This window comes from Jaculus jaculus, chromosome 1 (assembly GCF_020740685.1).
Source record: "Jaculus jaculus isolate mJacJac1 chromosome 1, mJacJac1.mat.Y.cur, whole genome shotgun sequence".
In the NCBI taxonomy this organism is placed as follows: domain Eukaryota; kingdom Metazoa; phylum Chordata; class Mammalia; order Rodentia; family Dipodidae; genus Jaculus; species Jaculus jaculus.
In genome coordinates, this window is record NC_059102.1 from 247,392,595 (window position 1) to 247,676,998 (window position 284,404).

Sequence of the window (284,404 nt, forward strand, 5' to 3'; positions counted from 1 at the left end):
CCTTTGGCTATGCAGGCAACCACCTTAACCACTAAATCATCTCTAGCGCCCCCCCAAACTTACTATTTTATTTATTAGAAAGAAAAAACAGGGGTGCCATGGCCTCTAGCAGAGGCAAACAAACTCCAAACACATGCACCACTTTGCACATCTGGCTTATGTGGGTACTGGGAATTGAACTTGGGTCCTTTGACTTTGTAGGCAAGTGCCTTAACCACTAAGCCATCTCTCCAGTCCTCTTTATTTCGGCTCTATTTATTTTTAAATATTTGTTTATGAGAGAGAAAGAGACAGATAGAAAAAGAGAATGGGCATGCCAGAGCCTCTAGCCACTGCAGAGACATGTGCCCCCTTGTGCATCTGGTTTACGTGGGTCCTGGGGAATCGAACCCAGATCCTTAGGCTTCACAGGCAAATGCTGTAACTGCTAAGCCATTTCTCCAGTCCCCTTCAGCTTTATTTTTCATTTGAGAGAGAGAGAAAGAGGCAGAGAGTGGGAGAGAGAGAATGGCTTGCCAGGGCCTCCAGCCACTGCAAAGGAACTCCAGACGCATGTGCCCCCTTGTGCATCGGCTTATGTGGGTCCTGGGTAATTGAACCTTGAACAGGGGTTCTTAGGCTTCACAGGCAAGTGCTTAACCACTAAGCCCTCTCTCAAGCAACCCCCCTTTTTTTCTTCGAGGTAGGGTCTTACTCCGGCCTAGGCTGACCTAGAATTAACTATGTAGTCTCAGGGTGGCCTTGAACTCATGGCAACGCTCCTACCTCTGCCTCCTGAGTGCTGGGATCAAAGGTGTGGGACACCAAGCCCCAGCTTGTTTTTTTTTTTTTTTTTTTTTGGTAAGGTAGGGTTTCACTCTAGCTGAGGCTGACCTAAAATTGGAATTCACTCTTTAGTCTCAGGGTGGCTTAGTACTCACATCAATCCTCCTACCTCTGCCTCCTGAGTGCTGGGATTGGCATGTGCCATCATGCCTAATCGTGTACATTCACTTCTGTACTAACATACATTTGACAGGAGTTAAAATTTGTAGCAGGCTGCACTCAATATCCTGTCAATTGCCAAGAACAGCTATTTCCTCCTATCGCAGAGGAAGTGACATATAAGACAACATAGGCCAGAACACAGGTCTCCAGCTATCAGGAATCACACAAAATGGAGTCTTCAAAGTGCCTGTTAATCCGTTATGATTTATTAGCTGTACAGCAGTAGATCCTCCTCCCCAGCTTTCAACCCCATTACATATTTTATTACAGGTCTCATGTTGGCGTCCTAAAATAATGAAAAATATCACACAGTACAGCTAAGTACAAAATGCATCAACCTAGAGTCTGATAGCTAACTGATGGCTCTCTTAAAAAGCAATACACAGAAGAAAAAAGTGTTTGAAATCAGTAAGACTGAGGTTCTCTAAAAACATGTATTAAACATGTGACAGTTCATGTGCAAGAATCATTTTAAAGTTGGTTTTGCTTCACATTATTGTTTTTTTTTTTGTTGTTGCAAATCCAAGGTTTAAATTACTGACCTCATTAAATTTTTTGGCCAGCTTGTCAGAGCTGCTGTGACCTACTCATAATTACCCTTCTGGCTTTAACAGAAGATTTATAAAATACAACATTCAGCTACAAACAGCAAAGGAAATGTTGATGGGAAATCATAAATGAAAGTTAATTGTACAGGTTCAAATGCTGGCTCCATGGCTAGTAATCATGACTCCACATGGGTCCATTACTAGCAGGTGGCAGTCTGGGTGCTCTTCTGCTACATGATTGTGATCCGATTCAACATTTACATACCACTGAGTCTGTGGGTGACTTAATTTGCAAGTAATTAAAATGCTGGGTTTTCTTACACTGCACTTCTTTTCAACCTCTTAATTAATGGAAAAGATTAAAATGTAAAAAAGGTTATTTACAAGCTTGACCATACCAGAAACTTTGCCAAGAAAGAGGCAAAGCTTTCAGGACAGAAACTGATCGTAGCATGCCATACTACTGGTGTGCAGCTGGCTCCGAACAAAGGGAGTCAGGGAAAAGCAAAAGCAAAAAACAGGTTAAAAGTCTAAGTCCTTCCCAAGTCTGCATTTACAATTAAAAACTCTCTTGGGAAGAAGACCATAGAACTCTGGGAAACCCGTGGCCATTTTGGAGTGGTTTACTAAATTAAGAGAGAGGGATCAATGTCTCTGTTTCCATCTAAGAAAACTAGTTAGGCATCAACACTGTCCTCAGCACTTCACAGTAAACCATCAGGGATTCAAGAACATTCCATGATTTGCTAACATCAAACAGCAAGTTCTAGTTAAATCACATTTTTCTAACATCATCCTGGAAGTTTTCGTTCTCAGTATGTTTTGGTAAAATGATGCTTTTCCCAAAGCCAAAAGAAGAAAGGAAGAAAAATTAAGAGTCGAGCCGTTTAAACACAGCTCCAAACAGTCCTGTGATGAGCAAGGCCCCGTCATCACCGGTCCATCATGCTGAGAATCATCTCAGGCGTGAGGTCTCCATTGGGGGCATCTGTGGTGGCTGGCTGGGCCTCCTCTTCTTCTCCCTCCACAGGCTCAGCATCTGGCTCTTTTTTGACTTCAACTATAATGTTCTCAATTGCACCTGTATTCTGGTCTTCGACCTGAATGATGGCTGTTGCTGGTAATGAAGAGCACAAACAAAACCAAAGTGGCACATTAAACCCCCAAGAATTACAAGGATTCTCTTAAGACGTTGACAGTAAGCAAGATGGCAGCAACTTAGTGAGCCTTAGCAGTGACACTAAGAAGTAAGAAAAAGTAAAAGGAGCTGGGCACTTGGCAGGCAGAAAGAAGTAGGAGGATCACTGAGTTCAAGCCACCCTGAGACTACATAGTAAGTTCCAGGTCAGCCTGGACTACAGCAAGATCCTACCTCAAAAAAGCAAACCAAAAACCAACCAACCAAACAAAAACAACCCTGTTTAAAAGCACTTGAGAGACTGAGACAAGCAGATCACCACAAATTTAAGGCGGCCCTATGCTACAGTGAGAGAATGAGGGAGGAAGATGGAGGAAAAAGAGGAGACAGATGAGCCAAAGCAGCCGGGCGTGGTGGCACACACTTTTCATCCCAGCACTCGGGAGGCAGACGTAGGAGGATTGCACGAGTTCAAGGCCACCCTGAGACTACAGAGTTAATTCCAGGTCAGCCTGGACCAGAGTGAGACTCTACCTTAAAAAAAAAAAAAAAAAAATCCAAAGCAAAAAATTGGCCATCCATAAAATAAAAAGTCTCAACACTCTAGAAATTGTCAAAGAACAATGCTGACACTGATCTTCATGTTTCCCAAACTGCACATTCAAAAGCCTTTGTGTTTTCTTTTGTTATCTTTATAAATTTAAGATTTTCAAGTATGAGGGAGGAAAAAAAACCCAACCCCACATACATGTGACTAGATTACTTCATGGAGTGTATGATGTAACTGACACTTCTGGTTCTGCAGCCCTCCCAGCAGTCTGCTCACTCAAGTGTGCGCAGGTGAAGCGAGGCTGGTTCTAGGACAGAGTGACTTGCTTTGCTGTGTGTGATGGGCATCTACACAAGGCTCACTTTTCAGAAGATCAAGAGACACACATGAGTAGGAGTGTAGAGGAGAGCAAATACCTCGAGGTCCTCTTAACTTAAATTTTCATTCTCTCTCTCATTCTCCCTCTCTCACTCTATCTGTAGCCTAGGCCAACCTTAAACTTGTGATCCTCTTGCTTGGATTATTTAGGATTACTCCCAAGTGTGTGCCCAGCTTTTCAGGTCTAAAATTATTCAGAGGGGCAATCTCAGTGCACAAACTGCTTTATTCCACCCTTGAAAAATTAGCTTTTATATTCATTATTGTATTAATTCTGTCACTGACTGTGGCTTTGTGGTGTTACAAAGCCCTTCCACATTAACAGTGCCCATCTTCTCGAACCCTTCTACTTTGGACCTTTTCTGGAACTGTAACAGGCTTTTAGAGACTTCCTCATGTTTCTCAGTAAACTAACTTCTAAAATATCTCTTCCTAAGAGTTTGTTTGCCAATGAGACCATAACTTGTTCTCATGGCTTAGTTCCCATGTTCCCAAGAACACAGACTCTTTGGCTCTCTCAAGTGTTGAGAAGATGCCAGATTACTAAACTGAGGCAAGCAACTTACGCTGGCACTGTTTGGGCTGGTTGGTTCTTCCAGGGGGTCTTCCTCTCCGCTTCTTGGCGGGTGGTGGGGCTGGGGTCACAGGCTGAGGCTCTGGCTCTGGTTCAATTTCCACTGCAGGCTCCTCTTCATCCTCATTGTCATCCAACTCTGGCTCCGCATTTTCTTCTCATGAAATCAAGGAGCATAGACCAAGTAAAAGTAGTGAAAGAAAAAGAAAAAAAAAAAAAAGAAAAAGAAAATCAAGTAATTGCATATTCTGTGAAGTTTTGTTCTACACTTATTTCCTTTACAAGAAAAACTCTGCATATGGCTAGAGAGATGGCTCAGTGGTTAAAAGTGCTTTGGTTGCAAGGCCTGCTGGCTGGGGGTTCAATTCTCCAGTATACATGAAAAGTCAGATGCACAAAGTGGTAAAAGCTTCTGAAGTTCATTTGCAGGGACAAGAGGCCCGGTTGTGCCCATTCTTTCCCATCCATCCATCCTCTCTTCTCTCTCTGCTTACCATTTCTTTTTTCTGAGGTAGGGTCTTGCTGTAGCCCAGGCTAAACTGGAAATCATTATGTAGTTTCAGGTTGGCCTCGAACTCACAGCAATCCTACCTCAGCCACCCAAAGCGCTGGGGGGGGGGGAGAGGGAGAATGGGTACACCAGTGTCTCTAATCCCTACAAAGGAACTCCAAACGAATGCGCCACTTTGTGCATCTGGCTTTATGTGGATATTGGGGAATTGATCCTGGGTTATTAGGCTTTGCAGCTGAGCCATTTCTCCAGCCCTACATATTTTATTTTATTTTTATGAGAGAGAGAGAGAGAACTGGCATACCAGGGCCTTAGCCACTGCAATGGAACTCCAGATGCCTGAGCTGCCTAGTTGGCATGTGAGACCTTGTGTTTACCTCACCTTTGTGTTTCTGGCTTATGTGGGATCTGGAGTCAAACATAGGTCCTTAGGGTTTGCAGGCAAGTGCCATAGCTGCCAAGCCATCTCTCTAGCGCCCTATCTTAATAGAAGTGGGATGGTCTAAAAAAAGTTTTCTGTGCCAAGCACATGCCTTTAATCCCAGCACTCAGGAGGCAGAGGTAGGAGGATCGCTGTGAGTTCGAGGCCACCCTGAGACTCCATAGTGAATTCCAGGTCAGCCCAGGCTAGAGTAAGATCCTACCTCAAAAAAAGAAAAAAGTTTTCTTAGAGGCAGCTCGCTACCTTTTAAGCAAATAAAAACAAATGTTCTCTTTGTTATCCAAGGATAAAGTAGTAAAACAAGCCTGAATTGGACCATTCTCACCACTGATTGGGCAAAAGAGTATGTGTACACACTTGTGTAAGAAGGAACTACAGAAATTCTTAAATATATGGACACACTGGGAAGACCTATTTAACTAGGATAAGTGGAAACCATTCTTTTGGGACTAGCTTGTGAATATGTGTGCACATTTAGAAGCCAGAGGACAACTGAGTGTCATTCATCAGGTGTTGTCCACTCTTTTCTTTCATTATTTTCTGTTTATCTTTTATTATTTATTTCAAGGGGGAGGAATGTAGAAAAATAATGGGTGCACCAGGGCCTCCAGTCACATGCACTACCTTGTGCACCTGGCTCACATGGGTACTGGGGAATTGAACCTGGGTCCTTAGGCTTTGTAGGCAAGCGCCTTTAACAGCTAAGCCATCTTTTTAGCCCTTTTTGCTTCTTTCTTTTTAATTACTTATTTGACAGAGAAAGAGGGAGAGAGAATGGGTGCACCAGGGCCTCCAGCCACTGTAAATGAACTCCAGATGTGTGTGTGTGCGCCCCCATGTGCATCTGGCTAATGTGGGTCCTGGGGAACAGAACCTGGGTCCTTTGGCTTTGCAGGCAAATGCCTTAACTGCTAAGCCATCCCTCCAGCCCCTTTATTTATTTTTAAAATATATTTATTTGGGGGGGGGGAGGAAGGGAGGGGGAGGGAAGAAGGGAGGGGGAGGGAGGGAGAGACCAAGAGCAAGAAAGAGAGAATAGGTGTGCCAGTGCCAACAGCCACTGCAAACGATCTCCAGATGCATGTGCTCCCTTGTGCATCTGGCTTACATGGGTCCTGGAAAGCCAAACGAGGATCTTTTGGCTTTCCAGGCAAATGCCTTAACCGCCAAACCATCTCTCCAGCACTGTTTGTTTCTTGTTTCTTTTCTTTTCTTTTTTTTTTTTTTGAGGTAGGGTTTCACTCTAGCTGAGGCTGACCTGGAGTTCACTATATAGTCACAGGGTGGCCTCGAACTTATAGTGATCCTCCTACTTCTGCCTCCCGAATGCTAAGATTAAAGACATGCGTCATCCATGAATGGCTTTCTATTTTTTTTAAACTATAATTTATTTATTTGTTTGCAAGCAGGGAGAGGAGGGGAGGGGAGGGAAGGGTAGAGGAGAGGAAAGGAGAGAGAAGACAAAATAGGCATGCCAGGGCCACTAGCCCCTGCAAACTCCAGATTTTTGTGCCACTTGTACATCTGGTTTTATGTGGGTTGTGGGGAACTGAACCCAGGTCCTTAGGCTTTGTAGGCAAGCACCTTAACCACTGAGCATCTCACTAGCTCCGACTCTTTTTGTTTTCTCACATATGCCATGTGTGTGTAGGTGTCTTTTTTAGTCATTCTCAACTTCATTTACTAAGGCTGGGCCTCACTTAAACTCAGAACTCTCCAAGTTGGCTAGCCAGCTTTTAACTTAAAGTTCCCTTGTCTCTCTACCTCACATGTTCTAAGACCATACACAAGCCATACCCACCTAGCATTTATGTGGGTGCTGGGAATCTGAACTCTGGTCCTTATGCTTACATGGTTGGCACTTTATTTACTTAGCCATCTCAATTTTTTATTTTATTTATTTGAGAGAGAGAGAGAGAGAGAGAATGAGCATGCTGGGGCATTCAGCCACTGCAAATGACTCCAGATGCATGTGCCCCCTTGTGTATCTGGCTTACATGGGTCCTGGGGAATTAAACCTGGGTCCTTTGGCTTTGCAGGTAAATGCCTTAACTGCTAAGCCATCTCTCCAGTCTTACTTTTTTTTTTTTGAGAGAGAAAATGGGCACGCCAGGATCTTTAGCCTGCTGTGAACAAACTCCAGATGCATGTGCCCACTTGTGGCACATGTGTGACATTGCATGCTTGTGTCACTGTGTCTGGCTACATAGGACCTGGAGATTTGAAGATGAGTTCTTGGGCATTGCAGGCAAGTGCCTTAACCTCTAAACCATCTCTTCAGCCTTTTACAAAAATATTCTTATTTATTTATTTATTTATGAGAGAGGTGTGCAGATGAGAGATAGAATGGGTACACCAAGGCCTTTAGCCACTGCAAATTAACTCCAAACACATGCATCACCTTGTGCATCTGGCTTTACATGGGTACTGAGGAACTGAACATGGGTCTTTATGTTTCACAGGCAAGTGCCTTAACCACTATGTCATCTCTCCAGCCCTTTCAAAAGATTTTATTTATTTATTTATTATAATTACTATTATTTTGGTTTTCCAAAGTAGGGTCTCACTCTGTCCCAGGCAGACCTGGAATTCACTATGTAGTCTCAGGGTGGCCTCAAATTCACAATGATCTTCCTACCTCTGCCTCCCAAGTGCTGGGATTAAAGGCGTGTACTACAACATGCTTCAGATCCTCATGCCTCCACCTCTGGGCAGCTGGGACTACAGATATGAAGATTACAACCCATTCATACAGTATTGTGGCTCAAAACTTGGACTTGCAGGCTGGCGCTTGTGTAACCCGAGACATGCTCTTGTGTCCTGCTGAATACCCACAGAGAAGTTGGGCGTGGTGGCGCATGCCTTTAATCCCAGCACTCAGGAGGCAGAGGTAGGAGTATTGCTGTGAGTCTGAGGACACCCTGAGACTACATAGTGAATTCCAGGTCAGCCTGGGACAGAGTGAGACCCTAACTTGAAAAACGACAAACAAACCACAGACAAAATAACCACAGAGGTTCTGGCTGGGACCCCCATACCTTTCTGTTTGTTCTCTGTGGTTTTTGAGATCTACTCTGAGCAAACACTGAGCCTGATGAGAAGAAATGATAAGATCTGAACTGAGGTCTAGAGATCTTCCAGATAGAGTGAAGATCATACAGGGATTCCCTAAGACACAGTGCTGGGAGGTGTTAGACAATGACAGGAAGGCCTGGGAAAAGAGTGGGGCAGTGGTAGGAATTGTAGTGGAAGTGGTGGGTTGGTCCATCCAGGACCACTAACAAGATCAGGCTTGCTTCATTGCTGTATGTGTATATAGGCTTGGACAGACCTGTAGCTCAGGGATGATTCCTCTCCTGGACTCTAAGATTCCACCTCATCCCATTCCAGTAGCCCTGGGCAACTGTATGGGTGTCTCCTACAGTTGTGTGGCTGTTTCTTCTAGGTTAAAACATCCCTGGAAGGAAGGAGGGCAGGCTCATAAACAAAAATGTTACAAGAACTCACTAAAAATTTACAGTCCTTACTAAGCTGCTCTCAGGTTATAAAAGCAGTAAACAACTGATGGCACCTTCTCCCTGTAGACCAGCCAACTGTAAGCTGGAAAAAGCTGCACTGCATGCAGCCCTATGGGAGACAGAAGTCATCAGCAATGAAAACAGTGGACATTGGAAGCCTCAAGTTTGGCCTGATAGGCCAAGTGACTGAATGGGTGCAATAGTGATATGTCTGCTCTGGGGGAAACCAACTGCTCTCTAATTGGACTGGAAACCCGCTCTATGGGAAGGAATACATGCCTGGTACTGGAAACCTAATCAAAAGCCTATGGCAGGGGAGGTCATGTGCCTTAGGAGTATAAAGCCTGTTCATGTCTGGCTAAATGCATATATTATTCTCACTAGGCTGCCCTGAAAGCACTACATTTAATGTTCATATTCATATATTAATGCTACTCTCACTTTTCAGATGGAGGTGACCTCTGGGATGACCCAAAAGGCAACATAGTGCTGATAAGAAGGGATGGAGCTCCTGTCAGATTGGCCACCATCATGAAAACAAATGATCATAAATGTTGGCGGGGATGTGGAAAAAAAGGAACCCTTCTGCACTGCTGGTGGGAATGCAATCTGGTCCAGCCATTGTGGAAAACAGTGTGGAGGTTCCTAAAGCAGCTAGAGATTGATCTACCATATGACCCAGCTATAGCACTCCTAGGCATATATCCAAAGGACTCATCTCATTTCCTTAGAAGTACATGCTCAACCATGTTTATTGCTGCTCAATTTATAATAGCTGGGAAATGGAACCAGCCTAGATGTCCCTCAACAGATGAGTGGATAATGAAGATGTGGTACATTTATACAATGGAGTTCTACTCAGCGGTAAAGAAAAATGAAGTTATGAAATTTGCAGAAAAATGGATGGACCTGGAAAGTATTATACTAAGTCAGGTAACCCAGGCCCAGAAAGCCAAGCGCCACATGTTCTCTCTCATATGGGGATCCTAGCTACAGATGACTGGGCTTCTGCGTGAGAATGAAAATACTTAGTAGCAGAGGCCAGTAAGTTGAAAAGGAGACATAAAGGGTGGAGAAAGGAAGGGAGGAGGATACTTAATAGGGTGATATTGTATATATGTAATTACAATGTTTGTAATGTGGAGGTAATATGATTGAGAATGGAATTTCAAACGGGAAAGTGTGGGGGTGGGGAGGGAGGGAAATACCATGGGATATATTTTATAATCATGGAAAATGTTAATAAAAATTAAAAAAAAAAAAAAAGAAGGGATGGAGGAGAGTTGGAGAGATGGCTTAGTAATTAAGCGCTTGCCTGTGAAGCCCAAGGACCCCAGTTCAAGGCTGGATTCCCCAGGACCCACGTTAGCCAGATGCACAAGGGGGTGCACACATCTGGAGTTCATTTGCAGTGGCTGGAGGCTACTGGGGGGGGGGCGCCCATTCTCTCTCTCTCTGCCTCTTTCTCTCTCTGTCGCTCTCAAATAAAGAAATAAACACAAAAAAAAATTTTAAAAAGGGATGGAGAAGTCCATCACTAAAACATCTTTTTACTTATGTATTTGAGAGAGAGAGAGAAAGCAAGAGAGAGAAGAGAGAGAGAGGGAAAGGAACAGGCAGACAAAGACTGGGGGGGGAGTGCCAGGGGCTCCAGCCACTGCAAATGAACTCCAGACACATGCACCCTCTTGTGCATCTGGCTTACTGTGAGACCTGGGGAATCGAACTGGGGTCCTTTGGCTTCACAGGCAAATACCTTAACCACTAAGCCATTTTCCCAATCCCCCTAAAACATCTCTATCACAACGTCCAAGGCTCAGGGTACATTTAGGAAGAGATGGTGGAAAAAATTAAGAGCCAAAGGAAGGACACCAATCCTTACAATGCAATTGCCCAGGCAGAAACTGTTCTCGATATCCATGACTTAGCAGTGCCTAGCAGGACCTTCACAGACCTTCAAAATAGGAGAAAAAGATGATGACATCAAATTAAAAGACAGACTAATGGAGAGAGGGAGGGGATATGATGGAGAGCAGCAGAGTTGTGAAGCGGAAAATGGGGGAGGGGAGGGAAATATCATGGTTTATTGTCTGTAAGTATAGAAGTTGTCAATAAAAAACAAACAAGCAAGCAAAAAAAAAAAAAAAAAAAACTGGGCTGGAAGGATGTCTTAGCTGTTAAGGTGTCTGCCTGCAAAGCCAAAGGACCCAGGTTCAATTCCTCAGGACCCATGTTAGCCAGATGTACACAGGGGCACACGCATCTGGAGTTTGTTTGCAGTGGCTGGAGGCCCTGGCGCACCCATTCTCTCTCTCTCCCCCTCTTTCCCTATCAAATAAATAAATAAAGACAAAATTAGAATAAACCCAAAACACCAACTGTTGGCTATAAGGAGACTCTTCTGTGGAGTCGGTGACCTGTCACCCATGCTGCTGTGAACCTTTTGGTGAAGAAGCTTTCTGAGTCACCCACATTCCTGTAAGTAATTCCTCACCCATGCTTCTGTCAGTAATCCCAATAAACTCATCATTTCACAAGCTAAACACAATTAAAAAAAAAAAAAAAAGGGAGAAAGAGAAAGAGAAAGAAAGTGAGAGAGACAGAGAGAATGTGTGCGCTAGATGTATGCTCCATCTGGTGCATCTGGCTTACATGGGAGCTAGAGAATTGAACCTGGGTCCTCAGGCTTCACAGGCAAGTGCTTTAACCAAGCCATCTCTCCTGCCCCCTTTTAAAAATCTTTGCAGGTGTTTAGGATATGTGTATGTGGATAGTGCATGCTATAGTACATGTGTAGAATACAGAGGATACTCGTAAGTGCCAGTCCTTGCCTGAAACAGGGTCTCTGCTCATTGTTCTCTCTGTACATGCTTATGTATGCTAGCACATCAGAGACTGGCACTTAAGCAGCAAGATTTATTCCCACTGAATCAACTCCCAGGACTCAAAGGCCATTCTTTTTTTTTTTTTTTTTTTTTTTTTTGAGGTAGGGTCTCTAGCCCAGGCTGACCTGGAATTCATACCTCCACCTCCTGAGTGCTGGGATTAAAGGCGTGTGTCATCACACCTGGCTTTAAACATCCTTTTAAAACTGAACCAGATGTTATGGTATATTGTATTAGGTCTTCATGTTTTTTCTTTTTCTTTATTTTTCCCCTCTGAGGTAAAGTCTCAGTCTAGCCCAGGCTGACTTGGAATTCACTATGTCAGCTCAGGCTGGCCTCAAACTCACAGCGATTCTCCTACCTCTGCCTCCCAAGTACTGGGATTAAAGGTGTGCGCCATCACGCTCAGCTATTGCTTTATGTTTTGACCATATCGCATAATAGAGCTTTTACCAAAGACGTACATAAAACATAAATCTACTTAAAAAGTAACTATTGGGGCTGGAGAGATGGCGTGGCAGTTAAGGTACCTGCCTGCAGTGGCTAGAGGCCCTAGTGTGCAAATTCTCTTTCTCTCATAAAAAAGAAGTAGCACTAGAAATTAAGGTGATATATATTTAAAAACATTTTAGCTGTTTTTTGTTTTATTTGTTTGCTTATTTATTGTTTTTCGAGGTAGGGTTTCATTCTAAGCCCAGGCTGACCTGGAACTCATTTCTGCAGTCTGGGTGGCCTCCAACTCATGGTGATCCTCTTACTTCTGCCTCCTGGGTGCTGGGATTAAGGGCATGTGCCACCACACCCAGCTAATTGTTTTTAGTTTTGCAAGTCCCCCCCCCCCATGTTATTTATTTGCCAGGAAAGAGAGAATGAGTGCATGCATGCATGCTGCAGTTATACTACAGCAGGTAGAATACAAGCCTCTGCCATCAGTTCAGGGCTGTTCCACAGCTCACAAATGCATTTACTCAAAAGAATGCTTGTTATTCCTTGCCCATTACTGTGGCACAAAGAGTACACTACCATTTTCCTCCAAAACACGGAAGTTATTAGCATAAACTCATTTTGTTTGGAACAAAATGTCTAAAGTTAGATCTGTGAGTACATGTTTCATCTTCAGGACAAAATGCCTCACTTCTCAAGTGACTGAAATGCTAAGTGAAGACAGGAGGAACACGCTGGTAGGTGGCAGTGTGTCAAGTACAAGCTGCTTCCTTACTGAACTTGTTTAAGCCCCTATTGCCTAAGTTGGTCCAATGCCTAGAAAACTAAGCAAATTCAGTCAGAATTAGGGGAAAAAGCATAGAAAAGAAGGTTAATAGAATCAAAGGCTTTTTGGCTTGGAGAAACTTTGGGGAAAAGTCCTGAAAATCATATACTTTGCCGGTCAATCTCTAAAGACACAACCTTCTGGATTGGGGCAAGTAAGACTGGTTTTTGTCAGCAGTGGGATGGAGTCCGGGTTGACTGTTCTGGGGCATGAAGAAACACTACAAACAAGGTTCCAAACCAAACAAAAACTCAGGAGGCAGAGGTAGGAGAATCACTGGGACTACAAAGTGAGTTCCAAGTAAACCTTGGCTGTGGAATTCTATTTAGAAAGGCCATGCATGGCGACACACACCTTTAATTCCAACAACTGCGTGGCCAGGTCAGTCACCTGAGACTATAGAGTGAATTTCAGGTCAGCCTGGGTTAGGGAGAAACTCTACCTCAATAAACCAAACAGGAATTCTTTTGTTGCTGTTGTTGTTTTTGGTGCTGGGGACCAAACCCAAGGCCTTCACTTGCCAGGCAAGTGCTCATCCACTGAACAAAATCCTCATCCTCAGGTGTATGCCTTTAATCCCAACACTTGGGAGGCAGGAGGAGGAGGACTGCCATGAGACAGAGGCTACCCTGAGACTACATAATAAATTCTAGGTCAGCCTGGGCTACAGCAAGATCCTACCTTGATAAACAAACAAGATAATAAATAAATATATAAGGTACGATAAATAAAAAATTTATTTATTTGCAAGCAGAGAAAGAGAGAAGAGAAACACAGAGAATGGGTATGGGCCTACAGCTACTACAAATAAACCCCAGACGCATGTGCCACTTTGTACATCTGGCTAATGTGGGTACTGGGCAATCAAATTTGGGTGCTTGGGTTTCACAGGCAAGCACCTTAACCTCTAAGCCACCTCTCTAGCCCTCCAAAAAGTATTCTATTTGGAGCTACCAATAATAATCTTTCAGCATGAGTAAAAAGCTTCTGACAAGCTGAGTGTGATAAAATGCCTTTAATCCCAGCACTCAGGAGGTAGAGGTAGGATTGCTCTGAGTTCAAGGCCACTGTGAGACCACATAGTGAATTCCAGGTCAGCCTGAGCTAGAGTGAACAAACCCTACCTAGAAAAACAAACAAACAAAAAAGCTTCTGACAATGTGCAACTAGGTAACGAAGTTATTTACTCTTTTGGTTTTTTGAGGTAGGGTCTCATTCTAGCCCAGACTGACCTGGAATTCACTAGTTTCAGACTGGCCTCAAACTCAAAGCAATCCTCCTACCTCTGCCTCCCCAGCACTGGGATTAAAGGTGTACACGCCTGGCTATGTGTGTGTGTGTAAATTAAATATTTTATTTATTAGCGAATGTGAGAGAGGCAGATACATAAAGAGAGAGAAAGGGTGTGTCAGGGCCTTCAGCTGCTGTAAAGGAACTCCAGATGCATGTACCACCTTGTGTTATGTGGTTTATGTGGTCCTGGGGAATTGAGCCTAGATCCTTTGGCTTAGCTGGCAAACGCCTTAACCACTAAGCCATCTCTCCAGCCCATGAAACTACTCTTGTTAAAGATGAACCATAAACATGAATGATAAAAGAAAAGGCAATGATAGAGTTTACAGCAGCATGAAGTTCTGTAACTAAAAATAACTATAGGAAACCCAAATCTTAGGGTTACTGTGACCACATGTAAACATTTGGGGATCTTCTGACATTCCTGATGCCTAACAATTCACTGCAACAATTCCAGAGTCTTACAAATGAAACAAACAAAAGACAAAACAGCAACAACAAGGACCTGAATTGAATCCTTGGCACCACTACCAATACCACATACATACAGAAAATAATTTAAATCAGGACTGGGGATGTCACAGCTTAATTAGAGTGCTTGCCAGAACTAGATAACGGTGGCAAACACCTGCAATACAAGCATTCTGAAGTAGAGAACAGAGAATCAGATGTTCAAGGTCATCCTTGGCTAAGTAGTGTATTTATGGCTACCTTGGGATAGATGAGACATTCTCTCAACAATCAAAGGGCAGTGCCAGGTGTGGTGGTGCACACCTTTAATCCTAGCACTTGGGAGGCAGAAATAAAAAGATTGCCATGAGTTCAAGGCCACCCTGAGACTACAATGAATCCAGGTCAGACTGGGTTAGAGGGAGACCCTACCTGGGGGAAAAAAAATGAGGGGAGGAGCTGGAGAGATGGCTCAAAAATTAAGGCACTTGCCCACAAAGCCTAAGGATCTGGGTTCTACTCCCTAGTACCCACGTAAAGCCAGATGCACAAGGTGGCACATGCATCTGGAGTTTGTCTGCAGACTACATAGTGAATCCCAGGTCAGTCCGGGCTACAGCAAAACCCTACTCAAAAAAAAAAAAAAAAAAAAAGAGCAGTGTGCTTTGGGGCTGGGGATGAAGTTTAGTTGGCAGAGTCCCTTGCCTACTATGCAAAGGGCTCTGTCTGACTCGTTTTTCAGTACCACATAGATCACAGTGGCACATGCCTGTAATCCTAGCACTTGGGAGGTAGAGGCAGAAGGACCTAAAGTTCAAAGCCATTCTTGGACACATTGAGACCCTGGTTCAAATATAAACAAATACAACAATCTCAGTGCTCTCAAAACTTTACAAAACCTATGAAGTCACTGAAATTCTCTAAAATGTTCACTTTCTAAAAACTTTATTCATTCTTCCATTATTTCTACTATTCAATACAAAAGACAAAATGAGAAAACTTAAATATTAATCAATATTAAGCACTACGTACCATCTCTCCAGATTACTGGCATTTCTAAGAAAGTGCATGCTACAGAACAAAACTCTTCATCAAGGACAGAAAGAGGCAGACAGAAGAGAGACAGAAGGAATGGGCCTGCCAGGGCCTGCACATGCTGCAAATAAAGCCCAGATGCACACACCACTTTGTGAACCTGGCTTTATGTGGGTATTGAGGAATCAAAATTGGGTTACTAGCTTTTGCAGGCAAACTCTTAACATTTTTGAATATTTTGTGTTGGCAGTTAAGGTGCTTGCTGGCAAAGCCAAAGTGCTCAGGTTCGATTCCCTCGTACCCATGTAAAGCCAGATATACAAGGTGGTGCGTGTCTGGAGTTTGCAGTGGATAGAGGCCCTGGTGTGCCCATTCTCCCTCTCTCCCTCAGCACCTTTCTCTCAAATAAGTAAAATATTTAGGCAGAAATAAAACAAAAACAAACAAACAAACAAACAAAAACAAAAAAATGGCTCCCAAATTACTGAGCCTTGGGGCTCCTATCTTTTTGCGAAGATTGGTACCTCTGGGGCTGGAGAGATGGTTTAGCACTTAAGGCGCTTGCCTGAAAAGCCAAAGGACCCAGGTTTCATTTCCCAGTACCCACATAAACCACATGCACAAGGTGGTGCATGCATCTGGAGTTCACCTGCGGTGGCTGAAGGCTCTGGCACACCCATTCTCTCTCTCCCTGTCTTATAATAATAATAAAAAAAGATTGGTACCTCTGGACATATTTTCTGCTGCAATTCTGTAACTGGAATGGAAAAATACCACTCTACAGAGTACTAAGTGTAAAGAGTAGGTGATAAATGCTGAGATAGGTTAGGAAGAGAATGACTAGCCCTTACTGACTTCATCAACTACCTCAAAGCTAGTCAGACAGATAGTTAAGGTGGTCAGCAAACTTCATGTTGAGTAGTTACTGTTCAAATCTAGCTTCTTACACCTACAAGTTAACATAAAACTGGGTGTGATGGCCCACATCTTTATTTATTTATTTGAAAGTAACAGAGAGAGAAAGAGGCAGATATATATAGAGAGAATGGGGGCACCAGGGCCTCCAGTCACGGCAATGAACTCCGGATGCATGCAAGCCCCTTGTGCATCTGGCTAATGTGGGTCCTGGGGAATCAAGCCTTGAACGGGGGTCCTTAGGCTTCGCAGGCAAATGCTTAACCGCTAAGCCATCTCTCCAGCCCATGGCCCACATCTTTAATCCTAGCATTCAGAGGGAGGAGGATTGCTGTGAGTTTGAGGCCACTCTGAGACTTTATAATGAATCCCAGGTAAAACTGGGCTACAGGGAGACCCTACCTTAAGAAAACAACGATGTTAACAAAGGAAAGAAGCTCTGCTGGCTTTGGAGTATTATTGAGTAATTCAATAAAAACATTGGCTTTTAGCATTAAGTAAAATTTGCCTAGAGCATATTAAGCACTGCAATGCCCTGGGGAAAACTTGCTGGGCTTACTGGCATACACCTAAAAAATGTTTTTCTCTTTATCTCGTTAGTTACTTGTAATCACAGAAAAAGAGAGGAGAGAGAGAGAGAGAAGATGGGTGCACCAGGGCTTCCAGCCACTGCAAACGAACTCCAGATACAGGGTTACTGGGGAGTCCAACCTATGTCCTTAGGCTTCAGAGGCAGGCACCATCTCTCCAGCTCTGGAAAACACCATGTATTTTTTGTTGGTTTTTGTTTTTGTCTTTTGAGGTAGGGTTTTGCTTTAGCTCAGGCTCACTTGGAATTCACAATGTCGTCTCAGGCTGGCCTCGAACTCATGATGATCCTCCTACCTCTGCCTCCCGAGAGTGCTGGCCTGCACCACCATGCCTGGCTTGGCAAACACCTTTTGACCCCAGCATTCAGGAGGCAGAGGTAGGAGTACCACTAGAGTTTGGAGCTGGCCTAGAGCTACACAGTGAGTTTCAGGTCAGCCTGGGCTGAGGTTAAGACCCTACATTGAAAAAAACCATGGTTTTGTTCTAGCCCAGGCTCACCTGGAATTCACTATGTAGTCTCAGGGTGGCCTAGAACTCATGGCAATCCTCCTACCTCTGCCTCCTGTTGAATACTTATGTATTAGACAAGGTGTTGCTATGTGATCCAAGCTGGCCTCAAATTCTCAATCCTCCTACCTCTGTCTCCTGAGAGCCAGCACACTCAGCTTCCCAAACAACCAAAAACAAAACAAAGTAATAATAATAAAAACTTTCCTAGGAAAAAAAACTGCTATTGTAAATATATATTAGAAAGATTACTCACCTTACAGTGCTGGGATTAAAGGGATGTGCCACCATACCCGCCCAGACAAGAGACTTTTGTTTGTTTTTGAGACAAGGTCTCATGTAACCTCGGCTGCTTTGAACTTCTGACCCTCATGTCTCTACCTCTCAAGTACTGGAATTACAGGTGGATACCACCATATCTGGATACAAAAACTTCAAGTTTAATGTAAAAATAACCTGCATGTCTCTACACACTACATACACATTTACTGAAAAGAAGGCCCCAAATTCTGCCACATGTAACCAACACCAACAAATGAGACACTTACCACTATCAGAGGAATCATCTTTTTTAGAACGCATTTTTCTTTTTCTGCCACGTTTACTTTTCTTGGTTTCTCCTCCATTTTCCCCTTCTACACCATCTGGACCAGCACAATTATCAGCATGTCTTGCCATTGTATTCTGTCAAAAGGAGTAAACTTTGTCTCATACTATAATAAATGCTAAGATGAGATAGGAAGGTCTCACTATTTTACTGCAATACAATCAAATTTTGAAGAATCCAGAGTAAGCCTGAAAGTTCTACTGTTAAGTGTATCTTGGATATGTCCCTCCCCTATTTAGGAGAAATGGATCTCAATCTGGAACAGAGTCAGAAAGACAAAGAGAAAAAAAGAAAGAGAAGACAACAGCGCTGTTAAGAAAATAAGGTTAGATCCTCAGAAAGGAAGATTAGTGGCCTGCAGTCAGGAACAGGGAAACATCAGAATAGCTCCTGGTCAGTGCTGAGTTGGCTAATGCAACAGATAAAAACCAAGATACACTGGTTAGCTAGGATGTAGGTTTCAATTTAAACACCATCAGACTACTCAAAAATATGATGGTCCCGGTCAGTAGAAGGGTTCACACATGGACAGAAAAGCTCAGTATGAGTATGACTAGCCCCTTTTAAATGGTAAGTATCTCTACATTTATTATCTCAATGGCAAAAATTGATTATTGTGCAAATACCAAACATGGGACAATAAGAACCACAATAGGGAACTGAAGTGACCCTTACCCGACGTGTAAATGTTTTCCCACACTTAGAACAGACAAAGGCTGCTGGGACAAAGTTGGGGTCGTGGTAGCGCTTGAAGTGCATATCAAGGAGCTGTTTCTGACGAAAAGTCTTGTCGCAGTGACTACAGGCATAAGGCTTCTCCCCGGTGTGAGTGCGCTTGTGCATGATCATGTGCCTCTCCTGAAACAAAGCCACATAGTAGAAAGATCTCAGGGTCTGGTCACAGGTCTTCCACCCAACTGTGGTACATGCAGACCATAGGCCTTTCACTCCAAGGGGAGGACTCAATTATTTAAAGATAGAGTCTCTTTACAGGGGCACAAAAATGCTTCCCCTAAGTTCTAACAGAGAAAATGGCTCACTCCTAATGGGCATTCCCCCCCCCCCCCCCCCCGTTACCACAGGGTCAGATTCTTTAAGTTTTTTGAGGTAGGGTCTCACTCTAACCCAGGCTGATCTGGAATTCTCTGTAGTCCCAGGCTGGTTTTGAATTCAAAGCCATGCAATCCTACCACCTCTGTCTCCCAAGTGCTGGGATTTTGGGCATGTGTCATCAATGCCCAACTATAGTACCCAATTCTTTACCTACCCAGTCTTGGACTTAATATCCAGCCCCCTCCACAAGGTCTCATGTAGCCAAGGTTGGCCTCAAAAATAAATATGTAGCCAAGGATATTCTTGAGCTTCTGATCCTCATACCTCTACCTTCCAAGAACTGGGATACAGGTATGTACCACCATGCCTAACGGGTTTATATATGTTTAGTGAACTTAATTTATCCCCATCTTCTACAGTTTGTTTGTATGTCTGTCTGTCTGTTTTTTTTTTTAACCTGCACAGTTTTAATAATAATTTCTTTAAAAAAATTTTTTTTCACAATTTTTATTAACATTTTCCATGATTATAAAAAATATCCATTGGTAATACCCACCCCCCCGGTCTGTCTGTCTTTTGAGGCAGGCCTTACTCTAGCCCAGGCTAACCTAGAATTCACTTTGTAGTCTAGGCTGGCCTGGAACTTATGGTGATCCTCCTACCTCAACTTCCTGAGTGCTGGGATTAAAGGTGTACATAACCACACCTGGCTTCATTCATTTATGTGTATAAAATTTATTTATTTATTTTTTGAGGTAGGGTCTCACTCTAGCCCAGGCTGACCTAGAACTCACTATGAAGTCTCAGGGTGGCCTCGAATTTGGTGATACTCCTACCTCTGCCTCCCAAGTGCTGGGATTAAAGGTGTGTATTACCACACCTTGCCTGGCTTTCCATATTTTAAAAATAAATTTGTGTGTGTGTGGGGGGGGGGTGTACAGCCAAGGTCAGAGGATAACTTCAAGGTGTCTGTGGTGGTTTGATTCAGGTGTCCCCCATAAACTTAGGTGTTGTGAATGCTAGCTCCCCAGCTGATGGATATTTGGGAATTAATGCCTCCTGGAGGGAGTGTATTGTTGGGGGCGGGCTTATGGGCTTTATAGCCAGTTTCCCCTTGCCAGTGTTTGGCATACCCTCCTGTTGCTGTGGTCCATCTTATGTTGGCCAGGGGGTGATGTCCACCCTCTGCTCATGCCATCGTTTTCCCCTGCCATCGTGAAGCTTCCCCTCGAGCCTGTAAGCCAAAATAAACCTCTTTTTCCCAGAAGCTACTCTTGGTTGGGTGATTTCTACCAACAATGCAAACCGGACTGCAACAGTGTCCATACTCCATCTTTGAGAGAATCTCTAGATGCTGTTAACAAACTGCCAGGATGCAAATGAAGGTCACAGTAGCTGGCCTGCAAGCTTCAGATTCTCCTGGCTCTGCCTCCCATTGTTGCGAGATGCTTTGGAATTGCAGATACATGTGCCACTTTACATCCAGCCTTATGCAGATGCTAGGGAATTGAACATGGATCTGCAGGTTTTGCAAACAAGTACCTTTAACTTGAGCATTTCCTTGCCTCCTTCCAATACAGATTAAAAAATATATATTTTATTTTTATTTACTTATTAGAAAGAGAGAAAGAGGAAGAGAAAGAGAATGAGCACAGCAGGGGCTCTAGTCACTGCAAATGAACTCCAGATGCATGCACCACTTTGTGCATCTGGCTTATGTAGGTCCTGGAGAAGTGAACCTGGGTCCTTTGGCTTAGCAGGCAAATTCCTTAGTAGCTAAGCCATCTCTCCAGTTCCCAGTATAGTTCTGAGGAATAAAAGCTGGTAGTCTGGGCTGGAGAGATTGCTCAATTGTAAGCACTTGCCTACAAGGACTAAGGACCCAGGTTTGATTCCCCAGCATCCACAAGCCAGTTGCACAAGCTGGCTGGCATATGTATCTGGGGTTCATTTGCAGTGGATGGATGACCTGGAGTGCCCATTCTCTTTCACTCTCTCTGTCTCAAATAAATAAATAAATAAAATATTTTTAATTGGGACTGGAAGGATGACATAGCAGTTAAGGCGCTTGCCTGCAAAGCCAAAGGACCCAGGCTTGATTCCCCAGGACCCACATTAGCCAGATGCACAAAGGGGTGCATGTATCTGGAGTTCGTTTGCAGTGGCTGGAGGCCCTGGCATGCCCATTCTCAGTCTGTCCTTTCTCTGTCAAATAAATAAATAAAAATAAAATATTTTAAAAAACCTACTAAGTCTGCCTTAGAAATGACAAGATGTGATTGAAAATTATTTCAGCCGGAACTCCATAAACAAGTGACAAGAATTATAAACTTTGATTTTGGCAATGTTCCTCATACCAGTTTGAACTTTCACAGAAGTATCTACCATATTAGGTATCCAAAAGCGGTTCCTATCTGACATGGATGAGGAATAAATGGCTTTCTAACTAGAAGAGTACCTACCTGTCTACAAGCATAATCACACTGGTCACACTTAAAGCGCTTCTCATTCTTGTGTGATTTCTGATGCTGGATGAGAGCATAGCGCTCATGAAATACAGCATCGCAGTAGCGGCATTTCTTGCCTTGCTCAATATAGGAATGCTGCTTTCGCAAGTGGACACCTAAAAATCAAAATATAAAAACCAAGTTGAACTTCTGAAAACACAAACAAGCATTTCAGCACATAGGTAGTAGATGGGAGCCTAAATAAGGAGAATGACAATGGACATAAAAGTAAACTGAAGAAGTGATGAGAAATCTAGGAGGTGAAATCCATAGTAGTTACTGACTAAATGTGGGATGAGGAAGAGTAATTAGAGATAATCTACAGGATTTTGGCTTTAAAAACAAAATGTTGCAGGACCAATTACTGAGATAAGAGATAATAAGAAAGGGCCAAGACCAAAATGTATGTATTTGTTTGGGTAGGGAGAAGTGGGTCACTATAGATCTTCAGTTTCAACAGATTGAATGTGAAATGTCAGTGACATCAAAATAGGGAAGAGGGCAGCAAGAAATAGATGTTATAAAACATCTACATAAAGTGTAATGCAAAGGAAACATACATAAAGGAAAAACTGCAGTAAGAACATAAATTTAGGAGCTATTAGGACTTAGTGAGACCATGGGAGCTGATGGGACCACTAAGGCAAAAAGTAAAAAAGGAGTATGAATGAGGCTTAAATCTAACAGTCAAGGACGGTGGTACACACCTTTAATCCTAGCACTTGGATGGCAGAGGTAAGAGGATTGTTGCGAGTTTGAGGCTACCCTGAAGAGTACATAGTGAATTCTAGGTCAGCCTGGGCTAGAGTCAGACCCTACCACAACCCCCCTCCCCAAATCGGGGTTAAATAAAGGTTTAGGAGGCAGGGCTGAAGAGATAGATCAGTGGTTAAAGAAACTTACTTGCAAAGCCTGCTGCTTGGGTTCAACTCCCCAGCCACCCATGTAAAGCCACTAAATGGGCATCTGATTAGAGTGGCAAGAGATTCTGGCATATGCATGCAAGCATACACACACATCAAAAGATTTGTGGGACAAATGAATGAACAGATGAGTGAATTCATTAAAGAGAATGGATGCAACCTGAACAAGAAATGGCTTTTCTACTCAGGGGCACGAGGGTCAGTTGTGAATTCAATGATGCTCAAAGTTGGCTTCAATCAAGATTGTATCATTAAAACAAAACAAAACAAAACAAAACAAAAAAATCACAAGCAAAAACAGCCAGAAAACAGCACACATACAACAAAGGGCCAATTCTAGGGACTGGAAATGAGGGAACATAAGGCTAACACTAATGATAGAGTGCTGGTCTAGTAGGTGCAAGGCCCTGGAATCAATCAATCCCAGAACTGTAGGGTTAACAGGGAGAAAAGAAAATGTAAGCCTCTACATTTCTTTTTTCTTTTTCTTGGTTTTTTTTGGAGGTAGGGTCTCACTCTGGTCCAGGCTGACTTGCAATTCACTATGTAGTCTCAGGGTGGCCTCAAACACACCTCCTACCTCTGCCTCCCAGAGTGCTAGGACTAAAGGTGCACGCCACCACACCCAGATCCTTTTTTTGTTTTTCAAGGTAGGGTCTCACTCTAGCCCCGGCTGCCCTGGAATTCAACATGTAGTCTCAGGGTGGCCTCAAACTTACAGGGGTCCTCCTATCTTTGGCCTTCTGAGTGCTGGGATTAAAGGCATGCAATACCATGCCTAGCTACCTTCTCCATTTCTTTTGGTTTAGGGAAGTAACTGTTATTTGATAACTGACAGGCAATTAAGGGGCTCGCTAAGAATTTGCTGTTAGGACCAGCACATGGCTTTAATCTCAGCACTCAAGAGGCAGAGGTAGGAGGATGGCTGTGAGTTTGAGGCCAGCTGAGGCCAGAGTGAGACCTTACCTTGGAAAAAAGACAAAAAAACAAAAAAAAGTTTGTTTATGCTTGTTAATATTGATTTTGCTATGCAGTCTACAAAATATAGCAGTATAAAACATTCAAGGTGAGCTGAGCATGGTGGCACATACCTTTGATCCCAGCACTTGGGAGGCAAAGGTAAGAGGATCACCATGGGTTTAAGCCACCCTGAGACTACATAGTGAATTCCCAGTCAGCCTGAGCTAGAGTGAGACCCTAATTTGAAAACCCAAAAATAAATAAATAGTTCAAGGTGTTAACTTCTATCATGTAAGTAACTTTAAAAAATTGAATAATCTAGAAAGTGACTTAATGGCTCACACACATTTCCCATAAGATAATATTGGTTTAGACTTTTTCTCCATTACAATGTGCGCGCGCGCGCACGCACACACACACACACACACACACACACACCTTTCATTAATCTGAGAATAGCAAAGTATAATGAACATGGACTTTACGTGAAGCCTGGAATACTCTACTTGGATGTAACTCAGCAGCAGAGGGCTTGCCTAGCATTTATTAATGTTTTGGGCTCATTCTCCAATATCATGGGGGAGGGGGAGAGATGATACAGCTAACTATTTTATTTTATTTTTTAAAATTCTTTGAGGTAGGGTCTCACTCTATCCCAGGTGACTTGAAATTTACTCTGTAGTCCCAGGCTGGAATTAAAGGTATGGGCCACCATACCCAGCTTCTCTCTTTTCTTATGCGCTATGCAGTGCATCTGGCTTTACATGGGCACTGCGGAATCAAATTTGAGCCACAGGCTTTGCAAGCAAGTGTCTTTAACTGTGCTATCTTTCCAGCCCATTCTTTAATTCTTTTTAAACACGAAAGACAAAGAAATCCTAAATAATTATTTAATATTGGTCATGCAAAAATTTCTCAAGATTCTCTTTATCAACTCTAGCTTACTATGCACAGGAATGGTTACCACAAGACCACTAATACCATAATTACTAATACTATACTGTTACCTTCCTATCTGGTGAATGAAACATACTATTTTCTCCCATTACAATATACTCTTGTAACTTGAACACACACAAAAAAAGAAAATATGGGGAAAATAGTAGCTAACCAATGGCTTTGACTTAGTGGCAGGCCATTCACATATATTAAAACTTAAAGAGTTAGAAAGTTTTCTTTTTTTGAGGTAGGGTCTCATCCTAGTCCAGGCTGACCTGGAATTTACTATGTAGTCTCAGGGTGGCTTCGAACCTATGGTGATCCTCCTACCTCTTCCTCCTGAGCGCTGGGATTAAAGGCTATAGTAGAATTTTTATTGTCTTATGAAAATGCTTCAATATTATATTATAGCCATTGAGGGGCAATAATGACCTCAGTTGTTCTTAAGACTCATAAAATGGCATCACTGTTACTGTAATCTGTTTCTAAATTTCTGCAGAACACATTCAGATAAGATTAACTGCATGGCTCTTTTTTTTTTTTTTTTTGCTTTTAGTGAATCTACTTACCCAAATCACTTTTTCGGGCTATGACAGTGTCACAATGGGGACAGTGGAATTTGGCCACATTTTCGGTGTGCTTCTGTAAAATGTGCATCTTCATAGTACCACTCTGGGTAAACCGAGCATGACAAATATAACATTCATAAGGCTTTTCCCCTTAAAAGGAAATACAGAATGAACAAATTAAATGAATAAGACCATTACTTAGTTGCCATGTAATGGAGGTGGCAGATATATGTTAGGTGTAAGGGCTGGAGAGATGGCTTAGCTAAGATGCTTGCTGGCAAAGCCAAAAGAGTCAGGTTTGATTCCCCAGTACCCACATAAAGCCATATGCAGAAGGTGGTGAATGTGTCCAGAGCTCGTTTGCCCTAGCATGCCCATACTATCTTTTTTTTGTTTTGTTTTTATTTTTTTCAAGGTAGGGTCTCATTAACTATGTAGTCTCAGGGTAGCCTTGAACTCTTGGCAATCCTCCTAACCCTGCCTCCCGAGTGCTGGGATTAAAGGTGTGCGCCACCATGCCTGGCATGCCCATACTATCTATCTGTCTCTTTCTCTCTAATAAATCAATCAATCCTTGGGAAGCAGAGGTAGGAGGATCGTTGAGAGTTCAAGGCCACCCTGAGACTACATAATGAATTCCAGGTCACCCTGAGCTGTGAAACCCTACCTCAAATGCCCCTCCCCCAAAAAATCTATTTTGAAGAATCTAAGGTTTTAACTTGGGAAGGTTGGAGCTCAGAACAAGTGCTCCGCTCATGCCTCTTCAGAATGGAACAAATCCTATACCTCTGCTCTGCTTAGCTCTCTATTTATTATTTATATTAGAAGGAAAGTATGGCAAGGCATACCTTTCGGGGGGACTAGAGAACTTACAAATCCCCTACTCCTCTCTGTGAGGTGACAGGGTCTTGCCATGCATTACAGGCTGGTCTGGAACTCAATCTTTTTACCTCAGCCCTAAGTGCTAGGATTCTAGGCATATGTCACAACATTCAATGTCAGTTTTTCCTTTTGAAAAAGAAACTACTTGGGAAAACTAAGTATTAAATACACTACAATTTTTTTAAGGCACGGTCTCACTCTAGCCCAGGCTGGCCTTGAACTCAGTGACTCTCCTATGATAGCTTCCCGAGTACTAAGATTAAAGGAATGTAGCACCACACCCAGCTACTAATTTTTAAAAATCAAACTCTAGATTTCAATTTCACTTGATTTACACTATTTCTATATTGTAAAAAGACTCAAGTTGAATGATATACTCTCGAATGTATGTTCAAAATACCAAGTTCAGAGGATATGCCAGAGCCTTTGTTAACAATTTTCCATTCAGGTAAGCAATGGTTGTATATGGTAGTTTATTGGGTACCAACAGGACCCACTGAAAAGCAGCTCATTAGTACCAGGAAGGGAAAAGTCCTACCTGAATGAGTTCTCATATGCCTTTTCAGTTTATATGTGTCCCTGCTGGCGTAACTGCACAAACTGCATTGGAACGGACGTTCTCCAGTATGAGAGCGAATGTGACGTTTTAATTTGCTGACCTGAAACATGAAAGCAACCAAATTTCTTATTTTTTTGTTAACACAGACTTTAACAGCACTATAGATTATGCACAAAAGCTTAGTTTTGGAGCACTGAACTTAGAAAAGGAGAAAAGATAGTATTTCTTCATTACTTGTAGCTTTTGTCCCTCAAAGTCATATAATTCAAGGAAAGGAGGTAAATGGATAGTGACATGTATGAATAAATATTATCAAACTAGGACTGTAGAGAGAGCTTAGGGTCAAGGCGTTTGCCTGCAAAGCCTAACAACTCAGGTTCTACATACAGCCCAGATGCATAAAGTAGTGAGTGCATGCATCTGAAGTTTGTAGTGGCCAGAAGCCCTGGCAAACCTATTCTCTGTCTCTTCTCTCTCTGTAAGCAAGTAATTTTTTTTTAAAGTTTCTGGGCTAAAGAGATGGCTTAGCAGTTAAGGTGTTTGCCTGTGAAGCCTAAAGGACTCAGGTTTGATTCCCCAGTACCCACGAAAGACAGAAGCACAAGGTGGCACATGTGTCTGGAGTTACTGTGCAGTGTGGCTGGAGACCCTAGCATGGGCCATTCTATCTCTCTCTTCCCCACCTGTGAAATAAATTAATTATCATTAATAAGATGGGTGGTTAAGGCACATGAGAGTGTATCTTTACTTTTCTTTCTCTATAAATACAGGTATGTATGTATGTATGTATGTATGTATGTATGTATGTATGTGTATATATATATGTATGTATGTACGTACGTACGTATGTATGTGTGCATAAATACATATACGTATTGCGTATTTGGTGGTGCTGGGGATTGAGCCCAGGATTTGTATGAGCTAAGCAAGTACTCGCTATTAATAAGTTACATTTCCAGTCCTTCCCATAATTTGTTTTAAAATATTTTTATTTATTTATTGGAGAAATAGGCAGGAAGGGGAGGAGGAAGAGGTAAAGAGAGAGAGAGAAGGACAGAAAGCGAGAGAATGGGGGCACCAGGGCCTCCAGCCTCTGCAAACAAACTCCAGATGTGTGCCCCTTCTTGTGCATCTGGCTTATGTGGGTCCTGGGGAAATGAACCTGGGTCCTCTGGCTTTGGAGGCAAGTGCCTTAACCATTAAGTCATTTCTCTAGCCTTTTTTTTTGAGGTGGGGTCTCATTCTAGTACAGGGTGACCCGGAATTGACTATGTAGTGTCAGGCTGGCCTCAAACTCATGACTATCCTCCTCCCACTTCTGCCTCCCAAATGCTGGGATTAAGGGCATGCTACATCATATCTGACTCTTCTCTTCAATTCTTTCTTTTTTTGTGTGTGTGGGGTTCGGGGTAGGGTCTCACTCTAGCCCAGGCTGACCTGGAATTCACTATGTAGTCTCAGGGTGGCCTCCAACTCTCAGTGATCCTCCTACCTCTGCCTCCTGAGTGCTGGGATTAAAGGCATGTATCACCATGCCTGGCTGCCTTCCCTTCATCAAGTGCTGTGATTAAAGGTACACGCCATCACGCCTGGCTTTAAAAAAAAAATTATTTCCTATTTGAACGTGTGTGTGCATATGCACACATGTGTGTTAGGGCCTCTTGCCATTGTTACATATGAACAGCAGATGCTTACAACATTAAAAAAAAATTGCTGGGTGTGGTGGCTCACACCTTTAATCCCAGCACTCAGGAAGCAGAGGTAGGAGGATCGCCATGAGTCCCTGGCCACCCTAAGACTACATAGTGAATTCCAGGTCAGCCTGGGCTAGAGGGAGACCCTGCCTTGAAAAACAAAACAAAACAGGGCTGGAGAGATGGCTTAGCGGTTAAGTGCTTGCCTGTGAAGCCTAAGGACCCCGGTTTGAGGCTCGGTTCCCCAGGTCCCACGTTAGCCAGATGCACAAGGGGGCGCACGCGTCTGGAGTTCGTTTGCAGAGGCTGGAAGCCCTGGCGCGCCCATTCTCTCTCTCTCCCTCTATCTGTCTTTCTCTCTGTGTCTGTCACTCTCAAATAAATAAATAAATAATTTGAAAAACAAACAAACAAACAAAAACAAAACAAAACAAAATGTATTTGCTTCTGTGTGGTGTATGCATCTTTGCAGCTACCCACTAGCCTGTGGTGATACTTGTGGTGATGAGGGTGCTCTTTTGCCTGATCTTGTCTTTAAGCTGGAGAGGCTCTTTTTGTGTGTGTGTGTTTCTTTTCTAAAATACTATTTCTGGAGCTTGCAGAGTTCCTTTGATTCATGGGTCTTTGCTCCCCTGTAGGGCAGGGGTAAAAGGTTCACAGGGTGACATCTGGCTGTTTTACATGAGATTTGGAGAATTTTTATATGTATTTGCTTGTTAATTAATTAATTCTTTTTTTTTTCACGAAAGGGTGTCACTCTAGCCCAGGCTGGCCTGGAATTCATATGTAATCTCGGGGTAGCCTTGAATGCACGGCAATCCTCCCACCTCTGCCTCCCAAGTGCTGGGATTAAAAGTGTGAATCACTATACCAGGTATGGAGAATATTAAAAAATAAAAAGAAAACTGAGTTGGGCACGGTGGCACATGCCTTTAATCTCAGAACTCAGTACACAAAGGTAGGAGGTTTGCTGTTAGCTCAAGGCCACCTGGACTACAGCCACACTGTACCTTGAAACACCAAAAACAAACAAACCCACCCAAGAAACTTCTTTTTTTTGGGGGGGAGGGGGGCTCTTGCCTCTGCAAATACCACTTTGTACAGCTGGCTGCACATGAGTCCTGAGGAATTTAACCCAGTGCCATCAAGCTTTGCAAGCAAGCACCATTAACTTCAGAACCATCTCTCCAAGCCCCAGATCTGAAGATTTACACTAAGGTAGCCTCAGTCCCCCATGCTTGTGCAGGAAGCATAACATCTTCCCAGCCTGTACTGTATTTTACTTATTTTTTGAGACAGCCTCACTCTGTAATCTATTCCTTGAACTCCACAACCCAGGGTGGCCATAAATTTGCATTGTTCTGCCTGCCTCTGTGGATATCAATCTAATTGGCAACAGAGTATTCTCTGCAAAAGCAAACCTGAGGATACAGAAGGCTATGCATCTTGGATGATGCTTCTTAAAGACAAAAAACTCACAGCTTCTCCCAAGATTTCCTGATAAACAACTCATAATCTGTCTTATGCTCAGACTTCTCATAGTTTTGACTGCCTTTAATTGAATAAAAGCTGTGAGTATAGGGCTAGAGAGATGGTTTAGCTGTGAAAGTGCTTGCCTGCAAAGTCTGAGGACCCAGGTTCCATTCCCTAGTCCCTATGTAAACCAGATGCACAAAATGGTACATGCATCTAGAGTTCATTTGCAGTGGTTGGAGGCCCTGGTGTGCCCATTCTCTCTCTCAAATAAGAAAATAAAGTATTTGAAAAAATAAGGCTGGAGAGATGGCTTAGCTGTTGAGGTGCCTGCCTGTAAAGCCTAAGGCCCAAGGTTCGGTTCTCCAGTACCCACACATAAGCCAGATTCACAAGGTGGCAAATGTGTCTGGAGTTCATGTGCAGTGGCTAGAGGCCATGGTATGCCCATTCTCTCTCTCTCTATCTCAAATAAATAAATAACTAAATAAAAATATTGTTTAAAATGAAAGACTTGGAGGTGCACATCTGTAATCTGAGCACTTGGGAGGCAGAGGTAAAAGGATCTCTGAGAGTTTGAGGCCAAATAATGAATTCCAGGACAGCTTAAGCTAGAGTGAGAACCTACCTCAAAACAAAACAAAATTTAAAGAGGAAGAAATAATAAATAAATAAAAGCTGTAAGTACAGTTTGGGGAGCACCTGAGTGCATATTTTGTGTGTTATGTGTTCATTTCATGTTTATGTCTGGATGGTGCAAACAAGTGAAACTCGAACAGGGACATTGTAACTGTAGGAAATGCAAAAAACCAAGGAGACTGAGGAAAAAGAATAGGGGGAGCTCCATTTTTTTCCCCCAGTGGAACTGGAAACATAAATGGGGAATTTCTGCCTGTCCTTGGGACTGATTCAGTCAGATATCATGGAGGAATAATTTTCCAGAGCGTGAAGAATATTACTAAGGTTCTTTATAAAAATTCTCAGAGAGCTGGGCGTGGTGGCACACACCTTTAATCCCAGGACTCAGGAGGCAGAGGTAAGAGGATCACCCACCGAGAGTTCAAGGCTACCCTGAGACAATATAGTGAATTCCAGGTCAGCCTCAGCTAGCGTGAGACACTACCTCCAATTCCCCCCCCCCCAAAAAAAAAATCCTCAGGGACTCAAGTCTCAGAGGAATAACTTTTGAACTCATTGAAGACAGCAGTTGATACTAACATTTGGCTTCCTGACAATGGCACAGTGGATCTGACATTGTGGGTTTGGGTGGAGACAGAGTACAAGAAGGGCTCATGTGAAGGGAGACCTCCAACGTCTGCCCTCACTGTCAGTTCTGCTCTTGGACCCAGGTCTACCTCATGGGGGAACAACCTTCTCTTCTTCCCATTAAACAGATAGTATTAGGCATGACCACCAACCTTGCCTGGCCCCAAGGAGGTAACAAGCTCTTTATCAACTGAACCATCTTCCCAGTCTTACTTACTTACTATTTTCAAGACAGGGTTTCACTGTGTAGGGTTTCAAGGCTGGCTCCAAACTTACTATGTTGTCAGGGTAGTTTAAAACTCATAATCTTCAACCTATCCTGTGCCAGGATTAAAGTGCTATGCTATAGCCAGGTATAGTGGGTACATGTCTTTAATCCCGGCACCTGGGAGGCAGAGATAGGAGGAATGCCAAGAGTTCAAGGCCACCCTGAGACTACATAGTGAATTCTAGCTCAGGCTGACCTGGAACTCACTCTGTAGTCCTAAAATGGCCTTGAAATTACATCAATCCTCCAACCTCTGACTCCTAGTATTAAAGGTGTGTGCTATCATGTCAACCTTTTCTTGTTCTGGTAAGGGTCTCACTCTAGCTCAGGTTGGTCTTAATTAACAGCAATTCTCAGGCAGCCTCCTGAGTGCTGAGATTATAGGGGTGAGCCACCCTGCTCAGCTCAAACCTTCTATTTTTAAATTTTTCAAAAATATCTCTTTGGGCTGGAGAGAGATGGCTTAGTGGTTAAGGCATTGGCTGGCAAAGCCAAAGAACCCAGGATCAATTCCTCAGTGCCCATGTAGAGCCAGATGCACTAAGTGTCTGGCACATATATCTGGAGTTTGCAGTGGCTAGAGGTTCTGGTGTACCCATTCTCTCTCTCTCAAAAATAAAGAAATAAAATATCAAAAATGATACACATGCACCCCTCTCATGTATTTGGCTTTATCTGGGTACTGGGGATTTATTTATTTATTTATTTGAGGGGCAGAGCAGAGATAGAGAGAATGGGCATGCCAGGGCCTTCAGCCACTGAATTCCAGACACATGCTCCACCTTGTGCAGCTGGCTTATGTGGGTCTGGAAGAACTGAACCTGGGTCTTTTGGCTTTGCAGGCAAGTGACTTATCCACTAAACAATTTTTCTAGCCTGATGCTGGGGATCTGAATCCAGGCTAACAAGGCTTTGCTACAAGTAAGTGACTTTAACTTCTGAACCACCTCCCCTGTCCAAACTTTCTTTTCTCATTTATTTATTTATGTGGGGAGAGGGAAAGAGGGAGAGAAACAGAAAAAGAATGAATGAGAATGGCATGCCAGGTCTTTTTGCCACTGCAAACAAAGTGAAGAAAAGCATGTGCTATTTTGTGTGTCTGGCTTCATGATTTCCTCAAAGTATAGTAGAACTTGCTTGTACTAGCATGTGGAACTAGTTGTTCTTTCTTTTTTTTTTTTTTTTTGGTCATATTTATTTATTTGAGAGAAGTGAGGCAGAGAGGGAGAAAGAGAAAGAGAGAGAGAGAATGAATGGGTGTGCCAGGGCTGACAGCCACTGCTGACCTGGAATTCACTATGTAGTCTCAGGGTGGCCTTGAACTCACAGAGATCTGCCTACCAAGTGCTAGGATTAAAGGAGTGCACTAGCACACCTGGGTGGTTCTTTTTAACAGTTAACTATTTCATATTGTGTATTTCTGGAAGAGTGTTAATCTAGAATTCTCTCCCATCCAACCAGGCCCAACCCTTCTTAGCTTCTGAGATAGGGTGCATTCAGGGTGGCATGGCTATAGACTCTGCTGCCTCATTTAGATTTGCTATATCATCTTTTAAGTCACATAGGAGTTATATTCTATTGGAATCACATTCTAAGAAAGGTATGAACACATAACTGGACACTCACTTCCACACTGGCATAATCACACATGGAACACTTAAATGGCTTTTCATGGGTATGTTTGTAACGACGATGCCGCACCAATTCTCCACTGGTCACAAAGGCCATGTCACAGTCTGGGCACTTGTGAGGACGAGTACCTAAAGAAAAAAAGGGATAAGAGGAAAAGAAAGATTGAGAGCACAGTTAATGACAGAATTCAATGTGTGCAAATACGTGGCACAAAGGGGTCACATAAGATGGCACTGTAGTCATTCAATCAACTCTATACTAGCAGAAGAGAAGTTCTACAAGTTATGGCAAGATCTGGCTAAACTCACAGCACTAGGCCCAAGATGTGAGAACCCATGTCTAACTTTAGTTTGTTACTGTGCATGTGAATTTGTTGCCCTTGATTTAAAAAATCCTTATTCATACTTTGTGAATATCTTATTCATTATGAATTGAAGTTAAAAGAAACTCCAGTCTGTTTCAACCCTTACTAAACATCAGAGTATTTTTCACATCTTGATGTCTTATCAAGAATAAGACACAGTTTTGTAATCATGGAAAATGTTAATAAAAATTAAAAAAAAAAAGAAAAAAAAAATAAGACACAGAATTAATTGATGTTTTCCCTTTTAGTTGTTGTTTTTTGAGACAGGGGCTTACTGTGTAGCCCCAGCCTGTCCTGGAATTTGCAAGCCTCTTGAGTACTGAGATTAAAAGATATAGCCAGGTGTAGTTGCACACGCCTTTAATCCCAGCACTTGGGAGGCAGAGGTAGGAGGATCGCCACAAGTTCAAGGCCACCCTGAGACTACATAGTTAATTCCAGGTCAGCCTAGACCAGAGTGAGAACCTACCTTGAAAAACCAAAAAAGAAAAGAAAGAAAGAAAAGATGTGTACCACCAAACCTAACTTGCAAATAAAATCTCACAGTAAGCATACAGTGCCCTTGGACTATATATTTAGAAACTTCTTTAAAAGCAAGAACCTTTACCACTGAGTCATCTCTGTAACACCTGGAAAGTTCTTTTAAAAAACAGCTGGGGGACTGAAGTGGTAGCTTAGTGGTTAAGCCATTTGCCTGTGAAGCCTAAGGACTCAGGTTTGATTCCTCAGAACACATGTAAACCAGATGTACATGGTGGCAAAAGTGTCTGGAGGTGACAGGAGGTCCTGGCATGCCCATTCTTTCTCTATCATAAATTAAAAATAAAAATTAGAAGCTGGGCATGGTGGCACACGCCTTTAATCCCAGTACTTGGGAGGCTGAGGTAGGAGGATTGCTGTGAGTTCGAGGCCACCCTGTGACTTCAGAGTGAATTCCAGTTCAGCCTGGGCTAGGGTTAGAGCCTACCTCGAAAGACCAAAAATAAAAATAAAAATCAGCCGGGCATGGTGGCACACACCTTTAATCCTGGCACTCAGAAGGCAGAGATAGGAGGGTCACCGTGAATTCCAGGACACCCTGAGACTACATAGTAAATTCCAGGTCAGCCTGGGCTACCTCCAAAAACCAAAACAGAAAAACAAAATCAAAAATTAAAATTAGGGCTGGAGAGAGGGCTTAGCGGTTAAGGCGACTGAATGTGAAGCCTTAAGTACCCATGTAAACCAGATGCCAATGGTGGTGCATGTGTCTGGAGTTCATCTACAGAAGCCAAAGGCCCTGGCATGCCCATTCTCACTCTCCGCCCCCGCCCCTGCTGTCTGTCTCTAATAAATTTTTTAAAAAATCAGAAAAAATTTAAAAAAAATTAAAATTAAAAAAGTAGCTGGGCATGGTGATGTACACCTATAATCATAGCAACTCAGGAAATTGAGGCAGAAGGATTGACCTGACCTTAAGGCTAACCTGGTCTATAAAGTAAGTTCCAGGTCAGCCTGGGCTACAGAACCAGACTGTCTCAAAAAACCCAAAATTAAAATAAAATAAAACCATAAATATATAAGCTTACTTTCTATATAAATTTGCCTTGTTAAGGAAATTCCAGAAGCTCATCAAAAGCTTTACAAAAGTAGAAATGCTTTCTACGTGATTTAAACAGGTGAGTTTTTAAGCATCCATGTCTAATATTCTGTTATAATGTCAATCACTACCCTATTTAAACATTTGTTTTGTTCTTTTTTTTTTTTAGATTAATTAACTAATTTATTTGAGAGTGACAGACAGAGAAAGAGGCAGATAGACAGATAGATAGAGAGAGAGGGAGAGAGAAAGAGAGGGAGAGAATGGGCACGCTAGGGCCTCTAGCCATTGCAAACGAACTCCAGACGCATGCGCCCCCTTGTGCATCTGGGCTAACATGGGTCCTGGGGAGTCGAGCCTCAAACCGGAGTCCTTAGGCTTCAGAGGCAAGTGCTTAACTGCTAAGCCATCTCTCCAGCCCTGTTTGTTTCTTTTTTCAAGGTAGCATCTCACTCTAGCCCAGAATGACCTGGAACTAACTATGTAGTCCCAGGATAGCCTAGAGCTCACAGGGATCCTCCCAGGTGCTCAGATTAAAGGCTATTTAAACTTTTTTTTTTGGTCTTTGGTTTTTCAAGTCTCTCCATAGCCCAGGCTGACCTGGAATTCATTATGTAGTCTCAGGTGGCCTCAAACTCATGGAGATCCTCCTACCACTGCCAGCCAATTACTGGGATTATAGGTGTACACCACCAAGCCCAGCTTGCCTAAAATTTCTGAGATCTTTTCTTTTCATTGATTTATCATTTGTATTACTTATTAATTACTTTTCTTGACACTCACCTATACCTAAGCCCATTTGCCTACAATAAAACCAAGATTATAGGGCTGGGGTGATGGTTTAGTAGTAGTTTGCCAAGCCTGTTAGCCAGGGCACAATTCCCTACTACCCACGTAAAGCTAGATGTACAAAGCAATGCATGCATCTATAGTTCATTTGCAGTAGCAGTTGGCTCTGGTATGCCCATTCTCTCCCCTACTCCCTAAAAATAATTTTTGAAAAATCAAGATTGAGAACTAGAGAGATGGCTTAGTGGTTAAGGTAGTGTGCTTCCCTACAAAGCCATAAGGACCCAGGTTCAATTTCCAAGTATCCATGTAAAGCCAGATGTAAAAGTTGGTGCATGCATCTGGAGTTCATCTGTAGTGGCTAGAGGCTCTGATGTACCCATCCCCTCTCTCAAATTAAATAATTAAAACAATTTTTTTGATAATTTTTTAAAATCAAGATTACACTGGGCAGGGTGGCACCTATCTTTAATCCCAGCACTCAGTAGGCAGAGGTAAGAAGGCTGACATTAAGTTTGAGGGTAGCCTGAAACTACATAGTGAATTCCAGGTCAGCTTGGGCTAGACTGAGAACCTCAACCCCCAACACAACCCCCCAAATCAAGATTAGGGGGGCTGGAGAGATGGATGGCTTAGCAATTAAGGTACTTGCTTCCTTACAAAGCCTGACTGACGGGCTGGAGTCACCAGTATCTATGTAAAGCCAGATGCACTAAGTGGGGCATGTGTCTTAAGTTCATTTGCAGTGGGAGGAAGCCCTGGCACACCCATATTCTTTGTCTGCCCTTTCTTTCTCTCTGATCCTCTCTCTCAGATAAATAAATATATTCTGGGTTTAATTTTGGCTTTTCAAGGTAGGGTCCCACTCTAGCCCAGGCTGACCTGAAATTCACTATGTAATCTCAAGGTGATCCTCTCCTACCTTTGCCTCCCGAGTGCCGGGATTAAAGGTGTGTGCCACCACATCCAGCTGGAATAATTTTTTATTTTATTTTTTATATCAGGCTGGACATGGTGGTATACACCTTTATTCCCAGTACTTGGGAGGCAGATATAGGAGGAGCATCCTGAGTTCGAAGCCTGCCTGGGTCTACAGAGTGAGTTCCAGGTCAGCCTCGGCTAGAGTGAGATTTTACCTCCCCCCCCCACAAAAAAAAATTAAGATTATTCCTTTTTCAACTTCTCCCTGCCATCACCTTGGGTAAGTTTTAACCTCTGCCATGTTTTAGCCCCACAATCACATCCAGTACCTGTATGTGTGTTAAGGTGATTCCTCAGGAGAGTGACTGTTCTGAATGCCCTGCCACAGAGATGGCACTTATGTGGTCTCTCATCAGTGTGACTTTTCATGTGACGATCCAAATTTGAACGCCTTGGACACGTGTAACTGCAAAGCTCACACTGGAATGTTTTCTTTACACCTGTAAGTGAAACAAAACACTTTGTGCAGTGTTAAAAAATATTTACATTAATCCCAACTTTTTTTTTTTTACAAATATTTTACTATCTTTTAAAATAATTAAATCAAAGTTATACTAAATCGAAAATATTTTCAGTATTACTTTAGAATTAAAAAAAAAGTTCTGCTGGGCATGGTGGTGCGTGCCTTTAATCCCAGCACTCAAGAGGCAGAGCTAAGAGGATCGCCATGAGTTCTAGGCCACCCTGAGACTACATAGTGAATTCCAGGTCAGCCAGAACTAGAGTGAGACCCTGCCTTGAAAAATAAAACAGTACTCAATATAAACAAACCAAATCCTTTTTTTTTGGGGGGGAGGGGATGGTTAGAAAGATTGCAACTCACATACTAGCTTTTTTTCCCCCTGTGTGTATTTTTACTTTTTATTTTTGTTTTTACTTTTTTTCCCCTCAATTTTTATTAATGTTTCCCATGATTATAAAAAATATCCCATGGTAACACTCCCTCCCCCCACACTAGCTTTTAAAAAACATCCAGTATAACACAATAACTTGTATGTGGACTATCATATGCTTTATCCCAAAATGGTTTTATTAGACTGTTACAGATAAAACTCATTTTACCTTTCTTTTTAATTTTTGTTGGCTTTGGAGGCTTCATATTACCAACCACTTTCTCTGCATTAACCTCTGACAACAGACCTTCCTGCTGCTCTTCCTCAAAATCGTAGACAGATACATCTACATCTTTGCCCTCTTCTGTGTAACGCAGTTTGCTCTTTTTGGTTTTCTTTGTTTTTTTGGCTGGTGGCTGATAGTCCGGGTCTTTTTGCCAGCTAGGATCTTCCTGTGGAGGAAGTTCCCCTTGCTCTAATGTCTCCACCTCTCCATTGGCCCCCACCTTCACCACCTGAAACCCTTCAGGCAAAGGTAAGGTGTGACATATCATCGGTTCACTTTCTGCAAGACCCTCTTTAGACACTTCATTCTCATAAGCCCCCTGAAGTTCTTCTACTGAAGTGGTAGCAACAGGTACAGTCACAGGAACAGGTACTTGAACAAGCTGAAGTTCTCCTATGTTAATGGGCTGCTCCTCCATATTTACAACCTGTAATGTTATTATCTGAGTATCATCCACTGCAGCCTCCGCTTCAGGAGCCACTGTACCCTCCATTACTTCAGTCTTCATCTGAAGAAGGGTAGGATCCAGTTGTTCCATCATTACCATCTGTACACTGCTGTTGACATCCTGAACTACCTCACCCCCATCAGTCTGGTTTTGGGGTAGGTGGCAAGCATCTTCTTCCTGGCCTCCTTCCCGCCGCCGCTGGTAAGTTTTTCTTTCCTTTCCTTTAATGAAAGTTTCAGACTCCTCCACAATTGCTTCAACCGCCTCGCCTTCCATTTCCTCTTCCTTTATTAAGGGAGAACAAAGATTGTTATTAAAGATAAAGTTTGACTAAATGAAAACATATACACTTTACTTAATAACTTATTTAACAAAAAGACCCATCGTGAGGCCAAGCATGGAGGCATGCCTTTTTTTGTTTTTTGTTTTGTTGAGGTAGGGTCTCACTCTAGCCCAGGTTGACCTGGAATTCACTACGGAGTCTCAGGGTGACCTCGAACTCATGGCGATCCTCCTACCTCTTCTGCCTTCAAGTGCTGGGATTAAAGGCGTGCGCCACCAAGCCTGGTGAGGCATGCCTTTAATCTCAGCATTGAGGACGGGGAAAATAGGAGGATCAATGTGAGTTGGAGGCCAGCCTGGGACTTACAGAGTGAATCTGAGACCATTGCAAACACCATATGCATGCATCACCCTGTACATCTGGCTTTACATGGGTACTGGAAAATCGAACCTGGGCCCTTTGGCTTTGCAGGCCAGTGCCTTAAACACTAAGCCATTTCTCCAGTCCCCAATATCTTCCTTTTTGATAGAAGCAAAAAGCACCAACTATGATGGAATCTCATCAATCTAAACAAAATAATATGAAACAAATCAAGCTTCTAAATTCAATTCCAATTATCAGGAAACTGGTTAACAAAAGGTATTAAATTATAATGCAGGGGCTGGAGAGATGGCTTAGCAGATAAGACATCTGCCTGTGAAACCTAAGGACCCAGGTTAGATTTCCCAGTACTCATGTAAGCCAGCTGCACAAGAAGGTACATGCATCTGGAGTTCGTTTGCAATGGCTGGAGGCCCTGTGTGCCCATTCTCTATTTGCCTCTCTCTTTCGTACTCAAAATGAATAAATTAAATTATAATACAGGGGTGAAATCCAGTCTAAGGGAAACACTGTAGGATTAATTTCAATGTGTCTTCTACAAATAAAAGTAATAATGATGATAGGGCTGGAGAGTGGCTTAGAGGTTAAGATGTTTGCCTATAAAGCTAAAGGACCTCGGTTCAATTCCCTAGGACCATATAAGCCCGATGTACAAGGTGGTGAGTGTGTCTGGAGTTTGCTTGCAATAGCTGGAGGCCCTGGTCATTCTTTCCCTCTCTCTCTCTCTCTCTCTCTCTCTCTCTCTCTCTCTGTCTACCTCTCTCACTGATGAAAAAAATAAATAAATAAATGGGGAGGGGGAGGGAGGGTATTACCATGGGATATTTTTTATAATCATGGAAAATGTTAATAAAAATTAGGAAAGAAAAATAAATAAAATATTTAAAAAATAGATATTGGTTCAGCCGGGCATGGTGGCACAAGCCTTTAATCCCAGCAGTCAGGAGGTAGAGGTAGGAGGATTGCTATGAGTTCAAGGACACCCTGAGACTACATAGTAAATCCCAGGTCAGCCTGAGCTAGAGCAAAACCCTACCTTGGAAAAAACAAAAAAGATATTAGACAAACAACCCAAAAGGTGTGTGCCATCACACCCAGAATCTTATCAGTGGACACCAAATTTTAGTAAAGAGGAGAAAAGTAAAGACACCTATTGTATAACAAAGACTATAATTAGTAATAATGTGCTAGATAACTGAAAATTCTTGAGTCCTTTTAAATGCTATTACCACAAATTATATGAAGTAATGGGTATTAATTAGATTTAGTCATTATTCAATGGATATATTACTTTAACACATGATATACTATAAATATACTTAATTCCAATCTGTCATGCTTATAATTCAAGCACCTGGGAGGCAGAGGTAGTAGAACTGCTATGAATTCAAAGCCAGCCTGGAACTATAAAGTTCCAGGTTAGCCTGGGTTAAAGTGAAACCCTACCTCAAAAATGCAAAAAAAGATCCCTAGCACCTATAAAACAGAAACAAACTTAACATATTTTATATCTAACTTTCTTGTTACTGTTTTTCAAGGTAGGGTCTCACTCTAACTCAGGCTGACCTGGAATTCACTATGGAGTCTCAGGGTGGCCTTGAACTCACAGCAATCCTCATACCTCTGCCTCCAAAGTGCTAGGATTAAAAGTGTGTGCCACCACACTCAGCTGTATCTATTTTTAAAGTGCTAATAGTGTAGCTGGAGAGACGGCTTAGTGGTTAAGGCAACTGCCCTACAAAGCCCAATGACTGAAGTTCAATTCCCCAGCACCCACATATAGCCAGATGCACAAAATGGCACATGAGTTTAGAGTTCATTTGCAGCAGCTGGAGGCCCTGGTGTGACCATTCTCTCAGCCTGTCTCTCTTCTACCTCTCTTCGCTTGCAAATTAAATGAGTAAATAAAGCACTAGCAGAGAGGTTTGTAGTATTGTTTTTGTAAGGTCTTAAATCTCACAACTGATGAATTTTTGGGTAAGATCAGCTATTTTTATTTATTTCTTTGTAAACTGGGAGTGGGGGAGGAGAGAGAATGGGCACACTAGGACCTCCAGCTGCAAATGAACCACAGATATACGTGCCACTTTGTGCATCTGGCTTTGTATGGGTATTGGGGTGCTGAACCCAGATAAACACTTAAACCGCCAAGAAATCTCTCAAGCCCTATAATTTTCTTTTTCCTTCTTTTTCAGTTTTTCGAGGCAGGGTCTCACTCTAACCCAGGTTGACCTAGTGATCCTAATTCTGCCTCTCTCGTACTGGGATAAACGGCTTGCACCACAAAAACCAGCTTGCTTTCTTTTCTTAAGAACATTTGAGATCTATCCTGTGCACGTGCATGTGTGTGTGCGTATGTACACACACTCTCACACATACACACAATTTTACTTATGACAGAGAGAGAGAATGAAAACACCAGGGCCTCTAGGCTCTGCAAACAAATTCCAGACACATGTGCCACTTTGTGCATCTGGCTTTATGGAGAACTGAACCTGGGTACTTTAGCTTTGCAGGCAAGTGCCTTAACTGCTAAACCATCTCTCTCCAGCCCCTGTTAGCATATTTTAAAGTGTGTAATACTGCATTATTGATTATATGCACTGCTAGTATAGCAGGTTTCTAGTACTTATATATCTTACTAAATTTTCCTATTTGAGGTAGGGTCTCACTGTAGCCCAGGCTGACCTAGAATTCATTCTGTAGTCATTTAAAAAATTTTTTTATTAGCATTTTCCATGATTATAAAAAAATATCCGGGCTGGAGAGATGGCTTAGCGGTTAAGCGCTTGCCTGTGAAGCCTGAGGACCCCGGTTCCAGGCTCGATTCCCCAGGACCCACTTTAGTCAGGTGCCACAAGGGGGCGCACACATCTGGAGTTCGTTTGCAGTGGCTGGAGGCCCTGGTGTGCCCATTCTCTCTCTCTGACTCTTTCTCTCTCTGTCACTCTCAAATAAACAAATAAAAATAAACAAAAAAAATTTTTTTTAAATCCCATGGTAATTCCCCCCCCAACACTTTCCCCTTTGAAATTCCATTCTCCATCATTCTGTAGTCTTATGTTGGCCTCGAACTCACAGCCATCCTCCTATCTCTGTCTCAAAAGTGCTGGCATTAAAGGCATATGTCACCACAGCTGGCTTTTACTAAAAATTTTTATCTACTTATCAACAATTCTCCACTTCCCTCTCCTGTAAAGGTTTGTGTGTCTGTTTTGAGACAGGGTCTCAAAATCTTGATACAAATTGCAGGGCCTTGTCAGTTTTCTTTTTTTTGGGGGGGGGGCTTCTTTTTTGAGGTAAAACCAAAAGGTAAGTTAAAAAAAAAAGTTAAGCAATTATCTAATTGAAAGCAACACTGTGACCTCACAAAAATCACAGGTATAGTCAAGGTTACTTCCTCCCCCTCCCCCCCCCCCCCAGGTAGGGTTTCATTCTAGTCCAGGCTGATGTGGAATTCACTATGTAGTTCCAGGGTGGCCTCAAACTCATGGTGATCTTCCTACCTTTGCTTCCCAAGTGCTAGGATTAAAGACATGCGCCATCACACCTGGCAAGGTTACTCCTTCATTAAAATATTTTATTTATTTATTTATAAATGAGAGAGAAAGAGAGAATGGGTGAACCAGGGCCTCTAAGCCACTGCAAACAAACTCCAGACACACGTGCCCCCTTGTTCATCTGGCTTATGTGGGTCCTGGGGTTTCAAACTGGGGTCCTTAGGCTTCGCAGACATACACCTTAACTGCTAAGCCATTTTCCCAGACCTGCTTTTGGTTTTTTGAAGTAAGGTCTCACTCCAGCCCAGGCTGACCTGGAATTCACTATTTAGTGTCAGGGTAGCCTTGAATTTATGGTTATCCTCTTACCTCTCCCTACCAAGTGCTGGGTTTATTAAAGGCATATACCAGCATTTCTGACAAGGATACGCCTAAATAAAAATTTAAGTGTTTTTGGCCTAGTTTCAAAACAAAATTTATTTTTTGGTTGGTTTGTTGGGGTAGGGTCTTGCTCTAGCCCAGGCTGACCTGGAATTTACTATGTAATTACTTGAGCTTAAGGTGACTCCCCTGTCTCTACCTCCCGAGTGCTGGGACTATAGGCGTACACTACCATGCCCAGCCCAAATTTTTTGTTACTTTTATTACAGATAGCTTTCTCCAATTCTCTAGACAGGTACTGCATCAATGCTAGCAGCCAGATAGGCTTTTAAAGTCAGGACTAACAAAAGCAGTACAACGTCTATACTGAGCAATAGCCAACAACTGGTTCTAAAGATGAGGATAAAAAAAGGTACACAGGTTCACAGTTAAACTGGGTTGGCTTGGAGGAAGATAACTAGGTTGAAAGAAAACTGTTTCATAAATTAAGAGTATGATTGTAATTTTGTTCCATTTTTCAAGTTAGGCTCTCACTCTCATGATTGTAATTTTGAAACATAGATATAATATAAATATCTAAAGACAATTTGTGCAAGTATGCATATTTTGAATATGTCAGAGAAAGGGGTGGATCCTTAGGTAGAATAAATACATATGAGAAATAGTCATTTTAAAAAAGGTAAGGATAAAAAAAAATTTAAAAAAAAAAAGGTAAGGATTTGTCGGGTGTGGTGGTGCACACCTTTAATCCCAGCACTTGGGAGGCAAAGGTAGGAGGAGCACTGTGAGTGTGAGGCCACTCTGTGACTCCATAGTGAATTCCAGGTCAGCCTGGGCTAGAGAGAGACCCTACCTCGAACCCCCACCCAAAAAAAAGGTAAGAATTCTTTAATTCCAGCACTGGGGCAGAGGTGGAAGGACATATGTGAATTTGAAGCCAGCCTGTAACTAAAGTGAGACCCTATGTCAAAGAACAAAACAAAGGCTAGAGATGGCTTAGCACTTAATTTGTTTGCCTTCAAAGCCAAAGGACCCAGGTTCAACTTCTCAGGACCCACATAAGCCAGATCCACAAGGTGGCGCATGCATGGAGTTCATTTTCAGTGGCTGGAGGCCCATTCACTATCTGCTTTTCTACTTCTCTAAAAACAAAAAAAGCCGGGCATGGTGGCATACCTTTAATCCCAGCACTTGTGAGGCAGAAGTAGGAGGATCTCTTTGAGCTGGAGGCCACCCTGGGCTAGAGAAATACCCTATGTTGAAAGACCAAAAAGTAATAATTGATTTAAAAGCACAGGAGAGAAGACAGGAAAGAGCAGTAGAAAGGCAAAAGAAGCCAGGTATGGATGACACATGCCTATGATTCCAGCACTAGGCAAAGTAAGGCAGGAGGACGGTAAGTTTGAGACCAGCCTCAGCTACTTAGTGAGACCTTCCAAGAAACAAAACTAAGTGAAAGCTAGGCCAAGTAGTAAAGGTTTATATTCCTATATGCTTATAAGGCTGCAGCAGGAAGATAGTATGTTAAAGGTCAGTCTGCGCAAGTTACTGAGACCCTGACTCATAAAAGCAGAGCCAGGCGTGGTGGTGCACGCCTTTAATCCCAGCACTTGGGAGGCAGAGGTAGGATTGCCATGAGTTCAAGGCGATCCTGAGACTACATAGTGAAATCCAGGTCAGCCTGAGCTAGAGTGAGACCCTACCTTGAAAAACCAAAAATAAATAAATAAATAATAGTAATAAAAAAAACCAGAAAGAGGGTTGTAGACACAGCTCATTGGTTGTGCTAAGCATGTATAAGGCTCTAGGTTCAATCCTAGTACCACTGAACACCCCCAAAGATGAAAAGATGTGTTGAAGCCGGGTATGGTGGCACAGGCCTTTAATCCTAGCACTTAGGAGGCAGAGGCAAGAGGACTGTCGTGAGTTCAAGGCCACCCTAAAACTACATAGTAAATGCCAGGTCAGTGTGGGCCAGAGAGAAGTTCCTACGGTGAAAAACCAAAACCAAAATGATGTGTTATAGCACAGTTAACGATAGTCTTGAATGGCAAGATATGATGACTACATCCCATATGGTCAATAATGGAAAATAATATGCCTTTATCGTTTGTGTGTTTTTTTGACATAGGGTCTCATTTTAGCCCAGATTGACCTGGAATTCCCTATATAGTGATCCTGTACTCAAGGCCAGGTGTGGTGGCGCGCACCTTTAATCCTACTGCTTGGGAGGCAGTGGTAGGAAGATCAAATTCACAATTTAAAAGATCACTTGGCGCTGAAAAACAAAAAAATAAAAATTCACTCAAGGACTTGATTTACTAAACAAACGTGCAATTTCTACTTCAGCAAAACATGCTGAAGTATTTATTGTCCGTCTTTTTTTTTTTTTTAAGCAAGAGTACAAATACACTTTTATTTATTGACTTTTCTTAAATCCTTGAAGGGTACAGCATCACACATATTCTGTGTACAGTGGCCTTGGCAAGAAGGTTGCTTTGGAATTTGGCTTGAATTATACCACTGTTACCTTTCCCCAGATTACTGTTGTTTTATTAGGTTTGCCACCAGGAGTCACTGTGTTGTTTTTGGCTTTGTACACATATGCATATATCTTGTCCAAGTAGAATTCAGTTTCATCTCGGGCAGAAACACCTTCAATTTTAAGAAGAGCCATATGCTCTCTTTGGTTCCGGAGATTCCACTTATACTAGCAAAAATGGCCTTGCACCAGAGCCTTCCAGACATAGGCCTTTAAGAAGTCCTGGTTTGGGATGGAGAGATGGCTTAGCAGTTAAGCGCTTGCCTGTGAAGCCTAAGGACTCCAGTTCGAGGCTCAGTTCCCCAGGACCCACGTTAGCCAGATGCACAAGGGGGCGCATGCGTCTGGAGTTCGTTTGCAGTGGCTGGAGACCCTGACTCGCCCATTCTCTCTCTCTCTCACTGCCTCTTTCTCTCTCTGTCACACTCAAATAAATAAATAAAATTACACAAAAAATAAATTTTAAAAAAGTCCTATTTCCAGCAGGCCTGCATGGGACCCAAGATGGTATGAAAGAGTTAATATTTTTTTTTCAATTTATTTGAGCATGCCAGGGTCTCCAGCCACTGCAAACAACTCCAGATGCATGTACCACCAGCCACTGCAAACAACTCCAGATGCATGTACCACCTTGTGCATCTAAGCATCACCAACTCTTGAAGTTTTCTAGAAGCTGGGCATGTTGATGCAAGCCTTTAATACCAGCACTCAAGAGGCAGAGGTAGGAGGATCACTGTGAGCTTGAGGCTAGCCTCAGATTGCAGAGTGAGTTCAGGTCAAAATGGGCTAGAAGTGAGACCCTACCTCAAAGGAATGAAAAAGCTGTCAGACTGGAGAGATGGCTTAGTGGTTGAGGCACTTGCCTATAAAGCCTAACAACCCAGGTTCAATTCCCCAGTACCCAAGTAAAGCCAGATGCAAAGTAGTGCATGCATCTGGAATTGTTTTACAGTGACTGGAGACCATGGCAGCCCACTCATATTTATATTCTTTCTCTTTCCTTGAAAATAAATGTTTTTTAAAAGAAAGTCATTGCAGCCGGGAGTGGTGGCTCATGCCTTTAATCCCAGCACTCAGGAGGCAGAGGTAGGATCACTGTGAATTCAAGGCCAACCAGAGACTACATAGTGAATTCCAGGTCAGCCTGGGCTAGAGTGAAACCCTACCTTGGAAAACCAAAAAAGTCATGGAAAAATATCTTAAAACAAAGAAAACCCAAATTAACCAATCTTGGCTTGGTGGTTGGTCCACAGAAGGCAGAGGGTAGAAGAAGGATTGATGTTAGAGTTCCAAGTCCAGATCAATCTCAATGAGAATCCACCGTGAAAAACCAAAACAAACAAAATCAAACAACACAAACCAATCCAACCCAAATCGAACTAGTAAAGAAAAAAAATTCATCTACAATCTCTTTCTCTTGAACTTATTGCACATAAATTGGAGAAAATAAAACACAGAAAAATCCATTCATCTCTGCTGTAAATGTGAAATATGTCAGAATTGATATGCAAATATTCAAAATTCCAACCTAAAAGAGGTCACAGACTTATAACAGATAGAAAAAGAACCAGTAAAGAGCAAAAATTGAAATCAAATTTGTCTAGAAGTTGAACCAACAGTATTTTCTCACTGAAAAAGATACATGGGGGCTGGAGAGATGGCTCAGATGGTTAAAGGCATTTGCTGGCAAAGCCTGCTGGCCTGGGGTTCAATTCCCCAGTACCCATGTCTAGCCAGATGCACAAAGTGGTGCATGCATCTCGAGTTCATTTGTGGCAGCAAGAATCCCTGGCATACCCATTCTCTCCCAAATAAATAAAAATGTTTTTATTTAAATATTTTATTAACTTATTTGCACGGGGGGGGGGGAGAGAAGAGAGAGAATGGGTATATCAGGGCCTCTAGCCACTGCAAATGAACTCCATATGCATGTGTCACTTTGTGCATCTGGCTTTATGTGGGTACTGGGGAACTCAACATGGGTTAGTAGGCTTTGCAGGCAAGTCACCTTAAGAGCTGAGCCATCTCTCCAAGGCCCTGTGTTCTTTAAAAAAATTGTGTGTGGCGGGGGCTAGAGAGATGGCTTAGCTGTTAATGCATTTGCTTGCAAAACTTAAGGAGCCACCTCTACCATATCTGCCAGGGCCCAGAAGTAATTGCACAAAAGTGTGACATACTGCTCATACTTCTAGCCTGACAACTAGCCCTACGGTGATGGTAAAAGATACAGTGATTAATCAAAAAAAAAAAAAAAAATCCAAGCAAGCAGAAACAGAGACTACAGAGAACTCAACACTAAACCAGACTGCCAACAGGCCTTCCATGGTTCAGGGAACAGTGCCGAAGAGGGGGCAGAAAGACTGTAAGAGCCACAGGGTGGGTAGAAATACCCTGAGGCATGGACCTGACCCTCCCCACCCCTACCCTATAGGGACTGACAGACCTTTATGACCCCACAGTGAATACCATAACCCCACTCACTGAGAAGGGTTCCCAGGGTAAACAGATAAAGGAGTATTAACCTGTCATTTTGTGTGTGTGTGTGTGTGTGTGTGTGTGTGTGTGTGTGTGTGTGAAGGAGGAGGATAAAATGGGCGCACCAGGGCCTTCAGGCACTGCAAACGAACTCGAGATGCATGTACCACCTATGCATCTGCCTTATGTAGGTAATGGGGAATCGAGCCTTGAACAGGGGTCCTTAGGCTTCACAGGCAAGCGCTTAACCACTAAGCCATCTCTCAAGCCTACATTTTTCCTTTTTGTACAGTGCAAGAGAATGAACACAGGACCTTGCACATGCTAGGTAAGCCCTGTACCACTGAAAATAGATGCTCAGCTCAAAAAATGGTCCCTGGGGACTGGAGAGGTAGGTTAGCAGTTTATAGCACTTGTCAGCAAAGCCAAAGGAAAGGACCCAGGTTCAATTCCCCAGTACCCATGTAAGCCAGATGCACAAGGTGGTGCATATATTTGGAGTTTGCAGTGGCTGGAGGCCCTGGTGTGCCCATTTTCTCAGTCTCTCTCTAACTTGTTCACTCTCCAAAAGATCAATAAGAGCTGGGCATGGGTAGAAGGATCACCATGAATGAGTTTGAGGACACCCTGAGACTACATAGTGAATTCCAGGTCAGCCTGAGCTAGAACAAAACCCTATCTCATAAAGCTAGGTGCTCAAAGTGGCACATGCATAGTTCACAAGAGGCCCTGGTGTGTTCTCTTCCTCTTTCACTACTTGAAAATAAATAAGTGAATAATAATTTTAAAAAGGTACTCTTTGCTGGGTGTAGTGGCCCACGACTTTAATCCCGGCATGTGGGAGGCAGAGGGAGGAGGCCACCCAGAGACTATATAGTGAATTCTAGGTCAGCCTGGACTAGAGTGAAACCCTAACTCAAAAACCAAACCCAAAAAACAAAAAAAAACAAAAAAAAAAACCAACTTTTAGCCAGAGATGGTGGTGCACACGTTTAATCTCAGCACTCAGGAGGCCAAGGTTGGAAATCCTGTGAGTCTGACACCAGCCTGGAACTGGAGAGTGTGTTCTAGGTTAGCCTGGGCTTGAGTAAGACCCTATCTCAAAAAAACCAAACTTGGGCTGGAGAAATGGCTCAGCGGTTAAGGACAATGCCTGCAAAGCACAATAACCAGGGTTCAATTCTCCAGTGCCCATATGAAGCCAGATGCACAAAGAAATCACATGACTGTGGAGTTTGTATGCAGTGGCTGAAAGCCCTGGTATGCTCATTCTGTTTTTCTCTGTTTGCAAATAAATAAACAACCAAACAGGGCTGGAGAGATGGCTTAGAGGTTAAGGCGCTTGGTGGCAAAGCCAAAAGACCCAAGTTTGAATCCACATGATCCACATAAGCCAGATGCACAAGGTAACACATATGTCTAGAGTTCGTTTGCAGTGGCTCTTCCTTCCTTCCTTTCTTTTTCTTGCTTTAGTTTTTCATTGTAAAGCCTGTAACAGATCTTGTTTCCTGTTTAGTTTATTTTAATCAGTTTGTTTCCTCTCAAACTATGTAATAACATCTTTTGCTTTGCACTTAAAAAAATTTTTTTTGTTCATTTTTATTTATCTTGGAGTGACAGAAAGAGAAAGGGGGTGTGTGTGGTGGTTTGAATAGAATAGATGGCCCCCAATATATTCAGTTGTTTGCAGTTTGCATCTGCAGACACCTGACAGAAGGCAGTATCACTGGGTGGATCTTAAAGTGTGGTGGTGGGTTTCAGATTTCAATCTAAAGATATGCAAAGTGTGCCTAGCAAGAGCTCCTGAAGTCTGCAGTGCCTTTTGGCTTTAGGCTTGTGCTTCTTTCTCTCTGTCTGTCTCCCCCCCCCTCCTCCCCGCTTGGACCTGTGAAGGCAGGCCAGCCTCTTCTGCTATTATGGAACTTCCCCTGGATCTGTAAGCTTCAATAAATATCCCTTCCTCCGTAACTGTGCCTGGTCTAGACGTTCATCTCAGTGAACCTGAAGTTGTCTGCTACGGCGGGGGAGAGAAAATGAGCACGCCAGGGCTTCCAGCCACTGCAAACGAATGCCAGATGTGTGCACCCCTTATGCATCTGGCTAACATGGGTCCTGGGGAATTGAGCCTTGAACTGGGGTCCTTAGGCTTCACAGGCAAGTGCTTAACTGCTAAGCCATCTCTCCAGCCTGCTTTGCATTTTTTATTGTGAGGCAATGGACACAACTCACCAATTTGGCTAGACTAACTGCCCAGTAAGCCCTAGGAATAAATCTATCTCCACATCTTCAGGCTGGTGCATACACATGTCAAGCATTTTACGTGGAAAATAGAGATCTGAACTCAGGTCCTCATGTATGCACACACAACAAATACTTTACCTACTAAGCCATTTTGACAACCACTATGTAATGACTTTTTATTCTAATTTGTATTTTCTTTCTTTTTCTTTTCTTTTCTTTTCTTTTTTTTTTTTACTTTTTTGAGGTAGAGTCGCACTCCAGTTCAGGGTGACCTAGAATTCACCCTGTCATCTCAGGGTGGTCTCGAACTCATAGCCTCCTACCTCTGCCTCCCAAATGCTGGGATTAAAGGTATGTGCCACCAAGCCCAACTTCTAATTTGTATTTTCTTTTTTGCTTTATTTTTAATTTGCAAGGAGGGGAAGAAGAAGGGAGAGGAGAGGATGGGCCTGCTAGGCCTCTTGCAGCTATGAACAAATTCCAGACCCAAGCACCATTTTTTGTTTGTTTGTTTGTTTTTGAGGTAGGGCCTCACACTAGCCCAAGGGGACCTGGAATTCACTCTGTAGTCTCAGAACTCACAGCACTCCTCCTGCCCCTACCTTTAATCCCCACACTTAGGAGGTTGAGGTAGGAGTATCTCCAGTAGTTCAAGGTCACCCTGAGACTACAGAATAAATTCAAGATCACCCTGGACTAGAGCCAGACCCCAAGGCAAAAACAAAAACAAAAAACTGAGAATGCAGCTTCAGCTCCTAGCAGGAAGACTCCTGCTACAAGGAGTCACTGAGTGGCTGTTCAGAATTACAGCCTAAAGTTATCCAGACAAGTTTTTTTTTCCTTTTAGTTTTCCAGGTAGGATCTTGCTCTAGCTCAGGCTGACCTGGAATTCACTAAGTCATCGCAGGGTGGGCCCCGAACTCAGGGCAATCTTCCCTCTGCCTCCTAAATGCTGGGATTAAAGGCGTGAGCCACCACACCTGGCAACTCAGAGAAATTTTGAGCTCTGTCTGATTACTTGTGGTGCAGGTGTTAGGTGGCATCTCTGCTTAGATTTATAAATGGGAGGCAGCTTCTTCTGCCATTTGATGGAACTTTTCCTCTGGATCTGTAAGCCTGAAATAAATCTCTTCCTCCCATAAACTGTGTCTGGTTTGGATGTTCATCCTAGCAATGTAAAGCTGTCTACAACAGGTCTTTCGCTCCTGCAAATAAATTCTGTCAGTATGTGCAAATTTGTGCACCTACCTTTACATGGGTACTAGGGAACTGAACCAGAACTGGCAGGCTTTGCAAACAAGAGCCTTTAACTGCTGAGTCATCTCCTCAGTCCTCTATAATTAATTATCTATATTTTCTACATATTTGCTCAAATTCCTTTGTGAATAAATTTGGCTATGAATAAAGTATAAATTCATATATATTTATATTTACATATTTTTCAATAAGCAGAAACTACAGAAAAAATAGGATATACAAATGTTGCAAAAGTTATACCATTCACAGTAAACACAGAAAAAGAAACATAATAGCCTGAAACTGAGTATAATGCAACTCATCTATAATACCAATATACTTGGAAGGTTTAGGCAGGACTTCTAAGAGTCTGAGGCTAGACTAGGCTACATAGTGAATTCCAGGCTAGCCTGAGCTACAGAGTAAGATCCTTTCTCAAAAAACACAACACAGCTGTCATAGTAGTGCACACCTTTAATCCTAGCACTCGGGAGGCAGAGGAAGGAGGATCACTGGAGTTCATAGTGAATTTCAGGTCAGCCTGGGCTAGCATGAGACCCTACCTAAAACAAAAACAAAAAGCTCACTGGCTGTGTTTTAGTTTCCCCTTGAATACCCATTAACCTCCTTGTGCTTAAAATCTATATTAAAGCTATCAGGCTAGAGAGATGGCTTAGTGGATAAGGCACTTGCCTGCAAAGCATAAGACTTCATGTTCAATTCTCCAGGTCCCACATAAGCCAGATGCACAGTGATGCAAGCATGCAATGTCACACATGCACAAAAGGGGGGGGGCATGCACCTAGAGTTTAACTGCAGTGGCTGGAGACCCTGGTACAACAATATTCATTCCCCCCTTCTCTCTCTCTCTCGGCCTTGCAATAAAAAAGAAAACCAAGGGCTGGAGGCATGGCTTAGCAGTTAAGGTGCTTTCCTGGAAAACTAAAGGACCCAGATTTGATTCTCCATAAGCCACATGTGGTACATGCATCTGGAGATCATTTGCAGTAGCTGGAGGCCCTGGCACACACATTCTCTTTCTCTCAAATAAATAAATGAATATAAAAGCAAACAAAAAAGCTCTCATTTAGTTTTTAATCCCAATGCTGGGGAAGAAGAGGTAAGAGAATCCCTGGGACTGACTGCCCAACCAGTCTAGCCTACTTGAGAAGCTCCAGGCCAAAGACATACCCTATCTAAAAAAAAAAGTGGGTGGGGGGGAGACCAAGCCGGGCATGGTAGCGCATGCCTTTGATTCCGGCACTTGGGAGGCACAGGTCGGAGGATCACCATGAGTTCGAGGCTACCTTGAGATTACAAAGTGAATTCCAGGTCACCCTGGACTAGAGTGAGACCCTACCTTGAAAAACAAAAATAAATAAATAAATAAAAGGGGAAAGTGTTCCTGAGAAATGACACCCTACACTGTCTTCTAACCTATGCCTATAGACACACTCCTACTCTGTGTGATACTGGTTTGTGAGCAATAGCATGGAGCTCTGCCTCAGTTCCTGTAGTCACTGAAATTTTCTACCTAATTTCTCCTTTTATTTCTCTATCCCCTTCTCTTATTACTTCTCAATTATAATTTTATGTAACTTCAATGATATTTAGATAGCCTTTATACCAACTCCTTTATTTCTTTTTAAATCCATGTAAACGCCTAGGTGTGGCCACACACACCTATTAATCCCAATCTTGCAAAGGGGAACACAGACAAGGAATCAATCATCCAGGTACTCTAAAAGTAGTCCTTGCATGTCCATTCTCATTTATTTTTATTTACTTTTTTACATCACAGAGTGAATGGGTATGCCTGGACCTCCAGCCACCGCAAACAAATTCCAGACACATGCACAATCGTATGTATCTGGCTTACATGGGAGCTGGGGAATCGAACCTGGGTCCTTTGGCTTTGCAGGCAAGCGTATTAATCACCAAGCCATCTCTCCAGACCCCTTTCTCATTTTTATCTTTGCTCTCTCCTACCCTTCCTCTTCCCCCTTGCTTGCAAATAAATTACTTTTTAAAATATTTTATTTATTTATTTATTTTTGACAGAGAAAGAGGGAGAGAAAATGGCCGCACCAGGGCCTCCAGCCACTGCAAACAAACTCCAGATGCATGCGCCCCCCCTTGTGCATCTAGCTAACATGGGTCCTAGGGAATCGAACCTGGGTCCTTAGGCTTCACAGGCATACAGCTTAAACCACTAAGCCATCTCTCCAGTCCATAAATTTGTTTTTAAAAAAGGCGTGACTTTAAGAAAAAATAGTTCAAGTCGGGTGTGAGAGTTCACTCCTTTAATCCCAGCACTTGGGAAGAAGAGGTAGGAGGATTGCTGTAAATGCAAGGCTACCCTGAGACCACAAAGTGAATTCCAGGTCAGTTTGGGATAGAGCATGATCCTATCTTGGGGGTGGGAGTGGGGTAGGAGGCCGCAGAGGTAGAAGAATTGCCCTGAGTTTGAGGCCACCTGAGACTACATACTGAATTCCAGGTCAGCCTGGGCCAGAGTGAGATTCTACCTCAAAAAAGCCAGGTGTGGTAGCCCACACAGAGGTAGGAGGATCTCCATGAGTTCACACTACAGAGTGAATTCCAGGTCAGCCTGAGCTAGTGTGAGAAAACTTAAAAAAGGGTAGTCATGAGCCCTAGGGGTGTATCGTCTGCTGCTGCCTGGCTAAATGTATATACTATGATTAACAAACTGCCCAGTAAGCATTTCTCTTAATGTTCAGACCCATATATTAATGCTACTCTCACTTTTGATAGAGATCTTCTCTTTTCAGATGGCAGGGACCTTGGGATGACTCAGAAGGTATCATGGTGCTGGAAAGAAGTGACCGGAGTGCTCAGTACTATAATATCTCTACCACACCTTCCAAGGCTCAAGGTCTAATGCAGAAGAGGTGGTGGAAAGAATTTAAGAGCCATAGGAAGGGTAGGACTCCTTACAATGTGCTCTCCGCAGACAAAAAATGGCCTGGATATCCATGACCTCACAGTGCCTGGCACTACCTACACAAGACCATCATAAGAGGAGGAAAAGATCATGACATCAAAATAAAAGAGAGACTGATTGAGATGGGGAGGGGATATGATGGAGAATGGAGTTTCAAAGGGGAAAGTATGGGGGAGGGAGGGTATTACCATGGGATACTTTTTATAATCATGGAAGTTGTTGATAAAAATTTGAAAAAAATATAAAAGAATAGAACAGGGCTAAAATTGAGCCTAGCATGCTTGAGGTCCTGGGTTTGATCACCAGTACTATAAATGACAGATTTTATCTTCTTAGAACAAAAAACTCATGCTGAAGAAAGATGCAGTACAACATGCTTCAATACTAGCTATTTCATGAAGGGAAAAGCAGGGGAGGGGAAGGAAATACCATGGTTTGTTGTCTGTAAGTACAGAAGTTGTCAATAAAATATATATATTTAAAAAAAATAACAAGCTATTTCAGAGGAAAAGGCAGAAGAATCATGTAACTCAGAAGTTGGAGGAGCCTGGGCAAATAGAAAAAGTACACTACATTTTTATAAAGCATACCTTTAGGGTTGGAGAGAAGGCTTAGCAGTTAAGGCGTTTGTCTATGAAGCTAAACAATCCCAGTTCCATTTTCCAGGACCCATGTAAGCCAGAGGCACAAAGGGGCACATACGTCTGGAATTTGTTTGCAGCATCTGGAACCTGGGTGTGCCCATTCTCTTTCTTATCTGCCTTTTTCTCTCACACGCACATGCTGTCTCAAATAAATAAAAATAAAACATTTGGGGGGGGAGCACATCTTTAATAATCCCAGCATTTGGTAAACAGAGATAGGAGGATCGCTGTGAGTTTGGGGCCATTCTGAGACTATATAGTGAATTCCCAGTTAGCCAGGGCTAGAGGGAAACCCTACCTTGAAAAAACAAATAAAGCTGGGCGTGGTGGCGCACGCCTTTAATCCCAGCACTCAGGAGGCAGAGGTAGGAGGATTGCCATGAGTTCAAGGCCACCCTGAGATGACAGAGTTAATTCCAGGTCAGCCTGGACCAGAGTGAGACCCTACCTCGAAAAACCAAAAAAAAAAAAAAAAAAAAAAGAAAGAAAAATAAAAAATAAAAAACAAAACAAAGTAAAACAAGATGGCTGTGGTGGCACACACCTTTAGTTCCATCACTCCAGAGGCAGAGGCAGAGGCAGAAAGATTGCTGTGAGTTCCATGCCAGCCTGGGATAGAGTGAAACACTTTCTTTAAAAAAAAAAAAAAAAAAAAAAAAGCCAAACAAGAACTAGAGAGACTGGAGAGATGGCTCAGCGGTTAAGGCACTTGCCTGCAAAACCTAATGACCCAAGTTTGGTTCCCCAGGACACATGTACAGCTAGATGCACAAAATAGAACATGTGTCTGGAGTTTGTTTGCAGCAGCTAGACATTCTGGCATTCCTATTTTCCGCACCCCCATTTCATCTTGCAAATACAAAAATAAAAAGTTGGCTGGGTGTGGTAGCACACACCTTTAATCTCAGCAGTCATGAAGCAGATATAGGAGGGAGGGTCAATGAGATCCAGGCCCCAAGATTACATAGTGAATTCTAGGTCAGCCTGGACTAGAGCTGAAAATATATAAATAAAAAGTTTTTTTTTAAAAAAAAAAACCGGGCTGGGGAGATTGCTAAATGGTTAAGGCACTTGGCTACAAAGTTTAAGGACTCAGGTCTAATATGCCAGAATCCACATAAGCCAGATGCAAAAGGTGGCACATGCCACTGGAGGCCCTGGCACACCCATTCTCTCTCTTTCACTTTCCCCCCCAAAAAAAGTTGGGCCACACGTGGCAACATACGCCTTTAATCCCAGCACTTCGGAGGCGGAGGTAGGAGGACTGCTGTGAATTTGAGGCCACCCTGAGACTGCATGGTGAATTCCAGGTCAGCCTGAGATACAGCAAGATCCTACCTCAAAAAAACAAAATAAAACAAAACAACAACAAAACCTCCCAAAATAAACAGGTTTCTAGAGTTGTTTTCTGTATATAAGTGAATAAAGAATAAAGGTTAGTTTTTAAAACAAATTTTTTAAAAATTAGAAAAAGTACAAACAGGCCCAGGCCCTAGAAGGGAAGCTACTACTATTGTTTGGCTAAATGGATATATTGCACTCATCACAAACTGCCTTCTAAATATTTATGTTTATGTCCATAGATTAGTGCTGCTCTTAGCCTCAGTCAGAAGTTTAGTTAGCAGCAGATAGTGGTAATTAGAGAGATTCGTAACTGGTCAAAGATTAAGTAGTTATTCAGTGCTCAGCCCTAAAAACTCCTGTATCACCTTCTCCAGGGCTCATGGAACATCTCAAAAGAGAAGGCAAAAAAGTAAAGTGAAGAAGTATTATGGAACAGTTTCCTGAACATGACACAGCCATTGCTTTCAACTCATACTAGCTATGGTTACCTGTACAAGATTGGGCCTGTTTAACATTCCCTCAAGGATAGTGAAGGGGCTCATGAGGTCCTCAACACAATCTGGGGAGGTAATGGTTAAAAACCAGTTGCTACGAGAAGGGGAGACACTTTTTTTTAGTGGCAATGTCACTGATTAAGTTGCCAATAACCAAATAACCCTGCACCCATCTTTATGCAAGCTACCCTAATTAAAGGCAGTGGATGTTAACCTCTGATATCTAGATATCAGAGGTCAAAGACATTTGCTTGCAAAGCCTGATGGCCTGGGTTTGATTCACTAGTACCCACATAAGCCAGAAGCACGGAGTGGTGCATGTATCTTGCGTTTGTTTGCAGTGGCAGGAGGCACTGGCATGTATGCCCTCCCCCAAATACATAAGTAAATCAATCAATCTATCTATATATATATTTTTTGGTTTTTTAAGGTAGGTCTCACTCTAGTCCAGTCCAGGCTGACCTGGAATTCACTATGTAGTCACCTAGAATTCACTATATATAGCTGGGATTAAAGGTATACACCACCACGGCCAGCCTAATAAATATATTTCTTAAAAAGAGACAAAGTAGGGCTGGAGAGATGGCTTAGCGGTTAAGCGCTTGCCTGTGAAGCCTAAGGACCCCGGTTCGAGGCTCGGTTCCCCAGGTCCCACATTAGCCAGATGCACAAGGGGGCGCACACGTCTGGAGTTCGTTTGCAGAGGCTGGAAGCCCTGGCGCGCCCATTCTCTCTCTCTCCCTCTATCTGTCTTTCTCTCTGTGTCTGTCGCTCTCAAATAAATAAATAAATAAATTTAAAAAAAAAAAAAAGAGACAAAGTAGCCAGGTGTGGTAGTGTAAGCCTTTTAATTTCAGCACTTGGAAGGCAGAGGTAGGACGACCACATAGTGAGATTAAATAGTGAATTCCAGGTCAGCCTGGGCTAAAGTCAGATCTATCTCACCCCCCCAGCTTAAAAAAAAAGAGAGAGAGACAAAGTACAAGTGGAATATTTGGAAAGAAAAGTGACGCATGCCTTTAATCCTGCCACTAAGGAGGCAGAGGTAGAAGGATTGCTGTGAGTTCAGGACCAGTGAGACTATATAGTGAATTCCAGGTCAGCCTGAGCTAGAGGGAGACCCTATCTCAAAAAACAAAACAAAACAAAAAACCCAAACAAATGGGGGGGGGGTGTAGAAAAGGGCTGGGGTGGGAGGTAAAGGAGAATAAATATAATCAAAATATATTATAGATGTATAAACTTGTCAAATTGAAAAAAAATAAGTAAATTAAAAACATGGGCTGGAAAGATGGCTCAGACTTACAGCAAGCCAAAGGACCCGGGGTTGGATTTACCAGTACCCATGTAAAGCCAGATGCACAAGGTAGCGTGTGCATTTAGACTTCATATGCAGTGGCTGGAGGCCCTGGCATGACCATTCTTCTTCTCTGTATCTGCTTCCCTCTCCCTCTCTCTTAAATAAATATAAAAAATTAAAAATATATTTTAAAAACATTAAAACAGATTAACAGAATGGGTGAGCTCTGGGTTAAATGAGTGACCCTATTTTTAATAAATAAGATGGATAGCAAGAGATACCATGGGTATCCTCCATGTGACTGCACACCTGCACATATATACGCACACACATACATACATGCAAAATAAAAACAACAGGAGGCTGGGTTAAAGGTGCTTACTTGCAAAATCTGTTATGCCAGGTTCAATTTTCCAGGCACTCATGTAAAGCCAATGGTAAGCAACCCTGTCACACCTATATAGCTAGATATACAAGTGCAAATAAACACACACAGCTAAAAGTGATGAACCAGACTTGTAATCACAATACTCTGGAGGCTGAAGCAGGAAGGATTATGAATAAGTCCAGCCTGGGTTATACAATTAAGACTATATACACATACATATAAAATTATCTCATGCCGCTGTAGTATGTCTGTTATGGGGAAAACCAACCACTCATAAACTGGACTGGAGGCCCACTTCAGTGGAAGGAATACATGCCTGGTATTAAAAACCTATAACAAGGGAGATCATGAACCCTAGGGGTATAATGCCTGCTAGTGTCTGGCTAAATGCATATATTATGCTTACCAAACTGCCCAACAAGCACTTCTCTTAACATGCATACCTATATATTAATGCTACTCTCACTTTTGGATTAGAGAAGCTTCTTTTCAGATGGCAGTGGCCTCTGGGGTGACTCAAAAGGCACCATAGTGCTGAGAAAAAGTGACAGAGGAAAGTTCAGCAATGAAATATATCTATCACCACCTTCCAAAGCTATAGGTCAGTCCAATGCGGAAGAGGTAGCAGAAAAAATGTAAGAGCCAAAGGAAGGTGTGGTGGTTTGATTCCCCCATAAACATGTGTTTTGAATGCTAGTTTCCCAGCTGATGGGGGATTTGGGAATTAACACCTTCTGGCGGCAGTGTATTGTTGGGGGCAGACTTATGAGTGTTATAGCCAGTTTCCTCTTGACAGTATTTGGCACACTCTCCTGTTGTACACCTTATGTTGGCCATGAGGTGAGGCCCACCCTCTAATGCCATTGTTTCCCCCTGCCATGATGGAACTTCCCCTCAAGTCTGTAAGCCAAAATAAACCCTTTTCCCCCACAAAAGTCGTTTTGTTTTGTTTTCTGAGGTAGGGTCTCACAGCAGCTCAGGCTAACCTGGAATTCGCTATTTAATTTCAGGGTGGCCTCGAACTCTCAGCGATCCTCCTACCTATCTTCAGAGTGTTGGGATTAAAGGTGTGCACCACCACACCCAGCCCCAAAGCTGCTCTTGGTCTGTGATTTCAGCCAGCAATGCAAACCTGACTGCAATAGAAGGGTAGGACTGCTTACAATGCAGTCTTCCAGACAAAAAATGGCCTGGATATCTGTGACCTCGCAATGTTTGGTACTACCTACATAGGACCTTCAAAATAGGAGGAAATGGGCTGGAGAGATGGCTTAGCGGTTAAGCGCTTGCCTGTGAAGCCTAAGGACCCCAGTTCGAGGCTCGGTTCCCCAGGACCCACGTTAGCCAGATGCACAAGGGGGCGCATGTGTCTGGAGTTCGTTTGCAGAGGCTGGAAGCCCTGGCGTGCCCTTTCTCAATCTCTCTCTCTCTGTCTCTTTCTCTCTGTCACTCTCAAATAAATTAATAAAAAATGAACAAAAAAATAAACAAAAAAAATAGGAGGAAATGCCAGGCGTGTTGGCACAGGCCTTTAATCCCAGCACCGGGAAGGCAAGAGGTAGGAGGATCATGGTGAGCTCAAGGCCACCCTGAGATTACATTGCGAATTCCATATCAGCCTGGGCTACAGTGAAACCCTACCTTGAAAAACTGGGGGAAAAAAATAAGAGGAAATGATGACATGAAAATAAAAGAAGCCAGGTGTGGTGGCACACACCTTTAATCCCAGCAGCGGGAGGAGGATCACTGTGAGTTTGAGATCTCCCTGAGACTATATAGTGAATTCCAGGTAAGCCTGAACTAGAGTGAGACCCAACCTCGAAAAACCAAAAATAAATAAATAAATAATAAGAGAAATTGAGAGGGGGAAGGGATATAATGAAGAGTGGACTTGTGAAGAGGAAAGTGGGGGAGGGGAGAGAATTAGCATGGCTTATTGTCTATAATTATGAAAGTTGTCAATAAAAATAAATAAAGGTGGAAGGTGGGGGGGAAAGAAAGGAAAGACAAAGTATGGGCACCCAGGGTCTCTGCAAATGAATTCCAAATACATGTGCCACTTAATGCATCTTGCTTTTTATGGGTATTTATTAACTTATTTATTTGAGAGAGTGGGTGAATGAGTGAATATGGGGCCACCAGGGTCTCTAGCCACTGCAAATAAACTCTAGACACATGCACCACCTTGTCCATCTGGCTTATGTGGTCCTGGGGAATCAAACCTGGGTCCTTTTGCTTCACAAGTAAACACCTCAACTGCTAAGCCATCTCCATAGCCCTAAGTTCTGTCTTTTTGTCCATATAGACCCAGGTTCGTTATTTTTCTTTTAAAGACAGAACTTCAAGGGTAGGAATTGCTTAAATATTTGGTTTTGTTTGTTTGTTCTCGTGGTACTAGAGATTGAATCTGGGGCCTTGAGCATACTAAACAAGCACTTAACCACCTAAAAAGCTGGATGCTTATGGATGAAATTGACCTTGTCAAGGAAACTACTTGACATAAGCATTCTAGCAGAGGAAATTTATTTAAATGTAAAGAAGCTTTGTGAAATAACAATGTGGAATGATACTAAATCATTTCAAACTTACTATTGTGGAGCTGTGGCTATAAGTTATAGAGTGTTTACCTAGCATACTAGGTTTAATCCCTGGTACCACCAAAAAAGTACAAAGCTTAGGCTGGGTATAGCGGCGCACGCTTTTAATCCCAGCACTAGGGAGGAAGAGATAGGAGGACTACCTTGAATTCGAGGCCACCATGAGACTATATAGTGAATTCCAGGTCAGCCTGGACTAGAGCGAACCCCCACCCCCTTTGAAAAACCAAAAGTAAAAAGCCAGTGTGGTGGTATACTGCTGAGACTACATAGTGAACTCCAGGTCAGCAAGACCCTACCCCCACCCTCACCCCCCCCAAAAGATGAGACTTATAGGGAAGTCAATACTATTGAAACAGTACAAATTTGAGCACACAGTATCCTGTATTCTCTATAGCCCAAGACTACCGCAACCTAATACCTCACTTCTTGTTTTCCTAACGGTGAATGACATGAATGAAGTACCAGATCCTTTCCCATCTTAATCCAGATCCCAACCACTGGAAGCAGCTCAAAGTCACAAGGTCTTTGGAGTAGTCCTATAGTCTTTCATCACTTGGAATAAATATAAGAAAAAAACCTGAGCAGGGCTGGGGAAATAAATCAACAGATAAGAATCCTTCTGCAAATTCACAAGAATTTGAGTTTAATGTCCAGTATGTACATAAAAAGTAGGGCGTGACAACACATGTCTGCAACCTCAGTCCTAAGAGAGATGGTGACAAAATTGCTGGGGCTCCCTGGTCATTGAAAAAACAGTGAGTACCTGAACCTGTAGGTTCAGTTAGGGACTGTCTCAGGAAAATAGGTAGAAGAGTAATAAAGGAGAGAGCTGGAGAGATGGCTTAACGGTTAAAGCGTTTGCTGGCAAAGCAGAAGACCCAAGTTCAATTCCCAAGTACTCACCTGAGCTAGATGCACAAGGTGGCACATGCATCTGGAGTTTGCAGTGGCTGGAGAGATGGCATAGTTGTTAAGGCAATTGCCTGCAAAGCCAAAGGATTCCAGTTCGATTCTCTAGGACCCAGTAAGCCTGATGCACAAGGTGGAGCATGCACCTGGAGTTCTTTTGCAGTAGCTGGAGGCCCTCGTGCGCCCATTCTCTCCCTCTCTCAAATAAATGAATAAAATATATTTAAAAACAAAAAAGCAAACAAATTTCAAAAAAATATGCATACAGGGCTGGAGAGACTGCTTAGCAGTTAAGGCATTTGCCTGCAAAGCCAAAGGATTCCAGTTCGATTCTCCAGGACCCAGTAAGCCAGATGGACAAGGTGGAGCATGCATCTGATATTTGCTTGCAGTGACTGGAGGTGCCCCCATTCTCTCTCTCTCTCTGCCTCTTTCTCTCAAGGTCAGGCGTGGTGGCAGAGGTAGGAGGATCACCAAGAGTTCAACGCCACCCTGAGGCTACATAGTGAATTCCAGGTCAGCCTGGACTACAGTAAAACCCTACCTCAAGGGGGAAAAAAGTATGTATGTATATATATATGTGCGTGTTTATGGACACATAGTGATAAAGTAGGACTTCAACATCTACATACACACAAACCTCTGAGGATCTATTCCAAGTCTATCACCTTGAAGTCCTCACACAACAGGAAAAAATTACATATATACAATGTAGCTTTTTGTTTGTTTTGTTTTTGTTTTTCAAGGTAGGGTCTCACTGTAGTCCAGGCTGACCTGGAATTAACTATGTAGTCTCAGGGTAGCCTCGAACTCACGGTGATCCTCCTACCTCTGACTCCTGAGCACTGGGATTAAAGTCGTGCACCAATACTCCCAGCTCTACAATGTAGTATTTTACATACATTCCAGCAGGTTATTTCTATGGAAGTTTTAGCAGACACTACCATACTTGTGGTTATTAAATTTAGTATGTATCCGAGTTACCTGGTGAGCTTAAATAGATCTGAGATTCTGAATAAAAAGATTTAGAAATAGGAAGAAATGCTGGGCATGCTAGCGCACACCTTTAATCCTAGCACTCAGGAGACAGACGAAGGAGGATCACTGTAAATTCGAAGTAAGCCTGGGACTACAAGTGAATTCTAGGTCAGCCTGGGCTAGAATGAGATCCTACCTTGTAAAACAAGAAAGAGGGGAGGGGGAATTTTTTTAATAACTGGGCTAGAGGGATGGCTTAGCAGTTAAGGTGCTTTTCTGCAAAGCCAAATAACCCAGGTTCAATTCCCCAGGACCTACGTAAGCCTATGTAAGACCTATGTAAGGTGGCACATGCATCGGGAGTTCGTCTGCAGTGGCTGGAGGCCCTGGAATGCCTATTCTCTCTCTCCCTCTATATTTGTATCTGCCTCTTTTACTCTCTCAAATAAATAAATAAAAATGATGTTTTCAAAAAGGGGGGATAAGATGCAACTTATTTTCATATAGACACTATGTTGACCACAGCTAAAAATTAATTACCTCAAAGATAACATTCGGTCTAAATATAGGTCTATATAGTTGTTTTGTTTTGTTTTGTTTTGTTTTAAGGTAAGGTTTCACTCTAGCCCAGGCTGACCTGGAACTCACTATGTAGTCTCCAGGTGGCCTCGAGCTCATGGTGATCCTCCTACTTCTGCCTCCCAAGAGCTGGGATTAAAGGTGTGCACCACAACTGGCTTTTATACAATTTTTAATTTGTGACTTTCTTCTTATTTTGAGATGGACTCTCATCCTGGCCTAGAACTACTCTGACCCACCTGCCTTACCCTCTGGCATTCTGGATTATAGGTGTGAACCATCATTCCTGCCTTGTACATTTTTTTAGAAAATCATTTATTTAGAGATACATAGGAAGGGTGAGGTATGGGTGCACCAGGGCCTCCTGCTACTACAAATAGACTCCAGACACATGTGCTACCTCATGCTAACATGGGTACTAGGGAAATGAACCCAGGCCATTAGGCTTTGCAAGAAAGTGCCTTTAACCACTGATTCATCTCTCCATTTTTCTTTTTTGTAAAAATATTTATTTATTATTTGAGACAGCATGAGACAAAAAGGCAGAGAAAGAAAAAGAGAATGTGCATTCCTGTTGGGCCCTGAAAGGCCCAGGCGTGAGGCCTAGTGGAACTTCCTGAGTCTAGCTAAAGTTTGGCGACCTGTCTCTGGCCAGCTATGACTCAGCAGGATGCCTAATGGCTTCTGGCCTGCTACTTCCATGTGTTAATTATAATTACCATTTCAATAATTAAAGTTTACTATTGGCCCTTACCTCTTCCCCCACCCTAAAATCCTCGCCTTCGCCCCCAACATGATATAGGCAACTGTTCAGAGTAATAAAGCGAGTTGTTTCTGCATGGAAAAGACTCCCGACTCAGTGTGGTTTTTCTCCGGTGGCCAGGAGAGGTTTCTGAGTCGTCCGACACTCATCACCCCCTCAACCCCTAGGGAGGAACCAGCAGGCCTGGTCCTTCCCTCGGTACTACCTGAGCCCCGCATCTGGCACCCTGTGGGGCTCTGGGACCCCAACAGACTAGTGCACCCCGTGAGAGGCAGTCGTTGAGGAGGTAATCGTGTGTGTGCGGGTGAGCGTACCCTCATGAGTTATGAGGCAGTCTTCATATTTAGTGCACTAAACTTTGCTTCTATAACCTGTACTTACTTGTCGACATCTCTTCATTCCCTTTCTCTTCCCCTTCACCTTTGGTTTGCCATGGCTTTTGTATTTCTAAAGGCTTGTGTTTCTCTCTCTTTCTCTGCTTGGGCCTGTGGAGGCAGGCCAGCTTTTTCTGCCATTATGGAACTTCCCCTGGATCTGTAAGCTTCAATAAATATTCCTTCCTCCATAACTGTACCTGGTCTGGAAGTTTATCTCAGCAAACCTAAAGCTGTCTGATGAGCTGAGATGAACCTGACCATGTGGATGTTAATCTTTTTTAACCTTTGTTTTAAAGAATTAGGCATAAACTTGATGCTTTCAACTAAATGTGTCTTCTGGAATGGTAAGCCAAATTTTATAGACTATTCAGATAAAAGTTTAAAAATTCTAAGTACAGACAGCATTAAACTTTGAGGCTTAGCTTATAAGCTTTCTAAGAGGAAAGACTACAGGGAACCTCATTGGAACTGGGCTACTGGCATAAGGGGTGGCTACATCCTGCTGCCCAGGCCCAAAAAGAGTTTAATCAAGGTTAAATTTGTAATAGACTAATATGCTTAGCTAGAGATATTGAATTTAAAAAATTTAAGATTTGTTTTTTCTTTGTTTTGGTTTTTTGAGGTAGGATTTCACTCTAGCCCAGGCTGACCTGAAACTCCCTATGGAGCCTCAGGGTGGCCTAAAACTCTTGGTAATCCTCCTACCTCCACCTCCCGAGTGCTGGGATTAAAGGCGTACACCACCACGCCCGGCTGAGACTTAAGATTTTAAACTAAAAAACCTCAAGCAAATTAAAATTACGGGCACTGAGACAAATTTTAGGTTATGATGGTTCAGTTTACATTGTTTTAGTCTTTCCTTACTATACCTTATACCAGTTAAAAAATGTTTACTCTGTGCCTTTATATATTAGAAGTGTTTAACTTGTTTAATTTTACAAATCTCAATATCTTAAATTGGTCAAGACTGTGGAGACCTTTAAAATTAAACTGAGTACAATTTATAATATATGATAGTTATAAATCCATTGGGAGCCAAGGACAAAATTTGGTAGTTTAAATAGATGGACCCCTCCTGGCAGCCTGTGCCTGATCCTCCCCTACTGGGAAATGGCGGACAATCCACCTTCTGGGAGACTGCCATGTAGCCCCCTTGGACTGACCCAGGTGGGGACACGGGGGGGGGGGGACGTCCTCCATCTTGTGGTGACTGGGCTCACTGACCTTTTCCTGCACCTACTGGACATTGGCACATGCCGGGGGGGAAAAAAAAAAATCTAAACATGCCATTAGTTATATGCTTCAATGTTTTACAACTCTTAGGCTGCCAGGTCAAATTCAAGCAAATAATGGCCCCTACTTCATAAGCAAGGCCTTTGTAGATTTTCTCTGGACCTGGAAAATCTCACATTCCACAGACATCTATACAACCCCCGGCAGGCTATTATTAAAAGATATAATCATGGGCTTAACGGTTAAGCGCTTGCCTGTAAAGCCTAAGGACCCAGGTTCGAGGTTTGATTCCCCAGGACCCACATTAGCCACATGCATCTGGAATTTATTTGCAGTGGCTAAAGGCCCTGACACGGCCATTCTCTCTCCCTCTCTATCTGCCTCTTTCTCTGTCACTCTCAAATAAATAAATAAAAATATTTTTAAAAAAGATATAATCAAACTCTCAAGTCTCAATTACAAAAACAAAAGGGGAATCCTTACCCCCACATAACCAACTAAAAAGGGCCTTATTTACCCTAAATATTTTAATTCTTTCTAGCAATTTATAATGTGTGATGGTTATAAATCTATTAGACTCCAAGGACAAAGTGTGGTAATTTAAATAAATGGACCCCAATATATTCAATTGTTTATCTTACGGTGTGATGGTGGATTTCAGATTTCAATCTAAAGATATACAAAGTGTGCCTAACAGGAGTTCCTAAATATGCTGTAGCTTTTGACTTTAATATTGTACTTTTAATGCCTAACTATCCTTCATACTCACAGCTTTAAAGTAGTTCCTGAGAAAGTTCAAACTGTATCTCCCTTTAAGATCTTGGGCTTGATCCTTACCATAGATACATACATAGATACCTATTAGATGCTCTATATACTAGGGTTAAAAGTTAAAACTTGTTTGGAGTGTCATGTAGATTTTCAATGGATTTGTGTTACTTCTAAAAAATATAGTAACAGTTAACAGCATTGGGGAAATACATTTACGAGATATTTGGCACAACGATAATATTTCCTTAGATCTTAGATCTTACTTTTGATTCAGCTAAAGCTGCTGATGACTTAATATCTACTTTTAAGTCTGCCTTGCCTGGATGAAATTCTCTCACTTCTTGGATAGGAAGCTTTACTGCTACGGATATTTGTCTTTTGCTCATTCTGTGTCTGCTGCCCATACAGGTTAAATGCCTTTTAAGATCCTTTATGGATATCCATATAGAAATACATGGGATACAGCCAGGGACCTAACCCAGGTCCTGAGACATTATCTTAAAACCCCTGCAGAGGCTGGTAGTCAAAGACGGGTAAGATTCTCTTGAGTTAGGTCAACCTAAGACAAGGCATGAATGGTGGAATTCATGTACCGATGACGGGTAAGGCCTAAATATCATAGAGAACAACCTAAGACAGACACAGTCTTTCTGCACCGGGGCCCGGTTCGGCCTGGTTCATAAAAATAATAAATAAAAAAGGGGGAATTGTCGGGAGCCATTTTGGCTGGACTTGTATCCATAGCTCTGAGCTTGTATCCATAGCTCTGAGCTTTCGGCAGCAACACTTTAGCAAAACTATAGCAAGGCTTTACCAAAACAATAGCACCTACAGTGTGAGCAAGATTATGTGCATTCAGTGTCAGGAAGCCGTTCTGGCAGCAAGACATTAGCAACTACATACATGTAAGCAAGATTATGTATATTCAGAGTCAAAGCCATTTGGCTGGCCTTAATAGTCTTTTGTACTGAGAAGTAATTAAAATAAAGAAAAACTCTAACAGAAAGGAGTTTTTTGATAGAAACTTGTGTGAAGCTCATAAAATCTTTGTCCATGGGAAAACTTTGTAAAAAGAAAAAGACCCATTTGGGTACCAGCGAGAGACCTAAAATATTTGTCCCAACAAGGGGACACTGACAATCACTTCTCTAGGGAGTGTCCCGCCCCTGAGGACTGTTCCTAAAATTTCCTTTACCCTGCTAAATTGAATAACTCCCTCCCTTGCGGAGGATTGCGATCTGGACCTCTCTGGCTAATTACAGTACAATTGCCCATATGACCTTAAAAAGCTGCTCAGCCACCTTCCTCATCCCGGTCCAGCTTTTCCGAATGTTTCCTCTGGGCATTTGGGCTCTTCCTTCTCCTAATAATTCCAGTATAGATGTGAGATACATTCCTCCTTCCTTCTGTACTTTTAACACAACTGAGCCCTTCTAGAATGCTACCTTGTGAATCTGGCTTACATGGGTCCTGTGGAATTAAACTGGGATCCTTTGGCTTTGTAGTCATGTGCCAGAACCGCTAAGCCATCCATCCAGAACACGCAGAAAAACTTTTGAGCAGAAACAACAGCTGGGCATAATGCTTCATGCCTATAAGCATTCCTAAAAGTAAGAAGTCAAGCAGTTCATGGTCATTCTTAGCTACACAGTTTTGAGGCCAACCAGAGCTTCTTGAGACCTGGTCTCAATAAAAATAACTATTTGGGATGGAGAGATGGCTCACTTGCTTGCAATGCCAAATACCCAGACTTGATTCCCCTGTACTAATGTAAAGCCAGATGCACAAGGTGCCACATGCATCTGAATTCATTTGCAGCAGCTGAGAACCCTGGCACAACCATTCTCTTTTTGCTCTCAAGTAAATTGGTAACAATATTTAAAACATAATTCTAACAACAACAAAGCCTGGTGTGGTGGAATGCACATGCCTTTAATCCCAGCACTCGGGAGGCAGAAGATCACTGAGTTCTAGGTCACCCTGGAACTACATAGTGAATTCAGGTCAGCCTCGGCTAGAGTGAAACACTACCTCAAAATAAATAAATAAATAAATAAATAAATAAATAAATAAATAAATAATACATTCTATCTCCTCTCTCAATTAAAAATAAAATATAAAATATTTTAAAAATAAATTAATTAAAACCATTATTGATAACACATACTTAAGCAAAACAGTTTCATTATAAAGTTTTTTTTTTTTAATTTATTTGAGAGCGACAGACAGAGAAAGGGAGAATGGGCGCGCCAGGGCCTCCAGCCAGTGCAAATGAACTCCAGACACGTGCGCCCCCTTGTGCATCTGGCTAACGTGAGACCTGGGGAATTGAGCCTCGAATCCGAGTCCTTAGGTTTCACAGGCAAGTGTTTAACCGCAAAGCCATTTCTCCAGCCCCATTATAAAGTTTTGACACAAATTAAAAAGAAAAGTGCTGGGAATATGGCTCAGTGGATAAATCATTTGCCATGTAAGCCTGAGTGCCTGATTTCAGATCCATAAAGTCCACATAAAAGTTCTACCCTATGGATGGGAATCTGTAATTCCAGCATGCCTACAGTGAGAAAGGAGGTAGAGACAAAATAAATAAATAAATAAAAAAACAACAACAACACCACCTAGCTCACAGGCCAGCTAGTGAATGCAGTGGTACAAATGACCCTACCTCACGCAAGGTGGAAGGCAAGGCAAGGCCAGATACCTGAAGTTGTCACCTGATCTCCACATACATGCCCACAACTCATACAGATGAATAAACACACATATACACAGTAACAGCAAAACAAAGAAACACCACATGCAATACTAAAAAATACTGAAGGCTGGGCGGATGGTTTATTGGTTAAGGCACATGACTGTGAAGCCCAAGGACCCAGGTTCAATTCACCAGATGCACAAGGTAGCACATGCACCTGCAGTTTGCTCTGGCACGCCCATTCTCCCTATCTATCTACCTTTCTCTCTCTCTCAAATAAACAAATAAAAATAAAATCACTTTGGGGTGTGTATGTTTTTGGTTTTACAAAGGACGGTTTCACTCTAGCCTAGGCTAACCTGAAATTCACTATGCAGTCTCAGGGTGACCTCGAACTTATGACAATCTACCTACCTCTGCTTCCCAAGTGCTGGGATTAAAGGCATACTCCACCACACCTGGCTAAATTCAGTATTTATTATAAAATAATTATTTGTAGGGAGACAGAAAGAGAGACAGAATGGGCACAACAGGGGGCCCAACCATTGCAAATGAATTCCAGATACATGTGCCACTTTGTGTATCTGGCTTTACATGGGTATTGGGGAACCAAACTTGGGTTATTAGGCTTTGCAGGCAAGTGCCTTAACTGCTGAGCCATTTCTTCAGCACCAAAATCATTAAAAAAATTTTTTGGTTATTTTAATTAATTTATTTATTTCAGAGTGACAGAGAATGAGGCAGATAGAAAGAATGAATGGGCACACCAGGGCCTCCAACCACTGCAACAACCTCCAGATGCATGTGCCCCCTTGTGCATCTGGCTTATGTGGGTCCTAGGAAATCGAGCCTCGAATCCAGGTCCTGGAGCTTTTTTACAGGCAAGCAGTTAACAGCTAAGCCATCTCTCCAGCCCCTAAAATCAATTTTTGATGTGATCTAGACCGTGATATGCCAAAGATTTGTTATGAGAGTTTCTCTTTAATTACTTATTATTTCTTTTCGAGGTAGGATCTCACTCTAGCACAGGCAGACATGGAATTCACTATGTAGTCTCAGGGTGACCATGAACTCTCAGCAATCCTCCTACCTCTGCCTCCCAAGTGCTGGGTTTAAAGGTGTGTGCCACTGCACCTGGCTTGCTTCCTTATTTATTTATTTAGTGTGGAGAGGCAGACTACAGAGAAAATGGGCGTGTCAGGGCCACTGAGAAATGCTGCTGGAACTGAGCTGATAACCTTCTCCATGTAGACCAGAAGACAGAAAGCTGGAAGAAGCCATTCTGCATGCAGTTCAATGGGAGAAAGAGATATCACCAGTGAAGATACTCAACAGGGACACTGCAAGCCTTTATTTGGCCAGCCAGGCCAAATGAGGCAATGGGTACAATAGTGGCACATCTGTCGTGGAAACCAAATGCTCTCTAATTGGTCTGAAGGACTGCTCCATGGGAGGGAATACATCCCTGATACTGAAAACTTAAAACAGGGACGCAGTCATGAGCTCTAGGGGTGTTAAGGTCTGCTGCTAAATGTATATAGTATGCTTATCAAACTGCCCAGTAAGCTCTTCTCTTAATGTTCATACCCTTATATTAATGCTACTCTCACTTTTGGTAGAGAATCTTCTCTTTTCAGATGGCAGTGACCTTGGGATGACTTAGAAGGCATCATGGTGCTGGAAAGAAGTGACAGGAGTGCTCAGCACTGCAATCAATATCTCTATCACATCTTCCAAGGCTCAGGGTCTCTTGCAGAAGATGTGGCAGAAAGAATGTAAGGGCCAAAGGAAGGATAGGACTCCTTACAAGGTGCTCTCCCCAGATACAAAATGGCCTGGATATCTATGACCTCACAGTGCCTGACAATACTACATAAGACCATCATAACAGGAGGAAAAGATGACATCAAAATAAGAGAGAGACTGATTGAGATGGGAAGAATGGGAGTTTAAAAGGGGAAAGTGGGGGGAGGGAGGACATTATCATAGGATATTTTTTATAATCATGGAAGTCATTAATAAAAAAAATTGAAAAACAATTTTTTTTCAAATTTTGTTTGCAAGCAAAAAGAAAAGGGAGGGAAGGAAGGGGAGAGAAATCTGCAGTCCAGTGCCTCTTGCCACTGGAAATGAACTCCAGATGCATGTACCACTCAGGCCAACAGGCTTTACAAGCAAGCACCTTTAACTGATGAGGCACTTCCCCCACCTCCCATCCCCACTCTGTTGCTTACTTGCTTGTTTGTTTTTTGAGGTAGGATCTTGCTGTAGCCCAGGCTGGAATTCACTATGTAGTCTCAGGCTGGGCTTGAACTCACAGCGATCCTTCTACCTCTGACTCCTGAGTGCTAGGAATAAAGGTGTGTGCCACCGAGTACAACTTTGCTTGTTTTGAGACAAGTTTGCTATATAGCAAGGGAGGGCTTCAAAATCATGGTAATCCTATTGCCTCAGCTTCCCAAGTGCTGGGACCAAAAATATATACGACGATGGTCCACTCAGACAAACTTCTTAAAGTTGGTGACTGTTTGTTTGTAAAGTTCTGGAGCTGATGTAGTGCTACAAGCTTTTTTCCAGCACTGGAGAGGCTAAGTTATACAAAGATCACCAAGAGTCTGAAGCCAGCCTAGGACTACAGAGTGAAGTCCAGGTCAGCACAGGCTAAAGTGAGACTCTACCTCAAAAAAATAAAAAAAAGTAATAATAAAATAAAGTTCTGGGGCTGTGGATGTAGCTCAGTAGCAAAGTCCTTGCTTAGCATGTTCAAAGTCCTTGATTTGCTACCTACCATCACTCAAACACACACACACACACACACACACACAATGATAAATACTCTTGAAAATCTAATGCTATGTTACAAAACAGCAGTAAGTTTTGACATTATTCTTCCTAATATACATACTGATACAATTTCTCTGTCAAGAGATCTAAAAAACTAAATATACATGATATAAATAGCCAAGGAATCAACAGCAGCAAGCAATTCTATGTAATCCAGACAGCTTTCAGAGCCACAGCAAGGAAAAATAAAGAAGACCTAAGGGGCTGGGAAGATGGCTCAGCAGGCCATCAAAGGTGCTTGCTTACAAAAGCCTGCTGGCCAAGGTTTCATTTCCCAGTACCCATGTGTGGTGGTTTGATTCAGGTGTCCCTCATAAACAGGTGTTCTGAATGCTAGGTTCCCAGCTGATGGAGATTTGGGAATTAATGCCTCCTGGAGGGAGTGTATTGTTGGGGGTGGGCTTATGGGCTTTATAACCAGTTTCCCCATGCCAGTGTTTGGCACACTCTCCTGTTGCTATGGTCCATCTTATGTTGGCCAGGGGGTGATGTCCACCCTCTGCTCATGTCATCGTTTTCCCCTGCCATCGTGAAGCTTCCCCTCAAGCCTATAAGCCAAAATAAACCTCTTTTTTCCCAGAAGCTACTCTTGGTTGGGTGATTTCTACCAGCAATGCGAACCGTGCAACACCATGTAAAGCCAGATGCACAAAGTAGTGCACATATCTGGAGTTTCTGTGCAATGACAAGAAGACCTGACATGCCCATTTTCTCTGTCTCTCCCTCTTAAAATAAGGGGCAACAGTAGGAGGACTGCCATGAGTTCAAGACCACTCTGAAAACATCAATTCCAGATCAGTCCAGGTCAGGTCAGAGTGAGACCCTACCTTGGAAAACCTAAATAAATAAATAGGGCTAGGCAGTAAGCTGGAAAAGAAATATAAAGGGAAGAGAAAGGAAGAGATGGGGGCACTTAATCGGATGGTATTGTATATATATAAGTAGAAAAATAGATTAATGGGGGTGAAAAGGCCCAAAGTGAGGTCAGGGGAAAAGATGGAGTAAGGGAAAGACGGAGGGAGGGCTAAATAAGAAACCAAAAGGATATAAATAAATCATATAGAAACCTACATTTTTGGACAATGGAACACATAGGAGCCATAGATTGTTACTAGAAATTTTTAGTGCCAGGGATGGGATAACTTCCAGTGACTTGATGGCCAGGGAGGTCCCTGATGCCCCCAAAACATTATAGGCCATTGCCGAGGCCCTTGGTTTCCCACCAGAAATAGATGGTAAGACCCTATTGCTGAAGACTCCACATACTTGGGCTGCAAGGCCACTGAGAAATCCTGCTGGAACTGAGCTGAAAATCTCCTCCATGTAGACCAGCTGACAGAAAGCTGGAAGAAGCCATGCTGCATACAGTTTAATGAGAGAAAGAGAAGTCACCAGTGAAGATACTCAACAGTGGACACTGCAAGCCTTATATTTTGCCAGCGAGGCCAAATGAGCCAAGGGATGCAATAATGTAATGTCTGTCATGGTGGAAACCAACTGCCCTCTAATTGGACTGGAGGCCCGCTCCATGGGAGGGAATACATCCCTGATACTGAAAACTTAAACAGGGGTAGTCAGGAGCCCTAGGGGTATAACGTCTGCTGCTGTCTGGCTAAATGTATATACTATGCTTATCAAACTGACCGGTAGGCAATTCTCTTAACATTCATAGCCTTATACATATTTTTAATTTTTTTGTTTATTTATTTGAGAGCAACAGACACAGAAAGAGGCAGATAGAGAGACAGAGAATGGACGCGCCAGTGCCTCCAGGCATTGCAAACAAACTCCAGACACATGTGCCCCCTGTGCATCTGGCTAACATAGGTCCTGGGGAATTGAGCCTCGAACCGGGGTCCTTAGGCTTCACAGGCAAGTGCTTAACCACTAAGCAATCTCTCCAGCCTTCATACTCTTATATTAAGACTACTCTCACTTTTGGTGGAGAATCTCCTCTTTTCAGATGGCAGTGACTTTGGGATGACTTGGAAGGCATCATGGTGCTGGAAAGAAGTGACAGAAGTGCTCAGTACTGAATATCTCTATCACACCTTCCAAGGCTCAGGATCTAATGCGGAAGAGGTGGTGAAAAGAATGTAAGAGCCAAAGGAAGGGTAGGACTCCTTACAATGTGCTCTCCCCAGACACAAAATGGCCTGGATATCCATGACCCCACAGTGCCTGACACTACCTACACAAGACCAGCATAATACAAGGAAAAAAGATCATGACATCAAAATAAAAGACTGACTGACTGAGATGGGGAAGGGATATGATGGAGAATGGAGTTTCAAAGGGGAAATTTGGGGTGAGGGAGGGTATTATCATGGGATATTTTTTATAATCATAGAAGTTGCTAATAAAAAAATTGAAAATGAATAAATGTGGCTGGAGAGATGGCTTAGCAGTTAAAGCATTTGCCTGCAAAGCCGAAGGACCCTGGTTCAACTCTCCAGGACCCAGGTAAGCCAGATGCAGAAGGGGGCACATGCACCTGGAGTTCATTTGCAGTGGTTGGAGGCCCTGGCGCATTAATTCTCTCTCTCTCTCAAGAATAAATAAATAAAATATTTAAAATGAATAAATAGGCCGGGCGTGGTGGCACACGCCTTTAATCCCAGCACTCGGGAGGCAGAGGTAGGAGGATTGCCATGAGTTCAAGGCCACCCTGAGACTCCATAGTGAATCCCAGGTCAGCCTGGACCAGAGTGAGACCCTACCTCGAAACACCAAAAAAAAAAAATAAAAAAAATAAATAAAAATAAAATGAATAAATAAAAGACCTAAGGGGCTAGAGAGATGGCTTTGTGGTTAAAGGCACTGTTTGCAAAACCTGATGGCCCACATTCAATTCCCAAGTGCTCATGTAAAGCCAGATGCAGAGTGGCCCAAGTGCCTGAAGCTCCACTGCAGCAGTCAGAGGCCCTGGTGCATACATTCTTTTTCGTTCACAAGTAAATTAAAAAGAAAAAAAAATAAGACAGAGTGTGGTGGTTGGATTTGGGTGTCCCCCATCAATTTAGGTTTTCTGAATGCTAAGGTTCCCAGCTGATGGAGATTTGGGGATTAACGCCTCCTGGAGGTAGTGTATTGTTGGCTGGGTGGGCTTATGGGTATTATAGCCAGTGACCACTTGCCAGTGTTTGGCACACTCTCCTGTAGCTATGGTCCGCCTGATGCTGGCCAGGTGATATTTACCCTCTGCTCATGCCATCGTTTCTCCTGCCATCATGGAGCTTTCCCCTTGAGCCTGTAACCCAAAATAAACCTTCCCCTGCCCCCCACAAGCTGCTCTTGGTCAGGTGATTTCTGCCAGCAATGCAAACCTGACTCCAGCAGTAAAGTTAGTACCAGAAACGGGGTTGCTGCTACACACTGGACTGTGTCATTTGGCTTTTTGGAGCTGATTTTCAAGAGCTATGTGAAAGGATTTGAAACCTTGTCCTAAGAGACAACTTGCCATGCTGTAAGTACAGCTTGATGGATTATTCAGGTCAGAGGTGATGAAAGACCTGAATACAGTAAGAAATAAGGACTGTGAGGTTTGGCCTGTAAGGATGAGAAAGAGCTTTGCCTGGACTGGGCTAGAAGCAGTTTGTGTGAGAGGCTTGCTGTTATGCCTCTGCCTGAGAATTTGTGCAAGGCTACACTGTATAGAAATGGACTGGATATCCATGACCTCACAGTGCTTGACACTTCCTACATGAGACCATTGTAATAGAAGAAAAAGATCATGACATCAAAATAAAAAAGTGAGTGATTGAGATGGGAAAGGGATATGATGGAGAATGGAGTTTCAAAGGGGAAAGTGGGAGGAGGGAGGGTATTACCATGGGATATTTTTTATAATCATGGAAGTTAATAAAAAAAAAAATGGGGGCTGGAGAGATGGCTTAGCGGTTAACCGCTTGCCTGTGAAGCCTAAGGACTCCGGTTCGAGGCTCGGTTCCCCAGGTCCCACGTTAGCCAGATGCACAAGGGGGCGCACGCGTCTGGAGTTCGTTTGCAGAGGCTGGAAGCCCTGGTGCGCCCATTCTCTCCCTTTCTCCCTCTATCTGTCTTTCTTTCTGTGTCTGTCGCTCTCAAATAAATAAATAAATAAAATTTAAAAAAAATTTAAAAAATTGAAAAGAAAAAAAAGAAAAGAAAAAGGAATGGACTGGTGTGAGCAGAAGGATATGGCACAAGAATGAAATTTTTGGGCTAAAACTTCTGCCCATTCAGCTACAATTATATGAGAGATTACAACCATTGAGATTGGGCCAGCTGACCTGCATTGGGGCAACAGGAAAAATGAAGACTCTTTTGAAGGGACCTGAATGCTCAAGGAGTATCCTTTTTTTTTCAAAGTCTGATTTATTCCCCCATGGATTAACATACCGGCACACTACCTGGTATTATGGAGAATAAGACATGCAAGAAAGAGAGGGTCAGCCGGGCGTGGTGGCGCACGCCTTTAATCCCAGCACTCGGGAGGCAGAGGTAGGAGGATCGCCAAGAGTTCAAGGCCATCCTGAGACTACATAGTGAATTCCAGGTCAGCCTGAGCCTGAGTGAGACCCTACCTCAAAAAAAAAAAAAAGAAAAAAAAAAGAAAGAGAGGGTCATTAGATTTGCAGCATGGTCTTGTGTTTTGGAAATGGAGATGGGCAGTGTGAAGCAGGTTTGCTGGACTGCCTGCATAGAGACCTGATGGAGCCGCGAGGATGGACTGTGGGTTGCAGTGGAGATGCCGGGACCACGAGACAGCTGCTAAGGAAAGCTGCCAGCCCCAGATGAGGTTTCCTAGGACTGTTGAGTTGCCCAGCTGGAGGGGTGGAACTGGAACTCCAGAGACTTGTTGCCGGTTGAAATCAGACATGGGGCTGGAGAGATGGCTTAGCAGTTAAGGCACTTGCCTGCAAAGCCAAAGGACCTAGGTTCAAATACCCAGGACCCATGTAAGCCAGATTCACAAGATGGCAAATGTGTCTGGAGGTCATTTGCAGTAGCTGAAGGCCCTGTTGTACCCATTCTCTCTCTCTCCTCTGTTTCCTCCTGTCTGACTCTGCCTCTCTCAAATAAATAAATGAAAATAAAATATTTTTTTAAAAAAAAGAATTATCAGGTGTTCCCCCATAAACCTAGGTGTTCTGAATGCTAGGTGCCCAACTGATGGAAATTTGGGAATTAATGCCTCCTCGAGGCAGTGTATTGTTGGGGGCGGGTTTATGGGTATTATAGCCAGTTTCCCCTTGCCAGTGTTTAGCACACTCTCCTGTTGCTGTTGTACGGCTTATACTGGCCACCCTCTGCTCATGACAACATTTCTCCCTGCCATCATGGAGCTTCCCCTTGAGCCTGTAAAGCCAAAATAAACCTTTCTTCCCACAAGCTGCTCTTGGTCAGGTGATTTCTGTGATCAATGAGAACCTGATTGCAACACAGTGGCACATACAACTAGAGGATGGAGAGTTCAAGACCAGCCTGGGCTATACATTAAAATGTAAAGTTTAGCCAGGTGCGGTGGCACACGCCTTTAATCCTAGCACTTGGGAGGAAAAGGTAGGAGGATCGCTGTGAGTTCAAGGCCACCTTGACAGTACACAGTGAACTCCAGGTCAGCCTGGGCTAGAGACTACAGCAAGACCTTTCCTCGAACCCCCCCCCCCAAAAAAAACCCCTGAGGTTGGACTGGAGAGGTGGCCAGGACTCAGGTTCAAATCCCGAGTACCCACGTACACCCAGATGTACAAGTGTTGTTGACAGTGGCAGGAGGCCCTGGCATGCCTATTATTTATCTACTTCTCTCTCTCTCTCATAAATGAATGCTATCAATTAGATAAATCCTTGTAAGGACTTCCATTTTTAAGCTAAATACTGTCTAGAAAATTCTAACAATTTCACACAGTGTGACCCTGCATAAGCATAGGACAAAGGGCGATTCTCTGTTTTTCTTATCTTTGTCTATAATCTAGAACTAGGGAGAACACACCAACACCTAACTAGATGAGGATGGCTAATGAAAATCATTCTTAAAAAAAAAAACAAAAACCCCGAGCTAGAGTGAGACCCTACCTCAAAATAAATAAATAAATAAAATCATTCTACTGAAGAGCATGTTTACATTTACAAGAAAAGCAGGGCTGTGGAAATGGCTCAGTAGTTAAAAGCATTTGCTCTGTAAGCCTGCCAACTGGGAGTTCGATTCCCTAGCACCCACATAAAAAGCTGGATGTGGGGCTAGAAGATAACTCAGTGGTTAAAGAACACTTGCTACTTAAGCATGAGGGCCTTAGATGGCCCATGTTTGACTCTCTAGAACCCACATCAAAGCTGGGTGTGTGAGCCGGTAGTGGTTGTGCATGCCTTTAATCCCAGCACTCAGGAGGCAGAGGTAGAAGGATCGCTGAGAGTTCAAAGCCACCCTACGACTGCATAGTGAATTCCAGGTCAGCCTGAGCCAGAGTGAGACCCTACCTCGAAAAACAAAAGGCTGGGTGTGTGGGCTGGAGAAATGGCTTAATGTTTAAGGCACTTTTGTGCAAAGCTTAAGTACCCAAGTTTGAGTCCCTGGGACCCATGTAACCAGCTATACATGGTAGCTCATGGGTCTGGAGTTCATTTGCAGTAGCTGAAGGCCCTGATGTACTCATTCTCTCTGTCTCCCACGTTGAAATTTTTAAAAAAAATTAAAAAGCTAGATGTGGCCATATATGTATGTAATCCTATACTGTAGGGGGCAGAAACCAGAGAACCACTGGCAGCTATGGGTAAGACCCTGTCTCAAGGAAATATGTGAATGAGCAATAGAAGGGCACCTAAATTCTTCTCTGTGTATGTCATATGCATGCCTGCACACATGCCAAAAAATAAAAAGGCCAGATGCACACAGAACATGTATCTGTAACATATGACCATGAATGTAGTCAGGAGAATCCTGAAGCTTGTAGACCAACTAGTCTAACTTTCATGGTGCTTAAACAACATGAGAGAACCTGTCACAAACAAGGTGGAAGAAAAGGAAAAACAACCTATCTGACCTACACACACACACAGCCACAAACTATCATTTTGGCCCTTTTCCCTCCATTAGAATATGGGGGAAGGTGTTTGTTTTAAGAGGATCTTGTATAGCCCACACAGGATAGCCATAAATACTATCCCTCTGCCTCTACTTCCTAAGTGCTAGAGCAATAGGCCTGCATCTCCATGCTCAGCTGAGTCTTTTTTTCCCCCTCCCACATTATCTCACTCTATAAAATGGGCTAGACTTGAATTTGTGGTAATCCTCCTACCTCAGCCTTCCTAGTGCTGGTGATTATAACTATGTTACCATGTCTGGCTATGAGGGAGGGTGCTATGGATACAGTCTTTCTCTAGGCTACACTAGGAACTTGCAATCTTCCTGACTCTACAACACAAAGGCTGGAATTACAGGTGTATGCTATCACACAAAGCCTACACTAATTTTTTATTTTGATAATATGCACACCAGGGCCTCCTGCCCCTGCAAACAAATGCCTTGTATGTGCCTGACTTTATTAGGGTACTGGGGAACTGAACCTGGCTAGTAGGCATTGTATGCAAGCACTTTAGCCAACTGCTGAGGCATCTCCCCAGCCCCTTAGGTATATAGCTCAATGGTACTTAGCATACATACAAGGCCATGGGTTTGATCCTCAAAACTTTTCCAAAGTGTAAAAAAATTTTAAAAGAGGCTAAGGAGATGGCTCAGAAGTCAGTTAAAGGTGCCTTCTTACAAAAGCCTACAAAGCCTTGGCTGGGTGTAATGGCCAGCAGGTGGGAGGCAGAGGTAGGATGATTGGTTAAGTTCAAGGCCATCCTTAGACTACACAGTGAATTCCAGGTCAGCCTGAGCTAGAGTGAGACCCTACCTAGGGGAAAAGAAAAAAAAAAAAAAAAAAAAAAAGCCTACAAGCCTGGATTTAATTCCCCAGTAAAGTCAGATGCATAGTGTGTCTGTAGTTCATATGCAGTGTCATGAAGCCCTGGTGCACCCATATCCTCGCATAAATAAATAAAAAGGGACTGGGGAAATGGCTTAGCAGTTAAGGCATTTGCCTGTAAAGCCTAAGGACCCGGGTTTGATTACTCAGGACCCACATAAACCAGATGGATAAGGTGGAACAAACATCTGGAGTACAGTGGCTAAAGGTTCTGGTATGCCCATTCTCTGTTTCTCTGTCTCTATTTCTCTCTCTCTTTCAAATAAATAAGTAAAAATATTTTAAAATAAATAAATATTTGGCCAGGTTTGGTGGCACCCACCTTTAATGCTAGACTAGGGAGGCAGAGGGACTACAGAGTGAGTTCCATGTCAATCTGGGCTAGAGCAAGACTCTACCTCAAAAACAACAGATAAATTAAGCCAGGCGTGATGGCGCGTGTCTTTAATCCCAGCACTCAGGAGGATCGCCATGAGTTTGAGGCCACCCTGAGACTACAGAGCAAATTCCAGGTCAGCCTGAGCTAGAGAGAGACCCTAACTCAAAAAAAATATAAATAAATAAATAAAAAATAAATAATCCAGGCTGGAGAGATGGCTTAGCGGTTAGGTGCTTGCCTGTGAAGCCTAAGGACCCCGGTTCGAGGCTCGATTCCCCAGGACCCACGTTAGCCAGATGCACAAGGGGGCACACGCGTCTGGAGTTCCTTTGCAGTGGCTGGAGGCCCTGGCGCGTCCATTCTCTCTCTCTCTCTCTCTCTCTCTATCTGCCTTTTCTCTCTCTCTCTCTGTCACTCTCAAATAAAAATGAACAAAAAATTGTTTAAAAAAAATAAATAATCCTCACCAATCTAGTAAATTTTAGATCCATTTCCTCCTTCATTATCTGAGAAACTAATATGTACATCTCTTTTGAAAGTAAGAAGTAGGAAATTTATTACAGTGTGAAAAATTCACAGAGTACTTGCAACTATGTATTCGATAAGATAATCTATTTAACCATGGTCTAAAATGTATGCCTATGTAGAAGTCACTAAACCAGGGGCTGGACAGATGGTTCAGTGAGTAAAAGCACTTTCTGTGCTAGCATGATAATCTGAGTCTGAATGCTCAGAACCCATGTAAAAGCCTAACACAGGAGCAAGCATCTGTAATTTCAGCCCTTCTACAGCAAGGTGGGAGACTGACATAGGGAAATCCCTACAAAACAGCTATCATGACATATGCAATGATGAAAACAAAAGACCCGAACTAAAAGCAAGGTGGAAGGCTTGGATAGACGCCTTAAGTTGTTCTCTGACCTCCATGTGTGCCAAGGAATGTGCATGCCCTCACTCAAACACATACATACCAATACACAACACACACAAAGATATATAAATTCTTTTTTTCTTTCTTTTTTTTGAGGTAGGATCTCACTAAAGCCCATGCTGTCCTGGCACTCACTCTTGTAGTCCCAGGCTGGCCTTGAACTTATGGCAATCCACCTACCTCTGCCTCCCAAAAGTGCTGATATTAAAGGTGTGTACCACCATGGCTGGTGGAAAAATATTTTTTAAAACAGTCACTAAGCCAGCTGGGTATGGTAGCACATGTCATGAGAATTAAACCCTGCCTCAACTCACACCCCCAAGCCATTAAGCCAGTAAACACCTACTGCTGAAAACAATCAAGAAAAGGATAAAAAAAGGCTTCCAAGTAAATAAAATTGCCATTTTGGGGCTGAAGAAACTGTGTAGTGGTTAAGGCGCTTGCCTGCAAAGCTCAGACCCAGGTTTGATTCCTCAGTACCAATGTAAGCCAGATGCACAAACTGGCATGCATCTGGAGTTCATTTGCAGTGTCTAGAAGCCATAGCACACTTTCTCCTCTAGCTCTCTCAAATAAGTAAGTATTTTTCAAAAAATTGACATTTTAGCTGGGTGTGGGGGTGAATGCCTCAGGAGGCAGAGGTATGAGGATCACAGTGAGTTCAAAGTCAGCCTGTGACTACACAGTGAATTCCAGGTCAGCCTGGGCTTGAACAAGACCCTATTTCAGAAAAAAAATTTTCCATTTCAAAATCTATGGACTCAAAGTTGCATGTGGTAGCACAAGCTTGAAATCTCAACACTCTTTAGCCTATGGCTGAAGGATCAATGTGAGTTCAAGGTCAGTTTAAGTTCCAGATCACCCTGGGCTATATGTGATCTTGACTCAAAATATGCCACTGGAGCCGAGTGGGTGTGGTAGTACACACCTTTAATCTCAGTATTCAGGAGGCAGAGGTAGGAGGCCACCCTGAGAATACAGTTAATTCCAGGTCAGCCTGGCTACAGTGAGACCCTACCTGGAAAAAACAAAAAAGATATGCCCACTGGTGCAATAGTGGCATAACTAATATTGGAATAATCAAATGCTTCCTGGTTGGATCTAATACCTGCTCAACAGGAACTTATTACTGGCACTGTAAGCCTAGACAAAAGCCTGTGGCTAGGGAAGTAATGGGCCCTAGAAGGGGTAGCTACTATTCTTGTTTGGGTAATGGGTATGTTGTGCTCATCAAACTGCCTTCTAAATTATTTGTTTATGCCCACAAATTTGAGCTACTCTCAGTCTCAGTCAGAGCAGCTTCTTTTTGCAGTGGGCAGTGATAACTGGTCAAAGTGCTAAGAATAAGTAACTGTTCAGTGTTCAGTTCTCAACAGACTCCTGTATATCACCCTCTTCAAGGCTAAAGGAACATCACAAAAGAGGAGGCAGAAAAATATAAGAACTAGAGAAATACTGCAGAACAATGTCTTCTAAACATAGCATGGCCACTGTACTCATCCACTCAGGATACTGTGGCTAACTACAAAGATTGGGCCTGTCAACATTCTCCCTCATTGATAGTGGAGGAGCTCATGAGGTCTTCACCCTTTTCTGAGGATTTGACAGTTAACAGTTGCTAAGGAAGGAGAGACTTTCTTTTTTAATGGTATACCCACTAATAAATTGTCCATGCTCGAGTAAGTAACTCCCATCTGGATTAGAGGGATGGCTTAGCAGTTAAGGCTTTGCCTACAAAGCCAAAGGACCCAGGTTAGATTCCCCAGGACCCAGATGCACAAGGTGGTGTGTGCATCTGGAGTTTGTGTATAGAGGCTAAAGGCCCTGATGTGCCCATTCTCTCTCTCAAATAAATAAATAAATAAATATTTTTTTTTTTTTTTTTTTTTTTTTTTAGTAGGAGTTTCACTGTTTGAGGCTAGCCTAGGATGAGAGTTCCTGGACAGCATGGACTACAGGCCCTACCCTCCCACCAAAAAAAATCCCACACATATATGCTAAAAAAATAAATAAATAAAAAAGGTTTGGACCCTGTGGTGAGGAGTGGATAATACTGTGCTCAGAAGTCATAGGTTGTTGTAAGAAAATCCCAGTGCCAGGCGTGTGCTACCTCCCACAGAATTGCTGGCCAGAGAGGCCCCTGAAACAATATAGGCAATTGCCAAAACTTGGTTGCCAACCAGAACTAGATATTAAGACTGTATTGTTGATGATACCACAGGCTTTGGGTGAGGACATTGAAAAATAAAAGCTAACTAATCTGTAACCTCCTCCTTGCTAACAAGCTGTTTAATGCTAGAAAGGACTATGCAGTCTGCTGGGGAAGAAAATTCACCAACATTTTTTTTTGCCCAAGGCAGGGCCTCACTTTAGCTCAGGCTGACCTGGAATTCACTCGATAGTCTCAGGGTGGCCACGCCTGGCATAGCAATCTTAAAATACACACACACACACACACACGAGGTAGGAAGATTGCCATGAGTTTGAGCCCACCCTGAGAATACACAGTAAATTCCAGATCAGCCTGGGCTAGAGTGAGACCCTATATCGACTAGAGTGAGACCCTATAACAAACAAACAAAAAAAATTTTTTTATTTATTTAAGAGACAGAGAATATGAATATGAGCATTCCATGGTGCCCATCCATTTCAAATGAACTCCCAACACAAGTTCCACCTTGTGCACCTGACTTACATAGGTACCATGGAATCAAACCTGGGTCCTCAGGCTTAGCAGGCAAACACCTTAACGGCTAAGCCATCTCCCTAGCCCTCATCAACAGTTAATCAGGTGTTGATCCTGTAAGCCACAAAAGTCGCCAGCCAGTCAGCATGTATCCACTAATACAATAGTGGTATGTCTGTTATAGTATTAACTAACTTCTCTTTGATTGGCCCACTCCACTACAGGGATTTCATGCCTGGTACTGAAAACCTAGTCAAAAGTCTATGCATAAATCCTAAAAGGAAAAGTGCCTTCTAAATATTTGTTTATAGCCATAACTTAATGTTGTTCTCACTCTCTTTTCTGATGACAGTGTCTACTAGAGAGACTAAAAAAAAAAATCAAAGGGCTGAGACATGATAATTTAATGTTCAGCAGTAAAAAAGAAATCTCTATCATGCCCCCCAAGGCTCAGGGACCATTTCTGAAGAGGTGACAGAGCTAAAGGATGGGAGAAATGCTTTAGAATGCAGTCTTCCAGACAAAATGACAGTTGCATTCATGACCTCACAATTTCTGCATAATACAGGACCCATCAATATGCTGTCACTGATGATGGAGGAAGGCAAAAAAAAAAAAAGTGACATCGAAATAGAAGAGAGAACTAGAGACTTGATATAACCCAACTATACGACACCTTGGCATTTACCCTAAGGACTCTACATACTACTATAGAGATAACTTGCTCAACCATGTATATTGCTGCTCTATTCACAATAGCTAAGGAACACAATCAGACTCAATGGTTAAAAACTGGTAAATGGGGCTGGAGAGATGGCTTAGCGGTTAAGCGCTTGCCTGTGAAGCCTAAGGACCCCGGTTCGAGGCTCAGTTCCCCAGGTCCCACGTTAGCCAGATGCACAAGGGGGCGCACGCGTCTGGAGTTCGTTTGCAGTGGCTGGAAGCCCTGGCGCACCCATTCTCTCTCTCTCCCTCTATCTGTCTTTCTCTCTATGTCTGTCGCTCTTTTATTTATAAATAAATAAAAAATGAACCAAAAAAAAAAAAAACAAAAAACTGGTAAGTGGATAATGAAGATGTCATGCACTTACACAATGGAGTTTTATTCATATGTAAAGAAAAATTAAAAAATTTGCAAGAAAATGGATGCATCTTGAAAATATTATACTAAGTGAGGTACTCCAAGCTCTGAAAGTCAAACGTGCATGTTACTTTTCATGTATGACTCCTAGGTTCAAATTTTTAGACTCTTTGGAGTAAACAATAATAGAGGCCAAGAAGCTAGAAAGGAGTTGTGAAGCAGAGAGGGGGAAGGTCTTAAGAGTTGAGTAGACATGAAAGTAGAGGGACAGAGGGGTAGAACAGTCTGAATGGGGTCAAGGCAGGGGGATGGAGGAGAGAAGGATATGGCAGGACAGTTAATAAAAAGTTAAGATGAAGCCAAGCATGGAGGCACACATCTTTAATCCCGGCATTCGGGAAGCAGAGGTAGGAGGATCACTCTGAGTTCGAGACCACCCTGAGACTATAATGAATTCCAGGTTGGCCTAAACCAGAGTGAGACCCTACCTCAAAAAAAAAAAGTTAAGATGAAGGGGCTGGAGAGATGGCTTAGCGGTTAAGCACTTGCCTGTGAAGCCTAAGGACCCTGGTTCGAGGCTTGATTCCCCAGGACCCACGTAAGCCAGATCCACAAGGTGGCACAAACATCTGGAGTTGGTGCGCCCTCCCTCCCTCCTCTGCCACGATGGCTTAGTGTTAAGGTACTTGCCTATAAATCCTAATGACCTGGTGACACAGGACGCATTCCCCAGTACCCACATAAAGCCTGATGCACAAAGAGATGCATGCATTTGTAATTCATTTACAATGGCTAGAGGCCTTGGTGTGCCCATTCTTTCCCTCTCCCACCTCCAACCTCTGAAAAATAAATAGAAAATATTTTTTAAAAACCTTAAGATGTTAGAGCTGGGTGTGGGTGGGGCTAGCCTGGGGTTATAAAGTGAGAGCCAAGTCAGCCTGGGAAAGAGACCCTACCTCAAAAAAGAGAAATGGAGGGAGGAAAGGAAGTGAGAGAAGGAGAGGAAGAGGAGGAAAAGAAGGGGAAAAGGAAGGGAGACAATAGTGGTGCATGCCTTAATTCCAACACTTCTTGAGCATGCAATAGGAGTGAGTTCCAGGTCAGCATGGGCTAGAGTCAGACCTTACCTCAAAAAATGCACAAACATGTCATGGCAGAAACCAACTGCCCTCTAATTGGACTACAGGTCTGCTCCATGGGAAGGAATACATCCCTGATAGTGAAAACCTAAAACAGGGGTAGTCATGAGCCCTAGGGGTGTAACGTCTGCTGCTGTCTGGCTAAATGTATATACTATGCTCAAACTGCCCAGTAAGCACTTCTCTTAATGTTCATACCCAATTATTAATGCTACTCTCACTTTTGGTAGAGAATCTTCTCTTTTCAGATGGCAGTGACCTTGGGACGACTCAGAAGATATCATGGTGCTGGAAAGAAATGACTGGAGTGCTCAGTACTGTAATATCTCTATCACACCGTCCAAGGCTCAGGGTCTAATGCAGAAGAGGTGGCGGACTCTTTATAACATGCTCCTCCCAGACACAAAATGGCCTGGATATCTATGACCTCACAGTGCCTGACGCTACCTACACATGACCATCACAACAGGAGAAAAAGATCATGACATCAAATTAGAAGAGAGACTGATTGAGATGGGGAGGAGTATGATGGAGAATGGAGTTTCAAAGGGGAAAGTGGGGGGAGGAAGGGTATTACCATGGGATATTTTTTATAATCATGGAAGTTGCTAATAAAAATTTGAAAAAAAATGCACAAAGAAGCTGAGCATGGTGGCGCTCGCTTGTAATCCCAGCACTTGCAAGGCAGAGGTAGGAAGATCACCATGAGTTCAAGGCCACTCTTAAACTATATAGTGAATTCCAGGTCAGTCTGAGCTAGAGACCCTACCTCAAAACCCTATCCCTGCAAACAAAAAAAAAAAAGGGGGGGGAGGGCTGGAGAGATAGCTTAGTAGACAAGGCACTTTCCTGCAAAGCCAAAGGACCCAGGTTCAATTCCCCAGGACCCACATAAGACACTTGCATGTGTCTGGAGTTCGTTTACAGTGGCTGGATGCCCTGGTGTGCCCATTCTCTCTCTCTCTCTCTCTCTCTCTCAAAGAAATGAAAGTAAAAATTTAAAAAAAATTGGGCTGGAGAGAGCTCAGTGGTTAAGGTATTTAAGCTTGACTGCCCAGGTTTGATTCCTTAGTACCTACATAAAAAGCCAGATGTATAAAGTGCCCTGGAATACCCATCCTCTACCTCCCCAGAACCCCATTCCCTCTTCCTATCTCTTCCTCCTTGCAAAAAAATAAATAAAAATATTTAAAAAGCACAATAATCACTGAGCATGATGGCACATGCCTTTGATCCAAGCATTTGGGAGGCAGATATAGAAGGGTCAATGTGAGTTCAAGACCAGCCTGAGACTACAGAATGAACTCCAGGTAGCCTAGGTTAGAGTAAGACCTTGCCTCAAAAATACCAATAATAGGAGCTGGGGAGATGGCTTAGCAGTTAAGGCGTTTGACTACAAAGCCAAAGGACCTCAGATTGATTCCCCAGGACCCACGAAAGCCAGATGCACAAGGGGGCGCATGCGCCTGGAGTTCATTTGCAGTGTCTGGAAGCCCTCGTACACCCATTCTCTCTTTTCCTGTCTCTGCCTCTTTCTCTCTCAAATAAATAAATAAAGCTAAAAAAAATTTTAAAGAAAATACCAATAATAAATAAATAAATAACAAATTGAAGATGGACTAGTTGGAAAAAGTTCATTGGAACAGGGGTGGTGGAGAGGGAACAAAAAAAACGGGAGGGGATTATGACCAAAGCAATTACATGTATAAAAACTGTGGGGAAAAAAAAAAGGAAAAAACAAGGGGGGCCGGGCGTGGTGGCGCATGCCTTTAATTACAGTACCCGGGAGGCAGAGGTAGGAGGATTGCCATGAGTTCGAGGCCACCCTGACACTCCATAGTGAATTCCAGGTCAGCCTGGGCTAGAGTGAGACCCTACCTGGAAAAACAAAAAAAAAAGAAGGGGGGGCTCTAGGGTCCTGTTAAAAAAAAAAAAAAAGGTTGGGTATGGGGGCATGCCTTTAATCCCAGCACTTGGGAGGCAGAAGCAAGAGGATCGCCATGAGTTCAAGCCCACTCGGAAACTATATAGTGAGTGAATTCCAGATCAGCTTGTTGGGCTAGAACACCCTACCTTGAAAAACCATAAAAACTTAAGAAGCCAGACTGATCGTGCTGATGCACGCCTTTAATTCCAGCACTCGGGAGGCAGAGGTGGGAGGATCACTGTGAGTTTGAGGCCACCCTGAGAATACAGAGTGAATTCCAGGTCAGCCTGAGCTATAGTGAGACCCTACCCCGAATAACTAAAAAATAAAAAAAATTAAAGAAGCCATCAGAAAAATGCCAAATATAACTACTCTGGCTGGGCATGGTGGCGCATGCCTTTAATCCCAGCATTTAGAAGGCAGAGGTAGGTGGATTGGCATGAGTTCGAAGCCACCCGGAGACTACATAGTGAATTCCAGGTCAGCCTGGACTAGACCAAGACCCTACCTCAAAACAAACAAACAAACAAACAAACAAACAAACAAACAAACAAACAAACAAACTACTCTGAAGCCGGACATGGTGGCATATTCCTTTAATCCCAGCAATTGGGAGGCAGAGGTGGTAGGATTGCTATAAGTTCAAGGCCACCCTAAGACTCCATAGTGAATTACAGGTCAGTCTGGGCTAGAGTGAGACCCTACCTAAAAAACCAAAAATAATAATAATAATAAAAACAAATAAATAAATAAATAAAACTACTCTGAGCCCGGCATGGTGCTGCATCCTTTAATCCCAGCACTCTGGGAAGCAGAGGTAGGAGGATCACCACGAGTTGGAGGCCACCCTGAGATTACATAGTGACTTCCAGGTCAGCCTGAGCTAGAGTGAAACCCTACTTTGAAAAGCTAAAATAAAAAAACTACTTTGAGATTCCATCTCACTTCTGTTAGAATGGCTATCATCAAGAAAACGATAATAGGGCTGGAGAGACGTCTTAACAGTTAAGGCCACTTGCCTATGAAGCCAAAGGACCTAGTTTCAATTCCCCAGTACCCATGTAAGCCAGATGCACAAGGAGGTGCATGCATCTGTAGTTTGTTTCGTTTACAGTGGCTAGAGGCCCTGACAAGCCCATTCTCTTTCTCTCTCTCTTTCTGTGTGCACTTAAATAAGATAAAATTTAAAACCTCGAATAAATTTTTAAAAAACGATAATAAATGCTAGTGAGGATGTAGAAAAAAGTGAATTCAAGCCAGGTGTGGTGCCACATGCCTTTAATCCCAGCACTTAGGAGGCAGAGGTAGGAGGACTGCCCAGTGTTTGAGGCAACCCTGAGACCACATACTGAATTCCAGGTCAGCTTGAGCTAGAGTGATAGACCGCCTCAGGGGAAGAAAGAAAGAAAGAAAGAAAGAAAGAAAGAAGGAAGGAAGGAAGGAAGGAAGGAAGGAAGGAAGGAAGGAAGGAAGGAGAGAGAGAGAGAGAGAGAGAGAGAGAGAGAGAGAGAGAGGGAGAGAGAAAGAGAGAAAGAGCGGGGGGGGGGAGGAAGGAAGGAAGGAAGGCAGACAGACAGGATTCTTCTACACTGTTGGGGAGAATATAAATTGGTAAAGTCACTGCAGAAAATAGTGTGAAATTTCCTGAGACAGCTAAAAATAGATTTACCATATGACCCAAAACTATACCATTCCTAGGCATATATCCTAAGGACTCTTTTTAATATCTTAGAGATAATTGCTCATCCATGTTTACTGCCACTCTATTTACAGTAGCTAGAAAATGGAACCAGCCTAGATGTCCCTCAGCTTATGAATGGATAATGAAGATGTGCTACATTTATACAATGGAGTTCTGCTCAGCAGTAAAGAAAAATGGGATTATGAAATTTGCAGGGAAATGGATGGAATTAGAAAGGATTATACTAGATGAGGTAACCCAGGCCCAGAAGGCCAAATGCTTCATGTTCTCTCTCATATGTGGATGGAGCCTAGCAATAAAGACTAAAGACTTATGTATGAGTTGGAATAAAATTCAGTAGCAGAGGCCAATAAGGTAGAAAGGGGTTATAAGGGAGGAAGGAAAGGGTAGGGAGGACTTAAATTTAAAAAAAAAAAAATCTTTAAAAGAAAAAGGGGGGAGCCTGGAGAGATGACTTAGCGGTTAAGGTGTTTGCCTGCAAAATCAAAGTATTCTGGTTTGATTCTCCAATACCCACATAAGCCAGATACACAAGGGGGAGCATGGATCTGAGTTCATTTATAGTGACTGCAGGCCCTTGTGCGCCCATTCTCTCTCCCTGTCTCTCAAATAAATAAAACTTAATATGTTATAAATACGCCATTTGAAAACCTACTTTCCTACTCTTTTGGATAATGCCATACCCAGAAGCCATAGATTGTAACTAGAAAATGTTCAGTGTCATAGATGGGGTACCTTCTAGTGAGTTGTTGACCAGGGTCCCTGATGGCCCCAAAACATTACAGGCCACTGCTGAGGGCCTTGGTTTCCCACCAGGAACAGATGGTAAGACCCTATTGCTGAAGACTCCACATACTTGGGCTGCAAAGCCACTGAGAAATCCTGCTGGAAGTAAGCTGATAACCTCCTCCATGTAGACCAGCTGACAGAAAGCTTAAAGAAACCATGCTACATGCAGTTCAATAGGAGAGAGAGAAACCACCAGTGTAGATGCTCAGCAGTGGGCACTGCAAGGCTTATAAGTGGCCAGCAAGGCCAAATAGCCAATGGGTACAATAGTGGCCTATTTGTCATGGTGGAAACCAACTGCCCTCTAATTGGACTGGAGGCCCGCTCCATGGGAGGGAATACATCCCTGATACTGAAAACCTAAAACAGGAGTAGTCATGAGCCCTAGGGGTGTAACGTCTGCTGCTGTCTGGCTAAATGTATACACTATGCTCATCAAACTGCCCAGTAAGCACTTCTCTTAATGTTCATACCCAAATATTAATGCTACTCTCACTTTTGGTAGAGAACCTTCTCTTTTCAGATGGCAATGACCTTGGGATGACTCAGGAGGCATCAGGGTGCTGGGAAGAAGTGACAGAGGAGTGCTCAGTACTGCAATATCTCTATCACACCTTCCAAGGCTCAGGGTCTATTGGGGAAGAGGTGGCAGAAAGAATATAAGAGCCAAAGGAGTCCTTATAACATGCTCCTCTAGACACAAAATGCCCTGGATATGGAGGAAAAGATCATGACATCAAAATAAGAGAGACTGATTGAGAGGGGGAGGAGATATAATGGAGAATGGAGTTTCAAAGGGGAAAGTAGGGGGAGGGAGGACATTACCATGGGATATTGATTACAATCAGGGAAGTTGTTAGTAAAATATAGTAACCCCCCCCACACACACACATAAAGGAGCACAAATTAATAATGCTAAGTGATAGTAAAATACGTAAGAGTTAACAGCGTCTTTGCAAAGTCACATCACAGGTCCACAGGTTAGGATTTAGCCACTTTATAGCTATTTCACAACTTGAACTGGGGAGAGAAGAAATTACTAACATCAGCATAGATTTTTGTTTGTTTTTGAGACAGGGTTTCACTCTGTGGTCCAGTCTGTACTGGAAGCCACCATGTGGCCCCAGGCTGGCCTCAAATTCAAGATGATCCTCCTGATGTGGAAAAAGAGGAACCCTCTACACTGTTGGTGGGAATGCAATCTGGTCCAGACATTGTGGAAATCAGTGTGGAGGTTCCTGAGACGGCTAAAATTAGACCTACTATATGACCCAGCTATAGCACTCCTAGGCATATATCCTAAAGACTCATCTCATTACCTTAGAGATACTTGCTCAACCATGTTTATTGCCACTCAATTCACAATAGCTGGGAAATAGAACCAGCCTAGATGTCCCTCAACTGATGAGTACATAATGAAGACATAGCACATTTATACAATGAAGTTCTACCCAGCTGTAAAGAAAACTAAAGTTATGAAATTTGCAGGAAAATGGATGGATCTGGAAAGGATTATACTAAGTGAAGCAACCTAGGCCCAGAAAGCCAGATGTAGCATGTTCTCTCTCATATGTGGATCCTAGCTACAGATGATTGGACTTCTGTGTGAGTAGGAAGAAAACTCAGTAGCAAAGGCCAGTAAACTAGAAAAGAGATATAAAGGGAAGAGAAAGGAGGGGAGAGGGTTACTTAATAGGATGGTATTGTATATATGTAAGTAGAAGTACTGAAATATCTCTCACACCTTCCAAGGCTCAGGGTCTATTGCGGAAGAGGTGGTGGAAAGAATATAAGAGCCAAGGGGGGGGAGGGTAGGACCTCTTACAACATGCTCCCCCCAGATACAAAATGGCCTGGATATCCATGACCTCACAGTGCCTGACACTACCTACACAAAACCATCATAATAGGAGGTGAAAGATCATGACATCAAAATAAAAGAGAGACTGATTGAGAGGGGGAGAAGACATGATGGAGGATGGAGTTTCAAAGGGGAAAGTGGGGGGAGGGAGGACATTACCACGGGATATTGATTACAATCATGGAAGTTGTTAATAAAATATAGTTATTTAGTTAAAAAAGAAAAAAAAAAGATGATCCTGTTGCCTCACTAAGAGCTAGGATTATGAAGTGAGTCAGTAAGGTCAGTAATACTGAAAGTTTTATTGTTTTTGCAGTACTAGGTATTGAACATAAGGCCCTGGGCATGCTAAGCAAGCATTCTGCCACTCAGCTTTATATCCCTATCTCTCACAATCTGTATAAACTGGGGTGGTGGCACACGCCTTTAATTCCAGTACTCACTTGGGAGGCCGAGGTAGGAGATTGCCATGAGTTCAAGGCCATCCTAAACCTACATAACGAATTTCAGGTCAGCCTGGGTTAGAGTGAGACCTTACCTAGAAAATTCAGTATAAGTAGTTATTTAAAATATTGAGTTAGCACAGTGTGGAAGCTGTTGCACACCTGTAATTGGAGCACTAAGGAGACAGGGGTAAGAGGATTACTGTGAGTTTGAGATCACCCTGGGACTAGAGTGAGCACCTACCTCAAAAAAAACCAGTTCTCTCTTGGCTGGCTCCTAAACATTGAGCTTTTGTTATGTTTTCCTCATCTCTGCCCAACAAGGAGGAGATGAGGAGTGAGGCCCTCTTACTTCCACATGGGCTCTTTACCCCCTGCTGTCCTCCACATGGCAGTTCTTCTCTTAATCTAATAAAGTCTCTCTAAGCTTAAAAAAAAAAAAAAAACTGAGCTGGAGAGATGGTTAAGGCACTTGCCTAGGAAGCCTAAAAACTCAGATTCGATTCACCAGGTCTCACATAAACCAGATGCACATTGTGGTGTGGTTGCGCATGCCTTTAATCCCAGCACTTGGCAGGCAAAGGTAGAAGAATCACCCTGAGTTCGAGGCCACCGTGAGACTACATAGTAAATTCCAGGTCAGCCTGAGCTAGAGTGAAAACCTACTTCAAAATAAATAAACACAAAAATAAATTTAAAAAAAGAAAGAATATATAGAATTAATGATAGCCAGGTAGTGCATACCTGTAATCCCAATACTTAGAAGGCTGAGTAAAGTGTTCAGGACTGCCCTGAGCTACACAGTAAATTCCAGGCTCTTTCTAAAATAAATAAAATTATGATAAAAAACAAAATAATTCTAGTTAAATTATTTACCTCACCACTCAAATTAGCATAACTTAAGTACCAAAAAAATGGGCAATGGTTCTCTTGTGGCTTTAAGCACCACAGAATTATATTATCTTGTACCCTGAGGGTATTCAAATCTCAGTTTGAGAACTGGATTTTACCAGTATTGCAAGCCACTGACAGTTACTTGGAAGACAGAGATAGGAGGGTCACCATGAGTTTAAGGCCACTCTGAGACTACATAGTGAATTCTAGGTCAGTTTGCAGAGACTAAAAACCAGAGTTTGATTCCCCAGTCCTCACATAAAAGCCAGATGCACAAAAGTAGTGCATGCATCTACAAGGAGACCCTAACATGCCCATTCTTTCTATCTCTCATTTATCACTCTGCTTGCAAATGAATGAACAAATGAAAGTATTTTTAGAGCTGGGTGTGGTGGCCCACACCTTTAATCCCAGCACTCAGGAGGCAGAGGTACAAGGATCACCTTGAGTTTGAGGACACCCTGAGACTACATAGTGAATTCCAGGTCAGCTGGGGATAGAGTGAGACCCTACTTCAAAAAAACCAAAAAAAAAACAAAAAAAAAAAACAAAAAAAAAAAGAAGTATTTTTAAAAGGGCCGGAGAGATGGCTTAGTAGGTTAGGCGCTTACATGCAAAGCCTAAAGACCCCTGTTAAATTCTCCAGATCCCACTTAAGCCAGACACACAAGGGGATGCAAGTGTGCAAGGTCACGCATGTGCACAAGATGGCATATGCATCTAGAGTTTGACTGCAGTGACTGGAGGTCCTGGTGTGTTGATTCTCTCTCATAAAAACTGAAAAATAAATTGATTAGTTAAACAATAAATAAAGTTGGCCATGGGGGTACATGCCTTTAAAATATTTTTTTAGGGCCAGAGAGATGGATGGCTTAGCAATTAAGTGCTTGCCTGTGAAGCCTAAAGACCCCAGTTTGAGGCTCGATTCCCCAGGGCCCACGTAAGCCAGATGCACAAGGTGGCACACGCAGCTGGAATTTGGTTGCAGTGGCTGGAGGCCCTGGCACACCCATTCTCTCTATCTATCTGCCTGTCACTCTCAAATAAGTAAAAAACAAAAACAAAACAGCCTGGAGGGATGACTTAGTGGTTAAGGTGTTTGCCTGCAAAGCCAAAGGACCCAGGTTCTATTCCCCAAGGACCCGTGTTAGCCATAAGAGGCGCATGCGTCTGGAGTTTGTTTGCAGTGGCTGGAAGCCCTGCCATGCCTATTCTCTCTCTTCCTCTGTCAAATAAATAAATAAATAAATAAAATGCTTTAAAAAGTAAATAAAAAAGCCAGGCGTGGTGGCGCACGCCTTTAATCCCAGCACTTGGGAGGCAGAGGTGGGAGGATCGCCGTGAGTTCAAGGCTACCCTGAAACTACATAGTGAATTCCAGGTCAGTCTGGGCCAAAGTGAGACCCTACCTCAAAAAAACAAAAAAAAACAACAAAAAAAAGTAAATAAAAAATATATTAAAAAAATTTAATGAGCCAGGTGTGGTGATGCATGCCTTTAATCCCAACTCTCAGGAGGCAGAGGTAGGAGGATCACTGTGAGTTCAACGATGCCCGCAGATTACACAGTGAATCCCAGGTCAGCCCAGGCTAGGGAGAAACCCTACCTCAAAAAACAAACAAACAAAAAAAAAATATGTTCATATCCCATTCCTCCTTTTTTTTTAATCCCTCCCCTTTTTGAGGTAGAGTCTTGCTCTAGCCCGGGCTGACCTGGAATTCACTATGTAGTCTCAGGCAGGCCTTGAACTCAGGGCAATCTTCCCACCTCTGCCTCCCAAGTGCTGGGATTAAAGGCGTATACCACCAGGCCTGATCCCCAATTGTTTTAAATTTTTATTTACTTATCCTTTTTTTTGTTTGTTTTTTTGAGGTAGGATCTCACTCTAGTCCAGGCTGACCTGGAATTCACTCTGTAGTCTCAGGGTGGCCTTGAACTCATGGTGATCCTCTTACCTCTGCCTCCTAGAGTGCTGGGATTAAAGGGATGCACCACCATGCCCGGCTATTTATCCATTTTCAATGTGAGAGACAGGCAGATAGACAGGGAGAATGGGCACACCAGGGCATCCAGCCACTGCAAAGGAACTCCAGATGCATGCGCTCCTTGTGCATCTGGCTTACATGGGGACTGTGGAATTGAACCTGGGTCTTTAGGTTTAACTGCTTTAACTGCTAAGCCATCACTCTAGCCCCCAATTAATTTTTTTTTTCGAGGTAGGGTCTTGATCTAGCCAGGTTGACCTGGAATTCGCTATGTAGTCTCAAAGTGGCCTCAAACTCATGGCGATCCTACTGGTCACTGCAAAAAAACTTCAGACATATGTGCCACTTTGTGCATCTGTATCATGTGGGTCTGGGGAACTCAACCTGAGTCAGCAGGTGTTGAAAGCAAGTGACTTTAATCGCTGAGCCATATCCTCAGCCCTCATGTCCAAATTTTTACAGCTACATTCCTTGTTCCTCAAATCAGTATTCTCTTTTCAGTAGCTTATGAGTATTTAATCATTAGATCCTGTAGAGTTTACAGAGTTTCCAGAAGCACCAGAATACCACCATAGACTTTCTTCACATTTAGTAATATACTAAAGTTGTCCGTTTGGAAATCAGAGGTTGAAGAATAGCAATTTCATTCCAAGACCACTTCCCTATTGGCTCCAGGAAGTATATAAAAAAAATTCTAGTTGTCATTTAGATAATTAACTCATATAAATTTGATTAATTTTAACATTTTAAATTTCTACCTCTATATTCCTTTTTGTCATTACAGAAGCAAAATTAAATTATTTTTACATTTTTCTAGAAGTAAAAAACATGTTTTTGTTAGCCTGCAAGGAAATGATTTTGTTGTTTTTGTTTCTATTTTTTGAGGTAGGGTATAACTCTAGCCCAGGCTGACCTGGAGAGTCTCAGGGTGGCCTGGATCTCACAGCGATCCTCCTACCTCTGCCTCTCGAGTGCTGGGATTAAAGGTGTGAGCCACCACGCCTGGTTTAAGGAAATAATTTTATATTGAACTCCACTTAGTTATGCAGTGGTCACAAAGCTGTATAGATTCTAATATTTGAGGCCTGTTCCAAGTCCTTATTGATGCCCATTGTACTTTAATTTTTTTTTTTGTTTTGTTTTTTCAAGGTAGGGTTTCACTGTAGTCCAGGCTGACCTGGAAGTGATCCTCCTACTTCTGCCTCCTGAGTCCTGGGATTAAAAGGTATGTGCCACAATGCCCAGCTATATTTTAACTTATTGCCAAGTTCAAAACAAATGCTTGTTATATTTTATAGCTGAAATTATAAATTAATGTAAATTGATGAATACTACATTCTGATAGGAACATTAGCATCCTCTTAGGCAAACTCAAATTAAGAAAATTCCAGAAGCTGGGTGGGGTAGTGCACACCTTTAATCCCAGCATCACTGTGAGTTTCAGGCCACCCTAAGACTACATAGTGAATTCCAGATCAGCAAAACTCTAGCGCCCACATAAATGCCAGGTGAGCATTTTAGCCTAGCTATAATCCTAGCATTCAGGAGGTGGAGTCAGGGAATCCCCAGAGCAAACTGGCTATCTTAAACTATGAGAGACCCTGCCTCAGTTAACAATATGGACAGCAAATGAAGAAAACACCAGGTATCAGCTAAGTCTCCACATGCACCTGCACAATGTGCCCACACAGACACACACACACAGGAACATGCATATACAAACAAAAGCACATCTCACACACACAGATGTGCAAAAACAAAACAAAACAAAAAAACCCAAAACAGGATTCCATCTGTTCTCCATTAAAATTACAATTCCCCACAAGCCACAAACTTTTGTCATCTGCCAATAGTCAAAATACATAATCCAAAGATTTCTACAGAAAAACAGCCACAATTTTCTGGAGTTTTCCTATATGGTCATAATGGCACTTATTCCTTTACATACATTCTAATTAACCCCAAGCAGCCTTAGAGACTGTTATTATTATTCTCACTCAAATAATAACTATGGCTGGGCTTGGTAGCACACACCTTTAATCCCAGCACTGGGGAGGCAGAAGTAGGAGGATCACCATGAGTTCGAGTCCACCCTGAAACTACATAGTGAATTCCAGGTCAGCCTGAACTAGAGCGAGACCCTACCTAGACAACCCCCCCAAAATAAATATAATATGTATGCATGTATCTATATCCCTTTTCTTCTCCTAGTACTGGGGATTGAACCTAGGACCTCACACATGCTAAGTAAGCACTCTACCATTAACCTGTATCTCCAGCTCTTTTAATTATTTTTTTTCAAAACAACAGTCTTACTCTTTAGCCAACATTGGCCTCAAACTCTCTGTAGTCCTCATATCAGTCTCCCCTGAACTAGACTGTAAGTACCACAACCATGCCTGGCTTCTTTTGACTTATTTGGGATAGGGTCTCACTGGGCAGCCCAGGCTGGCCATGAACACTCTGTAGTCCAGGTAGGTCTTGAACCTGTGATCTTCCTGCCTTTGCCTCCCACTTAGCTGAGATTATAGGTTTTTATGAGTAGGAATTGAAATTGGTATTTACCTCTCCGTGGCTGCAAAGTCAGTTTGAGGAAGGAAAATAGAACCCAGCTTTCAAATCTCTAGTTGGAAGTCTGTCCACTAGTGCATCTTGTTCTTTGGTTCTAGGTCAGCGGTCATTCTAAAAAAGAAGCAGAAATCTTTGTTGTTGCTGCTGTTGGCTTTTTCTTTTTTTCCCCAAGGTAGGGTCTCACCCTGGTCCAGGCTGACCTGGATCTCAACCTCAACTCAACCTGTGATTAAAAGTGTGCACCAGCATGCCTGGCCAGAAATCATTTACGAAACACTACATGTGGGGGCTGGAGGGATGGCTTAGCGGTTAATGCATTTGCCTGCAAAGCCAAAGGACCCAGGTTCAATTCCCCAGGACACACGTTAGCCGGTGGCACATGTGCCTAGAGGCCCTGTCGCGTCTATTAATTCTGTGTGTGTCAAATAAATAAATAAAATAAAATAAAAACAACTAAATTTGGGCTGGAGATGACTCAGCAGTTAAAGGCCCTTGCTTGCAAAGGATGACAGCCCAGGTTTGAGTCTCTAGTACCCAAGCAAATACAGATGCACAAAGTAGTTCACGTATCTGGATTTCATTAGCAGTGGCAGGAGGTCCTGGCATCCCATGCCACTCTCATTTTATCTCTCTCCTTGCAAATAAATATTTTGAAAATATTAAAAGGAAATATGGAGCTGGAGAGATGGCTTGGTGGTTAAGGCGTATGCCTGCGAAGCCTAAGGACCCCGGTTTGATTCTCCAGGTCCCATGTAAACCAGGTGTACATGGTGGCACGTGCATCTGGAGTACATTTGCAGTGGCTAGAAGCCACAGCAATGCCAATCTCACTCTTTCCTCTCTTCCTCCCTCCCTCTCTCTGACTCAAATAAATAATTTTTTTTTAAAAAAGAAGTATGATTCACACAAAGGCACTATACAACATGAACACCAAATGAGGCCAAATTGAAAAATTTAATTAGAGAAAAAAATAAATAAACCATATGGGTGACATATGCCTATATCAGGCCTAGGGAGGATGAGGCAGGAGAATTTTGGATTCAAAGACAGCTTACGCTATACTAAAATGTCCCAAAAATAACATCCCCTGGATGAGAACTGACTTAGGAGCATTCGTGACCTCACAGTGGGTCTTATTACCCCACAAAACCTTCATAATTCTGAGACCAATAACATTTTTTTACATAGAAGATGGAGGACAGAAAGAATGAGACATGGGCTGGAGAGATGGCTTAGCCATTAAGCGCTTGCCTGTGAAGCCTAAGGACCCTGGTTCAAGGCTTGATTCCCCAGGACACACGTTAGCCAGATGCACAAGGGGGTGCACGCGTCTGTTTGTTTGCAGTGGCTGGAAGCCCTGGTGCGCCCATTCTCTCTCTCTCTCTCTCTGCCTCTTCTTCTTTCTGTCTGTCGCTCCCAAATAAATAAATTAAAAAGAAGAATGAGACATCAAAACAGAAGGACTACTTAAAAAGAAGAGGGTAATAAGTGGAATATGTGTGAGAGAAGGGAATAAAAGTGTTTAAGAGGACAGGAATATGATCAAATTACAGTATGTTCATATATTCAAATTCTCAATAACAAGTATTTTTAGGGATGGAGAGATGGTTTAGTGGTTAAGGCACTTGCCTGCAAAGCCAAAGGACCCAGGTTCAATTCTCCAGGTTCCATGTAAGCCATATGCACAAGATGGCGCATCTGGAATTGGTTTGCAGTGGCTAGAGGCCCTGGTATGCCCATTTTCTCTCTTTCTCCCCCCCCCAAATAAAAATAAATTGTTTTAAATAGTTGCAGTTAGCCAGACGTGGTGGTACACACCTTTAATCCCAACACTCAGGAGGCAGACGTAGGAAGATCAATGTGAGTTCAAAGACACCCTGAGTCTACATAGTGAATTCCAGGTTAGCCTGTCCTAGAGTGAGACCCTACCTCAAAATAAATAAATAAATAAAATGTTGCAGTTGAGCTGGAGAGATGGCTCAGTGGTCAAAGGTGTTTGCTTGCAAAATCTCATTGCCAGGGTTCAACTCCCTAGCATTTACATAAAGCCAGATTCACAAAATGGGACGTGTATCTAAAATTTATTTGCAAATGGGCAAGAGACCCTGGCATGTCCAGTCTCTTCTCTCCTTGCAAACCTTGCAAATAATAAGTAAACATATTTTTAAAAATAGGGCTGGAGAGATGGCTTAGTGGTTAAGGCACCTGCCTGCTAAGCCTGAGGACCCAGGTTCGATCCCAGAACTCATGTTACCAGGTGTACATGGGTGGTGCATGCAACTGGAATTCATTTGCAGTGGTTTGAGGCCCTGGTGCACCTATCCTCTCCTTCACTAATCAATAAATAAATATTTTTTAAAAATTAAAAATAGGGAGGGAAGGCATTACCATGGGATATTGTTTATAATCATAGAAGCTGTTAATAAAAAAAAATTGAAAAAAAATAGCTGGGTGTAGTGGCATTCACATTTAATCCCAGCACTTGGAGGCAGAGGTATTAACCTGAGTTGGAGGCCACCCTGAGACTTCATAGTGAATTCCAGGTCAGCCTGAGCTAGAGTGAGACCCTACCTCAAAAAAACAGAAGGAAAAAAATTAATAAAGTTACGGCTTATTGGGAATGATAAAATAATCCATGCTAGGGTTGAAGAGATGGCTCAGTGGTTGAGGGCCTTGCCTGCAGAGACTAATGACTCAGGCTTAATTCTCCAGTACCGGTGTAAAGCTGGATGCACTCCGTGCATGCATCTGGAGTATGTTTTCAATGGCTAGAGGACCTAGAACATCCATTCATTCCTCATTCTCTGTGTGTCGATCTCTCTACCCTTTATCTCTTGCTGCTTACAAATAAATATAAAAATATTGCTGGGCATGATGGCATATGCCTGTAATTCGAGCACTTGTGAGGCAGAGGTAGGAGGATCGCTATGAGTTCGGGCTACCCTCAGACAACTACATAGAGAATTCCAGATCAGCCTGTATTAGAGTGAGACTACTTCAAAAAACAAACAAAAAAATACTAAAATAATGCAAATAGGGCTGGAGAGATGACTTAGCAGTTAAAACAGTTGCCTGAAAAGCCAAAAGACCCAGGCTCGATTCCCCAGGACCCACAAAAGGTGGTGCACCCTGGAGTTCCTTTGCAATGACTAAAGGCTCTAGTGTGCCCATTCTCTCTATCTGCCTCTTTTTCGCTTTCTCAAATGAATAAAAATAAAAATAAAGGAGCTGAGTGTGGTGGTACACGCCTTTAATCCCAGAGGCAGAGAGGCAGGAGGATTACCATGAGTTCCGCTCCACCCTGAGAGTACATAGTGAATTCCAGGTCAGCCTGGACTAGAGTTAGACCCTACCTCAAACCCCCCAAAATAATAATAATAGTAAAATAATTTTGAAAAACTAAATAAAATGAAAATATAAAATAATTCAAATAACTGAATAAAAATTTATAAAATCCATGCTAAATAACTCTGGATTCAGTTCCTAATACTACTCCCAGCCCCCTAAATCACACGGGTTATAAACTGTCAATACGTCACTTACACTCACTAGATATATATAGATATAGATATAGATATAGATATATAGATATAGGTATATGCTTATTTTTTAAAAAAGAGAAAGAAAATGGGCATGCCAGAGCCTTCAGCCACTGCAAATGAACTCCAGATGCATGGGCCACCTTGTGCATCCAGCTTACGTGGGTCCTGGAGAATCAAACCTGGGTCCTTTGACTTTGCAGGCAAATGCCTTAACCCTTAAAGCTCAAAATACTCATGTTTTAGACATTCACTAAACATGTAAAGTACTAAAATAAAAGAACTTATGACTGTCAATATAGTGTAGTAACTCCTCTATAACTGATGGTACACTTATTAAATCTAGCAAAAATTAACCAGTGTTAGGCTGGGCGTGGTTGCATATGCCTTTAATCCCACCCAGCACTCAGGAGGCAGAGGTAGGAGGATCAACAACCAGAGTTCAAGGCCATCCTGAGACTACATAGTAAACTCCAAGTCAACCTGAACCAGAACAAAAACCCTACCTCGAAAAACAAAAACAAAAAAATTAGCCAGGCATGCTGGCAGTGGCCAGCCTGGAACTGACTATATATAGTGAATTCCAGGTCAGCCCGAACTAAGCAAGACCTGACCTCGAAAAGCAAAACAAAACAAATAAACAGCTAGCAAAAATTAATTCTTGTGCTGGAGGCATGGCATAGCAATTAAGGCATTTGCCTACAAAGCCAAAGGACCCAGGCTTGATTCCCCAGGACCCACATTAGCCGGATACACAAGGGGGCACATGTGTCTGGAGTTTATTTGCAGTGGCCAGAGGCCTGACGCGCCCATTCTCTCTCCCCCCTCCTCTGTGTTAAATAAATAAATAAACATAATTTTTAAAAATTAATCCTGGGCTGGAGAGATGGCTTAGCGGTTAAGCGCTTGCCTGTGAAGCCTAAGGACCCCGGTTCGAGGCTCGGTTCCCCAGGTCCCATGTTAGCCAGATGCACAAGGGGGCGCACGCGTCTGGAGTTCGTTTGCAGTGGCTGGTAGCCCTGGCGTGCCCATTGTCTGTCTGTGTCTCTCTCTCTCTCTCTCTCTCTCTCTCTCTCTCTCTCTCTCTCTGCCTCCTTCTCTGTCTGTTGCTCTCAAATAAATAAATAAAAAAATAAACCAAAAAAAAATTTAAATAAAAATTAATCCTTAAAAATACAGTAAAACAAGATAGGCATAGTGGTGCACACCTTTAATCCTAGCACTCAGTGGCAGAGACAGAAGGTTCACAATGAGTTCAAGGCCACCCCACCCTGAGACTACACAGTGAATTCCAGAACAGCCTGGGGTGGAGACCCTATCTCAAAAAAAAAAAAAAAAAAAAAAAAGATTAACATCCTTTAGTAGTTTATTTACTTATCTTCAATAGTGAGTAGTGCTACTGTTAGTTTGTGTAAGCTAGTAAATTTAATAAGATAAATAGACTTTTGAAAACCCTAAAAGCAGAGCAAATACTTGGTTAAGTCAAATAGTGGAATACTTTATAGCTGACATTTTTCTTCCCTACATTACAAAATGAACTACCAGCTTCAAGTAACAGAAGAGTGGAACTTACTATAAACAAAGAGAAAATCCCAAGTGAAAGGTAAAGCAGAGTACTGCTGGTATAGTGACAAGCACAACCAAAAGGCAAAAGCTAAATTTGAATTAACAGTTTCCAAGTAATGATACATGTTTGTAGTCCCAGCACTTGGGTAGCTGAGGCAGGAAGTTGGTAAGCTTGAGGCCCATCTGGGCTACACAAGCAGATTCTGTATCAAAAACTGAACAAGTTTCCAAAGATTTTGGTATTTAAGGTACAACTAAGAGGAAACCTACCACATAATTAACTAGTTCATCAAACTAAGCTGACAATACTTTCTTGGCCCAAGATAAAGAGTAGGCTCTCCTGTTGACAGGTGGTTTATAACACAAAATTAGTGTGTTCTTCCAAGAAACAATTTTTTATATTGGAGCCCATCTTATCAACAGCATACCCCAAAGGGAATGGGATTCTACATCCCTGAAAAGTCTAAAGGTGTTCCAAACTGAGGCTCAAGTGTACAAAGTATATATATGTAGTACCACATCTCTACATTCGAGGGGGGGGGGGAGATACTGGTAGGGAAAATGTGAAAATACCGACTAGAGAAAGCTTGAAAAAAAATTTTTTTAGCGGCAAAGGGAAGTGGTGGTGCAAGCCTGTAATTCCAGTACTTGTGAGGCAGAGGCAGAGGCACGAGGACTGCTTCAAAAATTCAAGGGCAGCCTGGTCTACTCGTAGATATCAAGCCAGCCAGAGGTGAAGTTGTAGATTTTTGTTTTGTTTTATGGTGGTATTGTTGCTTTGATTTTGTTTTGAGAGTGGGTGTTGTTATGTAGCCTAGGCAAGCTTTTTGTTTGTTTTTTTGAGGTAGGGTCTCACTCTAGCCCAGGCTGACCTGGAATTTACTATGTAGTCTCAGGGTGGCCTCGAACTCAACGGCGATCCTCCTGCCTATGCCTCCCGAGTGCTGGGATGAAAGGCGTGCGCCACCACGCACGGCTCTAGGCTAGCTTTTTAAAGTTCTTTACATTTTAAAAAAATTTACTTGCACTCATGGATATATGTGTATACATGGGCATACCAAGGTCTGTTGCTACTGCAAACACAAACACCACTTTACATCCAGCATCACATAGATGCTGGGAAAATTGAACCCAAACTCAACAGGCTTTTCAAACAAGCACCTTTAATCACCGTGCCATCACTCCAGTCCCAGAGTAGCTTTAAACTCATGATCCTCCTGCTTCAGCCTCCTGAATGCTAAAATTATAGGCACACACCACCATGCTGGCTATGGTTTCTTGTTGTTTTCTGATCATCCAGTTGTGGGGGTGCTCACCTTTAATCCCAGCACTCAGGAGGCAGAGGTAGGAGGATCACCATGAGTTCGAGGCCACCCTGAGATTACATAGTGAATTCCAGGTCAGCCTGGGCTAGAGTAAGATCCTACCTCAAAAAAATAAATTGCTGGATTTGGTGGTGCATACCTTTAATCCCAACACTTGGAAAGCAGTGGTAGGAGAATCACTATGAGTTTGAGGCCACCCTAACACTACATAGTTCACACAAGGTTGGCCTGGGCTAGAGTGAGACCCTATCTCAACTGCCCCCCCAAAACATTGTCATATGACAAACCTACATATCCAACTGAATTGAGAACCACAATCCTCAAAGTTATACATTATTTGCCATAATTTTCTTTCTAAACCTAGTAACTCTTTGTAAAAATTACGAGAAATCTCTTACATGAAAGAGGATCTAATTTTTAGGAAAAAAAAAAAAAAAAGAAGCCTGAAGTCATCTAGAGCCAAGACAGTTAAATAGGGTAGAGACAGACAGGTTAAAATTCCTATTAAAATCACAAAGAGAGCCAGGTACGGTAGTGCTTGCCTGCAACACAGGTTCGATTCCCCAGTAACCAGCATCTGGAGTTCATCTGCAGCTGGTAAAGGCCTGGCATGCCCATTCTCTCTGTGTCTGCCTCTTTCCCTCTCTCAAATAAATAAACAAATAAAATAAAAATAAAGGGCTGGGAGGTGGCTTAGCAGTTAAGGTACTTGCCAGCAAAACCAAAGGACCCAGGTTCAATTCTTCGGTACCCATGCAAAACCAGATGCACAGGTGGCACATGTATCTGGAGTTTGTTTGCAGAGACTGGAGTCCCTGGTATATTCATTCTCTATCTGCCTCTTTCTCTGTTTCTCTCTACTTGTAAATAAACAAATAAAAGTAAATAAATAAAATACAGGTAACTTCTGCCAGCAAGCACAAGTGTGCAAGATTCTGCCACAGGACTCTTTCCCCCAACTTTAGCCACATGTAGTTTCTGTCAAGGAACTCCCAAACCACTCACAATTCCCAGATGGGCGTCCTCAATTCTGAATGTCCTTTAAAATAAAATAAAACCTGGGTGTAGTAGACCTTTAATCCCAGCACTCAGGAGGTAGGAGAATTGTTTTGAGTTGGAGGTCACCCTGAGACTACACAGTGAATTCCGGTTCAGCCTGACCTTGAGTGAGACTCTTATCTCAAAAGTGAAAATTGGCCAGGGGTGGTGGCACACGCCTTTAATCCCAGCACTTGGGAGGCAGAGGTAGGAGGATCACCATGAGCTCCATACAGGCCACCCTGAGACTACAGTGAATTCCAGGTCAGCCTGAGCTAGAGCGAAACCCTGGGGGGGCGCGGAGGATAAGGGCTGGGGAGATGGCTTAGCAAAGTGCTTGCCTGTGAAAACTAAGGACCCAAATTCAATTCATAAACTAGACACAGATGTTGGTGCATGTGTCTGGAGTTCGTTTGCAGTGGCTGGAGGCCCTGCTGTGCCCATTCTCATTCTTTATGTGCCTTTCTCTCCCAAACAAAGTATTTGGGGGGGAAAAAAACCCACAGGGCTGGGGAAATGGCTTAGCAGTTAAGGCACATGCCTGCAAAACCTAAGGACCGAGGTTCAATTCCCAAGGTCCCACATAAGCCAGATGCACGTGGTGGCATGCATCTGAAGTTCGTTTCCAGTGGCTGGAGGCCCTGGTGCGCCCACTCTATCTCTCCCTCTCTCTAATAAATAAAGAATCCAGAAAATAAATAAATTAAATAAAAACCTCAAACCTGGGCTGTGGAGATGGCTCACTGGTTAAAGGTAGTTGCTCATGGGCTAGAGAGATGGCTTAGCAGTTAAGGTGCCTGCCTGCAAAGCCAAAGGACCTCAGTTTGATTCCCCAAGACCCACGTAAGCCAGATACACAAGGTGGCACATGCATCCCGAGTTCATTTGCAGTGGCTAGAGGCCCTAGCACGCCCATTCTCTCCCTCCCTCCCTCCCTCTCTTCCTAGTTCTTTCAAATAAATAAATAAAAATAAAATATCTTTTTAAAAAAAGGTACTTGCTCAAAAAACCTGTGGGCCACGGTTCTATTTCCTAGGACACAAGTAAAGCCCAATGCAAACAATGGAGCCTGCACCTGGTGTTGGAAGGCAGTGGAAAAACTCTGGCACTCCCATATCCGCACATAAGCAAAAACAAAACAAAACAAAAAAGTACCTGGGCAAGGTAGCCCACAGCTTTAATCCCAGCATGTGGGAGGCAGAGGTAGAAGGATTACAGTGAGTTCAAGGGCACCCTGAGACTACATAATAAATTCCAGGTCAGCCTGAGCCAGAGTGAGACCCCACCTCAAAATCAAACAAACAAACAAACAAACAAAATTTTAAAACTCAAACTCAGACTTTGAATACATCTTAGAATAACATTTGTTTTTTGAGGTAGTGGCAGAAGGACCACTGTGAGTTTGAGGTCACCCTGAGACTACATAGTGAATTCCAGGTTAGCCTGAGCTACAATGAGACCCTATCTCGAAAAATCAAAAACAAACAAACAAACAAAAAAAAACAAACCAAACAAACAAACAAACAAAAAAACCCAAATAACTAGTTATCTACTTATTTATTTGAGAGAGAGAGAGAATGGGCCCCTGTGCATCTGGCGTACTTGTGTCCTGGGTAATCAAACCTGGATCATTTGGTTTTGCAGGCAAGCACTTTAACTGTTAAGCAATCTCTCCAGCCCCAAGTTTTCTTATGTAGGCAAACATTCTCTTTGTCACATTACTAATTTAAAAATAGTAAAACACTCGGTTTCCCTTGATGTATCAATTCATCTTTAACTTATTTTCTCTATAAAGATGTTTAATTTTCATTTTAAAATTTATTTTAGAGTCAGACATGGTAGTACATGCCTTTAACCCCAGCACTTGTGAGGCAGAGGTAAAAGGACCATTGTGAATACAAGGCCACCCTGGGATTAGAGTAAATTCCAGGTCAGCCTGGGCTAGAGCAAAACTCTACCTTGAAAAATAAAAAAAAAGTTTTAGTGTGTATACAAAATAATGGGTTTTATTATGGCATTTTCATATTAAATTTTAATATATTTTTTAAAGATATTTACTAAAGTTTTTTTTATTTACTAGAGACAGAGAGGAAGAGGGAGGGAGGGAGAGAATGGGCGTGCCAGGACCTCCAGATACATACGCCACTGTGTGCACCTAGCTTACGTGGGACCTGGAGAATCGAACTTGGATCCTTAGGCTTCAAAGGCATGCACAGCTACGCCATCTCTCCAGCTCCATTTTTTTGTGGCTTTTTTCCCCTAATTTTTTAACATTTTATTTATTAGATACAGAAGGAGAGAGAGAGAATGGAGAATGCCAGGCCTCTAGCCGCTGCAAACGAAGGCCATACGCATGTGCCACGTTGTGCATCTGGCTAACATGAGACCTGGAGAATTGAACCTGGATCCTTAGGCTTTGCCGGCAAGTGCCTTAACTGCTAAGCCATCTCTCCAGCCCCTACTTTTTTGTTTTTCAAGGTAGGGTCTCACTCTAGCCCAGGCTGACCTGGAATTCACTATGTAGTCTCAGGGTGACCTTGAACTCATGGTAATCCTCCTACCTCTGCCTCCCGAGTGCTGGGAGTAAAGGTGCACACCAGCATGCATGCCTCTTAGAATATCTTTTTTTGTTTTAATTATTTTATTTATTTGAGAAAGAGGCAGAGAGAGAGAGAAAGGGAGACAGAGTGAATGGGCACATCAGGGCCTCCAGCCACTGCAAACGACCTGCAGATGCACACATCACCTTGTGCATCTGGCCTAAGTGTGTACTAGGGAATCAAACCAGGATTCTTAGGCTTCTCAGGCAAGCACCTTAACCATTAAACCATTTCTCCATCCCCTAGAATATCTTTTATATCACCTAAATTTTCTTAAGTAGTTTGAAAAGATCCCTAAGGATAACTTTTCTATCTACTCTCAAACAGAATTTCTTAAAAAAAAAAAAAAAATTAGCGGGGCATGGTGACGCACACCTTTAATCCTAGCACTGGGGAGGCAGAGGTAGGAGGATCCGTGAGTTCAAGGCCACCCTGAGACTACATCTACATGGTAAATTCCAGGTCAGCCTGAGCTAGAATGAGAACCTACCTCAAAAAAAAAAAAAAAAAAAATTAGTTATTTGAGAGAGAGAGAGAGAGAGAGAGTGGGGGGGGGGAGAATGGGCACCTGTGCATCTGGCTTGCCCTGGGTAATCAAACCTGGGTCATTTGGCTTTGCAAGCAAATGCCTTAAATGCTAAGCAATCTCTCCAACCCCAAGTTTTCTTATGTAGGTAAATATTCTTGTAATCTCTGTCACCTTGGGATGACTCAGAAGGCACCATGGTGCTGAGAAGCAATAAAGGAGGATCATTGTGAGTTCGAGGCCACCCTGAGACTACGTAGTGAGTTCCAGGTTGGCCTGAGCCAGAGTGAGAGCCTACCTCAAAAAAACAAAAACAACAAAAATTTTTTTTTAGCTGGACGTGGTGGTGAACGCCTTTAATCCCAGCACTCAGGAAGCAGAGGTAGGAAGACTCCCATGAGTTCGAGACCGCCCTAAGACTACGTAGTGAATTCCAGGTCAGCCTGGGCCAGAGTGAGTGGGACCCTACCACGGAAAGCCAAGATATATATAAAATTTATTTGCAAGCAAAGACAGACAGAGAGAAAGAGGAATTGGCACACCAGGGCCGCCAGCTGCTACAAATTAACTTCAGATGCATGCACCACTGTGCATCTGGCTCTATGTAGGTACTGGGGAATGTAACTAGAGTCATTAGGACTTTACAAGCAAGCACCTTAACTGCTGAACCATCCCTCCAACCCAAATCTAGCTACTAATGTCTAAATGTCTCTGGAGCCAGACCTGGTGGTTACTTGGGAGTCTGGAACATTCAAAGAGTGAGGCCTGCCTGGGATACACAGTAAGTTCAAAGCCAATTTAGGCAACTTAGTGAGACCCTATGTCAAAAAAAAAAAAAAAAAAAAAGGGCTGGAGAGATGGCTTAGCGGTTAAGCGCTCGCCTGTGAAGCCTATGGACCCCGGTTCAAGGCTCGGTTCCCCAGGTCCCACGTTAGCCAAATGCACAAGGGGGCGCACACGTCTGGAGTTCGTTTGCAGTGGCTGGAAGCCCTGGCGCGCCCATTCTCTCTCCTTCTATCTGTCTTTCTCTCTGTCTGTCACTCTCAAATAAATAAATAATGAACAAAAATTAAAAAAAAAAAAAAAGGAGCTGAGGCTATAGCTCTGTTGGTAGAGTGCTTGCCTAGCATGCACAAGGTCTGATTGTATCACTTCATCAAATAAACTGGGCATTATGGTACACACCTGCAACTCCAGCATCAGTGAGGTGGAGGCAAGAGGAACATAAATTCAAGGTCATCACCAGTTACACAGGGAGTTCAAGACTCACCTGGGCTACAAGAGACCATCTCAAAAATAAGAATAACTGGGCTGGAGAGATGGCTTAGCGGTTAAGCGCTTGCCTGTGAAGCCTAAGGACCCCGGTTCGAGGCTTGGTTCCCCAGGTCCCACGTTAGCCAGATGCACAAGGGGGCGCCCGCGTCTGGAGTTCGTTTGCAGAGGCTGGAGGCCCTGGCACGCCCTCTCTCTCTCTCCCTCTATCTATCTGTCTTTCTCTCTGTGTCTGTCGCTCTCAAATAAATAAATAAATAAATAAATAAATAAATAAAATTTTAAAAAAATTTTTTTTAAATAAAAAAAAAAGAATAACTGAGATGGGGAGGGGATAAGAAGAAAAATGGAGTTTCAAAGGGGAAAGTGGGGGGAAAGAGGGTATTACCATGGGATTTTTTTTTATAATCATAGAAGTTGTTAATACTAAAATTTTTGAGGGCTGGAGAGATGGCTTAGCGGTTAGGCACTTGCCTGTGCAGCCTAGGGACCCCGGTTCGAGGCTCGATTCCCCATGACACACGTTAGCCAGATGTACAAGGGGGCCTGGCGCGCCCATTCTCTCTCTCTCTCTCTCTCTCTGTCACACTCAAATAAATAAATAAAAATGAACAAAAAAAATTTAAAAAAACTTTTTTGAAAAGAAAAAAATAAAATAAGAATAGAAGCCGGGCATGGTGGTACATGCCTTTAATGACAGCACTTGGGGGGCAGAGGTAAGAGGATCACCATGAGTTCAAGGCCACCCTGAGACTACACAGTGAGTTCCAGGTCAGCCTGGGCTAGAGTGAAACCCTACATCAAAGCAAAACAAAAAAGCAAGGCATGGTGGCACATGTCTTTAATCCCAGCACTCAGGAGGCAAAGGTAGGAGGATGGCTGTGAGTTCAAGACCACTCTGAGACTACATAGTGAATTTCAGGTCAGCCTGGGCTAGAGTGAAACCCTACCTTGAACAACAAAACAACAACAACAACAAAAAGAGTTTCATCAAGTTTGAGGCTAGCCTGGACTACAGAAAAACACATCTCAAGGAAAAAAAATGATTAAAATTCCAAAGAGTTTTTGGAGTTTGTATAATTGAAGTGACTTGAGTTTGAGGCCAATCTGAAACTACACAGTGAATTCCGGATCAGCCTGGGCTAGAGCAAGACCCCACCTAGAAAAAAAAAAAGGGTGGGGGGCTAGAGAGATAGCTCAGCCTGCATGTAAAGCCTAAAGACCAGGTTCTATTCCCCAGTACCCACATACAACCAGATGCACAGTGGTGCATGTGCCTGGAGGTCATTTGCAGCAGCTGGAGGCCCTGGTGTGCTCATTTTCTCTCTCTCCCCCTCTGCTTGCAAACACACACACACACACACACACACACACACACACACACACACAATCTATATTTTATCTATCTGTATTTTTTTAAGTGGGGGCAGTGTTTAAGGGCTGAGAGAGTACAGCTCTCATTGATAGAATACTTGCATGGTATCCATAAACTCCACAAAAAACAGAGTTACATAGAATTTTAATGTGGCTGGTGAGGCCTAAATGGCCCAATTCTAGATTAATTTAAAAAAAAAGGCTGAGCATGCTGGCACAAGCTATTAATCCCAGCACTGGAGAGACAGCGGTAGAAAGATCTCTCTGAGTTTGAGGCCAACCTAAAACTACATATTGAATTCCAGGTCAGTTTGGGCTAGAGTGAGACTCTACCTTGGGGAAAAAAAAAAAAAAAAAAGAGCAGTATATTGAAAGGCTTACATATGAAGGCAAATTGACAGGACCTGCAAATCGTGATTGCATACAGTGGGCCTCAGTTTTTTTTTTAGCACAAGAATGTTTTTCAAACTTCTTATAAACTTAACCTGTCTTTCCTGAAAACTTCAACCTGACTAGTGTAGTGGTCCATACCTTTAATCCCAGCATTCTGGAGGCTGAGATAGGAGAACCACTGTAAATTCAAGGCCAGCCTGGTATGAGACCCTATCTCGGGGAGGGGGGTATATCAGCCTAGATTTTTCTTTTCTAGTGAAGAGCCTAAATTGATATAAATTCCTACGTGGTACTATAAGGATATGAAGTGAGGGGACTAAGTCCATCAATTCAACAAAGCTTTTTAATGCAAGAACAGAGTAAAGTCAAACATATGCCCTGTTTAACTTCTTTTCCTACCTACGAAGGGAGTAGGATCCTGACCTTCCTAAACTCGAAGAAAAGTATAAAGTCTCTAGTATGTATTTAATACTAAACTCAAGAATACAGGAAGTCATCCACTAAACAGTAGTTACACTCAGCACGGATATTTATCAACCATCTGCAGCTAGTGACCCAGAATTCAATTACAACATCAACCCTCACATTTCAGGAACAAATTACCAGTCTAGTCAAGAATAAATTCATTCTGACCTACTGGCGCTTTGGATCGGTTGCACAACCCCCCCCCTCCGGGGAGGGGGACTAAATTGACTTAGCTTAGCCCCTGAAGCATCAGATTACTGCTAAGTGGTTAGCATAAGGATATTTTAAATGAGAGGGGGGAAAAAAAAAAAAACCTTCCATGGTCACCTATAACAACATAACCAGCCCGTGCTCCCGACTTTACGAGTTTATCACGTCACTTGAGATCAGAGTGAAATTAAGTTTCTGTCCCTTTGAGATCTCTGAGCAGAACCAAGTCAGGTTGCTATCATTCTAAGGGGCTGGAAAAAAACGACTTGGTGCGCAAACTCGTGTCTTTTCGGCTTTTCACTGTCGGGGGCCGCACGGGTCGGGTCCCGCGCGGTGGCCCGGCGCGAGTTTGGGGGGCGCAGGAAAGCCTGGCGGGGGCGGCGAGTGCGTGTTCCCCCGCCCGCTCGCTCGCTCGGGCGGCGTTAGAGGCGCGAGCAAGCTCAGCCAGCCTAGCAGAGAGGGAGCTGTCGGCAGGCTGCTCTGGGGTCCCTCAGCTCGCAGCCGCAGCAGCGCCGCCTGCGCCACTCCGCGGACACCGAGACCAGCGGCGGCGGCGACGCGCGGACCGGGAACAAGCCGAGAGCGGCGCAGCTGCCGAGGAAGCGCGCAGAGCGGCCGGGTAGGTTCCGAGGAACAGGGGGGTCTGGAGGATGGGTAGTCCGAGACGCGTCAACAGGGACCAGAACCCTCCCCCCAACAACAGCTCCCGGAGCCGGCACAGTCCAGACAGACCCCGTTTAGAGAAGGGAGCGGAAACCGGGGCTCCGTTACGGAATCGAGCCTCGGCTGGGGCCACCAGCTTCGGAAGGGGCGGAGGGCAGAGGGCGGGCGGCGGCCAGGCCATCAGCCGGGCCAAGAGTCGGCCTCGAGGGCAGAGACAAAGGAAGGAAAATGGAGTCGCCGGGCGCACAGGCCTCTGGTCGCCGCTGCCGCCAGAGGCCTACCGCGGTGGCAGGAGGGGGAGGCCTAGCGGGCGGGCGTGGAGCGGGGGAGGGGGGAGGCTGGCCAGGCCATGGTGGCGACGGGCAATGGCGGCGGCCGCGCCGCAGCAGGGACGGTAGAGGGAGACAAACACCCCCCGGCGGCGGCGCTGGCGCCGGGCTGCAGCCAGCGCCGACCGGAGCGGCCCCATCGTGACACCTAGAGGCGGCCCGCGAAACCTCCTCCACCCCGGGCCCCCTTACCTCCGCGCCACACCCCCCGCGGCGTCCGCTCCGCCGCCGCTCCACCGGTCCGGCCACCCGGCGTCCCCAGCCAGCTCCGCGTGCTTGCACCGGCTACCGCTGCCGCCGCTGCCGCCAAAGAAGCAGCTCCGCGCACGGTTTAATCGCTCCACAGGCTCGGACACAAAATGGCGGCGGTGCAGTGCAGTGCGCCTGCGTCGGCGCTGCCGGGGCCGCGGGTGCTGATAAGGGAAGGGACTGGTGGAGGGTGTGGGGGGGGGGGGAGGCCGGCCGGCGGCGAGTAGAGGGCGGGGGAGGAAAGGTGAGGGGAGGGGTTGGCGCAGGGCAGCATGGGAGGCGGCCCCGGGCGCCAACTTTCAAAAGCAGGCGCGATGGCGTCACGGGACGCGCCGAAAGTCGCGTCGTCACGCCGCGCGCGCCCTCCCGCGCCCTCACCCGGTCGCGCGTGGGCTCTGCTGGCGCGGTAGAGTCCGCGTTCCCTCTGGGTGGGGCTTCCTGGGCGGAGGCTCGCCGCCTCGGGACGGCCCGGATCTCGGCCTACTTGACCTGATTCCTACTGCCTGCCGTGTCCGGTCCCCCCTGAAGCGGTGAAGGGTTTCAGGAGCCTGGGGGAGCTGCAGGAAGCGCGCGCGGCCCAGCCGTGGGGCTGACGGCGGATCCTCGGCACGGCCCCGCCCCGGCTCCGCCCCAGCCGGGCCCCAGGAGCGCTGCTCCGTTGCCCGCCACCGAGAGAGGTTCCTGCACACTGACAACTCTTCTGACACTCCGCCACGAGAAGAGCGGTTGTTACCCAGCGGTTTTTGGTGAACTCTCCGCTAACCCTGGTTTACTCTTATAAGTGATTCAATCAAGGCCACCTCTGGATGTCCCCAGGCCACTTTGGCCTGAATAACATCTGTTATTTGCCCGCCATGTGATTCTATACGTTTTGTTTTGTTTATAGGAGGCAGGGTCTCAAGCTCAGGCTGACCTGGGATTCACTACTGTAGTCTCAGGCTGGCCTCGAACTCACAGCGATCCTCCTCCCTCTACCTCTCTAATCTGTTGGGATTAAAGGCGTGCACCACCACGCCCAGCTAGCCCAAATACTTTATTCATTTATTTTGAGAGGGACAATTGCGTCACCTTTGAATCCGGCTTTACATGGGTACTGGGGAATTGAACCCGAGTCCGTAGGCTTTGCAGGCAAGCGCCTTAACCGCTGAACCATCTCTCCAGACTCTAATACTATGTTTTGGGGTGTGTGGGTGGGTGGTGGTCGTTTGGTTTTTCAAGGTAAGGTCTCACTCCAGCCCAGGCTGACCTGGAATTCACTATATAGTCTCAGAGTGACCTCGAACTGACTGCGATCCTACCTCAGCCTCCCAAGTGCTGGAATTGAAGGCGCACGCCACCAAGCCCCTCTTTAATTCTGTATTTTTAAAGATTCATCTCTTCATTTGTCCTTCCCATTCCCCAAAAGGCACCTGCCCAGGGAGCAGTAAAGTTGACCCTATTGCTAGGTGTTCTGGTGGTTCCTGGAGGAAAGCCTGATAGTTAACCGGAATGTGACTATATTCCCAATACCTTTGCTTTAACTGTCCAGGATAACAAACACAACCAAGCATCAAGGGAGCTGCTTCTGGTTCATTCTGTTGATTGCTGTGTTTTGAGAAGGCTGGGCCAGTATTGACAGATACTGTTAGTCCCTTCAAAAGAATCAGAATGTGGGATCCCAAAATGTGTCACTTGCCTTTAATCCCAGCACTTGGGAGGCAGAGGTAGGAGGATGGCCATGCATTAGAGGCAAGCCTGGGACTAGAGTGAGTTCCTGGTCAGCGTGGCCTAGAGTGAGACCTACCTTGGGGCAGGGGGTATGTGAAATTTAAATTTTTTTTCATGGTTTTTTCCTCCCCCCACCACCAAGTATGTATGTATGTTCTCCATGGGTTGCACTGGTGCATGCGGAGGCTATGTTGACAGGTAGCTTCCTCCATAGCTATTCATCTGTGTCAGGGTCCACTACTTCAACCCAGGCCTCCCTTTCCCCAGAGCCTGGAGGTAAGACTCTACACCTGCCCTGCACTTACCTGGGTGCTGAGGATCCAAACTCCCGTCTTCACAGTTTAGTGAAGCAAGTGCTTTATCCACCTCGCCAGCCCCAGAAATATGAATTTAAGAGAATGTAAAATCTCCAAATTTTCTGATGTTCACAAGTAACTTCAATGTTTTTAAAACTTGTGACCTAATTCAACCAAAGTTGTGGGGAAAGAGAAATTCTAAGGCTGAAGCCTGGAAAACTCCAGATAGAGAAAGAGTGATGCTGGAGGAAGCTGAGAAGGAACAGATAGGAAGACCAGGAGGTCTAGAGTGTTGAGTTGTGGAATCAAAGTCCAGAACCCAATTTCAGGCAGGAGGGAAATTTTAGTTGTCTGTTGCTGAGATTTCTGGTAAACTTGGGCCAGAGGTATGGCTAGTAAACTGGTAACCATGGAAATAACTAGAGAATGTTATTGGTAACCTTGGCTTGATTTAATGTGATTTAATTGAGGTTGTTGACCTAAATAGAATGGGTCAAAGAGGAAAAAGGAGACCTGAAGAGATGGTTCATTGGTTAAAGGCACTTGCTTGCAAAGCCTGCTCATCCTGGTTTGGTATCCAAGCCTCCTGTGTTTGCAGTGTTTGGTGTTCATTTGCAGTGCAAGAGAACCTGATGTGCCCATACACATATACACATTCATGGAAATAAGTAACTAAAAAATATAAGCCAGGCATGGTGCCACATGCCTTTATTTCCAGCATTCGGGAGGCAAAGGTAGAAGGATTGCTGAGTTTGAGGCCAATGTGAGACTACATAGTAAATTCCAGGTTCAACCTGGGCTGAAGCAAGACCCTACCTTGAAAAACCAAAAAAAGAAAAGAAACAAGAAAGTATTGAAAATTACATTACATTACATGTAGGCATCTTTTTTGTTTGTTTGTTTTGTTTTTCGAGGTAGGGACTCACTCTAGCTCAGCCTGACCTGGAATTCACTGTGTAGCCTCAGGGTGGCCTCAAACTCACAGTGATACTCTCACCTCTGTCTCCCAAGAACTAGGATTAAAGGCGTGTGCCACCACTCCCGGGTACATGCAGGCATCTTGACAGACGTTTTAATGTGACCGAGCAGAAATTTGGGAATAAGTGCAAAAGGATGTGAGATCAAGGGAGGAGTGTTGTTTTCTAACCTTCTGGTGGTAAAGGTTCAATCCAGGGCCATAAACATACTAGTCTCACCTGACCCAGAAATGTTTTACAAGGTTGTATGGTTCTTGCTGGGCATGGTGGCACACGCCTTTAATCCCAGCCCTTGAGAGGCAGAGATATCTGGGAGGATCGCAGTGAGTTCGAGGCCATCCTGAGACTACCCAGTGAATTTCAGGTTAGCCTGAACTACAATAAGACCCTACCTCGAAAAAACAACAAAAAAAGATGGTAAGGTTCTTGAGCATTTTTATGTACCATTGAAAGGGATACAGTGATGAAGAAAGATGGGTGATATAGAGAGAAGGCTCGCTTGGGAAGATAACAGGAAACAGGGAGGACTGACCTTTGATAGGATGATTTCATTGATAGTAAGGGTTATAAAGGTGAAAGTGGATAGTGGATACTAGTGCAGGTAGAGGGAAAAGGCATTAGTAGGACTGTGGTGGTGGCATTAGGTACTCATTTGAGCTTTGTGATCATGAGTTTGAAATTAATCCAGATAGCTGAATGTGTGGTTTTTCTCCAGAAACATTCAGCTGCTTGAATGCAGACATGCTGGGTGTCTTTAATCCCACTATTTGGGAGGCACAGTTAGGAGAACAACTGTGAGTTCAAGGCTGGGACTATATAATGAGTTCCAGGTCAACTTGGGCTAGAGTGAGACCTTACCTCAAAAAAAAAGTGGGGAGGAGGGAAATAACTCGGTTTCTGAACACTAAGACCCACGTTTCTCATTTCTAGCCCCAGTTACATGACTTAGATTAGATACTATTCTAGAAATGTGTATATTGAAATATTTTTAAATTTTCTATATGATACCCTTTTTTCTTTAAATCAATTTATTTATTTTCAAAAGGAGGAAAGGGGGGTGCTGCCAGAGCTGTAATCACTGCAAATGAATTCCAGATGCATGTGCCACTGTGCATTTGGCTTTACATGGGTACTGGGGAATCTAACCCCGGTCATTAGAATTTACAGGAAGTGCCTTAACCACTGCATCTCTCCAGCCCTGATCCCCTTTTTTCTAGAAACCAAATTATCTCATTTTTCTCTTATGTATACATCAGCATTAAGTATAAGGAAATAGCAGACTTACACTCAGGAGGCAGAGGTAGGAGGATCACCATGAGTTTGAGGCCACCCTGAGACTACATAGTGTATTTTAGGTCAGCCTGGACGAGAGTAAAACCCTACCTCGAAAAATCAAAAAATAAAATTAAAAGAAAGAAGTCAAAACAGATTACTATTGCAGTGAGATACAAAGATACAATTAGAATGACTTTAAAAATAACAGGAACTGAGGATGTAGCTTAGTGGTATTATTTGCCTAACGTGAGGCCTTGGGTCCCATCCCTAGCACTGAGGGTCGGGGGGAAACTACCTTATTTTTTTTCCATGAAGTGCTAACCCAGACTACACCTACCATGAGACCTGAGAGCCTGCCCTGATATGTTTTTTGTTTTGTTTTGTTTTTTGAGGTAAGGTCTCACTGTAGCTCAGGCTGACCTGGAATTCATTATGTAGTCTCAGGGTGGCCTCAAACTCATGGTGTTCCTCTTACTTCTGCCTCCCAAGTGCTGTTTTTAAAGCATGTGCCACCATGCCTGGCTGTTTAAAAAAAAAAAAATATATATATATATATATATATATATATATATATATATATATATATGTGGACGTACGTACGTACGTACATACATACATGCATGCATACATACATACATACATATATACATACACACAAACATATATTTTTTTGGTTTTTTGAGGTAGGGTCTCACTGTAGCCGAGGCTGACCTGTAATTCACTAAGAAGTCTCAGGGTGACCTCACTGAACTCACTGCGATCTTCCTACCTCTGCCTCCCAAGTGCTGGGATTAAAGGTGTGCACCACAATGCCTGGCTTTATATTTTTTATTTTTCAAGCAGAGAGAGATGAACATGGGGGGTGGGGAGGGAAATGAATGAGTACACCAGAGCTTTCAGTCACTGCCAACTCCAGATTCACGCGCCACTTTGTGCATCTGGCTTTACATGGATACTGAGGATTGAACTCAGATCTTTCAGCTTTGCAGGTAAGCACCTGAACTGCTGAGCCATCTCTCCAGCCTTGTATTTTTTTAATATTTTATTTATTTATTTATTTGAGCGAGAGAAAGAGGCAGATAGAGAGAGACAATGGACATGCCAGGGCTCCCAGCTGGTGCAAACTAACTCCAGACACATGTACCACCTTGTTCATCTGCCTTACATGGGTCCTGGGGAATCAAACTTGGGTCCTTTGGCTTTGCAGGCAAGTGCCTTAACCACTAAGCCATCTCTCCAGCCCCCAGCCTTGTATTTTTAAAAATAGCTTTTCCTATTTATTTGAAAGAGAGAGAGAGAGAGCACAAAAGAGAGAAAGGAGAAAGAGTATGGGCACTCTAGGGGCCATCTGCTGCTGCAGATGAACTCAATACATACTACTTGGTGCATTTGGCTTTATGTGAGTACTAGGAAATTGAACCTGGGCTACTGGGCTTTGCAAGCACCTTTAACCACTGATCCATCTCTCCAGCCCTGCATGATGTTTGTTGTTTTTTGGTTGTTTTTTTTTTTTGAGGTGGGGTCTCACTTTAACCTAGGCTGACCTGGAATTCACTGTGTAGTTTCAGGCTGGCCTTGAACTCATAGTGACCCTTCTACCTCTGCCTCCCAAGTGCTGGGAGTAAAGTCATGTATCATGACACCTGATTGATTTTTTTTTTTAAATTTATATATTTGAGAGAGAGAAAGAAATAGATAGAGGCTGGCATAGCCGTCCATGCTTTTACTCCCAACACTCGGGAGGCAGAGGTAGGATAGCTATGAGTTCAAGGCCATCCAGGAACTACAGAGTGGGAGTTAGATCTGCCTGGGCTAGAGTAAAACCTTACCTTGGAAACAAAAAAAAAGAAGAAGAAGAAGAAAGAAATAGAGTGTGTTTGTATGGGGTTGCCAGGTCTTCTTGCCACCACTGCAAATGTGGGACATGGAGAATCAAACCTGAGTCCTTAGGCTTTATAGGCAAGTGCCTTAAACCACTAAGCCATCTCTCCAGCCCAAGTCACCCTATTGTAGGATTTGCCTTCAGTCTTATGGTCAGGACCAGAATCATGAGAGTAGTTTCATTAAAAGTCAGATGCCCAGGGCTGGAGAGATGGCTTAGCGGTTAAGCGCTTGCCTGTGAAGCCTAAGGACCCTGGTTCGAGGCTCGGTTCCCCAGGTCCCACGTTAGCCAGATGCACAAGGGGGCGCATGTGTCTGGAGTTCATTTGCTGGCGTGCCCATTCTCTCTCTCTCTCTCTCTCTCTCTCTCTCTCTCTCTCTGTCTCCCTCTCTCTCCCTCCCTCTCTCTCTCTCTCTGCCTTTCTCTCTCCGTCTGTTGCTCTCAAATAAATAAATGAAAATAAACAAGATTAAAAAAAAAAAAGATGCCCAGACCTTTGGTGGATAAATAGAGTACTGCCTTAACTGGCAGATGGACCAGTGTCCATGCTGCCAAGAGGCATGTTGTTACAGGTCATTGGATCAGCACTTATCTAGCATGCATGAAACTCTGGGATCAAACATCAGTACCATAAAAAGTCATGTCATAGCTGGGTTTGGTGACACACACCTGTAACCTAACACTTGAGAAGCTCAGGCCAGCTTCAGCTACTTAGGGAAACCCTTTCTAAAAAAAAGGGAGGCCAGGCATGGTACCACACACCTTTAATCCCAGCACTTGGCAGACAGAGGTAGGAGGATCGCTGTGAGTTTGAGGCCAACCTGAGACTACATAGTAAGTTCCAGGTCAGCCTAGACTATAGTAAAGACCTTACCTCAAAAAAAAAAAAAATCCAAGGGGAGGGAGAGGAAGAGAAGGTCACATCAGTTCTCTATAAGAGCATGGTCACAGAAACCAGATTACTAAAAAGCTTTTAGTGAGTAGTTAATTAGATTGAGATGTTAATTATGCAACTCAAATGTTCATTATCACTCTTTCTGAATGTAAAAGTTAGAATGTCCTACATTCAGGTTTTATGTTACTTCTTAGCAGCTATGTGATCTCAAGTGAATTAGTAATAGCTCATCTACAGATTTATATAAGATGAATAACTGTATTTGACTTAGTAGTAAAAATTAACATGAATCATGATATGTTGTCTCTATGTATAGAGGTTATCAACAAAGTTAAAAAGAGCTGGGTATGGTGGCACATGCCTTTAATCCCAGCATTCAGGAGGCTGAGATAGGAGGATTGCTGTGAGTTCAAGGCCATCCTGAGACTATATAGTGAATTCCAGGGCTGGAGAGATGGCTCAGTGGTTAAGGTACTTGCCTGCAAAGCTTAAGGACCCGGTTTAATTCCCCACTACCCACATACAGCCAGTTGCACAAGGCAGTGCATGTGTCCAGAGTTTGTTTGCAGTGTCTAGAAGCCCTGGTGCACCCATTCTTTCTATCTACCTCTTTCTCTCTCTCAAATAAGTAAATAAAATAAAATATAGTGAACTCCAGGTCAGCCTGGGCTAGATCATGACCCTACCTCAAAAAAAAAAAAAAAATAGGGCTGGAGAGATAGCTTAGCAGTTAAAGCATTTACCTATGAAGCCAAAGGACCCAGGTTCAATTCCCCAGGACCCACAAAAGCCAGATGCAGAGGTGGCTCATGCATCTGGAGTTTGTTTACAGTGGCTGAAGGCCCTGGCATGCCCATTCTCTCTCTCCCTCTCTTTCAGTCTATCTGCCTTTTTCTCGCAAATAAATAAAATAAATACATATTTTAAACTATTTGTTTTTAAATAATAAGCCAGGCATGGTGGCACATGCCTTTTATCCTAGCCCTTGGGAAGCAGAGACAGGAGGCTTGCTGTGAGTTTGAGGCCACCTTGAGACTTCATAGTGAATTCTAGGTCAGCCTGGGCTAGAGTGAAACCCTGCCTTGAAAAACCAAAAAAAAAAAAAAGATAATGCAAGCCGGGCATGGTGGTACATGTCTTTAATCCCAGCACTTGGTAGGCAAAGATACAAGGATTGCTATGAGTTTGAAGTCAGTTTGGGACTACATAGTGAATTGGTTACAGGTGCTTGCTTTTAACGCAATGGCCTGGGTTTGATTCTCCAGCACCCAAGTAAAGCCAGATACACGTGGTGCACGTGTCTGGAGTCTGCAGTGGCAAGAAGCTCTAGTATGTCCATTTGTCCATTTTCTTTCTCTCAAATAAATAAGTCAAAAGTTTTTTGTTTTTTAAATTTACATTTATTAGTTATGGACATAGTATGTAAACAGCACATGTTGGTACCATCCTTTCCCTCATTCTTGCCCCTTTTCCAAAGCGGCCCTCATTGGGGACACAGATTATCATCATGGGAATTATGGGTTGTTCCTTGTGGGGGCAGAAGTCAATTATGAGGGAGAGGCAATGCATTATGTCCCAACTTGTGGCTCTAACAATCTATCCTCCTCTTCTACAAAATTCCCTGAGCCATATTGGGTGTATTCAAAGTCTACTTCAATGATGGGTTCTTGGGAGCCTCTGGATCTCTGCTCTGGTAGGTGTTGAGTGTCCTCAATGTCTATCTCCTTCACCCTTGTGCAGAAGGTTCACCAAGAAAGCAGTACTCTTGCTTATCTCCCCAAATCCTCTGTGGTTTCAGCTGGGGCTAGGCTGCAGTGCAATGGGTCATTTATCTCCTCAGATCCCGTTCCTGTCCCAGGAGTTGAAGCGTGATTAGGTGGACGTCATCTTGACTGATTTTTTTTTTTTTTTTAAGGTAGGGTCTCACTGTAACCCAGGCTGACCTGGAATTCACTATGGAGTCTCAGGGTGGCCTCAAACTCAAGGTGATCCTCTTACCTCTGCCTCCCAAGTGCTAAGATGAAAGGCATGTACCACCACACCTGGCTTTGCATTTTTTTTTTTTTTTGATGTACAATTTTGCTCTAGCCCAGGCTTTCCCTATGTAGTCTCAGGGTGGCCTGGAACTCATAAAAACACAAAAACGCTAAAAAAAAAAAAAAAAATGTAGTAGTCAGGTGTGGTGACACACTCCTTTAATCCCAGCACTTGGGAGGCATAGTAGGAGGATTTCAGTAAGTTCAAAGCCACCCTGGGACTACATAATAAATTCTAGGTTAGCCCAGGCTATAGTGAGACCCTACCATGAGAAACAAAAGGAGGGGGTGGTTGGAGAGATGGCTTAGCACTTAAGGTCTTTGCCTGCAAAGCCAAAGGACCTAGGTTCGATTCCCCAGGACCCACGTAAGCTGATTGCACAAGATGGCACATGTGTCTGGAGTTTGTTTGTAGTGGCTGGATGCCCTGGAGCACCCATTCGCTCTTTCTCTCTCCCTTGGTCTGACTGTTTGTCTCTCTCAAATAAATAAAAATAAAAATATTTTTTGAAAGCAGTAATTGTGATAGCAGGAAGAAATGATTTCACAGAAAACGTAGTAAATCTAAATCATTGTCTATCGGTATTTCATCTCAGCTGGATCTAAAGTATTGCAAAGTATTAATAGGTAAAACAAAGGTAAAGAGCCATGATCAAGGTATGTAAGAGTATCTGAAGACAGCAAGTCAGCCCACACCATTGAGCTAGGGGTAGAGTAGTGATGTTAAACCTCATAAAACGTTTGGAAAGCTTTCAGTGTTTACCAGCATCAACTGCCAAGACCAATTTCTTTCTCCTGATGTTTTAAGATTTCCACATCATCTCATGCCTAGACCATAAGAATTTTTTTTTTCTTTATTACTGTCTGCTTTCTTCAGGCTCCAGTGAAAGCCATGTTTGTTTAATCTCCCCAGATCAAATGACTGCTCTAAAAGACAGCTAGGCATGGTGGCACACACCTTTAATCCCAGCACTCGAGAGATAGAGGTAGGTGGATTGCTGTGAGTTTGAGGCCACCCTGAGACTGCGCAATGAATTCCAGGTTAGCCTGGGCTAGAAAAGACCCTACCTTGAAAAGCTTAAAAAAAAAAAAGTTTAAAAGACTTTACATCCTATGCTTGGGAAGTAGTTTTAATTCTGTGCTCTTAACCTGCTTTTTCCAAGCATCCATTCTGTTATCTAATTTATCATTTTATCTTCATACCTGCCTTTCCAAGTGATGCCCAGAGCAGTTCTATTTGATAACCCAGGTTGTTTTTGTTTCTTCCCTCTTTTCTCCTTTGTTTTTGTTTTTCTGTTACTTGTGTGTGTACAGCACACACACAGCAGGGTCTCTTTCCCTGAGTGAATGCCCATTGGCTTTGTGTGAGTGGCTGGGGAATTGAACCCCAGGGTCAGCAGACTTTTCACTCATGTAGCTTTAATTAACTGCTGGGCTGTCTCCCCAAACCCGTTTTACTTTTTCTTTTGAGACAGAAGCTCACTCTTTTAGCCCAGACTAGCCTGGAACTCACTTTGTAGCTGAGGCTGGTCATAATCCTTCTGCCTCAGCCAGCATGCCCTTCTTAGCTTTGTCTTTAATTCAAGAAATGATGAGGGTAAGGAGATGGCTCAGTAGGAGCCAGAAAGCACTTGCTGTGAAAGCTTGAGGACCTCAGTTTGATCCCCAACACCCACATAAGAAGCTGGGTGTGGCCACATATACCTGCAACTCCAGTCCTGGAGGTGGGAGAGAGGTTTACAGAGACATGAGACTTACTGGGGCTTGCTATCAGCCAGTCTGACCAAAAAACAAGGAAACAAAGCTTAAGATTGGTAGAGGAAGATACTCAGCATTCTAACTCTGGCCTCTACATGCCTACACAGACTCACACATCTGCATACACATGTATGTGCACTATACACAACACACACACACAACACAAAATAATTAAATGAGTTAGGTGTAGTGGTACACACCTGTAATCCCAGCACTCAGGAGTCTCAGGCAGGAGGATTGTGAATTTGAGACCAATTTAGTCTACGTAGTGAAGAGAAAGAAGGTGGGAGGGGAGAGGAGGAGAGGAAAGAAATTACTTAATGATAATTCAGGTCTCTCAGCCTCATTTTTTCCCCCTGTTCTCCCATTACCCGCTCAAAGGTCTTCCCTTCTTAGATAATATTTCTTTTTTTCTTTCTTTTCTTTCCTCTTAGAGATTGAACCTGGGACCTTGTGTAGATGAAACAAGTGCTCTACCACTGACCTATATCTCTAGCCCTCTTTTTTTGCTTTTTGTTTTGAGTCAGAGTCTCACTAAGTTGCTGGCTTTAAACTCACTCTCGAGCAGAGGTTTGCTTTAAACTTGTGATCCTCCTGCCTCAGCTTCTGTAATACCTAAGATTATAGACCTATGCTACTTGGCTTAACTTCAGATAACTTCCCTCCCTCCCTCCTTCTGTGTTTTGTTGTTACCCAGTCTAATCTTGAAATCCTGTGCTCAAGTGATCCTCCCACCTCAGCCTCATGAGTGCTGAATTATAGGTTTGTGCCACCACACTTTGTTCAGCATTTCTGTTTTTGTAGCAGTCTATTGAAGATGATGCCTCAGCTCTGAGAATACCTTGTATGGGGAAGGGAGGTTTCTCTAGCAGGGATTAAACACAGGGCCTATACATGTTAAGCAGATGCTCTTTCACTAAACTCCTTACTTTGTAAATTCCATGACTTTTTTAGGGGAAAAAAACATTTTTCTGACCCTAACCAAGTTTATTATTACTGCTTCAAGTCAAAAGGAAGGGGGCTTTATTTTTTAGCTTTAATTTTTTTTGAGGTAAGTTTTTGCTGTAGCGCAGCGAAACTGCAAACGAAGATCTGGAGATGCATGTGCCACTTTGTGCATCCAGCTTTATGTGGATACTGGGGAATGGAACCTGGATCATTAGGGTTTGCATGCAAGTGCTTTACACTATTATTATAAATATTATTGTTATTTTATTATTGTTTTGAGGCAGGGTTTCACTCTAGCCCTGGCTGACCTGGAACTCACTCTGTAGCCTAAACTGGCCTTGACTCTAACTCACAACAATCCTACCTTAGCCTCTGGAGTGCTGGGATTTAAAGTATAAGCCACTGCATCTGGTCATATTATTTTGGCTATTGCTAACCAGTATTCTCTCCTGCTTCACATGATTTCTGAGTGTAATTTTTTTTTTTTTTTTTTGAGGTAGTATCTTGCTCTAGCCCAGGCTGACCTGGAATTCACTATGCAGTCTCAGGGTGGCCTCAAAGTCATGGTGATCCTCTTACCTCTGCCTCCCAAGTGCTGGGATTAAAAAGGTGTGCCACCATGCCCAGCTCTAAGTATAATTTATAAGAACTAGACTTGTTGCGAGGCGTGAGACCCTACCTAGAAATACCAAAAAAAAAAAAAAAAAAAGCTAGAATTCTCTAAATTTTCCTTAACATACTAATTGTATATATGTTAAAATCTTAGTTCTGGGGCTGGAGAGATGGCTTAGCGGTTAAGCGCTTGCCTGTGAAGCCTAAGGACCCCGGTTCGAGGCTCGGTTCCCCAGGTCCCACGTTAGCCAGATGCACAAGGAGGCGCATGCATCTGGAGTTTGTTTGCAGAGGCTGGAAGCCCTGGCGCACCCATTCTCTCTCTCCCTCTACCTGTCTTTCTCTCTGTGTCTGTCGCTCTCAAAAAAAAATAAAATAAAATAATTAATTAATTAATTAATTTTTTAAAAAGCATAAAAAAAAATCTTAGTTCTGTTTTGTTTGTTTGTTTGTCTTTTGGGGTAGGGTTTTGCTCTAGCCCAGGCTGGCCTGGAATTCACTGTGTAATCTCAGTGTGGCCTCAAACTCATGGTGATTCTCCTACCTTTGCCTCCCAAGTTCTGGGATTAAAGATGTGTGCCACCATGCCTGGCTCCTAGTTATTTCTGCTTTTTTCTTTTCTTTTTTAAGGCAAGCCAAACAGATTGACCTTTTATTATTATTTTTTAATGTTTTATTGTTATTTATGTATTTGAGAGAGGGTCAGAGAGAGAATGGGCAAGCCAGAACCTCCAGCCCCTGCAAACAAACTCCAGATGCATGCACCACCTTTTGCATCTGGCTTACATGGGTCCTGGGGAATCAAATCATGGTCCTTTGGCTTTGCAGGCAAGCACCTTAACCACTAATCCATCTCTTCAGCCTCAGTTAGAGCAAGACCCTATCTTGAAAAAGAAAAAAAATGAAAGAAATATTTAGAGCATTTAATTATCTGACCCATTAGCTCAGTTGGTTGGAGTGTGGTGCTAATAATTGAGAGGATTCTGATAAGTAGGTTGAGGGGACAGAGGAAAGAGATGAGACCCAGTGCTGGTGGAACAATAGTTGTTTTTTTGTTTTGTTCTGGTTTTTTTTTTTTTTCTGTCTTTGTTTATTTGTTTGCTGCTGAGGGCTGAAGTCAGGGCCTTATATTTTCTAGATAAGCACTCTTCCACTAAGTAGCCAACCCTTAGAATCAGGTTTGAGATGTTGAGTTTGAAATACCTGGAACATTCAGAAGGAAGTATCCAGTCAGCAGTTGGATGCAAAGGTCTAGAAGTGTGAATGACTCGGCCTTAACATGTACACAGAAGCCAGAGGGACAATTAAAGGTCTAGGGTTTGTATAGCAAGAGAATGGAGCCCTGTACGGTGCTGTTTAAAGAGAAAGAGGCTAGAGGAGTTACCTAAACACGTGGGTTTTAGCCAGAGCAAGTCAACTGCTTATTCAGATATTCTAAATCAACATTTACTGCATGTCCATATGCTTTGGGTGTATGGCAAGTTCAGAGGCAACTGGGACTTGACTTTTAATATCAAAATTAAGACAGAGGTGGTGGTCCATGCCTTTAGTCCCAGTACTCAGGAGGCAAAGGTAAAAAGATCACTGTGAGTTTGAGGCCACTCTGAAACTACATAGTGAGTTCCAGGTCAGCCTGGGCTAGAGCAAGACCCTACCTCAAAAATGGTGCACCCATTTTCTCTTTCTCTATCAAAATAAATAAAAATATATTTAAAAAAATTTGAGGCCGGTCGTGGTGGCACATAATCCCAGCACTTTGGAGGCAGAGGTAGGAGGATTGCGAGAGTTTGAGGTCACCCTGAGACACCATAGTGAATTCCCTGTCAGCCTGAGCTAGTGTGAGACCCCCACCTCAGAAAACAAAAACTAAAAAATTGATTAGTGACCATTACTTGGTTACAACATTCTGGAACAAGAGGCTTCTTTCTTGCAGGCCTGTGACAATCTTATTTTCTACGTGATAGTTTTGCTTCCTCACAAGGCACTGGAGCCTTCCCAAGTTCGACCATATCATCCAGCTCCCTAAAAACTGGCCCAACAGCCAAGCCAAGAGTTGTCTGTCCATAAGGGATGGATGTCCTGAATAGGACACCCCAGGGTTGTCTAAGGGGATGAGGGGAAGGAGCAAGCATCTCATGTGTGGGATTCAGTTAACTGTACCCATGCACCAGGCACAGAAACACATAAGGAAGGCAAGCCCTGCTCTGTGGGTGAGACAAAGCAACAATCCTCCCCCGTGCCAGCCCATCTGCTCCTTTTGCCTTCATAAACATGCTTTTTTTTCTTCCTTTTTTTTTTTTGGTTCTCTGCAGCTTTGAATACATGAGGAAGAAGAGTGGAAAATGAGAGGAAAGGTAAAGTTGGAAGAGGGCAAGAAGAAAGAGAAAGGGGAGAAGTGGAGGGAAGCTCCATCAGCTACCAACACAATAAATTATATCATGGACCACCTCAGTCTGGCCCCTTGCTTACATTGCACACTTTCCAATTTCCTCTATGGAGAGCCTCAAAGATGATGGCCAAGGCGTGGTTTTGGCTTTAGTGATGGGGCACTTTTCAATGTGTCCCAGTCCTTGAAGACCCACTTTAGAAATCTGCCCTCTCATAGGGCTGGCAGTCTCTACAGGAAATCTGGCACAGGCTAATACATATGACTCCTGATGGTGTCATCAACCTCTCAACTGTCCCAAGTCCAAGGTAGCAGGAACAAATGTCTCCTAAGCCTCCCTGACATCAGGGTAGGAGGAAGGAGTGATTTTGGGGGGTGGAGGTGGATATACTCTGAGAGGCACTTATGGGGTGAGGGGTGCTATAGGTGGGAGACGAGTTCTTTCTGCCCTCTAACATCTGACAGACCAGGGTCTGTGCTGGCCAAAAGAGGCCAGTCACTGGGAACAAAGATGGAGAGGGGTCAAATGGCTGTCCTGGGGTTTGGCTATGCTGCTTCTATCCTGGAAGGCTTAAGGACATAGGCCTTGTTTTCCCTGGCTTTGACATTTCTTTACCTGGTCATGCTCACAGTACCGTAATTTTGGCTTCTGTGCACCCTGACCCCACACCCTCAGCTAGAGCTGAATCCTAAGCTCTGGCCTCAGGATCCTCCTTGAGTGGAAAGAGGGATTCTGTTTGTCCTAGCAGTGGAGATTTTAGTGGCAGACAAAGTTGACCACTGGCTGGGATGATTATGTTTTAACATCCTCCATTTCTTGTCTGGGCCTTGCCCTGTCCTGTGCATTGAGCTGTAAGTTTGTATTGGCCCAGTCACTGTCTTCACTTTCCCAGGACCTGGTCAGCCAGGTTCACTTCTTTCTCCACCACTTATTAGACAGTCCTACCCTACCTGTGGGTCTCTGTGGAGTTCCTATTTGTGGTTTTGAGACAGCCTTTAAGTAGAGACCAGCTGTGGGCTTTACTGTGGTCTCTATCCGCCCCATGCTGACTGCCCAAAAATGCAGAGCTGGCCCATCCTGCCCAGTTCACCCTTCAGTTATAGAAGGAACAGAGGCATGACCGTATACATTGCCTGTCTGCCTGCCCTACCCCCACCAGTCTGTAGTCAGCCACCTGCATCCACTCACAGGTGTTTCCTGTGCTCCTTCCTGTTGCCGTTTCCTTTGCTCAACCTCCCCAGCAGGTGGTGAGAGCCCCAGCCCAAAACTCTTCATACACAGCTAGCTCTAAAGCACTATTGGGAGAGGGCAGGTGCCCCAGGGATTTGGGTCACCCCCCCCCACATCAACAACCAGAGCAACTGTTGGCACCTCATTGGGTCCGAGTGCAGGAACACACTGTTCTCATGACAGCTCTGTACACACGGTGTCACACTGCTGTGCTAAGAGCACAGGCACCAGGACATCAGAGTGGGTTCAGGGTGTTGGGGAGGCCCTTACCTATGCACATCTCCATGGATAATAGTTCTGGTGGGAGAAGTGGGGGAATCTGTTGTCAGGGATGTGAACCTCCCTTCTTTTGTGTGTGTGAGAGAGAGAGAGAGATGGGGCGGGAGCGAACTTGGGTCTCTTGCCATTGCAAAAGAACTCCAGATGTATGCCTCACTTTGTGTATCTGGTTTTACATGGGTACTGAGGAATTGAACCCCGGCTAGCAGGCTTTGCAAGCAAGTGCTTTAATAGCTGAGCCATCTCACTAGCTCCAGGCTTTTATTTAGAAAAGGCCTGCCATCTTGAAGTCCCACTCCTCCCTCAAGTTCTCAAAGGACTTAACGGCTTGGGTCCAGACAGCTGGGGTAAAGAAGACCTCTCTTGGGAGTTCTGCTTTCCGCAGCAGCACAGGTCCCCTAGCTGTTGGGGAACCAGAGTTCAGCAGGTTTGTTATAAGAGGAGGAAAGGACCTTCCTGTCTCAGTTCAGGTTTACTGGACAGCCTCCTGGGTCTCCTACCTCCCAGGATCAGCAAGATTGTGTCTCTCTCCCCAGGCTTCAACAGCTCCTTCAGTCCAGCTGTAGAAAGCTTCCTGACCAGAGGAGACTGCTCAGAAACTTGGCCCTCACTGATGTAGTTATGCTGCCCCCTGGTGGCAAGAAGCTCAGCTACTTCGTGACGTCTCTCTCCTCTGCCCCTTGGCCGTAGCCAGTTGGGGATAACTTCTCTGAACCATACACTTTATCTCCGCTTTAGGGACTGTATGTAGGTCCCAAGCCCAGCTGCAGGTTGAGCGTGCTGAGTAACGTCCCCTCCCCTTCCTTGTTCTCTTCTTAAGCCCAGCCCCAGACTCTGGGCTCTGTTCCACCAGGATTTCCAGGGCAAATGCACATGCTGTTGTTACAGATGGAGTATGAACACAACAGTGTGAGGACAGGCACACCAGAATGTTTGAGCAGAGTCCAAGAGTGCAGCAGGCCATGTAGGAAAGGCATTTTGCTTTTTTACTTTCTGTAAAACTCTGTAAATAAAATATAAAACCAAGGGATTTGGTGAGGCAGAGCAAGATGGCCAGGCCCTGGACATTATTTGTGGCAAAGGATGTGCTGAGCCAAGTCTGAGAGGCACTTCACTGCAGGCACTGACTCTACCAACCCCAGGGGCAACAGAAGAATATATTAGATTTTCATTGATAGGAATCTGTGTGGAGGGATGTCTGGAGCCAGCCCTCACCCTCCCTGCCAGTGCCTGGTGAGCCCTGAAAATGGGGGAAAAGGTGATTGGAGAGTTCAGAATGCTGTGCTGGCCATGCTGCTGGGCCCAAAGATGCAGGGCAGGACATCCAATGACTCCTCTAGCCGTCGATGGGCAGACTGTCCTTCTTCCCCTATAATGCATGAGGATAGGGTTAAGACTGGCTCTAGCCTCCTTCCACCCTGGATTCATTTTGCCCTACTCCTATAAACTAAGATGTCCCAAAACCCACTTGAGACTCAGGCGTACTGGTGCACGCCGCCTTTAATCCCAGCACTCAGAAGGCAGAAGTAGGAGGATTGCCTTGAGTTCAAGGCCACCCTGAGATTGCACAGTGAATTCCAGGTTAACCTGGGCTAGAGTGAAACCCTTCTGCGAAAAAAAATAAAATAAAAAATAAAAAAAATACTTGAGGGCTGGAGAGATGGGTTGGCGGTTAAGGCATTTGCCTACAAAGCCAAAGGAACTTGGTTCAATTCTCAAGGACCCATGTAAGCACAAGGGGCCGCATGCATCTGGAGTTCCTTTGCAGTGGCTGGAGGCCCTGTTGTGCCCATTCTCTCCCTCTCTGAAATAAATAAATAAAAATAAAGTAAAAAAAAAAAAAATACTTGACCTGTAATTCCCACCCCAAACCCACCCCAGCCTCACCACACTGCTGCAGGCTCTGCCGGGCTGCTTCCCTCACAGCTTCTGTGTCTGTCTGGCATAGGTACACCAGGGGTTCAATGCCCTCAGGAGCCTATCAGGGAGAAGAACATTGAGGTGGAGTAGAGCATATAGGTAGGGTCCAGGGAGGAGATGCTAGGAAGGGAACGAACAAGTAGATGGATTGGCAGGGATCACCTTGATGCAGCCCAGAGCCAGGCATCCAGCCACTCGAGTCTGCACGTCCTCATCCTCAAGCTGGTCCAGGAAGCACAGAAGAGCCTGAGCAAGGGTGGAAGGGCAGACTTAGCCAGACACTGGGAGCCAGAGCCCAACCTTTGCCCTCAGGGGACCTCAGCCAAACTCACCCTTTCCCGGAAGACAGGGCCCAGTGACAGGCTCCGGAGCTGTGTGCTGACAGCAGCCATGACCTTGTTGTTACCGTGGACCAGCAGGGAGCTAAGGGCCCGAAGCCCATCCCTTCGCAGCCGCCCCTCAGGTGCCAACCTCAGGGCCTTCAGCACAACAGCCTGATCATCGGAGTTTAGATTCCGTACCAGTAACACTGAATGAAGGAAGGGGGGGGGTAGCGATAAAGTGGCAAGGAACCTCGTGGGGTGGGAGGCCTTGTCTTCATGTCCTCACCCACACTGTCAGGCCCACCCATGGGATCAGACCATTTTTGATCAAGTCTTCTGCCTCACCCTCCTCAGCAGTGTCTGTCACATAGGCGTCCATAGAGGGGCTGTCCACAGCTTCTACATAACTCCAAAACTGGAAGATGGTGAACTGTTCCCCATGGCCTGGCTGGGGCCTTTTGGGCAGCTTCTGCCCCAGGGCATCCTCCAGGAACTTCACACACACTGCAGGAGACAGTCACAGCCTGAGTTGAGATAGACCCAGGTTTCTAAGGGGAAGGGAACTGTTATAGCTCAGGTCCAGGGGCTCCTTATCCACACGCTACCCTAAGCACGAGCCTTCACTATTTCTCCTCAGTGCTCAGCTCATATAAGTTGATATGTGCTGACCTGACCTTCCCTGAGGTCCTATCAACTGGGGAGCTGTGAAAGGATGGAAGAAAGGGCAGATAGTCAACCTACTCACCAGCTTCTGCTAATCCTGTCTGGCGCAGGGAAAGACGGGCACCATACTGGCTGCAGAAGGTGAGGAGCACCTGCTCTATGGGGCAGATGAAGGGGCTTAGTCCTTGTGTGCACTGGTCCCAGAAGGTCAGGAATCCGGGCCTGGAGGCCGAGAACTGCACCACTGAGAGGGGAAATCAGCAATAGATCGGGTAGGGGGACACGGGCTGGTAGAGCAGGTTAACATACAAACTTAGGGCAGACACCATAACCTAAGCCCAAGGGGCCTTTACCTTCCTGGGCAGAAGTGACAGGGATGTCCCATAGCCTGCTGAGCTCACACACTGCCTCAAGCACACGAGCTTCCCGCAGCAGCCGCTCAAGGGCCCATGCCTCCTGGCAACGTAGGGGCCCAAATGTGCCAAGTTTCTGGAAAACAGGGGTGGCCAAGTAGCTCAGATTTTAGGGTAGGACTTGAAGAGGATGGTGTCCAGGTACTATAAATCCCAGCATGCATTAGGAGAGGCTAGGGTTGGGAGGTTAGTGTGTAAGAGGTATTCAATTCATCAAGACCCAAATGTCAGGACTCTGGGTCAGTGAGGTATGGAATTCAAAGGTTTAAAGGGCTAGTGCAGGGCTCCCTGGGTCAAGAGGTTCCAAGGGAAGAGTAGGGAGGACATCCTACCCGCCTCACCAGCAAGAGGCGTCTGCAGTGGTGCAGGTGCTGGACCAAGGCAGCATCCAGGGCTGGACACCCTGTGCTGAGGGGGTGGGCGCTGGGTGAGTCTAGTCTGGCCTCAGGGCTGTTCAAAGGCCTGAGAGAAAAATGGGGTCCAGGAGCACACATCACCATCTCATCACACCAGAGTTTATTTTTACTAAGCTCCTCCCATCCCAGAATGGAAGAACAGACAATGAGTAGGTTCAGAGGACTTCCAGGAGGGAGAGGCTGCGACCAGCAGCAAGTAGCAAGGGTCTCTTAGTCTGCCTTTTGCTACCTCCAGTTAGGACCGCAGGGATCGCTGGGGTTGGGATAGGCGGAAGTAGGGTTGCAGGCGTGACAGTCTATGAAGTGTGGACTGTGAGGGGTGCAAGGTATGGGACCTTAATCTGGGAAGCAGCAGAGGAAGGAGGACGACTCTCAACCCGGAATCGATAGAGGCCATTCCAGGACTGAGAGCTGAGGGTTCGGGGCCTCCGGTAAAGTCGGGGTCGTGACAAAGGGGGCCGATGATGAGGGACACAGGGTGCGTAGGGAGTCACTGAAAGAACTCCTTCATTGGCTAGGTCCAGGGTGAGGCCAAGGGGAAGAGGAGAGGCAGGAGGCTCCCGAGCTGACGGGGACTGGCAGGGAAGACAGGCATTGCACAAACGAGGAGCAGGGCCAGAAGCACTGGGGATAGATGGGGTTGGAGACAGTGGGCATCAAGGCACACATGGACAGTACAGACACTGGTGCACGTGTTAACAAGCCCATTCTCATGTGCTCTACCTGGCCCCACCTCATGTTTCCCTGTCTGTCTTTCTCCCAACTCACCTGTTCCTCTACCTGGTACTGCCTCACCTCTTCCCCTTCATCAGTCCCCACCTCACTAGCCCCCACTCTTGCCTTGCCTAGCCCCCTCACCTGTCCCTGGGACCATCATTGTCTTCATCTTCATCTTCATTGAGGAAGCTGAAGCTCTCCAGGGCATGCTCAACAGTGATGCTGAGACTGGAGGCCCGGCTACGAGTCAAGCCTTGTCTCTGCTGGGATTGTGAGGGGGGTCAGAATTATTGCTGCTGGCTGGCTACCCTCGCTGTGCTGCCCCAGCCCAGCCTAGCCTCCTCACCATGAGCAGGCCCTCCAGCCGAGTCACCTCCTGCTCCAAGCCCTGTAGCTCAGGGAACTGGCCACGATAGTCATCCAGGGCAGCCATTAAGGCCCCCATGGCCTCTTCCAGCCTCCTGTCCCCAGTCCCACCAGCTTCTCCCGGTACTGAGGCTCGAGCCGTTGTGGCCAGGCAAAGTTCTGAACACTGAGAAGCGGGGACTAGGGGTGAGGAAGGGGGGCTTGGGTTCTTAAGGACAGGCTCTGGGATAGGCTCTGAGGGATCTAAGGAAGGGCTTGTGAAGGATTTACAACCAGAATAGGCAGGACTCTGGCAGGAGGTGCTGGGTGCTGTGGGATCTGCCTGAGTAGAGGGAATAGAGGCTGGGTGGCTAAAGGGCAGGGATTCTATGCCTGGGCGGGCAGGGTCTGTAGAGCATTGGGGGAGCATAGGAAGGCCTAGAGAAGGGGATGGACTCTCAGTTATCGGTGTGGGACTTGTGGTGGTCTGGACTGGGCTGATGGCATCAGGCATAGGACCTGTAGTGGTATGAGTTGACATCCTCACTTTGTGGGTGGGGCTTGCAGGGGTGTGGGTGGGGCTTGCAGTGGCTTGGGTAGAGCTTGTAGAGGTAGGGGTAGGGCTTGTGGTAGCATGAGTGGCACATGTAGTGGAACTTGGAGTGGTACGCGTTGGGCTTGCAGTGGTATGGGTGGGGCTTGATGTAGTGTGGGTAGCAGGGCTTGTGGTAGTTTGGGCTACACCTGTAGCGTTAGGGTTAGAGCCTGTAGTGGTGACTGTGGAGAGCACTGGTTTGTGAGTAGACCCTGTAGTAGTGGAAGTGAGGCTTGGAGCACTGTTGACAGGGCTTTTGGCACTCGAGGTGGAACTTGTAGTGGTGTGCGTAGAGGCTGGCAACTCAGAAGGGCCAGAGTCTGTGGCCACAGGGACTAAGCCTAGCTGTGTACATGAGATAGGATCTACTGATGTAGAGGCAGGACCTGCTGTGCTGAGAGTGGGTCTTGTGAAGATATGGTTAGTGTCTAGGACAGGCGGAACACTACTGAGGTGCTCCTCATGGGTAGGATCTGGGTTTGTTGATGGACTCGGTCCTGGGGCTATGCTTTCTGAGCCCGCAGCCTCCACTGAAGCCTCAGTCAAGGCAGCATCCACACTGGCCTCGCTGATGTGGCTCAGAGTCCTGCTATAAGGAGTATGACCGTTGGCAAGGGCTGGCGCCATAGCCCGCTCTTCATCCATGGGGCCAGAGCTGGGTGTCTCAGGCCTTCGGAAAGCAACTTGGATGGGCAGGGGCTCAGGCTGCTGCACCAGGGGTCTGGGGGTTGATGAGTGGCGGGCAGTGCTTGACAGCTGTGGGCTAGATGAGTCATCTGATGATTCGGATGACAACGACCATGCTGTCCCATTCTCCAGCTCCTCTTGCCGCCGTAGCATGTTCTGAGAGAGAGGAAAGCGTGTTGTTTGATCACCCCTAAAAAGCCACTGGAAGACAGTGAAGCATGGGTCTACACTGTGACGTACATAGAAGGCCTGCTCTCGAAGCGAAGGTGTGTCTGGTGGGCTCTGGCTATAGGTAGAAAAGCGTTTGGTGACAGTGGAGGCTTTGTTGACAGTAGAGGCAGCCGAGGGCTGGTCATCTTTATCGAAGGGGCTGGGAAGAAAAGAAGTCATTCATTAGCTATTGCCACAACACTCCTGGGCCTGCGTCTAGGCCTGTCAGCCCCACCAACCTCCATATGACTTCCAGGCTGAGCTTGATGGTGCCAAGGTCATTGATGTCCACAGCCACAACCTGGGGCAGAGCAGCAAACAGGTCCTTGGTCTCACAGGAGACACTGCCCACAACTACATGGTTGGCCAGGCCTTTTAGTTCTGTCACCTGTAGCCAAGAGGGCATGATAGGGTCACAAGGGTATAGGGACCAGGAGCTCCTGGGTCTTTAGAGCTGAGTTTGCATAGAGACTATAACTTTTTTTTTTTTTTTTTTTTTGAGGTGGGGTCTCTCTCTCTCTCTCTCTCTCTAGCTCAGGCTGACTTGGAATATAGTCTCAGGCTGTCCTCAAATTCACAGTGATCCTCCTACCTCTGCCTCAAAAAGCATGCACCACCATGCCCAGCTATGCATAGAGATTATAAAAGGGTCATGGGGTCATGAGCAGACAGGGTCCATGAGGATGGAAGTTCTCAGCGTCATGGAACCATATAGGCTTGAAGAACTCTGGGAGTATGGGAATCAAAGAACTCAAAGTTGGTAGGGTCATTGAGGTTATGGGGTCACAGCCTCATGGGGGCGCAAGATCAAATATTCACATGGCCAGAAGATCATGAAATGGTCTCACAGTCAGGAGATCATGAAGCATAGGAATTACAAAGATTGTTATCAAGGCCACAGAGGTCAAGAGGATATCACAAGGTCATGGGTCACACATTCACAGGGCCATGAAGCCATGACGGGGTCATCAGAATAAGGGTCTCAGGGTCATGGGGTTCATAGGACCAAATTGTCCTGTGGATCTGGTTAGAGAAATCACCTTGATGGACAGGAATTCCGTGAGCAGAGGAAGAAATATAGTTTCCTCACTGTCCCACACCTGCTTTCCACTACTCTCAATGCGGCCTCTTAGTTTCCAGCGCTGACGGCCATATTTCATGCAGATCTGGGGAAAGAGACAGGATGAAGCAGCATTGAGGTTGTGACCCTTCCATCCCAGGCCTCCGGGTGCAGCCTCATACCTCATACTGATCTCCCACACATAGCCTGGCAAAACCAGCCAGCCCTGGGTGCAGAAAGAAAAGAATATGAGCCTTAAGCACACACACACTCTTGCCTCTCACCTGCCCCTCCCACCCCCGAACTCAGTACCTTTCATCCGGAGATGAAACTCGCCTAGCTGTGCCTCCAACTCGTTCTCTAACACACACATGCTCTGTGAGGGAGATGGGGGGACAGGACGGGATGAAGCACCAGTCCCCTCTCTTCAGCCCTTCCGCTTCCTGTACCTCTGCCACACTGGACTTCATCTCTCACCTCTGTGTATTCTCGATGCCCCCGAGTGGCCTCAGCCAGGCTGTCTCGTGCCTCCCGACTCCCTGGAGACCCTGTGCTGTAAGCACGAACCATGTTGTAGGCACCATCCCGGAGACGCCGCTGGACACAGTATGCCTCGTACAGCTCATCGATCTTGGAGGGTGACAACAGGAGTAGCAGTAGGGGGACTGAGACTCACCACTGGGGCTGCTCACCTAGAACCCACTTCCCTGTGATAGCCAAATCTCCATCCCACTCTGCATGCATGCTGCACAAGTACCTTACTGGCATGGAACTCTAGTCGTCTCAGGAAACGTTCAATGGACTTGACTTGCTAGGAGAGAAATGAATTCAAGGAGGAGTCTGAGGCCCAGGACCCTTTCCTCTCCCCATCAGCCAACCTCTTCCAGCACCATTCTATTACACACTCACCTTGTCCAAGTCATAGAGAAAGCCCTACAAGGGGAGATAAGAAGCGATACTTAGAAAGCACGATAAGGACCCTACTCAAGGATACTTGTCCACCAAAATATCTTTCTTTTTTATATATTATGTATTTATTTATTTGAGAGGAAGAAAGAGAATATGAGTGTGCCAGGGCCTCCAGCCACTGTAAACAAACTCCATATGCACGTGCCCTCTTCTCCATCTGGCTTATGTGGGTCCTGGGGAATTGAACCTGGGTCCTTTGGCTTTGCAGGCAAGTGCCTTAACTGCTAAGCAACCCCTCCAGCCCCAAGACATCTAAGATTCAACAGTCCTAACTTCTTCCCAGAAGAACCCTAGGCCTCTCTTCAGTACCACTGCAATACATTCTGCTATTGTGACTGGGGTCCAACTTCCCCCAATGGAAACTTCTGTGGGTAGGCACTGAGTCACCACCAGAAACTGTGCACAGCAAAAAAGTTGGGATATAGGCATGGTGACACATGCCTTTAATCCCAGCACTTGGGGGCTGAGGCAGGAGGATTGCCATGAGTTTGAGGCCACCCTGAGACTACACACAGTGAATTCCAAGTCACCTGGGCTAGCGCGAAACCCTACCTTGGGAAAACAAAACAAACAGTTTCTGAAGCAACATTTTGGCTTAGTGGTTAAGGCTCTTCCCCACAAAATCAAAGGACCCAGGTTCAATTCCTTAGTACCCACGTAAAGCCAAATGCACAAGGTGGCACATGTGTCTGGTATTCATTTACAGTGGTTAGAGGCCCTGGGGCACCCATTCTTTCTATCTGCGCGTGCGTCTCTCTCTCTCTCTCTCTCTCTCAAGTAAGATAGAAAATGTGGACTCAAAAAAAAAAAAAGAAAGAAAGAAAGAAAGAAAGGAAGGAAGAAAGAAAGAAAATGTGGACTCAGACATCTCAGAAAACCCCAAACTCTAGCAAGGTTGCCTTGCCCAGCCCCTACACTATTCAGGTAAAGGGCATTCATTAGTCCAGGGTAGCCCTGACATCACTCACCAGGCGGGAATTCCTCTTGGACTCCTTTATCTGCCCCTGGAGCTTCTCTTGCTCCTGCTGGTGCACTTCCAAGTAGGCCCTGGGGAAAGAGGTGACTAGAGTCACCTTCTTTCTCCAGCCTCAAACCAGGGTACTGGCAGTAGGGAGGAGGGAACCACACTGGGGAAGGTTCATAGTAGCAGAAAGTAAACAGGGGTTTGGAGTGGAATGGGCCACTGAACGAAGACGGAGTTGCTTACTTCAGGCCTCTCTTAAGGGCAGTGTAGACCAAGTCCAGCCGCTCTGGTTGTGGCACCTTAGGCGTTGGGTGAGCCACAGAAAACATCCTGGACACTCGGGAGAGCACTAGGGGCTTTCGTGGAGGCCCTGGTGGGCTGAAGACCTGGAAGTTCCTGAAGAAGGGGCTGTCTTCAAAAAGTGGCCAACAAGATTCCCCCCAGAACTCACTAGCATACCCAATTCCAAGCCCATCTGACTCAATCTCTTAACACCCTTTGCCGCATACCTGGGCCCGCGCTCGAGGACGCCTGCGAAGGACTGGCTCCTATTGACCCGGGCGCTGAGCAGGCGGCGCTGCGGCCGCACGGACAGGGACATCATGGAATGAGTCCGCGCGGGGCTCCCTGGGGGTGGCAGGGAGGGGGTGTATCCAGCACCAACCGCGTCCCTGAAAGCCCCCTTCCCGCCACCAGGTCCCAAAACTCTGGGGCAACCCCTTTCAGGACCAGGATCAGGGGCCCCAGAGGGCTCCTGCCCCAGTACTCGGCCAGGCCAGCCCCCGGCGCTAATGACAGAGCCGCCGCAGACGACTCGGCCACGGACTCGGCGTGGCCTCGGCTCGGCCCCGACTTCCTGCGGAGGTGCAGGCTCCGCCTAAGGGTAGGAAGGGGGAGTCGCGCGGGGGACCCTTCTCCAGCTGGAAAGGAGCAGGAAAGAGGTGGGGCGCGCAAAGAATGTGCGGAAGCGCCAGTTTACTCGGGGGCGGGGCGGAGTCCCCAGCCGGCCCCGACCGCCCCTCGCCCCCCCCCGCCCAGAGTACCGAGAGTTGGGGTGCCACCACCCCGGGAGGCCGCGGGAGGTCACGGGGCGGGGTGGGCGTTCGGATCCCAGCAGAGCAGCGGGACAGGCCCAGCAGGCGCGGCGTACACACTGCGCCCCGGCTTCCCACGGGCTCCGAGGTGCCCGACGACCGAGCACTCCCCGCGGGGCGCCGGGGGATTCCCAGAGTGGGAGGCAGTGCCGAGAAGTGCCCCGCCTCCTCCACGCTCCTGTAGCTGCGACTTGGAAACTGAGTCAAGAACGCGCGCTTTCACCCCTGCCCTTTGAGGAAGGGATCCATGGCCGGACCCCACCCTCCCCCGTAGCGAAACACGCACCCCAAGATCCCAGAATCCGGCCTGTATCCCAAGTGGCCAGCCCCAGAGCCTTCGCAGCCCCAGGGGCCGAGTCCTACCTCTCTTCTTGGAGTTCATGGTAGGTCCCGGAGGGTCCCCGACCTGCGCTCACCCCCTGTGTCCCCGGCGGCCCAGGGCCACTAGGTACGGACACCTCTGGGCTCCGCGTTAGCTCCCATCCGCTCTGGCCCGGGCTCCGGCCCCTCTCGGCGCCTCCCTCCCCCCTCCGCCCAGTTCCTGCCTCCTGATTCAGCCCACAGGGATAGGGCGGGACCGGTCACCGGACTAGGGGGGTACCGGACCTCGGCTTCAACGAGGGGTGACTAGGAGTTCTCTTCTCGGAAGGGACGTCGGGCATTGAGGTCAGGGGTGCTTATGAAGAGGGCCGAGCACGGGGATGAATATGAAGGGATACAATGGAGGGACTGTGGGGGACAGGGACAGTAGGGAGTTTTAAGTAGCTGCCGGGGTGCTGAAAGAAGACTCCGCATACAAAGAGGTGAGAATTGTGGTTCTAAGTGTGCAAAGGTTGGAAAGTGGGGAGTTGAGGCTTTTGAGTGGAGGGAGTGTCCCGGTAAAGGGCAGTGGCACATTATCTGTAGGAAGCTGAGGAGAGAGAGGTTGAAACTGGGGGCTAGATCAAACTGTATATTATGTTACTGTCTTAAGACATAGAAAACTAACTGGGTATCCTTACTTACACTCACAAAGGGAATTGCTCAGTCTGGACACTCCCTCTTCTCTTGGGCCCAGGAAAAAGAATCAGGTCCCATTGCCCAGCCAGGGCCTCCCCCTCTAGTGGGAGTTGTATCCTATGTGGCTAAAGAGTCAACTTTCTGGCTTCCAGCTCAGATGACCCCTCAGGTCCTGAATTGGCTCTTTCTTGTCCCCAATTCTCTTTCTCTTTCTGTCTCTTTTGGTTTTTCAAGGCAGGGTCTTGCTGTATGTTGCACAGGCTGACCTGGAATTCACTAAGTATTCTCAGGGTGGCCTCAAACTCACAGTGATCCTCCTACCTCTGCCTCCTGAGTACATTTGCCACCACTCTCAGCTCCCAGGTATATAAATATATATTTATTTATGAGAGAATAGGTACACCAGGGCCTCTAGCCTCTGCAAGCAAATTCCAGATGTATGCGCCACCTTGTGCATCTGGCTTTACATGGGTACTAGAGAGTTGAACCTAGGTCCTTAGGCTTTGTAGGCAAGGGCCTTAACCACTAAGCAATCTCTCCAGCCCAGGACTCCAGTTTGAGAAATACTATCCTGCCAGGGGTAGTGTTAATCACAGCACTCACAAGGTAGAAGTAAGAGGATTGCTGTGAGTTCGAGGCCATCCTGAGATTACATAGTGAATTCCAGGACAGCCTGAACTAGAGTGAGACCCTACCTTGAAAAACCAAAAAAAAAAAAAAAAAAAAAAAAAGCGCTATTCTTCCTTATTCCTTGAAGATTGTTTACCATGAAGTCACTAGTAATCTATGAATCCCTGTAGATTACCTAACACTGACCTCTGCACTCCCTTCAGTACCTCCTAATACTCCCCAACTTCAGTTTTATTATCTGCTTTGGAATGCCCCTTACGTTTTTTCCTTTTAAGATATTTCTGTTTATTTACTTGCAAGCAGAGAGAGAGAGAGAGAATAGGCACACCAGGGCCTCTAGCCACTGCAGACGAACGTCAGGTGCATGTGACTCTGCATCTGACTTGATGTGGATACTGGGGAATCGAACCTGGTTTGTTAGGCTTTGCAGGCAAGCGCCTTAACTGCTAAGCCATCTCTCCAGTTCCCCCTTTCCAAAATTATTTACTTATTTGAGAGAGTTTTATGGGCATGGTAGGGCCTCCTGTCACTGCAAACAAATTCTACATGCATGTGCCATTTTATACATCTGGCTTTACATTGGTACTAGGGAACTAAACCTCAGCCAACAGGCCTTACAAGCAAACACCTTTAACCACTGAGCCATCTCTCCAGTCTTGAAATGCCCCTTTCCTAAACCATAGCCACCTGTCCACAACCACTACCTTATCTACTTTTAAAAATATTTTGTTTATTTATTTATTTGAGAGAGAAAGAGGCAGAGAGAGAGAATGGGTGTGCCAGGGCCTCTAGACATTGCACACAAACTCCGGATGCATGTGCCACCATGTATCTGGCTTACGTGAGTTCTAGAGAGTTGAACTGGTATCCTTAGGTTTCACAGGCAAGCACCTTAACCACTAAGGCATCTCTCCTGCTTTTTAAGCCCTCATCTGCTTTTTAAATATTGTTATTTATTTGAGGGAAAAGAGAATGGGTGCACCTGGGCCTCTTGCCATTGCACACAAACTCCAGGCAAATGTGCCACTTTGTGCATCTGGCTTTTACATGTGTACTGAGGAATTAACCCAGGCTATCAGGGTTTGCAAGCAAGTACCTTTAACTGCTGAGCCACCTCCCCTGCCCTCACTTGCTTTTTGTTTTGTTTTTTGATAGGGTCTCACTCTGACCCAGGCTGACCTGGAATTAGCTATGCAGTCTCAGGACTGCCTTGAACTCATGGTGACCCTCCTACCTCTGCCTCCCAAGTGCTGGGACTAAAGGCATGCGCCACCATGCCTAGCCAGCTTCCTCATTTGCTTTAAAAAAAAAATTTGTGTGTGTGTGTGTGTGTGTGTGTGTGTGTGTGTGTGTGAGTAAATAATTTATATGCAAACACAGAGACAGAGAGAGAGAATAGGAATGTGTGTGTTCCAAAACCTCTTGCCTGCTAAAAAAATCCAGATGCATGCACTACTTTGTGCATCTATCTGGCTTTATATGGGTACTGGAGAATTTAACCTGGGCCATCTGGCTTTCCAAGAAAGCACCTTTAACTTCTGAACCATCTCCCCACTCCATCTGGTTTTTACATGACTCCTCTGGTTCCTTGACTCATTTATTCAACTATTCACTGAATGACAACCTTGTGCCAAGCATATGCCAGTCCCTGAAGATTCAGCCTGGAATTTAACAGACATCACCTTGCTAGAGCTCCCAGTCCGCCTCTGCTTGCTTTCTGCCAACCCTCTCCTACCTTCTATTTCCGACCTTCATCACATACGCTCTTCACAGCCTGCATCCACAGCCACCCTCTATCACTTGCCTGATAGAGAGTATCCTCGGCACTCTACATCACTCTCCTCCCTGGCAGAAACCAACTCTGGCAACCTAACTCCCTGTCCTTGCTACACCTACACACAGCCTGCCAGAGGTCTTGGCACAGTAGCCTATCTGGAATCACAGAGCAGTTCTCAACCTCAGCCGGGTTCTCATTCCCCACTTAGTAAATAAATCATCCTATACAGCCCCCATCTCTCTACCTTTTTTTAGAAGATAGGTTTCATAGGGGCTTGAAAGATTGCTAAGCAGTTAGGGGCACTTGCTTGCAAACCTGACAACCCAGGTTTGACTCCCCAGTACTCACATAAAGCCAGATGAACAAAGTAGTACCTAAATCTGGAGCTTTACCTCTTGTCTCTCAGCTTGCAAATAAAATAAAAATATTTAAAAAGTGGTACAAGGGGGCTGGAGAGATGGTTTAACAGTTAAGGTGAGTGCCTGCAAAGCCTAAGGACCCAGGTTCGATTCTCCAGTTCTCATGTAAGCCAGATGCACATGATAGCACATGCATCTAGAGTTATTTGCAGGGGCTAGAGGCCCTGGCATGCTCATTCTCTCTCTGTCTCTGTCTGTAATAAATAAATAAAATAAATAAATAAAAATAAAAATAAAAAGTGGTACAAGGGCTGGAGAGATGGCTCAGTGGTTAAAGGCCCTTGTTTACAAAGCCTGATGACCCAGGTTGGATTCCTCAGTACCCACATAAAGCCAGATGCACAAGGTGGTACATGCATCTGGAGTTTGTAGTGGGAAGCAGCCCTGGAGCACCTATTCCCCCTTTTTCTCAAACTAAAATAAATAATCTGGGTATGGCAGTGCATGCCTTTAATCCCAGCACTCAGAAAGCAGAGGTAGAAGGATCACCATGAGTTCAAGGCCACCCTGAGACTACAGAGTGGCTACCAGGTTAGCCTGGGCTAGAGTGAGACCCTACCTTGAAAAAAAAAATTTTTTTTAATTAAAAAGTGGTACAGGGCTGGAGAGATAGCTTAGCGGTTAAGCACTTGCCTGTGAAGCCTAAGGACCCTGGTTCAAGGCGCGATTCCCCAGGACCCATGTTAGCCAGATGCACAAGGGGACATCTGCATCTGTTCATTTGCAGTGGCCAGAAGCCCTGGAGCGCCCATTCTCTCTCTTCCTCTCTCTCCCTGTCACTCTCAAATAAATACATAAAGATAAAACAAAACAAAATTTTTTTAAAAAGTGGTACAAACATCTGGCATTCATTTGCAATGGCAAAAGACCCTGGTTTGACCATACAAACACACACACACACATACAAATAGAAACAAAACACAAGAGAGAGATGTGTATGGCTCCCTTGATAATGAGGTTCAAGAACAGGCACATAATCTGGTAGAGTAGTGCATGTCTGTTATCCTAGCATTCAGGAGGCAGGGGCAGGAAGATCAGGAGTTCAAGGCCATTCTCTCCTACATATCAAGTTCATGGCTAGCCTGAGCCGCATTGAGATCTTGTCACAAAAAAACAAATCCTAGCCTGGCGCACGTCTTTAATCCCAGCACTTGGGAGGCAGAGGTAGGAAGATTGCCATGAGTTCGAGGCCACCCTGAGACTCATAGTGAATTCCAGGTCAGCCTGGGCTAGAGTGAGATCCTACCTCGAAAAATAAAAAAAAATAAAAAATAAAAAAATCCTAGGCCGGGCATGGTGGCGCATGCCTTTAATCCCAGCATTTGGGAGGCAGAAGTAGGAGGATCACCAAGAGTTGAAGGCCACCTTGAGACTACATAGTGAATTCCAGGTCAGCTTGTGCTAGCGTGAGACCTTACCTCAGGAAAAAAAAAAAAAAAAAAAATCCTAAGCTGGAGAGATGGCTTGATGATTAAAGTGCTTACCTGGGAAGCTTAAGGACCAAAGTTCAATTCTCCAGTACCCACATAAACCAGATGCACAAGGGGGTGCAGGCACCCAGAGTTTGTTTGCAGTGGCTGGAGACCTTCATATGCCCATTCTCTCTCTCTCCCCTCTCTTTTTCTCTCTCTTCCTCTCAAACAAACAAACAATAAGCTGGAGAGATGCTTCAATGTTAAAGGCACTTGCTTGCAAAACCTAATGGCCTGGGTTTAATTCCTCAGAACCTACATGTATCTGGAGTTCATTTGCACTGGAAGAGGCCCTAGCATGCCCGTATTCTCTCCCCCACTGTCTCTGTCTCCCCCACCATTGCAAATAAATTACAATAATAATTTAAAAAAAACAGTCTGGAAGCCGGGCATGGTAGTGCGCGCCTTTAATCCCAGCACTGGGAGGCAGAGGAAGGAGGATCACTGCAAGTTCGAAGTCACCCTGAGACTCCATAATGAAGTCCAGGTCAGCCTGGGCTAGAGTGAGACTCTACCTTGAAAAATCAAAAAACAGACTGTAGATGGCTTAGTGGTTAAGACGCTTGCCTGTGAAGCCTAAGGACCCGGGTTTAATTCACCAGAACCCACATAAGCCAGATGCACATGGTGGCAAACAAACTCCAGATGCATGCACCCCCTTGTGCATCTGGCTTACGTGGGTCCTAGAGGGTCAAACCTGGATGCTTTGGCTTTGCAGGCAAATGCCTTAACCTCTAAGCCATCTCTCCAGCCCATTTTTGTGGTTTTGAATTGGGATCTTACTAGTTTTCAGGCTGGCTTTGAACTCTTAGGCTCAGGCAATACTGCTGCCTTAGCCTCCTGAGTAACTGGAACTTAGGTATTTGCCACTGAGCCCAGCTACTTTCTGTATATCTTATATTTCAATATCAAGTTAGATTGAAGTAAATAAATACAGAGGGAAGAGTGAAGTAGGGCTAGGGTATAGCTCAGCGGTAAACTGTACACTTAGCATGCTCAAGGCTTTGGGTTCAACACCCAGCACCCTACAAACTCGAGTGACTAAATACGGAAATTACCTCTCTGTGTGCCCGATGACTGTCTCTTGCTATACCATCCCTCACTCCATGGCTGCTCCTTTTCTGAAACAAGTTTCTGGAAGGATGGTCGGTCTCCACTTCCTTACCACACCCACCTACTCCTCTTCCCATGCTGGCTGGATTTCTGTACTCACCCTTCCCCTGACTGGTCTGGACAAGGTCACCAGTGACCTCCCAGTTGCTGAATCAACCCAGTGTCTAATGTTTAGTCCTTATCCTGCTTGATCTCAATAACGTGGCTTGGTGGCTCCCTTCCTCTTCCTCAAGGCCTTCCTTCCCTTCAATTTCAAGTACATGCTCCTGCTTTTCCACCTACTCCTCTCTAGACACACTTTCCTCCCCCCACAGAGGCTCTATCCTTTTCCCCATCCCCAAAAGGGCTTCATCTTCCCAGCCCTTGGGCTGTGTACATCTCCCTCAACTTCCTTATCTGTCCCAGACTGAAGTCATTCTTACAAGTACTTTACACACGCACATTCCAACTGCCTCCTACGTACCTCCTCACAAGCTGATGATGCACAGTGGCCTATAAGGGGATGAGTTAACATTGAAATCCCTAGATTGAAATTACCACTTCCCCTGTATTAATCTACCTATGACAGTCTACTATTTACTTGCTCACTTGTTCAACACAGAAACTGGGAGTCATCCTTAGTGCCTCATTCACTTATACCCAACCTCCACTCAAATCACCCACTCCAGCCTGGTCTAGTTTTTAAATGTCCCTGTAGCTGGGTCTGACCATACATGCCTGTAAACTCAGCTAGTCCTGAGGCTGAGGCAGGAGGACTTGAAGTTGAGACTTGTGTAGGTTACAGAGTAAGTTCATAGCCAGCCTAGGTAACTTAGTGAGACTCTATCTTAGTATTTTCTCTCTCTACTCACAAATAAATAAAAAATACTTTTTAAGATAATAATGATGGGCTGGAGAGATGTCTTAGCGGTTAAGCACTGCCTGTGAAGCCTAAGGACCCCAGTTCAAGGCTCAATTGCCCAGTTCGTTTGCAGTGGCTGGAGGCCCTGGCTTCGCCCATTCTCTCTCTTTCATTCTCTCTCTCTCTCTGTCTCACATAAACAAATAAAAATAAACCAAAAAATTTAAAATATATAGTAATGATAAAAATTCTGATGTAGAGCTGGGTATGGTGACTCAGCCTATAATCTCAGCACTCAGGAGGATCACAGCCTGGAGCTATGAGTGAGTTCCAAGTCAGAATGGGTTAGAGACCCTCCCTCAAAAAAAGGGGAGTGAGGCTGGGCATGGTGGCACATACCTTTAGTCCCAGCATTCAGGAGGCAGAGGTAGGAGAATCACCATGAGTTCCAGGCCACCCTGAGACAACATAGTGAATTCCAGAAAAAAAAAGGGGGGGAGGCTGGGGAGATGGCTTAGTGGTTAAGGCACTTGCCTGTGAAGCCGAAGGACACAGATTCAATTCCCCAGTACCCATATAAGTCAGATGCACAAGGTGGCACATGCATCTAGAATTCGTTCATTTGCAGTGGCTGGAGGCCCTAGAGTGCCCATTCTCTCTCTCCTTTTACCTCTCTCTGTTTTCAAATAACTAAATAAAAATAAAAAAGGGGGGGCTGTCTTAGCGGATATGGCACTGTGAAGCCAAAGAACCTAGGTTCAATTCCCCAGGACCCACGTAAGCCAGATGCACAAGGTGGCACATGCTTCTGGAGTTTCTTTGCAGCAGCTGAATGCCCTGGCACACCCATTCTCTCTCTCACTCTTTCTCAAATAAATAAATGAAAATAAAATAATAAAAACCTACCTTGAAAAATCAAAACTCTGAAGCCTCACCTTAGATCCAAGGCATCACCAACTCTCCCCTAAAATCTTGTTTGTTTGTTTTGTTGTTTTTTTGTTTTTCGAGGTAGGGTTTCACTATAGTCCAGGCTTACTAGAATTCACTATGTAGTCTTAGGGTGGCCTTGAACTCACGGCAATCCTCCTACCTCTGCCTCCCAAGTGCTGGGATTAAAGGCATGCGCCACCACGCCCGGCCCCCTAAAATTTTATAACAGGGGCTGGAAAAATGGCTTAATGGTTAAAGCACTTCCTTGCAAAGCCTAATAACCCAATTCCCAGTAGTCACATAAAATCAGATTCACAAGGTTACAAATGGGTCTGGAGTTTGTTCGCAGTGGCTAGGAGGCCCTGGCACACCCATATTCTCTTTCTTTCTCTCTCTCTCTCAAATGAATAAATAAATAAATAAATAAATAAATAAATAAATAAATAAATAAATAAATAAATAAATAAAGCAAGCCAGGTTTGGGAGGCAGAGGTAGGAGTATTTTACTGTTCAAGGCCACTCTGAGACTACATACTGAATTCAAGGTTAACCTGGGTTAGAGCAAAGCCCTACCTTGCAATACCAAAAATTTAAAAATAAATAAAAAGTAGGGTTGGAGAGATGGTTTAGTGGTTAAGGTGATTGCCTGCAAAGCCTAAGGACCTGTGTTTGATATTGCTGCGGATCCCACATAAGCCAGATGCACAAAGGTGAGGCAAGCACAAGGTGGCACATGCCCACTAGGTGGTGCAAGCATCTGGAGTTTGATTGCAGTGGCTGAGGCCCTGTGCCAATTGTCTCTCTCTGTTAAATAAATAAATAATCCTAATCCTTGTTTCCCTTAAATGTCTTCCAAACAGTCATTCTTTTTGTTTGTTTGTTTGTTTTTGTTTTTCCAGGTAGGGTTTCACTCTGGCCCAGGCTGACCTGAAATTCACTGTATAGTCTCAGGGTGGTCTCCAACTCATGGTGATCTTCCTACCTCTGCCTCCTGAGTGCTGGGATTAAAGGCATGCGCCACCATGCCTAGTTTTGTTTTTGTTTTTGTTTTTTTTGAGATAGGGTTTCACTCTGGCCCAGGCTGACCTGGAATTCTCTATGTAGTCTCAGGGTGGCCTCTAACTCACGGTGATCTTCCTACCTCTGCCTCCTGAGTGCCGGGATTAAAGGCATGTGCCACCATGCCTAGCTAAATCAGCCATTCTTTTAGTCAATAACACCATTCCCCTAAACATTTCAGTTACTCAAAATACCAAAAACTGTCCCCTTTTTAGTGCTTCCTATATGTCAGGTACTATGGTGAACAAACACCATTTCATTTGGTTCTACCAACAACCATTTTGTCCTATCAGCCCTGCTTCACAGCTAAGAAACCTGAAGCATATGACCTTGGGCAAGGCACTTTTTAAGCTTCTGGATTTCAGACACCCATAAACTGAAGATAATAACAACCACAGATGGGCGTGGTGGCGCACGCCTTTAATCCCAGCATTTGGGAGGCAGAGGTAGGAGGATCGCCGTGAGTTCGAGGCCACCCTGAGACTACAGTTAATTCCAGGTCAGCCTGGACCAGAGTGAGACCCTATCTTGAAAAACAAAACAAAACAAAACAATGACAACATAAAATACATATATATATAAAACAACCACAACCACTGCTGGGAGCATGAAGAGAGATGCTTCCCTCTACAGGGAGTATTTGAGGAAGGGAGAATTGCATGTGCGAGTAGGGAAGTTGTGGTAGAATACTACCTCATTGTTAGCACACAACAAATATTAGTTGCTATTATTATTAATGATGTTAATATGCCCAGGATTACACAGCTGGTAAATGGTAAGGTCTGGCTTCAAACATACGCTTTCTGACCCAGGACTATAATATATCTATCACTATAATGTTAATATTCCCTTCATTCCTATGGGCTGGGGAGATGGCTCAGGGGATAAAGCGCCTGCTCTGCAAGCTTCAGTACCTGGGACAATTGCCCAGAAGCTCACAGACTAGCTAGATGAGTGAACAGCACAGTGCCCCTCTCTCTAGCAATTGTGACTCTCCTCACAGTTCTCCCTCATTCTTCCCATACCCCTTTTCCACAATTATGCGTGTGTGGTATTAGGGAGCAAATTCAGGACCTCTAGGCAAGCAGTCTAGCACTAAGCTACATCCTCAGTTCCTTCTCTGCATTACATTTGACCTGATAAATTCCCTCTCCTTTAAGTCTGACCCTCTAACTTCTTCCTCCTTTTTGGTGCCTCTATAGCTTCCTCTCTCTAACCCCTGAGGCCACATAGCTAAATAGTCAGTTCTTCTTTAAGGTTTGTCTTCTCAACATCCTGCACTCTGTGAAGGCTGGGGCCTACTGGTTGGTTCACTAGCACTACGGGTAATTTCCTGGCTATGCCAACAGAGCCTAAGAACCTGGGAGATGAAGGAGAGAGAGAGCTGAGTGGGGAAGCTGGGCTGCCCAGACCCTGGAACAGAATCCTGACCTATTGGAGGGGTAGATCTCAAGTCTATGTCCATGCTGACTCCCCTAACCCATCAAGCATCCTCCCTTTCCCTTTTCATCTGCTAATTACATCATATGCCATCTGCAAGTGGGAATCTGCTCCCCTCCCTGGGAATGGGGTAGGGTGGAGGTGTCCTGGGATTATGTATTCATAGTATGCTGATGTTCGATCAATTTTCTTTCCCTGACAATAGCTTTCCTGCCACCTACCCCTACACTCAGGAACCAGGGTGTATAATTGTTGGCATAGACGTCCCCCCTTAAATGGCCATGGAAAATGTACTTCTGACCATTTCAGAGGGTGGGTAAAAATTAGTATCTCCCTTGCTGGGGGTGGATAGAAAGGGCTGACCTCTTTGAGCTCAAAGGAGGCCGTCTCAACTGGTGGGGCTGCTGGCTGCTAGGGGCGAGGGGGGGTTTTCTGAGCTTATGTAAAACCCTACAGTGTGTTATGGAAAAGAATCCAGGTTCCATGTCCCAAAGGTTATGAGGCTTGCAACACAGCCCGCTCTGAACAACAGTGAGTGAAATCTTGACCTATCTGCACGAACCTCATTTCACACAGCCTCGAAATACCTCCGGTTCACCAAGACTGGAACACCTGTGGGGGGAGGGGCATGCAGAAAGTCTGGCCACCATGAAACTCAGTAGTATTCCAGGCTAGCAGCAGCCAAGAGTCCCTAAATCCAGTCCTGCTTGTCTGCAGGGCCACCCCAGACTGAGGTAAACAGAAACTATAAATAACTCCGGACAAGGGGTGGCTGCAAGGGAGAAGGGGTCGCTCAAGAGCCTGTCCCTGTCTCCATGGCAACTGCCCCAAACCCAACTGTTGACGTCATCCCACAGCTGCCAACCAGAGCCAGCAAGGAAGAGGGGCCTAGGACCCCCCACCCCGGAACCGGGTGGAGGCGACTGGGTGGCCTCACTTCCTGTAGGCCTCCTCCCTGGTCAGCTGGTCACATTCCCTGTCCCGCCGCGTTCTGGGAGCTGGACAGCCTCCCCCGACTGGGCCTGGCTAAGACGCTAGTACCAGCGGTGGCGGATTGGGAACGCCGTGACTCACCCTCTCCCTCCCCGCCTGCTTTTCCACCTGGGCAGAACCTAGTCCAGTACCCTGCGTGCTCCACTCCCACCCAAGCCCAGGCCCCCGGGACGGCTCATCCTGCTCTTCTGGCGCTGCTGCCCACAGAACCCAGAAAAGGGTGGGAGGTAGAAAGAGGAGGGAGCTGTGCCAATCTTCCTTGTCACTCCATAGTGCTGTGTAGTTCGAGCCCCAGCATTCTCTCCCCACGCCCCACTGTCAATGCGACGAAGGTGGATGGTGCAGGGAGCGAGGATCCAGGTGTAATTCTTGCTTCTCCTCAAACCAGCTGTGTGACCTTGAGAACGTTACTAGCCTCTCTGGGCTAGTAGCTACATTTGCCAGATGGCCGGACCCTCCCTCAGAAGGCTGCATCTCGGCTGAGCGCTGCAGACCCAGGGTGCAGCCTCACAGACGGTGGGTGATCAGAGCACCGCTATTGTTATACATTAGACTGCACACAGTAGACACCAGCCTGGACACACATCAGAACTGGCTTCAGTCGGGACGGGAGGATTGCGGCTTCTTAAGCTGACTTAGCAGGGTTTAGAGCCCCCTCCTCAAATTAGTTCTACAAGGTGTCCAGCCCTGCGTGCAAAGTCCCCACAGCAGCCACCACTTCCAGTGACAAGATCTAGTCCCCCGACAGCTGCCAACACGATCTTCTCCTGCTTCAGCTATGCCGGGGTTGGGGGCCCCTGGCCAGACTCAGGCACCTCGGGCCCGGCCTCCAAAGCGGCTTAGGTCGGTCCGAGTCTGGGGAGATTAACTCATCTGGGAGGCTGCCTGCATCCCTGTCGCCCTCTCCACGGTCCCAGATCAGCCTGCCCCGCGGCGTGGGCAGCGCGGGCGAGCCGGTCCGAGGCCCAGGCTGGCGCCTCGGGCCCGTGCCTCCGGCCTGCCCGCCGCTGAGCCCCGGGGCACGGCGACCGCGGCCTTGCGGAGGGAAGGAAGGAGGCGGCACCGGGCGCGGCAGGCCCGGAGGCGGCGGCTTTTGTGGAGCGCAGCGGCGTCCTCCGCGCCAGGGGGGAGGGGAGGGAACGCTCGGCGCGGCCCGGGTCGCACGCAGGAACGGGGTGCGGGGGGGGGGGAGCGACAGGACCGGACCCACCGCGCCAGGAGACTCCAGAATCACCGCGCCCTATCCCCGCCCGGCCCCGGGCCCCGGAAACGGCGCGGACACTCACATGGCTGCGCTGGGCTGCAGGGACCTCGCGCGGTCGGTGCTCTCGGCGTTGGCCGGCCCGATCGCGCCGCAGCTGCCGCTGTCGCCGCCGCTGGCGCCGGTCCTCCCTCCTCCCTCCCGCCGCCCCGCCCCTGGCCCGCCGGGCCCCACCTCCCGCGCTCCCCCCTCCTCCCGCACCCCTAGAGGAGCCCGCGGCTATCTCCGCCCTCCTGGGTAACGGGGCCCGGTGACCCACGACCCAGTCCACCTCCTTGTGGACAGGGGAGATCTGGGGGGACACCAGGGAGTCTGTACGAAACCAGCGGCTTCCTGGGAACCGCGCGCCGGGGAGAGGGGCGCTAGGGAGCCCCTCCTGTTTACCTCCACCCCAGATCCCTAGGGTTCCAAAGACCTCAGGCCTCCGGTTTGTGACCGCCATAAACCGGTCTCTAGAGCTGCCAGGGCCGGTTGGGGTTAGTTGGAGAAAAGGGTCAGGGCCAGTTTCTCCGGAGGAAAGTGACTGCGAGACCAGCCGCCTAGCCATCTCACACCTTCTGGGCTAAGACACTGCCCCTCTTGCCTTTTCAGCCAGCCTCAGTTTCCCCCGTGTAGGATCAGGTAACCCTTTTTACCATTGTTTGGCTGGTAAATTCAAACTTAAAAACGCCAGACCATGCATTCGGCGCTCATTGAATACTGTTATCTGGGGAATCATAGATTTTACTCCTGGGATACAGATGGGGAACCTGGCAGGGTCTGAGTATGTAAACTGGGCACACACAGGGCTGGGATGCTGGCCTTCCACAAGAATGTGGTAAGGTGAAGCTGAGAACTGACCCCATTGGGGTCAAAAGACTAACTCTACTTCCCTCCCCTTCCCATTAATCAGATGCCGCTGGCTCTCCACCGTTTGGTTCCCCTGGCCTGTCTGGTCTCTGCTTGTTGCAGCTCCTCATCTTTAGAGATAGGACAAACATACCGAAGAGGGGAGGGATTTTAAGAACTGGATTACTCGCTCACTACCCATCTCTAAGGTCATCTTCTCAGCAAGGCTTTTTTTGTTTGTTCTGTTCTGTTTTGTTTTTTTGAGGTAGGGTCTCACTCTAGTCCAGGCTGACCTGGAATTCACTATGTAGTCTCAGGATGGCCTCGAACTCAAGGCATTCATTCTTAAAGCACTATCTCTTCAGACAGCCTCTCTCTATTACACTTTGTCCAGCTTCTGGTCAACTCTCTTCTGCTTTGCACCAAGGCCATGTAGCAAGCAAACTGTGTATGCGTAGGGACCTGACTATGATCTCTAAGCATTATGGGGCCAGAGCCTCAGAAGTACTTCTCAGCATTACTCTGGCTCATCATGAGGATTCAAGAACTATTGTGCCAAGCATGATGGCGCACACCTTTAATCCCAGCACTCAGGAGGCAGAGGTAGAAGGATCGCTGTGAGTTCCAGGCCACCCTGAAACTACATAGTGAATTCCAGGTCAGCCTGGGCTACAGTGAGATCCTATCTTCAAAAAACAAAACAAAAAAAAAAAGAAATTAATTAGATGAGTACATGAATGAACAAAATACATGATCTCTCAGTGTCCTGCCCTACTACTACCTTCCTTTCATTGTGCTATTTAGTCTTCTTGTTCACTTGTTTGTTTCTGAGGAAGGGTCTCACTCTAGCCCAGGCGGATCTGGCACTCACTCTGTAGTCACAGGCTGGCATCACAGCAATCCTCCTACCTCTGCCCACTGAGTTTTGAGATTAAGGGTACCCATTTTCTCTCTCCCTCACCTTCTCTTTTCTCCCTCCCCCTCTCTCATTCTCTGGGAATCTAACCTAGACCCTTACTCTGCTAGGCAAGTGCTATCTTACTGAGCACTGTCCTTGGTTTTCTGAGAGAGTCTTGCTCTCTCCTCTTGCCTCTGCCTCCCAAGTGTTGGGATTGCAAACATGCATCAATCCACCTGGCTCCTAATTCTCTAGATTATATTTACTTAATGTATTTTTATTTGTTTGTTTGTTTTGTTTTTTGGTTTTTTGAGGTAGGGTCTCACTCTAGCCCAGGCTGACCTGGAATTCACTATGGAGTCTCAGGGTGGCCTCGAACTCACAGCGATCCTCCTACCTCTGCCTCCCAAGTGCTGGGATTAAAGGCGTGCGCCACCACACCCGGCTCACTTAATGTATTTTTTAATTAAATTCCTCTGCTACTCCCCCCACCCTCCCTCCATTCATTCATTCATTCAACAAATTCTTCCTGAGCACCCAGGGTTAGATAGCATGCTTATTGCTGGGTTGACAATGGCAGAGAGCTGTTCTTGTGTCATCACTTAGCTCCCCAAGGCATTATGTGAAGAACTCTTTCAAAGTCTGGAGAAACCGTTACCTTCTCCAGTGCTGGCCTTGTGCATGCTATGCAAGCACTCTACCACTGAGCTACATTCTTTAGCCTGAAAAATCCCCATTTTCAATGGACAAAATCCATTGCTCTTCATATTCAGCCCTTCTGTCATATGTCTGGTCACATCTCTCCATTGTTATTGCTCATACCAGGCCCTAAACTGCTTTTTTTCCCTGACCATTCTATTTCTACTTTCAACACCAAAAATTGATCTCTACCCAAAAGCCCAAGTGATTTTTTTTGAAGGGGGGCTCCAAGGTAGGGTTTTTCCAGGTGTGGTAGTGCACATCTTTCATCCCAGCACTTGGGAGGCAGAGGTAGGAGGATCGCCATGAGTTCAAGGTCACCCTGAGACTACATAGTGAATTCCAGGTCAGCCTGTGCTAGAGTGAGACCCTATCTTAAAAGAAAAAAAAAAGTCTTGCTGGGTATGGTGGTGCACGCCACTCGGGAGGCAGAGGTAGGAGGATTGCTGTGAGTTCAAAGCCACCCTGAGACTACATAGTGAATTCCAAGTCAGCCTGGGCTAGAGCAAGACCTTACAGGCAGAGGTAGGAGGATTGCTGTGAGTTCAAAGCCACCCTGAGACTACATAGTGAATTCCAAGTCAGCCTGGGCTAGAGCAAGACCTTACCTTGATTTTTTATTTTTCAAGGCAGGGTCTCGCTCTAGCCCAGGCTGACTTGGAATTCACTATGTAGTCTCAGGGTGGCTTTGAACTCACAGCAATCCTCCTACCTCTGCCTCCCGAGTGCTGTTATTAAAGGTGTACGGGACGACGCCCAGCCCAAGTGATCTTTCAAATCATGAATGAATTTGATCATATCCTCCTGCTCAAGAGATTTCAACGGTTCCTCATTATTGTCTAGCTTGTGATGGGCCTCAGGGAGGTCTGACCTAGGATGAGTTCACTTCCTTGTCTCCCACCTATTCCGCACCAGGTCTATGCTGCTTCCCCTTCCACTATACCAGCTGGTCTGCAGTTCCCTGAACATGCTCATCACCCTTGGGCCCTGCCTTTTCTCCCAACTTCGCTTCTGCCTGGGATGCTATGCCACTTCCCTATTCACTTGACAAATTGCTCAAGAGGTGTCCTTCAGTGCCCTCTGGCTTCCCTTTACCTCCTCTGGGCACTCATCACTGTTTATTGTCCTTGTCTATGGCTAAAACTGTGTCCACCAGGACCAGGCACACATGGGGCTGCATGCAGTAAGCAGATGGCACTTCTGAGTTCACCTTGCCCTCTCACCTTTCCCAAAAGTAGCCGGGCGTGGTGGCCCACGCCTTTAATCCCAGCACTCGGGAGGCAGAGGCCTTTATGCAACCACTAGCAAGCTGGTCCAGGAAGGATACAGCAGAAACCCTCTCCTCAGGGGAGACACCTGAGGTTTAGGGAAGGCAGAATTTTCCAGGTCACGTGGTTAGGAAGGGCTGGGTCTGAGTTCCAAATGGGCTTCCTGAGTCATAGTCAGTTTGGCTCTGCCTGAGTCAGGCATCATTCCCTAAGCACATCCTTCACCAGGAGCTGAGTTTGGCTTTAGCAAGGAATCATGGGTGCTTCTAAAAGAACTCACGTTCTTGAAGGGAATGACTCAGGCTGTAGAAAAATTCCTCTAGCAGACACACTAGATGGTAAAGGCCCTGATGAACCCTTGGGGCTCACATATGATGATGTCTGCTCCGTTTTGAGAAGTTATGCAATTTAAGTTTGAAAACCCAGAAAAATTGAGACTTCTTTCACCCTATCCCACAGCCCCCACGAGTTACAGCTCTTTGGGATACAACTTCCTCCCACTTTCTGAGAAGAGATAGTATGGAAACCTTCCTCCTACTGTGCTTTGGCCATGTCATTCTTTCATTTGCCAGATATTCACCAAGCATTCATGGAATGTCTGCCATGTGTCCACCCACCTGGGGGGGGGGGACCAGGTCATCACTACCACTGCCCTTTAGAGCTCACAATCAAAACAGGTACATCCCCAAGTTTGTACCTTCTACATATCAAAGCTGAGGGTAGATATGTATGAGATTGAATGTCCACATTTATGTAAGTGTGTGTGCTGGTTTGGAAGGCTTTTCTTTTTTGTTTGTTTGGTTTTTTGAGGTAGGGTCTCACTCTAGCCCAGAGCTGACCTGTAATTCACTATGTAGTCTCAGGATGGCCTTGAACTCATGGCGATCCTCCTACATCCCAGCACTCAGGAGGTAGAGGTAGGAGGATTGGCGTCTGGAGTTTGTTTGCAGTGGCTGGAAGCCCTAACACACCCTCTCTCTCTCCTCTGTCTTTCTTTCTCTCTCTCTCTCTACCACTTTCTCTCTTTCTTTTTTTTTTTAAATATTTTTTATTTATTTATTTGAGAACGACAGATAGAGGGAGAGAGAGAGAGAGAATGGGCGCGCCAGGGCTTCCAGCCTCTGCAAACAAACTCCAGACGCGTGCGCCCCCTTGTGCATCTGGCTAATGTGGGACCTGGGGAACCGAGCCTCGAACCGGGGTCCTTAGGCTTCACAGGCAAGTGCTTAACCGCTAAGCCATCTCTCCAGCCCACTTTCTCTCTTTCTTAAATAATAACTTAAATTTATTTTTTGTTTTTTGGTGTTTTTTTTTTTTTTTTTGGTTTTTCAAGATAGGGTCTCACTCTGGTCCAGGCTGACCTGGAATTCACTATGTAGTCTCAGGGTGGCCTTGAACTCATGGCAATTCTCCTACCTCTGCCTCCCGAGTGCTGGGATTAAAGGCATGCGCCACCACGCCTGGCTATATTTTTTTTAGGAAAGAAATATTCAGGAGGCAGAACACAGAGCTTGTGCTTCTAAAGGATCTAGAGAGAGGGAGGCATCCTAGATGATGAAGGGGCTTTGGGACTGTGTGTTTCTTCAGTGGGGTAGGGAGACAGAGAATCAGATTAGGGGAAAGGTGACATATCAGTTAAGACAGATGGAATCTGAAGGGAAGTGTCCAGAGCACAACCAGATGATAAAAGAGGGATGTAGGCTAAAGACAGCTTTTGGTTGTAACATTTTTTTTTTCCTTTTCTTTTTACAAGGCAGCATCTCATTGTAGCCCAAGGTGATCTGAAACTCACTCTGTAGCTCCAGGCTGGCCTTGAACTCTCAAACTCATGGAGATCCTCCTACCTCAGCCTCCCAACTGCTGGGATTAAAGGTGTGAACCACCACACTGGGCCTAAAGATAGCTTTTAGAAGACAGTAGTCAGTCAAGTTAGGAAGAAGTTAAGTGAAAGTTCACCAAAAGTGCTGGGCGTGGTGGCGCACGCCTTTAATCCCAGCACTTGGGAGGTAGAGGTAGGAGGATTGCCATGAGTTCGAGGCCACCTTGAGACTACACAGTGAATTCCAGGTCAGCCTAGGCTAAAGCAAGACCCTACTTCCCCCCCAAAAAAAATGTGCTAGAAAAGGAATATGAGGGCTATCTGGCTATGACATCTGTCACCCCATTGATTCCACTGGTCTGGGTGATCCTTCACTACTCTCTGTGCATCCTTCCTGAAGCTACATGTACTCCTTTTAAGAGGATGACCTTCCCCAAATAGAGGAAGACCTGTCTTCCATCAAGGTTATACAGTCAAGGGTATATGAGCGCCTGTGCTGTCCTGCTAGAACACCCAAACAAAAGTGCCTGACAAGTAGCCTGCTAGAAAGAACAAGGGGGTAAAGGAAGGTTCAAAGGGCTAAGTGTGTGGCTATGTGCTCATTACCCACATTCATTCATCTTCCATGCCTCTCCAATCCTAGTTCAGATCCTACTCTTCATCATGTAAGTTAAATAGCTCAGAGGTTAAGGCACTTACCTACAAAACCCAAGGACCCAGGTTAGATTCCCCAGTGCCCATGTAAAGCCAGATGCACAAGGTAGCACCCATGTCTAGAGTTCATTTGCAATGGCTAGAGACCCTGGTGTACCCATTCTCTCTCTATCTTTCTGCCTTTCTCTCTCAGATAAGTAAGTAAAATTAAAAATAAATAAATAAATAAAGTCAAGGGGCTGTACAGATGGCCCAGTGGTTAAGGTGCTTGCCTTCAAAGCCATTACCTGGGTTTGATTCTCTAGTACCTATGTAAAGCCAGATGCACAAAGTGGTGCATGCAACTGGAGTTTGTAAGAAATTAAAAGTTAAGCCGGGCGTGGTGGCGCATGCCTTTAATCCCAGCACTCAGGAGGCAGAGGTAGGAGGATCGCCATGAGTTCGAGGCCACCCTGAGACTCCATAGTGAATTCCAGGTCAGCCTGGGCTAGAGTGAGACCCTACCTCGAAACTCCCCCCCTGCAAAAAAATTAAAAGTTAAGGGTCAGCTGGGTGTGGTGGTGCACATCTTTAATTCCGGCACTCAGGAGACAGAGGTAGGAAGATCACTGTGAGTTCAAGGCCACCCTAAGACTACATAGTGAATTCCAGGTCAGCCTGAGCTAGAGTGAGACCCTACCTCAATAAAACAGAAAAAAAAAGAAAAGAAAGTCAAAGGTCAGCCAAGCATGATGGTGCATGCCTTTATTCCCAGCAGTTGAGGTAGGAGGATTGCTGTGAGTTTGAGGCCACCCTGAGACTACATAGTGAATTTCAGGTCAGCCTGGGCTAGAGCAAGATTCTACTTAGAAAAACAAAAAGAGAGAAGGGGAACATCAGGGCCTCTAGCCATCGCAAATGAAATCCAGACACATGCACCACCTTGTGCATCTGGTTTGCATGGGTTCTGGGGAATAGAACCTGAGTCCTTAGGCTTTTCAGGCAAGTGCCTTAACTGCTAAGCCATCTCTCCAGCCCTCTTTTACTTTTTTTTTTTTTTTTTGAGGTAGTGTCTTGCTACCAACTGAGCTACATCTTCAACCCAGAAAGTCTTCTTTGAGGTAGTGACATTGGAGCTAAGACCTTACTGACAACAAGGAAAATAGTCACAGAATGATTCAGAGGAAGAGTATCCCAGGAAGAAAGAACAGCAAGGGTGACAGCTAGGAGGTAGGCAGGATCTTGCTGTATTTAAATCTGTAGGCTACAGGAAAAGAAAGGAAGTAAGGTCAAAACAAGGTCAGAGCGGCTGAGGGGGAGGACTTTTATATCTCTGAACACAGAAGATTGTTCACCACAGTAAGAACAGTAGAGTGGAGAAAGCTCCAGAACATCCTGGGTCTGAATTCATTGGCCCTGAGAACTGTGCCAGTAGACCATCATATCCTGGAATAGTAATTTCACTTGTTTGGATTTTCTTCACTGTTTGCAGTAAACTTGGCATATTTTCAAAAGCAGCATGGCTGTGACTTGTCTGGACATCTCCAGGCTGGCTTCCACGTTGAGAGGTGTAACTTTCTAGGCTGGGTGGGCAGCTTCCTTAGGAACTCCCCAAACACCCAGCTAGCTGTCTCTGCTATTGTCCCCACCAATCCAGCTTCAAGCCTACAGGGGGAGCTATGAGCAGGGCCATACCAGCCTGGTGTAGGCAACGGGTGGGGTGACTGTGTGTCCCTCAGGCTGAACCAGGCGTCCTTTTTTTCTTCCTGACGCCTTTCTCCTAAGGGACAAGTGGAGGGATGTCTTAGATCATGAGATGATCTGCTGCCATAGGACCTTTTCAGGCTAGCCCCCACCCCCTATGAAGGTTGTAGTGGGTGGTACATAGTTTGTTTCTGAGTTTACTGTTAGAAGTGTTTGACAGAGACATGTGGAGGATGGGGTATCATGGTGGAAAGGGTCCTGAACACAGCATCAAGGCTTTTAGCGTGAGATCATGTCCTAGGGGTGAGGACCCCCAAACTGACCCCTGCTGTGCCTGGTCCAAGCCCAAGTAGAGTTGGCCTTTGGTGCCACCGTGTGGGAAGTATCCACAGTACAGTTTTAGACCTCCCCCGAATTGTACAGAGTCCAGTAGTACCCCATCAATTGGGTTCTGTCTTCTTAAATAGTCACTGGAGTGAGTGTGCAGTGCACTACTCGTTTAGTCAGATGTGACAGGCTTGCTTACGTCAAACCTGGAGAGACCATCACCACTAAAACTGCCCCATAGTCCAGTCCCCTTCAGGAAGGATCCACACTCTCTGTCCTTACATTTCTCAGTCTTTGCCTCCTTTGAGCTACTCCAGGAGTAGCTTGAAGCTGTCTTCTTCTCTTGGAAGCTTCCTTTGGTTTCTATGACTGCTGCTCTAAGGCTGCTAGCTGTTTCCTGGACTGGGGGATGGTTTCCCTTCCCTCTTTCTTGATATGTCTTTCTAGGGCTTCCCAACAACTTCCAGGGGCTTGTTTCTGGACCTGCAGTGGTACCTTGAGTTTTAGTCTCCCTTCTCTCATTCCATTCCTCTCCCCTTAGGATGACCCTTGAGCACCAAAAACTCAAGGTAAAGTTGATCCTATCTCCTCTCCTCAGAACTATTCTGAGTCATCGTGTTATCTTTCCCGTAATACTCCATCTTCCTTATATATATATATATCTTCATATATATACATATAATCATCCTGCTTTAACCATGCCACTACCTACAACCTTTGTCTGGCCTTAGTGTCTTTAATTTCTTTTTCTTTTCTTTTTATTTATTTGCAAGCACACACACACACACACACACAGAGAGAGAGAGAGAGAGAGAGAGAGAGAGAGAGAGAGAGACAGAGACAGAGACAGAGACAGAGAGAGAATGGGTGTACCAGGGCCTCCAGCCACTGCAAATGAACTTCAGATGCATGTACCACTTGTGCATCTGGCTCTTGTGGGTCCTGGGGAGTTGAACCTGGGTTCTTTGGCTTTGTAGGCAAGTGCCATAACTGCTAAGCTATCTCTCTAGCCCTAGTGTCTTTAATTTCAACGGGTTGGTCCTGTTTCCTCCCTCAGACCCTGTCCCTCCTCACTTCCTGTGGTGGTTTGAATGTAAAATGTCCCCCATTGCCTCCTGAATTTGTGGTTAAACTTCATACTTAATCTCCAGCTGGTGGAGCCTTTGGGCAGTAGAGCCTTGCTGGAGGCAGTATGTCATTGGGAGCTGGCCTTGGGGTGCTATGGCTTGCTCTACTTGCTGTACTGAGCAACCTCTCTACAATCTCCCTGCTGATGTGGAGATGTAATACACAGCTGCCAGGTCCTGCCATGCTTTCCCTATGATGATGAAGCTTCCCCTAGAAACTGTAAGTTGGACATAAATCCTTTCCTTCCACAGGTAGCTTCTGGTTGGATACTGTGTCCCAGCAATGAGAAAGTAAGTGCTACGCTTTCTCATTGGCCCTTCATGTCTGGCCGGATCCATCGCCAGGAAGACCTAACTGTCCAGCCAGAGAGAGCTTTTTTCATTGTGTCCCCAGAATACACTCTTGCTTTTCCATGCCCCCCTATCTCTTCATAGGCTATTCTGTGCACTTCAATGTTTTTTCTTCTTTCTTTTACCTAACTCACTCCTGCTTATTATAAGTTCAATATCAGCTGACACCTCACTTTTTTTTTTTTTTTTTTGGTTTATTGAGGTAGGGTCTCACTCTAGTCCAGGCTGACCTGAAATTAACTCTATAGTCTCAGGGTGCCCTTGAACTCACAGGATCCTCCTACCTCTGCCTCCCGAGTGCTGGGATTAAAGGCGTGCGCCACCACGCCCGGCTCAACCTCACTTTTTTTGAGGTGGCTTCCATGGTCTCCAGTCTTGATCAGGAGGTGTGTGCATGTGTGTGTATGTTGTTCATGTACATGTATGCATGTGAGAGGGGTGCACATGTGGGTCCATGTACACATGGAAGACAGAAGCTAACATTGGGTGTACTCCTCAATTGCTCTCCATGTTGGTTTGCTTTTTTCTTTTTTGGTTTTTTTGAAGTAGGGTCTCACTGTAGTCCAGGCTGACCTGGAATTCACTATGTAGTCTCTCTGAACTCACATCAGTTCTCCCAAGTGCTTTTAAAAAGAGCCACCCAGGGATAAGGAGATAGCTCAGCAGTTAAAGTGCTCACTTGAAAGGCCTGCTGGCCTGTGTTCAATTTCCCAGCACTCATGTAAAGTCCAATACCAAGTGGTAAATGTGTCTATGATCCCAACAGACCCACAGCAATGGAAGACGGAGCCAAAAGAATCCAAAGCTAGTGGGTCAGCTAGTCTGACATTTGTTTGCAATCTGGCATTATTCTGCAGTGGCCAAAACCCCTATCTCAAAAAAGGGAGAACACAGACACCTGAAAGTTGTCATCTGACCTCCATATACAAACTATGGCATGCTTGCCCCCATACATGCAAATAAATAAAAATTAAAAACAAGAGAGCCACCTGCTCATGATCAGAGCTTCCTACTCTAAGGGCAAGGCCACATTCACACTGAATCGTCTGACTATACCCAGTTACTATACTCAGAACCCAGTTCTTTTTTTTTTTTTAGGTAGGGTTTCACTCTAGCCCAGGCTGACCTGGAATTCACTTTGTAGTCTCAGGGTGGCCTTGAACTCATGGCTATTCTCCTACCTTTGCCTCCTGAGTGCTGGGATTAAAGGCGTGCACTACCACACTAACTTTTTGTTTGTTTGTTTGTTTGTTTGTTTGTTTTGTTTTTTTCAAGGCAGGGTCTCACTCCAGTCCAGGCTGACCTGGAATTCACTATGGAGTCTCAGAGTGGCCTTGGACTCATGGTAATCCTTCTACTTCTGCCTCCCAAATCTTGGGATTAAAGACGTGCACCATCATGCCCGGCCATGGGACCAAGACTCTTACCTTCCTCTCCAGGGCTTCCTTGCTGCCCTAGATGACATTGTTAGGTGAGTTGGGATCCTTGAAGGCCAGGGGAAGAGAATTGGTTGGAAGAGAATTGTCCTAGGAGCTCCTGTCCTAGAGGAATGGTAACCATCAGCCCAGGCTCTTTAGAGCCCAGGGAACTGTCCCAAGATGCTAGTGGAGTTAGTGTCCAGGTGCCTGCAAGTCAGCACATCTAAAGACCAGACCTAATTAGAATCCCTTCTTCCACAAGGCTGCACAGTGGGAGTGCTGGGCTACATGTTATTCAGGGAGGCCAGGAGTTCCTAAAGGGAGCTAGTGGCAGCTGTAACAGTCCACAGGTTAATTATTTCCAACGTCACATAGAAGAGAATGTGCTGAGTGAGACCTCCCCCACTCAGTCTTGGCCTCAAAGGGCACTGATCCCCAGACCGATGCCTAACGTAGTATTCCTGCAGACCTCTGCACCCTCATTCTGCTGTAGCTTCACAGGACTCCTGGCTCTTTGCGTCTGCTTTGCAGGGTCACAGCTCAGGCCTTTGCTCCCACTATGCCCTCTACCTGCTTCATGGGTGAACCCAGCTCCTTTGCTCAGGGAGTCTTGTAAACATTAGTGAAGTGAATTGGTCTGTAAACACAAAAAGTGCCAAAGAGGCTGGGTAGCACTTAACAGATACTCCTCCACCTTACCAAATTTGCTAAGCAAACAAACCAAAATAGAATGGAAAGGACCGGTCCTGTCTCTTCTCATGCCTCTCCTCCCAAAACTGCTCTACTTGAATTTTTTTGCAACAGCCCCACAATCCCCACAGTGCCCTTCATGCTCTCAAATCTTCTTTGTCATTAACCCAAGTATAATGACATGCTCAATGAGTTCCTGTTGAATCTGGAGGCCTTGGGCACTGGGAGACTTCCTGTCTCCTCACCTTGCCTGGATGGTGCCATCTTGGTTGGTTGTTCCAAACTGCCCAAAGGTACAAACAAGCTCTCTCTAGCTTAAGCTGCCTGGATCCTTGTGCTTTCTCTTGGTTTTTCTCAGGCCGTTTTGTTCCAGTGTTTCCAGAATAGCTTGGCTTTATGGTTTCACACGAACACTGAAAGCTTTCCCTGAGATTTCTCTTTGCTTTTTTACTGAAATCTGTTTTCCATCTCCCTTGGCCTGTAAAACCCCATGACTCATTTACCCAGCAAGCAGTGTCTTCTCCACTGGGATTTCTCACAGGAAATCTGAGAACAGCAGGGACATCTCATTTTTAGCCCCCTTCCCCCCCCCCCCCGCACCTCTTCTGGCTCTGGCTTTTCTAATCTAAAATCCTGATTGGTGATATCACAAGAGGTATTGAAGTTGTTAGTTTTTCCCTTGAGTTAAATAGCTCTCATTAAATCAGGGCCCTGTATCCTCAGGGGTCCAGGCCAGAGCTTTTACAAAGTCTCCAAGGCTCCCTTAATCTCCAAATCCTTCAAGATCTCAAAATTATCTTTGTTGCTTTACTGTTTCCACATAATGACAGTTTCTGGAGCTCTCTGGAAATCTAGAAAACTATTTCTAATATTTTTAAATGCCAAACTTCTTATCTTTCCTAGGCTCTCAGGAATCTGCATGCATGCACACATGCACACACACACTTTCTAATTTCTAAAACTTTTTCAGGGCTGGAGAGACGGCTTATTTGGCTTTTATTGAAGTAGAGTCTGAGAGAGAAAGAAAGAGAGAGAGAGATTGAGAATGGGCACATGAGGGTTGTAAACAAACTCCAGATACATTGCCACCCTGTGCATCTGGACATTGAGGAATTGAACCCAGGCTGTTAGGTTTTGTAAGCAAGTGCCTTAACTCCTGAGCCATCTCTCCAGCCACCCCCACCTTTTTTTTTTTTTTTTTTTTTTTTTTTTTGGTTTTTCAAGGTAGGGTCTCGCTCTAGCCCAGGCTGACCTGGAATTCACTATGTAGTCTCAGGCTGGCCTCAAACTCACGGCAATCCTACCTCTGCCTCCCAAGTGCTGGGATTAAAGGCATGCACCACCACACCCGGCCCCCCCCCCAACCTTTTTTAAGTTTTAAAAATTGTATTTTTATTTACTTATTTATGAGAAAGAAAGAGAGAGAGAAGGAGAGAATCGGCGTGTCAGGGTGTCTAGCCACTGCAAATGAATTCCAGACACAGGTGCCACCATGTATATCTGGCTTACAAGGGTTCTGGGGAATTGAACCTGCATCCTTAGGCTTTGCAGGCAAGTGCTTTAACTGCTAAGCCATCTCTCCATCCCCATTTTTTGTTCTTTTTGAGACAGGGTCTTTCTAGATAGCCCAGGCTGGTCTCAAATTCATGATAGTCCTGCCTCAATCTCCTAAATAGTGGAAGTACAGTCTGTAATCCCTTGCCCAGCACAAAATGCTTCTCTATTTTTTTATTTGTTCTTATCAAGGTAGATAGCTCAGGTTCACCTGAAACTTACTCTGCAGTCCCAGGCTGGCCTTGAACAAACATGAATCCTCCTATCTCTGCCTCTTTTTTTTTTTTTTTCGAGGTAGGGTCTCATTCTAGCCCAGGCTGACCTGGAATTCACTATGGAGTTTCAGGGTGACCTTGAACTCATGGCAATCCTCCTACCTCTACCTCCCAAGTGCTGGGATTAAAGACGTGCACCACCACGCCCGACTCTTTTTAAAAGTTTTTTTTTTTGTTTATTTTTTATTTATTTACTTGAGAGCGACAGACAGAGAAAGAGGAAAGAGGCAGAGAGAGAGAGAGAGAGAGAGAGAGAGAGAGAGAGAGAGAGAGAGAGAATGGGCACGCCAGGGCCTCCAGCCACTGCAAACGAACTCCAGACGCATGCACCCCCTTGTGCATCTGGCTAACGTGGGTCCTGGGGAATCGAGCCTCGAACCAGGGTCCTTAGGCTTCACAGGCAGACGCTTAACCTCTAAGCCATCTCTCCAGCCCCTATCTCTGCCTCTTCAGTGCTGGGATTAAAGGTGTGCACTACCATGCCTGGCTCTAGTCCTACTATTTTTTTTTTTTTCCATGTTTCGAGGTAGGATCTCACTGTAGCCCAGGCTGACCTGGAAGCCACCATGCCCAGCTCCAGCCCTATTTTTATTATCTTTATTTTTAGACATAAAGTTCAGGTTGGCCTTGAAGTTTCTGTCCTCCTGCCTCAGCCTCCCTAGTATCTGGGATTACATGTATGCAGTCCCATACCAAACAACTACTAGCACTTTTAAATTATATATATATATATATTTGTGTGTGTGTGTGTGTGTGTGTGTGTGTGTATGGGCACCCACACCACTACATGGACATGGAGGTCAGAGGACATCCTCAAGGTATCTATGCTCCACCTTCTTTGAGTCAGGGTCTCTTGCCATTGCAAATGAACTGCCAGACTGCAAATTAACCCATCGTTGTAGGTGTGTTAGGATCCTGGATGCATGAGCCTCTTTGCATTCAGCTTTTTTTTTTTTTTTTTTTTTTTGGCACGCCAGGGCCTCAGCCACTGTAATCAAATTCCAGACGCTAGCGCCCACTTAGTGGGCATATGCGACCTTGCGTTTGCTTCACCCTTGTGTATCTGGCTAATGTGAGATCTGGAGAGGAGACCATGGGTCCTTAGGCTTCGCAGGCAAGCGCCTTAACTGCTAAGCCATCTCTTTGGCCCTATATTCAGCTTTATGTGGGTCCTAGGGACTTGAAACCTGGGCTGGCAGGCTTTGTAAGCAAGTGCCTTTAACCATTGAGCCATCTCCCCAGCACAAGTCATTATCACTTTTGAGGTCTTTTTTTTTTTTTTTTTTTTGAAGCAGAGTCTCACTCTAACCTAGGTTGATCTGGAATTTACTCGTTAGTCCAGGCTGGGATTTTCAGTGTGTACCACCACTCTGGGCTTGTTAGTTTTGAGGACTTAATATGTACCAGACACAGGTGTTATCCCTTGGTCACTCCCACACTTCAACCACATGAAGTTGTCAGAATCAAGCCAGAGGACTCATCTAGATGTCACTGGTAACCCCAGACTAGGAGGTTGAAACAGGGAAGATTGCTGTGAATTTTTGGCCAACGTGAGCTATACAGCAAGACCGTTTGAAACAAACACAAAAAGTGAAAACAACACCCCCTGCCCCCCACCAAAATTGGTCAGAATCAAAATGGAGTTGTTAGGAGCCGCGCAGACGCTATTACAAGCTGGCGCCGGTTTCTGGCCTCTTATTGGTCACAGCTGGTGTAAATTTAGCACAGTGCGCATGCTCCAACCCGTTGCGGGCCGATGCTAATGAGGCATCCAGAAAGTAACCAATCACTGGTGGCCACATATCCACAGTTGACCAATCATTTGTGGGTAAGCAGCCTAAACCCTATATAAACAGTTGCCTTTCGTGGTTCTGGGTCTTCGCGTCTTCGCATCTAGCAGTTTGGCAGTCCCTAATAAAGTGTGTTCAGAAGAATCCTGATTGTGGCGTCCTCCTTGCTGGTGAGGCGGGCGTGACAAGTGGTGCCGAAACCCCGGGAATTGAAGAACATCTTGCACCAGCGAAGACCCCTGTTTTAAGGAGGATTCAGAACTGACACACGGGACGGTCGGATCCGGACTTTTTTCTGAGAGGTATGCTGCCCTGGGAGGTTGATGCTATTGTTATGATTTTCTTCTTGCCCTGTGTGCTCATTAAAGTGAAAGAGGGCCAGAGGACTTTAGCGGAACATCAGGACAGTATGTCAGAAACAGAAAAAAGGGAACAAAAAGGAAAACAGAATAAAAGGAAGGAACAAAATGTAATGAAGGTTAATGGTAAAAAGAAAACTAAGGTTAATGGTAAAAAGAAAACTAAGGTTAAAGATTTAGAAGGTAATAAAAGGAAGGAACAAAATGTAATGAAGGTTAATGGTAAAAAGAAAACTAAGGTTAATGGTAAAAAGAAAACTAAGGTTAAAGATTTAGAAGGTAATAAAAGGAAGGAACAAAATGTAATGAAGGGTAATGGTAAAAAGAAAACTAAGGTTAATGGTAAAAAGGAAACTAAGGTTAAAGATTTAGAAGGTAATAAAAGGAAGGAACAAAATGTAATGAAGGGTAATGATAAAAAGGAAACTAAGGTTAAAGATTTAGAAGGTAATAAAAGGAAGGAACAAAATGTAATGAAGGTTAATGATAAAAAGGAAACTAAGGTTAAAGATTTGGAAGGTAATGATTTGTATCCTTTATTAAGTGAATTCAAACATTTACATGTGGCAAGCTCATCAAGTTCTGAGACTGCTTCTGTAAGATCTTTTGAATCTTCAGATAGCGAAGGGGAGTTGGACTTGTATGATGAGGCTCTGTTAGAGGAGGAAGCTGACAGGCATCAGGCTGAGAGATATCGCCCTGACCCACCTGTTGTGCCTTCTGCCCCACCTTTAACAAATAGGGAAGTACTGAGATACATGGAGGGAACTTCTTTCTGCAAGCCAAAAGAAATAAGAAAAATTCAACAAATATTTCCAGTGTTTGACGATCCAGCTCAGGGCCGATATCATGAGCCCATAGGACATAAACAGTTAAAAGATCTTGCAGAGTCAGTTAGGACGTATGGGACTAATGCCTCCTTTACTCAGGCTCAGGTAGAGAGGCTCACTGCTTATGCAATGACTCCTGCAGATTGGTATAATACAGTGAAAGCCTGCTTAACAATGGGACAATATCTTGATTGGAAATCTATCTATCAAGATGCCTGTGCCGCTCAGGCTAGACAAAATGCTGCTAATGGTCAGCCATTTTGGACTTATGAAATGTTGACTGGCCAGGGACAATGGACGGTTAATCAGACGGCCTACCCTGTGGAGGTATATGGACAGATTAACCAGATAGCTGTACGAGCATGGAAAAGCCTGCCCAATAAAGGAGAAGTTACTGGCAACTTAACAAAAATAGTTCAAGGCATAAATGAACCTTTTTCGGATTTTGTGGCAAGAATAATGGAGGCTGCAGGTAGAATTTTTGGAGACCCTGATACTGCTATGCCCCTTATAGAACAGCTTGTTTATGAGCAATGTACAAAGGAGTGTAGAAATGCTATTACACCATGGAAAGGAAAAGGGCTTAATGCCTGGATGAAAGCATGCAGAGAGATAGGAGGTCCTTTGTCTAATGCGGGGATAGCAGCAGCTGTCCTTGCTGCAAAGAGGATTAGAGACATTACTTGCTATAATTGTGGGAAAAGAGGACACATAAAAAGGCAGTGTAAGAGTCAGATTCCAGGAAGTCAAGACAGAGTTAATGTACAGAAGAAAGTTCCTGGGATGTGTCCACGTTGTGGGAAGGGTAAATATTGGGCCAATGAGTGTAGGTTAGTTAAAGATATTAAGGGGAGAGTGATCACAAATGATTCTAATAGCCAGCCAAAAAACGGACAGAGGGGCCCTCGACCCCAGGGCCCTCAAATGTATGGGGCCATGAATGTCGAGCCACCCAAGGTATCCATGAGGCCACCGGGGAGCCACGGAGAGCCACTCTGGGTTCCGCAGGGTTGGACCTCTGTGCCACCACCGGAGCAGTATTAACACCACAAATGGGTTGTCAACCAATCCCCTCTGATTTTAAAGGACCCCTGCCCTCTGATACAGTAGGCTTGGTGCTAGGACGCTCATCTTCAGCTCTGAAAGGCTTAATTGTTCACCCTGGAGTTATAGATGAGGATTATGAAGGACAAGTAAAAATTCTGTGCTCTTCCCCTAGAGGGATATCTTCTATTTCCTGTGGGGATTGTATTGCTCAGCTTTTAGTATTGCCTAGCCTACATGGCTTGTTCCCTTATAAAAAGGATATTAGAGGAACAAAAGGTCTTGGATCCTCCAGAGGAGGATGTGCCTATGTCTCACTGGATCTGGATGAAAGACCAACCTTGGAGTTAATTATTCAAGGAAAAATTTTCTCTGGTATTTTAGATACGGGAGCAGATACTAGTATTATCTCCACCAAATGGTGGCCTTCTAATTGGCCTGTCAATCAGTCTTCACAAACTCTACAAGGGTTGGGATATGAGTCTTCTCCTAGTATAAGTGCTCAGGCTTTAAGATGGAGGGATCATGAAGGACGTGCGGGAGAATTCATACCATATGTACTCCCTTTACCAGTAAATTTGTGGGGACGAGATATTTTACATCAGATGAAGTTTAAATTGACTAATGATTACTCTAATCAGAGTCAACAAATTATGAGAGATATGGGGTGTGTTCCAGAAAAAGGATTAGGAAAAATGTCACAAGGAAGTCCAGAGCCTGTGACTGGTACTCAAAAATTAGATCGAAAAGGACTGGGTTTTTCCTAGGGGCCATTGAGGATGCTTTGCCCATACCCTGGGTGACGGAGGCACCTGTGTGGGTACCCCAATGGCCTCTCACCTCCGAGAAATTAAGAGCAGCAAAAGAACTTGTGCAGGAACAATTAACTATTTCCCTAGCTCTTTTTACACTTAATTTTTTAAATTTGGACGTGATGGGTAGGTCAGCAGCAGACAGGCATTGTCTGCCACCATCACCAGTTTCAGAAAAAATAAAATGGAAAGATGTTATATCTAATCAATGGAAGGGCCCGGATCTTGTTTTAATAAGATCCAGGGGAGCTGTTTGTGTTTTTCCACAGGATCAAGACAATCCCATTTGGGTTCCTGCCAGACTGACGCGAGTGGTCAAAGAGAGTCCAGAAAAGGATGAAGATCGTGATTGCTGTGCTGATGATATTACCCCTGTTCAACCTGCTGGGGATATGGACAGAACCCCTTTGGGGAATACTCTCAGTATTCCCAAAACCTCTACCTGTAATACATGAAGCTGTTCTCCTAGTTCTATGACTTTGTTTAGAACCAAAAAGAGATTTTGGGATTACTACAGCCATTGTGGCTGCTATTACTATATGCTGTTCTCCTAGTTCTATGACATTGTTTAGAATCAAAAGAGATTTTGGGATTACTACAGCCATTGTGGCTGCTATTACTATATGCTGTTCTCCTAGTTCTATGACATTGTTTAGAATCAAAAGAGATTTTGGGATTACTACAGCCATTGTGGCTGCTATTACTATACAAATTGCGGCGACTTTGAATAATTTATCAGCTAATGTAGCTAATACTTTGGATGTTCAAACTTCTATTAATTGGACTGGATATAGAAAGCTACCCTTTATTTGAAGGAATGGGCTGGAATGGGTTCCATGATGCTGTTTATGATTGCTGCTGCAATCGGGTGTTTTTGGTGTTTCTGTAAATTGCGAAGTCAAAGACTCAGAGACAATGCTATGCTAGTGCAAGCATTTGCTGCACTGGAATCAGGACATTCACCTAATGCTTGATTGATAACTCTGAAACAATAGGGAGCTGAAACCAGTGATTGGTGCTTACTCTGGGCCTCGTTGGTACCTGCATGATGTGCCTGTGTGTAATTTTGCTATTGCTTGACCTGGACGTTTTCTCCCTTCGTTTGAGCTGTCTTGTGGCCTTTGCACCCTGAGAGCTTATTCTCATTGCACCAGGTTAGGCATAAGACTTTTAGTTTTATTTCACACTCAGCCTTTGCACATCCCTGAGGAATAACTCATTGCACAGGATAAGGTGAGTTGTGAGTTTTCCAAGGCCTTATAACCTTGATCGCCTGTTGCCAGAAGTGGGAAAGGCTAGATCGGTGATTTGGTCCCTTGGTGTCTAAATAATAAAAAAAGGAAGGGGGATATGTTAGGAGCCGCGCAGACGCTATTACAAGCTGGCGCCGGTTTCTGGCCTCTTATTGGTCACAGCTGGTGTAAATTTAGCACAGTGCGCATGCTCCAACCCGTTGCGGGCCGATGCTAATGAGGCATCCAGAAAGTAACCAATCACTGGTGGCCACATATCCACAGTTGACCAATCATTTGTGGGTAAGCAGCCTAAACCCTATATAAACAGTTGCCTTTCGTGGTTCTGGGTCTTCGCGTCTTCGCATCTAGCAGTTTGGCAGTCCCTAATAAAGTGTGTTCAGAAGAATCCTGATTGTGGCGTCCTCCTTGCTGGTGAGGCGGGCGTGACATGGAGTCACTTATGCCAAACTCAAACAAAGTGGAGTCAGGAGACCATTAAAGAATTGACTCTTATACAATCATGTTCATGACAAAACCTACTATGAGGACTCCTGAAAAGCCATAATTTTGCACAAAGGCCACCACAACCTCACAGAAAAATACCTTCTATAAAGACAAGCTAGCCAGCAACTGTCGTCAGTTGTACACTATGCCACCTTAATGATGATCTTTGCAGCCAAAGGTAATTGTTTCAAAACAACTTATGTTACCCTCCTCATTTTACCTTAAAAAAAAAAATTCTTGGGCTGGAGAGATAGGTTAGCGGTTAAGGCACTTGCCTGCCAAGCCAAAAGACCTAGGTTCTATTTCCCAGGACTGACGTAAACCAGATGCACAAGGTGGCCCAGGTGTCTGGAGTTTGCTTGCAGTGGTTGGAGGCCCTGGCAAGCCCATTGTCTCTATCTGCCCTTCTCTCTCTTCCTCTCTTTGTCAAATACATAAATAAATAAAAATATTTTGAAACAGGAGTGGTGGCGCATGGCTCTAATCCCAGCAATTGGGAGGTAGAGGTAGAAGGATTGCCATGAGTTCAAGGCCACCTTGAGACTACCAAGTGAATTCCAGGTCAGCCCGGGCTACAGCAAAATCCTACCTCAAAAAACAAAAACAGGGCTGGAGAGATGGCTTAGCAGTTAAGGCAGGATCCACGTAAACCAGATGCAGAAGGGGGCACATGCATGTGGAGTTTGTTTGCAGTGGCTGGAGGCCCTGGCGTGCCCATTCTCTCCATCTCTCTCTCCCTCTCTCTCTCTCCCCCTCTTTCTCTCCCAAATAAATAAATAAATAAAACATATTAAAACAACAAAAAAAAATCCTTGTCTTCCTTTGACTCTCAGGGTGTGCCTATAATCCATCACAATTTGTATATTTTGGAATATAATTCCCTGTTTATTCTTGAGTAAACTCATTTTTTGGCAGGCCAATCTGTATTATTTCAAGTTGACATACCTTTCATGTCCTAGTCTTAGAACATTTTACCCAGGACATAATTTGTGTGACTCAGTGCAAAAAGAAAATACAGCTCAAACCAGGCGTGGTGGCGCACATCTTCAATCCCAGCACTCAGGACGCAGGGGTAGGAGGATTGCCCTGAGTTTTTGAGGCTACCCTGAGACTACATAGTGAATTCCAGGTCAGTGTGGGCTAGAGTGAGACCCTATTTCAAAAAGAAGAAGAAGAAGAAGAAAACGCAGCTCAAAACCTATGAAAGTGCTGATGAGAAGTGACAGTGGAGTGTTGATCACTGTGACATCTCTATCACACACTCCAAAGCTCAGGGATCATAACAAAAGAAGTGGCAAAACATAAGAGTCAAAGGAAGGGGAGGAGTGCTTGGCAATACTGTCTCCAAGACACAAAGTGGCTGTGGTTATTCCTGACCTCATAATGGCTGATTCTACTTACAGGAGACCTGCATAATAGGAGGGAAAAATGATGACATCATAATGTAAGACAGAGTAGATGGAAACAAGAGATTCACTGGAGAGCAGATACAGGAGGGGAAAAAGAGAGGATTGTGAGGGAATTATGATCATGGTATATTAGTCTGTATGTATGGATATTATCAATAAAAATTTAAAGAAAGTTGGGTGTGGTGGCGCATGCTGGGATTAACCAGTACTAGGGAGGCAGAGGTAGGATTGCCATTAGTTTGAGGCCACCCTGAGACTACATAGTGAATTAGAGGTCTGCCCAGGGTTGAGTAAAACCCTACTTCAAAAAACAAAACAAAATATTAAATAATGTAGAATTTTTTTTAAGTGTGGGAACCAGGCATAGTGGTGCATGCCTTTAATCCTATCTCTCGGAAGGCAGAGGTAGGAAGATCATGGTGAGTTTGAGGCCAGCCTGGAACTACAGAGTTAGTTCCAGGTCAGCCTGGACTAGAGTGAGACCCTATCTTGAACTCCCCCCCCCCAAACTAGAGTAATTTATTCAAAATTATTATGAGCCAGGTGTGGGTTGAACACACCTTTAATTCCAGAACTCCAGAGGCTGAGGTAGAAGGATCACCATGAGTTTGAGGTCAGCCTGGGCCTACAGAGTGAGTTTCAGGTCAACCTGGGCTAGAGTGAGACCCTCCCTTGAAAAAACAGTAACAAAAAATTATTATAAATTTTAAGATGGCAACAGTAGAGCACAAAATCTTTGGGACCTTTTTTGACCTCTAGAGCCCATTATGTTTACGGATTTTAGGCTCATGAACGTTTATTACTAACTTATACCTAGATGGCTAATTGATCCTTTTTGTTTTGTTTTGTGTTGAAGTAGGGTCTTGCTCCAGCCCAGGCTTATGTGAGTACTGGGGAATCGAACTGGGGTCCTTTGGCTTTGCAGGCAAGTGCCTTAACTGCTGAGCCATCTTCTGTAGCCCTTTATATTTTATTTTTTTGGTTTCTCGAGATGGGGTCTCACTCTGGCCAAAGCTGACCTGGAATTAACTATGTAGTCTCAGGGTATCCTTAAACTCACAGTGATCCTCCTACCTTGGTTTCCCAAGGGCTGGGATTAGAGGCTTGCGCCACCACACCATCGTAATTGATTTTTTTTTTGTTTGTTTGTTTGTTTTTTCGAGGTAGGGTGTCACTTTAGCTCAGGCTGAACTGGAATTCTCTATGTAGTCTCAGGGTGGCCTCGAACTCACGGTGATTCTCCCACCTCTGCCTCCCAAATGCGGGGATTAAAAGCGTGCGCCACCACGCCCGGGGTAATTGATTTAAAAAAAATTTTTTTTGTTTATATTTATTTATTTATTTGATAGTGACAGAGAGAGAAAGAGGCAGATAGGGAGAGAAGAGAGAGAATGGGCGCGCCAGGGCCTCCAGCCACTACAAACAAACTCCAGACACGTGCGCCCCCTTGTGCGTCTGGCTAACGTGGGTGCTGGGGAATAGAGCCTCGAACTGGGATCCTTAGGCTTCACAGGCAAGCACTTAACCGCTAAGCCATCTCTCCAGCCCGTAATTGATTTTTAATAGACAGAATCCACATACTTGGCCTAAGGTTCTGTGTGTCCACCCAGAAGCCAGTTGTGCATCTGTCCAAAGGGTTCTTTTAGCGAGACTGCTGCTGTGTGTGATGTCCACCAACACTAGGGAGATGTCTATTACTGCTTTTAAGTCAGATTCTGGGAAGCAGAGCTAGACACACATCCTAGGATAATTCAGCACAAGGCTGGAGTTTTTCTGGAATCTGATCTGGATCCTTGAGGGAAGGATAGAGCTGTGGGGCCATAATGATAAACAGGACAGGAAAGTTTCAAAATAAACATACAACCACAAGGGGGCGTGCGCTCGCTTTCAATTAAAACGAAAAAGTTTAGCCCGGCGTGGTGGCGCACCCCTTTAATCCGGGCACTTGGGAGACAGAGGTAGGAGGATGGCTGTGAGCTCAAGACCACCCTGAGACTTCCAAGTGAATTCCAAGGTTAGCTGGGCTAGAGAGAGATCCTACCTCGAAACCAGCCCCCAAAATTTATTATAATAATTTTTTAAAAGAAAGAATGAAGTTTATTTCAGGGCTGGAGAGATGGCTTAGCGGTTAAGGTGTTTGCCTGAAAAGCGAAAGCATCCCGGTTCGATTCTCCTGGACCCACGTAAGCCAAGTGCACAAGGGGGCTCATGCACCTAGTTTGTTTGCAGTGGCTGGAGGCCCTAGCGTGCCCATTCTCTCTTCCTCTTTCTCTCCCTCCCTCTCTCTCTCTCAAATAAATAAATAATAAATAAATAAATAAATAAATAAATAAATAAATAAATGTTTTTAAATATAATAAAGTTTATTTCAGAGTAAGAGAGAAAGAAGACAGTCCTCAGAGAGGAGGGGCGCTTCCAGGGCTAGAGAAAAACCCTAATATTGTTTTGTTTGTTCTCTCATTGTAGGGTCTCACTCTAGCCCAGGATGACCTGGAACTCACTCTAGTTCAAGGCTGGCCTCAAACTCACAGCAATCCTCCTGCCTCTGTTGGGATTAAAGGCATGCACCACCACGCCCAGCTATTACTATTATTACTATTTTCTTCTTCTTCTTCTTCTTATTATTTATTATTTTGGTTATTCAAGGTAGGGTTTCACTCTAAACCAGGCTGACCTGGCATTCACTATGGAGTCTCAGGGTGGCCTTGAACTCACAGCGATCCTCCTACCTCTGCTTCTCTAGTGCTGGGATTAAAGGCATATGCCACCACACCCAGCAACTATTACTATTATTGTTTTAGTTTTGTTTGGCAAGGTGAGACAGGTCTCACATAAACCAGGCTAATCTTAATTAAACTCATGTAGCCAAGAATGTCCTTGTACTCCCGATCCTCCTGCCTTCATCTCCCAAGTGCTGGCATTACCAGCATGTACACCACACATGCCTGCAATGAAAAAATTAAATATATATATTTGTTTTGTTTTTCTAGGTAGGTAGGTAGGTTTTTCAAGCCCTTATTTATTTATTTTGTTTTTCGAGGTAGGGTCCCACTTTAGCTCAGGCTGACCTGGAATTCAATTCACTGTGTAGTCTCAGGGTGGCCTCACACTCACAGTGATCCTCCTACCTCTGCCTCCCGAGTGCTAGGATTAAAGTCATGCACCACCACACCTGGTCCTCTATTACTTTTTATTATGAAAGCAATATGGAACTGGGGATGTGGCTCATTATTAGAGCACTTGTGCAGCAGGCACAAAGCCCTAGGTTTGACTACCCCCTGCCCCCCAACAAAAATATAAAGAGAAAGAAATAGAGGGAAAGGAAAAAAGAAAGAGCCATGTGTGGTAGTCCACTTCTATAAGTCCCAGTGCTTGGGAAGTTGAGGCAAGAGATTTAGCAATTCAAGATCATTCTTGGATACTTAATAAAATCCCACCAGCCTGGACTATATGCAACTCAGTCTCAAACAAAGGAAAGAATGAAGTTGGGCATGGTGGCTCACTCCTTTAAGCACCCTGGGGGCTGACAAAGGAAAAGGCCAGTCTGGGCTACAGTGAGAGTCTTCCTTGAAAAAAAAGTAAAAAAAAAAAAAAAAAAAAAAAAAGGAAAAAGGGCTGGAGAGATGGCTTAGTGGTTAAGCGCTTGCCTGTAAAGCCTAAGGACCCCGGTTAGAGGCTTAATTCCCCAGGACCCACGTTAGCCAGATGCACAAGGGGGCGCTCGCGTCTGGAGTGCATTTGCAGTGGCTGGAGGCCCTGGCGCGCCCATTGTCTTTCTCTCTCTCTCTGTCGCTATCAAATAAATAAATAAAAATAAACAAAAAAAAATTAATAAAAGGAAAGAAGGAAAGAGAGGGGGCTGGGCATGGTGGTGCACGCCTTTAATCCTAGCACTTGGGAGGCAGAGGTAGGAAGATTGCCATGAGTTCGAGGCAACCCTGAGACAACATAGTGAATTCCAGGTCAGCCTAAACTAGAGTGAGACCCTACTTCAAAAAAACAAAAACCAAACAAACAAAAAAAAGAAAGGTATATTCATAAAAATAAGGAAATACAAACAAAAAATATATCATTGAATGATGATGAATATATAAATAGTAAGCAAGTACTTGCCTAGTATGCTCAAGACCCAGGATTTGGGAGCTAGGGAGGTGGCTCAGTGGTTAAAGGCAAGCCTGCTGACCAGAATTCTGATTTCTAGCACCCACATATAAAAATCTGAGAAAAATAAATACAGCCAAAAAAAGGCACGGGGGGGGGGGGACTGGAGAGGTGGCTCAGTGGTTAAAGGCACTTGCTTACAAAGCTTGACAGTCTGGTTTCAATTCTTCAGTATCCACCGAAAGCCTGATACACAAAATGGCTAATATGTCTGGAATTATTTTGCAGTGGTCCTAGGCTCTCTCTGACATGACCATTCTCTCTTCTTCCTCCCTTCCTCTCTCCCTCCTTCTCTCCTTCTTTCTTTCTTCCTTCCCTCCTTTCTTTCTTCTCTTTCTTTCGGTTTTTTGAGGTAGGGTCTTGTTCTAGCCCAGGCTGACCTGGACTTCTCTATGTAGTCTCAGGCTGGCCTCGAACTCATGGTGATCCTCCTACTTCTGCCTCCCAAGTGCTGAGACTGAAGGTGCATGCCACCATGCCTAGACCCCCACCCCTTCTCCTTGCAAATAAATAAATAAAAATATTTTTAAAAATTTTAGGGCTGTAGAAATGCTCATCCGTTAAGGCACTTACCTGCAAAGCCTAATGATCTGTACTCAGTTCCTCAGTACCTATGTAGAGCCAGATGTACAAAGTGGCATATGTGTCTGAAGTTTGTTTGCAGTGGCTAGAGGCCCTGGTGTGCCCATTCTCTCTCTCACTCATAAATAAATAAATAAAATATTTTTAATTTTATTTATTATATATGTATATATAGATATATTTTTTTGAGGTAGGGTCTCACTCTAGCCCAGGCTGACCTGGAATTTACTATGTTGTCTCAGGGTGGCCTTGAATTCATGGCGTTCCTCCTACCTCTGCCTCCAAAGTGCTGGGATTAAAGGCATATGCCACCCATGCCCGGCTCTATTTTTATTTGAGAGAGAGAGAGGCAGGGTGGGGGGGAATGGGCATGCCAGGCCATCCAGCCACTGTGATTCATGAATCACCTTGTGCGTCTGGCTTATGTGGGTCTTGGGGAATTGAACCTGAATATTTTGGCTTTGTAGGAAAGTGCCTTAACCAGTAAGCCATCTTTCCAGCCCTAAATAAAATATGTTTTAAAAATTTAGTTGGAGGGTTGGAGAGATGGCTCAGTGGTTAAGGACTTGCCTGTGAAGCTTAAGGACCCCCGCTTGAGGCTCAATTCCCCAATACCTATGTAAGCCAGATGCACAAAGGTGGCTCATGCATCTGGAGTTCCTTTGCAGTGGCTGGAGGTCCTGGTGCACTCAATCTCTCTCCCCCTCTTTCTCTCTGTCTGTTGTTCTCAAATAAGTACTAATAAATAAAAATAAACAAAACTTTAAAAAAATTAGTTGGAGCCAGGCATGGTGGTACACACCTTTAATCCCAGCACTAGGGAGGTAGAGGTAGGAGGATCACTGTGAGTTCACGGCCACCCTGAGATTACATAGTGAATTCCAGTTCAGCCTAGGCTAGAGCAAGACCCTACCTTTAAAAACAAACAAACAAACAAACAAACAAAAATAGTTGGGGCCTGGAGAGATGGCTTAGTGGTTAAGACACTTGCCACCAAAGCCTAAGGACCCAGGTTCATTTCCCCAGTATCCAAATAAAACTGGATGCACAAGCTGGCACATGTGTCTGGAGTTCATTTGCAGTAGCAAGAGGTCCTGGCATGCACATTCTCTTTATCTATGCCTCTTTCTCTCTCTCAAATAAATAAATAAAACGTATTTTTTTAAAAATAAATAAAAATATGTGTGCAGAGGCACTGCGGGCCGTGTTGGAGAGGACTGTGCAGCTTCTGAACGTCCTGCTCACCGGTACACCAGGGGTTGGAAAGACCACACTGGGCAAAGAACTTGCATCAAGATCAGGACTGAAATATATTAATGTGGGTGATTTAGCATGTGAAGGGGAGTTATATAATGGCTATGATGAAGAATATGATTGTCCCATTTTAGATGAAGACAGAGTTGTTGATGAGTTAGAGAACCACATGAGAGAAGGTGGTGTTATTGTTGATTACCATGGCTGTGATTTCTTTCTTGAATGCTGGTTTCACTTCATTTTTGTGTTGAGAACAGATAACACCATATTGTACAAAAGACTTGAAACAAGGGGTTATAATGAGAAGAAACTAAAGGACAATATCCAGTGTGAGATTTTTCAAGTTCTTTATGAAGAAGCCACAGCATCTTACAAACAAGAAATTGTGCATCAGCTGCCCAGCAATACACCGGAAGAGCTAGAGGATAATATAAACCAGATCCTGAAGTGGGTCAAAGATAATAAATAAATAGCTCCTGACTTGTAAGACTTGCCATATGACAGTCACTCTTGTTGATGATGTCTTTCTATCCACCTAACTGAAATTTCCCAAGAATCAGTAAAATTGTTGTATAATGGTCGATAATGTAAAGGCTTATGCCCAATTTCTTTTTCTCCATGAGAAAGCTAAACAATCTCAAATATAATATATATTATTAAGAATTGAGGGCTGAGGAAATGACTTAGCCATTAAGGCACATGCGTGCAAAGCCTAAGGACCCCGGTTTGATTCCCCAGGATCCACGTAAGCCAGATGCACAAAGTGGTACATGCATCTGTAGTTCATTTGCTATTGCTAGAGCCCCTGGCATGTCCATTCTCTCGTTCTATCTGCCTCTTTCCCTCTCTGTCTCAAATAACTAAATATTAATAAAAAAAAGATTTGAGAGCAAAATTAAATAAATAAACAAAAATTAAAAAAGAACTCTCCTAGGGGCTGGGGAGATGCCTCAGTGGTTAGAGGCACTTGCTTACAAAACCCTTATCGCCTGGGGTTCAATTTCCCAGTACCCATGTAAAGCCAGGTGCACAAAGGGGTGCATGTGCCTATTCTTGCTCTCTCTCTGTTCTTTCAAATAAATATAGCTGAGCATGGTGGCATATGCCTTCAATCCCAGAACTTGAAAAGTCTAGGTGGGAGGATCACTGAGAGCTTGAGGACAGTCTGGAGTGAAATTCAGGTCAGCCTGGGCTATAGTGAGACCCTACATTGAAACACCAAGAAGAAAAAACAAACAGAAGCTGGGAAGCAGGGTGTGGTGGCACAAGCCTTTGATCCCAGCATTTGGGAGGCAGATGTAGGAGGATTGCTGTGAGTTCACGGCCACGCTGAGACTACCACATGAATTCCAGTTCAGCCTGGGCTACAGCGATTCCCTTCCTCACAAAACCAAAATAAATATATAAATAAATAAATAGCCAGGCATGGTGGCACATGTCTTTAATCCCAGCACTAGGGAAGCAGAGGTAGTAGAATCCCTATGAATTCAAGGTCAGCCTGGAATTAGAAAATTAATTTCAGGCCAGCTTGGGATGGAGAGAGAGAGACCCTACCTCAAAAAACCAAATATATATATATAAAAATATATCTTTATATATGTATAATTTATTTATTTGAGAGAGACAGAGGGAAAGAATGGGCATGCCAGGGCCTCCAGCTACTGCAAACGAACTCCACATGTATGTACTGCCTTGTGCTTCTGGCTTACATAGTGTGGTGGTTTGATTCAGGTATCCCCATAAATTTAGGTGTTCTGAATGCTAGGTTCCTAGCTGATGGAGATTTGGGAATTAACACTCCCTGGAGGCAGTGTATTATTGCGGGTAGCTTATTGGTATTATAGCCAGCTTCCCCTTGCCAGTGTTTGGCACACTTTCCTGTTGCTATTGTCCACTTTATGTTGACCAGGGGATGATGTCCACCCTCTGCTCATGCAGTTGTTTTCCTCTGCCATCAGGGAGCTCCCCTTCAAGTCTGTAAGCCAAAATAAACCTTTTCTTTTCCCAAAAGCTACACTTGGTCAGGTGATTTCTGTCAGCAATGCGAACCTGACTGCAATAGTAATGTTGGTACTAAGGAGTGGTGTCATTTGCTGCTAGATACCTGATTGTGTGGCTTTGGCCTTTTGGAGCTGATTTTCAAAAGGAATGTGGGAGGATTTGAAACTTTGGCTTAAGAGACCCCTTGCAGCACTGTGAGTAGGGCTTGATGGACTATTCTGGTCAGAGCTGAAAGACCTGAATGCAGTAAAAACTAAGGACTGTGAGGTTTGGCTTGTGAGGGTGAGAAAGAGCTTTGCCTGGACTGGACTAGAAGCAGTTTTTGTGAGAGGCTTGCTGTTGTGCCTGTGTTCTGAGAATTTGTGCAGGGTTGCATTGTGTAGAAATGGGCTGGTGTTGAGTAGAGGGATATGGCACAGAAATGAAATCTTTGGGCTGAAACTTCTGCCCATTTTGCTACAATTATATGAGAGATTACAACCTTGGAGATTAGGGCAGCTGACCTGTATTGGAGCAACTGGAAGAATGTAGATTCTTTTGAAGGAGCCTGAATATTCAAGGAGTATCTTGTTCTTCAAAGTCTGTTTTATTCCCCCCTGGATTAACAAATTGGCACCCTACCTGGTATTATGGGGTATAAGAAATGCAGGAAAGAGAGGATCATTGGACTGGGCATGGTGGCGCACACCTTTAATCCCAGCACTCGGGAGACAGAGGTAGGAGGATCACCATGAGTTCGAGGCCACCCTGAGACTACCTAGTGAATTCCAGGTCAGCCTGAGCTAGAGTGAGACCCTACCTCAAAAAAAAAAAAAAAAAAAAAAAAAAAAAGAGGATCATTGAGTTTGCAATGTGGTCTTGTGCTTTGGAAATGGCCATGGGCAGTGTGAAGCAAGTTTGCTGAATGCCGGCATGAAGACCCAATGAAGCCATGAGGATGAACTGTGGGTTGCAGTGGAGACCCAGTGACCACGAGATGGCTGCCAAGGAGGGCTGCAGTCCTTGGATAAAGTTTTCCAGGACTGTGAGAAGCCTAACTGGAGGGGTGGAACTAGAACTCCAGAGAGTTGTTCCTGGTTAGAACTATCAGACTTGCAGATTTGTCACTGACTAGAGTTGTTGGACTTGGAGCTATAGAGTTTGATGTTTGCCCTACTTAAATCTTGTATTGGCTGAATATTTGCTGTGCCCAATGCCATCTTTTGCAGTGTGAATGTTTATTCTGTACCATTATGGGTTTTTTGGTATCATGGCCTGGTTAAAAGATCTTGAATTATAGTAGGGATGTTTGAACATCATTAGGATTGATAAAAACATGGAGACATTTTGAGGGCTGGAGAGATGGTTTAGCCATTAAGTGCTTGCTTGTGAAGCCTAAGGACCCCAGTTCAAGGCTTGATTCCCCAGGACCTACGTAAGTCAGATGCACAAGGTGGCACATGCATCTGGAGGTTGTTTGCAGTGGCTGGAGGCCCTGGTGTGCCCATTCTCTCTCTGTCACTCTCAAAAAATAAATAAAAATAAACAAAAAAATGGGGACTTAAAGTTGGACTGAATGCATTGCATTTTACATCATGGATGATTATCAGTTTGTAGGGGCCAAGGGCAGAATGTGGTGGTTGGATTCAGGTGGCCGGAATGCTAGGTTCCCAGCTGATAGAGATTTGGGAATTAATGCCTCCTGGAGGCAGGGGGGTGGGCTTATGGGTATTACAGCCAGTTTCCCCTTGCCAGTGTTTGGCACACTTTTCTGTTACTATTGTCTACCTTATGTTGGCTGGGGGGTGATGTCCACCTTCTGCTCATACCATCATTTCCCCTTGCCATTATGGAGCTTCCTCGGAAGTCTATAAGCCAAAATAAACCTTTTTTTTTCCCCCTCCAAAAGTTGTTCTTGGTTGGGTGATTTCTCCCAGCAATGTGAACCTGACTACAACACGTGGGTACTAAGAAATTGAGACTGTGTCCTTAGGCTTCACAGAAAAGCACCTTAACCACTGACCCATCTCTCTAGCCTCCACCTTTTTTTTGTTGTTGTTGTTTCAAGGTAGGGTCTTGCTCTAGCTTAGCTGACCTGGAATTCACTCTGTAGTCTCCAACTCATAGCAGTCCTCCTACCTCTGCCTCCCAAGTGCTGGGATTAAACGTGTGTCACCATGCCTGGCTTAAAAATATTTTAAAAGGGCTGGAGGGATTGCTTAGTGGTTAAGGCCTGCAAAGCCAGAGGACCAAGGTTCGTTCCCCAAGACCTGCATTAGCCAGATGCATAAGGGGGAGCACATGTCTGAAGTTGTAGTGGCTGGAGGCCCTGGTGTGCCCATTCTCTCTCCCTCTTTCTCTGTCAAATAAGTAAATAATAAAATGTTAAAAATATTTTTAGCCGGACGTGGTGGCGCCCGCCTTTAATCCCAGCACTCGGGAGGCAGAGGTAGGAGGATTGCCATGAGTTCAAGGCCACCCTGAGACTACCTAGTGAATTCCAGGTCAGCCTGAGCTAAAGTGACACCTTACCTCGAAAAACAAAAAACAAACAAATATATATATATATATATATATATATATATATATATATATATTTTACTTATTTATTTTCAAGCAGAGGGAGATAGAGAGGAGACAGACAGAAACGGCGTACCAGGACCTGCAGCCACTGCAAAAGAACTCCAGACTCAGGTGCTGTCTTGTGCAACTGGCTTAAGTGGGTCCTGGGGAGTTAAACCTGGGTCCTTTGGCTTTGCAGGCAAATGCCTTAAAGGCTAAGCCACTTCTAACCCGCATAAAAATATTTTTCAAAGGACACTTCTAGATAGATAAAAAGGTCCTAGCAGGATTTCTGTCTCTTTTAAGCTTTTGGTTTGTGAAGGCTCTGGTGGCACCTGGCCAAATTATGAATCTAAAATTCCCCTACTTTAAATACTTTTGTCTTTCCTTAGGCCCTCTTCCCAGAAACCCCTGAAGAGCCCCTTGTTCCATGAGGAGTCATGTTCATTCCTCCTGTACGTACCAACAGCTCATGCCACAGCCTCAGGGAGAGAGACTTTGTCTCGGTACCAACTCCCTTTCTTTTTGCACTTATTCACTTTTCCAGCAGCCAAAGTGGTTGGCTGCATGAGTATACAGGCCTGCCTCCTTTCCCACTCACCAGGATTGAAGGTACCATAAGCAGAGAGAATCTGGGTAGACATTGACCCCTTTAAGCCCTGAGAATAGCTTGATGACAGGGGACAACTGAGACCTAGGTTATAGCTGGTACCGAACTGGTACTGTGCAGCCTCCCAACGGGTGTTTGTCACCTGCTGGAATCCTGAGGCCCCAACCACAGGTAAGAGTCTGTCAAACCTAGTCTGGGATTGGGCTCGGATGAAGGCTTGTGTGGCACAAGCTCACTCTTGCCTCTTCTCCAGTTCTGGGACAGGAAAATACCCTGTGGCTCTTTCAATTTAGTGAGGGCAATGCCAACCACAACTTATTCCTATCCCTGGTATTGAGTTTCCTGCTATAATCACTCTTGTATCTCTGCCACTACATGTGCCTATATGTGATTCACACTTGCTTCTGGCTCCTCCTTCAACTGGCTTTCATATGGGCATGAAATTCAACTAAGTGAGCAGCCCCTGGAGAGACTGTGCTCTACACTTCTTACAGGTCAGTTTATAAAGTCTCTGCTATTCAGCTGATTTGTGAAGAGGGCATGGTAAAGAACCAGAAACTCTTTTTAAACATTATTGGCTAAGGCTGTAGAGATGGCTTAACATTTTACGGTGCTTGCCTGTAAAGCCGAAGGACCCAGGTTTGATTCCGTGGTACCAAGGTAAAGCCAGATACACAAAGTGGCACATGCGTCTGGAGTTCATTTGCAGTGGCTAGAGGCTCTGGCATGCCTGTTCTATTTGCCTCTCTCTTTCTCTCTCTCTCAAATAAATAAAAATAAAATAAAATAAAATAAAATAAACCATTATTTCCCAGACATGAAGCCCTTAGGTTTTAGCCCAGCCTCAACACACACAGGAGTTACTACTAAGAAGGGGTGGGGGCTGGAGAGATGGCTTAGCGGTTAAGCGCTTGCCTGTGAAGCCTAAGGACCCCGGTTCGAGGCTTGGTTCCCCAGGTCCCACGTTAGCCCGATGTACAAGGAGGCGCACGCGTCTGGAGTTCGTTTGCAGAGGCTGGAAGCCCTGGCGCGCCCATTCTCTCTCTCTCCCTCTGTCTGTTTTTCTCTCTGTGTCTGTCGCTCTCAAATAAATAAAATTAAAAAAAAAAAAGGGTGGGCTGAGCAGCAAGAAGAAGCCTAGTGAATAATGGGAAGGAGTAAGATTCTGAAACCAGCTTTAATGTGTCTCAAAAGTTGTCAATGTTGCATTTATTCAACTAGCTGGAATAGTGGAGCTTCTGAGAAGTGAAGGCCAATCCTTGTCACAACAGTTTGACACTGTTGAAGGTCTCATCTGATGTAGAAATTGTTATATTAGGCTAATATAGTGAGCCAACTCTCCTCTACAAACTACCCATACTAGACCTTGCCCTTGGGCTCTTCCTCTATCCCCAAGGGCCTCAGGCAAAGGAGGAGACTTGAAGAGGCCCAGGCAGGGGAAGAAGTCTGGTCTCCTACACCTGCTCCCCTGCTGAGTCATGTAAGCCTTCCTGTGAAATGAGAATGAAATGTCAGGTTCAGAGAATGTTTATTTTTTTTAATTTTTATTTAATATTTTTTTATTTGATAAAAGAGATACAGTCAGATAGTTAAATAGACAGATTAATAGATAGGTAGGGAGAGAGAGAATGGGCATGCCAGGGCTTTCAGCCACTGTAAACGAACTCCAGACACCTGTGCCACCATGTGCATCTGGCTTACATGGGTCCTGGGGAATCAAACCTGAGTCCTTTGGCTTCCTGGGCAAAGGCCTTAACCACTAAGCCATCTCTCCAGCCTTTATTTTAAAAAATATTTTATTTCATTCTTTTAAAATTATTTATTTTATTTGCAAGCAGAGAGAGAGAGGAGATAAACAGAGAGAGAATGGGCATGCCAGGGCCTCTAGCCACTGCAAATGAACTCCAGATGCATGTGCTCCCTTGTGCATCTGGCTTAGGTGGATACTGGGAAATTGAACCTGGGTCCTCTGGCTTTACAGGCAAGTGCCTTAACCACTAAGCAATCTCTCTAGCCCCTCTCTTTTTGTTTTGGATATAGTGTCTCACTCTGGCCCAGGCTGATGTGGAGTTCACTTTGTAGTCTGTCTCCTGAGTGCCAGGATTAAAGGTGTGCACCACCACCACGCCTGGCATAGAGAATGTTTGTTGCCAAGGCTTTGTTCCTTTTTATCTGCAGCCATTCCTCTGTCCCAGGCCTATATAAAACTAACTGGTGAGGAAAGCTGCCTGAATCTACCCTCATAAGACAAAAATTGTGGTTTGGAACTATACACAAAATAGTGATGAGCTTTAGGGGGAGGAATCAAATGGGAAGCTTTAAGCGACACTGGGACCTCCCTGGGTCAGTCCTAGCTCTTCCCAGCCTATTCCTCTTCAAAGATTGTCCTGAACATACTCTGGCCTGGTGCTAGGCTTTGTCCTAAAGAAAGACATTTTGTGTGCCAGCATCTGTCTGTAAGGGTGTTCCCCGTCCCCCCCCCCCCAGCCAGGTAGTGTTTCACTCTAGCTCAGGCTGACCTGGAATATTCACTATGTAGACTCAGGGTGGCCTTGAACTCTCAGCAATCCTCCTACCTCTGCCTTCAAGTGCTGGGACTAAAGTCATGCACCACCACACCTGGCTCTTTTTTAAGTTTTTGATTATTTTATTTTATTTATGTGTGTGTGAGAGAGAAAGACAGAGAGAAATTGAGAGGATGGGTGCACCAGGACCTCTTGCCACTGCAAATGCTCTCCAGATACATGTACCATGTTGTGCATCTGGCTTTACGTGGGTACTGGGGAATTAAACCCAGGTCACAGGCTTTACAAGCAAGTGCCTTTAGCCACCAAGCTATCTCCTTAGCTAGAAAGTGTTTTCCGATTTCCAACATTATAACTCTGCTGGAATCTGAGGACAGGGCTGCTCAGCTGATTTCTGAGGGGAGCCTGGCAATGATATCAAGTCCACCTTTAAAGGAATTAATACCTGGTAAGGTTATGCTCTTGTTAGTGGTGTGGCTACAATCTAGGCTCGTTTGTGTTTAAAATATATTATTATTGGTCAGGCAAGGTGCCACATGTTTTTAATTCCAGCACTTGGGAGGCAAAGTTAGGAGGATCACTGTGAGTCTGAGGCCAGCCTGAGACTACAGAGTGAGATCCAGGTCAGCCTGGGCTAGAGTGAGACCCCACCTCGAAATGAAACAAAACAACATATATGTATGTATGTATGTGTGTGTGTGTGTGTGTGTATCTATCTATCTATATGTATATATAGAGATAGATACACACACACACACACACACACGCACACGTTTGAGAGAAAGGAAAAAGAGTGTATGCATGTACCAAGGCTTTTTGCTGCTGCAAATGAACTCCAATGCATGTACCACTTTGTACACTGGAAAATTGAGCCAGGGCTGGCAAGCTTTGCAAGCAAGCCCCTTTACCCTCTGAGCTTTCTCCCCAGCCCCTAGATGTGAGTTTAGATACATTTTAGATATAATGAAAACAGAGGCTCTTGAGACCCTGCCCTCTCCCAGGACTTACCTCTTCAGTGGTCACTGATGGAATGAGTTTCCATGACTAGTAGCTATCTCTGAGATGTCCTTTCCAAGCTCTTTTTAGAAGTTGGTCAGAAGTGCCAGGAGTTAGCCTCTCCCTGTCTCCAACTCTCCAGGAGGGACAAAATGGAGTTGCTGTAAATCACTCCAGCTTCCTCTTGCCTCAGGTAGAGCCTCTCTGAGTTATATATTCAGCACTGTACCCCAGGGCTCTCGCCACACCCTATGTAAGGATAGCCTGGGGAGAACAACTCTCACCTTGTGGGGACTCCTCAGCTCTTCTCCCTTATCTTTTTTTTCTTCATATTTTATTTATTTATTTGCAAGCAGAGTGAGAGAGAGAGAAAATGGGCACACCAGCACCTCCAGCCACTGTAAACTCCAGATGCATGCACCACTTTGTGCATGGATATTGGGGAATTAAACACCGATTGTTAGACTTTGTGGGCAAGCACCTTAACTGCTTAGCCATCTTTCCAGCCCTCTTCCTTTGTCTTTACTGCAGTAGTAAAAGGTTACATTTTCAATGGTCAAGGGAGCTAGGGATTCTCTGCTAACCCTAGGGAGTAGGCCCCGGCCTGGATTACCTAAGAAAACTCCCAGGACTTCCTCAGCCGTCGCTTATTTTCAGGGAAGGCAAAAGTAGGTTGAAACCCTTGATCCTGGAACCAGAAGCTGAAGGTGTGGAACAGTGGAGGTTGAGGGTGACACTGCTTGGAACCATAAGGGTCATTAGGATTCCCATCACAAACAACAGTAGAGAAGCAGTCTCACAAAGTTCTTTTTCCATATATATTATTTATTTATTTTGGGAGAAAGGCAGATAGAGAGAGAATGGGCACACCAGGGCATCTAGCCACTCCAGACTAAATCCAAATGCATTTGCTACCTGGTGCATCTGGCTTACATGGGTAATGGGGAATTGAACCTTTGTCCTTAAGCTTCACAGGCAAGTGCCTTAACCACTAAGCAATCTCTCTCCAGGCTTCTGCATCAATGAAAAAATTTTTATTTTTGTTATTGGTTTTTTTTTTTTTTTTGAGGTAGGGTCTCACTCTAGCACAGGCTGACCTGGAACTCTATAGTCCCAGGCTAGCCTCAAACTCATAGATCCCCCTACCTCTTCCTCCCAAGTGTTAGGATTAAAGGTGTGTGACATTAAAAAAAAAAAAAAAAAAAAAAAAAAAAAAAAAAAAAGGTGTGTGCCGCCAAGACTGGCTCCCTCCATCTTTAGGACCTCTTCTAAATACCTTACCAGGGAATCCAAGGTTTCCCAGAGACCTCAACATAGAGTCTCTCGGATTATAAATGTATCCTGGGGAAGGATACCACAATGCCTTAGGGAATCTGAGGAAGTAAGTATGTTTGGGCACTGCTCCAAATAAAACTGGGAATGAGTACTGGGAAGGCAACCAACTGTGTTTACCCCACTGAGTGCTCATAAACTCAAGAGGTATTCTATCAAACCACAACTGAAAGCAGCCCTGCTTCTGTACTTTTTGAGTTATATGAACCAATATTATTTTTATGTTTTATTTTATTTATTTGAGAGAGAGAGAGAGTGAGTGTATGGGTGTGCCAGGGCTTCCTGCCACTGCAAATAACTCCAGACATATCACCACTTTGTATATCTGGCTTTATTTAGGGATTGGGGGATAGAACTTCAGGCCACTAGGCTTTGCAAGCAAGCACTTTTAATTGCTGAGCCATCTCTCTCTAGCCCTTCCCCCCTTTTTTTTGAGGTAGGGTCTCGCTCTAGCCCAGGCTAATCTTGAATTCACTATATAGTTGCTTAGGGTGGCCTTGAACTCATGGCGGTCCTCCTACTTCTGCCTCCCAAATGCTGGGATTAAAATTGTGGGCTAATATACCCAGCTAGGATTAAAAAAAAAAAAAAAAAGATTTAGCTGGGCATGGTGGTTTGTCTGTTATCCCAGCATTTGGAAGATATTGGTAGGAGAATCAGGAGTTCCAGGAATGCTCAGCACCCTTTGCAAAGCCTGTCAGCCTGCATTCAATTCCCCAGCACATCCATAAAGCTACACTCAAATAGTGGTACATGTGTCTGATGTTTGTTTACAGCTGCAGGACACCCTAGGTGACCACACCACCACAGAAATACACACCCACCCACCCACCCACACACACACAAACACACACACACAAACACTTTGGTTTTTTTGAGGTAGGGTCTTGTTCTAGCCCAGGCTGACCTAGAATTCACTATGTAGTTTCAGGGTGGTCTCAAACTCATAGCAATCCACCTACCTCTGTCTCCTGGGTGCTGGGATTAAAGGTGTGTGCCACCATGCCCAGTAATTTTTTTTCAATTTTTTTTTTGGTTTTTTGAGGTAGGGTCTCATTCTAGCCCAGGCTGACCTGGAATTCACTATGGAGTCTCAGGGTGGCCTTGAACTCATGGCGATCCTCCTACCTCTGCCTCCTGAGTGCTAGGATTAAAGGCATGTGCCACCATGCCTGGCTCAATTTTTTTTATTAACAACTTCCATGATTATAAAAAATATCCCATGGTAATACCCTCCCTCCCCCACTTTCCCTTTTGAAACTCCATTTTCCATCATATCTCCTCCCCCTCTCAATCAGTCTCTTATTTTGAAGTCATGATCTTTTTCTTCTATTATGATGGTCTTGTATAGGTAGCGTCAGGCACTGTGAAGTCATGGACATCCAGGCCATTTTGCATCTGGGGGGAGTCTGAGTCCTACTCTTCCTTTGGCTCTTACATTCTTTCTGCCACCTCTTCTGCAATAGACCCTGAGCTTTGGAAGGTGTGATAGAGATATTGCAGTACTGAGCACTCCTGTCACTTCTTTCCAGCACCATGTGCCTTCTGAGTCACCCCAAGGTCACTGCCATCTGAAAAGAGAAGATTCTCTACCAAAAGAGAGTAGCATTAGTATAAGGGTATGAACATTAAGAGAAGTGCTTACTCCGTGCCCAGTAATTTTTAAAAAATAAAATAGTATGCCTGGCATGGTGGTACATGCCTTTAGTCTCAGCACTCAGGAGGCAGAGGTAGGAGGATTGCCATGAGTTCAAGGCCACCCTGAGACTACATAGTGAATTCCAGGTCAGCCTGGGCTAGAGTGAGACCCTACCTTGAAAAAACAAAATATAAGCTAGGTGTGGTGGTACTTGCCTTTAATCCCAGTACTTGGGAGGCAGAGGTAGGAGGATCACTGTGAGTTCAAGGCCACCCTGAGACTACCTAGTGAATTCCAGGTCAGCCTGAGCCAAAGTGAGACTCTACCTTGAAAAACCCAAAAAATAAAAATAAAATAAAATAATAAAAACAAACAAAGAGGTTTATCAAGCTTACAGTTTGGGAGGCTGAAAGTCAAAATGGCCTATTGCAGACTGCCCCAAGACAGATGTCTACAGGGCAAACTAGATGAAGGAGTCACAGAGCCAAAAGGAAGGAGAGACTTGGGTGGAGCCAGGCTTGCTCCTTTTACAAGAACCCTCCGGCAAAAGCTCCTGGGGTTTCTGGAGAAGGTAGTGCCTCAGTGAGTTAAAGATTGCTGGAGAGATGGCTCAGAAGTTAAAGGCACTTGCTAGCAATGTCTGACAGGCTGGGTCCAATTCCTCAGTACCCATGTAAAGCCAAATGCTCAAAGTGTCACATGCATCTGGGGTTTGTGTGTAGTGACAAGAGGCCCTGGCGTGCCCATTCCTTCTCTCTGCTTGCAAATAAATAAATAAAAATTTTTTAAATAAAGATTCCACCACAAAACAAACAAAAACCCACTATCTCTCAATAGTGCCACCTTCAGGGCTGGGTCTTTAATTATATGAGTCTTAGTGGGGGTGGGGCCACAAATCATATTCAAACCACAGCATTAAGGAAATATGATAGAAAGACAGAAATTTTTATTTATTTATTTACTTATTTATTTTTTTGATGAGAGATTTCATTCTAGCCTAGGCTGACCTGGTACTTACACTATAGTCCCAGTCTGGCACAGTGATCCTTCTACCTCTGCCTCCTGAGTGTTGGGATTAAAGGCATGTGTCACTGTGCCTGGCCTATATTTATTATTATTTTAAATATTTTATTTTGAGAGAGAGAGTAAGAGTCAGAGATACATGTGCTACTTTGTACAACTGGCTTTATGTGATTACTGGGAAATTGAACCTGGACTGGCAGGATTTACAAGCAAGTGCTTTTAACTGCTGTGCTATCTCCCTAGCACTTTAAGCAAATCCCTTTAATGGCTGAGCTACCTTCCTGGCCCAAGAAAATTTGAATTAAAAATTCAGTTAGGGAAGCCGGGCGTGGTGGCGCACGCCTTTAATCCCAGCACTCGGGAGGCAGAGGTAGGAGGATTGCTGTGAGTTCGAGGCCACCCTGAGATTCCATAGTGAATTCCAGGTCAGCCTGGGCCAGAGACCCTACTACAAAAAAAAAAAAAACAAAACCAAAAAACAAACAAACAAACAAAAAATTCAGTTAGGGGCCAGAGAGATGATTCAGTGCTTAAAGGTGCTTGCTTGTAAAGCTTGACATCCCTGTTTAATTCCCTACATAAAGTACCCAAGTAAAGGCAGATGCATAAAGTAGGGCATGTGGGCTGGAGGGATTGCTTAGTGGTTAAGGCATTTGCCTGCAAAGCCAAAGGACCCAGGTTCGACTCCCCAGCACCCACCTTAGCCAGATGCACAAGGGGGCGCACACATCTGGAGTTCGTTTGCAGTGGCAGGAAGCCCTGGCATGCCCATTCTCTTTCTCTTTCTGTCTCTCTCCACCTTGCAAATAGACAAATAAAAATATTTTTAAAAATAAAGTAGTACATGCATCTAGAGTTCATTTGGAGCAGCAAGAGGCTCTGGCATGCCACATACTTACTCTCTTTCTCTCTCTTTGCTTGCAAATTAAAAAAAAAATTAGCTATTAAAAAAAACTGTATTTGCTGCTGAGGCCCTTGGTTTTCCACCAGGAAGAAATGGTAAGACCCTATTGCTGAAGACTGCACATACTTGGGTTGCAAGATCATTGAGAAATCCTGCTGGGACTGAGCTGAAAAACCTCCTCCATGTAGACCAGCTGACAGAAAGCTGGAAAAAGCCACACTATGTGCAGCTCAATGGGAGAGAGAGAAATCACCAGTGAAGATACTCCACAGTGGATACTGCAAGCCTTATGTTTGGCCAAACAGGCTAAATGAGCCAACTGGTGCAATAGTGGCACGTCTGTTTGGGGGAAACCAACTGCCCTCTAATTTGAGGCCCGCTCCATGGGAGGGATACTGAAAACCTAAAACAGGGGTAGTCATGAGCCCTAGGGGTGTAACATCTGATACTGTCTGGTTAAATGTATATACTATGCTTATCAAACTTCTCTTAATGTTCATACCCATATATTAATGCTTCTCTCACTTTTTTCCTTAGAGAACTTTCTCTTTTCAGATGGCAGTGACCTTGGGATGACTCAGATGGCATCACAGTGCTGAGAAGAAGTGACAGAGGCATGCTCAGCATTACAATATCTCTATCACACCTTCCAAGGCTCAGGGTCCATTGTGGAAGAGGTGGTGGAAAGAATGTAAGAGACGAAGGCAGGGTAGGACTCCTTACAACATGCTCCTCCAGACACAAAATGGCCTGGATATCCATGACCTCACAGCGCCTGACACTACCTACACAAGACCATCATAATAGGAGGAAAAGATCATGACATCAAAATAAGAGAGAGACTGATTGAGAGGGGGAGGGATATGATGGAGAGTGGAGTTTCAAAGGGGAAAGTGGGGGAAGGGAGGGAATTACCATGGAATATTGTTTACAATCATGGAAGTCATTAATTATAAATAATAAAAAAATTAAAATTAATACAAACTATAAATTATATAACTTAATTATATTATAGGCAAAACTATGTGGCACAAAACTCAATATGTTGCCTAGTTCCATGGGGGGTTGAGGGTTGTGTGTAAAGAGCATGAGAGATTATGGAAGGATGACAGCAATGTTCTGTTTTCCTTTTAGTATTAGTTACATGAATATACATTTGTTCAAAATCAACAACTGCTCACTGAAAATGTAGATCATTTATTTAAGTGAATTAAACTCAATAGCAGTAAAACAAACAAACAAACTGAATTTGGGCTGGAGGGGTGGCTTAGTAGTTAAAGCACTTGCCTACAAAGCCAGAGGACTATAGTTCTATTCCCCTGGACCCACGTAATCCAGATGCACAAGGTGGCGCATGTGTCTGGAGTTTGTTTGCAGTGTCTGGAAGCCCTGGCACACCCTTCTCTTTCTCTCTCTCCTCTCTCCCCTCTCCCTCCCCATCTCTTTATTTCTCAAATAAATAAACAAAAACTGAATTTACTCCAAGATTGCTTATTTGCAAATATAAACATAAGTATAACAAGAAACTCAGAGGCCAATACTGGAGTATAAAGGGATTTGGAGTGAGAAAAGGTATAGACAGATGTTTGTTTCCTCCTCTGTACTCTATGTGGGCTTATGGGTAGGGTGAGTAATGCCAGGCTCTTGTGCAATGGTCTGAGCCCATGCCCACTCACAGTAGTGTACAACGTGATGATAACTACAGATGCTTGCTGACTGACTCACTAGCTAAACCAACTCTGAGAACACTTTGGGAATCACTGTCTTCCCGGCTACAGTTGAGAGAAAGGAGTTTGCTATTTACAAGGCTGGGCGTTTGGGCATGGCCCAGGTTTGGGCAGAGCATGTGTCAAGCAGTATAGATAGGGTGATAAACAATGTGCCAATTGTGAGTCCAAGGAACTTATACTGCCCTTTGCCTGCACTCCTCAACTCTTACTCAAGTTTCATAACCAAGGAAAGGTGCCCTCCTCCAGGAAGCCTTCCCTAGACAACTCCCTGTTCTAAACTGGTAAACTGGTCCAACAGGCCTTTAGACATTCCTCTATCAAAGTACTTACCACACTGCCATTTAAAAAATTTCCTTTTTGCTTTTCATTTCTTTACTTATTTATTAATTTTATGGGGGGGGTGGAGGATATGGGCAGGCCAGAGCCTCTAGCCACTACAAGCATCACTTGTGTAATTGGCTTTACATAGGTACTGGGGAATCAAACCTGAGTCCTTAAGCTTTGCAGGTAAGTGCCTTAACTGCTGAGCCATCTTGGTTTTTCTTTCTTTCTTTCTTTTTTTTTTTTTGAGGTAGGGTCTCACTCTAGCCCAGGCTGACCTGGAATTCACTATGTAGTCTCAGGGTGGCCTTGAACTCACTGTGATCCTCCTACCTTTGCCTCCCAAGTGCTGGGATTAAAGGCATGCGCCACCACGCCCGGCTTTTTTTTTTTGTTTGTTTGTTTGTTTTGAGGTAGGGTATTGCTGTAACCCGGGCTGACCTGGAATTCATTATGTAGTCTCAGGGTGGCCTTGAAGTCACAGAGATCCTGATCTCCTACCTCTCTGTCTCCTGAGTGCTGGTGTGTGCCATTACATTTAGCTGCTGCTGTTTCTCCTCCTCCTCCTCCTCCTTCTCTCTCTCTCTCTCTCTCTCTCTCTTTTGCTGGGCATGGTGGCACATGCCTTTATGAGAGAGGGAATTGTTGTGCTAGGGCCTCCAGCCACTGCAACTGAACTCTAGGCATGTGTGTCCCGTGTGCGCAAGCTCATGCATGAACTTGTGCATCTGGCTTTTGTGGGATCTGGAGAGCTAAACATGGGTCCTTAGGCTTCACAGGCAAGTACCTTAACTGTTAAACCATCTCCCAGCTCTCCTCTTTTTGTGACAGTTTCACTACAGTGTAACCTTGGTTGGTCTGGAACTCTTTATCTAGGCCAGGTTGGTTTTGAGCTTGCCACGCAGCTGAGACTGGCCTTGAAGTACTAATTCTTCTGCCTCCACCTCTGCAGTGCTGGGATCACAGGCCTGGACCACCATAGCTGGTTTTTTTTTCCTCTTTATCTTTTCTTTTTCTCTCTGTGTGCCTGTCATATGCACATGTATGTGTCCTTGCAGTGTATGTGATATGGGTGGGGTGTGTGCATGTATATGTGCCTGCAGTGGCCTGAATGTAACCTCTGCTATCTCATAGCCCACTCCATCACTCTTCTACCCTTTCTTTAAAAAAAAAAAAAAAAACTATTTGAGAGGGAGAATGAGAGGCAAATGTGGGGGAGAGAATGGGCATGTCAAGGACTCTAGCCACTGCAAACGAACTCCAGATGCATGTGTCACCTTGTGCATCTGGCTTGTGTAGGTCCTGGGAAATTGAGCCTGGGTCCTTTGGCTTTGTAGGCAAGTGCCTTAACTACTAAACCATCTCTCCAGTTCCCCTTTTTTAATGTTTTGAGGTAGGATCTCTCTTTAGCCCAGGCTGACCTGGAATTCACTAGGTAGTCTCAGGCTGTTCTTGAACTCACAATGATCTCCCTAGCTCTGCCTTCAGAGGGATAGGATTAAAGGCATGTACCATCACACCCAGCATCCACCCTTTCTTGTTTGAACCAGTCTTTCATTGTTTCTGGAGCATGCCAACCTACAGTTCCCACCCTTCCTGGAGTGATTTTCTGAGGCCTACTCCTGGTCAGAAGAGTCACTATGGACTGGATTGTAAACTCTTGACAGTTTTTATTTCATTCCCTCCCACTGCCTTGCACCAGCTGACTGTGCATTTGGGTCTCTAAACTGATTCAAGCTATAACCCTTTCCCTGGTGGTCATATATATGATAAAAAGCTCTCCCCAGGGGAGTGAGGGAAGGCAGGGACAGGCAGGGTCCTGTGTGTCCTACCAGGTCCACAAATGGGAAGTTCTCTCTATGTCCTGAAGCTGATGAGACCAAGCGTGGGCACAGGCCTGACAACATAGGACGGAAAGAAGCGGCCATTAGCACTAATGAGGCAGGCGGCCTGAAAGCTTTTTACTCTGAAGCTGTTTGCCCACCCAGAGAACAGTCTGTTTTGCACCCTTGGTTTCCAGGAACCATAAGCAGGAAGGGGCTTGAGGACAGGAGTAGAGGTGGGGGTTTTGGAGAAGCCTAGAGAGAAGGGGGAGGGAGGCAGGGCCAGGGATGCAGTCAAGAGAGACTGGTTTTAGCCAGAAGGGCTTCTCTCTACCTGTCTCCAAAGAAACATGGGGTCTGGTTCTTTACTACACCCACAATCACTCACCCCCTTTGATGCCCTTGACCAAAGTTCCTGGAAGCGGAGGAAACAACATGCCATGTAGGGGCTGAGTGAACATTTTCGGGTCTAGAAATTAAATTATGCTTTCAGGGCTATCTACTTTGTTATTGCTAATGGCTCCAACCGGACCCACCCACGAGGTCCTGGTCCTATGGAAATGTTGGGGTCTGGACACTCTATCTTGTTCCTAAGGTTTAATTAGTCATTGGAGGTCTTACGCTAAATTGTAGATGGGTACTCCTCTAATAGAGTACTCCAAGGCTCTGGTTCCAGGGAGGAAGCTTGAACTGTGCCCTCCTTTTCCAGAGAGGGCCCCTCATGTCCTGGCTGCAGGAAACAATCACGTGTGGGTCCTTTATTAGACCCTGACATATAAGCTGAAGGCAGTTGCGACCAGAAACTCTCTAGGCAAGGACCAGCAAGCAGAGGTAAGTGCTCAGGCTGGGCAGGGACTCTTCACTTTCTGGGGACATCTCTCTGGCTACCTGAAAAATATTCCAAGGAATGAGGAGAGACTGAATCCGGGGTTTTCCTGCTGAGCCAGGCCATGCTGACTACAATGCTGCTGAGTTGTGCCCTGCTGCTGGCACTGCCTGCCACACAGGGGGCCCAGATGAGCTTGGCCTCCCTGGAGGGCATCAGAAGGCCTGGCCAGACCCTGTTTCCGGAGTTCACAGGTCAGTTTGGGTTGGGGTCGGGGCGTGGACACTCTCTGGCCACAACCCTACCTGCCTGGGTAGTGTAAGTCCTCCTTCCCTCTTCTCCATCCCAGCCTTGGGAGGTGGGTACTTCCTGTATGGCAGGGTACTGCCCTCACATCCTCTGATCCAGGCTTAGGTCTGCATGTTCCGAAGAGGACGACTGCAGACCAAGCAGAAGAAGCTCTGCTGCAGAAGGCAGAGGCTCTGGCCGAGGTAACTCCTCAGGGAAAGGGTTAAGGCAGCAGATAGGGGCCAATCGGGTACCATCCTCTCTCTCCACCTCGGGACAGACACCATCCCTCCCTACACTCCATTGACATCCTGCTGTGATTGGGGCTGGGGAGGTCCCCGAATCTGCTGTTCAGAGGCTTGTGTCCACGTACGTTCTTTCTTCCCTTCTACCACAGGTGCTAGACCCGCAGAACCGTGAGTCTCGCTCCCCGCGTCGCTGCGTACGGCTGCACGAGTCCTGCCTGGGACAGCAGGTGCCGTGCTGCGACCCCTGCGCCACCTGCTACTGCCGCTTTTTCAACGCCTTCTGCTACTGCCGCAAGCTGGGCACCGCCGCGAACCCCTGTAGTCGTACCTAACCAGCGGATGTAGAGCAGGGGCAGGGGGACACGAATAAAGGATGGGACCTATCAAAAAGCTGTGTTTATTTCAAATGTGGTCGTCTAGTGGAGGTGGGGGTGGTGTCGGGGCTCAGGGCAGGGGATGGAAGTTGTCAATCTAGGAAACTACACACACACACCTGGGTCCGGGCTCCCCCATCATCTCAGCCACATATACGTGCACTTTTAGGGCACCGGGCATCTGTGGGAGAAGCACCAGAGTCTTGCGCAACACCGTTGAGGAAAGCGGTGCACCTTTGACACCAGGCTAATTAACCTGCAGCAAGGGTCGCCCCTCACCTGGCCTCAGTTCCCATGTGGCGGTAGGAAGCAGCGTAGAATTTTTCCAAGAATAAGAAGCACCTCACTTTTACCCAGTTCGCCCTTAACCAATGCCAAGTGTACCTAAACCCGGGAAAGCTAGCGCCCAGGCACTTCCCGAATCCGGCTGCTACTTGCGCCACCACGTGGTTGTCCTCAGACCTGACACGGCTCTCTGGAGACTACAGCCCGCCTTCGCTCAGTACGCAGGCGCGAGAGGGCGGCCCCCTCCACCCAATTTACGCACTTGCGTAACACTTGCACTCTCAACCACGCGGAAGTTGGCCGCCGCTCGGGGTCCCGCCCCGCCGTGGTCACGTGAGGCGCTTGCGCATCACCTGACGCACTTGACAGCCTGCTGCGGGCGCCGCGTCAGCTGATCTGGGAGTCGCGTTGTGTGCGGGCTGTCCGGTCCCGCCGCAGCCATGTCGTTCTTTCCGGAGCTTTACTTTAATGTGGACAATGGCTACTTGGAGGGATTGGTTCGCGGCCTGAAGGCCGGGGTGCTCAGCCAGGCGGACTACCTTAACCTGGTGCAGTGTGAGACGCTCGAGGGTGAGCCGCGGGTTCGGGCTGACTGAGGGGCCTTGGAAGGCCAAGAACGGAGGCGTCTGTGGCCCGGGAAGCCGGTAGCAGGGGGTCCGAGAGGTCGGGGCTCTCCGGGAACTCGTGAGCTGATGGCGGGCGGCCCGGGCGGGAAGGAGATTTACCTGTAGTTGAGGCTGCGCGCGGGGCCCAGGCTTTCGGAACCGCGTTGTTTTTGCTGCTTTTGCTCGTCAGGCGGTTTGGGAGGACGCGGATGCGAGGTGTGCGGCATAGCAGCCTCTTTACCCTGACCTAACCAGGGAGCGGTCTTGTGGCCATACTTAGGGAAGTGTAAAAGCCCTGTCCCCTCCCCCATGGTCTTTGGAATCATTGGGTCTTGGTGCTTGTCTATGGGTTTGAGCCTTCCTCAGGAATTGCTGGGCCAGTTTAGCCAGGACTCCCTCCCAAATGAACCTCTGGCTGGGCAGTGTCCCCTAAAGAAAGTATTTAGGAAAGCGAAGGGTGGCTCTGGAAATTTCGTATTCGTACCCAAGTTCATGTGCAAATATTTGGCCAAAACTTTCTTCCCTTTAGCGAGAGGAGATGTCTGTTGGGACACGTTTTCTTACATAAGAGTTATGAGAGGGCTGAAGAGATGGCTCAGCGGTTAACATGCTTGCCTGCAAAGCCTAATGACCCGGGTTCAAACCCCACGTAAAGCCAGATGGCACAGAGGGGCGCATGCATTTGGAGTTCCTTTGCAGCGGCTAGAGGCTCTGGCGCGCCCATTCTTTCTCCTCCCAAATAAATAAAAATATCTAAAGTAAAGAAGAAAAAAAAAAGAGTTACAAGAAGCTGAATTCCCATTCTCTGAACATAGATCTAAAGTGACATTGAGGGCTGGGAATGTAGCTCAATGGTAGAGCACTTCCCTAGTGTGTACAAGGCTCTGACTTCATTCCCCAGTACTCCATGAAGAAAGTATAAAAATAACAAGGCGTATACTCCTTGGAGCTCTCAACTAATGCATAAAGAGATTGACTTCCTCAGGTCCTGCTGCAACAGATGTACTGAGTTAGAAGTGTTCCTAATTCCAGGTCCTTGAATCAGATGAGCAGGGTTGGGATGAGAGTTCCTATCTCTCATCTTCCAAGGGCTACCTTTAAATATTTATAGCTGAAGGTGGGATGATTCACATAGTACTGATTAAGAAACTTGGAAAAAAAGGGGGGGGGTGCTGGAGAGATGGCTTACTGGTTAAGGTCCTTGCCTGTGAAACCTAAGGACCCAGGTTCAGTCCCCTAGAACCTATGTAAAGCCAAATACATTTGAAGTTTGCAGTGGCTAAAGGCCCTGGCATGCCCATTCTTCTCCCTCTAATAAATAAATAAACAAAAATTTTTAAAAACTTTAAGGTTAATTTGAGCTCATCCAGTTGTTTATTTTAGAAAACTGGATCTGTCAACTGAAATGCTGTTATACCAGAACCAGGTGTGATGGCACACTTGGGAGGCAGAGGTTGGAGGAGCACGGTGAGTTAGAGGCTAGCCTGGGACTGCAGAGTGAGTGCCAGAAAATACTGTTAAAACATAAACTTATTGAAATTAAAGTGCAATAATTATAGATTTTTATGATTTTAATATTAATCTATACAAAAATTTGTTTCCTTCCTTATGTGAGTGAAAGTTGAAAGAGAGAGAGAGAGAAAACACTGTGGGTCCTGGGGTGTAGGAGCCATCCAGCAAGCTGATACTGAACTCACTGTGGGAAGAGGAGAAACTGAGACTGCCTAGGGCAGGGCCCAGCACCTATTTGGTACTTAATGTCAGTTCTGTGGGCTGACTGGGAATTGTAGACTTTTCTTTTCTTTCTTTTTTCTCGAGGTAGGGTCTCACTCTATCCCAGGCTGACCTGGAATTCACTATGTAGTCTCAGGGTGGCCTCCAACTCATGGCGATCCTCCTACCTTTGCCTCCTGAGTGCTGGGATTAAAGGCGTGCGCCACCATGCCCAGCTTTCTTTTCTTTAATATATTTTATTTATTTATTTGAGAGAGAAAGACAGGGAGGGGGGCGGGAGGGGGTGGGGAGAGAATAGGTGAGCCAGGGCCTCTGGCCACTGCAAACAAACTCCAGATGCTTGCGCCCCCTTGTGTATCTGGCTTGCCTGGGTCATGAAGAATTGAACTGGGATCCTTTGGCCTTGTAGGCAAATGCCTTAACCGCTAAGCCATTTCTCCAGCCCTCTTTTTGATTTTTCTAGGTAGGGTCTTGCTATAGCTCAGGCTGATCTGGACTAGTTCACTATGTAGTTTCAGGATGTCCTTGTTCTAATGGCAGTCCTCCTACCTCAGCCTCCCAAGAGTGTGGGAATTAAAGGCATGTGCCTTCATCCCCAGGTAGTTTATTCTTTGAGGAAGCTATTCATTTGCTTAATTCTTCTGGCTTTCCATACTCCTGTTACTGCTTACTCTCCTGGAGAAGTTCTAGGAGGATAGGGTTCCCATCTTTCCAGCAGGCCCTTCCATCTTTGTTTTTAGCATACTAGGCTGTTCTTCTTGCATAACAGCTCAGCACATGGGCCCCCTTGTGGCATCATCCAGATTTTTATTAGAGTGGCATTCGGGGATCCTTTGCTCTTTTACACAGACTTTCACCTAGCACAGACATGATGAGACTAAAGTCAAGCAAATCTGGGTTTGAATCTCAGCCTGTCAATTATTGGATTACCTTAGACAGGTTACTTAACACCTATAGGTGTAGAATTCTTCATCTGGCAAATAAGCAGCATCTGTCTCATAAAGCTTATGAGATTTTACACAAAGCTATGTTGTGTAAAAAACTGCCCATCACCAAGGACCCAGTAAATGCTAAAGACAAAGAAGCATTCAGTAAATGTTGGCTCATGTTGTTTTGCTATTTCACCTCCTGTTCCTCTGCTTCTCCCTTCCCTCATGAAGCACGACCCCAGTATCACCTCATTTTGGGGGGAGACAATAGTGTAGTCAGCTAACCAGTTAAACATTGAACCACAAACATGTCCTCATCTTTTTTTGGTGCCGGGATTTGAACCCAGGGCTTTGCAGATGTTTGGCACTCTACCACTGAGTTGTGCCTCCAACCCTCTTTTTACTTAATAAAATATATATATTTTGCTGGGTGTGGTGGCACATACCTTTAATTCCAGCACTCAGGAAGCTGAGATAGGATCACTGAGTTTGAGGCCAACCTGAGACTTAATTCCACATTAGCCTGGGCTAGAGCAAGACCCTACCTCATAAAAGAAAAAAGCCAGGTGTGGTGGTTCATGCCTTTAATCCCAGCACTAACTAGGAGGCAAGTAGAAGGATTGCCATGAGTTCGGGACCACCCTGAGACTACATAGTGAATTCTAGGCCAGCCTGGGCTAAACAAGACCCTACCTGGAAAAACCAAAAAAAAATTTTGTAGGTATGCGGAGGGGGACATACTTGTGCCAGACATGCCACTATGCATTTGGCTTTATATAGATAGTTCTCAGGAATTGAACCTGGGTCGATTAGGCTTTGCAAGCAAGTACCTTTACTTGCTGAACCATTTTTTCAGCCTTCTTTATACTTTTTATTTATTTTATTTTTTAAAATATTTTTTGTTGTTTATTTTTATTTATATATTTGAAAGTGATCGACAGCGAAAGAGGCAGATAGAAAGAGAGAGAATGGGTGCACCAGAGCTTCCAGCCACTGCAAATGAACTCCAGATGCGTGCAACCCCTTGTGCATCTGGCTACGTGGGTCCTGGGAAATCGAGCCTCGACCTGGGGTCCTTAGGCTTTACAGGCAAGTGCTTAACCACTAAGCCATCTCTCCAGCCCTATTTATTTTATTTTGGGGGTTCACTGTATAGTCTCAGGCTGGTCTTGAACTCATGGTGATCCTCCTACCTCAGCCTCCCAAGTGCTGGGATTAAAGGCACATGCCACCATGCCTGGCCTTTGCTTTTTGTTATTATTATTATTATTATCATTATTATTATTATTATTATTAATTTGTCTGTTTGCTTTTTAGAGGTAGAGTCTCACTGTAGCCCAGGCTGACCTGGAACTCACTATGTAGTCTCAGAGTGGCCTTGAATTCACAGTGATCCTCCTACATTTGCCCCCTAAGTGCTAGGATTAAAGGCGTGTGCCACTACGCCCAGCTACTTTTTATTTATTTTTGTTTTGTTTTAATATTATTTATTTACTTATTTGAGAGAGACAGAGAGAGGGAGAATGGGTCCAGGGCCTCAGCCACTGCAAATGAACTCCAGACACATGGGCCTTCTTGTGCATCTGGTTTACATGGGTACTGGGGAATCGAACCAGGGTCCTTTGGCTTTTCAGGTAAGTGCCTTAACTGCTGAGCCATCTTCTTGAGATGGGGTCTCACTCTGGCCCAGGCTGACCTGGAATTAACTATGTAGTCTCAGGGTGGCCTTGAACTCACAGTGATCCTCCTACCTCTGCCTCCTGAGTGCTAGGATTAAAGGTATGTGCCACCACGCCTGGCCTTTTTTAAAAAAATATTTTTATATATTTATTTGAGAGAGAGAGAGAATGGGTGCACCAGGGCCTCCAGACACTGCAAATGAACTCCAGATGTGGGTGTTACCTTGTGCATCTGGCTTACGTGGGTCCTGGGAAATCAAACGGAGGTCCTTTGGCCTTGCAGGTAAATGCCTTAACTGCTAAGCCATCTCTTCAGCCTGTCCTTTACTTTTTATTTGGAGACAGGATCTCACCAAGTAGTGCTGGCACACCTGTACTCTGTAGCACAGGCTGGTTTTGATCTCATGATCCTTCTGCCTTAGTCTCTGAAGTACCTGGAACTTTTGTTTTGTTTTGGTGGTGGTGTATTTCTCCCCCCCTCCCAGGTAGGCTCCTCAAACATGGTGATCCTCCTATCTCGGCCTGCCAAGTGCTGGGATTAAGGGTGTATCCCACCATGCCTGGCTCTTTTTTTTTTTTTTTTGGTTTTTCGAGGTAGGGTCTCACTCTAGTTCAGGCTGACCTGGAATTTACTATGTAATCTCAGGGTGGCCTCGAACTCACAGTGATCCTCCTACCTCTGCCTCCTGAGTGCTGGGATTAAAGGCGTGCGCCATCACACCTGGCTCTTTTTTTTTTTGAGATAGGGTCTCAATCTGTGGCCCAGGCTGGTCTTGAATTTGTAGCAATAATCTTGCCTCAGCCTCCTGAATTTTGAATTAGATGCATGAGCCATTAGGCCCAGCTTCCACCTCTTCATAGAAACTGGCCATGGGGAAATGTCTCCTCCACTCAGTCACAACTCCTGTGGCAGCACTACTTTTCTAGAAGTTTCTTGACAGACTTTGGGATCCTTGAGACTGTGTGTGCTGGAAATGTTCAGGACTTTGAGGGCCGAGAATAACCAGAAACAGGAAGGAGTGACCAGACAGTCTATTTGTGTTCTGTAGAAAGGCTTTCCTTGCTTTTCTAAAGGTGATACCAGAGGCCTGGCCTCAAGGCTGCTATTGCTGGGTATTTTTGTCTCTCCATCTCTAAGAGAAAAGGGGAGAGAGAACAGGAAGTGGGAAGACCAAGGAAAACCTGTGGTTGTAGTTACCTTCACACCAAACCCAAAGCAGCTGATGGGAGTGGGGGTTCTTTTGGCTCACAGGGAAAGCTTCATGGTGTTAGGAAGAAAGCATTGCATGAACAGAGGGTGGACTTAACTTCTTGCCATAGCAGGTGAAAAATAGCAAGAGAACTGGCATGGTGGCACATTGCCTTTAATCCCAGCACTTGGGAGGCAGAAGCAGGAGGATCACCATGAGTTCGAGGTCACCCTGAGATTACATAGTGAATTCTAGGTCAGCCTGGGCTAGAGTGAGACCCTACTTTGAACCCTCCCCCCCAAAAAAAAATATAGCAAGAGAGTGAGTTGAGCTCTAGCAAAGTGGAGCTGGGCTATACATACCCCAAAGCCCAATGCTAGCAAAGCTCCACCTCCCAAACTGCCAACAGCTGGGGACAAGCATTCAGAATATGAGTTCATTGGGGGACATCTGATTCAAACCACCAACCTGTGAGCCCTGCTGAGGTATTTAGGTATGTGCTTGGGAGATAAAGATTCCAAGTGTTGGGTAGATCCCAGAAAGCATTATGTAGACAGTGTTTATTTGCTCTGCAAGACAGGGCAAATGAAAGTGATTGTGAGGAGCAAGCTTCAAATTGCAGTATTCAGGAAGTGAAGATAGGAGAATTATGAGGTTGAGACCAGTCTAGGATATATAGTGAAACCTCGTCTGAAATGCCAAAAGTAAAACAAAAAGCTGGGCATGGTGGTTGGTGCATTCCTTTAATCCCAGTTTGGGGCCACCCTGAGATTGCGTAGTGAATTCCAGGTTAGCCTGGGCTAGAGGGAGACCCTAACTTGAAAAACAAGAAAACAAAACAAAACAAAAAAGATGGGGCAGTTATAGCATCTTAATCTTCCTCCCTGGGTTCTGACATGTTCCCCACTGATTGACCTCTTCTGTAAGTACTCCCTCTTAGCATCTCCAATGCTAGTTTGCCCTCTATCATGGCCTTGCTTGTCTTTCTGTACTCAGAAGTAGAAGACAGACTCTTTAGAAACCATGCCTTTTTATTTTTTCAAATTTTTATTTATTTATGAGAGAGAGAGAGAGAGAGAATGGGTGCCTCAGGGCCTCTAGCCACTGCAGATGAACTCGAGACACATGTGCCACCACATGCATCTGGTTTATGTGGGATCTGGGGAGCCCGACCATGCCTTTTTAAATTTATTTTAAATATTATTTTAAATTTATTTTATTCATTCATTTTCAAGAAGAGAGAGAGGGGGAGGGGAAGAATATATGAGAATGGGCATGCTAGGGCCTCCAGCCACTGCAAATGAACTCCAGATGTATGTGACACCTTGTACATCTGGCTTATGTGGTACTGGGAAGTGGAACTGTGGTCTTCAGGCTTTTCAGGCAAGCACCTTAACTGCTAAGCCAGGCCTCCTTTTGATGAACTGAGAGAAAGAGATGAGTGGTCATAAAAATGTTTTGGGGGGCCATGGTTTGAGGTAGGGTTCTCTCTCTAGCCCAGGCTGACCTGGAACTCACTCTGTAGTGAGTTCTCACAATGATCCTCCTACCTCAGCCTCTAAATGCTGGGATTAAAGGTGTGCACCACTACACTCAGATTGTTTTATTATATATACTCCAGGGCCTCCTGCCACTGCAAACAGAACTCCAGATATATGTACCACTTCATGCGTCTGGTCTTACATGGGTACTGGGGAATTGAATCCAGGCCTTCAGGCTTTGCAAGCAAGTGCCTTTGCAAGCAAGTGCCATCTCTCCAGCCCTGCAAAAACTCTTTATAGCTTTATATATAGATTTTTCTGGTTGTATCGTATACCTTGTGAGGCTGAATCCTGTGCTAGGAACTTGGTGTGGGGACAGTGGGTCAGAGATGTATCAATAGAAATCACATACTAGCCAGGCATGGTGAGGCACACACCTTTAATTCCAGCACTCTGGAAGCAGAGGTAGGAGGATTGCCTTGAGTTTGAGGCCAGCCTGAGACTACAGAGTGAATTCCAGTTCAACTTGAGCTAGAGGGAGACCCTACCTCTAAAAACCAAGGTATGGTCAAGGTAGGGTCTCCCTCTAGCTCAGGCTGATCTGGGATTCACTCTAGTCTCAGGGTGGCCTTGAACTCACGGTGATCCTCCTACCTCTGCCTCCCATCGCCTGGCTCCTTACTTTTTTTAAAAAATATTTTATTTATTAGCAAGCAGAGGGTGAGAAAGAAGAAGACAGAGAATGGGCACACAAGGGCCTGTATTCACTGCAAATGAACTCCAGATATGTGTACCAGTTTGTGCATCTGGCTTTATGTGGATACTGGTAAATCGAACCCAGGCCATTAGGCTTTGCAGGGAAATGCCTTAACCTCTGAGCATCTAATCTAGCCCTTCACTTACTGTTTAGTTTTTGGGGGAGGGAGTGGGAGCAGGGTCTCATCTAGCTGTGGCTGGCTGCAAACTTGAAATGTAGCCAGGGCTGGCCTTGAATTTCTTTTTCCTTTTTTCAAGGTATGGTCTCACTCTGGCCTAGGCTGACCTGGAATTCACTATTGTAGTCTCAGGGTGGCATGTAATACACAGCAATCCTCCTACCTCTGTCTCCCAAGTGCTGGGATTAAAGGCGTGGGCCACCACGCTCGGCTTGAATTTCTTTTTCAAAAAATATTTTTAAAATATTTATTTTTAGTTATTTGTTTGAGAGAGAGAGAGGGAGGGAGGGGAGAGGAGGAGAGGGAGAGAAGGAAATAGGCAGCTAGAGAGAGGGAGAGAATGGGTGCACCAGGGCCTCTGTAAAGGAACTCCAGATGCATGACCCCTTTGGGTCCTGGGGAATCAAGCCTGGGTCCTTTGGCTTTGCAGTTAAGTGCCTTAATCTTCAGCCCTGGCCTTGAATTTTTGATGCTCTTGCCTGCACTTTCAAGTGCTGAGATTACAGGCATGCACTACCAAGCCTGACTTCATTCTCTGTTCTTTTCCCAGATACTGCATAGAGGCCACCATTTACTCAATGATGTTGTCTTAGCTTCATAGTCTGGGGATAGATAGCCACAGGGCAAGAGAAGACATTAAGAGATTAGTGTAGTTTAGTGGTTACTAATAGGTACTTGCTACCTTATGGCTTGTGGCCATGAGTGAAGTATGTAATCTCTTGGTCCAGACTTTCATCATATGTAAAATGATGGTAATGTTAGCACCTATCTCATAGGGTGGTTATGACAGTTAACCAAGGTAATCCACACACAGTCCTGTATTAGTTGGTTTTCTGTTTCTAGTAATACAGTACAGTAAACTGGGTGAGTTATATGGAGAGGAAGTTAATTTTGGTCCCTGGTTCTGGAGGTGTGAGGTTGAGGGCCATATCCAGTGATAGCATGCTTTTTTTTTTTTAATTAGAAAGGATTTCTTTAGTGTTTATAACATTTTGATAGAATGATACAAAAAAGTTGGTCACTGCCATCTGAAAAGAGAAGATTCTCTACCAAAAGTGAGAGTAGCATTAGTATAAGGGTCTAAACATTAAGAGAAGTGCTTACTGAGCAGTTTGATAAGCATAGTATATGCATTTAGCCAGACAGCAGCAGACGTTATACCCTTACGGCTCATGACTACCCCTGTTTTAAGTTTTTAGTATCAGGGATGTATTCCCTCCCATGGAGCAGGCCTCCAGTCCAATTAGAGTGCCGGCAGTTGGTTTCCACAATGACATACATGCCACTATTGCACCCATTGGCTCATTTGGCCTGCCTGGCCAAATATAAGGCTTGCATTGTCCACTGTGGAGTTTCTTCACTTGTGATTTCCCTTTCTTCCATTGAACTTCATGCAGAATGGCTTCTTCCAGCTTTCTGTCAGCTGGTCTACATGGAGGAGGTTATCAGCTCAGTTCCAGCAGGATTTCTCAGTGGTCTTGCAGCCCAAGTATGTAGAGTCTTCAGTAACAGAGAGATCAACTCTTGAAAGATTGCAAAAGCCAGAGGAAATACTTTTTTTCCTGAGTTCAGAGAATGGGAGAGTAGGATTACAGAACTTGTATTTTCAAAGATACCTGCAATTGGAAATGCACTAGTGGTAGAGAACATGCTAGAGGAGGAAGAGCAGTCTGTAGGTTCTCTCTTCTCTTTTATCTTTTCCCTCCCTCCCTGCTCTCTTTCTTTCTTCTTGAGGTAGGGTCTCACTGTAGTCTAGGCTGACCTGGAACTCACCCTGTAGTTTCAGTGTGGCCTTGAACTCACAGTGATCCTCCTACCCCTGCCTCCAAAGTGCTGGGACCAAAGGCATGTGCTATCATGCCCAGCGTTTATGTTTTTGTTTTCTTTGAAATATTTTTATATACGGGGTGGGAGGGGGGAATGAATGGGCACAGCAGGTCTCTTGCCACTGCAAATGAACTCTAGATGCATTATCACTTTGTGCATCTGGCTTTACATGGTCATTGGGAAATTGAACCCAGGCCATTAGGCTTTGTAAGCAAGCACCTTTAACTGCTGAGCCACCTCCTCAACTCATTTTGTAGGTTCTTATAGGAATATAGGCCAAAGGGGTTGGCAGTTTTGTCTTTAGGCATTGGTTGGAAACACTGTGTGGGGGGGCTTAGGAAGTGTATAATGAGGCTGAGCAAGAAAGAAGAATGAGGCTCGGCATGGTGGCACATGCCTTTAATCCCAGCATTTGGGAGGCATAGGTAGGATTGCCTGAGTTTGAGGCTACCCTGAGACTACATAGTGAATTCCAGGTCAATCTGGGTTAGAGCAAGAGCCTACCTTGAAAGAATAAAACAACAAAGAGAATGAGGAACAGAAAACCCAAAAACCTAACTGGGTGTGTGGCAGTTGCAAACCTTTAATCTTAGCAGGATGCGAAGGCAGGAGTACAAGGTCATTCTTAGCTACATAGCAATTTCAAAGCTATGTGATACCCTGCCTCAAAGGAAAACAAAAGCTGGGCTGGCGGGATGGTTTAGTGGTTAAGGTGTTTGCCTACAAAGCACAAGATAGCATATGTGTCTGGAGTTCATTTGCAGCAGCTTGAGGCCCTGGCACACCCATTTCCTTTCTCTGCGTCTTTCTCTCTGTCAAATAAATAAATAAAAATAAAATATTTTTTTAAAAGGCTGGAAAGCCTAGTGACCTGAGTTTGATTGATTCCCCAGTATCCACATAAGCCAGATGCATAAAGTGGCACATGCAAATCTCTCAGTGGCCTTGCAGCCCAAGTATGTAGCTATGTAGCAAATCTCAGGAGGCCAAGGAGGATTGCTATGAGTTTGAGACCAGCCTTAGACTACATAGCATAGTGAATTCCAGGTCAGCCTGGACTAGAGTGAGACCCTACCTTGAAAAGACCGCCCCCCCCTCCGAAAAAAACTGGCAGTGCCTATAATCTCAGCACTGGGGAGACAGAGATAGGTGCATCCCTAGAGCTCGCTGGTCAGCCAGCCAGTAACCTAGTCTACTTGATGAACTCCAAGCCAATGAACTGAGTTTTTCCTCTGGCTTCCACAAGCATGTACACACACAGGAACACTGAATGCATACATACACAAAATGGGAAAAATTGTGTGATAAAGTAATAAGAAAGCTTAAAAAATTAGCCACAGCTAGGTGTGGTTGTGCATGCCTTTAATCCCAGCACTCAGGAGGCAGAAGTAGGAGGATTGCCATGAGTTCGAGGCCACCATATGACTACACAGTGAGTTCCAGGTTAGCCTGGGCTAGAGTGAGACCCTACCTCAAGAAAAAAAAAATAGCCAAGCCAAAGATGGAGGAAGAGTATCCTGGGAGAATTAATGGCATTAGAAATCTCAGCACAGGGCTGATGAGATGGCTCAGTGGTTAAGGAGCTTGCTTACAAAGCATAAGGACTGGGGTTTGATTCCCCAGTACCTGTGTAAAGCCAGACCTATAAGGTGGCACATGTGTCTGGAGTTCATTTGCAGTGTAGCTAGAGGCCCTGGTGGGCCCATTCCATTCTCTCTCTCTCTTAAATAAACAAAATATTAAAAAATAAATAAATTGCAGCACAGACTTAGGCTTGGTAGCTCATGCCTATCATTCTAGCACTTGTGAGGCTGAGGTAGAAGGGTTGCTGTGAATATGAGGCCAGATTATCTCAAAAAAATCAAACCTGGGCTGGAGAGATGGCTTAGTGGTTAAGGCGCTTGGCTGTGAAGCTTAAATGCTCATGTTCCACTCTTCAGGTCCCATGTAAGCCCACGTAATGCACAGTGGCTCAAGGTTGTACATGTGTGCAAGGGGGGGGGGCAGGCATATCTGGAGTTTGATTGCAGTGGGTGGAGGCCCTGGTGCACCAATTCTACCCCCCCTCTCGCATTAAAATAATAATCATGTGCTTGCCTGTGAAGCTTAAGAACTCAAGTTCAGTTCTCCATATTCCATGTAAGCCAGATGCACAAGGTGGCGCATGTGTCTGGAGTCCGTTTGCAGTGGCTAGAGGCCCTAGTGTGCCTATTCTCATTCTTTCTGTCTCTCTACCTCAAATCAAAATAAATAAATAAATAAATCAAACCAAAACAACAACAATGGAACTCCCAAGCTATGTGTGATGGTACACACCTTTAATCCCAGCACTAGGGAGGCAGAGATAGGAGGCTTACTGAGAGTTCAAAACCACCCTGAAACTACATAGTGAATTTCAGGTCAGCCTGAGTTAGAGTGAGACACTACCTTGAAAAACCAAACCAAAACAAAAAACCTCAGAACAAACTACAGAGTATCTTTGTCAACAGAAAGGAACATAGCACATGAAGTATGTGGTGTAGGAGCTGTGTCTGGAGAGGTGCATCTTACTGGTGTGTGGAAGATCATAGTTGCCTTGGAAGGGGATACAAATCAGGAGAGATGAAAAGAGAGATTCTTAGGTTAGGTCAAAGTCATTTGTGGGAAATACCTTGTTTAAGAGTATTTGAGGCCAGACATGGTGTCACATGTCTGTTATCCTAGCACTTGGACAAAATGATAATGAGTTTGAGGTCAATCTGAGTTGCCTAGAAAGACCTTGTCTAAAAAACCCCCAAAACAACAATAAAACAAATAATTTCTTTAATGTCTGTTGTGGAAATATTTACTTGTTTTATTTTGAGGTGGCGTCTCACTGTAGCCCAGGCTGATTTGGAACTCTGTAGCCCCAAGCTGGTCTTGAACTCACAATAATCCTCCTACCTCTGCTTCCAGTGCTGATATTGAAGACGTGTACCACTGTGCTGTCTTGTGAGGAAATATTTATATGTTCCATTATGTGGAATTGGTAGAATTAGATGGTCACAGCTCAGACAGCAAGATTAGCTTACCTTGTCCTAAATTCCTCAAGGTCAGATGTGATCCAAATGAGGTGTCACAGTCCTAACTATCCAGAGACCATAGCACAAATAAAATGTTCAGAGGGCATTGGAGAAGGTGGTAACCCAAGGATAGTTTGCATTGTATAAGGAAGGGAATGAACATGAGTCTGATCTGTGTGAGACTGGGCCTCACACACTCCTAAAGAAAGTTTGTCCCCCACCATTTGAGGATCTGTATTGTCCCAGCTGTTCTGGGCAGCAACATCACTTCATGAAGGGACCCCAGGGCCCATGGATTAAAAAGCTGGCATGGGACATGGTTGACAACTGTGGCAGTCTGCTACCTTAGTTGCTTGCTGCTTCTGTTGCTTAAAGGATGAGGTGCCCCTCCCAGAGTGGGGGTAGAGGCTAGAAAGAGGCAGTTGGGAGGGTGGGTATCTTGCTGCTGTGAGTCCTTAGACTTTCTCCCTTAGTCCATGAAATAGGAATTGTGAAGGAGATAGGGGATTGGTGGTGTGATATAATTAGAAATCTGCTTTGAGACCTAGGAGTTGATCTAGGAGGAGCCAGCTGAAGGCAGGTGACAACATGAGCTGAGGGGGATGATGGACTGGGTCATATCAGGAAAGGTGATGAAGTCCACAAGATAGGGCCACTTTTAAATGGAGTCCCAGATGCATGTGCATCTGGCTTTACATGGTTATTGGAGAATCAAACCCAGGCCAGCAAGCTTTGTAAGCAAACACCTTTAACTGTTGAACCATCTCTCTAACCCTAAGCCCCCCCCCTTTTTTAATTTTTGGTTTTTCAAGGTAGGGTCTCACTATAGACCAGGCTGACCTGGAATTCACTATGTAGTCTCAGGGTGGTCTTGAACTCATAGTGATCCTCCTAAGTCTGCTTCCCAAGTCCTGGGATTAAAGGCATGGGCCACCATGCCGGGCTAGGACCACTTGTAAAATAATTTTTTATGTGTATGGTGTATGCGCATGTATGTTCAGGTGTGCATGTCCCATGTACAAGTGTGGAGGCCAGAGGAACATATTAAGTGTCCTCTACTTTTTAAAAATTATGTTATTTATTTATTTTTTATTTGAGAGAAAGAGAAAGAGAGAGAGGGAGTGAGGAGGGAGAGAGTAGATGTGCCAGGGCCTCCAGCCACTGCAAATGAACTCTAGACACATGTGCCACCTTGTGCATCTGGCTTATGTGGGTCCTGGGGAATTGAACTGAGGTCCTTCAGCTTTGCAGGCAAACACCTTAACTGCTCAGCCATCTCTCCAGCCCAGGTGTCCTTTTTTTTTTTTTTTTTTTTGCATTTATAATACCCAGTTTATTGAAAAAACAATCTTCCCTGACATATATCTACATGAATTTGAGGTCAGTGCACTGAAATTACCTATGCTTGCCTGCAGCTTTTTAGCTGATGAAAGGATACTTAAGAATGTTGTCAGTATTAAAGCACTTTAACATAACAGGACTTTTTCCAACTTTTTAAACTAATTTTTCATACGGAAGCCAACTTATGTGCATTATATGTGTTAATGTGCACATAATACACATGTCCTTCTGACCATAGATAAAACACAGTTGTCCTTTTTGGAAGTGATTCCAGTTTTAGAGCAAAGTTGGATAAGATGGAAATAAGTAAGCTGAGTAAATTAAGGGTGATAAAGACTAATTCTACATCTGTAGCTCCTTCTTTCATTTTTGAGGCAGGTTCTCACTACATAGCCCAGGGTGGCCTATAACTCATGATCCTCCTGCCTCATCTTCCCCAGTGCTGGAATTATAGGCATGCCCTACCACACCCAATCTCCCTTATCTTTTGAATATACAAGTGTGCACCCTGAGTGTCTGAGCTAAAACTCTTCTGATGTTAAGCTGATGGCTGCTATAGATGGGGCTGCTATGACTGACTGTTAAAAGCCCAGGAGAGAGAGGTATAAGGCAAGCAGAGGCACTGTCTGGGCTGGCCATGCCCCACTTTAGGTAGACTACACTACCCAGGTCTTGTTGAGCACAAAGGCTGGCCTGGGCCTACAGGCCATTCATACTTTATAGTGTTCAATATTTCCTAGTTTTACTATTTTGTAATTAGGGAAAGTAAGAGAGAGGTTCAACTAGTCTAAAAATGCCATGCCTCAGACTGACTGAAACATTTTTATTCTTCTGCAAATACAACTAATTCCCACCTACAGTTATTTCTAAGATAAACAGTAAATCAGCTGAAGAGACATTTGGGGTCCAGGGCTTAGGAACACCACCATCCTTAGGGCACAAGACTAGTGTTTGAGGTAGGGTCTCCCTCTAGCTCAGGCTGACCTGGAATTCACTGTGTAGTCTCAGGGTGGCCTCAAACTCATGGTGATCCTCCTACCTCTGCCCCCCGAGTGCTGGGATTAAAGGCATGTGCCACCACGCCCAGCTTGCTATTTTTATTTTTAATCAGATTGGCTGATCAGCAAACCCTAGCACTGGGATTACAGGTTTAGGTGGCTAAGCTTAACTGTTTTTTAGTATTATTTATTTACTTATTTAAGAGAGAGAAAGAGACAGAGAGAGAATGGGTGCACCAGGGCCTCCAGCTGCTGTAAATAAACTCCAAATGCTTGTACTACCTTGATCTGGTTTATGTGGGTCCTGGTGAATCGAACCTGGGTCCTTTGGCTTCATAGGCAAGCACCTTAAGTGCTAAGCCATTTCTCCAGCCCAGCTTGGCCTTTTTTTCCCCCACTCAACATATATATTATTTATTTGCCAGAATTTCCAGAATCAGGTTTTCTGATTTTCAATTTTTTTCCGGGTAAGTAGAAAAATAGAAAAGAGTTTACTTTTAAAAGGCAACGATGACAAACCAGCACATACTCAGGAAAAGGTTTCTAGGACTCAGACACAAAGAGCTTAGACTCAGCAGTGTAGTTTGCAGTATTGCTGAGACGACAGGTATGAATGTGTGTTCCCCACATCCTGAGATTTAAGAGTGTAATTTCTTTGCAAAGCTTGGGCAGAATCCAAGAGGTCTTTCATGGTCCCACTAGCTAGCCCAGTCCTGGAACTAGAAGCAGTCACTTGCTATCTTCCACACTGTGTTGCTGGGTAAGGCCTGGGTGGTCAGGATGAAGTTCTGGTTAAAGTCCCATTGCTTGTTGCCCTCACACTTCACAGTTCCACAGATCGCCACAAGGACTGTGGTCTGGTTTGGCATGGCTGAGTCATGAACAGGCTGGCAGTCAACCATGTAGATTTGGAATTCACTTGAAGGCAACATCTCAAAAAACTCACCAAAGGATTCTTGTCCTGAAACAGTGTTTCCATTCCATTTCAGAGTGGCCGTGCCCATGTACAGGTGGGACAACAGCTGCCACTGCTTGTCCATTGTAGTGTAGTAGATGTTGACGAACTCCTCAGCAGCTCTGCAGGCCTGATCCACATAGGTCTTGAAGTCCATGGATGCCATCTCTGGGTCTATGGTGGAGGGAGGCCACCAGCCACTATCTTTCTCTGACTGTAGGAAACCAGGGACTGCACTGTGACACTCCAGCCACTGTCCAGTGACTGGGATTGCAGCGGGCTCGGGTCCACTGAGAGGCCAGCACCCCCTACCTACCACTGAAGGTCACAGAAGTGGTGGTGGTGCTGGTGGCCAGTGCCCCTCCACCCCTTGCCCTAGTGGGGGCTCGGGAGGATCACCACTTCTTCCCTCCTCTTCCTCCCGAAGGCCCCGGTTTGGCTTTTTAATGTGGGTGCTGGGTATCAAATTTGTGGGTTTTTTTTTTCAAGGTAGGGCCTCACTCTAGTTCAGGCTGACCTGGAATTCATTATGTAGTCTTAGGGTGGCCTCAAACTCTTAGCGATCCTCCTACCTCTACCTCCCAAGTGCTTGGGGCTAAAGGCATGCACCACCACACCTGGCAAATTTGCGTTCTTTTGCTTGCACAGCAAATGTTTTTACCCACTGAGTTATCTCCCCACCCCCCGGGGCTCTTTTTACTAGGTAAGGGTGAGAGATGTTGGAAATCAGGCAGGTTTCTGACTTTACAAAAGACTGGTATAAGGCATTTAGCTGTTTCTGAGATGGGGACACCAGAGGAGAAGAAAGTTTGGGTGTGGATGGTGTGGTAGAATAGGAAGTGTTCTATCTCAGATGTGTGAGGGAGGAGTCCAGTAGGCATGTGGCCATGTGGGGAAGTAGCGCTAGAGACACCAATCTGGAAATCATCAGCACGCTGGCTGGTAGCAGTTAGACACATGCCGAGCCATCTCCAGGCTTGCAGCCAGGCAAGCCTGCCTTAGAAACCTAGTCCTGCCCGAGAGTTGTGCCAGATGACTAGAGAATAGCCTTAACTGTGGGCCAAGTGGACTGAAGCATGGCCTAACAAGGACACCTGGCATGGGGCCTGATTTGGCAAGCACAGCAGACATAGAAACAGCCAGGGATTCCCATCCAGATTCCTGTCATGTTTCTCGCTTCCTGTATGATACGGATGTGGTGGTTTTCTGTTGTTTTTCCCTATCCCCAGGTAGGGTCTCATTCTAGCTCAGGCTGACCTCTAACTCACAGTGATCCTCTTACCTGTGCCTTGAGTGCTGGGATTAAACGCATGTGTCACCATGCTCGGCTCTTTAAGTACATACATGCAGGCATACATATATGCATACACTATTTTTGTGTTTTATTTAAATTTGTGTGTATGTGCACATGTCACATCAGGGTCTTTTGACACTGCAGATAAATGTCCAGTTTTGCATGGGTTGGGAAATTAAACCCAGGCTGGTCAGCTTTGTAAGCAAGTGCCTTAACTAATAAGCCATCACCCCAGCCCCACCAAACCTGGCTAATAAAATTATTTTTAAAAAACAAAAACATGGGCTGGAGAGATGGCTTAGTGGTTAAGGTGCTTGCCTGCAAAGCCAAAGGACCCAGGTTTGATTCCCTAGGACCCATGTAAGCCAGATGCACAAGGGGGTGCTCACACCTGGAGTTCGTTTGCAGTTGTTGGAGGCCCTGGCACGCCTATTCTCTCTTTCTCCCTGCCTCTTTCTCTCCCTTTTTCAAATAAAGTAAGAAAAATAAACTATGTTTTTAAAAAAGAAATAGCCTAAGGGAGGAAAAAATGAAAGCAGTGCTGGGTGTGGGGTTCATGCCTTTAATTCTAGCACTCAGTAGCAGAGGTAGGAGGATCGCTGTGAATTCAAGGCAACCCTCATACTACATAGTAAATTCCAGGTCAGCCTGGGCTAGAGTGAAACCCTACCTCAAAAAACCTCCCCACAGGGCTGGAGAGATGGCTTAGTGGTTCAGTACTTGCCTGTGAAGCCTTAGGACCCCAGTTTGAGGTTAGATTCCCCAGGACCCACGTTAGTCTGATGCACAAGGGGCACACACATCTGGAGTTCATTTGCAGTGGCTGGAGGCCCTGGCGTGCACATTCTCTCCCTCCCTCCTTTCCTCCTCCCCCCTCTCCCTCCCTCTTTCTCTCTCTGTTGCTCTCAAAAAAAAAAAAAAACCCTCCCCACAAAAACCCACAAATTTTTATTTACTTACTTATTTGCAAGCAGAGACAGGTAAAGAGTTGAGAGAGAGGGAGAGACAATGGCTATGCCAGGGCCAAACTCCAGATACATGCGCTACTTTGTGCATCTGGCTATACATGGGTACTAAGGAATTGAACTCCAGTTGTTAGACTTTGCAGGCAAGCACCTTAGCTGCTGAACCATTTTTCTAGCTTCTGTTTTTTATTTTTGTTTAAAATACTTTATTTATTTATTTGAGTGAGAGGGAAAAGTTGCAAAGCATTATGTATAGCATAACCCTATTTAGTGGAGCAGTAGGTAGAAGGCACATGAACAAGTGTTTGGAAACACAGGTCCTAAATTGTTCAGAGAAATACTCTGGGAGAGGGATTAGAGAGGCTGGGAGGAGGAACTATTTCAAGGCTCACTTTCTGCTTTCTTCTGTTGTTTGAATGCAACAGAGCAAACAATCATTCCTTTTTTTTTTTTTTTTTTGAGGTAGGGTCTCACTCTAGCACAGGCTGTCCTGAAATTAACTATGTAGTCTCAGTGTGACCTCGAACTCACAGCAATCCTCCTACCTCTGCCTCCAAGTGCTGGGATTAAAGGTGTGCACCACCACACCTGGCTTCAAATTATTACTTTTAAAACAACATCTTAAGTAAAACAGTATCTGGTGAAGATATTTAAGAAGAATTAGAACATATAAGCAAGCAAGGAGAAGGTTACCCATATCCAGCAGTCATCTAAGCTGAGATCTGTGCTGGGGAGCCTGGTGTATATTTCTTCTAAATTTTGGTTCATGGCGTTATAGGGTTCGTCTGAAACAGGAAGGGCCTATCAAACAAATCCCTTTTCTTTGTACTGGAGACTCCAGGAAGTGTTTGAGAGCCCAGGCCAGGGTTTGAACCTTTTCATGTCTCCCAAGCCAAAGACCCAGGGCTCCTGACCAGCTATAGCTGCACTGGGCAGGTCCCCTCTTATCTGGCACTTTTCTTTTTTCTTTGCCTCTTCTTCTCCACTCCACTCCTGTTTTTCCCTTCAGATTACATCTTGCAGTAGTGTATACTTTCACCTGATTTTATCTGGGAAGCTAATTATGGTCAGGCCAGTAACAGTCTCCACAGGAGTCTGGCCCAGTAGATCATGTCAGAACTTGCTTTCATCAATGATAATACACTCTTAGATTTACTCAGCAATTTCTGGGGCCTGGTTTCTGAGGTGGAACCAGTGCTTAAACTCTTGTCTGGACCTTTTTATTTATTTATTTACTTTTTTTGAGGAAAGCCCAACAGACTGGACTTTTTTTTTTTTAATGTGAGAGAGGGAGGGAGGGAGGGAGACAGAAGGGGCAGAGGAAGAGAGAAAGAATTGGCACACCAGGGCCTCCAGCCACTGTAATAGAACTCCAGATGCATGCACCACCTTATGTACATGTGTGACATTGTGTGCTTGCATCACTGTGCATCTGGCATACATGGTACTTAGAGAGTTGAACCATGAGTGCTTAGCTTCACAGGCAAGTGCCTTAACCACTAGGCCATCTCTCCAGCCCTATTTATTTATTTTTATTTTACCATTATTATTTATTTATTTTGTTTTTCAAGGTAGGGTCTCACTCTAGCCCAGGTTGACCTGGAATTCACTATGGAGTCTCAGGGTGGCCTTAAACTCACAGTGATCCTCCTACCTCTGCCTCTCAAGTGCTGGGATTAAAGGTATGTGCCACCACACAAGCAAGTGCCTGAGGTACTTAACTGAGCTCATGGCATGAACCACTTAGCTGTCCCTGTTACCCCCAAATTTCTTTTAAAAAATGTTTTATTTGAGAGAAAGAGAGAAAGAAAGAGGCAGATAGAGAAAGAGTGTGGGTACACCAGTGCCTCTAGCTGCTGCAAATGAACTCCAGACATAATGCCACCTTGTGCATCTGGGTTACATGGTTACTGGAGAATCGAAGTTGGGTCTTTAGGCATGATAGGCAAGTGCCTCCATGACTAAACCATTTCTCCAGCCCCCCTCCAAAAATTTTTTTTCGAGGTAGGGTCTCACTCTAGCTCAGGCTGACCTGGAATTCACTATGTACTCTCAGGGTGGCCTTGAACTCATGGCACTCATCCTCTGGAGTGCTGGGATTAAAGGTGTGTGCCACCACACTTGTATTTTTTTTTTTTAATTGGAGAGTGACAGAGGGAGAATTGGCATGCCAGGGCCTCCAGCCACTGCAGTCAAACTCCTACACCACCTTGTGAGCAGGTGCTACCTTGTGTGCTTGCATCATCTTGTGTGTCTGGCTTATGTGGGACCTGGAGAGTCAAACATGGACCCTTAGGCTTCGCAGGCAAGTGCCTTAACCACTAAGCAATCTCTCCAGCTCCCCCCAAATTTCTTTTTTTTTTTTTTTCAAAGTAGGGTTTCATGCTAGCTCAGGCTGTCATGGAATTCACTATGTAGTCTTAGGCTATCCTTAAGCCTACAGCAGTTCTCCTACCTCTGCCTCCTGAGTGCTGGGATTAAGGGCATGCACCACCACGCCTGGCCCAAATTCCTTTACACACTTTTTTCTTTGACAATTTCATATATGTATATAATTATTTTGATCATATTCACCTCCTGTGACCCTCTTACCCACTTGTACTGAAATCCTCTTCTTTTCCTACTAGTCCCCTTCTACTTTCATGTTTCTTTCTTTGTGACTCACTGAGTTTCATGAGCATGGTTTAAGGGTTATTTATTGGAGTGTATGGGCAACTTACCAGTGGCTGAAGCACTGAAGAACCTGAGTCCTCTTTCCCTAGCAACTGTTAACCTACAATAGCTTCTTTGGGAGAGGTGGGGTCTTGTGAATCATTCCCTTGTTCTGGGTGGAGTGTTGATAGTCTCAATCTTATGTTGAAAACCACAGTTGCTGGGAGTTAATGAATGTAAGAGCCATGTTATGTCCAGAAAACAGCATTCCATAGCTCTCCTCCCTGTCTTCCAGCTCTTACATTCATTCTGCCCACTCTTCCATATTGTTCCCTGAGCCTGTGAGGGGGTGATATATATGTTTTGGTTAGGATAAGCACAGAATAGTCACTTATTCTCAGCAATTTAGCCAGATTTCTCATATATATGGCATTATCCTCTGCCCATTGTCAAAAAAGCTTCTCTGATCAAGGCTGAGAACAATGTACTAATATATGGGTTAAGCATAAATATTTAGAAGACACCTTCCTTGGTGTTTCTTTTTCTGTTATACACACACACACACACACACATACATTTAACTGGGCTGGAGGTATAGTTTAGAGATTAAGGTGTTTGCCTGCAAAGACAAAGGACCCAGGTGTGATTCCCCAGGACCCACGTTAGCCAGATGCACAAGGGGCACACATGTCTAGAGTTCTTTTGCAGTGGCTGGAGGCCCTGCTGTGCTCATTCTCTTCCTCTGTCAAATAAATAAAAATAATATTTTAAAAATATATTTTTATTTATTTAAAAATATATTTTTATTTAGTTTTCTTTGAGAGAGGGAAAGGGGGAGAGAGAGAGAGAGAGAGAGAATGAATATGGGCTTCCAGGGCTTCCATCCACTGCAAACGAACTCCAAGTGCATGTACCACCTTGTGCATCTGGTTTACATGGGTCCTGGGGAATTGAACCTGGGTCCTTTGGCTTTGCAAGCAAGTGCCTTAACCACTAAGCCATCACTCCAGCCCTATTTTTAAAAATTTATTTGCAAGCAGAGAGAGAGAGAGAGAGAGAGAGAGAGAAGGGAGGCAGGCAGAGAGAGAATGTCTAGCCATTGCAAACAAACTCCAGACATGTGCACCTTGTGTGTCTGGCTTATGTGGGTCTTGGGGAATTGAACCTGGGTCGTTTGACTTCATAGGCAAGTGCCTTAACTGCTAAACCATCTCTCCAGCCCCTGGTTTCTTTGTTTTGAGAGATAAGGTTTCATTATGTAGCCCAGGCTGGTCTTGACAGCTTGTTTGGGGGTTCTAGCAGGGGAATGAGGCTACTCTTGACCAAAGACTGGTTGTCCTCTATTCCTTTTTTTTTTTTTTTTTTTTTTTGGTTTTTTGAGGTAGGGTCTCACTCTAGCCCAGGCTGACCTGGAATTCACTATGGAGGCTCAGGGTAGCCTCGAACTCACAGCAATCGTCCTACCTCTGCCTCCCGAGTGCTGGGATTGAAGGCGTGTGCCACCATGCCCGGCTTCTATTTCTTTTTTTTTATTTATTTAAATTTAAATTTATTTATTTGAGAGAGAGAGAGAGAATGAGAATGAGAATGGGTGTGCCAGGGCATCTAGCCACTGCAAACAAACTCCAGATGCATGTACCACCTTGTGCATCTGGCTCATGTGGGTCTTGGGGAATTGAACCTGGGTCCTTTGGCTTTGCGGGCAAGTGCCTTAATAGCTGAGCCATCTCTCCAACTCCTGTATTCCTTTTTGACTGAGGTGGCAGCTTTGGGAGGGAAATACATGGAACAGTGAGGGAGGAAGGGGAAACCTGCCTAGCCAGCCAGATCAGCCAAATTAACCATGGTGATCAGATGTTGCAGCCCGATTTTCTCACATCCCAGGTTGGTCTTGAATTGGCTACTTTACTGCCTCAGCTCCTCAAGTGCTGGGATTATAACCATGCCCAGATCCTGATTGCCTGCTTGCTTTTCCCCTCTCTGTCTCCTTGCCTGCCTGCCTGCCTGTCTGCCTTCCTCCCTTCCTTTTTTTTTTTCAAGGTAGGATTTCACTCTAACCCAGGCAGATCTGGAATTCACTATATAGTCTCAGGCTGACTTCGAACTCGTGATGGTCCTCCTACCTCTGCTTCCCCAGTGCTAGACTTAAAGGCATGTGCCACCATACCACACCTGGCCAGCTCCTGCTTTCTTAAGTATCACATGCCAATCATAGTGGAGTGTCTCCTGCATAAGAGCAGTTAGAACAGCCGGGCGTGGTGGCGCACGCCTTTAATCCCAGCACTTGGGAGGCAGAGGTAGGAGGATTGCCATGAGTTCAAGGCCACCCTGAGATGACAGAGTTAATTCCATGTCAGCCTGGACCAGAGTGAGACCCTACCTTGGGAAAAAAAAAAAAACAAAAAAAACAGAGTTGAGAACAGAACCACCATCTCCTAGAACCTAGTACTGTCTCCAGTGCTTTTGCCTCAGGCCTTCCTGCCCCTTGGCGCCTTCTCTAAGTTGTTGCTATTGTACTTTGGTCTCAGCAACCAGATATAGTTCAACCTATAGGAAAGGTCTGCATCAAGAACAAATAGGTGCAAGGACATATGTAATGAACTGTCTGCTAAGTCATCTATGCATGCTTAGGATAAGGGCCATAGGGCTTCTCTGCTTGTAAAAACTTGCCGTATTCTGTGTGGGATCAGACCTGGCTCCCTTTCTTTTCTTTTTTAAAATTATTTATTTGTTTGCAAGCAGAGAGAGACAGAAGAGAAACAGAGAAAATAGGCATACAAGGGCCTCCGTCTTCTGCAAACAAATTCCAAATGCATGTGCCACTTTGTGCATCTGGCTTTATGTGGGAACTGGGAAATTGCAGTCAGGTCGTTAAGCTTTGCAGGCAAGTGCCTTAAGTCTGAGCCATCTCTCCAGTCCATGGCTCCCTTTCTAGCCAGCTGTATAATATTGAGCATGCATTTGCCCACCTGTAAAGTGAAACAGAAGTTATTGATTTGCAAGTTGTTTCTTGTTAAGATTCAACAACACAGCTATAGCCAGAGTGGATGCTCAGTGGGCATTTTTGTGACAGGGTGAGTAGCAGTTCTGTACTAGTGCTGGAAGAGTACTAGGATTAGGGATATAGGAGAAAGAAAGCTAAGGTCTCAATCTAGAGAGATTACTATATCACAGGTTGTCCTATTTTTGAGTTATCAGGCACCTATTTATTTATTTATTTTGAGGTAGGGTCTCAGTCTATAGTCCTAGGCTGGCCTGGAACTCACACTGATCCTCCTACCACTGTCTCCCAAGTGCTGGGTGTAAACTACCATGCCTGGCTTCAAGCACTTAAAATTGTTTATTTTTATTTATTTATTTGAGAGCGACAGACACAGAGAGAGAAAGAGACAGATAGAGAGAATGGGCGCGCCAGGACCTCCAGCCACTGCAAATGAACTCCAGATGTGTGCGCCCCCTTGTGCATCTGGCTAACGTGGGTCCTGGGGAATCGAGCCTTGAACCAGGGTCCTTAGGCTTCACAAGCAAGAGCTTAACCTCTAAGCCATCTCTCCAGCCCACTTCAAGCACTTTTTTTTTTAAAGTTAATTTGCTGAGCATGGTGGTACATGCCTTTAATTCCAGCCTTCTAGAGGCAGAGGTAGAAAAATTACTGTGAGCTCAAGGCCAGCCTGAGACTATGCAGTGAATTCTAGGTCAGCCTGGGCTAGAGTGATACCCTGCCTTGAATCCCCCCTCCAAAAAAAAATTAATAAAATAAGTTAATTTGCAGGTATATGTGTATGTGTATGGCTGGGTGTGCTTAGAACTCTTGCTGCAGCAAATGAACATCAGAACTTTTTATGTCTGGTGTACATGGGTGGCTTGGTAATTGAACCTGGTCCAGCCGGGCTTTGTAAGCAAGCACCTTTAACCAATTAGTCATCTTCCTGGCCTCCTTTAAGCACTGTGATTAAAGACGCACTAGGCAGTAGAGGCCAAACAATTGAGAATTAAAGGGAATGAGAGACTTAGAAAGGTCTGACTGAGCTAGTAAACCAGAATGTAATGGGTTGAGGGTGGCCAAGCTTCCTTCCACTTCCTCTTAGCCTCACTCCTCAGATAGCTACCTCTGTTGTACAATGCAAGACTTGTATGAAACACATGCCCACTGGGTTTCCATTTTGTCTTTTCCAGGGTCATGTCCACCTATAGCGTAAGTTCCTCTTCTTCTTGACACATTTTTGCACTGCTCTGTCAGTGTTGGCAGACTCATGCCTATAAGGGGCTAATGGCTGGGGAAGATAGAGACCTAGAATCTGAGGCATATTTAAATTGGAGAGCTATGAAGAGAGAGGGAAGTGAAACCGAAGCCTTTTACTGTTGTCCAGTCCATCCTCCCTTTGGCCACAAGGGGGTGCACCAGGATCACTGCCAGAAAGCCTGGGGAAGAGATGTGGCTGGGGCCAGTACCTCTCAAGCTCTACGTAACACCTGTTCATGGTGCTGTTCTTTAAGATTCTGTTCTGGGCTCTACTTCCCTCTTTAAAATCCCAGTTGGCCTGTCAGATTCATTTCATGGCTCAGTGTCTCCTGTCTGTCCATTTTTTCCTGCTCCTTCCTCCTTGTGCCTCAGCCTCCTAAGGATAGGAAGGAGGAGGCCAGGAGACATTCCTTGATGCTCTCTGTCCTGGTACTCTTGACCATTAAACTATCCTCATTTACCCGCACCTAGGTCATTCTGGCAGCTCTCAGAGTTGGAGCAGCAGCCACTGCTCAGTGTGCTATGAGCTCAGGTGTCTTGGGAGCTCCTGGTAGGAGCTTGAGGCTCTTCTAGGAGTTGGGATCATGCTTTTCAAGCATGGTGCCCATTATTTTCACTTTTAAACATTTATTTATTTATTTTAGGGAGTGAGAAAGAGGCAGAGAGAAGCAGGGGGAGGCATGGGGAGAGAGAATGGATGCACTAGGGCATACAGCCACTGCAAATGAACTCCAGACACGTGTGCCACCTTGTGCATCTGGATTATGTGGGTCCTGGGGAATTGAACCTGGGGTCCTTTGGCTTTGCAGGCAGGTGCCTTAACTGCTAAGCCATCTCTCCAGTCCACATACTTCAATTTTTTTTTTCTCTTTATCTGCCTGGGTCACTTTAAAAAAAAATTAACAACTTCCTTTTTTTGATTTTTTTCTTTTTAAATTTTTTTTCTCAATTTTTATTAACAGTTTCCATGATTATAAAAAATATCCCATGGTAATACCCTCCCTCCCCCCACTTTCCCTTTGAAATTCCATTCTCCATCATATCCCTTCCCCATCTCAATCATTCTACTTACATACATACAATACCAACCTATTAGGTACACTTTGGCATGTGTGTGGCAAAAACAGGTACATGTAGGTGATTCTAGGAGAGATGTAAACCTAACACCAAATTCCCAAGTGAGCACAGTCGGTCCCATAGTCATGTTGAAAATGGGGTCATTATCAGGTATTGTCATTTGGGAGCCTTTCCATTAGCCTCCCCAGTCTTTGCCTCAGCCAATGATGACACCAATTCTGAGGCTATTTATTTATTTATATTTACAATGAGAGAGCAAGTGAGTCCAAGAGTGTGCAGAGCTTCCAGACACTGAAAACAAACTCCAGATACAATGCACCACTTTGTGCATCTGGTGAGATGAGAGTGAGTGAGTGAGAGAGAATTGGTGTGCCAGGGCCTCCAGCCACTGTAATCAAACTCCAGATGCATGTGCCACCTTTTGCACCTATGCAACCTTGTGAGCTTGTGTCATCTTGTGCATATGGCTTACATGGGATCTGAAGAGTTGAACATAGGTCCTTAGGCTTTGCAGGCAAGTGCCTTGACTGCTAAAACCATCCTTCTAGCCCCGAAGCTGACTTTTTTTTTTTTCCCCCCAAAGCAAGGTCTCACTCTAGCCCAGGCTAACCAGGAACTTACTGGCTGGCCTCAAACTCATGGTGAACCTTCTACCTTTGCCTCCTGAGTGCTGAGATGAAGGGCGTGCACCACCACCATGCCAGGCTTTGAAGTTGGCTTTTAAGGCGATAAGACCATCAGGCCCCTGTAAGCCACTTTCACTAGACTGTATTGTACAGCCTAAACCTTCTCGGTTTATTCCTGTAACCAATATCCTGCAGTTCCCCTGAAGGACTGTGGAGGAATGCTCATGCTGCTATGATCCTGTATGACTAGGTTGTCCTGAGGATAGCCAGGCAAATGTGTAGTGAGGAAAGGGTGTGTGTTGGGAGGAATAGTTCTGACTGAGTGCTGGGCACTGCTTTCCTGGCCTAGGGCACTTGTCCTTATGTTGTTTATCCATGGACCCTCAGGCAATGGATTCAGGCAGATGGGGTTTCCCTTCTGAGGAGTCATCTGCATTGTCCTTATTGCTGCTACCTGTGCTGTAAGGGATCTAGCCCCAGGGCCTTCTCTGCATCTGTCACTAATCTTGCCAAGGTTGTTCCATGGGTACCCAGGTCACCAGTCTCACCTGAGTCCCAGTGTGTCCTTCAGGAGTTTGGTTACAGTCACAGTGACCTGGGCCTGACCAGGCTAGAACAGTGGCAGAGCTGCACAGGGCCATGGGGATAAACTTACCCAACCTTTTATTTTACCTGGGAAATTTATTTCCAGATACTGGTCAGTCCCAAAGACTTATTTGGGTCTCCTGACATGTCTTGATCCAAACACTCTTGATTCTTTTTATTTTGAATATATTTTATTTATTTATTTGAGAGAAAGAAGCAGAGAGAAAGAGAGAGAATGGGCACACCAGGGCCTCCAGCCACTGTAAACAAACTCCAGATGCATGCACCCCCCTATGCATCTGGCTTTCGTGGGTCCTGGAGAGTCAAGCCGGGGTCCTTTAGCTTTGCAGGCAAACACCTTAAACCGCTAAGCCATCTCTCTAGCTCTCACTCAAGATTCTTTAATTTTTCCCCTTAACCTTGTCATTTTGTTATTGTTGTTTTGCTTTTCAAGGTAGAGTCTTGCTTCAGCGCAGCCTGACCTGGAATTCATAACTATGTAGTCTCAGGCTGGCCTTGAACTCACAGCAATTCTCCTACCTCTGATTCTGGAGGAATGCGGAGATTAAAGGTGTTTGTTACCACACCCAGTGCACTTTGTCTTTAATTTTTAAAATTTTGTTTATTTATTTATTTGGGAATGACAGAGAGAGAAATAATGGGTGCACCAGGGTCTCTAGTCACTGCAAATGAACTCCAGATACATGTGCCAACTTGTGCATCTGGCTTACGTGGACACTGGGGAATCGTACCTCGAACTCAGGCCCTTAGGCATCACAGGCAAGTGCTTAACCATTAAGCCATCTCTCTAGCCCCTGTCTTTAATTTTTAAAGAATAATTTATTTTCGTTTTGTTTATTAGAGGGAATGGGCACGCCAGGGAATCCAGCCACTGCAAATGAAGTCTAGACCCATGTGCCACCTTGTTTATCAGGTATACATGGGTCCTTGGGAATTGAACCTGGGTCCTTTGGCTTTGCAGGCAAGTGTCTTAACCGCTAAGCCATCTTTCCAGCTCATCTTTAATTTGTTGACTCAAGGTTCTCTGGGTTATGCCTCTGTCTGTCTAGCTCCTAATGTAGGAAGGGATGGTCAGGGGAAAGAATCCCTGCTTCTGTGGCCCTTGTCAATCCCTCAGGCCTTGTCACAAATAGTCTGGCTTGGAGCTTAATGGGTTGGAGTTGAGACGTTCAGATGATCTGTAACACAAGATCTGCACACAGGACCCTGAGGCTTCTAGGCCACAGGTAGCAACTCACTCATTTTCTTCAGCCTTTAAGCCAGGCTTAGGGGAACAGAGGGTCTTGGAGTGTTCTCCTTCAGTTCTCACCTCCCACTTCCCTCAGTGCACTGTCATTTGGATATAGGTTTTACTGTGAAGCTTCCCAAGTAGGTCAGTGACCACTTCCCTCCCTAGGGCCAGCTCAGGTCCACAGTGCTGCTCATACTCAGTTTGTGTCCTTGAGTGGGGTGGCTGGGTTTAGCCTGAAGGCAGGGTGGATAAAGAATGTTATACAGGATGAGTCTGGATGGTTACTTCTACTGCCACCTTCCTGCCTGGTCACACTTCTTGGCTCTGTGGAGCATATGTACAGTGAGGATCAACTCTACTCCTAGCCTGGGCTGCTTGGTGCAGTTTACATGAACTGTAGCGAATGGGGCTCCATACTGAAGGCAGTATGTCCCCACAACCCTGAATAAGGTTTGATCCCCAGAGCTCCTCCATAGGACCTAGGCCAAAGAAGAATGGGTCTTTCCTACTTCTTTTCTCTGGGCTCGTTCTAGGTGCTATGGAATTGGCAAGATACTCCAGCCAGGATCCTGGCCTAGTCTTACCGAGATTAGCAGTCTCTGAGGAGCCCTAGAACCACCTTTCCCCATCTGAGCAAGCCTTAGCTTTCCTTCATGTCCTTCCTCCAGAGGTCTCCGTGTGTAGGACAGGAGCCCAACATCAAGGACTGACTGGATCACTCAGGTGCTGTGAGCCAGCAAACACAGCAGCTAGACATGGACATGAGCCAGCTTTTAAGCACAGACCACAGCTACTGCTGGCTTTCCCTTGACTGCTTGGCATCTGGCCAAGTCAGACCACATTACCTCTCTTACACCCAGACAAACTTACATCTTTGGGAAATGCAAAACAGTTCTTCCATAGGCCCAGACTCGCTCTAGTCTACAGATTCTGTAACTGCAGTGACAAGTCTGGAGAAGAGCTTGCTTGTGGTCAAAGTGCAGAATCCCAGATGACAGTATGGCTCTACCTCCCAGGGTCAGACTAGGTCTCTTGATTGTCAGGCTAGGCAGTGGTTGGGGAAGATAAGGAAGCTACCCTGTAAGTGTTGTGTCTTTTGGGACATGCCAGTCCTGTGAAACCATAGGGCCTAGGAGGGGATGTTCTGGTGAGGGCTGTCCACTTGGATCACCACTCAGTCAGAGGAGAGCTTCTTGGAACTTGCCCTGGGTGCAGCAGTAACCAGTTCAGCCCCTCCCTTGGCACATGAAACCATTGCCTGCCTGGCACCCTCCTGACTATTGGATGAATTGACTTCCTCATGGGTTATGAGAGATGCTTTCATTGTCCCAGTAACAGGGACGAGGTGTTCCTGAGATCATGTGGGTAATTAAATGTCACTCTGTTGCCACCTGCCACCTGTCTTAGAGCTGGGAGTAGGTTGGTAAACCCAGAGTAGACATCCTGCTGTCTCTTGGACATGGAGAGTCTGATTGATATTGCTAGGTGGTGCCACTGGTATCAGCTGGTCTACCTCAATGAGTTAGCCACACCCTCTTGTTGCCAATGCCTCACCTCACTGAAAATTCTCCAACATGAAACAAAATGCAGATCCAAGGACCAAGGAGGAGAACTTACTGTCCTTTCCCTGCAGGAGCTCTTCCTCATGCCAACTGAAACCCAATAACTTGTATGCAGCCATGCCAGCAGCAGACTTCAGGTCTCCCAAGACTTCTGGCTTGCCAGCCCAGGGGCTTCCCATGGAGCAGAAGCTATACTTGGCTGCCTCACCTCCTGCTTGCTCCTAAGACCCTGAAACTGTAGCTTAGGGCTGCTCAGGGTGTAGTACTCGGGGCCAGAGTTGAGTCTTAGCCTGTGTCCAAATTTTTTTGTTCTGTTTTTAAATATTTTATTTATTTATTTGAGAGAGAGGGAGGGAGAGTGGTAAAGGTAGATAGAGAGAGGCGGGGAGAGAGAATAGGCATGCAAGGGCCTCCAGCCATTGCAAACAAACTCCAGATGCATGTGCCATCTTGTGCATTTGGCTTTACATGGGTACTGAGGAATCAAACCTGGGTCCTTTGGCTGTGCAAGCAAGTGCCTTAACTGCTAAGCAATCTCTTCAGTACCTGTTTGTATTTTGTTTTTTTCAAAGTAAGGTCTCACTCTAGCCCAGGCTAACCTGGAACTCACTCTGTAGTCACAGGGTAGCCTGGAACTCACAGTGATCTTCCTTCCTACCACTGCCTCCCACGTGCTGGGATTAAGGGTACATGCCACCACACGTGGTCTTATATTTCTTTCTCTTTTTTTCTGAAGTAGGGTCTCACTGTAACCCAGACTGACCTGGATCTCACTTTGTAGTCCCAGGCTGGCTTGTAACTCAGGGCTGTCCTCCTATCTTTGATGTCTTTCTAGTGCTGGGATTAAAGGCATATGCCACCATACCCAGCTATTTTCTGTCCAGATTTTTAAGCTGCTCAAAATTCTGTATGATCTTAAGGGTAGGTGAGATGACACATGGGCTTTGGGATAGGTTTCCTAATCTTGAGCCAGCCTGGTAACCAGCTAGGAACCTGAGTCCAGAGATGTTCTGTAAGATGCTCACGGCCAAGCTATGGGACAGGAGTTTTAAAAAATATTTTATTTTGGGCTGTAGGGATGGCTTAGCAGTTAAGGCATTTGCCTGCAAAGTCAAAGGACCCAGGTTCAATTCTCCAGGACCCACATTAGCCAGATGCACAAGGGGGTGCACCCATCTGGAGTTTATTTGCAGTGGCTGGAGGCCCTGGCACGCCCATTCTCATTCTCTCTCTCCCCCTCCTCCCTCTTTCTCTGTTAAATAAATAAATAAATAAAAACATTTAAAAATATTTTTTATTTTTATTTGAGAGAGAAAGAGGCAGATAGAGAATGGGCACCAGAGTCTCTAGCGACTGCAAATGAATAACAGATGCATGTGCCACATTGTGCATCTGGTTTTATATGGGTATTGGGAAGTCGAGCGAGTGCCTTAACTGCTGAACCATCTGTCCAGCTCTGGGACAGGATTTGAACCTACCTCCTTATGATTCTGTGCTTAGACTTTCTCTCTCCATTTACATGACAGCATTGTAATACATGCCTGTAATCCTAACACTGAGGAGGTAGAGAGCAGGAGGATTTATTATAAGAGGCTAGTGTAGGCTAAATAGCCCTGTCTCAAAATAAAAGGGGGTGGGTACTAGGGATGTAGCTTAGTTAATGCGTTTCCCTAGTTTGTATAAAGCACTAGGTTGGGTCCCCAGCAAGTGGTACATGTGTAGAATCCTAGCCCTCAGAGGTATAAGCAAAAGGATTGGAAGCTCAAGATCATCTTTGACTATACAGTTCTAGGCCAGCCTGGTCTACATAAGACCCTGTCTTAAAAACATACAAACAAGCTGTGTGTGGTGGTGCATGCCTTTAATCCCAGCACTCAGGAGGCAGATGTAGGAGGATCACTGTGAGTTCGAGGTCACCCTGAGACTACATAGTAAATTCCAGGTCAGCCTGGACTAGAGCAAGACCCTACCTCAAAATAAAACAAAAAAGGCTAGAGAGATGGCTTAGCCATTAAGGTGCTTGCCTATGAAGCCTAAAGACCCAGATTCAATTCCCTAGTACCTACATAAGCCAGTTGCACAAGGTGGCACATGCATCTGGAGTTTGTTTGCAGTGGCTAGAGGCCCTGGCATGCCCATGCTCTCTTTCTCCCTCTCCCTCTCTCTACCTGTTTTTAAAATAATAATATTATATTTATCGAGGGAAGTACAGAACCAAGGAAAGGCACCCACATGGCTAGAGATCCCATTGAAAAAAACATGGAAAGAAAGAGAAAAGAAAGTTCAAGGAGCCCCAGTTTTATAGGGAGCTAGAGAGGATAAAGGAGCCCATGTGGAAAGTAAGGGCTAGGGGGCCTTCCCAGCTGGGCCTTGGGCCAGGGCCTAGGTTGAGCCCCTCCTGGAGCCAACCCAGGCCCAGCTGAGGGAAAAGCTCACCCACAGCTGGAAGTTCCTGAGTGATCAGAGTCTCTCTACCTATTTTTAAAAAGAGCATACAGTGAGTCAGGCTTTGTGGTGCATGCCTTTAATCCCAGCAGTCGGGAGTCAGAGGTAGGGGGATCACCATGAGTTTGAGGCCACCCTGAGACTACATAGTGAATTCCAGATCAGTCTGGGCTACAGCAAGACCCTACCTTGAAAAAACAAAACAAACAAACAAACAAAAAAATACAAACAGCACTGGGTAGATGGCTAGGTGGTTAAAGGTACTTGCTTGCAAAGCCTGATAGTCTAGGTTTAATTCCCCAATACCCACATAAAGCCAGATACAAAAAGTGGTACATGTGTCTGTCATGTGTCTGTGTCTAGAGTTCTTTTTTTTTTTTTTTAGATTTTTGAGCTAAGGTCTCACTCCAGTCTAGGCTGACCCCTGGAACTTACTATGTAGTCTCAGGGTGGCCTCAAACTCATGGCAATCCACCTACCTCTGACTCCCAAATTCTGGGATTAAAGGTATGCACCACCACATCTGGCATAGAGTTCTTTTTTTCTTATGTAAGAGTGAGAGAGAGAGGGAGAATTGGCACACCGAAGCCACCAGTCCCTACAGTTGAACTCCAAATATGTGTGCCCCCTTGTACACATGTGCAGTCTTGCATACTTGTGTCACTTTGTGCATCTGGTTTACATGGAACCTGCAGAGTCGACCATGAGTCCTTAGGCTTCACAGGCAAGCACCTTAACTGCTAAGCCATTTCTCCAGTCTGTGTCTGGAGTTCTTTTGCAGTGGCAAGATGCCCTAATGCTTTCATTCTTTTCTTTTCTTTTCTTTTTTTTTTTTTTTTTTTTTTTTTTTTGAGGTAGGGTCTTGCTCCAGCTCCAACTGGCCTTGAATTTACTATGCAGTGTCAGGGTGGCCTTGAACTCATGGTGATCCTACCTCTGCCTCCTGAGTGCTGGGATTAAAAGCATGTGCCACCATGCCCAACCTAATGCTTTTATTCTTTCTCTTTCTCTCTCCTTACAAATAAATACATGAAATATTTAAAAAACATACAAACACAAAATATTTTACTTGCCTAAGAGACAAAATAAGTTTGCTAAAGGAACTTGAGCTTGTAGTGTGGACCCACTGAAGGAGAATGGGTGTGCCTGCACTAGCAAGGGCAGGGGCCGCTGGGCACCCTAGTTAGGAGTGGTGGGGGAGGGCAGATGGTATGTGGGGAGGGACAAAGCTAGCATTTGAAGCGTTGGGTGCAGAGCTGATCAAGCAGTTGCTGTTACATAGGGTTTTCAGGGAGTCTGGGATGGGCCCTAGCAGAGCCTCAGAAGCTGCAGAGGGTACTCAGTTTATAGTACAGGACCTAGGTAAACCCAGGGTTAAATATTCCCATGCTGAGGCTCCCACACTGTGAGTTCCAGATGTGGCACTCTGACCCTGTAGATCTAGCAGGCCAGTGCACACATCTGCTTTGGAGCTGACATAAGCCTGAGGAATTCCCCTGAGCTGAAAGAGGAGGCTTAGGCACAGCATATTCACCAAGAGTCAGAATGGCACAGGCTTCATTGCTCCATCACGCTGGCCATCTGTCCACATTGGTCTGTGTATTTCCACTTTGAGCTCCTACGAGTCATAGTATTGAGGGTAAACCCCAATCCTTCAAAGCAGACCCTTACCTAGGCCTGGAAGTGTGGTAGAACACACTTCAAAGCTCTGCAGGGAATGATAGTGGGATGGGCACACCAGGCTTTAGAGAACATATTCTAGCATCTGGTTTCATACAATTCCTGAAAACTCCTGAGCTCCCTAGGAGAGCATCATTGAGTAACCTCTGGAAAAGCAGAAGTAAAGTCTGGGAACACACTGTCCTCTCACACTGCACTGTGGCCAGCTGGCCTGCAGGACCCTACTGTGGGCCATGAGGCCATGGGTGAGTTTAGAGCTGGGGCCACCCTGCTTAGTGTATTAGTCTGTGGGGTATGTGGGACCAACTCCCTGGCATAGGCTACCGTCTCTTCCTGCCTCCCTGGATCCTTGATGAAGAGCTGCAAAGGCACAGGGGCTAGAGAGACCACATGCTACCTGCCTGTGAGAGCCATCTGAAAGGACTGGAAGATTCCCTTCATGGTTGGCAGCCTCAGGGCATGCTTTCAGGAAGAGGGTGGGAGCAGGGCTGGCTGCCAAGCCCGTACTTTGTGTCATACAGAGAAGAGACTACTAATCAGGTCAGGGGTCCTCATGCCCCTGAACTAATTAGGAGCTTGGAGTCAGCAGTGCCAGCAAGGCCCAGAGGCCTGCTACTGGGCTATGGATTTGAGGTAGGCAAGGGATTGTGGTGGGCAGGTAGAAGCTATGGGGCTATTTTAAAACCTATGCATATTTACAAAACCCTGGAAGAAATAGCCATGCCACTGTCTCTCAGCTGCAGTCTTCCCAGGTGCCTTTAGAGAGATCTGCAAAAGCTGGGGCAATGACCTTTGACATGCAACCTCAAGGTGGCCTGGGCTGCCCAGTGGAAGAGGGAGGGCAGATGCTTTTGGTTTCCAGGCTGAGCGTGTGTCTTCCCAGCTCATCCTCCCTGGCTAGGCCTGAGGAAATATCCCTGTTTCCTGTACTTCAAGGGCTTCTTTCTATGGCCATCTATGGACTTCCCTGGGCCATTTGCTGGGAGTTGAGATGATAGGAAGGTGACTGTAACCAGAAAATAGCACTGGTAGGCCAGAGTCAAGGAGAAGGCAGTGTAAGTGCTGAGGGCATGGGGCCTGAGGCTGCAGGAGGAAGCAGAGCTGTAAACTCTGGCCACAGGGCTGTTGAATAAAAGTGATAGCAAGGGCTGGAGAGATGGCTTAGCGGTTAAGCGCTTGCCTGTGAAGCCTAAGGACCCCGGTTCAAGGCTCGGTTCTCCAGGTCCCACGTTGGCCAGATGCACAAGGGGTCGCACGCGTCTGGAGTTTGTTAGCAGAGGCTGGAAGCCCTGGCGCGCCCATTCTCTCTCTCTCCCTCTATCTGTCTTTCTCTCTGTGTCTGTCTCTCTCAAACAAATAAAAAAAATTAAAAAAAAAAGTGATAGCAACTGGACACATTAGATAGACTTGGATGACTTTGCTATGCAGATAATGTGAAGAGTGTACTTGGGAACTGAGGCTGAGGGGTGGAGCAGGAAGCCTGGGCACTGGGAGATGGATTTAGGTAGGATCATCTGGGATGGTCCTGAGAGTAGGGTGCTGAGGAACAAGCCTACGGCTCTGAGAAAAGACTGGAAACATGAGGAACTGAATTGATCTGCTTCCTATGAGGTGGAGTTTAGGTCAGACAGAGACAAGAACTTCCTGATAGCAATAGCATCTTCTTAAACATGAGAGATCAGCCTCTGAGGAAGACTTTTGCTATGAAAGATCCCAAAGTGGCCAGACACTTCTGGTGCTGGGCCACTGATAGGGGGATTTGGGTTAGACAGCTCGCCTTGTGGGTAGAGCACAACAGTCCCCTGAACTTGCTCTAACCAGAACACTGCTCATGTCTGAGCCCAGGCATGTCTGGGCCTCTCCAGGGCTGACTGAGGCTGTCAGGGTGCTGAGCCCGGGGTCCAGAGAAGAACTAGCCCCTGCCTTTCCAGAGCCCTTGCTGTCCTCGGGTGCCCTTGGGGCTGGAGGGGGAGGGGCATGCGCTAGGCCTGGGCTGGGTGGCCAGGTCTCCTGCAAAGTTCTCTACAAGTTCCAGGCCTCTCCCTGTGCTTGGATCCCACCCTCAGTCACATCCCCTCCTCCGCATCCCTCAGAGCAGGAAGCTGAGGAGGAGAGGGCGTCCTAACCCGCGTTTGTCCTAGCCCGCCTTGTCCTAGCCATGGCCAGGCCTGTCTGGAGGGCTTGGGGCTGCCAGCCATTGCGTCTGGGCGCCAGGTTTCTCCAACAGGGTCAGAACTGGTTTAGAAGCCCTGTGTGGTCCCCTCGTGGGCGAGCTGAGGGATCAGCCTGCCTGCCTCCCTCTAAGTCGCCTTCTTGGCTGGCAGGCTGTCCCTTTTCCTTGGGTCACAGGGAGATGTGGGGCTTGGCCAGGGAAAGTGGTCTGAAGCAGCCCTTTGACATTGTCCCTGGGGGCTTTTAAAAATGAGTTTCCTGGTAAGGAAGACTCCTCTAGCCTTGGGCAGTATTCTCAGTAGAGTCTCCCGGGTTTGCTGTGATCTGACAATCGCCAGCAGAAACCACCCAGCCGCCTGCATTCCAGCAGAGCTTGGAGCCGCGGCTTCCCCAGATGCAGTGTCAGCAGAATGCTGCAGCCAAAGCACAGGGGTGTTTGCTCTGAGGCCCATGCTAAGTCCCGGGGGGGGCATACAAAGGAGAGCTCCCCAGTTTTGCCCTGTTCAATCACAAGTACACATCCTAGCTTCCCTAGGAATGGCTGGTGTCACAAGTGATGCTAGAGGGACTTATTACTAAATCATGATAGTCTGAGCCCATATCCATGACAGGTGGACAGTGAGTGTTCAGGTAGCCTATAGGCCAGTTTCCTTGGGCTCTTCTGGGACTGCAGGCTGGGCAGTTGATTCTATATCTGAAATGCCTGTCACAGTCAAGACCTGTGAAAGAATGTGGTCAAGGAGGCACAAAGCAGGAGAGCAAAGGAGACCAGAGGCAGTCCACCAGGCTTGTGTGATATACTGGCCTGTATTACTCCAACAGTAGGAGTCTGAACAAGGGTCTAGTTCCATCTGACTTGTTGATAAGTCTGTGTAGTGGGCATGGCTGGGAGGTCCAGCACAGAAGTTACATCTGGTATGAACTGAGTCCATTGCATGGCTTATTCGTTTGTAGTTGAGTGAGCCTGAGGTAAGGACTCTCACCTGATCAATATCACACTTTGGGTGTAGAGTCACTGGGAGTTGGAGAGGATGCTTGGTAGTAGGGAAACTGCTGAGCTAGTCTTCTTAGGGAGAGAAGCCATGTGGAGCAAAGGCAGAGGCTGGGACAGAGGAAGTTTCATGCTACTGAGGAGCTCTTGAGGATCCCCAGTGGGAGGTGACGCTTTGCTTGGGGAAGCCTGTTAGAACATGTGCCAGGGCTCAGAAGGGCAGAGAACACACAGATCCCTATGGAAGCCTAGCACTTCAATGCTTTGGGCAGGAAGGATCAGGAAGCTGGGCTATTCTCCAAGGCCAGGCGTGCTGTCCTGAGAACTAGTGAGACACCTGGCCAGGAGGGGCCCCACTCTAAGAACTGAATTTTTCCCTGAAAACCTCCCTGTGCATCTAGCCTGGCCTCTGGACCCAAGCTATGAGCTAAAGAGGAATTCTCTAGGCCTGAAATGGGCTCTCAGCTGGCTGCATTGAATGCATTGATAAATGGGACAGGTTTACTGGCAGATGGTCTGACCCAGAATACCACATTCCAGCCCTAGCTCTAGACACTGTCTTTTCAGAGCTTTTCCTACTGGAGTTTTGGGCACTTGGTGAACCTGAACCAGAGCCTCCTGCCAGTGTTCTTATTCTTCCCCTATTATTACCATGTTTATTAATAGATAAATTTTTAAAAATATTTTTTTTTATTTATTTGAGAGAGAGAGATACAGAAATAGGCAGGTAGAAAGACATAATGGGCATGCCAGGGCCTCTAGCCACTGCAAACAAACTCCAGATGTGTGTGCCCCCTTGTGCATCTGACTTACGTGGGTCCTGGGGAGTCAAACCTGGGTCCTTTGACTTTGCAGGCAAGCACCTTAACCACTAAGCCATCTCTCCAGGCCCAGATAAAAAAAAATTTAAATCAGGGTATAAACATGACTTGATAAATGTAGGCTTTTTTCCCCCAGTACTTTAAGGTATACCAATTTGTATTATTGTTTGTTTCACACCCAGAAAACCCATTTCAGAAGCCAGATGTAGCAGTGCATGCTTTAATCCCAGCACTTGGGAGGCAGAGGTAGGAGGATCGCCATGAGTTTGAGGCCACCCTGATACTATATAGTGAATTCCAGGTCAGCCTGGACTAGAGTGAAATCCTACCTCAAAAAAAAAAAAATTAAATTTAAATTTTTGTTTAAATTATTTATTTATTTTGTTTTTTTCAGAGTAGGGTCTCACTCTAGCTGAGGCTGACCTGGCTGGAATTTACTATGTAGCCTCAGGGTGGCCTTGAACTCCCTATCTTTCTTCTTTAAAAATATTTTATTTAGGGCTGGAGAGAAGGCTTAGTGGTTAAGGTATTTGCCTGTGAAGCCTAAGGACCCAGGTTCGATTCCCCAGGAACCCATGTAAGCCAAATGCACAATGTGGCACATGTATCTGGAGTTTGTTTGCTGCGGCTGGAGGTCTTGGTGCACCCATTCTTTCCATCTGCCTCTTTCTCAAATAAATAAGTATTTATTTATTTGTAAACAGAGGGAGAGAGAAAATGGGTACACCAGGACATCTTGTCACTGCAAAAGAACTCCAGGTGTTTGTACCATCTTATGCATCTGGCTTTACATAGGCACTGGGGAATTGAACCTATACTATCAGGTTTTGCAAGCAAGCACCTCTAACAGCTGAGCTCTCTCTCCAGCCTGCTTTGTCTTTTAGTTTTTAAAATTTGTTTTTATTTGGGCTGGAGAGATGGCTTAGCGGTTAAGCGCTTGCCTGTGAAGCCTAAGGACCCCGGTTCGAGGCTTGGTTCCCCAGGTCCCACGTTAGCCAGATGCACAAGGGGGCGCACGCGTCTGGAATTCGTTTGCAGAGGCTGGAAGCCCTGGCGCACCCATTCTCTCTCTCTCCCTCTATCTGTCTTTCTCTCTATGTCTGTCGCTCTCAAATAAATAAATAAAAAATGAACAAAAAAAATTTAAAAAAAAATTTGTTTTTATTTGAGAGGGACAGAGACAGAAGGGGGGGGGGGGAGAGAATGGGCATGCCAGGGCCTCCAGCCACTGCAAATGAACTCCAGATGTGTGTGCCCCTTGTGCATCGGTCCTGGGGAATCAAGCCTCAAACTGGCATCCTTAGGCTTCACAGGCAAGCGCTTAACCACTAAGCCCTCTCTCAAGCCCTAAAAGTATTTTTTAACATTCATTTATTTGCAAACAGAGAGAGAGAGAAGTGGGACAGACAGAGAGAATGGCCTCCAGCTGCTGCACAGACTCAAGATGCATGCACCACTTTGTGCATCTGGCTTTTGTAGGTACTGGGGAATTGAACTTGGATCCTTAGGCTCTGTAGTCAAGCACCCCAACTGCTGACCCATCACTAGAGCCCTTTTTTATCTTTTTTAAAAATATCTATTTTTATTTTATTTGCAAGCAGAGAGAGAAAGAAAATGGGTGCGCCAGGGCCTTTAGCCACTGAAAACCAACTCCAGAGATGCATATGCCACTTTGGGTGTCTGGCTTTATGTGGATACTGGGGAGTTGAACCCAGATCATTTGGCTTGTCAGGCAAGTGCCTTAACAGCTGAGCCGAATTTCCAGCCCTCTTTTGTTTTTTCTTATCTTCCTTTTAAGACTGGATCTCATGTAAGGCTAGCTTTGAACTTACTATTTAGTGCAGATTGGAGTGGAACTCCTGATCCCCCTTGCCTCCACTTCCCAATTGCTGGGATTAAAGGCATATATTGCCTTGTTTGCCCTGCTCCATATTTATTTTCTTATTTTGCGTATGTGTGTGGGAATGGTGTGCACGTGCATATGCCCATGTGGCACTTTGTGCACTCATCCGTGATGAGGTACACTTTGCTGAAGTAGCTGGAAGGGGTGTCTGGTGTCCTATTTACCACTCTTCACCCATTCTTATACTTGAGTCAGAGTCTCATAAGTCTATTGATTCCAGTGTTTGTTTGTTTTTTTTTCACAAGCCCCAGTGATTGTCTGGTCTGTGATTTTTTTGTTGTTGTTTTGTTTTTTTATTTTTCAAGGTAGGGTCTCACTCTAGCCCAGACTGACCTGGAATTCACTATGGAGTCTCAGGGTGGCCTTGAACTCGCAGTGATCCTCCTCCCTCTGCCTCCCAGTAAAGGCGTGTGCCACCAAGCCTGGCTTGGTCTCTGATTTTTGATCCCCTACAAAGCTAAGGGAACACATATATATGGCTATACCTCATTGTTTGTTTGTGTCCTGAGGATCAAATTCAAGCCATCTTCCAAACCTCCTTAGACCTTCATGCTTGCACAGGAGGTCTTAACAGCTGAACCATCTCTCCAACCCCTTATTTAGTTATTTTTGAGGTAGGGTCTCACTCCAGCCCAGGCTGACCTAGAACTCATTCTATAGTTCCAGGCTGACCTTGATCTCAGCGATCCTCCTACCTCTGCCTCCCAAGTGTTGGAATTAAAGGCATGTGCCACCATGCCCACCTTGGGGCCTGAAGAGATGGCTCAGTGGTTGAGATGCTTGCCTGAAAAGCCTAATACCTGCATTCGATTCCCAAGTACCCATGTAAAGAAAGATGCAGTAGCACATGACCCTGGAGTTTATTTACAGCTGCTAGAGGTCCTGGCATGCACTCTTGCTCTTTTTCTCTCTTCCTCCCCATCTCTCTCTGCTCACAAATAAATAAAAAATATTTTAAAATTTTCCATTTGGGCTGGAGAGATTGCCCAGTGGCTAAGACATTTGTTTGCAAAGCCTAATGGTCCAGGTTCTATTCCCTAGTACCCACATAAAGCCACATGCACAAAGTGGCACATGCATCTGGAGTGCATTTGCAGAGGCTGGAGGCCCTGACGTGCCCCTTCTTTTCCCCTCTCACTCCCTTCCTTCCTTTCTTATTTATTTATTAATATTTTATTAATTTATTTGGGAGAGAGAGGAAGAGGCAGAGAGAAAGACAATGGGCACGCCAGGGCTTTCAGCCACTGCAAAGGAACTCCAGACACATGCGCCCCCTTGTGCATCTAGCTTACATGGGTCCTGGGGAATTGAACCAGGGTCCTTAAGCTTCACAGGCAAATGGCTTAACTACTTTCTTTTTTTTTTTTTTGAGGTAGGGTCTCACTCTAGCCCAGGCTGACTTGGAATTCACTATATAGGCACAGGGTGGCATCAAACTCACAGCGATCCTCCTACCTCTGCATCCTGAGCGCTGGGATCACTACACCTGGCTCTCTATTTTTTTAAGTATATTTTTATTTATTTATTGGGGGGGGGTAGAATAGCTTTCAGCCACTGGAAATGAACTCCAGACATATGTGCCACTATGTGCTTCTGGTTTACATGGGATCTGGGGAAACCTGGGTCCTTAGACTTCACAGGTTAAGTGCTTCAACCGCTATGCCATCTCTCTGGCCCCTGGCTCTCTATTTCTCTTTCTCTCTCTCTCTGTCTCCATCTATCTCTCTACTTGCCCATATTTCTTTTAAAAAGACTTGTGTACTTGCCCAATCTCAAGGATATTAAAATTTAGTACATGGAGCTCTCTAATAGAAATGCAGGTAATATACTACTATGGTAGTCACCATCAATTAGAGAGAGTTTTTCTGTAAAAAACAAACTGAATGATAAAATACTGACAGAACACCTTCTATTACATGTTTTACTCCAGAGTAACATGACTGATAGGGGCACATTGCACAGGCCCTACAGCAGAGACATAGAAGGGTGTGCACAAATTCTAGGCTAAAGTAAACCAAATGGCTTCTCTTTAACTTACTTTGCCTTCTTTTTATCCCCTTTAGAGTGGCCATGAGAGAAAAGTAGATATGAATGGCAGAGCAAAGGTGAAAACAATAGTTTCACCTTCAGGCCTCAGAAGATTAAGGTGTACTTTGTGAGTACCCAGGAGCCACAGAGAACATGAGTCCTGCTTGGCACTTAGTCCTGGACATGTAGGTGGAACATATGCACTCCAGTGCTGGTATACTCTCCCTCCATGCTCTTCAGTATCCTATAGTACATCTGCCTGCAAACTGGTACTATTCTCATAGGATGTCGTAGAAGGGACATCACAGAGGTCCCTGATGTCTGAGGGGTCATATGTTCTACCTCTCCTTCTCTTGAAGCAGTCCTGGATCATATGGCCTTCTGGGCAACACCTGGGTTCCATCCCCATTCCTTCATAGGTCCTTTCTCAGCCACTGTCCTTGGTACTACCATTATATCAAAACCCAGGAATAACTTTCCTGCCATATTTATCCTCTCTCATTTTTCATTTCTACAGTAGCTTACTGAACACAAGCATAGACCATGTTATACTCTGTTCTAGGGTCTGGAGTACCACACTGAGCCAGAGTCCTTGTCCTCATGGCACTTATATGCCCTACATTCACTGGGATTAAGTACTTCTTGGAAAAAATGACACAGAAGCTGGGCATGGTGGCACACACCTTTAATCCAAGCACTTGGAAGGCAGAAGCAGGAGGATTGCCATGAGTTTGAGGCCAGTCTGGGCTAGAGCGAGACACTGCCTCGAAAAACCAAAAGGAAAAAAATGACACAGGTGAGGGGTCAGAGTAATGGGGCTGCAGGAGAGACCTGGGACCTGGGGCTGTTTGAGGACTGATCAGAAGGAAGAAAAGGAAATCAGCCATCTTTGTCCCAACTAGGAATAGAGAAAGGCTGTTAGGGTTGGGTATGACTGAGGTGAGAAGAAGATGCAAGGAGATGATGATGTGGTGACCCCATCCCAGTAGGGACTCTCACTTGAAACGAAATAGGCACATGAGAGGGCTTGAGGCAGATAAGAAAAATAGTTGCTTTATGGCTTTTCTTTTGTTTTTTCAACGTAGGGTCTCACTCTAGCCCAGGATGACCTAGAATTCACTATGTAGCCTCAAACTCACGGCGTTCCTCCTACCTTTGCTGGGATTAAAGGTGTGCTCCACCATGCCAGCTGTTGTTTGTTTTTTTTTAATGGACAAATGCTTATATGATAGAATATGCTAAAGTTATTTATTTATTTATTTGAGAGAGCATGAGAGAGAAAGAGGCAGACACAGAAAGAGGGAGAGAGAAAGAATGGGCATGCCAGGGCCTCCAGCCATTGCAAACAAGCTCCAGACGCATGTACTACCTTATACATCTGGCTTACATGGGTCCTGGGGAGTTGAACCGAGGTCCTTTAGTTTTGCAGGCAAATACCTTAACCGCTGAGCCATCTCTTTAGCCTTTTTTTTTTAAACTTGAAAAATAAAAAAAGGCAGAGAGAGAGAGAGAGAGAGAGAGAGAGAGAATGGGCATGCCATAGCCTGTAGTTACTGAAACAAACTCCAAATGCATTTGCTACTTTGTGCATCTGGCTTATGTTGGGTCCTGAGGAATTGAACTTAGGTCTTTAGGCTTTTGCAGGCAAATGCCTTAACCACGAAGCCATGTCTCCAGTGTCCCACTCTCCTGTTTTTTTTTTTTTGTTTGTTTGTTTTATTTTGTTTTTAAGGTAGGGTCTCACTCTAGCCCAGGCTGATGTGGAATTCACTATGTAATCTCACAGTGGCCTCGAACCCACAGTGATCCTCCTACCTCTGCCTTCCAAGTGCTGGGATTAAAGGCGTGTGTCACCATGCCCAGCCATTAAATGTTTAGTTTTGCAAAGGAGAGAGAGAGAAAATGCATGGATGTACCAGGGCCTCTTGACACCACTCACTGCACACAAGCTCCAGATGCATGTGCCACCTTGTATATCTGGCTTTATATGGGTAGTGGGGAATCAAACCCAAGACTGCAGTCTTTGCATCTCATCAGCCCTGCTTTATGTTTTTAAAGGCTCACTCTGTATGGCAGGAGAGATGGCTTAGCAGGCAAGAGTGCTTGACACAAGAATGAGGGCCTGAGACCACATGAGTTGGATTCCTCAGGACCCATGTAAGTGTCTGGGTGTGGTCACACATGTCTGTAACCCCAATCCTGTGGGGAATTGAGACCAGAGCATTGTTGGAGTGAACTCTGTAGCTCTACCCTCAGAGTGAGAGTCTCTGTCTCAAGGAAGTGATGGGTGACAGAGGAAGGACACCACACATTCTCTTCTGGCCTCTGAGCACATTTGCTCATACATGTGCATATACCACAAATACATACATAGTTCACACCACACATAACTGCACAGACATACACACTAGATTACTGTAAATAAGATGGGTGTGGTCACACACATTTATAATCCCGACACTCTAGTACTAGCATTTAGGAAGTTTACGTAAGAGGATTCAAAGTTTGAGGCTAGTCTGGGATACATAGTGAGTCCCAGGCTAGCCTGGACAACATAACATGAGACTGTCTCAAAAAGTAAAATAGGGGGCTGGAGAGATGGCTTAGCGGTTAAGTGCTTGCCTGTGAAGCCTAAGGACCCCGGTTTGAGGCTCAATTTCCCCAGACCTACGTTAGCCAGATGCACAAGGGGGCGCACGCATCTGCAGTTCATTTGCAGGGGCTGGAGGCCCTGGTGCGCCCATTCTCTCTCTCTCTCTGCTTCTTTCTCTCTCTGTTACTTTCAATAAATAAATAAATAGAAATTAAAAAAAAAAGTAAAATAGGAGCTGGAGAGATGACTCATTAGTTAAAGGCACTTGCTTGCAAAGTGCCTCCTACTGCTGCAAACGAACTCCAGATGCATGTGCTTTACATAGGAACTAGGGAATTGAACCCAGGCCATTAGGCTTTGCACACAAGTGCCTTTAACTGCTGAGTCTCTCCAGCCCTAAAATAATAAAACTTTTTTTTTTTTTTTCAAGGTAGGGTCTTGCTGTGGCCCAGGCTGACTGTGTAGTCTCAGGCTTGTCTCAAACTCAAGGCAATTCTCCACCTTTGCCTCCTGAGTACTGGGATTAAAGGCGCATGCCACCTGGCCACAAATAATAAAACTTTTAAAAAAAGATATTTCTGATCACCATGTGGACAATAGACTAGGGGAAGGGGCAAGAGCAAAGGCAAAGCCTGGAAACTTGTGGGTTGTTGCATGACCCCACCTGTCTTCCTCCCAGGGCTCTTCTGTTCTGTCTCTTTCCTTTTCCATCACCTTTGTCCCTAAAAGCTCAGGAGAGCCCTTAGGCTAGTCTGTCTACCTCCTACCACTGCTAAGGTTAGCCCTTCATTCCCTCCCTCCAGATTCACCCTCAGCTGATGCCTCTGCCCTCAGTCACTTTTCACTCACATCAAGAAGGAAACGTCATGCTTTCAGTTCCTACCCTCTGCTGTATCCCTCCTTGGCATGGTCTTTCCTGCTCAGTCCTGTTTTGCTACTTTCACTCTTGTTTCCTAACTGATAGTTCTTTTTTCTGGGGTGGAGGGGGGTAAGGTCTCATTCTAACTCAGGCTGATGTGGAATTCACTCTGTCGCTCTATAGTCTCATGGTGGCTTTGAACTCACAGCAGTCCCTCTGACTCCCAAGTACTAGGATTAAAGGCATGTGCTACCACAGCCAGCTGGTATTTTCTTTTTTAAAAAAAAATATTTTCTTGCTGGGCATGGTGGCATACTCCTTTAATCCCAGCACTTGGGAGGCAGAGCCAGGTGGATCACCATGAGTATGAGGCTACCCTGAGATTACATAGTAAATTCCAGGTCAGCCTGAGCTAGAGTGAAACCCTACCTTGAAAAACCAAAAAAAAAAAAAAAAAAAAAAAATTATATATATATATGTGTGTGTGTGTGTGTGTGTGTGTGTGTGTGTGTGTGTATAATTAAGAAAGAGAGAGAGAAAGAAAGGCAAATAGAGAATGGGCCTCTAGCCACTGCAGACAAACTCCATATGCATGTACCACCTTGTGCATCTGGCCTATATGGGTACTGGGGGATTGAACCTGGGTCCTTAGGCTTCACAGGCAAGCACCTTAATCGCTAAGCCATCTATCCCCCCCTTTTTAAAAAAATGTATCTCATATCTAAATGTTTTATCCCTTAAGCCCTAAGGCCCTACAGGGCAGGGTCTATATTGTATTCTGCTTCAGGTTAGGGTCTCAGAGTCTCTGGGTTTAAAAAAAAATTATCCAATTTTTAAAATTTTTTTGTTTATAATTTATTTATTTGAGAGTGACAGAGAGAGAGAATGGGCATGCCAGGGCTTCTAGCCACTGCTAATGAACTCCAGATGAATGTGCCCCCTTGTGCATCTGGCTAACGTGGGTCCTGGGGAATCGAGCCTCAAACCGGGGTCCTTAGGCTTCACAGGCAAGCGCTTAACCACTAAGCCATCTCTCCAGCCCAAAATTATCCATTTTTTGAGAGAGAGAGAGAAAGAGAAGCAGGTAGAGAGAAAGAGAGAGAATGGGCACACCAGGGCCTCCAGCTACTGCAAATGAACTCCAGACACATGTACCCCTTATGCATCTGGCTTATGTGGGTACTGGGGAAGTGAACCTGAGTCCTTGGGCTTCTCAGGCAAATGCCTTAACTGCTAAGCCATCCCTCCAGCCTGGCTGTGGGTTTTATTTTATTTTATTTTTTTCTTTTTTTTTAATATTTTTTTTGTTCATTATTTATTTATTTATTTGAGAGCTACAGACACAGAGAGAAAGACGCATAGAGGGAGAGAGAGAATGGGCGCGCCAGGGCTTCCAGCCTCTGCAAACGAATTCCAGACGCGTGCGCCCCCTTGTGCATCTGGCTAACGTGGGACCTGGGGAACCAAGCCTCGAACCGGGGTCCTTAGGCTTCACAGGCAAGCGCTTAACCGCTAAGCCATCTCTCCAGCCCATGGGTTTTATTTTTATTTGTTTATTTTTTTGGCTTTCCGAGGTAGAATCTCACACTATGTAATCTCAGGGTGGCCTCAAAACTCATGGTGATCCTCCTACCTCTGCCTCCCAAGTGCTGGGATTAAAGGCATGCACCACTGCGCCCGGCTAGGTGGCTGTGGGTTTCAAATGGCATGTTGTATTGAGGTTTCTCAACCTTTTCATCTTTTTTGTTTGTTTGTTTGTTTTACAAGGTAGGATCTCAACTCTAGCCCAGGCTGACCTGGAACTCTACAGAGTGAGACCCAGGCTGGCTTGAACTCGTTCCTATCCTCCTACTTCAGCCTTCTGAGTGCTGGAATTAAAGGCAGGTACCATCACACCCATCCTAGCCTTGTCATTATTATACAATTAGACTATTATATATAGCCACTCATCTTATTACAAATATTTTATTTATTTATTTATTTTTGAGGTAAGGTCTCACTCTAGCCCAGGCTGACCTGGAATTCACTATGTAGTCTCAGGGTGGCCTTAAACTCAAGGTGATCCTCCTACCTCTGCCTCCCAAGTGATGGGATTAAAGGCCTGGCTTTTTTCTTCTCCAAGGTAAGATCTCCTTCTAGCCCAGGCATTAAGATGTACATGCATGCATGTATGTATACACACACACACACACGTACATATATATGTACAGTTTGTTTTTTTTTTCAAGGTAGGGTTTCACTCTAGTTCAGGCTGACCTGGAATTCACTATGTAGTCTCAGGGTGGCCTTGAACTGTTGGCAATCCTACCTCTGCCTCCCCGAGTACTGGGATTAAAGGCGTGCACCACCATGCCTGACATTAAAAATATTTTTAAGGGATTAAGTGATTGATTGGAGCAATTGCTCAGTGGTTAAAGGAGCTTTCTTGCAAAGCCTGATGGTCTGGGTTTTCTCAGTACCTATGTAAAGCCAGATGTACAAAGTGGTACATGCATCTGGATTTTGTATGCAGTGGCAGGAGGCCCTGGCACACCCATACTCAGTCTGTCTGCCTCTTTCTCTCTCTCTCTCTCTCAAATAAATAAAATAAAAATATTTATGTTTGTGCACGTGTGTGGGGGAGGGCATACCAAGGTATCTAGCTGCTGTAAATGAATGTCAGATGCCACTACTACTTTTCTCACATCTGGCTTCATTTGGGTGCTGGGGAACTTAATCTGGGCCTCAGGCTTTGCGAGCAAGCACCTTTAACTGCTGAATTATCTCCTTATTCCATTTATCCTAATTTTGTTTGTATTCTGGGGCCCAGTTGGCTGGATTGTGGTCCTACAATTTGGAGCATGGTTAGGGCCTTAGTCTGGCTGCCTATAATGGGTTCTGAACCAACAGGGAGATGGAAGTCAGGGTAGCAGCAGGACACAATTTCAAGGGAGAGGCTGGATCCAGAGTTGGGTGGGGAAGGGAACTTAGGGTGCTGGGAAAAATTCAGCAAGACTAGCCCACACTCTCTACCCTTGAATTTCAGACTTGAAGCTACACCTACAGAGTACCGACTATGGCAACTTCCTGGCCAATGAGGCCTCACCTCTGACAGTGTCAGTCATTGATGACAGGCTCAAGGAGAAGATGGTAGTAGAGTTCCGCCACATGAGGAACCATGCCTATGAACCCCTTGCCAGCTTCCTGGACTTCATTACGTGAGTGAGCCTACAGTGTTGGGCAGGGTAGTTATACCTGCAGAAGCTGGCAACAGCATGGCTTAGGCCAGCTGCTTTGGTGCCTCTGTCAGCTGTCAGACCTGATGACAGCTCTGTCAGGCCAGCTGTCATTTAAAGAATGTCTTTAATAGCCGGGAGTGGTGGCGCACGCCTTTAATCCCAGCACTTGGGAGGCAGAGGTAGAAGGATCACTGTGAGTTCAAGGCCACCCTGAGACTCCATAGTGAATTCCAGGTCAGCCTGGGCTAAAGTGAGACCCTACCTTGAAAAATCAAAAAAAAAAAAAAAAAAAAAGTCTGTCTTTAGCATCCTCTCAGGTTGTTTAACTGGGCTAGTAGTCATTCAAGAACCTGGACCTTCAGGTCACAATCTATAAAATGGGGTCATTGGTCTCTTTTAGAGGTTAAAAAGATTATGGAAAATGGAAAAAAAAAAAGATTATTGAAAATGGGAACCTCTCTCCCTTTTTTTCACTTATCCTATAGCATACACTCTTAGCACTCACCAGGCCTCACACCTTCATGCTAGGATCAAGGTTTAGGCAGGTTAGACAGCTCTGAAGAGCCTGGCTCTTGGTAAGGGTCATACAGTTTTTCTGGCCCTGCTAGGGCTTAGGCCCAATTTCTATCTGCTCTGCTTGTGTCAGGGAGACTGGGTCCGGAGTTTAATACATTGCTTCAGGTGGGCAAGCCACCGTGTTTATTACCCTTAACTTACCAGCTTCCCCATCATGACCTTTGGCTAGGGTTCTGCCTATGCTCGTCTAGAGAAGCTGAGCAGAGGAGAGGATACCTGTACTGGGCTTGTATATCCTGTGGACTCAGAATGGTAGAGGGGCTCCTTCTGAGCAGTGGTCCAGGAGCCATGGTCCAGAGGTTAGTGAACAAAGAATGGTCCCAGCCCAGGTGGCTGCCTCATGCAGATGGTGAGCAGGCAAGGATCATAAACTCAGATACCTGAGGAGCTCAAGGAAGCTGAGCTAGGAAGCTAGCCCTCTTAGCCACAGGTGTTCTTCCCCAGTGCCACTTCCCCTCATGGGGATCCTAGCTAGGCCCAAACTCACACTGCATTATTCCCTGCAAAGTTATGGCAACATGAATTTAACTAGGGCAGAAGGCCACAGATAGAATATATCATATGCTGCCACATTGGGAGGTGGGGTCCATACAGCAGTCTAGCATCCATCAGCTAACCCCTGACCTGGGTCTGTGTCCCCCACCTCAAGGCAAGAGGACATACCAGGAAGCAATGCATTTATTGCCAGAGCCCAACCTCACCTTCGGCTTGTTTACACAAAGCTTCTTAGCTTCCTGGTGAATGTTCTGGTCTTGCCAGCTAAACTGGCCGGAAGAAGCTTGACCCCATGCCAGCAGTGGTCAGAGAATAGATGTTATCCATCTTGCTGCCCATTTGCCCACCTGCCTGTGCATCTACCCTGACTTGTCTTGGTGTCAGCCTGCCAGGCCACAAAACTGGAGAGGGCCCTGAGCGTGACTGAGACTGAGCAGCTGCCAGCTCTTTGCTGGAGGTTGGCTGCAACACTAAGTATGCCTAAAGCAGCCAAGTGCTATCCTGTGGCAGGCTGTCCGAATCCACCACTTCCCGCCCCTTCCATTCATGGGTGATTGTGGCTTACAGCCTTCCCATCCACTTACTCCTGCCCTCACTCAGGAACAGCTCAGCAGCCACGTGTCAGCCCGTCTGAGCCTGTGACTGCTCGTTCTCTGACCTCTTCATCTTCAGTGACCAGATCCTTTGCTCTCCAAATCAGCCACCCCCCATGGAAAGCTGCCTAAGGCCATGTCACCACCTGGAATTACTTCACCCCTGAAATTGCTGAGTCAGACACCCCTTCTCCACCCACAGCTTTCAGGTCCTCGAACCCACTCTCAGTCCCTTGTGAGGCACGGGTTCTGGTGAACTCAGCAGGACACTGGGCTTTGCTTCTTCCCCTGCTGCCTCTGTGTCTTCATTTCCCACCGTCCCCAGCTGAGTTTCCCTGGTCCATCATTCAACCTCTCTTCTGCCAACATCTGCAATTCTCTTGGCTGCCCGACTCATGGTCCCGCCCGGCTGGCAGCCCCCCAGCCCTGGAGGAATCCCAGAGCCTCCAGCCTGGAGCTGTCCTCCCCCCACCTTCACTGCGGGGAGCAGAGTGGGGGAAGCTAGCCATTAGGGGGGTCATTCTTGCTGCCAGACATGCATGCTCACCCACTCAGCTAGCCTCAGCTTGTCTCTGCCCAGCAGCCTCTTGTTCTCCTTACTTGGCACCCTGAAGCCCCCCCCCCCCCACCATCTTAAACATCATCTCTTTCCTTCCCTCAGCCTCCTCATCTCTGGGCAGATGGCCTGCCTTCTTTATAAAGACAGTAGAAGCCAGTATACTTCCCAGCACTGCATCTGCACCCCATCCCCAGGCCCATTCTAGTGGAAGTGCTCTCCTTACTCCAGCATTCTTCCACCAGCAGCCTGATCACCTACCCTACTTCCTGGACCCCGAGTGCCACTTCTCTTTACTTCTGTCTATGCGTGTATCTTCCCTTCCAGCTCCCTCCCATCTGCTTCTAATACTATTCCCTGAATCTCTAGTACCATTAAACTCTTAAAAACTCATGGGGAAGCCGGGCATGGTGCTGCACACCTTTAATCCCAGCACTTGGGAGGCAGAGGTATGTGGATCGCCATGAGTTCGAGGCCACCTTGAGACTACATAGTGAGTTCCAGGTCAGCCTGGACTACTGTGAGACCCTATCTTGGGGGGAAAAAAAACATGGTGGGCTGGAGAGATGGCTTAGCAGTTAAGATGCTTGCCTGCAAAGCTCAAGGACCCAGGTTCAATTCCCCAGGTCCCACATAAACCAGATGCACAAAGTGCCACATGTGTCTGGAGTTTGTATTGACTAGAGGCCCTGGTGTGCCCATTCTCTCTCTCCCTCTCTTTGTCTCTAATAAATTTTTAAAAATTAAAAAAAAAGAACCTCATGGGGCCTATACTCTTACATTCCTTATCTTTTCTCTCACCTACCCCTGTCTCTTCAGCCTCCAGTCAGTTTCCAGGAGTACTATTTTTCCACCATAAGACCCTGGGTAGCATCACCCTGGCCTTCATGTGCCCAAGGTCTCTAGGCTTGGCCACTGGGTATCATCTATCCTTCAGCAGCCTCTTCCTCCTCCTCATGATATCTCACTTAACTCCTACCTCCCTAACTGTTCTTCCTCTTCTACTGCTCCAGGAGGTCATCCCAAATGTGAGGAGAATTGCAGAAAGAGATGGATGAAGCCTTCCTCTGGGGCCTATGTCAAAAGAGTTCCCTAGACTGGGGACTGGTTGTCCTGGGGAGGAGGTGACTACTTGGTTGAGGGGAAATGTGTTTAAGCAAATAACTAAGGGAAGGTGTCTAGGCTGAAGGAACTATATGTCCTGAGTAGTAATCAAGGATCTCCTGGGCCTGTGTTGCCCACAACAGCCTGCAAGTATGGCCACCTCCAGGAGGGAGGAATCTACCCTAGAAATGCCCAGATGACTATGCCAAAAGAGACAAGTGCCATTCTGTGGAGATGGAGTCAGCTAGAGACTGCCACAGACAAAGCTGGCTCACTTGGACATAGAGATTGGCACAACCATAGAAATCACTCACCTTCACCTTAGAGAGCCTCTGATTTGGGAACTGCCCCAGGATGGCTGGATAGACTTTTGCAGGAGGTAATGCGACCCCTGTTACTGAAGGTGTGCAAGCAGAAGCTGGTGAAGGCTTTCCCTGTCCTTCTGAGTGAAAGCGAACATGCAGTGCTTTTGTAGGTCACAGCCAGCTGACAGCCATAGTACTTGATTGGGGTGCCAGTGCCAGGAGAGAGATGTGTGATTGTAGGGAGATGGTGCCACTGGTGTTGCTGAGAGGACAGATGGCCGCAGTAGAGGCCACTATCTGTCATGAGGCATACAGTCTAAGTGGGATGCTCCCCCCTCCCGAGTTAGACTTGCCAGTGTGTGGTCTTGAGATGATCTAGCTCACTTTTATGGTGCTAACATGTTAATATGTCAGTGAACACATTAACCTGCCAGGCCCAACCATTAACTTACGATGTGACTTGGAATAAAGCCTCTTTTTTTGTTTGTTTGTTTTTTTTTTTTAATCTTTGAGGAGACCTTGATCTGGGCTATTCCATGATAGTTTACCACAAGAGTCAGCTGTAGAAGAGAAGCTGGGAGAGTTGTTTGTAGAAGTAAGCCTGGTCTCTAGAAAGTGCTAGGTGGGCCCTAAATGCCCTTGTCTTTGGGAATGAGCCTCCCTGGCAGAGGCCCTCCCCAATGTGTAACACCTGCCTCCAGCCCAAGTGTCCAGTGGCAGTACCTGTGTGTGTGTGTGAAACCTGTACCATCCCATATTTCTCCTCACTGTTACCAGCCAGGATAGGAAGGCAGTTTTGTCCCAGGATAATGGATCTGCCTAGCACATCTGCCACCCTCCCCAGGACATCTCGTCACCACCTTGGGGACTTGGTCACATAGGGGTATCAGATTTTCCCGGGCCTCCTTACCCTAACCTGCCAGCCCTCACTGTCAAGCTAGATTTGTAGGATTGCAAGTCTCTGCAGAGCAGGGCCCTACTAATGCTGTGGTTTCTGTCCTCTGGGCTATAACTGGATCCTATTAGCACTGACTCTTTTCTTGAGCGCTTGAGGATGAGCACTACTGTGAAGGGCTCATCAAGGTCCTTAAGGCTCAAGCCAGTGGGAAGACCAAACTGGACCTTGGAGGAGGGGCAGGATTTTAATGAGGAGAAGGCCAGAGCCTCACTAGCTCTTCTATGGACTACATTGCACTCATCCTAATTGCAGAGGGGAAACTGAGGTTTGAGAGCTGCTGTGCTAAGGCCACAGCTGATGCTTCTGTTCATTTTTAGGCCTGGGTGGGGCTTTTCAGGACCCAGATGTAATTCAGTACAGATATTATCACTGGCAGCAAATGAAGGTCCCCTGATGGGGGCTGCAGGTGGACAAGTTGGCAGGAGTACCCAGTCATGGCTTCCTGGCCCCAGGACTGACAAGCCATGCTGCTCCAGCAGGTGGCACCAAAAAGGCACAGTGGAAGGGCAGGGTTGGCTTAGGGACTTTGAAGGCTTCTTGGAGGAAGTAGCTTCCTAAACTCCAGCCTGAGACTTCTGGGGGCCCAAAGTGTTTGGGAGGCACTGGGCAAGGGAGAGTCTCAGGGCAGAGGATTACAGGCTGCCCTACCCCCCACCCCAAAAGGGCCTCTGGCCTGGCGGGCAGCCGGCCATCCACTCCCCAGCTGTCTTCCCCTGGAGGAAGATGCTGACCAGCTGGAACTTCATTCTCTCCTATTGAGGCCAAATGAGGGGAGAAATGGTAGAGTGGATCTCTGGGGGCAGGGAGGTAGCTGCTGAAGCCAGGCAAGAGAGAAGAGGACGGTAGAAAGGCTTCAGCATATGGCTAAGTCTTATCATCTCTGTCAGACCTGTCCTGCCTTCCATCTCCTAGAAAAAAGGGATTCTGACTTTCACTGAGCAGGGAGGGAAAGCAGGGGCCTCTGTTGCTGCAGCCTTGCAGTTGGCTCAGAAGGAGGGAAGTGCTGGGCCTGGTACAGGATAGAGGCTGGCCTGGTAAGAGGCCTTGGAAGGGGGTGGTAAGTGCCATGATTGTGAGTGGCCCTTACTTGGCCCAGCATCCTCTGTGCTCTGTGCTTGACTAAGGCAGCAAGAGAGAGTAAGGAGGAGTTTAGAAAGGTTGAGAGCTACAACCAGCTTCCACATGTACTGTCTGGGTCAAAAATCAATCACAACTAATCTGGTCCATTTAACTGGAGGTCAGACAGTAGTGCAGCCAGGTGACAGCATCTTCCCACAGGGTTCTGTTCTGAGGCCAGGCAAGGACCTTCAGGAGTACCAGAATGCCTTATTTTGGCTGACTCCAGCATAAACAGATACCTTGAATTGTGAGCACAAGAAACTAGGTTTAGAAAGAGACAACTTGCTTGTAAGGATACCTCTAAGAAGATAAGAAAAGGCCTATAGAGCCAGAACATTGGGTCCTGGCCATAGGTGAATGTGTATGGACATTGGTTGTGGGGACCGAGCTCTTCTACTTATGTTATGACAGGTCCTGTGGCGTGCTCACTCTGGATCTTACCTGTCATGACACTGAGGCTGGTGGTTGTGGTATCACTAGGATAATGTAGGCCCAAGGAATATGCTGGTCTCCTCCCTGTCTGAAGAGTATGAGAGATAAAAGAGCATTTTAGTCTCAAGGTTGTCATCTTTGTGGCTGTCTTTGGTAGTGCAGTGGTTGCGGTGGGGTTGGGTGGAGTGCCAGAAGTACTGCATGGGGTGGTGGATATGCCCTGGTCTAAGTGAGATACAGAAAACCTCAAAGACAGGAGGTGTGTGCTGTCCAGGGTAGAGGAAATGAAAGCCAGGTCTGGAGACCAAGGCATAAAGTTCTTGTGGGCTCACTCTGCAGTCCCTCCACTCTGTTAGTTCCATGGGCTCAGGGGCAGGAGGATGATTATATAGGCCTCTTGGCTTGTAGATGCAAATGAGCCCTGCCTGAGGCCCTTAATTTGGGAAGGGACACCAGTTTTTTTCTCAGTGTACATCTTGTAACTGACCCAGTCAGACTAGGGGTGGAAAGTGGGCAGCTCCCTGGCCCCAGGCCCAGGAGACCAGAGTTCATAACAGGCCCCTGAGCTTTGTTGGAACTGGGGGGAATTTACAGCAAAATAAAGTACAGGGAGTTGGGGTCAAGCTGGGACAGGAGCTGGGGCCTTTTTCTGAACTTCCCTGGAGGGCCTTGTTGGGAGCACCTAATGGCTAGACCTCTTCTGACCTGACCACTTCCACTCAGGACCTGTCCTAAACAAGCTTAGCACTGGGTGCTCAAGATCTGTCATAGGGTTGGGGTTTAGCTCTAGCACTCCTTGAAGCAGACAGGACCTGTGTTCAAGACCCAACTCACATCAGCTTCCACTTCAGTTCTCACCTTTCCATGACTCAGGCTGGCCTTTGAGGACATTACCCTGAGGCCTTATCTAACTCCCTTGTCTCCTAAGTGTATCCCTAGTAACAAGACAGGCTATTGCAGCCTGACTAAGGCTGGGAGCCTTTCCACTTCTGTATAACATCACCCCACCACCACCACTACCAATAGGTGATTTTATAGAACCTTCTGCCCCAGCCTCTTTGTGGCCATGTCTTTGGCTAGAGACGGAGCCTTGTTTTTTGCCAAGTCTGAACTGGGTAGCCCCACCTTCCCCAGCTCCACAGCCCCCTCTGCTGCTCAAGGATGTTCCAGGGCTGGTCCTTTCAGGAAATAGCCTAGGAGAGCCTTGGCTTGGGGCTGACCTAGGCCTCAGTCTGCTAGGTCTCTGAATCGCATATAGGCTCTTCTGGATAGATACTTGGCACTGGCTTCAGGCCCCAAGGAGGAGAGTGGCTCTATGCCTTCAAAGTGGAGCTGTGCATGTTGGCCTGACCCAGTCCTTCACTGTAGCTCTTCCCTGGCCTTTCCTGAAGAAGCCTTACCCCAGCCTTTCTTGTCTTCCTCCTCTGCACCTCAAGGAGCCAGAGTGGCCCTAACTGGACTGTGATACCCTGCTTTATGTCCCTTTTATGGATCCCTGGTTCTTGATGTGAAGTGAGGACACTTAGCCTGTCCTGAGCCTAGTCTCCAGGTACCCTCTTGCTGACAGCACTGCCCTGCCAGTTATCTGTACCCTTCCTCTCCCTCTGCCAGTCCTGATGGCGCTCAGTTCCTCAAATGCAGCCTCAATCAGTATGTGCCTCTAGGTCTTTGCACACATTGTTCCCTCTTCCTAGAACACACTTTCATCTCCCAGTCCTTTTATCTTTTCTGACCACACCTACCCTTGGGCTGGGTTGCATGCTTCACCGGCAGGTGCCCACAACTCTTGTAATCTGTTGGAATACCACTCATACTGTAGGGGAGCTGCTAGTATCCTAGCCATTCATTGAGTGGGAGTCTTCCATCCCCCTCAAGGGAGAGACTATGTCTCTCCTGTGTTCCTGGTTCTGAGTGGGGGTCAGGAACTTGATAGGAACGCGGGCAGGGAAGAATCTAAGGCTAGATCCTGTGGAGTCTGTCTGTAGTACCCATGCACCAGCATTTATGCTTAGGGCCTGCTGGCCCATGCAGGGTGGGAACAAGGGCATGATGTTAGACCAGGTCTTCCAAGACCTCCATCCTAATGGATTGCCTTGCTGTTGTCTCTTTCCACAGTTACAGCTACATGATCGACAACGTGATCCTGCTCATCACAGGCACATTGCACCAGCGCTCCATTGCTGAGCTTGTGCCCAAGTGTCACCCACTAGGCAGCTTTGAGCAGATGGAGGCTGTGAACATCGCGCAAACACCTGCAGAGCTCTACAATGCCATTCTGGTGGACACACCCCTGGGTGAGCTACTGAAGTGGAAATGAGCTGGGCAGTAGACTCAGTGTCAGTGTATCAGTGGGGGCTCTGTTGATGATGAGAGGTGGGGTGACCCTGAAGCAGAAAGCAAGACCCTGTCTGCTGCTACTGACATTATGGAAAGAGGAGTGAGAGAGAGGTTTGGAGTCTTGGGAGTTTTGACAAACTATGGCCCCAAGCAGGGGCAGAATGGCCGGCTGCCTATGAGGCAGAGGCTAGAAGCAAATAGTTGACTTGCTTTCATTGAGCAGGTCCCAGGGGCCAGGTCAGATAGTGTCCGGCAGGATGCAGGGTCCATGTCAGAGGCCAAGAAAGGGAGGGGAATCAGGAGCTTCCTGTCTGACCCCACCTTGGCAGTCCTGGTCTAGGAAGCTGCTGAGAAGGCATGGAGGCCATAATCAGCTACTGTCCTTATAGCCAGAGTCTGAGCCCCGAGGCACTACTCTAGGAACTCACCAGAATTGAACCACAGGGCCCTAAGCTGAGAAGCCCCAGCCATACCTGCTGGCCTGATCTGCCCTCGTGTCTCCCAGCAACTCTGAGCTGGTTCTGGACTGCTTGTCGCTTCTGTAGTTTCTTCATCTTTTTTTTTTTTTTCTTTCTGGGGTAGGGTCTCTCTCTAGCCCAGGCTGACTTGAAATTCACTATGTAGTCTTAGGGTGGCCTTTTCTTCATCTTTTTTTTTAGTTTTTAAAAATTTGTATTTATTTATTTGAGAGTGACACAGAGAGAGAGAGGGAGAGAGAATGGGCGTGCCAGGGCTTCCAGCCACTGCAAACGAACTCCAGATGCATGCACCCCCTTGTGCATCTGGCTAACGTGGGTCCTAGAGAATCGAGCCCCGAACCAGGGTCCTTAGGCTTCACAGGCAAGCGCTTAACTGCTAAGCCATCTCTCCGGTCCTTTTTCTTCATCTTTAAAAAAGAAATAGATCACTGAGCCTGCAGACCCTCCTGAAAAGTAGGATTGTTCTATGCTGCCTTGGCCTCTCTTTCTAGCCCTGTAGTGACTCCTTGGATCACTGGTCCATATTCAGATATTGTACTCCTTCTTATCCTAAGGATAGGAGACTAATTTTTCAGTTGTGGGCACCAGGCCCTCCTAGGAGATGCAGAGCAGTGGGTGTCAGACTCTGAATCCACATCTGTCCTGGAGAAAGGAGAATCTCATAGTGTCTTATGCAAGCCTGTCTTTGGCATGGTCTAAACTTGGGTCTGCCCCAGCAGTGATTAGATCATGTTATGGCTGGCCGCCTCCTTTATAAATCAATTTTAGGAGCAAGGAGGCAGGAAAAGCTCAGGTCAGTGCACATGGCTCAGAGAATTGCTTCTGCTTCTTCCAAAGCAGCATATCAGGCTGGATTGAGGACCCCTAATATCTAGCCTTGTGGCATGGGCCCTCTCATACTCCCATAAGGCTCCATCCTTCATACTCATTTCTTTCCTCCCCAGCGGCTTTTTTCCAGGACTGTATCTCAGAACAGGACCTTGATGAGATGAATATCGAGATCATCCGCAATACACTCTACAAGGTAGGGCTCCTCACAAGAGTGGTAGCTTGGTGGGTGGGGCTCTGGGCGTGGTGGGTGGGTGATTTATGTGAGGTGCTGGGACAGGACGCAGCTGCACCAGGCTCATGTCCTGGAGGCTTATCCTCTTGCTCTCTGGCTCCTGTGAAGGGTGTAAGGCTGCATGAAACAGGTTATCCATCCCATAGTGCCTGCGGCAAGCTCAGATAAGATCAGCAGGAGTGGTTGGTGCTCCATTGCTTGGCCTGTCAGAGCTGGCTCCTGGACAGCCACGCCCTCAGCATCTAGAAGGGTCATGGGCCACCACCCATGCTATAGCCCTCAGATCTACCCTACCTGAGGCAGGACAGGCATTTGAGCAGAGGCAACAGTTTGTTCAGTTATGATGGTAGAGGGATCCAGCCAGACATAGTCAGTCCATTATGGTCTTTTCAGGTTCCCAGGCCCAGAGCCAATGCCATATCTCGCTGTCTTCATCCCTTGTCTACCTTCTGCTTCCCTGGACTGTGGCATAGATTGGCTAACTCTTGGGATGCAGGGTGGGCTTGGGATTCCTGGGTCAGCACTATTCTAGCAGAGATTTAACACCAACTACCAGTTAGGGCTGTTTGGGACAGACTGGGTTCAGCCTGTGGTGAAGTATGGAGCTGTGGTGCCAAGACCACTAATGGACTGTAGTCAGGAACATAGATCAGCAATGGGCAGGCCTTAAATGGGGGCACAGGATGGTGCCGGCCAAGAGACCTGCTGAGCTAACCCTGAGGACATCTGTCTATGGAATCTTCATAGCAGGAATCTGGCAATGGGCCACCTGGGCAGGTGGGAACACTAGGAGATTTGTGTGCGTGTGGTGTGTGTGTGCGTGCGCACCCTGATTTTAGCTTCCCTGAAGGGTCTAGTGGTAAGTTGAAAAGGCTACCTAGCGGTCGTGATGGTGTAGGCAGGGGGTAGCACATACAGAAGGAAAGCCTGGAACATGGGCCAGATGGCAAGGTGTTTGCTATGAAGTGCAGGTTTCACATGGGCAGTGGGAAAGGCATCAGAGGAAGAGGCAGGCACTGAATCAAGTCACTCAAGGCCTTGAATGCTCGGCCAGAAGATTGAACTGGGAGTGGTGGAGCACACCTGTAATCCTAGCACTCTGGAGGCTGAGGTAGTATTCTACTAGTCTGCTAGTCTAAGTAGTGAATTCCAAGCCAGCCAGGTCTACATAGCAACAGCCTATCTTAAAAAAAAAAAAAAAGCCTGGGCAAGGTGGCACACACCTTTAATCCCAGCACTCGGGAGGCAAAAGTAGGAGGATTGCTATGACTTCGAGGCCACCCTGAGACTATGGAGGGAATTCCAGGTCATCCTGGGCTAGAGTGAAACACTACCTTGGAGGAAAAAAAAAAGTTTAAATTTTGTTCTTTGGGCAGAATAGAGGGCAGATTAGAGGCAATAGTATCATCTAAAACTTTGATCCAAAGAACTATCCTAGCAGCTAGTAGGCATCATTGTCCCCATTCGAAAATGAGGAAACAGGGCCCAGAGAAGCAAAGTGGTTATCTAAAGCCACACAGTAAGTCACTGTCAGCTCTAGAGATTATATCTGGCTCAGCCTGTATACAAAAATAAGGGTTCTCACTCACCCTGCTAACAGGGAGGCAAGCCAATACAGTCAGTGGGGAGAGAGTGACAGAAAAAGAGTGTTACACACACACACAATCTCCTACTGCTCGAACCCACCCAGCTGGCCCATTGCCGGATTCCCTGCCCCAAGACAGGGTGAGGGGTGCGGCTGTCCCCCAGCCTCACCCACACCCTCACCGGGCCTAACTGGTTCTAGCTGGAGTCACTGGGGAGGGCTGCCCAGGCACCAGCTCATAAACACAGACCCGACACTGTGGGCTCTGTGCCAGGACTGCCTGCCCATCAGGCGATGTCCCAGCCCGGTGGCCACAGATGGGAGATTAGGCGGACCCTTAGCCGCCTGGTAGGTGGGAACTGTAGGCAGCTGGTACAGCAGCCATGGGCTTACAGACTCCAGGGGACAGGGTGGGGGTGGGGAGGTGACCTTGGTACTTGAGTCTTGCCAGTTTCATTAGCTTTCCTTTCCTCTAGAGGAGAGTCTAGGTCTATCTTTCCAGGTTTCTCAACCCTAGGGTCAGTTTCTCTAGGGCTCAATACAGTTTGGCTAAACAATTAGGCAGGAGCCCAAGACCTCGATGGTGGCTTCTCACACAGATAGGAGCTACAGGCCCCACTAGGATAGGACCTGAGCACAGCCACCTTGGCTGGCCAAAGGGGACTGAGAAGTACTACAGTACACCAGACTCCAGTAGAGGTTTACAGTTGTTTCTGGCCTATCCTGGTATTTTTTTTTTCTTTTTCTGTGACCACAGTGGTCACTCTCAGGCTCTCCCATGAGCCCAACTTGCCTAATATCTGTTGTTGGTCAGATTAGGCCTGGACTCATGGAGTCCTGGGTCTCATCTCTCTTAGAATGGCAGACTGTGGGTCCCAGGCCAGCTTGGTGGTCACACCTGAGTGTGGAAAGCTTTTCTTGGTTCCATGGCTATCCTCAATTCAGAAGAGTATCCTCTAGGTTGCAGATCCAGAAGATCTATGGCCATACCACATGTAGAACCTAGGAGGAGTCAGCGTGAAGGTTTTTTTAAGAGAGCTCCCCTTTAAGCATACATGACTATGGGGTCTTGTGAGTGATGGGAAGGACCTGTGGCCTAGTCTGACCTGTGCTTTCCTCATGCCCAGCAGATCCAATTTGCCTGGGCAGGAAGTACTTGTTCCCGCCAGTAGCACACTTGCCCAGTCATTGCACTGAGGCTGACGTTCCATAGGCAATAACCATTTTTCAGCAGGAACTGGCCTGATAATTTGGTTCCTGCTGTGTAGTGTCTAGGGGCAGTCTGGGGGATGGGAGGAAGAGGAAGAATGTTCTCTAAGGTGAAGTGTAGTGAGAAAAAGACCCCAATACCTAACCCATTTCTGATTTTTTTTTTCCAGTAGGGTCTCATTCTAGCCCAGGCTGACCCGGGATTCACTATGTAGTTCCAGGCTGGCCTCGAATTCACAGTAATCCTCCTATCTCTGTCTCCCAAGTGCTGGGATTAAAGATGTGCGCTATCACACCCAGCTCCCATTTCTGAATTTTTAGGATAACCTTCCCTCATTAGCCCACAGACATCTGGTTTTTCTGAAGCTGTGGAAGGGGAGGCTTGGGAAGACATGGGGAAGAGGAAGGCAAAGCCCAGCAAGAATAATAGAAGAATATAGAGCCTAGCCAGGCATGGTGGCACACACCTTTAATCCCAGCACTTGGGAGGCAGAAGTAGGAGGATTGCCATGAGTTTGAGGCCACCTTGAGACTACATAGTAAATTCCAGGTCAGCCTGAGCTAGCGGGAGACCCTACCTCAAACAAACAAACAAGAAAAGAATATAGAGCCTGTCTGAGCCTGGCTCTCTGCTCTCTGCAGGAGGAAGGAGTGGAGACATGTACCCTGAAGTGTACAATGGGCCAGAAACTATATTGTCATTTGTGGATGGGAGGCAGCAGGCTACTGCTGCATGACTGGCTAACTGTTGGAATTGGTGTGGATGTTTCAAGACTTTGCCATTGAGCTTCTCTGGTGTATCTCTACCATAAAAGGGGTTTGGGAAAGGAGAGAAAACTGTAACTAGGGTCATAACAAGACCTCAAAGTTGCCCTACTTGCTCTAAACAAGTTCCATTCTCTGTATAGGCCTACCTTGAGTCCTTCTACAAGTTCTGTACCCTTCTGGGCGGGACCACAGCTGATGCCATGTGCCCGATCCTGGAGGTGAGTACCTGCCCACCCTTCTGTCTGCTTGTCCCCACTAGCCTTGGCTTGAGAGAAACTCTGCCAACTGACTTACTGTGACCTCCCTCTTCTCCCCTTTCTCCTTGCCTGTGTACTGGCACTGCAGTTTGAAGCAGACCGCCGCGCCTTCATCATCACCATCAACTCTTTCGGCACAGAGCTATCCAAGGAGGACCGTGCCAAGCTCTTCCCACACTGCGGGCGCCTCTATCCTGAGGGCTTGGCTCAGCTGGCTCGAGCTGATGACTATGAGCAGGTCAAGAACGTGGCTGATTACTACCCGGTGAGTGCCATGTCTGGCAAGATGGTAGTGGGCACGTTGGCACCACATACATCCCAGCACCACCCTCATGCTTGTTTCCCCCTCCCCACTCTGTTTCCTGGCCAGGAATATAAGCTGCTCTTTGAGGGTGCAGGCAGCAACCCTGGAGACAAGACCCTGGAGGACCGATTCTTTGAGCATGAGGTGAGCGTGGGGCTCTTCCAGGCCTTGCTCAGCATAGGGAAGGTTGTGGCTTGGGCTTGACTCAGGCCACAGCCACCTGTGTACCATGCCTCTCTCTCTACACAGGTGAAGCTCAACAAGTTGGCCTTCCTGAACCAGTTCCATTTTGGTGTCTTCTATGCCTTTGTGAAGCTCAAAGAGCAGGAATGTCGCAATATTGTGTGGATTGCTGAGTGCATCGCCCAGCGCCACCGCGCCAAGATCGACAACTATATCCCCATCTTCTAGCATCTTGATCCAAAGCTCCCAAGTGTGTGTCTGTATGTGCTGTGATGAAGCCCATGGCTCACCTGCCTGCCCTGTGGGGTAGCACATTGCCTGAGAAGCTGCCCATCTTCTCTGACCCCCCCTCTGAGACTGCTGTTGGGCCTGAAGAGGGGCTGGGCACCACTTCTCTGACCAAGAATGGACCAAGACCCCTTCCAGAGCAATGAGCGCCCTCCCCAGCCCTATGTTTACAGCCACTGACATGTCTGAGAAGCATGTGGTCACTTTCACATCCCTCTCTAACCTGAGAACCCCTTAGGGGCAGTGTGAGCCTCCTCTCTCCTCTGTGGGTCACCCCAGAGCCATGGCCCATGGGAAGAATAGAGTATATGTATCCTTAGAGCATGGGGGAAGTAGCTTTGCAGCCCCCTCCCTCAGCTCTGCACCTCTGAAACAATAAAATTGCCCTCTCTAAACTCATTGTCTGCTGCCTCCTTTAGGCCCTAGTTCCTCTCCCAAGCCCCTAACTTTCTTCATGACCACATCTTTGCCAAGCCTACTCCTGCAAGTCAGCAGCTCAAATTCCTCAAAGTTACAAGGATTCCCTAGAGGACTCAGATGCAGAGATAGGTAGGAGCTGGATCCTGGCCTGTGAGGTCCTACTGACCTCCATAATTGCTTCACTTTGCCCTGTAGCTCCCTACAGTCTGGGTATTACCCTCATCTCACTATACAGAACCCTAGACCTATGGAGACATTATTTGCCAAAGGTCAGTGAAGGAACAGTGTGAACCAGAGTGCCTGGGAAGTATAGTCAGGTCTGTGCCCAGGCCCTGGCCCCCATGCTGAGCCCCAGGAGCTCCCAGGCAGTTCCTAACCTCTGCCACAGAGCCACACCCTGTCACCCAGGCAACCAGGCAGCCACCTCCTCCAAACACTGCATCTCCTTTATTCTAGGAGAAATAAAATTTAATCTTTATTTTTAAAAGTAGCAATCAGGCAAGTATGACACAGTTTCCCTGTGGCTTAGGGGTTGGTGGCTGGGGTCTTAAATCTTGAGCCAGTCAAGAGGCAGTTGGGATTTACCCTGGAATTGCAGCATTGAGGCACTGGTGCAGAGACAGTCCTGAGGAGGTCCCCATCCTCCCAGTCACTCCCAAGTTTGCAGAGGAACTGTCTGTAGAGTCCTGTGAAAGGCTGCAGCTAAGTTTTGCACTAAATTCTCCATCCAACTATGTTCTTCAGACTGCATGGCGGAGAGTTGTGCCCAGTAGGGTCTGTGTGGGCTCAGGAAGCAGCAGAAAGGTCCAGAGTCTCACTGGCAAACCGCATCCAACCAGACATTGGCAGTGTAGGCTGGGTTTCTTTATGCCAGGCTCTAGGGCACACTTGGAGGGGGCAGTTCATAATGGTCAGGAGAGAAGGCCAAGGGCTCATGGAGCCTCCTGTGCTAGAGCAGCTAGGCCATTTATATATACACAGCTCACCGAGCCGCCACTGGGGAAGGGTTGGGGTTTGGGTCCTGGGGTGTGTCCTGAGCAGTGGCCGTGCCAGGTTGGCCTGGCCTCAGCGCTCGAGGCAGGCAGTGACTGATGAAGAAGATCTGCAGGAAGCGGCGCCGCAGGCCCTCTGGCAGGTAGAAGTGGATGAAGTACATGAGGCCCAGGCCACGGCCTGGGTAATAGCGGTGGCGAGGCCGTGCTGCCAGCAGTGCATCAATAATGGCATCTACGACAGGGCTGAGGTCGGGCAGTGCCAGGCTGAGTGAATGCAGGAACTGCCCGTGCAAGTGCTCAATGTAGTCTTCGCCGTAGGCCTGCAGCAGCTCTCTAGGCAGGCTGGCCAGCAGCAGTTGCTTTCGCTTCTCCCAGTGGTTCACATTTGTCACTGACTCTGAAGAAGGGATGGCAAGGTGAGAGGCTGACAGCTGAGAAAACCAAAGGCCACTAGTCTGTCTAACCTGAGCTATGCCTCCAGCTGAGTCCACACCAGCTCCTCAGATCTGCTCTGGGCCCCAAACATGCCCCACTCCAAAACCGGTCCCTCACCTGTCTTGAAGCACCCAGGCTGGATGACGCTGACCTTCACACCCCAGGGAAGCAGTTCACAGCTGAACGTGTCCATAAGCAGTGCTATGGCTGCCTTGGAGGTTCCATAGGCTGCCAAGCATGGGTATGGCATGTCTCCTGAGGATAGAATTGGAGGTGAGGGAGGCAGCCAGGGACTCCCTAAATCCACCCCTTACCCTGTAGCGGCTCCTTTACTGCTGTATTTTAGACGAATAGGGCACTTACCTGCTGGACTGCCCACAGTCACAATGCGACCCCTTGAGCGGCGTAGGAGTGGCAGGAGGCCTTTTGTTAGTTCAAGTGCACCAAAAAAGTTCACCTCCATGCAGTTGCGAAATGTGGCCACTGGAGACAGCTCCACATCAGCCACTACATCATTGAGGCCGGCATTGTTAACCAGGCCCCACAAACCTGATGGCACAGAAGCAGTGGGGGAGGTCTCAGGTTAGTCTAGAGTAGCAAAGCCGCAGTCCATATCTCCCTCACACCCACCTAGCCAGACCCACTCTTACTGAAGATGTCCCTACTGACCAGTGCTGGTAGTGTGAGCCTTGGTGAACTCCAGGACACGGTTAATGTCCTCTGGCTTGGTCAGGTCCATCTGCAGCAGCCGCAGGCGAGGGGAACAGCAGGCACGTAGTTCTTGGGCACCAGGGCTATTCAAGTCCAACACAGTGGCCAGCACTGTGAAGCCCATGGCATCCAGTTTTTTGGCTGTCTCCTTACCAAAACCAGTGTCACAGCCTAGCCAGGGCAGAATAGTTGGTGAATTCCCACAATGATCCAGACCAGCTCAAAATAACCCAAGATCTATGCCAGGTCTGGGTAGGATCCAGGTTCCTGAATGCTCAACCCAGTAGCAGTCAATAGCCTTCCCTCCTTCCCTACGTACATCTCGGTCAAGTTTTGCCTTTCTTTATTTTATTATTTTTTTTTATTTTTGTTTAGAGAGAGAATGGGCAGGCCAGGGCCTTCAACCACTGCAAGCAAACCACACACATGCACCACCTTGTGCATCTGACTAACGTGGGTCCTGGGGAATCAAACCTGGGTCCTTTGGCTTTGCAGGCAAATGCCTTAACCACTAAGCCAACTCTCCAGCCCAGGCCTTACCTTTCTAGCTGAGTCCTGAGTACCAACTTTGTCACAGTGTTCCTGGTCCCTCATAGCTACCCCATCAAATGTGGCTGGTGAGCCTCTGAAGAACCAGAGACCTAGTACTGTCTCACCCTGCCACCTGAGTCTATCCTCTACCTCAGCAGCCAGAGAGATATTTCCAAAAGTTAACAGTATCATTCTGTTGCTGAAAATTTTCCCCAAGGCTCCTGCCACCCTTAGGACACTGTGGTACTTAGTATGAAGCCCAAACTCTGGTGCCATCATTCAAGCTCTCCCAGCCTCAGCATACCCCCTCTCTTCATATCCTCAACACCACCTAATGTTCCAGGCTATAGGCAAGCTGGAGGCACATCTGCACTCCCCCACCCTTGGAATTCCATCAGTGACAACAGGCATATTTTCTGAGCCCCAGACCACTTGCCTCACAGGATATGGACTATGGTGGGTGAACAAAACAGACCTGCATCTGAATCCCTTCCCACAGCACCAGTGTGACCTGAGGTCAGTAACCACTCTTGGAGGCTTAATTTCTCGTCCTTGGTATGCGGAGATAAGAACCACCAGGCAAGGCCAGTGTGGGGGTCCCTGGTATTGATAAGCCCCTGCTTCCTTGAAGGTTTCCATTCTGATTCTGGCTCCGTGGGTGGCCAGTGAGGGGAGGAGGAAGCTCTGTGCAGCCAGCCCTAGGGTTCTGCAGAGCAGCTCAGCTTCCCCACTCCTGGATGATCAGCACCCCTCCCCATCACAGCCCCGCCCCCTCCGCTGAGAGAACAAAGCTGGGCAGGGGGCTGCGAACTGGGCTTTGTGTGGCTGGGGCCCGCCAGCCCGCCAGACTGTGCTGAGGGGTCCTTCCCGGGCAAGTCTGGCTGGGGGAGGGGAGTGTGCACTCACAGACACACATATTTTGCAGACAGCCTTCTACTGGAAAACTAAGGCCTCCATGAGCCTCAGCTCCAGGGGCCCAACAATCATCCCTGTTTTACCCTCTTGGTCACCTACACACACTCATATACCTGTATGTACCTCCAACCTACCTGGATGGTCACACATGAGCTTGACCCCTGTCACCATCAGCACACAGATAATGCCACATGCATGCACACAAGGCATCTGGACACACAGCCCAAACCCTACACCATGGCTGACCCTGCAGAGTAGCTTTGGCAAACAGTTCTCAAGGGCATTCTTGAAGGGGTGAGTGCTAGCTCTGGAGGCAAAAGGAACTCTTGGAAGGCAGGGAAGTTCCACGAGGTGACAGTGTCTAAAAGCTGAGCTTAAGTGTCTTGCAACTTGGTGTTGATTAAGGAAACCCCAGAATTTGTGGGCACTAAGAAACTAGAAGCCCAAGCTGATGATTACACAGGAGTAGATCCTCTTCCCACTCCTAAACAATGAGCTTTGCAAACAGATATGGAAGGAGTCCAGTCACTGAAAGCATCCCTCTTTTCACCTTTTGCTCAAACTCATAACTAGAAGGAACAGCAAAGCTCAGAGGTGAGAGCTCTGGAAAGACTGCCCAGAGTAGCCACTAGTACCTGAGATGGCCAGGGTCCTGTTAAGGTAGCTCACACTAGAAGGTGGGAAGAAATCTGTCCTGTCTTTGAAAGCAAAGCTCACAACCTAGTCCCTGCTTTATCCCAAAGGGGTCTGGTAGCTTTCCTTCCATAAGCCCCTGAAACCACGGAGTTGACTGAGGCTTCATAGTCACCATTGGGGAATCTCTCCCATCCAGCTTGAGTCCTGCTCAATCTACAGTCTCTCTGTTGAAGCCTTAAGCTTTTGTGCCACCCTCTTCTTCTCTCCCACTTTAGCACAATCTGGCTTCTTACCTGACATTCAAGGCTCCTCCTAAGGAAACCTCATATCCCAACACACTTCCGCAGCCAGACTAGTTATTGACTATCACCTACTCAGGTCATGCATATTCCACCTTAAGTTTTTGTTTCACACCCTTTCTGTGATCCAGGACACCTTTCATATTACTAGCTATCTTCACCCAAACCCAGCTCAAGGATTTCCTTCTGAATTCTTTTAACCCCATCTGATTGATCATGCAGGATGCTTTTAATGGATAGAGATCTCTGAGAAGCCATGGTAGTTGGGGGAGAAACTAGGCTGCCCCTCCTCCCATGCAATGTACCAATGCCCTCTGGCCTTTCTCCCCCTCCCCACTTCCTGCTGGGTCTGGAGCCCCCCTTCCCCTTCCCTCTCTCTGATGACAGATTTATTCCCTGCTCCAGACAAAGGGAGCTCAGCCAGGCAGCCAGAGGCACCTGAGCCCGGTTCTCCAAGACCCCTTTCCTGGACACTGAGGACCAGGCGGGACGGGATGAGGTGCCGTATGCAGACTGCATACCGTTACCTCTGCAGTTTGACGAAGTGTGTGGCTGGACCTGAAAAGCAGTTGAATGCCGAGCTGTTGTAACTTCAAGTGTTTCTAAACTCTAAGGATCCCAGCCAATGGGGTGGACGGAGCTTGCCATCTAAGCTCCTTCCTCTGATCCCCCAGAGAATAGAAAATGGGGTGTCCCACGTGGGGATGTCAAGCGGAGTTCAAATCATGGCTATCCTCCCGTCTCGTCTCAGGTCTTCTGACATCCCTCCGAGTACTGTACTCTGCACCATGCCCGATCTTTTGGGGAGGGACACGACATAAACTCCAAGGGGCTCTCCTTTTCTCAGCCACTGGTTTCCTTTGAGCACCTGCCCACTCTACCTTTTTCCCCTCCAACATTCCCTGCAGCGGCAGATAGATAGCCCGTCCTTGGAGAGCTGCCCTGAGCTTCCTACTTGGCTCACTCTCTTGAACCCAGGGGAGGGGCACGCTCACTTCTGCGCTGGGGAGCCCGCCTTGGCAGTGCCCAAGGAGAATCCTCTTCTAAGTGTGGCGGTCCCGCCCTCGAGCCTGGAGTCCCCGCGCTCTGCGCGCACTCACCGGTGATGAGCACCGCGCGAGTGGCCACGGGCAAGCGAGGCGAGCGCGCCAGGCGGGACAACGTGATCCAGCCGGCGGCAGCCAGCACGGCGAGTGCGGCCGGCGGGGGCAGCAAGTGCTGGCATAGCCAGTCTAGAGCCGCCAGCAGCGCCAGCGCCGCCAGCAACGGGCGGCCCAGACGCAGGTCTGAGCGCAGCAGCTGCAGCAGCGCGCGGGCCGCCACGAGCAGCCAGGCGCCGCCCGACGGCCAAGGCCAGCGCTCCATGGCGGCTGGGCCGGGCCGGGCCGGCCGGGGCGGGGCGGGGGCCGGGTGTGGGGGGGTGGAGAGCGAGGAGAGGGACTCGGGGCCGGGACGCAGGGTGCAGGAACACCGGCCTGGGGTGGGAGGGGTACTCGCTTTCTCCGCTGGCCCTGGGACCCAGCTTATAAAGCGCCCCGGGGGCGGGGCGAGGGAGGGGCGGAGGCGGGGCAGGGGTGGGGCTTGCCTGCACTTTACTCTCGGCACCCTTCGCCGGGCAGGTGCCCCCCCCACCTGCCCCGCCCCCTCGGCCAGATCCGCTTTCGAAGAAGCCGGAACAAAGTCCCAAGTTGCTGCTCTAGGCGGAGCCGTCTGCCACGGGCATGCGGGGGGGAAGGGGGGGCGTGTCGGGGGGGTGGCGGAGGGTAGAAGGCCCGTCGGCCCAACCTTATGCCCTGCATCCATTCACTTCTGCGCCTCCACCCTAGCGCCAAGGGCTCAGAGCCGCCGAGCCCAGGTGCGCACATGCAGTTTACACTTGCTCAAAATAGCCAAAGACGCGCACAACTTAAGTCCTTAGCGTACGCGCCCAGATGCACACTCACAGACCAGAGTGGCCATCTGGTCTTGGGAGTTTGTGTCCCTCCTTCCCCCTTTCTTCCAGTGCCCAGATCTGGAGGTGCACAATCCCACCTCCTGTCACACAGGTGTGTGTGTGAGTGTGTGTGTGTAGGTCTGGGTGAGAAGTCAGACGATGTGCCATGTCTAAGCCTCCCTTTACTTTTGACTCACTTGCGCTCAAGAGCCAAAAAGTCAAAGGGAACACCTGGAGAGTCAACGAAGGTAACCTGTAGGACAGGGTGGTCTTGTCTTGCTTCCTCGAATCCTCAGGGGATAAAATAAGTCGTGTGTGGGTGCATTTCCCACCCTGTGTGTATGAAGGTCCTTGTTCGTGTGTGGCCTGGCACCCCTCTGCCACCCCCGTGTCTGGCACCCTGTGCCTAGCATGCATGCCCAGTCTCTGCATGGTGCCAGTGAGTTGCTGGAAGTTGGTGCCAGTACCTGGGTGCCAGGCCCTATGCTGAGGAGAATAGATGCAACCTATAGCATGGAAGATCCTTGGTCCCATGAGCCTTCAGGCCTTCCCCAGTTTCTCATCTCTGCCCTCTTTAGGTTCTGGAAGGCTATGGACTCCTTGTCACAGCTCCCAGTCCTGTGGCTCATTTTTTCCTATGCCCAGAGTCTGTGCCAGGACTTTATAAAAATGTCCCATCCAAAGCCCACTGCATCACTCAAGCATCAGATCCTGATGGGCCAGGGAGATCCGAGAGGAGGATTAGGGGCAGATTCATTTAAGGGAAGAGATGCTGGGTGGGGAACCCATCTCTGCTCAAAAGTCACTCCTCCCTCGTTGTGTCATTCCTTCTACAAGTATGGATGGCAAGTTATCCTGGCCTAGGAGGTAGGACTTGCTTGGAGAAGGTGTCTGTGCCCCTGACCTTGGCCATATGACCTTGTGCTCCTGTATTTGTATGCACTTGTGCCCATACGGCTCCATGGCTTGTCTGTAGCATGTGGTTGCATCATTCCCTGACACTGTGTGTGCATGTGTGTGTGTACACACACGGGCATTGTGTGTGTTTCCTGTTGCTTTCCCTCTGGTAGGGTCATCCTACCTCTGGAAACTCAGGGAAACTTTTTTGCCAAACTTAATGACTGCTGTTGCCCTGCGTTCATGGCCCAGGCCCAGGATCTTCTTTTGGCTCTAGAACTTGATTGGTCAGACCCTTCAGATCTAGTTATGGTCTTGCTTTAGTTTCTCTTGCCTCAGCCCATGAAGGGATTTCCCTACGGCAGGGGAGCAAGAGGGAAGGGAGAGTCCTATGGAGCCTTCAAGGTCAAAACTACACTTGCTTAGTGGCGGTGCTTACCAGAGCAAGAGTGGTGGATGGAGCTGGGTGTGGTGGCACACACCTAATTTCAGCACTCAAGAGGCAGAGTAGTTAGATTGTCATGAGTTTGAGGCCACCCCGAGAGACTACATAGTGAATTCCAGGTCAGCCTGGGCTAGAGAGTGACACCCTACCTCAAAAAAAAAAATATTTTTAGGGCTGGAGAGATGGCTTAGCAGTTCAGCGCTTGCCTGTGACGCCTAAGGACCCTGGTTCGAGGCTCCATACCCCAGGACCCACGTTAGCCAGATGCACAAGGGGACGCACGGTCTGGAGTTTGTTTGCAGTGGCTGGAAACCCTGGCGCGCCCATTCTCTCTCTGTCTCTATCTGCCTCTTTCTCTCTCTGTCACTTTCAAATAAATAAATAAACAAAAAAAAATTTTTTTTAATTTTTTTGGTTTATTTTTATTTATTTATTTGAGGCAGAGAGAGAAAGAGGCAGAGAGAGAGAGAGAGAGAGAGAGAGAGAGAGAGAATGGGGACGCCAGGGCTTCCAACCACTGCAAACGAACTCCAGATGCGTGAGCCCCCTTGTGCATCTGGCTAATGTGGGTCCTGGAGGAATATGAGCCTCGAACTGGGGTCCTTAGGCTTCACAGGCAAGCGCTTAACCGCTAAGCCATCTCTCCAGCCCCTTTAATTTTTTTTAAATAAAAGAGTAGTAGATGGAGTAGGGGAAGGAGGCCATATCTACTCTGGTTCTGTGAAGGACATCAGGAAGCTCAAGTGGGGAAGGAAACTGGCCCAGAGTGGATGGGGTGAAGGGAATCGCCTTTGGCTGCGGAGTACGGAGGACTAGGATGGGGGAGGGGTTGTTTCCAGCTCAGCTTTTAGATTCTGTCACCTCAGGTAGAACCATTCATCCTGTGAGATCTGGGTGTTGGTGAGACTGGACTACATGCCGTGTTGTTATATCACCTTACCTCAATCATCTCACTTTCTAGGCCAGGAGACCATGGTGCCTCCTTTCTTATATCTGTGCTCTGGGCTCCCTGCAGCCCCCTTAGCCATTAATCCTTCCCCCTCACTGTGTGGAGGTGTGCTAGAAATGGAAGGTGTTTCAGGCAGTCATAACTGGGAGGGGCCGGCCCAGCCCTGTCTGAGGCCTGGTGCCAGGTTGCTCCTGCCTAGGGGCAGAGAACCAGCTTCTGCCAGAACCAGGAGCCTGGGTTGGTAAGGGCCTCCAGGGAAGAGGAAGAAAAAGAGCAGAGGGCAGGAGCCCTAAGATAAGGCAGAGCCTGGAAGGGCAGAGGGATGAAGGGCAGCCAGAATGAGCAGAGCCCCTGGAGCCACCCCGCCCCAAGCCCTCAGCCACAGTTTCCCTTAGTCCTTTGTCCCTCCTCCCAGCTCCCTTTGGTCAGACACCTGGTGAGCCAACCTTTGCATTCCCCAGGCTGGGAAGAACCAAGGGTCTGAAGCAGGCAAGCTGGCTCTGGTCTGCTCTGGTACAGTCTAGCAACTCACTTGCACCATCTGCTGGCCTTCCAGGAGGGTGCAGCTGTGAAGACCAGGGTGCCCTGGACTGGAGGGTTAGGGAATAGTAGGGCAAGGCAGAAGTGCCAAGTGGCAGTGTCCAAGATCTCCCACACTTTGTTCTCTAACTAGATTCCTGGAGTCAGATACTCACTCAATGCCTCTGTGGTCTAGCTCAGAGGTAGCCCAGTCCCAAGGAGCCGTGCCCTGCACGATGTTCATGCTTGACACCCCCTGTACCCAACAATGACAGAGGAACCCTTCTTCCTGCCAATGGCCAGGCTTTCAGCCGTGCTCCAGATCCCGTCTCACACTATCCTCAAAAATATCATCTGTTTTAAGTTCTGGGGGAATCTTACCCAGGGATTTGTGCATACTAGACAAGCACTCTACTACTGAGCTTAGCTATATCCCCAGTCCCTAAGGCATCACATTTTTATTGACTTCCTACTGACTGCTAGGTCTTGTGCTGGGACCCCAGATAGAACAATGATCACTACTGATCACTTCCTAGCCGTAATACCACACTGGCTCTGGCTTCTTGCATTGGTAGCCTCAGCCCTACATCCCTTTTCTCTGGCATTGCTCTTCTGTAGTGCTTTCCAGTGCTTTCCCTTGTTCTTAGCCACTCTTGCCTAAAGTGGTCAATAGGTGCCATTGCTGTTCTTCCTTCCCCCTCTTGAGCGCAGGGTCAACTGACCCTCCTGACCTTGCCACATGTCTCAGTCCTTTTCAGCTATCTTAGTCTCTGCTGGCCTCTCTTGACTGCTCCAGCCCTGTCTCCTTCCGGTGGCTGTGGAGCCAATACTGCTAGGTTTCCACCTATGTCTCTGCCTCTCTTTCAGCCTCCTTCATGAGCTTGGCTTCCTCGTGGGTGAGCTTCTGGTTATGAAGGTCTCATGCTCACTCCTTCTACCACCATGAGCTCATCTTCCTACTCACATGCTGACAACACCCACACTCTCTGGCTCTCCAGCCAAGGCCTCCCTCTTGATTCCAGGCCCACACATCCAGCTGCCCTGGATATCTCCCCTAGACACACACAGGCCTCTTGGACTCAGCCTATCCAAAGCTGGTCTCAGCATCTTCCCAAGTCCTAGCAGCCACCTCCTCCCTAGCATATCCTCAACCTTCATTACATGCACAGGCCTCCAGACCTCTTACTCTGTTCTGAGCCCTGGGTTAGAGGTCTTACCACAGCTCTCAGCTTCGTTTTTTTTTTTTTTTTTCCTAAGGTAGGGTCTTACTCTAGCCCAGGATTACCTGGAATTCACTATGTATTCTCAGGGTGGCCTTGAACTCAGAGTAATCCTCCTACATCTGCCTCCTGAGTGCTGGGATTAAAGGTGTGCAACCAAAACTCTTTATAATAGGTCTCATTATTACCATTTTACCTTCAAGGAAACGGGCTTACAGGGATTAGAGAATCACTCAGGTCTCAAGTTCAAGTAATCTTTTTGGACTAGTTTCAACCTTTAAGCTGAAGTATACCTGAACTCAAAGTCTGTACCTTTTTAAAAGTTTTTTAAATTTCATTTTTTAAAAAAAAAGATTTTGTTACTTTTATTTATTTGAGAGTGACAGAGTGAGAAAGAGGCAGATAGAGAGAGAAAGAGAGAGAGAATGGGCGCGCCAGGGCTTCAGCCCTGCAATCGAACTCCAGATGCGTGCGCCCCCTTGTGCATCTGGCTAACGTGGGTCCTGGGGAATTGAGCCTCGAACCGTGGTCCTTTGGCTTCACAGGCAAGCACTTAACTGCTAAGCCATCTCTTCAGCACCCCCCTCCCGGCTTTTCTTTTTAACTTTATTTGCTCCCTCTCTCTCTCTCTCTCTCTCTCTCTCTCTCTCTTTCTCTCTCTCTCTCTCTCTCTGTGTATAGCATACGTGTGGAGCTCAGAGGACAACTTTTGGGTTGGGTCTTTCCCTCCTTCCTTCTTTCAGGCAGGGTTTCTCATTTACCGCTCTGTTTGTGAGCTCTCAGGGAATGCTCCTGTCTCCATTTGTCTTCTCACCATAGGCACATTGATCTTACAGTAACCCACCACAGCTTCTAGCTTTTATGTGGCGTCTGGAGTTCTGAACTCAGGCACTCCAATCTGCATGGCAACCACTTTACCCACTGAGCCATCCTCCCAGCCAGTCTGAGCTCTTGAGAACTGTTATTCGTGTACAGCTATGTTTGCCTCACGTGGATGCTTAGACTTCAATCTGAGGGCCAAGAAGAACTTGGGGTACTCTTGAGGAAATGAGACCTCTGTCCCAGTTGGCCAGGAAGTAGGTTTGGAATGGGTGGGAAGAGTGCATGCTAGGAGCCTGGTTGCTGCATCCAGATGAGGGACAAGGGCCGAGGTCTCATTTAGACGAGCTGAGTCTGAGAGGTTTATGGACCTGCAAGGGCTGAGGTCAGCAGCTGGATGCTTGTGAGCTTCGGCATGTCAAACATGTGGCACAGGAGCCTTAGAGATTGCTGACTCACCTCCAGATATCCTACTTGTGAGCCAAAGCCCTCTAGTTTTGCAGAGGCATCCAATGTAGAGTGAACACTTACAGATCATGCCCTGGGAGAGGGACCACAAGACACAGAAAGCTAGGGTATCACTTGGGTTTCTTTCAAACTGTGTCTGGGACTCTCTTCTGAATTCTTTTGTTGTCTCCAGGATTGAAGGCAGATGTTTGGGGAGTAGCGTCCTGGGAGGTGGAAAACACTTCGTGCTTTGCAGACTTTTCTGCATCAGCCTCAGGGGAAAAGCAAGGCCCAGCAGAGAGTACTTGAGACAGTGCTTAGCTGACTCCAAGTGAAATCCCTTTTGGATCCTCCAGGGTGACTGTGGATTATTAATAATCCTTCCACATTTATTTTGTTTCCTGAGCTCCAGTCCTTGTGTTCAGTTTACTTGCATTTTATTTACTATTCTTACATCATCCCTTGGAAGCATGGACTTTCATGAGCCCCTTCCTATATATAAGGAAATGGACTTAGGAGGAGTTAAGTGTTGTGTCCTAGGTCAGAGCTGCTTAAACTTTTTCCACTCACACTCACTTGTAGCTGAGAATTTTCTTTTTTGGTTTTTAAAAATATTTTTGTTTATTTATTTATTTGAGAGCAACCGAGAGAAGGAAAGAAAGAGACAGAGAGAGAGAGAGAGGGAGAGAGAACGGGCGCACCAGGGCCTCTAGCCACTGCAAATGAACTTGACACGTGCACCCTTTGTGCATCTGGCTAATGTGGGTCCTGGGAAATCGAGTCTTGAACTGGGGTCCTTAGGCTTCACAGGCAAGCGCTTAACCACTAAGCCATCTCTCTAGCACCTTTTTTTTTTTTTTTTAGGTAGGGGTCTCACTCTAGCTTAGGTTGACCTGGAATTCACTATGTAGTCTCAGGGTGGCCTTGAACTCACGGCAATCCTCCTACCTCTGCCTCCCGAGTACTGGGATTAAAGTCGTGAGCCACCACGCCCGGTAAGAAATTTTTTATGTTATCTCAGGCTCATGGGTATATAAAATATAAGCCGGGTGTGGTGGTGCACACCTTTAGTCCTCCTAGCACTTGGGAGGCAGAGGTAGAAGGATTGCTGTGAGTTCAGTGAGTTCAAGGCCACCCTAAAACTACATAGTGAATTCCAGGTGAGCCTGGGCTAGAGTGAAATCCTACCTTGAAAAACCAAAAAAAATTAAATGAATAAAATAGGTATACAAAATAAAGATTTGTTGATAATAAGTCACAAACATTTATTTTAGGACAATTCTTTGATATACATATAACTTTACTGCTTATTAAAGATGAAAGTACATTTGCATATTAATGAGGTAGAGGTACTTGTTTATTTTTGCATAAAGGATTAAATCTTGGTCAGGCACACACCTTTAATCCCAGCACTTGGGAGGCAGAGGTAGGAGGATCGCCGTGAGTTCAAGGCCACCCTGAGACTACATAGTGAATTCCAGGTCAGCCTGGGCTAAAGTGAGACCTTACCTCAAAAAACCAAAAGCCAAAAAAATAAAAATAAAAAAAGAATTAAATCTTGGCTAAATTAAGTTTGTGTGTGTGTGTGCGTGTGTGTGTGTGTGTTTGGTTTTTCAAGGTAGTTCACTCTAGCCCAGGCTGACCTGGAATTCACTAGGTAGTCTGAGGGTGGCTTTGAACTCACAGATCCTCCCACTCTGCCTCCTGAGTGCTAGGATTAAAGGCATGTGCCACCATGCCCTCCCTGAATTAATTTTGCCTTGTTTTACTGAGACAAGCTCTCACTCTCTAGCTCAGGCTGACCTGCAACTTACTGTGTAGTCAGGCTAGCTTCAAACTTACAGCAATACTCTTACCTCAGACTCCTGAGAGATGGAATTAGAGGCATGAGCCACCATACTTCTCTTGGTTGAATGTTTGATACTACATGATGTAGAGTCACTGTGTCTTCCAGAGTTGATTAATATTTTGATTTTATGATTGCTAATCTGAGAAGATTGCTTTGCATAAATACATAGCACAAAATGGCAGATGTAGGTTTAGTACCATTCCAGAAATTGCTGGAAATTCTATACTAATCCTAAAGCAAATTTTATTTAATGATCTGTTGTTGCTTTGTTTTTCATGTAGCTCAAGCTGGCTTTGAATGAACTCTGCATCCTGCCTTAGCCTCTGAAGTCTTGGGTATGTGCCACCACACTTGATCTTCATCTAATGACTTAAATTTTTTTAATATTGATTTATTCATTCACAAGCAAATAGAGAGAGACACAGAAGTGGGAGGGAATGGGTGCACCAGGGCCTCCAGCTACCTTGTGCATCTGGCTCTACATGGGCATTGGGGAATCCAACCAGGGTTAGTTAGGCTTTGCAGGAAAATACCTTAACTACTAAGCCATCTCTTCAGCCTCATCTAATGACTTTTTATGAAACTTAACACAGTAACTCAATAATTTTTTCTTTCTTTTTTTTAAAGTTTTTTATTTTTTAGTTTTTTGTTTGTTTTTAATTTATTTATTTGAGAGTGACAGACACACAGAGAGAAGGAGGTAGATAGATAGATAGAGAATGTGCATGCTAGAGCCTCCAGCCATTGCAAATGAACTCTAGATGCATGCGCCACCTTGTGTATCTGGCTTACGTGGGTCCTGGGGACTCGAGCCTCCAACCCAGGTCCTTAGGCTTCACAGGCAAGTGCTTAACTGCCAAGCCATCTCTCTAGCCCTTCTGCCTTTTTTTTTTTTTTTTTTTAAGTTTTTTCAAGGTAGGGTCTTTCTCTAGCCCAGGCTGACCTGGAATTCACTATGTAATCTCAGGGTAGCCTTGAACTCACAGCACTCCTCCTACCTCTGCCTCCCGAGTGCTGGGATTAAAGGCATGCGCCATCACATCCCACTGTCAAACAAAAAATTTAATTATGTATTTATTTATTTATTTAGTTAGTTTTTTCCAGGTAGGGTCTCACTGAAGCCCAGGCTGACCTGGAATTCACTCTGTAGTCTCAGGGTGGCCTCAAACTCATGGTAACCTTCCTACCTCTGCCTCCCAAATGCTGGGATTAAAGGCGTGTACCATCATACCCGGCTCAAACAACAAGTTTTTAAACAATATTTTAATTTATTTATTTTCTTTTTTTAAATTTTTATTAGCATTTTCCATGATTATAAAAAAAAAAATCCCACGTTAATCCCCCCCCCCCCACTTTCTCCTAACTTATTTATTTTCAAACAGAGAAAGACAGAATGAGTATGCTAGGGCCTTGAGCTGCTGCAAATGAACTCCAGATACATGTGCCACTTTGTGTATCTGGCTTTATGTGAATACTGGGCAATTGAACCCAAGGTTGTTAGGCCAGTATCTTAATCACTGAACCATCTCTCCAGTCTCTCAAACAGCAATTTTTAAGATCAAACACTATAACACAACCCAATCCAGAGATCTACTAATTTGATACTTACATGCTAAGGAATAACAGTAAGAACATATTAAGTCTTTGATTTCTATAGTTAAACCATTAGGTTTTGGGTTGGACAGATGACTCAGCTGCTAAGGCATTCCCTTCAAAGCCTAAGGTTCTCTCTCTGCTTGAAAATAAATAAATAAAAAATATTTTTTAAAGCACCATCAGAGCCGGGCATGGTGGCATATGCCTTTAGTCCCAGCCCTCAGGAGGCAGAGGTAGGAGGATCACTGCAAGTTCGAGGCCACTCTGAGACTCCATAATTCCAGGTCAGCCTGGTCTAGAGCAAGACCCTACCTTGAATAAAAAACAACGAAAAATCAAAACAAAACAACAACTAAAACAAAACCACCATTAGGTTTCTATAAGACCAGAAAACATAGTATATGCAGAAACAAACACTGCAGCTCATAAATTATAATAGTCCTGAGTCTGAACTGAGGCCTATCTCAGGCTTCCTCCGCAGCATGATGGCACAGGCAATGCAAAGTGTGAATGAAGTATGGTCAGAAGTAAGGCTGCAGTGAAGTTACACAGTGCAACACGGGCTAACACTGCCCAAAACACCTGGTTCGTCATGCATTTGATTTTGAATTAATTTTTGTTTTATTTTTATTTTTATTTTTAGTGTGTGTGTGTGTGTGTGTGTGTGTGTGTGTGTTAAGAAACCTCTTACTGCTGGGCATGGTAGCGCACACCTTTCATCCCAGCACTCGGGAGGCAGAGGTAGGAGGATTGCTGTGAGTTTGAGGCCACTCTGAGACTACATAGTGAATTCCAGGGCAGCCTGAACTAGAGTGAGATCCTACCTCAAAAAACAAAAAAAAAAAAAAAAAAAAAGAAAGAAAGAAAGAAAAGAAAGAAACCTTTTACTGTTTTCAAGATTTTTCCCCAATCCCATATTCAATTATGCCACCCACAGTTTAGGAAGCTGGGCCTAGGTCACACAGCCATCGAGATCTTATGTTCTAAACCATGAGACTACACTGCCCTGGCCTTTAGGTTAGGAGGTCGTCATTACTTAGTAGGCACTATCCAGGTGAAAGACTAGCAACTTTTTTTTTTTTTTTGCTTCTGCATTTAGAAAAATGTCTCCTAAAGACAGAAATAAGGGAACTTGATTGTTTAAAATTCCAAAAACTTGCTTCCTTACAGCTTCCATCGCCCCTGATTCAGGCCTTTTCTTGGCAGAACAACCGCAAAAGATACAAAAATTGGTTGCTGTTGGCTGGCTGGTGTAATTTATTTGCATATACATAATTCAGCTCCACCCCTGGTGGCTAATACCCCCCTGGGGAAGTGCAGACTGTCTTCTGATTGCTGGTGGGGAGGCCTGTATGTGTTGTTTTTTAAATAAACTGAAACCAGATGGAGGGGTTTTGTTCACAGCCTTGCCTCCAATTTTCTCCAGCAAATTCCTTGAAAAGACAACCACCTATGAGTGGAGCCTGTGCTCTGTGGAGGTCCCTGGCCACTGGTATGCAAATAGCGAGTGGGACTGGCATTTCTAAATGTGAAAACAAAAGGGGAAAGAAAAGAGCTCTGTGGCTCCAGAGCTTTCCGGAATGCAGGGTCATCTCCTGGTGGAGCCCCAAGTGTACATCTAATGTTACCCTTTGTGTCCGCCCTCTCTCTCACCTTCCCTTGAGTTGGGATGGGCTAAAGGTAAAGAGAGTGTTGGGCTAGGTTTGACCAAGATTCACTTGAACCAACTATTTGGTAAAACACAAACCCAAGATGTCCACATATACTCATTTGGCCTGAAACCTCACTTCTCTGGATAGGTTTATTTTTGTAGACAAGGACCCCTAAAAGGGGGTTCAAATCCTCTCCTGCTTCCATGCCGGGAAGGCTAGACACTCAAGGTGATTATCAAAATACCATATATATATATATATATATATATATATATATATATATATATATATATATATAATGTATATATTTATTGTTGTTTTTAGGCAAGGTCTTGCTCTACCCCAGACTGACCTGGAATTCACTGTGTACTTTCAGCGTGGCCTCAGACTCACAGCAATCCTCCTACCTTTGCTTCCTTAGCGCTGGGATTAAAGGCATATGTCACCATGCCTGGAAAATTTTATATTTTTGAGTCAGGGCCTCAGTATATAAACCTGGTTGGCATGGAACTTGCTCTGTAGACCAGGCTGGCTTTGAACTTGCAATGTTCCTCTTGCCTTGACTCCCTACTATGTGATTACAGGTGTGGATCACCATGTCCAACTCAAAATATTTTTGACTGCTAGCCAAGTACAGGGCATTGCAATACAATCATTAAGGGATTCCTTATTCAGAGAAAACAGACAAGTGTGTCCAATGCCAGGAGAGTTAGCATTTTTCTTAAGAACATGAATTGTCATAGTAAGGTAGGGTCCAGTTCCCAGGCAGGGGGGAGAACACTTCTCTCCCAGTGTTGACTTTTGTTCCTAGTTCAGATTGTTGTTCTTAGGCTGAAAATGTTCTTCAGTGGTAGAGAGCTTGCCCGACATATTCAAGGCCTTGGGTTCAATTCCCAGCACAGCCAGGAAAAAAAAAAAAAAAAAAATGCTAAAAAGCAGAATATTGTTCTTTTGGATTCTAAGCTTTTTCAGATAACTGTGCAGGTTGGATAAGGTTTTGAGATGTGAACACTCAACGAAAATTCTGCTAGGAGCAGGCCTTAGAGGTCCCGAAAAAGAATTGGCTTTAAAGTATTGAAAGAAAAATTCAGGGGTGGTGGTACATGCCTTTAATCCCAGAGCTCAAGAGGCTGAGGTAGGAGGATTGCTGTGAGTTCAAGGCCAGCCTGAGACTACGCAGTGAATTCCAGGTCAGCTTGGGCTATAGCAAGACCCTATCTTGAAAAAAATTTAAAAAGGGGGCCTGGAAAGATGGCTTAGCAGTTAAGGTGCTTACTTACCTTCAGAGCCAAAGGACCTCAATTTGATTCCCCAGGACCCACATAAGCGAGACCCACAAGGTGGCTCATTTGTCTGAAGTTTGTTTGCAGTGGCTGGAGGCCTGTGTGCCCATTCTCTCTCTGTCTGTCTTTGTCTCTATTCCTCTCTCTCAAATGTATGTGTGTGTGTGTGTATGTGTATATATATATTTGACCTAGTACTAGGTAGTGAGTTTGAGGCCATCCTGAAGTTACATGGTGAATTCCAGGTCACCCTGGGCCAGAGTGAGACCCTATCTCAAAAAAAAAAAAAAAAAAAAAAAAAAAAAAAAAAAAATCATTGAAAGTGAGAGCAGGCTGAGTGTGGTGGCACCTTTAATCCCAGCACTCAGGAAGCAGAAGTAGGAGGATTGATGTGAGTTTGAAGACTGCCTGGGACTACAAAGTGAGTTTCAGGTCAGCCTGAGCTAGAGGGAGACCCTACCTCAACCACCTCCACCCCCACCACCAAAAGAAAAAAGAAAAGACAATGAGAGCAGCTAACAGCTTTGCATGCATATACCATTCCCCATAGAAACAAATAAGCAAAAAGCTGGATTTCAGACTGAAAGGAAATCCTCCTCCCTGGAGCCCAACAGTGCTGGTGGAGGTCAACTGCGGAGCAGGCAGCTGGAACAAGGCTGGCAGGGACTTGGAAATCCTCAGCAGCCCAGGATCCATCTCTCCTTCTATTTCTTTCCCTTTCTGCATCTTAGGTAACACACATGGTAAATACAAGCCTTCAGTTTTCCAAGAAACATAAAATGAAACCTGAATTACTGGCAACCAAGCCTTAAAATATTTGGTTCCTAGGACTCTGTGGGCACATTTTCCACACACCATGATTTTTATTTCATTTGCCTCCCAGGAGCAGCCCTCCAGCAGCTCTGTTGTATAAGGTGCT

At 45.6% G+C, this 284,404-nt stretch overlaps 7 protein-coding genes, 1 long non-coding RNA gene and 1 pseudogene across 11 annotated transcripts; 4 read left to right on the top strand and 5 right to left on the bottom strand.

Moving 5' to 3' along the window:
* Positions 1–1,171: 1,171 nt before the first annotated feature.
* On the bottom strand, positions 1,172–114,084 carry Ctcf (CCCTC-binding factor). 3 transcript variants are annotated; one of them, XM_004661689.2, is made up of 12 exons: positions 113,957–114,084; positions 98,459–98,575; positions 37,700–38,489; positions 36,907–37,077; positions 32,919–33,052; positions 26,571–26,691; positions 25,151–25,300; positions 21,715–21,875; positions 18,875–19,057; positions 18,141–18,276; positions 4,168–4,332; positions 1,172–2,652 (listed from the first exon to the last, which is right to left on the bottom strand). In XM_004661689.2, the coding sequence occupies exons 3-12, from the start codon at positions 38,478–38,480 to the stop codon at positions 2,468–2,470; spliced, it is 2,187 nt and encodes a 728-aa protein (XP_004661746.1). In that variant the 5' UTR covers positions 38,481–38,489; positions 98,459–98,575; positions 113,957–114,084; the 3' UTR covers positions 1,172–2,467. The 3 variants fall into 3 exon arrangements, with proteins under 3 accessions (XP_004661746.1, XP_045008125.1, XP_045008126.1); XM_045152190.1 differs by lacking the exons at positions 98,459–98,575; positions 113,957–114,084 and adding an exon at positions 61,882–61,930; XM_045152191.1 differs by lacking the exons at positions 98,459–98,575; positions 113,957–114,084 and adding an exon at positions 61,882–61,928 and having other exon boundaries at positions 4,168–4,329.
* LOC101606290 lies at positions 45,158–45,497 on the bottom strand (annotated as a pseudogene).
* Positions 113,269–128,847, top strand: LOC123461507. The gene is made up of 2 exons (XR_006637711.1): positions 113,269–113,391; positions 128,712–128,847. It is a non-coding gene; the product is annotated as an uncharacterized LOC123461507 (long non-coding RNA).
* A 2,413-nt stretch (positions 128,848–131,260) lies between these two features.
* Ripor1 (RHO family interacting cell polarization regulator 1) lies at positions 131,261–141,144 on the bottom strand. Of its 2 annotated transcripts, none has more exons than XM_045154495.1 (22): positions 141,035–141,144; positions 140,087–140,204; positions 139,821–139,973; positions 139,582–139,660; positions 138,554–138,577; positions 138,402–138,455; positions 138,122–138,274; positions 137,957–138,020; positions 137,827–137,870; positions 137,625–137,750; positions 136,824–136,972; positions 136,615–136,744; positions 135,094–136,530; positions 134,889–135,010; positions 133,947–134,076; positions 133,555–133,690; positions 133,284–133,445; positions 132,884–133,042; positions 132,548–132,744; positions 132,378–132,461; positions 132,183–132,273; positions 131,261–131,664 (listed from the first exon to the last, which is right to left on the bottom strand). In XM_045154495.1, the coding sequence occupies exons 1-22, from the start codon at positions 141,051–141,053 to the stop codon at positions 131,567–131,569; spliced, it is 3,729 nt and encodes a 1,242-aa protein (XP_045010430.1). In that variant the 5' UTR covers positions 141,054–141,144; the 3' UTR covers positions 131,261–131,566. The 2 variants fall into 2 exon arrangements, with proteins under 2 accessions (XP_045010430.1, XP_045010437.1); XM_045154502.1 differs by having other exon boundaries at positions 133,956–134,076; positions 141,035–141,143.
* Positions 141,145–181,102: 39,958 nt separating this feature from the next.
* Positions 181,103–181,645, top strand: LOC123458582 (adenylate kinase isoenzyme 6-like). The gene has a single exon (XM_045142832.1). It carries the CDS (start codon positions 181,103–181,105, stop codon positions 181,643–181,645), a length of 543 nt encoding a protein of 180 aa, XP_044998767.1.
* Positions 181,646–199,333: 17,688 nt separating this feature from the next.
* Positions 199,334–200,373, top strand: LOC101607945 (agouti related neuropeptide). The gene is made up of 4 exons (XM_004661695.2): positions 199,334–199,452; positions 199,569–199,701; positions 199,856–199,938; positions 200,133–200,373. The coding sequence occupies exons 2-4, from the start codon at positions 199,572–199,574 to the stop codon at positions 200,313–200,315; spliced, it is 396 nt and encodes a 131-aa protein (XP_004661752.1). The 5' UTR covers positions 199,334–199,452; positions 199,569–199,571; the 3' UTR covers positions 200,316–200,373.
* A 626-nt stretch (positions 200,374–200,999) lies between these two features.
* Atp6v0d1 (ATPase H+ transporting V0 subunit d1) lies at positions 201,000–265,329 on the top strand. Its single transcript, XM_004661696.3, has 8 exons — positions 201,000–201,212; positions 250,131–250,302; positions 258,577–258,755; positions 260,222–260,301; positions 264,043–264,120; positions 264,248–264,424; positions 264,530–264,607; positions 264,713–265,329. The coding sequence occupies exons 1-8, from the start codon at positions 201,083–201,085 to the stop codon at positions 264,872–264,874; spliced, it is 1,056 nt and encodes a 351-aa protein (XP_004661753.1). The 5' UTR covers positions 201,000–201,082; the 3' UTR covers positions 264,875–265,329.
* Positions 217,122–217,523, bottom strand: LOC101608228 (NTF2-related export protein 1-like). The gene has a single exon (XM_012949480.1). The coding sequence runs from the start codon at positions 217,521–217,523 to the stop codon at positions 217,122–217,124; it is 402 nt and encodes a 133-aa protein (XP_012804934.1).
* A 468-nt stretch (positions 265,330–265,797) lies between the features above and the next one.
* Hsd11b2 (hydroxysteroid 11-beta dehydrogenase 2) lies at positions 265,798–271,241 on the bottom strand. The gene is made up of 5 exons (XM_012949458.2): positions 270,977–271,241; positions 267,454–267,666; positions 267,148–267,333; positions 266,902–267,039; positions 265,798–266,746 (listed from the first exon to the last, which is right to left on the bottom strand). Exons 1-5 carry the CDS (start codon positions 271,239–271,241, stop codon positions 266,337–266,339), a joined length of 1,212 nt encoding a protein of 403 aa, XP_012804912.2. The 3' UTR covers positions 265,798–266,336.
* Positions 271,242–284,404: the final 13,163 nt, after the last annotated feature.

What these genes read in the sequence shown, in the direction of transcription:
- Atp6v0d1 (XM_004661696.3), top strand. Translation starts at nt 201,083, where the DNA reads ATGTCGTTCTTTCCGGAGCTTTACTTTAATGTGGACAATGGCTACTTG. An exon ending in GCAGTGTGAGACGCTCGAGG is followed by an intron (nt 201,213 to 250,130) that starts GTGAGCCGCGGG and finishes CTTGAATTTCAG; the next exon opens with ACTTGAAGCTACACCTACAG. An exon ending in ACGTGGCTGATTACTACCCG is followed by an intron (nt 264,425 to 264,529) that starts GTGAGTGCCATG and finishes TTTCCTGGCCAG; the next exon opens with GAATATAAGCTGCTCTTTGA.
- Ripor1 (XM_045154495.1), bottom strand. An exon ending in CCAAGAGGAATTCCCGCCTG is followed by an intron (nt 138,578 to 139,581) that starts GTGAGTGATGTC and finishes CTCCCCTTGTAG; the next exon opens with GGCTTTCTCTATGACTTGGA. An exon ending in GTGTGGGAGATCAGTATGAG is followed by an intron (nt 137,751 to 137,826) that starts GTATGAGGCTGC and finishes CTCTTTCCCCAG; the next exon opens with ATCTGCATGAAATATGGCCG.
- Hsd11b2 (XM_012949458.2), bottom strand. Translation starts at nt 271,241, where the DNA reads ATGGAGCGCTGGCCTTGGCCGTCGGGCGGCGCCTGGCTGCTCGTGGCG. An exon ending in GGCTCACACTACCAGCACTG is followed by an intron (nt 267,334 to 267,453) that starts GTCAGTAGGGAC and finishes CTGTGCCATCAG; the next exon opens with GTTTGTGGGGCCTGGTTAAC. An exon ending in GACTGTGGGCAGTCCAGCAG is followed by an intron (nt 267,040 to 267,147) that starts GTAAGTGCCCTA and finishes TTCTATCCTCAG; the next exon opens with GAGACATGCCATACCCATGC.
- LOC101607945 (XM_004661695.2), top strand. Translation starts at nt 199,572, where the DNA reads ATGCTGACTACAATGCTGCTGAGTTGTGCCCTGCTGCTGGCACTGCCT. An exon ending in CCTGTTTCCGGAGTTCACAG is followed by an intron (nt 199,702 to 199,855) that starts GTCAGTTTGGGT and finishes CCTCTGATCCAG; the next exon opens with GCTTAGGTCTGCATGTTCCG. An exon ending in AGGCAGAGGCTCTGGCCGAG is followed by an intron (nt 199,939 to 200,132) that starts GTAACTCCTCAG and finishes CTTCTACCACAG; the next exon opens with GTGCTAGACCCGCAGAACCG.
- Ctcf (XM_045152190.1), bottom strand. Translation starts at nt 61,908, where the DNA reads ATGTGCCACCTTGTGCATCTAGCTCAG. An exon ending in TCACCTTAACACACATACAG is followed by an intron (nt 33,053 to 36,906) that starts GTACTGGATGTG and finishes TTTTTTCTTTAG; the next exon opens with GTACTCGTCCTCACAAGTGC. An exon ending in GTGATTATGCTTGTAGACAG is followed by an intron (nt 19,058 to 21,714) that starts GTAGGTACTCTT and finishes GCTTTGTTTCAG; the next exon opens with GAGAGGCACATGATCATGCA.
- LOC123458582 (XM_045142832.1), top strand. Translation starts at nt 181,103, where the DNA reads ATGTGTGCAGAGGCACTGCGGGCCGTGTTGGAGAGGACTGTGCAGCTT.
- LOC101608228 (XM_012949480.1), bottom strand. Translation starts at nt 217,523, where the DNA reads ATGGCATCCATGGACTTCAAGACCTATGTGGATCAGGCCTGCAGAGCT.